We start from the raw sequence: 243,793 nt of genomic DNA, 5'->3' as shown, positions 1-243,793 counted from the left end.
ACTCCTCTGCATTGCAGGGCAATAAAAATGCAGTTGCGCAAGCATTAGTCCAAAGTTGTTTAAAGAGCGAGTAGGCTTAAGACCAAAGTTATTCCCAGTTCTAGGTAACCTCCCAAACGGCCTCACCCATCTTCCTCTAAAGAGGAGGCAGATTCTCCTCCACCCTCTATTCTCCTCTGAACCCCTTCACCTTCCAGCACCGCCCATCTCTGGAGGAGTTTGCCCGGGATGGGCTTTATGATGCACACCACTGCTACCCGCTGCTGATGGCAGATCCAGCCCAGAGTACTTACAGAGCTGTTTCTCTTTGAGGATCTTCACCCTTTATGCAGCACTAAAGGCAAACACAACAGGGACAATGAGTTTTCTGGCTTTTTAAAGGCCCGTTAATCAATATTTTAAATGCATCAAGGTGGCTCAAGGCACAGGAAACCCAAACGTGTCTGATAATCTCCTACCTAAACAATACACACCAATTCAGACATGCCTAGAATATACAGCTCCTCTGCACTGGTCCAGGTCTTATTTCTCTGGCTACATTAATTATTTTTATGAAATCTAGCAAAGATGTAACTCTTAATTCAAAATGCTACTAGGATTCGTACGTAATTGAGTATATATATATACACATATACATATATATATATATATATATATATATATATTATTTTTTTAGGAAAAAAAAATTGCTCTGGATTGGGTAACAGGGGGTTGGTGAATTTCTTCTTGGGAGACATTGTTGCCCCAAATAAAACCCAGTTACCATATGTTTCAAGAAAAATGGCTTTTGCTGGATCATGAACTTGGCCTAGGCCACACTCGCCTTTCTTCAGAGATTTTCTGCCATATTTGCCTCCCTTTGGCACTGGGTTAACTGGTGGAGTCCAATGCCTGGCACTAACCTATGCACCCACATACTCTGCATCCTGCTAACCAACAAGGTTAACCATTCAACAATTCAAACTCCAGCCCACCGCAGCCGGGGCACGCGGCCTTACTCAAAAGGTGAGCAGCAAGTGTCACCCTTTTCATGCCGATCCCTGACTCTAGAGCAGATGCTCCTCCTACATTTAAAATATATATTTTATTGATTTTTTACAGAGAGGAAGGGAGAGGGACAGAGAGCTAGAAACAACGATGAGAGAGAAACACCGACCAGCTGCCTCCTGCACACCCCCCACCGGGGATGTGCCCGCAACCAAGGTACATGCCCTTGACCGGAATCGAACCTGGGACCCTTCAGTCCGCAGGCCGATGCTCTATCCTAGTGAGCCAAACCGGTTTCGGCTCCTCCTACATTTATTTATTGTACCAGGGGTGCCATCGCCACAATAAAGGGAAATGCAAAAGGAAGAAAAATCAGCCCCGAGTCCCCTGCCCGGAACACCACAGCAATTTTCATTCAGGTCTTGTCCATATGCACGTCTATGCTTTGTAAATCTGGACTCATCCATATTATAAAAAGCCAGTGATCAAAACGCCGTAGTGCCGTAACGACCAAACGACCCGTCACCAGGAGGTGCACGGATGGGTCTCTCAGCGCGGCGGGTCTGGGTCTCCCGCGATTTCGCACCCTGGGCCTCTAGTAATATATGAAAGCTGTTTATTCCCTTAAGCAACTTCCATTTTAGATTACATGGTAGCGAGACCAGATTGTCCAAGTATGGCTCCTAACTCTAGTCACTTACACAGCTGGTTCTTGGCTTTCATTTAGATGCCGTTTTACCTAAATAGCCTAGAATACTTAGATACCTTCATTATTCTTTTTCTTCTAGCAATCAGTCCGAAGCACAACGTCAGAAAGACCACAACAGTTGCAGCAATAATGGGTTCTATTGGCACCGTCGAACCTCTATCTGTTGGAAATGCAAACGCAGAGAACGAGAACTAACATTCACATGCTTCTCATTTATGTGCTTCTAGTATGTCCCAGCCGTGATGCCTTGCACTTTTAACATATATCACCCTCTTACTCAAATCCTCCCAACAGTCCCCCAAAGTAGGTATTCTATTCCGATTTTACCGGCGAGGAACCGGGGGCTTCGAGAGGTTCGTTTCCATGTCCAAAACCACAGACCTAGTGATGTTATTTTCCTTCCGTGTTCATAGGGTGAAACAATCCCAACACGTGAGCTAAAATGTTGTGCTCAAGCAAAAAAAGATCCGTGATGTCATTTTCAGCTTTGCATGGCCTCGTTGAAACTACCCCGCTGAGCCCTGCAGCTGAGAGAGGCTCCTGGCAAACTTGGCGTTTAGCCTGACCATCGGCAGCAGAGTGCTCCCGCTGCCCAGGCAGCCAACCACCAGGGAAGTCAGGAAGAAATAAGAAAAACAAGATGGTTTGGAAGAGCTCCACCCCAAACAAGATCCTGCCCACCTGAAAGCCAGGCTGTCAGGCTGGCATCCTGCTTGTCACACGAGCTGTGTATCTTCCATGTGACATGGGACAATTATGATTCCTCCTTAACCGAGAGGGACGATAGAACCGCCAGTGTCCGCGTGTGGGCCTGACAGCCAGTCCGAATGGTATGGCCTGAGGCTCCCACCAGCCATGCTTTTGTGAATAGCAGAGGCAGGGGTGGGGGTGGGGGTGGGGTGGAGAGGTGGGGAGTGAATAGCCACAGACTTCAATCTGGTGCCCCTTCCACAGATTCTTAGCTTATGTGTGGGGTTGGTTCTTAAAGCAAGCAGCCCCTGGGCATACTGTCACTGTTCTGCTTGACAAATGACTGACCGCGCCAGCAATCACAGTGATTGGCCGCAGCAGCTCTTCCTCCCCACCAGCCGTTCCCGTTGGTGCCCTCGACCCCCTGATGGGGAGGAAATAAGAAGCCCTACGCCCCCATCAGTCCAACACTCCTGGCAGGGGTTCAGTTGGCTTCCTGGGAACTGGCAAGGAAGGCAATGAGTGGGCAAATGACAAGGTGAATAATGCTCTAACAAGATATACGCGCCTCAGCTTGTTTGGCTGCTCCTGGCTTCCTGGCCCCAGACCAGGAAATGTGCGCCTGAGCATTTTCGGCATCTGCTACACCAGGAATCTCGCTTTTCTCTTTTTGTATGAACAAGAAATATGGGGAGGGTAAATCAGTTGGAGCTTCATTTATCCCTATATCGCAGAGGTGATACACCTGGGTAGATGAAGCATGAAACCAAGAAAGAACTCACCCCCCGCCTCTTATTTTCCCCTACTTCCTCTTCTGATTAGCCTACATGTGACAATGCAGAGTTAGGAGTGATTTTAGAGATCCATTTTCTTATCGAGTCGGCATCTTTCTTCACTATGTGTTTCTGACTTCTGTTTGTCTCTATGCTGTGAACTCAAAAGTCCAGATTTTACAGACCTTGTTGCCCAGGAGAATTCATGGAAATACTCCTCCCTAAAAGCCTACCAGAATCGTCTTCCCCCAGATAGTTCTAGAAAAAGACCTTTGCTCAAAAAGCAGTGTTCTTTAAGGAATTGGCATAATTTCCCTAAAAGGAAGGATGAGAGTTCTTAGTGGGAAACTCCTTGAATGGGATAATTCGCCAAAGAAAATCCTAGCTGCTAATCATAATTGTCATCATCATTTGTTGTCATGAAAAATATATTTTTTAAAATATATATATATTTTGTTTAAATTTCTTTATTGATTAAGGTATCACATAAAAATATATTTTTATTGATTTCAGAGAGGAAGGGAGAAGGAAAGAGAGATAGAAACATCAATGATGAGAGAGAATCATTGTTCGGCTACCTCTTGTATGCCTCACACTGGGGATTGAGCCTGCAACGCGGGCATGTGCCCTTGACCGGGAATCAAACTGTGACTTCCTGGTTCATAGGTTGATGCTCAACCACTGAACCACGCCAGTTGGGCATGAAAAATATTGACTGAGCATCTATTCCGAGTTTTTCACTATGCTGTATATTATTTAAAAAGAGAGTTACCTTTGACAAAGAGGTGAAAGTCCTTTGTCTTTGTTCCCCGAGGTGAATACGCAAAACAGCTGTAGGTTCCATTGTCAGATTTCTTGACTTTGGTGATTGACAACTGAAAAGACTCACTTGTCTGTTGGACTTGGTGGTGGTTTTTCTCTAAGGTCAGGTTGCTGCTGTTTTTGTACCACATCATTAGAGCCTGGGGGTTGGATTTCACATTGCAAACCAGCTTCGCAGCACTGCCTTCCTCAACCGTTTGGTAGTCATTTCCACTTAGGAGAGGAGGAACTGCAAGACTCAAGCATTGAGGTTTAATTAGCAGGTAAGCCATAGTTTACTGTCAATGTTCAAGATCTTCCTTCCGTCTGTCTCATCTAGTCATTCATCCATTTGACAAAAATGTACTGAGTGACTACTGTATGCCAAGCACTGGGCTAGGAACCAGGGGTACAATGGTAAATAACATACATCCATTTCCAAACTTGATAGAAATTTTAATGTGGTGGAGAAGACAAACCAAGCAGCAAATATCCTATATAATCAAAGGCTAATATGCAAATTGTCCCCTCGACCAGGAGTTCGACTGGGAATTAGACCAGGGGGCAGGGCTGGCTGGCCAACTGCCTACAGCCCCTCCCCCTGGCCAGCCCTACCTCCCTACATAGGTACCCTCCACCCCATAGGGTCAGGCCAGCCAGACCCCACCTGTGCACAAATTCATGCACTGGGGCTCTAGTATATATTAATGAATCTGTACCAGTTTGTAACACTACCCAAGAGTATAAGCCTTGAGTCTTTGCTCTCTGAGAATTAATAAACCAATCTGGGCTAGTGGTGGATAAAACAGTGTAATGCTAAGAAAGCAGGCATTGCAGTTCGCTCTCATTCCAACTACATCACTTACTGTGACCTTGAGAAAGTTGCTTAACTGCTAAGTAACTGCTTCTCTAAAAAATGGGATAATGGCTGCCTTATGAATTGCTGTGGAAGATTAAGTGAGATAATGCCGGTAAAGAATTTATCACCGTGCTCGTTAGTACTATCATTATTGTATGGTGGTTTTGAGCACTCCTCACAACCTCCACTTTCACATCTGCTCTAACCACATTTGCCTCAGCCACACATTTACCCATGCATATTTGCATTTCCTCAACAATCCTCTAGACATGATGTCCTCCACCCAGAAGGTGTTCCAGTCCTGGCAACTCCGGCGTCTATGGAAGATGAGCGTGACTTTCTAACTCCCTTTCATTCCACTATGCAAGCAACTCCTTACTTCCTCCACGATGAGGGCAGTTATAGACCCAGAGATAGTCGAACACATTTATCGTCACCCATTAATTCAATCCTCCTCCCCACCAGGCCTTTCCAACATTGAGGAGGAGAAATGGCTGGACTGACGCTCCCCTCTTCACGCCCTATGCAGTTTCTGGCCAAGGCGCAAAAGAGTAATAAAATGCTTGAGAAGTGGGCTGTAGGAAAGACGTCAAGGCGGAGAAGGAGGGAGGAAGGAGCTTGTGTAATCTGCACACTGAATAATTAGACCCTGAGTAGGCTGTGCTATTAATAACTCTCAGAAGAATGACATTTTGTTGCTCTTTGGAATGAGCTTGAATTCTGTATCCATATCCAACAAGAATGTTATATGGTATTCAGATATGTAGGAAGCTGCTTGAATACAGAGCATAGTTGCCAAACATACCAGTTCCACCAGTTCCACAGGTCCTATTAGTTGCTGCTTTTTATTTAACTATTTAAAATTAATATAAGCTTATCAGCTGTATGTATTTCTTAAAAAAAAAAAAAAATACACGTCAGGCTCTGATTATGTAGCTCAGTTGGTTAGAGTGTTGTCCTGTTATGCCAAAGTTGAAAGTTCGATCTCCCCAGTCAGGCACATACAAGAACCAGCAAATGAATGCTGGTTAAATGGGTGGAACAACACACAAATAGATCTCTCTCTCTCTCTCTCTCTCTCTCTCTCTCTCTCTCTCTCTCTTTCTCTCAAGTCAATACATTTAAAAAAATACATTTCATGCCTGGTCAGTGTGGCTCAGTTGGTTGAGCATCGTCCCAAGCACCAGGAGGTCACTGGTTCAATGCCCAGTCAGGGCACATGCCTGGGGTTGAGGGCTTGATCCTCAGTGGGGGGCTTACCGGAGGCAGCCATTTGATGTTTCTTTCTCTCCCTTCCTTTCTCTAAAAATCAATAAAACATATTTAAAGTAATAATAATAATACATTTCCGATAAGGTTCAGGTCCTCCTTGACTCTATCCTCATAATTTCCTGACTGCTTAGAGATACCCACTATTATACATTTGATATAAATCCTTGCATCTTTTTTTAAAAGTAGCATGGGTTTTTTTTTTTTTTTTTGCATATAATGTACCCATAGGAAATATATTGTATTGTTTTAGGAGGGTGAAAAGGGTTTACATGAAAGATTGAATTCTTTCAATAACTTGAATGTTTTTGAGATATGTCCACATTGAACCACAGAGATCTAGCTCATTGCTTTTATTTTTATTTTTTAATCCTCACCTGAGTATATTTTTCCATTGGTTTTAGAGAGAGAGTGGAAGAGAGAGTGAAAGACAGAGAGAAATATCAATATGAGAGAAACACATCCCTTGGAATCCAGTGAGCCCTGATCAGGGCCCGGACCAGGGAGGAGCCTGCAACCAAGGTACGTGCCCTTAACTGGAATCAAACCCGGGACCCTTTGGTCTGTAGGCCAATGCTCTATCCACTGAGCCAAACCGGCTGGAGCTAGCTCATTGCTTTTAGAGTGCCATAGTGAAATATATTACTCTAACCATCTTATTTTGATGGGAATTAGGTTCTATTCATTTTAAAAATGTTAAACAGTGCGTCAATAAATATGCGCGTATATGTCTCTACGCACATGTGCATGTGTTTCTCCAAGGTTAACGTCTAGAAATAGAGATGCTGGGTCTCATAGGGTAAGCACACTTTAAATTTTGAAAGATATTGCAAAAGAGGTGCTCTCAATTTATGCTTTCAGCAACAATGTATGCAAGAACCTATTTCTGCGCACACTCCCCCAAATAGTGTATTATCAACTGCTATTTATAATAATAGTACTTTCTCAGGACTTTACATGCTATTCTCATCATAATTTATGACCTCGTTTTGATTTATTGATTAATGAGTATCAGTTTGTCACTATGAACCACTGACCAATTGGTTTTTACATATGCACTCAGCGACAACAATATTTCGGAGGTGGTTATACAGATGATTTTGGATCCAAGTTGGAAAACGAAAATCTTTTTTTTTTTTAAGCCACCAAATGATGGCATTCCTGCCATGCCTCCCTTACGAAGGTACACTGGGAAGAGCACTGGATTAAGAGCCTGGGGATTTTGTTCTGTTCCCAGCTCCAGCTGTGATAATTCTGGCCTCAGTCTGAGCCTCAGTTTCCTCATCTGTCACATCATAGGCGTTACAAGACCTCCAAGGGCCCCTGATAGTCTTGGATTCTATCAAAGTATGCAAAGGGAAGCTTGCTAAAACATCACATTTTATTAATTCGTAGCAAATAAAAGTGATTCCCAGGAACAAGCAAATGATTCACTCTGGGAACTCAAGCTGCAGGTCGCCAGTATTTTCCAGAGCTGGATTCTTTGGCGTTTTCTCCACCCTTTTATCTCAGGAGCAGTGCATCAGTTTTTCACAGAAAAGCCTGCTGAACTTGAGTCCAGAGCGCTTTCTACCAAATCCTACCACATCATCACCCTAACCCTCATCACCCCTCACCCCACCATCCACACCACCCTCATGTAGAACCAGCTTTCCAACCAAACCATGTTCATCTACATAGAATCATTTAAAGGACCCCTAATGCCATATAGTTCCACCAATGGGTTACCAATTCCTGCAACCCAGCCATCAAAGAGCTCCCTCTTTTGAGGTTTTAAACATGAACAACCAATATATTCATGAAAAGGTGAACACCCTCATTCTTTTTTTTTTTTTTTTAATCCTCACCTGAGGATATTTTTCCATTGAGTTTTAAGGAGAATGGAAGAGAGAGGGAAAGACAGAGAGAAATATTGATGTGAGAGAAACATATCGAATGGTTGCCTTCTGCACGCACCCTGACCAGGGCCTGGGCCAGGGAGGAGCCTGCAACCGAGGTACGTGCCCTTGACCAGAATCGAACCTGGAACCCTTCAGTCCGCAGGCCAACGCTCCATCCAATGAGCCAAACCGGCTAGGGCCACCCTCATTCTTAATTTAAAACATTGAAATAAAATTTCATATCAAGCTGGCAAATGTCACACTCAGTGCTCATGAGGTGTGGGGAATAGGGCCTTTTGTGCTTTGTTGTGGGAGCGTAAGTAGGACAATTTGGCAATATCAAGCAAGTGTTAAAATGCACATGCTCTTCAGACCCAGATTCCAGCTACCACTTAGTGCAGTGCAGACAACACAGACTGGCGAGCAGCGCCTTCCCTTTTACTCACAGGGAACGTTCAGCACCACTGAGATGGACACCGACTGGTCCCGCTGCAGCTTGCAGGTAAAGGTGACTCCATTGTCGTCTTCACTGATGGAAGTCACACAGACGGCGCTGGAATTGATTCTGTTTTCAGACTTCAAATCCACTGTCCCCCCTTCTCGGAACCAGAGAAGTCCTTCATCCCCAGTGTGGTTCTGAACAGCACACGTCAGAGATGCTTCGGAGCCCAGCGGAGTGGTCAGAGTATGGCTCTCGGTTTTACCATTCACAGTTAAAACAGAGCCTGGGAGTGCAGAAAGAAATTATCAAGGCAGAGTGAACAACCTAAACGACCTTACACGCTACATCAGAACAATGAAATTGAAGTAGTCATATCGATCTATGTGATTTTACAAGGAAAAGGGTCCATCATGTATTACTGACTACAAAAAGGAAAAGCTGAAAATGGTTACCAAATTTTGCTGCACCTTGGAATCACCTGGGGATTTTTTAAAAAATTACTGATGCCTTGATCCCACCCCAGACATTCTTATTAATTGAGAGGAGTGCAACCTGGGCATGAATTTTTTTTTAAAGCCCCAGATGATTCTAATGTGTAGTGAAGTTTGAGAACCATTGAGTTAGAAAATAGTATGTACAGAATTACTCCATTTGCACACACACACACACACACACACACACACACACTTATGAGGAAAAGTGTTGAGAAAAAATTCTATCTATACATATAGGGAAAAACACTGATGAAAATAGAGAAAAAAGTAGAGAAATGCTTACCAGATTTAATTTGTTTACTTCAAGGGGTTAGATGTAGCAAAGTGGGAGTGGGGAAATACAAAGAAATACAAAGAAAAAAGCACTGTAGTAAAATGAAAAAAATATTTAAGATGAAACATTAGGTGAATAGGCAGAATGTAAATGATATCTCTAATAATTGCTATAAATGTATCAAAATTGCATATGGGCAAAAGCTGATTTGAAAACATTTCTGATTAGGTGATAGAATTTGGTCTTCCATATCTGATGATTTAATATTGTGTTGGCAATGCAGTGAAATAAAAATATATTTAAACAGCTGTGGTTTGTGGACAGATAAGTCATTGTGAGGTAGATGATTAGGATATACAGTACTTTGTTTCCATCTCTCATTTTTAGAAATTCATCCATCATATAACGTACCCAAATTTCAGTTTTTACTTTCCTGGTTCAGAAGCAAGTAACAAAAGGTAAAAAGTAACTTTAGCCACCAGAAACTTGCCCCCTATATAACATTTGTTAAAATAGTCTGTAATAACAACAACAAAAAAAAAACTACTGGAAAAAATAATGAGACTTCAGCCTAGGTTTGTTTTTTGTTTTTGTTTTTTAATCTGGAAGAATATACACTAAAACATTGAATGGCTGTGTTTGGATGATGGGATTTGGGAGATTTTTACATTTTATTCTTTTTTAAAAATATATATATATTTTATTGATTTTTTTACAGAGAGGAAGGGAGAGGGAGAGAGAGTAGAAACATCGATGAGAAACATCGATCAGCTGCCTTCTGCATACCTCCCACTGGGGATGTACCCGCAACCAAGGTACATGCCCTTGACCAGAATCGAACCTGGGACCCTTGAGTCCGCAGGCTGACGCTCTATCCACTGACCCAAACCGGTTAGGGCACTTTTATTCTTTTATAAATAGCTTGTCCCCAAAATGTATACACACACATTGAATCATTGTGAAGGCAGTGTTTATTGAAATACATTTCATTTTCAAAATTGAGCTATCAGCTGTTAAAGTGTGTATACATTTTTTGGGACACCCTGTATTTCCTAATTTATTTTACAGCGACTATATATTACTTTTAAAATGGAGGGGGAAAGCTATTTCCAGTGAGGTGTGGGGAGCAAATGCAGGAAAGATTTCTGTGTTAGTGTATGTTCAAAGAAACAGATTATTTTGGATATGATTAGTAATACAATGCATTAAAATGTAGGGAGATTCTGGCTGTGGCTCTGGAGAGAATAGAATACTTCTTCTATGCTAGGAGAACCATAAAAATATTTCCATTTCATTTTTATGATATTATCTGACTCCTATACTCTGAACCAAAGCAACAATGTCTTCATTCCAATTTGGATTTTGGATTTTTCCAGTGCCCACCCATCATTTTTAACCTGAACTTTTTCTTTATTTAAAGAGGCGAAAGAGCCTTAACCAGTTTGGCTCAGTGGATAGAGCGTCAGCCTGCAGACTGAAGGGTCCCAGGTTCGATTCTGGTCAAGGACATGTACCTTGGTTGTGGGCACATCCCCAGTGGGAGGTGTGCAGAAGGCAGCTGATCGATGTTTCTCTCTCATCGATGTTTCTAACTCTCTATCTCTCTCCCTTCCTCTCTGTAAAATAATCAATAAAAATATATAAAAATAAAGAGACGAAAGAAATATGAACTTACTTGTCATTTCACGTGGCAGAAATAAGATCACTAAGAGAAGAAATCTGCACATTCGCATTAGGCCGCTGCTCTTCTGTGCCATCTTCAACGAATTTAAGTCGGATCTGGGGGTGGGGGTGGGAAGAAAATGCAGTTGTTTCTGTACTTTGAGCTACACTGTGTTTATGAACCTTCGTCTTGTCCATTTTGCACGTACAGTGAAGTCCCAGATGAGTCATCCCAGTTATAATGATGTTATTTTTAGTTTTCAAAAAATCCCGTTCTGACTCCTAAGTTCAAAGTGCTTTCAGCATTAAAACATTTTTTAAGACAACAACAACAAAATCACAAGGAAATAGGCTATCAGATATAGGGCAGCACTAGGACAGCCTTGGGGAAGGTACTAGTAAAACCAGCCTCCCCTAGAGAAATGGAGAATGCGATTTTCACAGAAAGGGCAATGAAACGTGTTTCCTTCTCCGACGGTCCCTAATGAACAAAGTAAAACTTGTTTGGAAAGCCTATCTGGGGTCATTTGTGTAAAGTTGCTCGCTGCTAATAGAAAATCTTTTGAGACTATTCCAAATTCCATTGATTCAGATGGTTTATACTTTTAGGAATGATTCAATCGTAACATGGCCTCTAGTCTTTTTTTAAAAAATATATATTTTTTAATTGATTTCAGAGAGGAAAGGAGAGGGAGAGAGAGATAGAAATAGCAATGAGGAGAGAGAATCATTGATCGGTTGCCTCTTGCTCGCCCCACACAGGGGATCAAGCCCACAACCCGGGTATGTGCCTTAACCGGGACCTCCTGGTTCATAGGTCGATGTTCAACCACTGAGCCACGCCAACCTGGCTTAAAGTATGCTAATCTCTACTTTCCCCCCATCCCTCCACTGCTCTCCTCTCGTGATACTCCTTAAGGACTCCTTCACCTAGTGTGGACCAAAACAATAAATAATAAAGGATTCTTTTTCTCCTGTGCTTTGCTGTTGCCATTCCCCTCCCTAAAATATTCTCCACTTCCATCTAGAAAAAAACATGTATTTATTACTTCCTTTCAAGAGTACCACTATGAATATAGTAGAACCACATCTGGAGTGTTTTCTGTGCAACAGACACTGTGCCAAACACTTTACATACATTATTTAAATATCAGCTAAGCTTCTAACAACCCTTCTGAAGTCATTTCTAAAGGTTTGGAGAGATTATATAATTTGCCCAAGATCCCAAAGATGGTAACTATCAGGGCCAGGATTTGAACCCAGGACTCCCAAAGCTGTGCTCTTAACCACTCTACTGCCTAGATTAATATTCTCTTCTTTTAAGAAGCTGCTGTAGCCCTGGCTAGGTAGTTCAGTTGGTTAAAGCGTCATCCTTATATACCAAGGTTTTGGGTTCAATCCCCTGTCAGGGCATATACTAGTACAAGAAGCAACAAATGAATGCATAAATAAGTGGAAAAACAAGTCTCTCTCTCTCTCTCTCTCTCTCTCTCTCTCTCTCTCTCTCTCTCTCTCTCTCTCTCTCTCAAAAAAAAAAAAAAAAAAAAGGGCGGGGGTGGTGGTGGAAAAAGAAAAAGCTGCTGTTAATCCTTCCAGTCCCTGCCTACTCCACAGACCTTAGCAACTTGGAGTTTTGACCCCATCCCAGGCCTGTCCTGACAGGAGCCAGTTTCGCTAGGCTCACCCTATCTGACTGGCAAGCCTGTATCAATCTTTCAACAAGTTGCAATTAGTACTAATATTGATCCTTTTGTAATTTTACAATTTTGCAAAAAAAGATTTCTTTTTTAAAAATATTTTTTTTATTGATTTCAGAGAGGAAGGGAGAGGGAGAGAGAGATAGAAACATCCACAATGAGAGAGAATCATGGATTGGCTGCCTCCTGCAAGTCCCCCACTGGGGATGGAGCCCACAACCCAGGCATGTGCCCTTGACCGGAATCTAACCTGGGACCTTTCCGTTCCCAGGCCGATGCTCTATCCACTGAGCCAAACCGGCTAGGGCGCCAAAAAGCTTTCCATGACCCGTGGTAACGGCAATGATTTCAGAATTTGGTCTTTAATAGAGTTTTCTCAAGCACAGCTCCCCGTAGGTACTCATTAGAAACTGAAAGTAGACCTTCTTAAGGAGAAAGATTGATTTCTCCCCTTCCCTTCCACCCCACCAAGATAGCAACTTTTCAAAACGAATTTCCCTCGCCTGACATGCTTTACCACTTACCCGCTGAGCTCTGAAAAGCTGACTCCCTTGGCCAATTGTTCCTCTGTGTGAGAGCCCTGACTCCTTTCCCCGTTGCCATCTTTATAATACTTGAATTTGAACACTTTATGACAGTAGGGTCAAGTAAATAATTAAATTGGGTTCAAAGTCTGTTTCCCTTTATGGATTCGTAGAGAAGACAGTAATTAGGAAAGACATCTTCCTAAGATCTAAGTGTTTGTGTATACCCAAGTCACTAGGTGGGGCCAGGTATTGCGATCAGGGATGTCATTGCTCCAAGAAAGCCTGAGCTCATGCAAAATGTTGTAGCTCATCTCACTGAACATTGTCATGCTCAGGTTAGATGACTAATAATCTGACAGCCTGGGGATTTGACCAGTGCCCCAGGGCTGGCCCAGAACCATCCCCCCCCTTGGGTCCCACCTGGGTGCTGCTCTCCCCACGCACCCACCCCACGCCCCTTGCTGTCCTTGGGACAAGTCTGAGGAGAGGTTTGATTTTCACAGCAGCCAACACATTGGAAGATTTCCCACCACTCACATCATGCTGGAAAAGTATTACTTCCCACTGGTAACCCAGGCCCAGTGTGTAAATTGCACCACGGCAGCCGTGGCAGGGGAAAGGTCTAACCCTTTGAGAGTCTCACCTGGTAGGGCAAACCTTGCATTTACACTTCCAAGAATTAGCAATTGAGGATATCTATTTTTTATTGGTTTAAAAATACATATGTTTATGGTATTGTTACGATGTGAATTTTATCTATCATGTACTATTGTGCCAATTATATGAGAATAGAATAAAAGCTTCTTTATGTATATTTGCACATTTTAACACGTTGGTTAAGCACATCAGAGGTCTACTTCTTTTTAAAATATATATATATATAAATATATATATTATATTTATTGATTTTTTACAGAGAGGAAGGGAGAGGGATAGAGAGTTAGAAACATCGATGCGAGAGAAACATCGATCAGCTGCCTCCTGCACACCCCCTCCTGGGGATGTGCCCTCAACCAAGGTATGTGCCCCGGACCGGAATCGGACCTGGGACCCCTCAGTCCGCAGGCCATGCTCTATCCACTGAGCCAAACCGGTTTCGGCAGAGGTCTACTTCTTACTAGCTGTGTGACTCCAAAAAGTTATCTAACCTCGATGAGCCTCAGTTCTTCTTCAATAAAAAGGGGATAATAATAATGCCCTCCCTACAAAGTCACTGTGAGAGTTAAATGAAATAAAGCATGTGAAGGGCCACACAGTAAAGTAAGAAGCAGTAACTATTGTTATTATTAATATAGGCTGGACAGGGCATAATAAATCAACACAGCACCACCATGAAATTGTTCCAGGAAGGATCACAACTTCGGCGGGGCTGCAAGCACTGTCTAAGCAGGTTTGTGTCTGTTTCTCTATGGTTCTAAGGGCAGGCTGTTTAATATTATCACTTTCTTTTTTTTTCCCAGAAGATTTATTTTAATTTTATTTTTTTAGAGTCAGGATAGAAGTTTATTTTTATTTTTTTTAAATTTCTTTATTGATTAAGGTGTTACATATGTGTCCTTATTCCCCCCATTCCCCCCCATCCCCTCACTCATGCCCTCATCCCCCCTGTTGTCTTTGTCCATTGGTTAGGCTTATATGCATGCACACAAGTCCTTTGGTTGATCTCTCCCCCTTACTCCCACCCTCCCCTGCCTTCCCTCTGAGGTTTGATGGTCTGATTGATGTTTCTCTGTCTCTGGATCTATTTTTGTTCATCAGTTTATGTTGTTCATTATATTCCATAAATGAGTGAGATCATGTGATATTTATCTTTCTCTGACTGGCTTATTTCACTTAGCATAATGCTCTCCAGTTCCATCCATGCTGTTGCAAATGAACTCCTTTTTTACCGTAGCGTAGTATTCCATTGTGTAGATGTACCACAGTTTTCTAATCCACTCATCTGCTGATGGGCACTTAGGCTGTTTCCAAATCTTAGCTATTGTAAATTGTGCTGCTATGAACATAGGGGTGCATATATCCTTTCTGATTGGTGTTTCTAGCTTCTTGGGATATATTCCTAGAAGTGGGATCACTGGGTCAAATGGGAGTTCCATTTTTAGTTTTTTGTAATAGTATCACTTTAAAATGAATTGATGGCTTCACCAATTCATCAAGGGACTTTGGGTCCCTCCAAAGTAGACATTAGACAAAGCTTTGGTTTCTTTAAAGCTGATCTAAATCGTTTCCTTAAAGCTGATCTCAGGAAGCACAGTAAGGAAGTGAGATAGGGAAGGGAGGAAAACCACTAAAGGGTGTGTTAATAAACAGGTTACTGCTGTGGGCAACTGTGTGAGAAACGTACCTCAGAATCGGCTCCTGAGGGCGTAGGAAGCTTGAGTATTTACCCACCAAGTTCTCTCCACCAGTGGTTGAGGGACACTCTTGGAGTGTTGAGTCCCCAGCACCCCCAGCCTACCCTGTGAGGGCAGAACACACTCTCTCTGTCCATCCGTGAATGTTTAGGTAAAGGCACTCAGAAGTCACCTGCCATATAGAAATATGGGTGACATCTAGGCTGGCCAAGGGGATGTGGGTAGGGCACCGATGTCAACTTCTACAACTGGATATTAAATGATATTAGGAGATAATGGTTAATTATTTTTATGTATGATAATTATTCTTATCCTTTGGAAATGCCTGCTAAAATATTTATGGGTTAAGTGTGATGATGATGACTGAAATTAACTTTCAAATGATTCAGCATAAATAAATAAATACACATAAACAAAGCAAGTATAGCAAAATATTATCACACTGAATCTAGATCAGGTTAAACAGATATTCATTATACTAATTCAGCTGTTGGGGGAAAGTATTCAGTGGTTTTTATTGAGTACCCTTTCTGTGCTGAGTGCTCAAAGCATTGGAGATGTCAGTGCCATCCAAACCAATATAGTGTCTTTCTCATCTTACCTTATAATAGACAAATATGCAAATTGACCGCACCTTCGCTACGCCCAAGCCATGCCCACCAACCAAGCCACGCCCACCAGGAAACCGTTGCAGGGACCCGGCTGTGGTGCGGCGGAGCCCAAGGTCCGGAAAGCCGCCCGGGGCTTTCCGGGCCTTGGGCGCCAGCCGGGTGCCTGCTCCGATCGCAGGAGCGAGCCGACCTGGGGGTTCGGCTCGCTCCTGCAATCGGGTCGCAGGGACGCTGGGTGCAGCCGAGCCCAAGGCCACCGCCCCGGGCCAAGTCGGAACCCTGAAAGAAGGTAGAAGGCGGTGGCCACAGCCAAGGCCTGGGTCCCCGGTGCCGGCAGAAAACTGGTGCAGGCAGCCAGGTGAATGAAGGTCTATTGCACGAATTTTCGTGCAAACGGGCTACTAGTCTATATATATAAAAACCTAAGCAACTGTTCCACCATTCAATGGTCCGATCAGTAGCTATGATGTGCAATGACCACCAGGGGGCAGACACTCAATGCAGGAGTTGCCAAGCAACAGCAACTTAGCAGAATACCCTCTCGCACTCCGGGACCCCTCCAGGGATGTTGGACTGCCAGTATTGGCCCAATCCCCGCAGGCCAGGCCGAGGGACCCCACCTGCCAGAGGGATCCCATTCACTCCACAAATGCCCTTCAAGCCACTGCGCTGCCCCAGGTGCAGCTGATGAGGAGGGACTGTGGGAGGTTGGCTCCAGGACATGTCCGGCCCGTCTTACCCAGTCCTGCCCTGCCTGCCACCTTCTAATTAATTTCCTTTTAATGTGCACAAATCCGTGCACTGGGTCTCTAGTGAATTAATAGAAGACTTGGGTTCTCAAGTCACTCTACTGCCATCTGTGGAAATGGTTTTAATAGCTGTACGAATCTATGATGCTTACAAGATGCCCACAACATTAAGTGGGTACGCTGGGAGATACAACGGTGAGCAAAACAAAACTCCTAGTCTTCAAGGGTCTTCCATTCTGGAGAAGAAAGTTGATGGTCAGGAGCCAGGGATAGTCGACTCTGCTGGAGAGAGATTTCACATTTGAAAAATGGTGTCATGGCGCCCCTTCTGGAAAATCAAAGAAGTGACAAGATTTGTCCAAGGTCACGTATCATCCCTGAAGCATTCCTCTTTCCTGGAACTGATAGAGAGGAGAAACCATTTCTCCATAAGTAGTTAAGCCTAGTAGTTAACCATTAAGCCTAGGTTGGTTGGCTGGTTGGAGTATTAACAGATCTCAATACCTCATAGCTCAGGCCCAGAGAGAAGAGAGGCAGCCTCGAATCTGGAAACCCAAATGCTCCACATCGGGTTCATGCACATCTGGACAGAGAAGGGGGTCCAAGAAGCGGCAGCCATGGCATTCTGGTTTAAGTGAATGTAAGAAGCTCTGGGGAGTCTCCAGGCACCTTTCCTTCATCAGTTCGGATGAGACTCGGGAATCTCATCCTTAACCTGCCAGGTGTGACTGGCACAGAGGTCCAGGAATTTCAATTTAAGAACCATGGACTACAGGGCTAAGCATTGATGAGGGTCATAAAAGTCAAAGCCCCTCAGCTAAGGGAAAGTGCCCAGCACAATGCCTAGTGCATGGTGGGTACTAAAGAAGCTTTAGTGGAAGGAAGGAAGGAAGGAAGGGAGGGAGGGAGGAAGGAAGGAAGGAGGCACAGCCTTCACATCTGCTGTCTCAAGCTGATGTAACAGAGGCAGCAGCTCAGCAAATGGCTGGAGGGTCACAGGCCAGCAAGGTCATCTGGCCAGGTCACTGGAAATGCCATTAAGGGCTTTAAAGTGACAGTAAAGCTAGAAGCCTGGTAGACACAGCCTAGTAATGATAAATGGGTCTTTGAGCAATGCAAGGACACAGCATGGTAATTTTTTCATCTAGAATCCAACACAGTGTCTACTAAACTGCCTAAAATTGGTCATGGAACTTCAAATTTTCCAGCTTAAACAGTGGCTAATGATTCTCTAATTTCCCATCTTCCATTAGGATTCATTCTTTCATCACCAAAAAAATCTCAGGCCTAGGGTTGCCAAATTTGGCAAATAAAAATACAGGATGTCCTGTTAAATTTGGATTTCATGTAAACAATTAATATCTTTTTAGTATAAGTGTGTTACATGAAACAACTATCTATTAATTCACAACAAAACCAATATTTGGTATATATTTATAATTTTAAGTATCATTTTTAAAGTATAAGTTAAATCATTCAGATTTAACTAGGTGTTCTGCCTTTTATCTGGCATTCCTACATCTAATCCTCCCTTATTTTAATGGGTGAGGAAATGAAGTTCAGAGAAGTAAAAGGACTTGTCCAAAGTGATGCTGGGGTTAGAATTCATTTACAATTCCTGGCTGCCACACTACATCCTTTTCAAGTGTCTTACTTCAGAGTTTCTTAACTTGGCTTCTTGAACCACCGTGGATGGGTAAACGTGTGTGTGTGTGTGTGTGTGTGTGTGTGTGTGTGTGTGTGTGTGTGCACATAGGTATTTTTCTAGAAAGATGGTCTCTGAATTTTTGATTTGCTTCTCAAGAGTCATAACTTAAAAAAGATTAAAATGCGCTCTTTCACAGTACTATGCTCTGCTCTCAAATGCAGAAGACTTATGACTTTGGGCTGAGGTCATTTTTCTGCTTCCTCTCTTCATTCCCTGGAGCAGCCCATTCATGCCAGGAAATGGGTACCTGCAAGTATACAGAAAAATATCCACTACATTCTCGCCATGCCACACAGCAGAAGCCATCCTTCTCTCCACAACCTACCGTATTTTCCGGCGTATAAGACAACTGGGCGTATAGAAGATTTTCCTGGGTTAAAAAGTCGTCTTATACGCCGGAAAATACGGTACCTATATCCAAACCCCAAATTCCTTTGGTCCGTGCTGCATTTTCCTCCCTCCACCTCTTAGAATTGACAACCTAGAGTTGACTGGCCAGAATGCAGTTAAGAGAACAGCTGGAAGGTAGCAGAGATGTGGCCTTGGAGGTTGACCACTAGAGGTCCCTTCTCATCCACAGCGATTCCAAGTCAGACTTTGCTTGGGTTTAAAGAAGGTACTTCCTTAAACCAATAAGTCAGGTCTCTGCCTGGAACAGGTGTGACTGGTGTATTCTGTACCAAGCCGTGTGAATAGCCAGCCGGGAGAGATACAGCAGGAGCCACGCCGACTACATGGCTTCCTCAGGTGAATCTGGGTAATATCTCCCAGAATCATTCTCGAAGACAGAATATTTGAGGAGGAGCAGAGTGCTGGAGCTTCCTCCTTATCCGAAAGGAAAAACTCAGGACATTCCACCACTCACGGTCACCAGGCAAATATCCAATTTCCTTTGAGTCCAGTCTGGCTCCAGGGATGTATTTACTGGAAGCTAATGAAGCTTCCGCTGGAAACCCTCATTTGCACAGGCCCCTCCTAAAGACCCTGACCCTCGTAGCTTTATAGCTGTAATTTTATATTCTTTTCCTGAAAGAAAGCCCCCTAGAATATATAAACATCAGGCCCCATTGAGCCTGGATCTAGCACTGTCTGGCTCAGGACACAGGATTTCAGAGGGGAAAGAGGTGGGGGAAGTTTCAAAGGGAAGCCCTCCCCGCTACACACACACACACACACACACACACACACACACACACACGAGACTATTGAGAGGATTTCCTATTTTTGTAGGATGAGGGAGAGAAAGAGTCATAGATGTGCCAACGAGCCAGGCAGCCACTTAATTTCCAAAGAGCTGTAACTATGGGGACACCAGAGGGAAGGAGCCCCCTCTTGCCTGCTCACAGCTTTCCTGGGTCAGCGGGAGTTTGCCAAAACCTTCGGGGCGGGGTGGTTCACTGAACCGCCTGTAGCATCCTGTTGGCAGCTTTCTGAATAAACAAATGGTCTTGCCAACCATTGTGTAGATTTTGAGGGGGAAACCACTCCAGTTCCAGAACCCGAGGTTGTGATGAGCCATGAACTTTATAAAGGAGTAAAAAAAATCAATTAGGGTTGAATGAACAATGTTTTTTGGGAGGTATGGATGGATTTTGGAATGAAAGCTAAAGCAATACCCACAGCTCTAAGAGCTGGAGTTTTTTTTCTGTGTTTGAAAGAGAATGGTCCTGGAAACCTGCAAGCCAGCCATGTCCTGGAAGTGGCTAGTACTGCCTGGTGTGAGCCGACTCTGTCCATTTCTTCTCAACTCTGCAGTCAGTGACTTCAAATTGGTAGCTTGAAATCAGCAGGAGTATTTACATCATCAAAATTGGCAATGGCTACAAATCAGAGTTCTCTTCTCCAGCACTAATAGTTAGACCTTTACAAGCACACCATTGCCTGTATTCCACCCCTAACATACTCCCCATCCCTCTCACAGGCATGCTCACACATCACAGAGTGTGCAAGCATATCCCCTATGTATCTGTGTATATACAAACACACAAAGAACCACATATATACACTTTTTCCTTTTTAGCCAGCTTGGATTGGATATCAGCAATCCTCCTTGCTGTCATGCTATTTTCTTTAGTGATTGTCTAATTACATCCTGATCCCAGACAATGATATCTCTCTCTCTCTCCTCTCTCTCTCTCTCTCTCTCTCTCTCTCGTCTCACACACACACACAATTGTTCTCTTCCTTACATCATGCGGCCCTCAGTGTCTCACGGATTAAGTACCGGATTGTGAAAGCTTCTGAGGCAGGACCACAGATCACCTGAGCTGTCCACAAGTGAGCAGTAAAGACTGTATCAACAACCGCACAGTATGGTGTCAGTGGAACATGCTGGCATTTGGTCAGTGTTCTTTCAAGACGCTCAGTTCTCGCCGATGTACGTCCCGTTCCCCTAGCACTCAGGGAAATTTGAGATGAGCATCTTTGTGTCAGATGGACAGAAGCAGCAAAGAAAAGCCATGGGACTTTCCCAGGTCAGTCCCAGGAACAGATGTCACTTCTCAGCCTCAAAAACTTGCACTGCAAAATACTACATGGGAGACATAAGGGAGGGGACTGACATTTTCCTGTCTACTTTATGCTTGCAACATTCGTCTTGAGTGTAACGGTCATATTCTCAATTTCCAGACAAAACACACACACACACACACACACACACACACACACACATACACACACAACACTGAGGCCCAGGGAATTTAAATAATTTATTCAAGGATATAGAGCTTGTAGATAGTAAGGTGTTTTGTTAATAATTTTATAATGTTTGTATTTAAGTAGTAAGTATATATATAAAATAGCACAGCAGGGTTTGTAGGGAAAAACAATCCCTTGTCTATTTCTCTCCACCCCTCCACTCTCTTAAATCTGCTCAGGCAGCTCTTTTTAGACCCTTTACTGTTTCTTCCGGGCTCTGTCTATAACCAATAGGCTTATTAGTAGAATATTGGGTGTAGTGACTTTGTTTCATTTGTTATGTCTGCATCTTCATTACCTTAGAACAGTGCTGGGCACATTATAAATATTTGTTGAAAAAATGCCATCACTTCTTAATCTATCGATTGACCTCCTGCTATGAGAGGTAAGAATCTAGTACACCAAGAGCAGCTTCCTTTCACCTCCCCAACTGCTTCCCATTAAGGTCTTATCAGTATTTGAGCTGCTCAGCTGGTGATCTTTGTAACTCTGAGTCATGCACGTACTCCTTCATTCCTTGTTACACAACTACCGATAACATCGTTGGACTCCAGTGTGAGAGTCTTGATTTCACTGTAGGTCTGCCTGACTTGAGGACTCGCGCCCTTTCCATGCCACACCGAGCCTCCCACACCGACCCCTTCTGGACCAGTGTGTGTCCGGCTGCCTAATTTGGGGAAGTATATTTTAAAATAATGGCACTGGGAAATGGAGGCATTGAACTAGAGGCATTCTTGGGCCAGCATATATCAAGAGAGAATAGTTTTCAAGTTGGAGTGAGTTTGTCAAACTAAAAGTTAGTTCAGAAGCATTCAAAAAATGTACACAGTCCAGAATTTTGACGATACTGAAAATTCCCTGTTCTGTAAGGTGCATGCCTGCCCTTCCCACAAGACAGGACTTGTATGTTATAATAGGGCTACTTTGGGCCTAGGAAACTGATGGTAACTCTGGGCTCGCCACTGCTAACAACAGCACAAAATACCCCCAAAATGCCCCATGTGTGTGCCCTGTGCCAAGTTGTTTCCTTGGCGTGTTGTGAACAGGAAAGTGGGAGCTGAGCATAGCCCTGGCATAAGCCTGGGTGTGGGTTTCACTAGAGAAAGTCATTGACACCGGGGAGCAGAGGCCGTGAAAGGAAAACAGACATGGCCTTTGTTTCCCAGGGCCACACAATACAAATACTGTCTATGCTGGTGCTTGATACGGATTTTTGGTTTGTGTCTGTTCCCTACCCACTTCCAGAAAACAGCTTCACTTGCCTTTTATCTGTACGTCCTCGACCCTGACGCTCACTCCTTGTTCTTAAAGGGACCTACTGGCTCTGCATATGTGAGTCAGACAAGGTCTTGAGGTACACAGATCTTGAACCTGTCAGGCCTTTGGACTCAGACAACAACCAGGGCAGATGGCAGGAGAGCCCCACAGCCTCCTGCTGGTCCTGCTACCTGAAGACCTCAAGGCCTAGCCCCTGCCCTGACCTAGCCCCATCCCTGCAGTTCAGCAAGAGCATCCAGCTCTCTGCAGATTGCCCCATACTCTGAACATTGCCCATTAGCATATCCCAGGTCTTCAACCATTACCAATGGGGACCTGGCAATGTTTGCTACAACTGTATGCCCTATATTTAGAGAAAATACCTGTCCATTGGAAGAACCCTGCAGGAAGTAGTGGGACAGCTCAGGTCCTGGTAAGACTAAATTTGAATTGCATACATTTAGCATCTGGACTTGAATAAAGCCACATCATTACTTAGGATTAGATTCAGATAGGAGTAACTGAATAATCTAGACATGACTTAAAACAAAAGTGCAAATTTGTTTCTGCCTCAGATTTAAGAAGTCCAGAAATAGTCATCCTAGAATTAGTATGGCATGCCATAGTGTCCTTCTTTCATGTTGCTTCATCCTTTATGACTTCTATTCTTCATGCGTTCCAGTCATTGCATCCATATTCTAGCCAACACAAAGGAAGAAGGGCAACCAGGGCAGACTGATTTCTGGCCACTTCCTGGAAATTGTTCATACCAACTACTTACATTGCTCATTTATACCAACTATTGTTTATATCTCATTGGCCAGAAAACAGTCACATGACCACACCTAACTACAAGGAAACTGATCACTGTTGTTTTTATTCCAGCAGCCATGTGCTCGGCTAATAATTAGGGATGTCGTTACTAAAAATAAAAGGAGAATGGAGATTGGAGGACAATCGGCAGTCTCTTAATCCTTGCTGGAGCAGGTCAAGAAGAGACTCACTGCCCAATTCAGGCCACTCTTATTTGGGGTGAATGGCCAATGTGTAAAACTTGAGAGCCAACTCCCACACCATAAATATGGAGCACCTTCTTAGGTCAAACCCACTCCATTGACCTCTCAGGTCAGGTCAGATCAGACCAACTCCATTTGCGGAACTGAGGTGAATTAGTTTCTCAATGTATCCTGGCTAAAAGAACATGCTAATTGAAGGCAACCTTTATCCCTGCCATGGAAAGGAAGAACAACAGGCTTAGACCTGTTCCACCAAACAGGTTGGTTAAGAAACCCATCATAGATATGTATCTAAGTTAAGATTTGATTTAGACCTTGCAACCATCTTCAACAGTTAACAGGACTGGTCAACTTCTGCCTCCTGGGTCTGAGAATGCAGGCCATGCCAGATGGAGGAGTAGAGAGCTTCAGTGACCAAGACCTAATGAATCATATGGCCCCGGAGTCCAGGTAAAGCCACACCCATGAAAGTCTATGGATACTGTGGTCAGTAGCCTCTAAAAGGGCTCCACCAATCCTAACTCCCAGTTTCCATACTTGCATGGAGTTTCTTCCCCTGTGTGAGGACTGGACCTGCTGACTCATTTCTAACAAATAGAATTGGGCAGAAGACTATGGCTTCTGGCTTGCTCACCCTCTCTCACTTTCTCACTCACCTCCTCTGGGGGAAGCCAGCTGCCATGTTGTGAGATGCCCTAGGGGAGGCCCCATGTGGTAAGGAACAGCCATCTTCAGTCAGCAGCCAGAGATAACTGAGGCCTGCCAACAGCCATCTGGGTGAGCTTGAAAATGACTCCTTCTCCGGTCAAGCCTTAAGATGGCCATGGCCCCAGCCAATAGCTTGCCTACAATCTCATGAGGGACCCTGGGTCAGAGTCATCCAGCTAAGCTACACCCAGATTCTTGCCCCACAGAAATTGTGAGATTGTAAATGTTTGTGTTTTTTAAAAACTGCTAAGTTTTGGGGTAATTTGTTATGTAGCAACAAATAACCAATATATGTTGTTTATATCTTCTTTAGAATAATTCTGAGAAATATTCTCATTCTCAAATTTTAAAATTTGTGACTCTATCAGTCTTAAAGTGAACACAGAGCTGAGATAATCCACTTGAAAGTAGAGAAATATCTCTATAGGCATTATGAAATACTATAAATCACTTCCTTTATTTAAAATCATGAAGAAATACTATAAATCACTTCCTCTATTTAAAAAAAAAATTTGTGGGTACGCCTTTCCCTGGCAGACAACATGCCTGCGCATAGAAAAGCAGTCTTATTTCTTTTGCAACACGCCGAAAACACATTCACTCAGTGGTTGTGACCTGATTATATTTGCAATCTTCACCCTTTCCTTCATTCCTGATTCAAGGTCAGGGCACGCATGTTGTCTGCTAATTGTTCTCTGTGAATGCAGCAGTGTACGGATTGACATTTAAGTGCAACCTTTTATTCCTACAGTTAACACCCTTCTTTGCTAAACACACGGCCAGGTTTCCAACAGTACCTACTCCAACATATATTTTCTCACCAAGTAATTATTACAGATGATAAATCTCTTTTCTTATAGCATGAGTCTGCAATGATAAATACAATAAAATGTCAGGGAGCATTTCCCCCTCATATATGTGGCAAACATATGCCAAGGGCTGATTTGTACATAGCACACCCCGCCATTTCCTTCCTGTGTGAAAGGATCTTCCAGGATGTACGAATGATAATAATTGCTCTTTCATACTGTATGCTATTGAATTTTTGCAACAACCTAGAACATCATTAGATAAAGGACTTTTGTTTGCTTTCTCTCAAGCCTAAAATGTATCATTAGCTTTTTAATTAATTTATACCTTTTTGGTAAGAGAGGAATTTATAGCCTTGTTTTGCTGAAGAAATATAGATTTTAAGGATGATGCTATAGTTTCAATATTTTCTGAGTCTGCCTTTAGGAACAAAATTCATCAATCTGTAAAGTATTGTTTTATTTTTATTCTAGAAAAAAATCACTTGTTTACTAGAAAGGTCACTGTTTTGTTTGACAATGACAACTAAAAATCATGGGGGCTTTATGCTCATATGTGAACATATGTTCATAATAAGCAATACACTGAAGAATAGAGATGAATACATTACTACCCCAGTACAATTCAATGTTCAGATATTCATCCCTTTTAAAATTTGCAGTTATTTTTTTTACTACTTGTGCAAAATAATCATATTTTCAGATGCCAATCCAATAACATGCAGCATCATACTCTATATTTTCACTGCAGTCCTATTCATTATGTAATGTTATAATGCTATTCTGATTTGTGGTATTCACATTACAATATTCATTTTTAAAAAAAAAAACTTGAATAACAGGTTTATTGAGATATGAGTCACATACAATTTTACCTTTTAAAGTGTGCAATTCAGTGGTTTTCAGAATTTCATAGAATTGTGCAACCATCACTACTATCCAATTTTTGAACATTTTTATCATTCCAAAAAGTGTCCAGTAGCAGTCACTCCCTATTTTCCCCTTCCCTTCAACCCCTGGAGGCCACTGATATATTTTCTGTCTTTATGGATTTGCTTATTTTGGACATTTTGTCTAAATAGAATAATAAAATAGGTGTTCTTTTATGTCTGACTTTTTTCACTTAGCATGATGTTTTTAAGATTCAATTATGGGGGAGGTGGGCCTACTAATATATGGTGTGACAGGAGATGTGATTTTGGGTGGTGGGCACACAGTGCAATGTACAGATCTTGTAACATCGAAACCCACACCTGAAACCAATATGTTGTGTTGACCAATGTCACCCCAATAAATTTAATTTAAAAAAGATTCAATTATGTTGTAGCATGTATCATTTCTTCATTCCTTTTTATGTTCAAATATTATTCCATTGTATGGATATGCCACATTTTGTTTATTCATCAATTCCTGGACATTTAGATTGTTTCCATTTTTTAAAATCTTTTATGAACAATGTTGCTGTGAACATTCATGTACAAGTTTTTATGTGGACATGTTTCCATTTTCTTGGGTAGAATTGCTGGGTCATATGCTAACTCTATGTTTAACGTTTTGAGGAACTGCCAAACTGTTTTTCAAAGTGGCTGCACCATTTTACAATCACATCAGCAATGAATGAGGATTGCAATTTTTCTACACACCCACCAACACTTGTTATTGTTGGTTTTTTCTGTTTCAGCCATCATGGTTGGTATAAAGTAGAATATCATTATTGGTTTTTCCTAATAGCTTTATTGAAATATAATTCACCTGCGTACAATTCATGCAAATTAATTGTACAATTCAATGGTTATTGGTACATTCACAGTTGTGCAACCATCAACACAATCAGTTTTAGAACATTTTCATCATCCCTAAAAGAAACTCCGTACCCTTTAGCAATCTCATTGTGGTTTTCATTTACATTTCCTGAATGAGTAGTAATGTCGAACATCTTTTCATGAGTTTATTGGCTCTTTGTACATCTTCTCTGAAAAATGTCTATTCAAATATTTTGCCCATTTTTAATTGGGTTATTTTTCTTTTCATTGTTGATTTGTAAAATTCCTTATGTATTCTAAAATAAATCTCTTACCAGATATAAAATTTGCAAATATTTTCTCCCATTTTGTGGGTTGTCTTTTCACTTTTTTGATAGCATCCTTTAAAGCACAAACTTTTTCTTATTTTGTATAAGTCTAATTTACTAATTTTTTTCTTTTGTAACTTGTATTTCTGGTGTCATATCAAAGGTAATGTTGCCTAACCCAAGGACACAAAGATTTACTCCTATGTTTTCTTCTAAGAATTGTGTAGTTCTAGCTCTTACATTTCAGTCTATGATCCATTTTCAGTTAATTTTTTTGCATACGGTGTGGGATATGAGTCCAAATTCATTTGTGTGTTGATATCCAGTTGTCCCACCACTATTTGTTGAAAAGACTATTTTCTCCCATTGAATGGCCTTGTCATCCTTGCCAAAAATCAACTTACCAACATGAGAAGGTTTATTTCTGAATGCTCGGGTCCATTCCATTGATCTATTTGTCTATCCTTATGCTATTAGATCATTGTTTTGATTACTGTAGGTTTTTACTAGGTTTTGAAATCAGGAAGTATGAGTCTTTTAACTTTGTTCTTCTTTTTCAATATTATTTTAAGTCCCTTACAGTTCCATATGAATGTTAAGGATCAATTTTTGCAAAAAAGGACACTGGTATTTTGATAGGAATTGCATTTAATCTGTACCAATTTGGGATTATCATATTAATCACATGACACTGATTCCTTTCAACTATACCTTGCTTTTTAAATACATAAGTAATTTTGAATGTATCATTAAGGAATTTTGTTACACTGACAAAACATTTTAATGCTATTTAAAGAATATGAAGTGGGAAGACTAAATGTAGATCCTTAGAATTCCTGGACCACCTCACTTTGCAATGTCCATTCACCTCTTACCTAAGCAGGCACATGAAGCTTAGTAGGAGTGTTCAGGCTTCCAGAATTTCCCAGGACTCCATTCCCTGCAAAGGTCAAACCCTGGAACCAACTATGAGTTTCCTCGTGGTTTCACACTTGTTTCATTTTCTTCTTACCTTGTCATCACGCACGCAAACTCAGCCTCTCTGACTGTATCAGCTTTGAGTTACAGCACTTCCTGTGTGCTGGGAAGCAGCCTCTGCGAGAGCTTTTGCTGGCTAAGCACACAAATTAGAACGTAGGTGCAGGAGAGACACTACCTGATGGTGTCAGGGTGAGAATATTGTTTTCCCAACCATCACTAGCATTAGCAGCACTGTGTGTAACGATACAGTATATAATACATATAACATATAAAATATGTTAATTGACTGTTTATGTTATTGTTAAGACTTTTGGCAACTGTAGGCTATTAGTTAAGTTTTGGGGGAGTCAAAAGTTATATACAGCTCTAGCCGGTTTGGCTCAGTGGATAGAGCATCGGCCTGCGGTCTGAAGGGTTCTTGATTTTATTCCAGTCAAGGGTACATGCTCAGGTTGTGGGCTCAATCCCCAGTAAGGGGCGTGCAGGAGGCAGCCAATCAATGATTCTCTTTCATCATTGATGTTTCTATCTCTCTCCCTCTCCCCTCCTCTCTGAAATCAATAAAAAATATATTTTTAAAAAGTTACATACAGATTTGCGACTGTGGGGGGATGGTGTTGGTGCCCCAACCCCCCGCCTTGTTCAAGGGTCAACTGTATACAATTTGTTTATCAATTCTCATTTGGGTTGCCTCCGGTTTGGGTCTATGATGAATAAGGCTGCTATGAACATTCTTGCATATCTTTTTGTGGACATATATTTTTATTTCTCTTGGGTAAAGGCCTAGAAGTAGAATGGCTCTCATAAGAGAGGTATATGTGTACCTTTATTAGAAAATGCCAAACAGTTTTCCAAAGTGTTTTATTTTATACTAGAGGCCCAGTGCATGAAAATTCATGCACTGGAGGGGGGGGTCCCTCAGCCTGGCCTGCCCCCTCTCACAGTCTGGGAGCCCTCAGGGGCAAGAGGCAACCTGGCAATCAGGGGAAGGCGACACCCCATCACACCTCTGCTGCTGCCACTGTTGGTAGTGCAAGCCTCTGCTGACCCTGGTTACCTGTGCCTTGGGCTGGCCCTGGGCAGCTGGGGGGCTGAGGGGACTGGGGGACTCCAGAGGCAGGCACGCAGAGCGGCCGGGCCCGCCTACCACCCTAGTGGGGCTGAGAGGACTGGGTGCCGCCATCTTTGAGGGCGTGGCAGTCAATTAGTATATTCCCTCCTTATTGGCTGTGGGTGCCGCCATCTTTGCGACAGTGTGAGCGTCAATTAGCATGTCCCCTCTTCATTAGATAGGATTTACGACTTTATGTCCCACCCCCAGCAAAATATGAGAGTCCTAGTTTTTCTACATTTTCACCATTTAGGATTGTCAGTTTTAAAAATTTTTAACCATTCTAGTTGGTGTGTGGTAGTGCCTGTACAATTTTTAACAAATTTCCTCAGGCAATTAATTTCAGGAAATATTGCCATAGCTTTCCTTGGACAGGGTTCTTTGGATAAAAGTTAAGGAAACACAGTTTACACTACTTTAAGTGGAAAGCAGAATGTATTGCCTCCTGCAACCAAACCATGGAGGGCAATGGTGGAGCTGCCCTCAGGAGTCACTGAAATCACCTTCAGATCACTCTCCCGTCTACCTTCTACTCTTTGCCTGCGGGCTTCATTCTTTTTTTAAAATATGTTTTATTGATTTAACAGAGAGGAAGGGGAAGGGATAGAGAGTTAGAAACATCGATCAGCTGCCTCCTGCACGCCCCCCTACTGGGGATGTGCCCACAACCAAGGTACATACCCTTGACCGGAATTGAACCTGGGACCCTTCTGTCCGCAGGCTGATGTTCTATCCCCTGAGCCAAACTGGTTAGGGCTCATTCTTGAAATTCAGTTGTCCCCACTAAATTGAAACTTTGTCTTCAAGCAAGTCTTAGGCTTCATCCACAGCGCCTTCCAGCTGAACAGAGAAGAAAGCACCTCCCCATCAGTTCCAGCTGGAGAACTCTGGTTATCCTGGCTTGGTCTATCTGCCATCCCTGAATCCGTCACCACACTTACGTTGAAGACCAGCCTGGGTCGTGTGCCAGCCCTGCAGCTGAAGAATGGCAATCCCACCACAGAAATTCAGTATCTTTCAGGCAGGTAAAACAGTAAGTATCTAGATATTCTCCCTGCGTTCCAAGAAAAGTTTGTATTTCCATGAAATCCAAAAGTCTTAGAACCCTGGTTCTTCCATTCACTGACAACTTCAAGTCAGGGATAAGCCCAAGGGAGATTGCCCAGATACATCTAATCTCACTTAATTCCTTGTAGTCTCTCACGTATGAGCTTATCCAACTAACCACTCATGGACAGATTCTATTTAGTAAGAACTGGGGGAGGAGTGCCAATTCCTGTTGGGCCTCGTAACCAAAATTCCATCCAGTCGTCCCAGCAGGCCTACCCCAGCTCACGAACATACTGACATTCTCTTTTCTCATATTTTCCTTTAACTGTTTAACCTTGCCCTTAGAACCCAGCTGAATTCTTCTCACTCAATCATTGGCTTTTAACTCCTCTTTGTCCAGCTTTTAACTCTGGAGACTTTGTCTTTTTCTGCAATTCCCATGGTCCAAGCCCAATTATTTTGGCTATTGGAAGCCATCTTGGAACTCTCTTTTCCTCCCTGGCCTTGACCCATTCCGACACTGCTTTTCTCTGGACCTGCCGTTCACCAAGTCCTGCCTGGTTTAACACCATCCCAGACTTCAGCTCCTGGACCCCACTGGTACCTGAGTTCAGTTATAATCAGTGACATCTAATTCTGTTGTTCAAGGATGGGATGGACAAGCCACATATCTTTATGATGTGGATCATATAACCTCCCAATTTCTATACATTGATATAGTGTTAAAAGTATGAAATGGTTTATCGTAAGAGGGAAGCCATTCCACCCCTCTGATATCTTGGTGTTCTCAAAACCTTCTCCACATTTTGAAGCACAACTAACCCTAGAGATTTGCTATGATTTCCACCCATTTTTTTTTTTTTTTGTCTTGTCTTTGGTTGTATCAGTTCACTCTGGTTTGTCTGGCTTCATTGTCTGTTCTTTCCTTTCTTTGAGTACTGAAAAAAGCATTTCCCTTCTCCACTGAGCATATGAGCTAGTAATGGCTTTTTACAAGGCTCCTTTTGCAAACCCCCTACCTGATTCTGTGTCCCAGGCACACAGGGTTTCCTAAGGAGCTTTGGTTCTCGTGTGGGCTTGCAGCATGTTGGTAGCTGCTTTCTCTTTATAACTGCTATAATTCCTTCGCACCAGTCTCACCCAGACCTATAGCAGAGAGAAGACTGCAGATTGTTCCCATAAATAGCATCAGTCTCTTCACTTTCTGGATCTTCATCTTGTACTCTTGAGATGGAGTCCAGCTGGCTGGGTGTGAATGTGCTTTGCTTGTGCCAAGTGAATCTCAGCAAGTATTTTCATCAAAATTAGAGGCTGAAAGTGCTGGCTGCCAGAGCATCCCTGGTAACGGAATATTTTTCTGGTTAGAAGTATGAGTTGTGCTCTGGGGCCTTTGGGCAAGAATGCAGAGACTCAGTTTCTTGCTGTTTTTATTGGAAGATGTCTTTGGATCTGCACATACCTTACTACATCTGGGCAAGAGAGTATTTGGTCCCATTTGAATTTGTTGCTAGAATCTAGGGCTAGCCTTGGGCAAATCTATAAAATAGATATAAGGTAATATATGTGTGTGTGTATATATATATAAATATATAATTGATAGATTTCAGAGAGGGAGAGAAAGAAACATGAATGATGAGAGAGAATCATCGATTGGCTGCCTCCTGCACGCCCTCTACTGGGGATCTAGCCCGCTACCCAGAATCAAACCCAGGACCCTTCAGTCTCAGGCCGATGCTCTATCCACTGAGCAAACCGGGTAGGGTGATATAAGGTATAACCCAAGTAAAACTAAGCTATACTTAGCCTTTCCTCAGAATAGTCACATCCATTAAAAATCCAAATTCAACTCCCATAAAAGCCTTGAAAAGTAAAACATGGTAAATCTTCACTACAGCCAACCTGCAGGCACCTGGAAGAAAGTTATGGGGCCCACTAGAGAGCACGCCCTCTCTCTTCTCAAGTCTCACACTCAAGAGCTTCCTCCAATCTTCCTTTTCTCTCTAAAACTCCCTACCATCATGCAGGCTTTTTATTACCCTCTCCATTTTCAGGGAAGGCAGGATGCGATATTTTTTCAAATTCTTATTTCAGATAAAATTCATATCATAAAATTAACCATTTTAGAGTGTACAGTGCAATGGCATTTAGTACATTCACGGTGCTTTGCAACCATCAGCTTTATCTAATTCTGCACTATTTTCATCACCCCAAAAGAAACTCTGTACCCATCAAGCAGGCATTCCCTCACTCCCCCCTGCGCTTGTATTTCTAAAAAGTTCCTAGGTGATTCTAAAGGGTGGCCAGAGTTGAGAACCATCAATATCAAGCAATCTAGTCTTCCCTACTGATATCTCCACTCTTTACCCCAGTGCACTAAGAGCCAAACTACAGATCCTCCTTAGAAGTGTGGGGGCAAGTTCTGTTGTTGTCCCAGGCACATGGCAACCCTATCTCCCGCCTCTCCCTTTTAGTATTTCTCCCCGTCTCCTGTCTCAGCCATGCATATCTCATTCTCGCAGGCTCTTACTCTCCAGCAGCTGTTAAACAAGTAAGAATCCCCACCTCTTTCCCACCATCCTTAGTGTCCCCTGATAGGGTCTCAAGATCCCTGGATTGTGAGCCTTCAAATTGAGTAAAAAGCCTTTCAGACTCAGAGGAATCCCTCTCTAATGGCACCGTTTAGGCACTAAACAGATGGGGAGAGGAAGGGATTGTTTTGGGAATGAGGGAGGCTTTTCTCAGTTACTCCTTTACCTATGAATGGGGCACATACTTGGGGGGGGAGGGGGCGTATGAGGTTTGAAGTTGGAAGATAGTGTGGTCCTGGGCATCAATTACTTAATCTCCCAGAGCCTGTATTCCCACCTGGAAAATGAAGACGGTAACACTGACCTCAGAGCGTTCGTTGCATTTCAACAAGTTGCAGTCTGAGAAACGGATTCTGATGGCAGTGCATTTATTGGGAGGACACGGGCTGGCTCACAGAATTGCTAGGAGGCCTGGAGAATCAGAGGTTACACACAGGTAGGAGCCAAGGCAAGCGGCAGCACTTAGGAACCTGCGGCCACTGTCGCCAAGTACCGACGGCGGCAGCTTGTCCTGCCGCCACCACAGGTGCTGGGAGATGGGTGTCCCGCTTGCTCGGCGGCCCCAGAAACTGGGTGCTGCTGCCACCCTCACTCACAACAGCCCCAAAGAATTATCCAGAGTCTCGGCTTCTTTGTGTCGCTAGCTCCCAGTTCAAAGTCCGTTACAGGTTCTTCTGTGTGGCCAAACCTACCGTATGTGCCCATGTCCTGGGAAAGCAAGCGCCTGGCATTTTCAGCCTGGAGAGGGGGAGAAGGCCCTGTCTTTCCCCAAGACCCCTAAGGCGGAGGATTCCCCAAAGGAGGGGCAAGGGATACAGATGCTGGACAGACAAAAATACAGACAAATGTTCCTTTAAATTTTTGAGGATTAGTGAGATAGTCTGCATCTTGTAAACTCCAAAGCCCCAGGCAGGTATTAGTTATCAGCACGTAGTACATACTGTTATTTCAATACATTGCAGCACTTCCTCTTCCTTCTCCCTCTCTTCTTCTTTCACAAATCCTCCCCCTGCCCCAGGACAGGGCACACGGGCTGCCTCATTAATGAGTGAACAGAACGTACTGCTGCTTTCACCTGCATGGTGAAGCAGGTTAGTATCCCCTGGTTGTCTTACTTCCGTTCCCCAGTTCCCTGTGGCCACAGTGCCTGATTTCCAGCATGTAATTCTTAGGAATGTAGTGCACGTAATTCTTGGGAATCAGATCCATCCCTGGCCCCAGCAATGGAGTTCATATCCTCAGCTCAGCCAACCAGTCTACACTGGCTCCTTGGCCAAAGTGATTGGTTCAGGGGTACGCATGTGACCTAAGCTGATCCAATGTAAGTGAAACTCAGCAAAATTGACAAGACAAAGGCTCCTCTGTTTCTTGCTCAGCATGAATGAGAAGGCATGTGGTTTGGGGAGCTTCTGGCAGCCCTCTTGGGACCACAAGGGGAGTGAGACTTAGAATAAATTCAACATTGTAGAAGGCAGGGCCCAGGGACAAAAAGAAGCCAGGTGCCCATTCAGCCACAAGATAAAGCTATGCCTGAATCCTGACTTCTCCTAAGAGCCAATAAATTCCACTTATTATTCAAACTAGAATGAGTCAGGTTTTCTGATATGTACAACAGAAAGTATCTGATACCTGCCCCCCTCCCTCCCTGCCTCATGAGAATGGAACTGCTGTGCTTGAGGCTGGCTAATAGCCTTTTGGAAATACAGATCAAAATCACGGTCCTAGCCTCATGATTGGGCTGCAGCATATCTAGGCCCTAGAAACAGGTTTAACTAAAATTTAAAACGGAACAGGCCTACCTAATCAAGAGCAAATTTTGAAAGAGATTTTGATAAACATCTTTAATTTCTTTGTGGTCTGGAAAGATAAAGACTCCAAGGAAGTAAGAGCAAACTCTGTAGAACCAATAATAAAAAAAAAAGACAAAGCAAAATGTATTTCATCTAACCCACAGAGGGAAGTACTATGGATTACATCCTACCTGGCTGTCTTAAGGCAGGTTCTCTAGGATCACAATCTGAGAAAGGGATTCTTGTACAAACAATTTATTGAGGGAGTGCCCCTAGGAGAACCCTATAAGGCAGTGGTTCTCAACCTTCCTAATGCCATGACCCTTTAATACAGTTCCTCATGTTGTGGTGACCCCCAACCATAAAATTATTTTTGTTGCTACTTCATAACTGTAATTTTGCTACTGTTATGAATCGTAATGTAAATATCTGTGTTTTCCGATGGTCTTAGGCGCCCACAGGTTGAGAACCGCTAGCAGGGTCGCCTAAGACCATCAGAAAACACAGATATTTACATTACGATTCATAACAGTAGCAAAATTACAGTTATGAAGTAGCAACAAAAATAATTTTATGGTTGGGGGTCACCACAACGTGAGGAACTGTGTTAAAGGGCCGCGGCATTAAAAAGATTGAGAACCACTGGCAGGCGTCCTCAAACTACGGCCCGCAGGCCACATGCGGGTGTTTTTGCCGTTTTGTTTTTTTACTTCAAAATAAGATATGTGCAGTGTGCATAGGAATTTGTTCATAGTTTTTTTTTTAAACTATAGTCCGGCCCTCCAACGGTCTGAGGGACAGTGAACTGGCCCCCTGTTTAAAAAGTTTTTAAAAAAAAAAAAAAAAAGTTTGAGGACCCCTGGTAAGGAAAGCAAGATAGGGGAAGAACTCTTAACCTCAGTCTGATTCCACAGTAAGCTCTAAAGCATAAATTGCCCTAAAGTTTGGCCCATCCAGAAGTAAGGGACCCTGCATCTGTGAGACAGTAGGAAGACCCTGGTGATAGCGGGGGCTGCAGGGAAGGGCGGGTGCAAGCAGTGTATGTAACTTTGCAGGAATTTCTGGCAAAGCAGCTCCTGTTTGCTAAAGGGAAATCGTCCAAAGAATGGTACAGGTGTAAGCAGCAGCTAGTGGAGGGATAGGCTGGCCTGGTAAAGAGCAGCTGTGGTGGGGAATCAATAGCACCTGCAAGAACTGATGAGGTCAACGTTTCTCTTGAAAATCCCCTTAATTTGTCCCTTTTGAAACTTAGTTCCATTGAAAAAAATTCCTCTTTAGAGATGAAATCATTCTTTTCTGCTGCATAGGACACATCAGCAAATCTATGAAAATTCTAATTAGATGCTGCTTTGTGTTTTCATCATCCTTGTCTTCTACAGACATTTTGTCAGTTCCTCTAATTCTTAAGTTAATCTCTCGCTCTTTTTTTGAATGTGTCTCTCGGCCCTCGGTTCCATCATCCACAGGCATTAACCATTATTCAGGTCACCTGAATGATGCATTTCATTTCTTTGTTAATGGTTAGTAAACCCTTAAAAGTATTCCCATATTCTTTCCACAGTTTTCCCTGACATACCCTTCTGTTTTAGGTTTGGTCGCTTATTTCTCTTTTTCACTCGTTGTAAGTTAGATATGCACACAATATACATATATCTCAGGTTAAGTGCAATGAACCCCGGCGTGGGATGGCAGGAGCTCTGAACAGATTTTGCCAATAGGGCTGGAGTCCCCAGCTCTGCTGTGTGTATAGCTGGGTGACTTGCCTGAGCTGGTTAGTGGCAGCTTAAAATTAGAACCTTTCTAGGCTGCCCTGCTAGTCCTCAGAGTTGTGAGCATGGAGTAAGTGAACACAGGAAAGCACATGTAAACGGAAGGAGGTATTATTCTATGCAGGTTGTGATTGACAAGATATTTGTCCTTCAAATCCCAAATTTGATTTCAGATGGTTGCTTCTGGGTTCTGAGGTGATTTCACCTCTTATTACTGCTTCTTGGACTGCAACTTGCTGGGATTTGACCTTCTCTTGCAGAGGCAACCCAGAGCAAGTGGCCACGTGTCTGGGTGAGTTAATGCTAGGGGGCCCAGGGCATAGAGCAAAACGGAAGTGGCAGTTTTAACTGTAATCTGGCCTTTCCTCTCCCTTCTCTATGTTCATCTTCTCCGGGACCTCCCAGCCCCACAAGTTGGCTTTTCAGAATCCAGTCACTTGGACTGCACCCACACTTTTCGTGTTCCCGGAAGCCTCCTCCTGAAAAAGTAAAAACACGCAAACAAAAACAACCCTCTGTCCCATGTCCCATTAGCTTTCTTGTCTGGATAACACGTTAGAAAACTGCTTGTTGGTCCCCATTAAGGGTCAATAACTGAAAACTATTATTACTCTCCATTTTTTTTTCTTTTTTTTATATATATATTTTTTTGATTTTTTACAGAGAGAAAGAGAGAGGGATAGAGAGTTAGAAACATCGATGAGAGAGAAACATCGATCAGCTGCCTCTTGCACACCCCCCACTGGGGATGTGCCCGCAACCAAGGTACATGCCCTTGACCGGAATCGAACCTGGGACCCTTGAGTCCACAGGCTGACGCTCTATCCACTGAGCCAAACCGGTTTCGGCATATTACTCTCCATTTCTTTCTTCCACTCTTTGAAATGATTTCATACCTTTCTCCCTCTCCTCAAGCCTCCAACTCTCACCTGATGGCTTTACTTCCCATTTCATTAAGAAAATAAAAGGCGATCAGCAGAAAACAGTTTTAGCTCCCAATACTTGCCTTCCATCCCCATCCAGTTTTATCCCATTTTGTTTTACTCCTCTTTGCAACAGGACTCCCCAAAAGAATTATTTCATCCACTCCACTTCATCACCTTCTAGTCTCTCTTGAATCCACTCCGTTCAGGCTTTCCCTGACAAGACCACTGCTCTTAGGAAGGCCAGCAGTAACCCCTGCATTGCTAATCCCGTGGCCAGTTCAATCTAGTCCACATCTCTGCCTCAAGTGCTCTTTTCCTCACTTCTTTCCCGGTTTGAGAATTCTTATTATTAAAAAAGATAAAATTAATGATTTCTGAAAGCCTGTTGTATGTCAAAATAACAAGTATTACATGAAAGGTTATACGCTTATTATCACATTTAATTCTCAGAAAAATGAAATAACCCTCCCAAGTTAAAACAGCTAGAAAATGGTTGAGCCAACATTTGAACTCAGTTCTGATGCCAAAACTCATGATCTAATGGTCTTGGCAAAGTTTCCTCTTGGCTTCTCATCATAATTAGTTGCTTTTTTTCCTCTGTGTTCCAATAGCATTTTTTTTAATTTATTTTTTTTTAGTTCACTACATAGAACCAATTTTATTATAGAGGTTAAACACACAGACTTGCAAGCCAGACCCCCTGGATTGGAGTCCTGGGTCTGTGGCCTGCCAGCTGTGAGACCTCGTGCCTCCGCAATCTCTTTATGAGATCAACCAAAGGACTTGTATGCATGCATATAAGCCTAACCAATGAACACAGACAACAGGGGGGCGAGGGCATGAGTTGGGGGGATGGGGGGGAGGTAATGGGGGAATAAGGACACATATGTAACACCTTAATCAATAAAGAAATTTAAAAAGAAATGAGAATGATAATAGTACCTACCTCAGGATTTTTGCGAGGATTAAGTGCATCAACCAATGTAAAGGGTTAGCACTGTTACAGAGCACTGGACCTGCCCACACATACTGTCCTCTGTTCTGTTTCCCCCACTAGACTGGCCTCCTCGGACAGGATCCCTCATTCATCTTCCAATCCCTGCGCACCCAGCACAAAGACCTTTCACTAGAGTGGGTGCTGCCGTAAACATCTGTCAAAGTGACTGTCAGCCTGTGGGTGTTTCTGCCTGACAATGTGACATTTACAAGTTCAATTACCTATGAGTTCTTTAAAGGAAGTGGTTGCTGAAGTCAGGCCATCCACCGGCTCTGCCCCGTTTTTTTAAAAAAAATGCAAGTCATAACCTCTCTGCTTCTGTGAACAGAAGGCCTTTCCCCCGAGTTACCTCACTTGCAAAGCCAAGGCTTTGCTTCGGGGGAGGAAGAAAGGGGCACCTGTCACAAGATTCAGGACTTTTCAGGAACAGCTGGAGGCAGTTATTTAGCTGGAGGTTTCCCCTCTAGTGAGCAGTGAGGAGGCCAGGAGCTGTGGGTTTCACTTCTCACCACCGGCACAGTGTGTGTACCTGATAAGGATGGAGGCTCCAGACCTGAAAGAGGCTGCAAACACGCCACGTGAGGCCTGTTGATTCCTGGGAGGGTGCTCGCTCAAGTTGCGGCATATTCTTTCACGGCCCCCATGCTCCTGTATTTACATTTCAAGCCTGCCTCACTGGGTGAGGCTGTAGTAGTGAGTTGGCAGGAAGAGGTTTCAAAGGAGAATGAAAATGGTGGAAAAGGAAATATTTGATTGGAGGTTAACGTGTCCCCTGGGTCTGCCTCGATTTGGATTATTGTCAAAATGCATCGTGTAGTGATCAAGCACTCTCGGGGGAGAGTGGCCTCTGTATGGAGTTGGGGGTTTGTTTCTGCTGAGTTGCAGCTGGTGTGCATGATGCAGACTAGACCAAATGGGGCCTGGAGGAGAAGCAGCATTCACAGGACCAGAGTGACCGCTACACTCATCACCTTCCCCTAAGCCTGCTTTCTCCTGTCCTAGAAAACCTCAGTGAGCACCTGCAAGTTGCTTAGGCTGTAACTTGGAGTCAGCCTACAGTCCTCTCTCTCTATCGCCAGATCCCGTCCACTTTCTCTCCTAAAGGTCTTTCAAATCCACTTCCTTCCCTCCACCTCCACTGGCACTGCCCCCAAGGGTTCAGAGTCTCATAATGCCTTCTTGGATTATATCTTCCTTACAGTTTTCTCAGTCTGGAGTCTGACACCTTCCACTGCACCCTCCATGTTACTGCTAGAGGGATTTTTCTAAACTAGCTTAAAATCCATCGGTGGCTCTCCATGGTCTTCCAGACAAGTGTTTCCCCAGAGCCTGGCTTCTGAGTTTTTTTGGGCTCTGGTCTGCTTTTCTGATTTGTGTCCTGTAAGGTCACCTCACCTATGAGCTCCTTCACGTCAGAAATACTGATCTGTGCCCTGGCAGGGTGTTCACTTGGTTGGAGCATCCTCCCATACATCAAAAGGTTGTGGGTTCCATTCCCAGGCAGGGGACACACCTAGGTTGCAGGTTCCATCCCTGGAAAGGGCGTGAATGGGAGGCAACCAATCTCTCTCTCTTCCTCTTTCTCTGAAAATCAATAAACATATCCTCGGGTGAAACTTAAAAAAAGAAAGGAAGAAATCCGGATCTGCATGCAGCTGCCAGGATGTGCAGTATTTGCTCTCACGCCTTGCAGCCTTCTGTGCTTGCTCCTCCTTCTGTCCAGAATTCCTCCCTCCTCCAACCCCTACTTTCTCTCCTTTCTTCCTCGGGGTGAATGAGGTTTCCCTTTCCTGGGACCCCCATATCCCTATTGTAGCACTTACCACAAACTATCCAATCTCCTCCAGCTGAGTAAAATGAATTGCTCACCAGACCCTGACTCTGGCACACAGTAGTTGCTCAATAAATATTTACTAAATGAATGAATGAACTCTTTTCTAGTCATATTTGGATTTCATCATAGTTCAAGGAAGGGGTACTGAGATGTCTGGCCCCGAAAGAAGGAAATACAGGATATTGCAATTATGTTGTTAAGATGGGCCGAATTTCACACTTGATAAGAGGATTGTGAGGTTTTGTGTTTCTTCAAGCTAAAATGACCAATGCCTACTTTAAAGACGAGTTTAAAGAACTCTTCAGCATGTAAAGCATTGTATTTATCAGCTTTGAGAGAACACTGAGTTGTTCAGGAATTAATACCCACCAAGCAAGTGTTCCCAGAAATGTCGTACCTGCTGCTTTTAAAGTGTCATTCTAAGGCTACACTAAAACCAACAACTTGCTCAGGAAAGGTGTGAGAGGTGGTGAACTATGGAATGAAATCTGCCTACGGAGGGCTAAGACCAGCGCACACAGGAACTCGTGGCAGTGAAATAATCCGGGGTGACACCAAAGAAACTGCACTAAGGGAACCTACTACATAGCAGATACCCGCTAAACGACAAGCAGACACCTTCTTTCAACACGGAAAGTGGGAATGGAGTGCTTCGTGAGGTCGTGAGCCTTCTGCCACCCCGAGTGTCCCATTCCCTTCCTTCGCTTGCAGGGTGAAAGGCGGAAAGGGCTGAGGCTTGCTTGGGCTTTTCCAAGGCGCATTCTTCCGAACCTTTTGATTGTTTTGATTCTTGGTTCTAAGCGTTAAAGCGCAGCCGGGGCGGGGCGGGGGGGGGGGTGCAACAAAAATGACAAGGGAGCTAGCAAAAGCCCTGAGAGAAAGGGGTAAGCCATAAAGAGACTGAGCCAGGAGAAGGGAAGCAGAGAACCTGCGGGAGAGAACCTGGGGAGGAAGGAAAGAGAGCGAGAGCCACCTTGGCAAAGGAGGAGAGTGAGCCAACCCTTCCCGGACAGGAGAAAGGCAGAAAGAAAGGAACTCCGCTACTTTAAGGGAAGCCCCGCCCCTCGGCGTGACGTCACAGAAGGCTCTCCCGCGATTGGCTGAGAGCGGAGGGTTGCTAGGCGCGGAGGGTATCCGGCAGGCCGCGGCCACCCGAGCGCTGAACCGCGGGAGCAGCGGGCTAGCTGTGCTGCTGGAAGATGGCGAGCGGCTGGGGCGCGCGGGCGCTCGGACAGCCGGGGCGCCTCCCGCCGCCGCTGTGCCTGCTGCTGCTGCTGCTGCTGCTGCTGCTGCGGAGCCCGGCCCGGGCCGCGCACATCAAGAAGGCGGAGGCGACGACCACGACGACGAGTGCGGGCGCCGAGGCGGGCGAGGGCCAGTTCGACCGCTACTACCACGAAGAGGAGCTGGGCTCGGCGCTGCGGGAAGCGGCGGCCGCGGGGCCCCCGGGCCTGACCCGCCTCTTCAGCATCGGCAACTCGGTGGAGGGCCGGCCGCTGTGGGTGCTGCGCCTCACGGCCGGCCTGGGGCCGCCACTCCCTGACGGTGACGCGGGGCCCGACGCGGCGGGGCCGCTGCTGCCCGGCCGGCCGCAGGTGAAGCTGGTGGGCAACATGCACGGCGACGAGACCGTGTCGCGCCAGGTGCTCGTCTACCTGGCCCGGGAGCTGGCGGCCGGCTACCGCCGCGGAGACCCGCGCCTCGTCCGCCTGCTGAACACCACGGACGTGTACGTGCTGCCCAGCCTCAACCCCGATGGCTTCGAGCGCGCCCGCGAGGGCGACTGCGGCTTCGGCGACGGCGGACCTCCTGGGCCCGGCGGCCGCGACAATAGCCGTGGCCGCGACCTCAACCGCAGCTTCCCGGACCAGTTCAGCTCGGGTGAGCCGCCGGCCCTGGACGACGTGCCGGAGGTGCGCGCCCTCATCGACTGGATCCGCAGGAACAAGTGAGTGTCCTCTTCCACCCTCCCCCCCCGCCTCCCCCCCCCCCCCCCCCCATGATCCACAGGAGTCTCCGGGCGAAGGCAGGGCCCCGCAGGCCTAAAGGACCGGGGTGGTAGGGTGGAGGGCGACCTCCCGGAGCGGGCACAGGCCCCAGGCCGCTTAGCCTCCTGCTCCTCTAATTGTCCGAGAAGCTCTGCCTGGAGGCTGTCATTTGTTCAGCGGATGGGCAGAGAGCCGTCTGGCTCCGGGGAAGACTCCTTTCTGGCTTTCCGGTCCCGATTTTTTCACAGGATCATAGAATATGAGTGATGGAAGAGACCTTACGGATAACCCAGGTCAGCTCACGCATTTGATAGACAAGCTGTCAATATTGCGATTATCTTACTGCTCTAGGCACTGTGCTAAGCCCTTCCAGCTAGACACCAATTAATATCCCTGTTTTCCATGCGGGGAAATCGAGGGTCAGATTGGTTAAGTAAATGTACCTAGTAACAGAGTGTAGCTGGGACTTAGACTCAGGCAGGTTGTTGGTGCTCTTCGCTGCCATAGAGGGAGACTGTAGCCCAGAAATGATAGAGGACACTCCCAGGGGCTTCCTCTTGGTGATGTGACAGACACCGGTTCTCTTCCAGTCTGCACTACCTCTGACTCAGCTCAGGAGCACATGGGTATGGCGGGAGGACTTGCACACATCTGGATCCTTCATCTGTGAGCGGCTTCATTTTAAACTCTCCGAAGGGTTCCTGATACCATCTGTGCATTTTATGGTCACACTCAGCACACACCTTAAGTGTTGTTAAGCACTATGTGGGATTTAAAAAATGAAAAGCATATGAGGATCTCAAAAAAATTGGTGTATGACAAAAGAATATTATAAATATATATGGGGTGTGTTTATGTATCCAGTAAAACTTCATAGGAATTGTTCCTACTGCAGAAAGTGTGTGGTCTGCAATAATATGGATTATCTCTGAGGAAGAGGTAGAACTTGAACTGAGCAAAACGGAAGGCAAGGGATAAAGGAAGAGGGAACGTACTCCAGATGGAATAATGTCTGAAGCGAGCATGCACCGCCTCCCTTTTTCAAGGATCAGCTTTGCCAGGCTATCCCCATTTTTGTGTGTCTTCCTGAGGCTTGTTAATCTTTCCATCTTGATTTGAAGGAGATTTTGGAGTGACAGATAAGATCAAAGTAATAATGAGCAAAGAAGTTTCTCTGTGGGAATTGGAATCATCTCTTCTACAAGATTTCAGTATATATAGCACCTAGAAAATTTGTGAGCATTGTGACATTTCTAGATTCTTTTTATCTTAAAGCTTTACTCCTTCTTTTGAGATCCCTTGCAGGTATTTGATTTCACATATGCTTTCAGGAAAGATTATTTTTCTTTTAAAGGTAATCATGTCATGACCTCTGAACATTCGCATAAGAAATATGACTTTAATGTACATCTTTTTAAAGTATTTTTATTAATTTCAGAGAGGGAGGGAGAGGGAGAGAGAGATAGAAACATCAATGACAGAGAGAATCATTGATTGGCTGCCTCCTGCACAACCCCTACTGGGGATCAAGCCCGGAACCCGGAGATGTGCCCTTGACCAGAATCGAACTCGGGACCCTTCAGTCTGCAGGCCGAAGTTCTATCCACTGAGCCAAACCGGCCAGGGCTACATCTTTTTTTAATCCTCACCTGAGGATTCCTTTGAGAGAGGGAGGGAGGGAGAGAAAGAGAGAGAGAGAGAGAAATAAAGCAGCGTCGATGCGAGAGAGAAACATAGGTCCATTGCCTCCCGTACATGCCCTAACCAGGGATTGAACCTGCAACCTGGGTATGTGTCCTGCCAGGAATCAAACCCACCACCTTTCTGTGTACAGCACCACACTTAACTGAGCCACACTAGAGTGACTTTAATGTATATCTTGTCAGAAGCTGTGATGGCCAGGGTTTTTCCTAAATGATATCTCAAATGCACTCTTTGCCTTGCCTTTTTATTTTAAATCCTCACTTGAGGATATGCTTTCATTGATTCTGGAGAGAAAGGAAATGAGAGGGAGAGAGAAACATCGATAGGTTGCCTCCGGAACACACCCTGACAGGAAATGAACTGGCAACCTGGGTAATGTGCCCTAATTGGGAATCAAATCCACAGCCGTTCAGTCCACAGAACAATGCTTCAAGCAACTAAGCCACGCCTGAAAGGGCCATCACAGCTTAAGTGACCTTTTTAAAGTGCCCTGTCACGACCTTTGCAGGGATGTAAATTCTGTGGCTAGATTCTTCAATTCAGTTTTTGTTCTGCTCTGGAAATGAAAATGAGTTTTGTCTTGGTGAAAGTCACCTTGAAGCTATACAGAAAACTTGAAACTTTAAATTTGGAACCCAAAATTCACACTCTGGTTAACTCTTTTATATCCCCAGTATTTAATGATGATAAGTTATGGTCTGGGCCAGCTAGTTCAATGATAGGAGCTTGTGAGGATTTTAAAAGCTCATCTGTCTCAGTTGGTATTACATAGAAAGTCATTTTGTTCTGTGACTATGGACTACTCTAACCATACCCAACCATCCTTCAAACATGTAAATGAAAATGAGAAGAGAGAGTAGGTGACTATATACAGTATAGGGTGAAAAGTACACCCATCCATCCTCAATCTTCAAAATTAACTGAAAATGCATATTCTTTAATTATTAATAGCAGAGGACACTGATGTGGTTAAAATAAAAAACAAGCACACAAGTTGAGACTGATGCCTAATTATTGAGAGTCAGCTTTATGAATAGGAAATTTAAAAACCACAAGCATTAGTCTGTATGGGGAAATTACCTTTTTCAGTGTATTTGTGAAATCATTTGAATAATATTTTTGTTATCCTATTCACTTAGCTATATTAGAAATAGATTTTTGTTATTTTGAATATGTAAAATTTTAAGACTTATTTTCTCCTGCTTTGTCTAACTTTAAACCATCCAGGGGATGTTTTTGTACTATTGATAATTGAGACATATATTTAGGAAAATATACAGATTTTAACTATTATTTAAATATTTTATTATTTACTTGACTCCCATGTTTTTTTGTCACACTATATATCTTTAATTAAAGATATCTACTTAGATTTTAATAGATTAGCATATATATATTTTTTTGGCATCTTTGTGAAAAGCATTATATTGGAAGATGGTGCAGATTACTTGTGGAGGATTGTGTGTATATCTACAGTTTCTTCAGTCTAGAATGTAGTTTATCAGACATAAAGTTTGCTTAATTTTTAAAAGTTATTTATAGGATTACCTATAGAATATAATAGAGTTAACTTAGATATTTATATTTTAGTATCTATATTATAATATTTATAATATACTTAGCAGCTACTTTAAATCTTACACACGGAATGATATATGATGCTGAAGTCAAGTATAGTAATTGATTTGAATGGAAACCATACATACCTTTCAAATAAAATTCGGTTGATATGCAAAGTTGGTTTGACAAAGAGTGGCAATGGTACTTTTAAAACTGTAAATAGAGTAAGGAAAATCTAATAATTGAATTTTATCACTCTCGTACATTGCAAGTGTATCATTGTTCTATAAGTACCATATTTGGTTTGACCATTTTAATAATATTTCTAAGAAGTGTTGCAAGAATTGTTGAACAAAGAAAAAAACAGCATTTAGTAGAGAATCTTGGAATGTCATTTTAATTGAAAATATGTAATTAAAGTAGCATGTTTCAGTTATTTAGAATATTTAGTTAGTCATTTTATTTTACTAGAATACAAATGTCTTGAGGGCATTTTTGTGTTTGTTTCTTCGTGGAGGTATTCCCTAGTGTATAGACAGTTTGGCACATAGTTGACACTGAAGAAAACTTGTTGCTGAATGAATTGCCTGAACTGGGCACCTTCTTGTAACTTTCCAAAAGTGGGGGGGTGAGAAGGGAAGTTTTTAAATTATTTTTGGCATGCAAACCAGAAAGTAAATTGTTAATACCTTAAACTATGGAGGAGGGATATGTGAGGTGGAGTTAGAATGTTAGAATATGTAATTAGTTTTTGTTTTGTTTTTTGTATCATTGTGTCATCCAAGGTCTGGCACTGGTACTAGGGAGTAGGATAGTCTGTAAGGCAGTGATTCCCTAAACAGTTCACTCTTTAGCAGTGAATTCCAAGTGGTTTCAAACACTCTTCTGCTTACTGCTCTCCAAAGAAGGAACATTTGTTGAGCAGGTGCTATAAAGCAGTTGTTCTGCTGGAGATGTTTCATGTGTATTATTTTACTTAATTCTCATAACAACCATGGGAAGCAGGTATCATTAATCCCCATTTACAGATGAGAGAGAAACTAGAGTTCAGTGAATGTAAAGGCAGTAACTCTCCGGGTCATGTTTTTAGTGAGACAGGTCTGGGAGACAGAATGTTCTTACCCACATTTGGCTGGTTCCATAGCCTGTGCTATTGCCACGATACCAAATGGCATTCTCCTGTGTGTCTAGAAGAGTGCTAATTATATTAGTTTTTAATTAGTCGCTTTTCATAGTCTATTTTAGTATTTGATCACTGTCTTTAATGGCTAAGCACTCTCTACTGATGAACAGATTCTGCGTAATTTTCATTGTTTGATCTCCTCTGAGACATCATACATTTAGTTTTCTTTCAAGCGTATAGAAATAAATGTTATTTATCAACTCCCTTTAGAATTTCTGTAGGTCAGTTCATTTCAACCACAAAAAGGCAGAAGCAAGAAAATGCAGTTTTAAGTACAAAGAGAAAAGTGTTTAATCTCTACTCATAGTGATGATTTGAACTATTACATGAGGGACCGATGTATAAATAGGACTTAAGTCTATTTTTGCCTTTAACTTTCAACATAAAAGAAGTATTTCTATATCTATAAGTTTGACCAGATTGTAAATGGGTTCACTTCAAAGTAGAAACATAAAGAAGTAAAAATGTTTCTTTTATAGAAGCAGTCTTGTCTCCCTCCCTGTCAGTTTATTTTCTAATGGCCCAATCAGGAACTAGATAGAGAGCTGCTTTTACAGTGATGCAATGGAGGACTAGTCTTTTATGTGCTGTATTGTTTTTCTCTGAAAGCAGCTCAGTGTATCAGTTCCTCCCTCCACCCCTCACCCCCAGTCTTCTCAGCTGTGGCTTTTCTCTTGAAAATGTGAATTTAGCCCTAGCTAGTTTGGCTCAGTGGATAGAGCGCAGGCCTACAGACTGAAGGGTCCCAGGTTCAATTCTGGCAAGGGCACATGCCTGGGTTGCAGGCTTGAGCTCCAGTAGGGGGCATGCAGGAGGGAGCTGATCAATGATTCTCTCTCATCAATGATATCTCTCTATACCTCACCCTTCCTCTCTGAAATCAATAAAACATATATTTAAAAAAAAGAAAATGGGAATTTAGTATATTGTGAATACATCCTGTTTCAAATTAGACTCCTGTTTCAAATCTTAAAAAAGCATGAAAGTTATTAACCTAACTAATGTATTCAACAAATATTTATTTACACAAGGTACACTTTCTACGAAATTAGCACATTATGAAATACATGTTTTAGGTTGAACTATATGAAATTGTCATTTTGTAGGTCAAAAAAGATTGAATATTGGCAAATCCATATCGTAACAGCTGATAGAGTTGTTTTCTAGGTATCAAGGGAGATACTGAGTTTATTTATGAAAGATATAAAAAAATTTTTAAAAATTCTCACCTGAGGATATGCTTATTGATTTTAGAGAGAGGGGAGGGAGGGAGGGTGGGAGGGAGGGAAAGGGAAAGAGAGAGAGAGAAAAAAAATCAATGTGAGAGAGAACGTTGATTGGTTGCCTTCCATGTGTGCCTGACCAGACTGGGGATAGAACCCACAATGTAGGTATGTGTCCTAACTGGAAATTGAACCCACAACCTTTTGGTATATGGGACGATGCTCCAACCAACTGAGCCACATGGGCCAAGGCTGAAAGATGTAACATTTTTAAATACATGGTGTCTTCTGTGTTGGTTTTTTGTATTTTTTTTAAGAGATATGTGACTTGGTTGTATTTTCAAAGGTTCGTGCTTTCTGGAAATCTGCATGGTGGCTCAGTGGTAGCAAGCTATCCTTTTGATGATTCTCCAGAACATAAGGCCACTGGAATCTATAGCAAAACCTCAGATGATGAAGTATTTAAATACTTGGCAAAAGCCTATGCTTCAAACCACCCCATTATGAAAACAGGGGCACCTCACTGCCCCGGAGAGGAAGATGAGACTTTCACAGACGGGATCACGAACGGTGCACACTGGTATGATGTAGAAGGTATGTGAAGCACTGAATTTGCTACATTTTTCCCATTGTTCGTTTAGCTTCCTTAAGTATACTCTGAGTGGAAATGAGGAAACTTTGAAAAATTCTCATTTTTTAAACTCTTTTTTTTTTTTATTCTGAAATGTTCAAACTCACAGTCAAATCAAAAGAAAACTGCATGAGCACCCCTATATCCTTCATTTAAATTCACTGTTATCTTACCCCAGTGTTCCAGCCTGCTCTCTCCCTCCCTCCCTCTTCCACCTTTATTTTCTTTTGTCAAACTTTCCAAAAGTAGTTGCAGATTTTATGACACTGCATCTCTAAGTACCTCAGCATGTAGTTCCTAAGTATAGGGACATTCTTTTATATAACCACTAGAGGCCCGGTGCACGAAATTCGTGCATGGGGAGGGGGTGTCCCTCAGCCCAGCCTGCATCCTCTCCAATCTGGGATCCCTCTCACAATCCAGGACTGCTGGCTCCCAACTGCTCGCCTGCCTGCCTTCCTGATTGCCCCTAACCGCTTCTGCCTGCCAGCCTGATCACCCCCTAACCACTCCCCTGCCAGCCTGATGGATGCCTAACTGCTCCCCTGCCAGCCTGTTTGGCCCCTAACTGCCCTCCCCTGCAGGCCTGGTCCCCCCCCCCCCCCCCCCAACTGCTCTCCACTACAGGACTGGTCCCCCCAACTGCTCTTCCCTGCAGGCCCGGTCACCCCCAACTTCCTTCCTCTGCCGGCCTGGTCACCCCTACTGCCCTCCCCTGCAGGCTTGATCGCCCCCAACTGCCCCCCCTTGCAGGCCTGGTCCCTCTCAACTGCCCTCCCCTGCTGGCCATCTTGTGGTGGCCATCTTGTGTCCACATGGGGGCAGGATCTTTGACCACATGGGGCAGCCATCTTGTGTGTTGGAGTGATGGTCAATCTGCATATTACTCTTTTATTAGATAGGATAGAGGCCTGGTGCATGGGTGGGGGCCAGCTGGTTTGCCCTGAAGGGTGTCCCGGATCAGGGCGGGGGTTCCCTTGGGGTGTGGGCAGCCTGGGCAAGGGACCTGTGGTGGTTTGAAGGCCAGCCATGCCCCCTGGCGACCCAAGTGGAGGCCCTGGTATCTGGAATTTATTTATCTTCTATAATTGAAACTTTGTAGCCTGGAGTGGAGCCAAGCCTTCTGCTCACTCCATGGTGGCAGCCATTTCTGTTGGGATTTATGTATCTTCTATAATTGAAACTTTGTAGTCTGGAGTGGAGGCCAAGGCAGGCCAGGGCTTCAGAAGCTTGGCTTCCTCCATCACCGGGGGGCAACCCTAGCCTCCTGCTCTTTCCAGCTCCGTGGCTGTCACCATTTATGTTGGGATTATGTATCTTCTATCATTGAAACTTTGTAGCATTGAGTGGAGGCCTAGGCTGGCAAGGGCAGGCAGAAAGCTTGGCTTCCTCCATTGCCGCGGAAACCCAAGCTTCCCTCCTGCTCTCTGTGGCCGCAGCCATCTTGGTTGGATTTATTTGCATATTCGCTCCTGATTGGCTGGTGGGTGTGGCTGGTGGGCATAGCAAAGTGATGGTTAATTTGCATATTACTCTTTTATTAGATAGATATACCATTACTATAACTGAGAAATCAGCAGTAATTCAATACTATCATTCCACATGGTGTCCATAACTCAAATTTCCTCTGTTATCCTCAGAATATTTATAGCTCCTTTTCCTGCAGATTAGACCCAGTTGCACTTGGCTCTTGTGGTGTTTTTTTTTTGTTGTTTTGTTTTTTAGTTTCCCCAATCTAAAACAGTCATATCAACACTCTCTTTTCTTAACCTTTTGCACTCAGATGTCGAGTGTGACTCGACACGGTTAGCATCGGTAGCAGCTCGTATGTCGAATTGTATTGAATGTATCAATAATTTGAAATATAAAAAAATCCAAATAAATAAGTTTGTATGAAAAGAAACTCCAGTTTTTTATTCTACTGCCGCGCTTTGTAAAATCTGGGATATTTAAAAAATTAAATCCCGAGTAGAATAAAGGAATCGAGAAAAAAGCAAGCGTGTGCAAAGGGTTAATAACGGTGAATGCTTTGAAGAGCCGAGGCAGTTGTCCTACAGAACATCCCATATTCTAGATTTGTCATTTTCTTTATGATAAGATTCAGGTCAGATTTTCCAGTATGACCATTATATAGATCACATCATATCAGGAGGCACATCAGGTCAGGCTGCCAGTGGCCAAGTTCTCTCCATTTTATATAAAGGCACGTTTTCCTTTTGCATTTTAGTCTGTGTGGTGATCATGGATTGCTGTTGCTTTTTTTAAAAATGTGGTGGTATATATATAGATAACTAATACATAGATATGTCAATCATAAAATTCGCATTTTTACCATTTTTAAATGTAGAATTAAGTGGCATTAATTTATTCATAATGTTATGCCACTGTATCATCACTGTCTATTTATAAAACCTTTCAACCCCAAACAGAAACTCTGTAACTATTAAGCATTAAGTCCCTATTTTCTTCTCCCCAGTGCCTGGTAATAGTTTTTAATTGTTCAGTTTACAGTTGACATACAATGTTTATTAGTTTCAGGTGTATGATATAGTGATTAGATATTTACAAACTGGTAACTTCTAATCGTTCTATTTCTATAAATTTACCTATTCTAGATATTTCATGTAACTGGAATCGTACAATATTTGTCCTGCATCTGGCTTACTTCATTTAGTATGTTTTTAAGGTTCATCCATTTTGTAGCATGTATCAGAACTTCATTCCTTTTTGCGACTGAGAAATATTTCATTGTTTGTATGTGTATACTACATTTCCTTCATCCATTCATCTGTTGATGGGCACAGGTTGTTTCCACCTGTTGGCTACTGTGGATAATGCTGCTGTGAACGTTGGTGTACAGTATTTGTTTGAGTCCTTGTTTTTAAATATTTTGGGTATATACTCAGGAATTGAATTGCTAGGTCATATGGTAATTCTGTGGTTAGCTTTTAAGGAATCACCAAACTGTTTACCACATTGGCTGCACCATTTTATATTCCCACCAGCAATGTACAAGGCTTCCAAAATGCTATAATTAAAAGAATTGTTAAACAAGTTTGGATTGTGTATCTTTCTTTTAAATGTTATAAAAACAGCTACTGTTGATTTTAAAGTTTTGATGTCCTCTGAGGAATTAACTTTTTTGTTTTTAATACACAGACTTAGACTGTTTAATTAAGAGTAACCAGAAAGAACATGTCATCCCATGAAAATGTCATCAGTATAAACTTTTTCTCTTCTTAGAATTTGCCCGTGATGAAATGCCTTCGGTCTTCCTTTTGTTTTTATTGGCAGTTGGTCACATTATAAAGTATCTTATGACATTTTTCTTCATATGCCTTTACTTAAACTTGAATTACTCTGACTTTTTATGTCAAGCCATGTGTACCCAGATTGGTCTCTATGTGTGAGGACTCCATACTTTCTAGAGTTTTCTGATTATAATGATTCTTATACAGAGTGGGGCAAAAGTAGGCTTACAGTTATTCATATGGAAAATAATATAATAAATAATAATACAAGAAGAAACTCTGTTTCATGTATTCACAACTGTCACCATAATTTTGCCCTGCCCTGTATATAATAAGCTTCCACAAAGAGGTTTAAAATATTTGGAAGTGAAACTTTCTGCCGATAACAATTAGAGGTGATTTGAAAACCACTTAAATTTTTTATAGATAAGGGACATGCTTTAATTCCATTTCAGTTTTTAGCAAATATATTTAATAAAACCCAACTTCATGAACTAGTGGTTTTATGATATAGTTAAGGTGCTGCTCCGTTATTTGAGATATTATTTAAAATAATGGGTTAAAAATAATTTATTTTTTCTGTTTGGAGAAAGTTGTAAAAGGTTAGGAAGTAATTTCTAATTAACAATTGATTATAGGAGATAAATCTATGTTATACTATTTTAAAAAATAAGTGTTCTGTCTTCACAGTAAGATTATTTGGTTAAATCAGCTAACAGATTTTTCTCATCCTGCAAACATCTGAAGAAGTTAAATTTTGATGCTTCTATTTTTATTGTTTTTAAGAGTATCAACTTCTCTCCCTTTTTAGCTGATTTTATGTTATATTATCAAACGTATTTTATGTTATATTATTTCTACAATAGCTAGTATCTCTTTCTGCCTCAGCAATATTGAGCCGTTGCATTATTTTCAACAGGACAAATTCATTGTTTATCTTATGTGGGACTGCATAAGTAAGATGATGTAAGATGTTATGAAACCTTGTGACTAGGCTGTTTTCAGACCCGGATGTCTTGGAGTAATTTTACTGATGCTTTATGTGATGTACTTAGAAATTATAGTTTACTGAAGTATGACTTGTAGAGCTTAAAGTGAATGTATTGTTCTAGTCCAACCCTTTTGCATTATAGGAAATTAAGGGCTCAGAGAAGAAATATTTTTTACTAACTTGTACAATATTCACTTAGCAATTATTTACTGAGTACCTGCCATGTCCCATATACTTTACTAGGTGACGGGGATACAGTGGGAGCAGAACAGAAATAATTCCTGCTCTTTATGGATCAGACAGCATATTAGTAGTGTGGATGTGAGGTGACCTGGCTCCAAATCACCTTCATTGCCAGGGTTGACTCAGCATATCTAGCTGCCTTTGTGGGTCGTCCTGGCTTCTCTCAACATGTCTCTCAGACCTGCAGGCTCCCCCTAGGGAATGATGATCCTAATAAGGCTTCTGAATAGTTGTGCTCCCCTGCTAAAGCTTGTTATTGTCAGAGCCTAAGCTGGGCTTACTCCTGTAGCAGGCTTTCTTCTTTAAAAAAAACCCAAAACCACAGTGTGCTGATTTATATGCCTTTTGTCTACCACTCTTTATTATGGTTTTCCTTCATGGAAGACATAAACATAATCTGATGGTTTAGTATGTTTATTCCAAAGTAAATTTAATGAAACTGAGTTGTAGTTTAGGTCAGCTTTTAAGAATTGCCCTCTTTAAACTTATAAAACTTCTAAAAGGACAAGGAATCCCACTGTTTTCCTGAAGCTAGGAGGACTCGAAGGCAGTGTGTGTAGTGGCTAAGAGCAGAGCTTTGGAGTCCTGCTGCCTTGGGTTTGAATCCCATCTCTGTCATTTGAGTGTGTGTGTGTTTTCACTTTACCTGGGAGAGGAGGGAAAATTGGAGATGGTACTTGAGAAATGGGCAGTTGAGAAATAGGCTTTGGAGCTTGACAGGGAGGTGAAGATGATAAAGAGATTTAGGAGTTATGAGAGATGTGGAAAGCATATGGCAGTGTACATGATTTTGAAACTTGAATTGGTATTGTTTCCTGGCATAATTTAATTGCTTGGAACCAGAAATTTACACACACACACACACACACACACACACACAGCTATGTATTGTATAATTATGTTTAGGTCAGTAACAGACCACATATGTGATGGTGGTCCCATAAGATTACAATAGAGCTGAAATAGCAATGTTGTAGCCATTGTAACATCGTAGTGCGTTACTCCTGTGTTTGTGGTGGTGCTGGTGTCAACAAACCTACTGCGCTGATTGTCATATAAAAGTATTATGTACTGTACATAACAATAGTACATAATACTTTATAAGGATAATAAACAACTATGTTACTGGCTTGTTTATTTACTATGTAGTCAAACCTCAGTTCTCGAACATCTCCCATCTCAAACAATTTGGTTCTCGAACAGTTTGTTCATGGAAAATATCTTGGTTGTCGAACAAAACTTTGGTTCTCAACCAGACAACCTTTTCATGCTGATACCTGTATGATTAGTCATATGTTTTGCAGGTGACAAAGAAGAGAATGCATGAGTTTGAGTCAGTTTACCGCTAAACCTCACATTGTTAACATATCGGGAAATTGTGCTGTGAATAATTATTGAGAAATATCACCCTGACAAAGAAGTAGCAAACCATGTGATAAACTTGTTCAGTGACAATGCAGTGTTTCACTTCAGGCAGGTGTTAAAACGCAGACAAAAACAAATGTCATTGGATAGGTTTTTAGTGAGACAGAGACCCAGTGAGCCTGAAGCAAGTTCTAGTGGAGCAAAGACACAAAAGTAAGAAAGAACCCCAGAAGAACAACTACCTGACTTTTTTTTTATGGAAGGGGATTCCCCTTCCAAACAGTAACATCCCTCCATCCCTCCACCCCTCCATCCCTTCTTCCCTCTTCTCCATGTTCAGTCATCAGTAGTCCTCAACATTAAAGGTAAGTTCTAATGTGTATATAAATTTTCATTTTTTATTATTTCATTTCCTTTTTATTAAATTTTCATTTTATATCCTTTTTTTAGATTAGACATGCATTAGACATGTACTGTAGATAAGAAAGGTTAAAACAGGAAATCATTTGGGGGTTTGGAAAGGATTAATTCAATTTACATTATTTCTAATGAGAAAAAAATGATTCCGTTTTCTGACAAATCGCTTTTCGAACAGCCTTCCGGAATGAATTAAGTTTGAGCAACCAAGGTTCTTTTTTACCTTTTTAACATTATTTTAGAGTGTACTCTTTCTACTTATAAAGGAAAAGTTTTGCTGTAAAACAGTATGCCCCTTGTAAAACACCAGCAGCCTCATACATCTGGTGTTTACTAAGTTTCTTGATTGCATCATTTTCTCTTGTGCTTGATTTAATCTCGTGCTGTTTTGTATTGTAACATGCTGTACAGGTTTTTGGCCTAGGAACAGTAGGCTGTGCCACATAGCCTAGGTGTGTAGTAGGCTAGACCATCTAGGTTTGTGTAAGTACACCCTATGATGTTTGTACAATAAAATCACCTAACAACACATCTCTCAGAATGTATACCCATCATTAAGTAGCACATGACTGTATATCTATCTAAGACTGTATATATATGAATGTATGTATATACCCACACACATACATACACTTACACACACACACACACACACACACACACACAACACAAATGGGTGCTTTTTTACCTCCAAAGTGAATGCACTTCTGGCATTTCATACTGGAATGTTTTCTTTAAAGAATGCTGAGAGAGAGAGAGAGAGAGAGAGAGAGAGAGAGAATGATGATAGTTCAGCCCTGGCTGGTGTGACTCAGTTGGTTGGATGTTGTCCTGTACCCCAAAGTGTTGCCTGTTCAATTCTCAGTCAGGCACATGCTTGGGTTTCAGTCTCAGTTTCTAATGGGGGGTGTGCAGGAGGCAGCCTATTGATGTTTCACTCTCACATCAATGTTTATGTCTCTCCCTCTCCCTTTCTCTCTCTCTAAAAGCAATAAAATATTTTTTAAAAAGAATGGTGATAGTTCAGATATTCTCAGCTGGTTGTTCATGTTTTAAGAATACTATTGATAAGCAAAAGTGCATTTGGTCTTGTCTGATCTTATACATTAAAGAGCTGATTGGACCTCATTCTTTTTCTTTTCTTTTTTTTTTAATCTGCGTGCCACCTAATTTAAAAGGAAAACAAAAAGGTAAAATAATACTCAAACAGAATATTTGCTTTAATTATCTGAAATATAGCCTAATATAAAATCTGACCTCTAGGAGCAGTACAGTTGTGTATTTGGTAATGTGATCTTAAGACTTAACGTGAAAGTAAGACTTACATGAAAGATTGAGAACTAAACACAAAAGGATTTTAGGATTTGGCCCCTACATCTTCAGATCTGATGTCTAAAATTAGATGTGCTTGCCCCCTCCCCTCTTTTTACCCCCCCTATTTAACTCAGGTGGTAGAGAGCTGGAAGAGTTCTTTTTTTTTTTTAGTAAAAAAAGGAAAATTCTGTTCCAAGAGCTGTGTGTGAGAGATTGTTGACTTAGTTAGATAAAACTGCAAACAGATGCAAGACTGTAACTTAGTTTAACTTTGTAGAATCATATCACTAGCAAATATATATTCAGCGGGAGTGGTGAAGGAAGTAGATTTTCGTAAGATAAGTTTCTCAATACAAAGATCAAATTCAGTTAAGGGTTGGTCAAAATGAAGTTGAATTTAAAGATCAAGAATAGGGGGAATTTTTTTCAATGGCAACCTTCGTTTTTTCCATTCATTTGACCCAGATGTTACACTTAACAATTTTTATGATCATGCTAATTAGCTTTTAAAAATACCTTAAGGATTACAAAACCGTCACTTAATAACTCAATATCTATAAATAAATTATTCACAAAACCCAAAGTTGTGAGAACTTCTCACTATCCATTAAAGTAGTTTTATTTAGGAAATAACAATAAGCTTCAAATTTAGAGTGGAAATTGCCTAGCTATATTTCTACACTCTAAAGTGCTTCTTCTAATGAAAAAAAAAAATGCATTGCAGTTTTTTTCTCTGAAAGATTTATACGATTCTTGTGTAATACAGTTTGATACATTATAGTTGGCCTACTGAGGCAAGTTAAAGAAAAACTTGCTGTGTTTATCTTAACACTGAAGTGTTGACTATACTTTTTCAATTGGCTTTCTGTTTGAAACATGAGTGTGAATCATTAGTGCCCCAACTTTGAATGAAGGGTTGAATGTCTTTAAGAGCTACTCCCCATCCCCACACACACACCCCAAACGCTAGATCTCTCTGTAGTAACAACAGTAATGGCGACTGCTTCCATTATAAAGAGGAGTTGGGTATCTTAAAGCATGTGGAGACTAATTGTGAGACAAATGGATTGAAACAGTTGACTGGGTATGAGTAGATCCTTTAATCAGATCAACAATTAGTATTGATCACAATTTGTTATAGTACTGGACAGATTCCTAATGGTTATAACTTTTAGCCTTGTTCTTTGACTTTGATAAAAGAATGAAAGCATTATAGTTTTCCTAGTACAGTGATCAGCAAACTCATTAGTCAACAGAGCGGCAAACCGCGGCTCACGAGCAGCATGTGGCTCTCGAGCCGCAGTTTGCCAACCACTGTCCTAGTACATTGCATTTAATTTATCTGAGCATAGAAAACTCTGGATAAGTAGGAAGGTTTAAAAGCAAATTTTATACCTTATTTTTTTTTTGGTCAACTCCCCCTGTGAATATAGGATATAGTCTAAATCAGTGCTTTTCTCTTTTTTTTAATCTTCACCCAAGGATATGCTTTTATATTGAGAGAGAAAGGAAGGTGGGGTGGGGGGCGAGGGAGAGAGAGAGAGAGAAAGAGAAAGAGAAATATCAATCAGTTGCCTCCTGCATACACCCCGACCAGAAACAACCCCCAACCTGGGTGGGAATCAAACTCGAGATCTTTAGTTGTATAGACGATGCTCCAGTCAACTGAGCCACCTGTCTGGGGCTACCATTTGTTTTCTTTATCATTGAAGTTCCAAGTTTTTCTCTGGTATCATTTCTCTTCTGCCTGAAGAACGTTCTTTGGCATTTCTTTTAAAGCAAGTCTGCTTGTGGCAGATTCTTGTTTTCCTTCACTGAGAATGTCTTTTTGCCTGAATTCTCTGAAGGATATTTTCACTGGATATGAAACTCTGGGTTCTGGCTTGATGATTTTGATTATTTTTCTTTTCTTTTTTATAAAAAACATTTTGTGCCTTTTGGCCTTCAGGGCCTCTGATGAGAAATTCACCATCATTTGAATTGTTGTTCCCTACTTTTAAAGATTTTTTCCCTTTATCTTTAGTTTTCAGTAGTTTGATTGTGAAGTATCTAGGCATAAATTTCTTTGAGTTTATCCTGTTTGGGATTTGCCGAGTTACTTGAAATGTAAGTTTATGTCTTTTGCCAAATTTGGGGAGTTTCCTACCATTATTTCTTCAACATTTTTTTCGCCATGTCACATATTTTCTCTCCTTCCAAGATTAATGACAAGAATGTTAGACCTTTTGGTGTTATCCCTAAAACTCTCTTTTGTTTTATTTTAATTTCTTTTTCTTTGTTGTTCTAACTGGGTAATTTCTACTTATCCATCTTCAAGTTAACTTACTCCCCTGGTAATTTTCATTCATCTGTTGAACTCATCAGGTAAATTTTAAAATTTTGGTTATTGTAGTTGTGATTTCAAGGGGAAGAGGGGTGGATGGAGGTGGAAGAGAGTATGGGGGATAAATGTTATGGGGAAAACAAAATAAAGAAAAAATGAAATTTCTGTTTTGTTCTTTTTTATGTCTTCTGTTTTATTTCATTTCAAGAATGTTTACTCTTCGCTCTAGCTGGTTTTGCTCAGGCAGGGGTCCTCAAACTTTTTAAACAGGGGGCCAGTTCACTGTCCCTCAGACCGTTGGAGGGCCAGACTATAGTTTAAAAAAAACTATGAACAAATTCCTATGCACACTGCACATATCTTATTTTGAAGTAAAAAAACAAAACAGCAAAAACACCCGCATGTGGCCCGCGGCCCGTAGTTTGAGGACGCCTGGCTAGACCGTTGGCCTGTGGACTGAAGAATCCTGGGTTGCATTCTGGTCAAGGGCACGTACCTGGGTTGCAGGCTCCTCCCCAGCTTGGGCCCTGGTCAGGGCTCGTGCAGGAGACAACCAAATGTGTTTCTCTCACATCAGTATTTCTCTCTGACATTTCCTCTCTCTTCCACTCTCTCTAAAAATCAATGGAAAAATATCTAGGGTGAGGATTTAAAAAAAAGAAAAAAGAAAGAAAGGGAAAAAAAGAATGTTTACTCTTCCTTAGAGCATGCCTATCATAATTGCTTTAAGGTTAGTCTGATAATTCCAACATTTGCGTCATCTTGGGGTTGGTATCTATTGATTATTTTTTCCTTGTTGAGTTGTTGACATTTTCATGGTTCTTTGAATGCCAAATAATTTTGGATCATATCCTGGACATTGTGAATCTTACAAGATCTGATCCTGGTTTAAGTATTACAAAAATAGTAATTTTTTGTTGATTTGTCCCAGCAGTGAATGGCCCAGTTAGGTTTTGCAAGTTTTGATTCACCTTCTCTGGGCTGTGATTCTAGTATCAGTTCAGTTTTCAAAGCCTTTGCACTGCCTATTCAGATCTGCCTGTGTGTGTAACACCCAGGGACCAGTCTGGACATGGCCAGTGGTCTGTACTTGACTTCAGTGCTTTTGGTATGCTGTTTAGAGTCAGACCCACATGTACATTTCAGGGTTGAGCCCATGAGCTCATAGAAAACTTTATGGAATCACTTTTTTGAGCCCCCTGCTCTCTATAATCTCAGTATGGTCTGTGGTTTTCAAGGTCTTCCAAAATATATGATAAATAAACTCATGAGAGGATATACAATATCATTAGTTAACAAGGGATTACAAATTAAAACCACAATGAGAAACCACTACACACCCACTGGTATACTTAAAATTGAAAGAGCTGAGCAGTTGCTTGACCATCTTAGGTGAGTTGCAGAGCAACTGGAACATTCATACAATGCTGGTGGGAATGTGAAATAGCACAGCCACTTTGGAAAACAGTGTATGATCTTTGGGACTAGTGACCACTAAATGTAATTTCCTCTTTTGGAAACTACATTAAAAAACAAACTTCTGCCCTTCCCTACCCCCTATACTGGGAATATATTTGTGTGAGTCATTGATTGGAGCTGGCTAGTTACAGTCCTATTGCAGTTACTCTAGAAAGCTGATTACATAACACTATTACTGTAAACTTAGTCTTCTTCTTGCTCTTAGCTATTATTTTTTAAATTGCTACTGAAGTTAAACAATTAAGGGACAGATAAAAGAATGGCAGGATTATAGTGTTATAAGTAGTCTACTTCACTGCCTCAGGCATAATTTAAAAAATGTGAGTTTGACCATTTTTGCAATTTAGCACAGCAATTAAGTTTTACCTAGGCAAAAAACAGATTAGTTCACACTTGCATTGCTCTGAAATTGTTATTTTTATGTGTTCTGTGTTCTGCTTCCTCACTAAGACTCTAAACTCTGAATGAAAGTATGTTTCTTATTTATTAATCTCTATAATCTTAGTATAATGTCTTACACACAGTGACCATTGTACTGTGATTAATATTATAATAAAAATTGGAAAAGATTAATAAATATGTACATAAGCATGCATATGTCCATATGTATACATACAAGTGAGAGTTAGCAAAGATAATTATAGGTCAACTGTGACTAAAAGTGACTAGCATCACTTAATGATTAAATATGACTGGGTAGGGATCTGAAACTAAGCATCTCACCGGTTTCCTGTGAGACCCAAAGTGAGTACTAGATACTAGTAACTAGAAGATAAGAGAAGGCCCAAAGATGGATACCTTGTTTTATAAGAAAAAAAAGGTTACAGAGCTTGTGGTGGTTATAAACCTGCATATGTTCTGGCAAGAGAACGTCTATTTGATATCTCACATAGGTGCTTAATGGGCACCTCAAATTTAATACATTCAGATTGAGTTCCTTGGATTTTATTTACCCAAAGGAGTTGAAAACATATCCACACAAAAACCTGCACACAGATGTTTATAGCAACTTTATTCATAATTGCCAAAACGTGGAACCAACCAAGATGTCTTTCTGTGAGTGAATAAACTGGTACATCCAAACAATGGCATATTATTCAGCACTAAAACAAATGAGTGATTAAGCTATAAAAAGTCATGGAGACACCTTAAATACCTATTACTAAATGAAAGAAACAAATGTGAAAAGGCTACATAGTGTGATTCCAGCTATATGACATTCTGGAAAAGGCAAAACCATATGGAGATAGTACAAAGATCAGTGGTTGGCAAGGGTTAGTGGGGAGGAAGGATGAATAGGCAGAGCACAGAGTGAAACTACTCTCTGTGATACTATAATGCATCTATGTGGAGATATCAATAGACTTTCTCTTCCCAGAATACATGGGAAATATGGCATTCTACATTTGTCCAACAAGAGTGAACCCTAATATAGTAATGATGTATTGATGCAGTTTTATCAGTTGTAACAAATGCACCTTCTGGTGGGGCTGGGGGTGGGTAATGGAGACTATGCATGTGTGGGAGCAGGGGGTATATGAGAAATCTTTATACCTTCTGCCTCAGTTTTTCTGTGAACCTAAAATTGCCCTAAAATAAAGTCTATTGTAAACAATCAAATGATTTTTTAATCTTCACCCAAGGATATGCTTTTACTGATTTTGAGAGAGAGAGGAAGGGTGGGATGGGGGGCAAGGAAGAGAGAAAGAAAGAGAAATATCAATCAGTTGCCTCTTGCATGCACCCCAGATGGTAAGAAACAACCCCCAACCTGTGTGGGAATCAAACTCAGGAATAATAAGGTAATACAATAGGCTTTCTACAGAATGAATGTGTGGGCTTACAAAGATGTAGAGATAGTGAAGGTGGCTGACTGTGGGTGCTTATTCTAACCCTTTTTGCTTCCATTAAACACATTTTGAAAGGGTTTGTTATATCTTTTGGGGTTTTTTCCCCCCAATGTGTATAGCTGCCCCACTTTATATACAGCCTTTTTTTTTTATTGTGCCAACTTGATAAAGGGAAGTACAGTTAGAATAGTAGGCACTTAATAATGGTTTGGCATGAATGTCCTTGACAACTTTCAGATAACATTTATCCTTCATGTTCTGTAAAAAATCTTAACCTCTCTGTGCCTCACATCTGTAAAATGGGTGAAAGAGTAATAACTACCTCTTATAGTTGTAAAGATGAAACGTTAATACACATAAAGCTTGTAGAATGTCTGGCATGTACAGTTGTTATCATTATTGCTATTGTTATAACTGATGTGTTCATACTATTCATAACTGTTTATCCTATCAGTCAGATATATTTCCTTTATGTATATTCATCTTCAATGTATATGCCTTTAACCTTCCTTCTTAGTCTCCCCAGTAATTCAAGAACCGTCTCCAGTTTCAAACAATTTAATGAAAAGAAAATGTATACATGCAGAGATGGCAGATTTAATTTCTTTGGACTTTTTGAGAGTAGAATCCTGAGAGTAAACTTACCTTTTCCTTCTTGTTACAGGTGGTATGCAAGATTATAATTACATATGGGCCAACTGTTTTGAGATCACATTGGAATTGTCTTGTTGCAAGTACCCACCTGCTTCGCAGCTTCAACAAGAATGGGAGAACAATCGTGAGTCTTTGATCACATTGATTGAAAAGGTAAAAGTAGTGACTGGAAGTTTTGAAAGGTTGGGATATGGAAATAATGGATTGAGTAAGAGGGAATTCAGTTGCATGTGAATAACAATCTATACTAGATACCCTTCATCTGTTTTTATTATTTAAAATTGTAGATTATCTTTAAAAAGTATTATGTTAGACTCTATTAGAACATATTCTACTTGTACCTCCTTGCCCTCTCCCCCAGCTCTTTTCCTCCCGAGACTTTTCTTTAACTGTCTTAGGATGCTTTGGCAAACTGAAATAATAGCCAAATTTGTACTACCATGTTCTTACAATGTCATGTGACCATACTTGCTAGAGGATCTTTACCACTATATGCACTATGAACATAAGTTTAATTTAAGCATCAGACAGGCTAATACACTATTGGCTATAACAGATATTATCACTTATGCCTTGTTGAGAAAATTGGAAGTCTAGCTTTGAGGAGAGGAAATTTCAAAAGCACATTACCAATTTTCAGATTTTTGACATTTTTGACGTTTTGAGATTTCAGACACATAACTTAAGTTCAAGGATTTAATATTTTTGTCTGTAGTTTATTTAACTTGGGGGGATTGAATAAAGTATTTCAGGGAGATAGAGGAGTCGCCTTATTTTTTTAGGAATTCTGTGTCAACACAGAAAGGTTATATTCTCTTACCTTCCAAATTGATTGCCTCTGAGCAGTCTGCTTTGATTCTTGTTTTTTTAGGTCCACATTGGAGTTACAGGATTTGTTAAAGACTCAGTAACAGGATCTGGCTTAGAAAATGCAACCGTCTCAGTAGCTGGTATTAATCATAATATCACAACAGGCAGATTTGGTGATTTCCACAGATTACTTGTTCCTGGGACTTACAACATTACAGCAGTTTTAACTGGGTAAGAATTTAAATTAGACTCTAAACACCAAACCTTTTTTATATATAAGACAGAAAGATAGTCTAGGACAGTGGTCGGCAAACTCATTAGTCAACAGAGCCAAATATCAACAGTACAGTGATTGAAATTTCTTTTGAGAGCCAAATTTTTTAAACTTAAACTTCTTCTAATGCCAGTTCTTCAAAATAGACTCGCCCAGGCCCTGGTATTTTGTGGAAGAGCCACACTCAAGGGGCCAAAGAGCCGGATGTGGCTCTCGAGCCACAGTTTGCCGACCACTGGTCTAGGAAATATTATTTATTGTATCTGGCTTTTATCTTTTCCTTGTTTTCTGATTCTCCTCCTTTTATAATGAGAAAATACTAGTGTGGAGTCTTTTGTTACATAGTATAATAGTACAACTGGATAGGAGGCATAATTGTAAAATTGAGAGGAAGGACGGTTTTAAAAGCTTGAAAAGATGGTCAGCTGTGTAAAGCATTGCTTCAAGGCAATTGAATACCAGGGTATCAGAAACTCTGAGCTTTGTAAAAGACATTTTGAGAGCTGTCTTTATCATTATCTTTCCAATACATGAAATGAGTGGTTTCTCACCTTCCCTGGAAACCTTTCTGTAAGATCAGTTTGCTAAGGATTAAATTGATAATCTTTAATTTAATTTTTAACTTTCCTAGTTGGAATAGTTGGAATGTCAGTTTAATAAGGCACTGCAAAGAATTGGATAATTTATCCCTTCTTTGAGTATTATAGCAATGGTAACAGTGGATTAATGAACTCCATCTTTCAATTCTGTCCTTTGAAAGTGCTTTCTTGTAAGCATTCTAATCTATGGAACCTGGAAGATGGTAAGAGAAATAGTTCTTTAAGGACGTAATTGGGGAGTCTGTGATAATATCCTAAAAGTCTTGAATTTACACACTTATGTTTGTTTAGTTGAGTTTTGATAGACCACTAAGTGCTAGAGTATGGTGAGTATTATGCTTTTATAATGTTAAAGCCGTGTGTGTTTTAATTTAACTCCAAGCCATCTACTTTTTCAAATTTTTTTTTTCAGGTATATGCCACTGACTATTAATAATATAATAGTGAAAGAAGGACCAGCTACAAAGGTGAATTTTTCCCTGGGGCCAACTGTGACCTCAGTAATCCTTGACACAACGGAGGCTGTAGTAACTGCGAGCACAGTTGCTGTACTTAATCTTTCGCCTGGAACACAATCCTCACACCAGCCAATTCAGCCAAAGGACTTCCGCCACCACCATTTCCCTGATATGGAAATCTTCTTGAGAAGGTTTGCTAATGAATATCCTAACATCACCCGGCTCTATTCATTGGGAAAATCAGTAGAGTCAAGAGAACTTTATGTAATGGAGATATCTGATAACCCCGGTGTCCATGAACCAGGTAAGTAGTGTGATCTTACACATAATTTTAGTAGTGCCTCTCAGATCTGTGTACTACAATATTGCTATGTTTCGTCTGAAAGGTCCCCTCTGGTACGTGTAACTGGAACAAAGAAAATGTAACCAATCTTGCCAGAAAAGAAGAAAATTAATTTAATAACCCCTATTGAACACAATATTTAACATACTGCGTAGATAATATTCTTTCTGCTAATGGTAATTTTATTTTCATAGTATATGGCATATATACATGCTTTGAGCCTGCTTAGACATATGTATTAGTAAGGAAGCTGCTTCATAAGATGCTTTTCCCTGCTTCTTCGATTGAAAGATATCTTTTCTTAAATTTTTGGCTTAGTGTCTTTGCATATGTTGGGGGAAAAGAAAAGCGAGTTCATAATAAATGGAAAGGGAAAAAGTCTTCTATATAATTATTTTGTTTTCAGGTGAACCAGAATTTAAGTATATTGGAAACATGCATGGAAATGAAGTGGTTGGACGAGAATTGCTATTGAACCTTATCGAATACCTTTGTAAGAACTTTGGAACAGACCCTGAAGTTACAGATTTGGTTCGTAGCACTAGAATTCATCTGATGCCATCCATGAATCCTGATGGGTATGAAAAGGCTCAGGAAGGTAAAGAATAGCTGTTTATTAATGTTTAATCTTTTTTGTTATTATATGGTACTAGAGGCCCGGTGCATGAAATTTGTGCACAGGGCGGGTGGGTCCCCTCAGCCCAGCCTGCACCCTCTCCAATCCAGGACCCCTTGGGGGATGTCCGACTGCTGGTTTAGGCCCAATCCCAGAGATCGGGCCTAAACCAGCAGTCGGGTATCCCTCTCACAATCCTGGACTGCTGGCTCCTAATTGCTCACTTGCCTGTCTGCCTGGTCGCCCCTAACTGCCCCCTCCCTTCCAGCCTGGTCGCTCTTAACTGCCCCCCCCATGACGGCCTGGTCACCCCTTACTGCCCCTCCTGCTGGCCTGGTCACACCCAACTGCTCCCCCCTGCCAGCCTGGTCGCCCCATGCGGCCTGCTTGTTCATTCGTTTGGTCGTCCCTCACTAACCCCCCTGCCAGCCTGGTTGTAGGCAGCCATCTTGTGAGGGCATGAGGGTCAATTTGCATATTACCTCTTTATTATATAGTATGCTTATTTGGGGGTAGAGGAGAATTTGAACTAATTGTTTTCCTCAGATTTCTTCATAATTGGTTCCAGCTTTTGTATTCTTGTAAGACCAGTTCATTCAACAATAATGTGATCAAGTTTATATTTAATGGAGTTCTTTACCTTGATAATTTCTCTTATTTACTAAAAATAGTTAAGATTTTTGCAAATTGTTCCAGTAGGATCAGGCCTAAACGGGCAGTCGGACATCCCTCTCACAATCCAGGACTGCTGGCTCCCAACTGCTCGCCTGCCTCCCTTCCTGATTGCCCCTAACCACTTCTGCCTGCTAGCTGATCACCCCCTAACCACTCCCCTGCCAGACTGATTGATGCCTAACTGCTCCCCTGTCAGCCTGGTCACCCCTAACTGCCCTCCCCTGCAGGCCTGGTCACCCCTAACTGCCCTCCCCTGCAGGCTTGATTGCCCCCAACTACCCTCCCTTGCAGGCCTGGTCCCTCCCAACTGCCTTCCCCTGCTGGCCATCTTGTGATGGCCATCTTGTGTCCACATGGGGGCAGCCATCTTTGACCATATGGGGGCAGACATCTTGTGTGTTGGAGTAAAGGTCAATTTGCATATTACTCTTTTATTAGAGAGGATACTTGGATGATTTTCCCCTCAAAGTATGACCAGAGGGCAGAAGTGAAAAGAAAATGGTTTTACCTCTCTGCTCAAAAGATTTGGAAGAAGTGAATTTTTTAAATGTATAATGTAAAAAAGATGTGAATTTTAATTATAGTGTGATTGGTCATAGTAAAGCCTGATGTGATCACACGTACCCTTGAGTTAAGACAGCTGAAGCAGTATGTGTAAAATGTAAGTGAAACATGGCTTAAATTTGAATCTTGTATCATATAGGAGATTCAATAAGTGTAATTGGCAGAAACAACAGCAACAACTTTGACTTGAACCGAAATTTCCCGGACCAGTTTGTTCAGATCACAGATCCAACCCAACCAGAAACCATTGCTGTAATGAGCTGGATGAAGGCCTATCCATTTGTACTGTCAGCAAACCTGCATGGAGGTAATAGCAACTTGATATTCTACTAATTAAGTCTCAATGAGAGTATTTGAAAATCCTGATGAAATTTTATCTGTTTAATAGACTATCTTAAAATGGGTATCCTGTTATTGCTTTTATGGCAGACAATAATGAAGTTCCCTTTCATAACTTTTTAAGCCCATTTCCTACCTCTTTTGCCCCTTCCTCTCTCCCCCCTCCTCCCATACTCTTTCCTCCCCACCAATTCTTCTTACTCCCTCTCTCTCCTCTTCTCCCTTTTTTTCTCTCGCTCTCACTTAGTTCTTCAAGTGCTTTATATTTATCCCTCAGAAGTGTTTTATATTTACCCCTCTCATTTGGAATTTGATAACATTCGTCATTTATAAAAATTAAACACTAACAGATTCAAATGTTTAGTCCTATTTCTCCCTAAAGTTGAATAATAAACACTTTTATGTAAATTTAAATTTTGACATTTTCTTACCTATTATTTGCTATATATATTTAACTTTAGCACAATGACCTCATTCTCATGTATTGTCTGAGCTAATACACATCCATATCATTCAGCAGGAATTGATCATTTGAATAGGATGAGAGGTCAACATTAAAAATGATCACAACATCCAGCTAGGGTTTTGTGAATAAAAGAGAGACAGTGTCAATATCCAAGAGAATGGAAAACCTATGTCTACACATAAACTTGTACATGAATGTTCACAATAGCATTATTTAAAATAAAAAAAAAGACCAACAACCCAACTGTCCATCTACTGATGAGTAGATAAATAAAATGTGGTAAACCCATTACAATGAAATATTTGGACATGACAAGGAATGAAGTACTGATACATGCTACAACATAGATTACTGTGAAAACATGACAAGTTATAGAAGCCAATCACAAGAAACCATATATTGTATGATTTTTATTAAATATTCAGAATAGGCAAATCCATAGAGGTAGAAAGTTGTGGATAATGGTGGGAGGGAATATGGAGTGACTGCTAATGGGTACAGATTTTGGGGGGGCGGGGGTGATGAAATGTTCTGTAATTAAATAGTAGTGAAATTGTATAACCCTATGAATATACTAAGTAACATTGACTTAAGATTTGTATGGTATGTGGATTATATCTCAATAAAGCTGTTTTTATTTTGTTTTGTTTTTTATTTATTTTTTTAAAAATATATATATTTTATTAATTTTTTACAGAGAGGAGAGAGAGGGAGAGAGAGTTAGAAACATCGATCAGCTGCCTCTTGCACACCCCCTACTGGGGATGTGCCCGCAACCAAGGTACATGCCCTTGACTGGAATCGAACCTGGGACCTTTCAGTCAGCAGGCCGACGCTCTATCCACTGAGCCAAACCGGTTTCGGCTTGTTTTGTTTTTTAAAAGAGTGAAGGTATTAGCACCAGGGCAGGGGGAAAGAAATGTAATGTCAACCTTTGGCGGAATATCTGAAGAAGTAGTATCACAACTGAGATTTGATGGCATATAGATTAACCTAATGCCATTATAAAATGTCATTCTATTTTAGAATGACAGTATATACTTAAAATTTTTAGATTTAAGAAGTAAATTGAGGTTCTCTAAAAATTGCTTTGAAAGCTTGCCAGTATTAGAAAAAAACACTTCCACATTTAGTAATCATGGATGGTTCTCAAAGACCCAAATAGGAATTACGAAGTTATAGGCTGGTTGGCAAAATAACTTTAAAAAGTATTTTATAACAAGTTTGATAGAAATTTTTTTTTTCATTTTGAGCTTTTAAGAATAATCTCAGAATGCATCACATGTCATGTTGACTAAATCTGAAAACAATTACTAGTTACATTCCAGTGAAAATAATTTATAAATTTACACATGTGATATTAAAACCTTGGCATGGTTTCAAGTGATAAAAGCCAATCACAAGATTGGGAGATTCATCTTCAATCATGTAGACATGTTTCTTTACATGACATATTTTGCTTTCTCATCTTAAAATCTTTAAATGGGTTTTGGACTGTTGGCAAAGAAATTTAAAAAAGGATTTCATTTTAGAAGGATATTGAAGGAATATAGAGAAAAGTAAAGTTCCTTTTTGTAAATTTTGATACTAATTTTCATTGAGGTAAAATTTATATCACATAAAATTAACCTCTTTCAAGTGAAACAGTTCTCTAATGTTTTTAGTGTATTCGCAATCTTGTGCAGCCACCATCTCTGTCCAGTTACACAGCGTTTTTATTTCCTCACCCATTAAGCAGTTGCTCCCTATTCCCACCTTCCCCTGAGCTCTGACAATCAACAATTTGTGTTCTGTCTCTGTGGACTTGCCTATTTTGGTTATTTAATAGAAATGGAATCATATATGTGACCTTTTTTGTTTGTCTTCTTTAATTTAGCATGATGTTTTCAAGGTTCATTTATATTGTATCATGTATTAGTACTTCATTCCTTTTTATGACTGAATAATGTCCCATCGTATGCATATGTCACAATTTTGTTTTTGTCCATGTGTTTAATACTAATTTTTTTTAGTATTTTTTCTTTATTGATTAAGGTATTACATATGTGTCCTTATCCCCCCATTGCCCCCGCCCACCCCCGCCACTCATGCCCTCACCCCCCTGGTGTTTATGTCCATTGGTTATGCTTATATGCACGCATACAAGTTCTTTGGTTGATCTCTCCCCCTTACCCTCACCCTCCCCTGCCTTCCACAATTTCTTTCTCTGTTTCTCTGTTGATGGATATTTAGGCTGTTTCTACTCTTTTAGTATTATGAATAATACTGCTGTGAACATTGGCATACAATATTTGAATCCCTGTTTTCAATTCTTTTGGGTAATTTTATGTTTAGCTTTTTGAGGCACTGCCAAACTTTTTTTCCCACAGTAACTGAATTATTTTACATTTTAACTAGCAATGTATAAGAGTTTCAGTTTCTCCACATCTTCACCAATATTTGTTTTCATTTTTTTTATTATAGCCAGTATAGTGGGTGAAAAGTCCTATCTCATTATGGCTTTTTAAAATTGATTTTAGAAAGAGAGGAAGAGAAAGAGCCAGACAGACATTGATTTATTGTCCCACTTATTGATGCATTCATTGGTTGCTTCCTGTGTGTGTCCTGACCGGAGAATGAACCCACAACCTTGGCATATATGGATGACACTCTACCTGGCCAGCGCTTCTCATTATGGTTTTGATGTGCACTTCCCTATTGACTAAACGTGTTAAGCATCTCCTGTGTACTCTTTGGCCATATCTGTTCAAGTCTTTTGCCTATATTTAATTGTTGTTGTTTTTCTGTTGGGATTGTGTGTGTGTGTGTGTGTGTGTGTGTGTGTGTGTGTGTGTATTTTTGTTGTAATAGTTCTTTATATAGTCTGGGTTCTGTCACCTTGTAAAATTGCTGATTTGAAATTATTTTCTCCCATTCTATAGGCTGGTTTGTTTGTTTGTTTTTTACATTCTTAATAATGCCCTTTGACACACAAAAGTTCTTAATTATGATGAAGTCAAATTTTTCTTTTTTCCTTTGTTGCTCATATTTTTTATGTCAATACTAATTATTTTTTTAAAATAAACTGTTTCATAGAAGCATTTTAAGTCTTTTATGATCTTTTTTGGCCTTCAAGAATTAACCATTTGAAAGATAGTATTGAGTAGGAGTTGATGTTGACTTTTTTAAAAGTTTTTTGAATTTTTAAGTATGGTCAGAGGTCCAGAGTACAATAAAAATTTTTTTTAGAAATTTGTCTAAGAAGAGGTGTTGAAGTACACTTGTTCTTGTTAGAACTATTGTGGAAATAGAGTGCGCATAGTTTTTTTTATATTTGCTTCTTAAAGAATATTTTTTAATATATAAATGTTAGTTGGTATTTGTTATCATAGAATTACTTCATCTGAGTTCAAGTTGAATATGTTCCTTCATTTCCATTCTCATGAAGTGGCATGGTAAAAAAGAGAAAAAGGCAAAAGTGAATGGCTTAGTAGAGGCCTAATAATTGGACAGATGAAAACAATGTGACTAAATGGGAAATAAAGTATTCCATTCTATGGTGGGGGGGTGGGCATGTGTAGCTCTGGGCTCTTGTTTGAGAAGCATCCTGCTTTATACCCTGCAGGGAGCAAGAAGGGAATTGATATCCTTTACACAGGTCTTAACGCATCCCTTTCTTTACCTTAGGTCATGGAAAATCATATGATATAACTCCAGTTGACTAATTTTTAATATAAGATTTTTATCATCTTAAAAAATATTTTTTATTGTTTTTAGAGAGAGGAAGGGAGAGGGATAGAGAGAAACATTGATGAGAGCTACGTTGATCAGCTACCTCCTGCATGCCCCTTACTGGGGATCGAGCCTGTAACCCAAGCATGTGCCCTGATTGGGAATCGAACCAGTGATCTCTTGGTTCATGGGTCAACGCTCAACCACTGAGATACACCAGCTGGGCATTTTTACCATTTTTTTCTGAGTGGAGGTCAGGGATGGCTCTGCTCTCTATTTGTAATTCATTTAACCTCTCTGTTTTAGACTCCACATCTGCAGAATGAGATGGGAGGATTAATTGGACATCAAGGGTCTTTCTCCCCCCACCCCCCAGAGTTCAGCTTTTTATTGAACGTGTCACAAAAGAGGTTTAATAAAAAAGACGAAAGCCCATGTTATAATAAGACTCCTCAGATTCTTCTTTCTTTGCCTCCACTTTCTTCTCCTCAAGTGGGGCATCAGGGTGGAGGGCAGGACCTCCTGCTGGGGCAGGTCCACCAGCCCCTACATTAGATGAGGCTTATAGCATTGACATTGGCCAGAGCCTTTGCAAACAAGCCTGGCCAGAAAGGTCAACATTTACACTGGCTGCTTCAATGAGGACATTGATCTTATCCTCCATGACTGTCACCTCGTTGTTCTGCAGGATGAGGGCCGAGGGCTGATTAGATGCAGGGAGCTTTTAAAAGGATGCCATGGTCTGGGTGTGTCTGGGCAAGTGCTGGCTGGCAGCCTGATGAAGTGAGGGCCTCACACCAATGCAGCCTTAGCTTCCTCAGAAGGACCCAGTACCTTACCCGGCAGCTGAGGAAAGGAGCCAAGGGTTCCTCCTTATTTTAAAATTCCACAGCCTTGTAAATATCTGAATTTTACTGAGGAAATAATCAAATTTTGCTCAATTTTTCTGATTCTAAATATTATAAAAGTAAAGTTGTTTAAATTAAGCCTGTATACTTCTGGTTTCAGCTCTGACATGTAAATTATACCTGTAAGTTGAGGTGAATTCCTAATACCTTTTCAGTTAAGGAAAGCTTTAAGTGCCATGCATAGCTATTTAATATTTTACTTATTACTTGATTTTCTGTGGAGGAAATGAGCAACTTTTTCATTTCTGTTGAAGAAATTAGCCTTGGAAAATTGTATTGGCTTACTGTCTCTGGCAGTGTTGTGAAAAGCTTACTTTATGTTAATGATTCATCTTGAAACAGATAACATGATCCGTTTTCCTCTTTTCCCTGGCAGGTTCTTTGGTGGTTAACTACCCTTTTGATGATGATGAACAAGGGTTTGCAACATACAGTAAATCACCTGATGATGCTGTGTTTCAGCAAATAGCACTTTCTTATTCCAAGGTAAGCTGTGTTTCAGCAAATAGCACTTTCTTATTCCAAGGTAAGTTAGTTGCCATACAACTAACTCTGTCATTTAAAAAATGCATGAAAACAAAGTCCTGCAGGACTCAGGTCGGGTGCTTTCTTTTCTTCTTAGGAGGTTAAGCTTTCCATGATTCCTTCTGGGAAACATTATTAGTTTTTCTCCTCTATTTCCCACCCTATATTTGAACATACTAAATGTTTTTCCCTATTAGCCTTAAAGCTCAGATAATATCTTTCCGTCTGTGGTTTTTAGCACAGTACCTGGAACGTAATGCATACTAGTTTATTTCATTTGGTAAGTACTTAAGTCATAAAACTAGCAGAGTAGTCTAAAGCAAGGTTTGACAAACTACAGCTCTGGGGCCAAATCCAGCCCACCACTTGTTTTTGCAAATAAAGTTTTATTGACACACAGCTACATTCATTCTTTTACATTTTGTCTATGGCTGCTTTCTGTTGCAGCATTTGAAAATTAGTCGGTCTGATTCACCATATTGATAGACTAACGAAGAAAAATGCTGTGGTCATCTCAGTAGAAACAGCATATTTGAATAGTTGCAACAGATACTTTAGAGGCTATAAATCCTGGGATTTTCACTATCTGGCCCTTTACAGAAAAAAAATTGCCAACCTTGTCTAAGGTATTTAAGTGTCTATAGTAATATATAACAAAGGAAAGCTAGCAGAAATTTCTGTATTTTGTAAACTTTCTATAGTCGACACACATTACTTTTACAATTGGAAATGTTATATTTGTGTGCATGTGGGTTTAATTTAAAAGCTGTTATTTGAAAACATTAAAAGTTGGGACTTGGAACGAGGTTTGTTTCAATTTTTTTTTTTTAAACTGCAAATAGAGTTCACTGGAAGTGTTGTATTTTTTTTTTTAATTGTTTTTTTTACAGAGAGGAAGGGAGAGGGATAGAGAGTTAGAAACATCGATGAGAGAGAAACATCGATCAGCTGCCTCCTGCACACTCCCTTCTGGGCATGTGCCCACAACCAAGGTACATGCCCTTGACCAGAATCGAACCCGGGACCCTTGAGTCCACAGGCTGACGCTCTATCCACTGAGCCAAACCGGTCAGGGCTAAATTGTTTATCTTACTATTGATAGTCTGACTTTATTGGTTATAGATAATGAAGACTATTACTGCAACTCTGTGTCCTCTAATCACAGCCTTCCATCATTCCACTTCCCTACTCTCATTCTGTACATATAGACCTTGTGAGAGTGTGCAGAGTTTCTAACAGGGGAGTACATTTATTACTTTGGGCACAGCTCTTTTAGACAGATGCACATGGAATAATGAGAATTGAATACCCCCAAATCATAAAAATAATGTGGTCAGATTTTGCACATGTCCCTATCACCTTTTATGCCTGTTCTTAGAGTTCTACTCTTGACCCTCATTGTGAATTCTAATTTCTTAGTCTTTTTAAATATTCTTTGGCCTTTAATCCTTTGATTTGATTTACTTTCTACTTAGCGAAGACCCATTGACATACCTTTCAGTGGTACTCTCACACCTTAGGAATTTTTATACCCTTTTGACATATCTGCCTTGCCAATATCCAGTCCGTAGTAAGTACCACCATATTTCTTCTCCATTCCAGTATTCCAAGTATACTACAGAAATGTCGCGCAGTCATGGCAATTGACTACACTACATATGTATGCTCTCTAACTTCAGCTGAGCACTCACTTTTACTTGGCAACATTTCATGTTTTGCTGCTTTACTCCCTGGCTCATTTGATTCTAAGCCTTTATCGTCTACTTCAGCCTCCTAATCCCAGCTTTACTCCTCTTAGTCCCAGTAGATCACTTTTCTTTGAACTAAAGTAGAACTTTGAGTAACATGATGTGATTTCATTCAGATTCACATTCAGATTCATATTTATTTGTGTCTTACCTATATTCTACCCCATTACTTGGTCCTACCACACCTGTCTCTTCTGGAATATTATGTCCTTATTTTTTTCTGTTATAAATGAGAGAGGTGATAATTAAAATCCTCAGTCTTGCCCTAACTGGGTTGGCTCAGTGGATAGAGCGTCGGCCTGCGGACTCAAGGGTCCTAGGTTCGATTCCAGTCAAGGGCATGTACCTTGGTTGCAGGCACATCCCCCTTAGGGGGTGTGCAGGAGGCAGCTGATCGATGTTTCTCTCTCATCGATGTTTCTAACTCTCTATCCCTCTCCCTTCCTCTCTGTAAAAAATCAATAAAATATATATATTTTTAAAAATTTAAAAAATAAAATCCTCAGTCTTTATTCACAGCCTCCTTTCTCTTGGTTGTGATCTGTCATGATTATCATGTGCCCAGCCACTTTTGCCCCACCACAAGGCTGAGAGGAAAAGCAGACCAAGAGAATCTGTGAAGACAGAGAGGAGTTAATGAAGGGCGGGACTAAAGGTGATTTGGAATGACCACAAAATATTAAATACACCCTAAATCTGAAAATATTAAAAAAGTAACTGAGCAAATGAGAGCACTGGAAGACAAGGAAGATATTTCAAAGTACAACTTAAAGGATCTGGTGTGATTTAAAAGGATATGCACAATTTAAAGGGAAATCTTTCCACTCATAGCTTCTGAGGGAGAAAGGCAAAATGAAATGAAGACGTGCTCTTTGGCAATTGAATAGTGAAGGCGAAAATAAAAAAACATTTAAAAGAAAAAGGGGGAAATAAAAGGTTGACCAAGATAGAGGAGAATCATAAAATCAGAGGACTTGCAACTCCACCCTTACATCAAGGCAAATAAACAAAAAAACAAACACACACACACTAAAGTACCTCATTGCTAGACTGTCAGAAAAGGGTACTGTTAACCAGGAATCATGCAAAACAGCCCAATATCATAAAAATGAACATGAGGTAAAGAAAACCATCGGAGAACTATTGCAGAAATTCAGGAAATGAAACTTCACACTTACCTCCTGAGGAAACCTTACCACCACCAAAAAAACAACCAAGTAGAAGAAAACTAAGTCTGCACTCCAAACAGATTACTGTTAATATACCCAAATACACACTGAGAATAGGGAAAACCTTGTAGGCTCATATATTTGAAAAATGAAAACAGAAAGGAAAAAAAAAGAAACAGGAAGAAATAAAGGAGAATTGATAGAACTCAGGAAAGAAATGGAAGCAAAAGACAAAATTCTCTCCAAAATGAAGAATAAATTACAAGAGTTAAAAGCCTCCTACTTCCCGATTTCAAACTTACTACAAAGCTACAGTAATTAAGACACTGTGAAATAGAGTTGAGAGTCCAGAAATAATTCTTACATTTATGGTCAATTGAGTTTTTTCTTTTCACAAAGGGCACCAAGACAATTTAATGGGTCGTGGGCTTGATCCCCAATAGGGGGCATGCAGGAGGCAACCCATCCATGCTTCTCGTTCTTTCTCTTTCCTCCCTATCTCTCTAAAAATAATAAAAAAATATATATATGTATTATATATATTTTTTTAAAGAGAGCTGTTTCGAGGAGTAGTGTCTTTTCTTTAGAAGACAATAGGTGCAACCAGTTGTAACAGGAAAAGGTAATTGCACAGAATGCAATCAAAGCATTGAGGAGCCATTTCAGTCCCCCTCAAAGTTGAGAAAGCTGCTTACTGCATGTTGTATGTGAATTATCTTTTCTGGACTTTAAGATTCTTCAAAACATGAAATGAAAGTATGAATATGAACAGGTGTGGGTTTGTTTGTTTTTTTAGTTTTTTTAAAAGAGTAGTTGGGTTGGTTTAAATACTTTAGTTGTGAGTGAGAAATAAAGTCCAATTTGTTTACAAAGCATATTTAATTTTGATTAAAAATAGATAATGAAACATTTAAAAAATCTTAATGGTATAGACATCTATGCATTGAAAAGCCTCATTGCTTCCCTTGGCTTTATGTCCCGTTAAGCCCCACATACACCATATTAAGTAACTGCTTTTATTTTTCCTTATCCTCCCTGGGGTTTGTTCTTTATACAGATACAAAAAAATACAAATAAAGATTCTGTTTTCCCCCCTCAGGAAAATTCCCAGATGTTTCAAGGTAGACCTTGCAAGAATATATACCCTAATGAATACTTTCCTCATGGAATAACAAATGGAGCTAATTGGTATAATGTCCCAGGTAAACATTCATTTATATTAAGGTCATATAATTTGATGAATTTTCTGTTTCCCTGGATGATGCTTCTTGTTACTAATTTTTTCAATTTTGAGAAAGACTCATTATTTTCAAGATATTGTTTAGTTTAAAACATTCAGATAACCTTTTCCAGTGTTTTTACATTTGGTGCACATTGAATAAAAATAATGCACTAAAACTTGATAAAAGTGTTATATTTTTATCTCTGACTATTACAAAGAGCCTTAGAAGTGCTAATAAGACATGAGTAAGCTGCTCTTGAATTCTTGAACGTGAAAGTACAAGTGTTTTACCTGTACCACAAGCATCAAACAGCTCTCAAATGAACACATTATTGCTTTTCAACCAATGCTGAGAAAAGATGAATTTGGTTTTTCACTGGGAATGTTGCTTACCTTTTAGGATCTGAATTAGGATTTCTTCAGAGTGACTGATTATAATTTTTTTTATCCTTTAGGTGGTATGCAGGACTGGAACTATTTACAAACAAATTGCTTTGAAGTGACTATTGAACTAGGTTGTGTGAAATACCCATTTGAGAAGGATCTGCCAAAATTTTGGGAACAGAATCGAAGGTCTCTAATCCAATTTATGAAACAGGTGAGTACTCAGGAGCCAAGTATGGAATTTCTCCCAAGATCAAGAAGATACATGTGGTTTTCATGCAGTGTTTTTAAAAAATACACCCTTTTGAATTCCAGTTTGGCTTATTCATGTTTTAGTACATTTATCTAGCAAATTCATAGATGGAAATGAGTTTAATTTGTATGAATGGAAAAGAGTTGAAAATGATTAAACAATGTAGTGATGTTTTGCTCTTTATGGCTAGTGATCACTTTTTATCCTGTCTTTATAAAAGGCTAGCATTAATTGAATACACATGTAAGCATTTGTCAAGTGATAGGAAGATGGGCTGTGAGGTAAATACTTTTATTCTTTTTACTAGTGACCCGGTGCACGAAATTCGTGCACATTAAAAGGGGATTAATTAGAGGAAATTTTTAATATTGCTATTTGCCCTTTCTCTATTATAGAAGTGTCAGAGATGAAAGAAAATTAGTAAAATGTATATGAAAACCTTCCTCCTGTCAGAGTCTGGGGCTCACCACGGGACCCAGAGTCAAGTCCCCGCCCACCCACATGCACCTCAAAATTGTGTGAGACCCAGACCTGGCCGCGCCCCCCTGAGGTCCCCTTGTCAAGCCTCAGGTCCCCTGGCCCAGTGCCAGGACAGGGGGTGTGGCCTGAGGTCCTGCCAGGTGGGGGGCACAGCCTCAGGTCCCCGGCCCAGCACCAGGAGGGGGACGCAGCCTCAGGTCCACTGTCAAGCCCCACCAGCAGGAGGGTGCAGCCTCAGGTCCCCTGTCAAGCCCTGCTGGGCAGGGGCATGGCCTGAGTTCCCCTGACCCAGCACTGGGGGTGCACCTTGAGGTCCCCCGTCAAGCCCTGCTGGGTGGGGGGCACAGCCTGAGGTCCCCTGTCAAGCCCAGCCAGGCAGGGAGGTGCAGCCTCAGGTCCCCTGGCCCAGTGCTGGGGCTGGGGGGCGCGGCCTGAGGTCCCCTGTCAAGCCCCACGGCGGCGGGGGTGGGCGTAGCCTCAGGTCCTTGCTGATTGCTTGTTAAGGCTCCTTATGGGAACTTGGCCTCAGCTGTGGGTGCAGCCATCTTTGTGATGGAGTGATGGTCAATTAGCATATTTCCTCTTTATTAGATAGGATTTTTGCCAGTAGTTTAGTGTGAAATGATTTTCCTTTAGTTTTGATATGCATGGTGACCAATAGGTAAAGACTATAAGAAATATGCTAATAAGGATTAATTAATTATTAGGATAATTTAACATACTTTGTGCCAGCATTTTTCTGCTTTATTCTTTTTGCTGAGTGTAATGGTATAAAGGCTCTGAGTTTGCATACTAATTTTTAAAAACATTTTCTAAAAATTTTTGAATATACAGAAAAGTTATACAACAAACACAGTAAATACTTTTATTCCTTCACTTGGATTTAACAGTTTTTAACATTTTGCTGTATTTGCTTTATTTAAATTATTCACACACATTTTTGCTGAACTATTTCAATGTAAATTACAGATGTTATACAGTATTTTACACCTAAGTATTTCAGAATGCATCTTCTAAAAATAAGGATATTCTCCTGTATGCCATCCCCAAATGCCATTATCTCACATAAGATAATTAACAGTTATTACCTAGTGTTATCTAAATTTCCCCTTCTTGTCCCCAAAACATCTTTTTATAGCTATATTTTAGAGCCAAGGTCAAGTCAAGTTTTATGTATTGCATTTGATTATTACATCTTTTACTCTCATTAGAATAGTCCTATTTTTTAATAACATTTTTCTTTTAAAGAAGCCAGATCAGTTTTCTTGAAGAATGTCCTATATTCTAAAATTGCCAGATGTGCAAAAGTTTAAACTGTGTATTTTATAATCCTTGTGATAAGACAAACCCTAGCCTATGAAAAATTAGCCTTTCAGAAACTAACGTATTTTGTTTAATAGGCGTTTACATTTAGCTTTACTCTGAACTCCCAAATTCCTTTTTGGTCCCCATGTTTACATTATTAACAATCTGTTATTTTGGATATGAGCTCCCAAAATAATAATAGTAGTTAATGATCTTGGTGTCTTTGTACTTTACCCAGGTTCATCAGGGTGTCAAAGGATTTGTCCTAGATGCCACGGATGGCAGAGGTATATTAAATGCCACCATTAGTGTTGCTGAAATCAATCACCCAGTGACTACTTACAAAACTGGAGATTACTGGCGTCTCTTGGTTCCAGGGACTTATAAAATCACAGCATCTGCTCAAGGGTGAGTGACTGAATACTTGGAAATTGAGCACTTGGGAATAAGGCAAGCATCGTTCCATTCTGGAAGGTTATTGCCAGAAAGCCCTAAAGAGTTAAGCAACCTTGAGTTTAACACTGGGAAGTTTAGAGCTGGTTACACATTTGACTCTCCTCTGGTTGCAAAGTGAGTATACAAACTTAGCAGATATAGGAATTTTGTGAAATTATGCACCTTGAACAGCGCATCAGATCACCTCCCCCTCTCAGATCACCTTCCCCCTTCCAGGTGTAAAGCCATAGTAAGTGATTTCCTTCACTATTAGTAACTATTCTGGGAAGTACCTGTTAGTTGGGAAAAAAGATTCCTGTTCTGCTGCATACTTCAATCATTTCCAATAAATACTCTTGAATAGACAGACATTTTTTTATTATTGTACATGTAATGTCTTATTGCTTCAGTAACATTTTCTCTCTTATTGTAAATTCTCTAAAAAAGGCCATTTGTATCTTTTTACAGGTTTTCTTTCCATAAAGATACATTTACTTAAAAATAGAAAATGAACTTACGACTTTTATTTTTTTTGAAAAAATAATAATTTTCTTTATTTCCCCCTCCTTTACATATAGCTTAGGACTGGAACCACCTATTTAATCTGCAACTTAAAATTTTTACCTTCTAGTCATTTTTTAAATGTTTTTATAAATGTAGATGTTACCAGTGCTATTTTCCCACCCCCTTACTAGCTATCTCACTGAAGTAAGGGTACCTGCCATTACTTCAATGAGATAGCTAGTAGGGAAAGAGAGAGAGAGAGAAACGTCCATTGGTTGCCTCCTACACGCTCCTGACCAGGTTTGTGTAGGAGCCAAGGTGTGTGCTCTTGTGCCCTTGACTGGGAATCAAACCTGCGACCCTTCAGTCCTTGGCCTGTGCTCTAACCCTGAGAAAAACTGGCCAGAACCTTTACCTTTTTTAAAAAAATGACTTTCAAATATCTAGTGGCCCACAAATTGGTGGATTAAACTTCCCACTAATGAGTAATGAGGTCTTTTCTGTTTTTCTTCCTTTTTGGCATAGTATTGGAAAAACTAAAGTAGCAAGGTATCTGAAAAATGGGGCAAGGATGATGTGCTTGGTAGATAATGTCCTAAGTTAGTACTTCTCAGACTTTTCCAACCTTATGTCCTGATAACAGACAAGTGAACTCAGATCCCAGGAGACATGGGGGTATCCACTGCAAGTACAAACTTGCTTTTGAAGTCATATATTTAACTTAAAATATCACTTACAGTCTACCCATCTCTGTTCTTTGTTTAATGTTTAAAATAAATATTAAATTTATCACAAATTTAAAAATTTGACTCTTTTAGGAAGATGCACCACGTTTATCTCAAGGCTTCCCCCAGAGCTGCTGTGCTCCAGCTGCAGAAGTGGGGCTCAGCCATGTCTCCTTTCCCCACAGGTATAATCCAGTTACCAAGAACGTGACCGTGAAGAGCGAAGGTGCTGTCCAGGTCAACTTCACACTTGTTCGATCTTCACCAGATTCAAACATTGAATCAAAGAAAGGAAAGGGAGATAGAACCAACACTGATGATGCCAGTGATCCAACTACCAAAGAGTTTGAAACTTTAATTAAAGACCTTTCAGCCGAGAATGGTTTGGAAGGCCTCATGTTACGCTCCTCCTCAAATCTGGCTCTTTATCGATACCACTCATACAAAGATTTATCAGAGTTTCTAAGAGGACTTGTGATGAACTACCCACATATTACAAATCTTACCAAGTAAGTGTCATCTTTCTGCTCTGCTTTTTCTTTCTCCCCCCCCCCCCCTTTTTTTTAAGAAGTTACATTCAGCACAGGCTATGTTGAATGGTTCCTATAATTTATTTGGAAGCTGAATATACAGAGTTAGAGTTCACTTATTTTGAAACATATTTGCTTGGAGAGCTTTCTAACAATGAATCTTGGAAACTTTTATGAGGAACATTGGAAGAGAACTACTGCTTAGATTAGCAATGTATGTCTTGTGCCTCCGGGAAATGTGAAATTACTCTTTCTAATGATTGCTTTGACTGATTTCAAACCCCTTTCACTTCTTAGCTGCAGATTCATGTTCTGACTACTTATTACTTAGTGTGTTTTATTTTGCTGGGTTAAGGGGCAAATTTGGAACTGTGAGCTCACCTGCAGGGATCATTCTTTTTTCAAATTAGAAAATGAAGCCTGGTTGCTGACATTTTCTGTACTCTAGTCCAACGGTTTTCAAACAGTATACTGCAAGAATTTTTAAAACATGCAGTACCTGACTGTTTATTCAGGGGCACTGACCTCTTTTCCCTCAGATTGTCAAAGAAAAAAGTAATAGCCAACACAACAATAGCCATCCGGTGTGAATGAATCCAAATTACACCTTTTTTTTGTCAGATTGGCAAAAAATAAAATACATTTTTGTGTGTGCCATGGGATGGAAAAGGTTGAAAATCGATACTCTAGTCGATCTATTCAGAGTTGAACAGTTGCTATTCCCACTTAAGGACATATGTGATTGACTGTTGATCTAAAAAAAATATGCAGTACTGGCTTATGTGAAACTGATGGCTGAGACAGCGTTTACCTTCCCTTTCTGGAGTTTCTCTATCTCACTTTCACTGTTTCATTATAAATCCTCTAGCTCTTATTACAGTTACTCCAAAATTATTTCCTTGATTTGTTGATTTTCATTATTCGCCTGTTGAGGGCCTTTAGTTGACATGTTGCCCTGAGCTTACAGTTCTCTGCTTACATGCCTAGTGAATATTATCTAGTTCTTTACTTTGTTTTTCTTCATTGGTCCTTTTAATTTTACCAGCCAATTTAGTTTCTCAAATACTGGTTGATAATGTCCATAGATGCTAAGAGTGATATATACTTTGGCAATATCCATTATCTCTCTTCCTCAACTGATTCTTGAATATTACTGCCCAATTTAGGATTTAATATTGTCATCTTAGATCCATATAGGGATTGCAGGCTTTCTTGTTTTAAAATAAAAAAATGGGAACTTATTTTGCTCTCCATTTACTTAGTCATTTAAGTTGGGTTTTTTTTAACCTTCCAATTCAAGATAACTTTTAAGTTAAATATTTTCCCCAAAATATGCAACACCTGTCAATGGTGGGCCACAAGAGAGTTTTAGGTGTTCCACCAATGGTGGTGCTAAGTACCATTGAATAGCATTGTCAGAAAGCAGTAATTTTCCTATTCTAGTAATCCTTCTCAATTTAATGTGAATATATTTCTCTATCTGATTAAATCTCCCATTGTACCAAAGAAAGCAGGCCTTAATATCAGAGCTCTTGGGCAAGCAGAGCATTTTAAATCATTTTTACTGTGATACTGGTATTACATTTATAGTAAAGTATAAAGTATCTAAATTAATTTAGATTTTAAAAGATTCTCTACATGTGTGTATATTTATATTTTTCTAAGTGAGTCGGTTGAAAAGATATATGCTAACTAAATATTAACGTAGATTATAGAGGATAGAACAAGTATTATGAAAATGATATGAGAATGACTGGATTTGGAGGAATGCCAAGCTAAATCATAACCTTTTGTCACTTCTCTTTGGTCAAAAATACTAAATTTAAAAAAAAAACCTTTATTGTTGAAAGTATTACATATGTTCCCTTGTTTCCCTCATTGACCCCATCTAGCCCACCCCAGGCCTTCACCACTCTATTGTCTGTGTCCATGGGTTATGAATATATGCATACAAGTTCTTTAGTTGATCTCTTCCCACCCACCAACCCAGCCCCCCCTTTCCTCTGAGACTCAACAGTCTGTTCCATGCTTCTATGTCTCTGGATCTATTTTGTTCATTAGATTCCACATATGAGTGAGATCATGTGATATTTGTCTTTCTCTGACTGGCTTAGCCTCTGAGACAGCATGGAGGGCCCTGGGAAGTATTACGCTAAGTGAAATAAAACTAATTTTCTTCAAGTCTTCTGGCACAAGGACTTATTTTTTAAAACCTTGTTTTGTTTTCATTTTTTGTTTTAAAATTTTTTATGTCAGCATTAATATTATATAATGCTTGATTACTTGATGAATTTTTGTTTCTTGGTTTTTGAAAGTTTGGGACAGAGTGCTGAATATCGTCAAATTTGGTCTCTTGAAATATCCAATAAGCCTAATGTATCTGAGCCTGAAGAACCAAAGATTCGTTTTGTTGCTGGTATCCATGGAAATGCTCCAGTTGGAACTGAATTGCTTTTGGCTCTGGCAGAATTTCTCTGCCTAAACTACAAAAGGAACCCCGCTGTTACCCAAGTAAGAGAATAGCCTGTTTTGACATGTTTTAAAAGGAAAAAGCTCAGTGGTAAACATTGATATTGAGGCATCATTTTGAAATTTTAATTTAATTTCTTGTTAGATTTTACACAAAGGCACTTTTAGTGCCTTATAAACTTTACTCTTTAAAAATGGACCATCTTTGTATATACTCATTGTTAATATGTCTTTCTATTATATTTCTTTGGCTACAATTAAGAGCCATAGATTTTCACTCAATTCTCTACTCCCTTATTTAATAGTCAAGTTATTGTTCCAATCTTTACTTACAGTTTTGTATATTCTAACTTGAGGGACTTTCATTCCTAGTTACTTATAACTAGGAAACCACAGGGAAAATGAGGTAAAAGACAATAGTTTTCCTTTTTATTTTTATGTAATAAATGCAAAATTATTGGACATCTTGGGGGACTAGAGATTTCAGGAAAAGCAATATGGCATTATCTACTTTAACCATCTGTGACTACAAAGAAGAACTTTGATTCATAGGCTTGGTCACATATGATTAAGCAGTCTAGTTCTGTGTTGTTGGAGAGAACTGAAGGAAAGAGTGTGCATCCTACTAGAACACTCACTAATTGGCACTGTGTATAGAACGTAGGAAAGGAGAAAGGAACTAATATCTGTTTAATACCTACTGTCTGCCAGATTCTATACCAAGTACTTTACATCCATCTTAATTTAATCACCAACCCTCTAATTATGTTACCTCCTTTTTACACATGTGAAAACAGACAGCTAGTAAGTGGTAAAATGGATTAAACCCAAGTGTGTCTTACTCTAAAGCCTGTGTTGTTTTGTTATACCGAACTGCCTCCCCTAAAAGATTTGGAAAGAATTGATGTCATGATTAGGATCAGAAAGAAACTGGGATTAGATGAGATTGATTTATATCAGACTTGATCAAAAAGTATTTTACAATCTTAGGCAAAGTAAACTTTATTAACTTTTTCATATAAGTTGCAAGGAGTATCTTAAAACATTTTTTGTTCTTTTTAAAATGGAAGAATACCTAAGACAGTGATTCTCAACCCTGGCTACACATTAGGAACATCTAGGAAGGTTTTTAAAAATAAGCAGTGACTGGGTCCCACCCCCTAGAGGCATCAATATTCCTTGAAAAGCTACTAAGAGTCTAATATTTGAGCAGAGTTGCTACCTACTGACCTTATGATTCTAAGAGACTATATATAGCCCTAGGTAAAACACCTACCAGGAATTTCAAAACTCCTGGTTTATGAGAATTTTCCTCACTGGTCTTATTGGACTTGAACTCTAGATCCCTTTAGATTGTCATTTGTCTTGAGCTACAGGTCAGAATTGCCTGGCAAGTTCAAGAAAATATACACATAGTTAGAGACCTGTGGTGAAGCTAAAGCATGTATACTTTAGAAAAATATCTCCCCAGAGGAGAGATTTAAGAACCAATTAATTAAAGGATCTCAAATATTTTCAAACTATAGACTATTTTAACAGAATAAATAAACCAGGAATTAACTGTTAGAAATATATGAGATGAAGTATATCAGAAATTAGTTCATGCCACATAGGTAGCTATCGATGCCTGTAAATTATTTGGAGAAGAAATTATTGTGGGTAAGACAAATAACCTCCTACCTTTTTTTTTTTTTACATACTGATTTCAACTCTTTTATCTCATTGTTTCCAGACATACATTACCATTTGTCAGATTATAGATATCAGTTTTTAATCTGGAAAATACAGCCTTACCATTATTGATTTAAGCCAGCAGTTACCAAACTTTTTCTACAAAGGGCCACGTGGTATACTGTATATTTCAGGCTTTGTGGGACAAATGTTCTGTTACAATTACTCAGCTTGACAATTGCAGCACAAAAAGTGTTATGGCCTGAGCATGACTATGTACCAATAAAACTTTATTTATATAGCAAATAACATGCTGGATTTAGCCTGCAGACAGTGATCTCTGATCTTTGTTGTAAATCATCAGGATGTCTCTGTGAACATTAGTTCTATGGTAGTTTTTTGTTGTTATTTTTAGTGTAGTTGAAGTAAGAGATTATTTTTATTTTTTAGTTCTGCCATTTAAATCTGTGTTTAAACCAAACAATAAAGATTTTCCGTTTGAGTCATGGTAGGTAGGTACCTTTTGATTCCACATATAGCTAATAAATTCATTGACTTCTGTTTCTATTTTAGTTGGTTGACAGGACTAGAATTGTGATTGTCCCTTCTCTAAATCCAGATGGGCGAGAGAGAGCACAAGAGAAAGACTGTACTTCAAAGATAGGACAAACAAATGCTCGTGGCAAAGACCTGGATACAGACTTTACAAGTAAGACTAATTTTTAGGCTATTAAAGTAATTTGCAGATAATTCTTTTTCTTTTTGCTGGGGGATCAGTTGATCCTATTTTGCATATGAGCATTGGGGTACTTTTTTCTAGGTGGTACATATAAGGTATAAATACATCTACAAATCTTTTCAAATTTTTCTCCTTTATATTTTGTAAAAGTAATTCAAGTTTTTTCTTAAAAATTAAATCAATAATATTGGGGGTGGGTTTCATCACTAGTCATACAGAGATGTTAATTATCTCTCTCTGCCCTTCCACATACGTGTGTGCACAGATACACACACATACACATGCATGTGATGTGTGTATGTTGGTTTGGAGGGACCTGTTTCTTATTTAGGTAGGGTCATCTTTTATCATATTGTTCTGCAATAGTTTTTATTGGATATATCATTGACATCTTTCCATTTCAGTACTTACAGATCTCTAACATTCTTACTAATGGCATTTTAGTATGGTACTGATGTGTGGTAATACTCTGTTTCATTCAACCAAACCTTAGGCATTTAGTTTCGTTTTAATTCTTTGACTGTGTGAACAATGCTGCAAAAACACCCTGCTTTCTGAAAATCTCTCATTTTCCTTCAAAGATAGGTTATATATATTCCCTAAATTATGTAATTATTTATTCATTTATTTATTTATTTACTTTTAATCCTCACCCAAGGATATGCTTTTATTGATTTTAGAGATAGAGGAAAGAAGAAAGAGAAAGAGAGAGAGAGCGTGCGTGTTGATGTGAGAGAGAAACATAGATTGATTGCCTCCTGTATGCACTCCAACCAGAAATCAAACCGACAAGCTTTTGGTGCACAGGACAACGCTCCAACCCAACTGAGCCACCTGGCAGGGACTTCCTAAATTATTTTTAAAGAAGGATATGTTCTTCCCTTTTTGTTTTCAGTACGAATTTTCTTAAACTTGCTTAGAGTCATTAATCTTTACACAGTTATCTTGCAGTATGTAAACTCAAAATAACCTACCTTTTAAAATGTATCTTTCTTGTTTGAAATAGTGGCTTATGGAGTAATAAAGTATTTACTATAGATTTCATGTTAGCCTTCTGATTGTGTTCAAGTACAGAATATTTTCTTAACTACTCATACTAAACTTTTAAAACTTATTGGATATTTTACCTTTTACTTTTTTAGATAATGCTTCCCAGCCTGAGACTAAAGCCATCATTGAAAATTTGATTCAAAAACAGGACTTCAGTCTTTCTGTAGCCTTAGATGGCGGTTCAGTGCTGGTCACATACCCATATGATAAGCCAGTACAAACAGGTATGTAGAATGTCACTTTATATATATATACTGTTTGAACTTCGATAGGAAATTCTAGTAAAGTCCCTTCTAACTTTTTTTAAAATGATGAGCATTTGAGCACACTCCCTGAGCAAATAACTAGCCCGATATGATTGTATATATATCAACAGTTCAAACAGTTCCTTGTAAGAGAGAGGTCAGATCTAATGATGGCCTAGCTTTGTTGAGTGTAGCCATCTTGTCACATCTGTTCAGTTTAGTCCACGAGCATTTATTGAGCAATTATTATGTCTGTAACATTGAGAATATAAAAAAGTGAATAAGACACAATGCCTGCCTCAAGAAACTCATATGTAACCAAATATTAACAATAGAGAATTGCCCTTCCCTGCTTTAAACCTTGATTGACTAGTTGTACCTTATGGTGTGTTAAACAATGGCTTCTTTGGGGCCATTGTATATGGAGATAGTTTGTGTCATTTTCAATGCAGCTTACAAGGAAATAGTATTATTAGGCCACAATTGCCCGAAAATGTGGTAAAACATACCAAACATGCCATTATTTTGGTAGTATAGCTTATTTGCTAAACTAACCATTAATACCTTTGAATGTAAGGAAGATGTGTACCTGTTTAGTCAAATTATTCTGGGTTAAATAGAACCACATGATTAATTCTAGTAACTCCTCAATAAACTTCAGTGAAGTGCAAGGAAGAGAGAAAGATGACTTGTATCCATGAAGTTGAACTTGGAGAGAACCCTTTTGGATTTCTCCATTGACTTCTGAATTTTTCCTTTGTAGTGGAAAACAAAGAGACTCTGAAGCATTTGGCATCTCTTTATGCAAATAATCATCCATCAATGCACTTGGGTCAGCCCAGTTGCCCAAATAAGTCAGGTAGGTATTTTCGCTACCCCTTGTCATTGTTGTTGCTGCTTTGGGCAAGGGAAGGAGTCTTGCCTTATGGTTTTGTTGATCCTACATCTATTAATGCTTTTATAGATGAGAATATTCCAGGAGGAATAATGCGTGGAGCAGAATGGCACAGCCACCTGGGCAGCATGAAGGTATGCTTTCTAGAATACAGTGAGAATGGAATTATAAATATTATCCAGTGACTGTTCTGATATAAGCAAAATGAATGACATCTGCTTCATGGGTTTCTTGACATGATAACCTTCAATTTAATCTATGACAGCACTTGTGGGTTGTTGTTTTTTTGCTATTTTTATAATTTTTAATTGTACAATTTAGTGACATTAATTATATTTACAATGTTGTGCAACCATCATCAGTTCAAACCATTTATTCCCACAACTTTTTCATTACCCCAAACAGAAACTCCCCACCCACTAAACAATAGCTCCTTGTTCCACCCAGCCCCTATTAACCTCTAACCTACTTTATATCTCTGTGTGTGCCTAGTCTAGGTATTTTATGTAAGTGGAATGATGCAATATTTGTCCTTTTGTGTCTAGCTTTTTTCACTTAACATAATGTTTATTTTATAGTATGTATTAGTACTCCATTCTTTTTTATAGCTGAATAATGTTCTATTTATGTACATACCACAATTTGTTTATCAGTTCATCTGTTGATGAATACTTGAGTTGTTCCACCTTTTGGCTCTTGAGAATAATGTATAATGGACATGTGTGTACAAGTATCTGTTTGAACCCGTGTTTTTAATTCTTTTGGGTATATACCTGGAAGTGGAATTAGTGGTCAGATTCTAATTCTAAGTTTAACTTTTTGAAGAACTACCAAATTGTTTTTCATATCAGTCAAACTGTTTTACATTCCTACCTGCATTGTAGAAGAGTTCCACTTTATTCACATCCTTGCCAATACTTTTATTTTCCATTTTTAAAATTATAGCCATTCTAGTAAGTGTGAAGTAGTACCTCATTATAATTTTGATTTGCTTTTCTGAGATGACTTATGATGTTGAGCATCTTTTCATGTGCTTATTAGCCACGTGCATATCTACTTTGGAGAATCTATTCAAGTCTATTGCCCATTTTAAAATTGGGTTGTCTTTTTGTTGTTGAATTATAAGAATTCTTTATATACTTTGGATATTAAACCCTTATCAGATGTTTGATTTATTACTAGTTTGTCCCATTTGTAGGTTGTTCTTTCAGTTTCTTGAAAATGTCCTTTGATGCACAAAAGTTTTTAATTTTGATTGTCATTTTAACTATTTTTTGTTGTTGCTCATACTTTTGTTGTTATATCTAAGAATTCATTGCAAAATCTAAGGTCATGAACATTTACCCCTGTGCTTTCTTCTAATGAGTTTTATGGATTTAGCTTTTATATTTGAGTTGAGTTGGTGGTGCTTTTTAGTATGTGTATGTTTTGTTGTTGTTAATCTTCACCCAAGGATATTTTTTCCATTGCTTTTCAAAGAGAGTGGAAAGGAGGGAGGGAGAGGGAGAGAGACAGAGGAGAGAGAGAAACATTGATGTGAGAGAGACACATCGATTGGTCACCTCCTGCACGTGTCCCAACCGGGACCGGTATCGAACCTGCAACCCAGGTACATGTCCTTGACCAGGAATCAGACCCACGACCCTTCGGTTCGAGGGCCAACGCTGTAACTGCTGAGGCACACCAGCCAGCCCTTGTCAAAAATCAATTGACCATAGTTGTATGGGCTTTTTTCTGGACTCTCACATCTATTCCATTGGTCTATATGTCTCTTCTTATGCCAGTATCACTGTTTTGATTATTGTAGCTTTGTAGTAAGTTTTGAAATTGGGAAGTGTGAGCACTCCAACTTTATTATTTTCCAAGATTTTTTTGGCTATTGAAAGCTGTCTGTAATTCTATTTGAATTTGAATATTGTCTTTTTCTGCACAGAAAGGCTGTTGGAATTTTGTTAGAGGTTGTGTTGAATTTGTAGATCACTTTGGGTGACATCTCAACAGTATTGTCTTCTTAACCATGAGCACAGTATGTCTTTTCATTTACTTAGGTGTTCTTTAATTTCTTTCTGACAGTATTTTAATTGGTTGTCTATCCACTTCAAATTAGTCAGGAGTTGTTAGCTCAGTCATTATTTTCACACAGGCAACCAGAAAATTTACTTCATAAATATGTTACAGAATTCGTAACTACTAGTATATTACAAATAACTATGTTACAGAATTAATCAATTTGATCTAGAAGAGAGCAACACTCAATGTGCCATGAGAAATTAAAGACAGAAAAGGTTACACCTAGTCAGAGATGTAGCCTTCTCTTCATAGAGGACGTGGCATTGGGTGCAGAGATGGTGAGTCAGCAGGACATTTCAGAAAGAGGAAGCAGTATGGGCAGAGGTCAGTAGCAGTCTAGTTTAGTTAGAATGTGGGGTACCATGGAGAGCAATGGAAGACAAGAATGGGAAGAGAGTTTGGGGATTTGAATGCTTTGTTTTCGTAAGGAATGGGAAGCCACTGAAGGTTTTAAGCAGATATATAATGACATGATCTAAACTGTTCTATGGGAAAAGTAATCTCTTGGCAGTGGGTTAAGGTAGTTTGGAAGAAGAGATATTGTGGTACAGAGAGACTGGTTTAGAATAGCTTAGACAAATAAGAATAAAAGCCTAGATTGGGGCAGTGGCAGTGGGGCTGGAGTCACAGGATAAGTTTCAGAGATATTGTTGGGGTAGAAGTGACAGGATTTAGCAAATTATGGATGATAGCAAGACATTGAAGTCAGAGCCGAGATTTCATGTCTATGTGAGAAAATGAGTTAATACTATTAACTGGATTACAAAAAGGAACAGGTTTGGGGGAAAGGTGTTAAGTTAGGTTTTGGAATCTGTTTACACAAGCAGGTTAATTGCTTTATTGTAAGCAGTGGCTTGAGGCTGCAGGTTGAAAGTATTAGAGGACAAGTGTTAGTGCTTCTACCTCCAGAGTCCGCAGTGAAGTTCTAGGGTTTAGAGGGAAGCTAGTCTATTGCATGTACTTATTCATTCATTTATTCAGCAAACCCTGATGCACCTCTTGCCAGACACTGGGAAGCACTGGAGACACAAAAATGAATTAGACATAGTCTCTGGTCTCAATGGCCCTCCTAGCAGCAGCCATGTTTGTGACTGATTATGATACCGAGTGATTTATTTATATTTGCTATAAAATACTTTACAGATTCTTTGTTTACATCACTTGGGTTTTCTTTTTATTCCATTTATTCTATTTGTTGCAATACAAAGCTTCACTCTTACTTTTATTAATTTTCTTACATTTACTTTTGAATTTTATATTCCAGGATTATAGTGTCACCTATGGCCACTGCCCGGAAATCACAGTGTACACAAGCTGCTGCTACTTTCCTAGTGCAGCACAGCTCCCTTCCTTGTGGGCAGAAAATAAAAAATCTCTTCTTAGCATGTTGGTGGAGGTGAGTCTTCCCCTTTTAACTAGAAGCAAACTCCCAGGAATATGTTCAATGAAAAGCTTTATCAAAACATTTTCTTAATCCTTTACCAGAGTTTATATTATTTATTTTAAATGTATATAGAAAGGAAAATGTTTTTTCAATTTATATTGCCTGAATAGGTACCATGAGTTCACATATTTGGAATCTGCTGTGATTTAAGTAATTTAACCCTGTGAGATGTTGCAGTTTTTTTCATTTGACTATCACACAGAGACAGTGTACTATGGCAGAAAGTAAATCATTGAAGTCATCAGAAGATTTGGGTTCTAACACTTTCAGCTTTGACTCTACTAAAGTTCTCTTTTCCTTTATCACTCTACCTCTTTGCCTCTGACGCAGTGAATGAGTAGCAAACAAGGTCAGAGTCAGTGAGGAAGGACAAATAAACCAGTCTTATGGGGGGTTGTTGTTTTGTTTGTTGTTTTTGTCATGCCTCAAACTATTGCCTCTAGACCATCTGACATTATGAAAACATAAATTTATATTTTAAATATTTTTCAGGTTCACAAGGGAGTTCATGGATTTGTTAAAGATAAGACTGGAAAACCAGTCTCTAATGCAGTCATTGTACTCAATGAAGGAATAAAGGTACACACAAAAGAGGGTGGCTACTTCCATGTCCTCTTAGCGCCAGGTGTCCATAACATCAATGCCATCGCAGATGGGTATCAGCAACAACATTCGCAGGTAAGAAACTCAAATTGAGTAGTATTATGTAAATTCTTATTCTTAATAGTACTTCTATTTTATTTTGAAACTCTTATTAGAAAGCATGTGAGGAATAAAGAAATAAAAGTGTCACCAATTCTTGATTCTGATATCTTATTATCTTGCTATCTTTTAGCAACAAAAGGGAAATTTTTTATAGCATTTGTATACTTTAGATGACAATGAATCATTTCTTTGGTTTGCTATAATGTCCCTCGGGATACAGCAGGGATACAATATACCTGAAGTAAACTTTTTCCTAATTCTTGTACCTTATCTTTCCAGGTCTTTGTGCATCATGATGCAGCTAGTTCTGTGGTCATAGTCTTCGACACAGATAACCGGATATTTGGTTTGCCAAGGGAGCTTGTGGTAACTGTATCAGGTAAACAAATGTAAATTTTTGGCAGTTGAAGTTAACACTAGTCCTGACATTTTGCGAATTGACCACCTCTATAATCACCTGAAGCTAATCACTTTTCTTCTAATGTCTCCTTTTCTAACATGAATTTTCTGGAACACGGTTCTCCCATGTTTTTTCATGGCTTGCTTCCTCACATTTTCAGGTCTGTACTCAAATGTCATCTCCACAGAGCCCTTCCCTGATCACCCTGGCTAAAATAGTACCCCTGCCACTATCTCCAACCCACGTGCTTCTATTATAGCACTTATCACTATCTGACATTATACTAGAGGCCCAGTGCATGGATTCATGCACCAGTGGGTACCCTCGGCTTGGCCTGCACCCTCTCGCAATCTGGGACCCCTCAGGGGATGTTGGATAGCCAGTTTCGGCCTGATCCCCGCAGGCCTGATCCAGACAGAAGGGAGCCCAATCCCCTCGGCCCAATCCCCACAGGCCTCATCCAGACAGGAGGGAGTCTGATCCCCACAGGCCCGATCCAGACAGGAGGGAGCCCGATCCCCACAGGCTTCATCAGACAGGAGGGAGTCCGATCCCCACAGGCCCGATCCAGACAGGAGGGAGCCCGATCCCCACAGGCTTCATCAGACAGGAGGGAGTCCGATCCCCGCAGGTCCAATCCAGACAAGAGGGAGCCCAATCCCCGCAGGCCCAATCCCCACAGGCCTCATCCAGACAGGAGGGAGTCCGATCCCCGCAGGCCCGATCCTCACAGGAGGGAGTCTGATCCCTGCAGGCCCGATCCAGACAGGAGGGAGTCCGATCCCCGCAGGCCCGATCCTCACAGGAGGGAGTCCGATCCCCGCAGGCCCGATCCAGACAGGAGGGAGTCCAATCCCCACAGGCCCGATCCTCACAGGAGGGAGTCCGATCCCCGCAGGCCCGATCCAGACAGGAGGGAGTCCGATCCCCGCAGGCCTGATCCTCACAGGAGGGAGTCCGATCCCCGCAGGCCCGATCCAGACAGGAGGGAGTCCGATCCCCGCAGGCCCGATCCTCACAGGAGGGAGTCCGATCCCCGCAGGCCCAATCCAGACAGGAGGGAGTCCAATCCCCACAGGCCCGATCCTCACAGGAGGGAGTCCGATCCCCGCAGTCCCGATCCTCACAGGAGGGGAGTCCGATCCTCACAGGAGGGAGCCCGATCCTGTGCATTGAGTGTCTGTCCTCTGGTGGTCAGTGCGCGTCATAGTGACCAGTTGACCGGTCCTTCGGTCGCTTAGGCTTTTATATTATGTATAGTTAGTCATTTATTTGTCTATAGTCAGTCTCTCCAAGGGTCTTAATGAAGAGTTGTTGACTCAATGAATGATTTGCTTTATATTAAGATCATAAGCCCCTTGAACTATGACTTACGTTATTTCTGTTTTTCCATGATCTTGGAAGGAGGAAATATTTGTTTTCTCTAGGATTAATGTGTGCAGTTGCTTAAATTACTGAAAGATTAGAAAGAAAACATTATGTGGTAAAAGATATGCTGATCTTTTTGACACAAAGAGCCTTGGTTCATTTTTAAATGCAACTTGAATTTAACGCAAAATAACCAAGTTTTTTTTTTTTTAACGTATTTTTATTGATTTTAGAGAGGAAGGGAGAGGGAAAGAGAGATAGAAACATCAATGATGAGAGAGAATCATTGATTGGCTGCCTTATGCATGCCCCCTACTGGGGATCGAGCCCACCACCCAGGCATGTGACCTTGACTGGAATCGAACCCGGGACCCTTCAGTGCACAAGCCCATGCTCTATCCACTGAGCCAAACCAGCTAGTGCCAACCAAGTTTTATTACAGGGTGTATGGGGAAAAGATCCCTAGTTGAAGGAGAGTGGTGTATTGGAAACATGGTCAGATCAGAGGGCCTGTTGTGGAGTGCTTAAAGTAGAGAGATCTCAGCTTGAACCAGATAAAGTATGGATCACTTAGTAATTAGAAACACAGGAGTGAGGATTTAGCCACGACTTAAATCTGGCTCTACCACCCATTTGCTGTTATGAACTTAATTTAAATTATGATTTTATTAGCCACCCGCCACTGCACCTGACCACTTCCCTGTTGTCTGGTGCATTCCAGTGGTGAGCTAAAACTAAACCCCAGCTTAGGAAACAGGGTTATTCTTCATGTGGATGACTCTGTGCCGAAAGCACGGGAACAACGAGGAAAAAGAAATTATGATTTTATTATTATTTCCTGTCATTAAGACTATTATTCTGATAACCTTATGTACAAATCTTTTAAATAAATGAGGGGTTTTAATGAGATGAAAATTTACTGGAAAGGAAAAGAAGCCTTTGATAAGTTGCAGAATAGTGGACAGTTTGATTTCATTGTGGTGAAAGGAAAATGTATATACATATACATGCATGAAGAAAAATCTGGAAAAATATGCACTACGGTTTTTAAAATGATCTTGAGATAATGGAAATGTGAAGATACGGAGTTTGGGGTTTGGGTTTTTAGATACGGAGTTTGGTGTTTGGGTTTTTCTGTCTGTGTTTTTCTCATTTTGCATACTATAGATAGACTACTTCCTGTAATATTAAAAGGTTTTTAAATACATGAAATAAAAATAAAATATATGAATGGAATATTATTAAAAGTATTGTCTTAAGTAGCTATCTATATATATGAAAAGCCAGCAACCATAACGCCATAATGACCAGTCTCTATGACGCTCACTATGGCCAACAAACCAGCCCGATCAGAGGATGGGGCCAGCAGGCCAACCTCCCTCAGCTCCTCCCGCCAGCCGGCCCGCCCCTGATTGGACTCTCCCACCCAGATCAAGGGTGGGGCCAGCCAGCCAAACGCCCCCCCCTGCCCTCCTCCCCTGGCCAGCCCCACCCCTGATCGGCTGGCCTCACCACGATAGGACCCCAGCCCCTCCCCCAGCCAGCCTCACCCCTGGTCCCCACCCCCAATGGTTTCCCACCACCCTGATCGGCCCTCAGCACCTCCCCCCACTCAGCCCCTCCTCCCGTTCAGCCCCTCCCTCCCACAGACCCTCCCCATGGCTGGCCCTATCCCCAGTCTGCCCCCCAACCCCAATGGGGGCAGGGCCTGCCAACAAGCTGTCCCAGCCCTGATCGACCCTGATCTGGGCGCTAGCCAGCCCCCCCCGCCATCTCCTCCTCCTGACAGGCCCAGCCCCAATCCGCCCTGATTGGGGCCAGGCTGGCCGGACCCCACCTGTGCATGAATTCATGCACTTGGCCTCTAGTTTATTTATATCTTTAAAGTAGAACACCATTCATGTGGTGCTTTGTTTGACAGGTGCCACCATGTCGGCATTGGTCCTAACAGCTTGCATTATTTGGTGCATCTGCTCAATCAAATCTAACAGACACAAGGATGGCTTCCATCGGCTCAGGCAGCATCACGATGAGTATGAAGATGAAATTCGCTTGATGTCAACCGGCTCCAAGAAGTCCCTCTTAAGCCATGAGTTCCAGGATGAAACGGACACTGAAGAGGAAACATTATATTCTAGTAAACATTGAAACACACACCTTGCATATCTCCCAGACTAAGAACCAAGCAAAATCACAGTTCCTTTTGGGAGACACTGCATTGAGAAGAGAGACTATCTTGCTTCTTCAAAGAGCTTTGGGAAGTTAACTTGCTAAATTTGTATTCTCTGTGAATTTGGCTGGCAGTTTTGAACTTCCTTAAAGTACTCTTACCTTTTCTTTAAAAAAAAATCTGCTTTCTATTTATGCAGCAGACATGGGACAGCCACTTTATTTTTCTTTTTAATTTAAGATGAGCTGTTTGGAGCTTATGTTATAACTGCATAAAGCCAACTAGTGGATGTTGTATTTTGCACATCAGGTGTTTCCTAGTGGCTTTAGCTTTTTTTCTTTATTTTTTAAATGGCCAAAAGAATCCAGAAATATTAAGGCAGGGACAGCAGTCAGAATCTGACATAAAGCTTTAAAACTCAAGGTTTTCTCAACCTACTGAGGAGTACTTTTCTCTAGTTATTAAATAGCTGGAGTTACTCTTATTCAGGTTTAGTGGAGGCTGAGTTGATTTTTAAACATGTAACATTAGTAAAGGAATAAATGGACTTCTGCATTTGCTTTCTACCTGTTCCAAGACTAGATCAGAATTAGTGGCCTGTGCTCTTGGCAGGATTTCACTACCTCTCATGTAAGGTTTAGCAAAGTTTCAAAGATACCCATTTTAAGGGAGAACTTGCTGACTTTGTTATAAAAGATCTAAATGTCCGTTTGAATGAGCTAAGAGGGAGATCTATCAAAAGCTAAAACTCATGTTGCCTATCTTTTAACTTGGTAAAAACCCATAGGTGCTGCTGCTTTTATCTGTGAAATACTAGTTGTTCTAGGAATGCCTAATTTGTTAAGATTCCCTAAATTTGAACCTTTTTCTATGTTGTACATTTACGGTTTTCAGATTACCCAGCAATCTACAAGATCTGAATTCTACTGAAAATGGAAGTGTGGAAGAAACCTACTTGGCACATTCTTAACCTACATTTGAATACAAAATATCTACACTTGCTCCAGCCCAAACCTACGCCCTGTAATACCGTTATTGAAATAGTTTGGCCAGTCTAATTCATATAGACCTCTGCAAGTGATTGGGTTCTTTGTCCTAATGCTTCATTTGACAGTCTTTTTTTATTAACCAATTTTGTTAAAAGTTCATTTGAAAGCATTTAAATATGGCTCTCTCCATTAAAAAAAACAAAAGCTATGAACTGCTGTGTGATGTAACACTGTGGTGGAAAAGTATCATCTTCACTGCAGTTGGGTTGTTGCAAAGACCTGAAAGATTTGCATTTTATTGTGTCTGTAATATCATGCTATTCAGTAGAAATAATGCTTTTTTTAAGTGTGCATCTTACCAATGATCTAATGGTTTGAATGTTTTAATGGCCATGTTGCTGCTGAATTTGTACCAAATCAGGGGATCAAAAAACTTGCTCTCATCTTTTTAAATTGTCTTCTGTATCCATTAACGTATCAGTCATCTCAAAGCCTTCATGTGGAGTGGTTTATCATCCCCTAAGTTATTCAACAACGTTTTGTGAGGAATGCACCCAAAATGGTTTTATAAAAAAAACAAAAATTTGGTTCAGTAGGAATAATGAAGTCATGACAGTTATTGAGTATCTGTGATAAATTTGGGTTGTTCCAGGTTAAGCCATTATGGTATTAATTGTATTATTAACAACTCTAAATTGTGAGCCCTTGCCACATACGTAGAACAGTGTTTGTGGGATGTTAATATTTAATGAAATGTATATGATTTAATTTCTTCTCATAATAACTTTACATTCTCCTTAGGATGATGTGGTGGTATTGCTCTTTTCAGCTTGATTTTTAAGAATTTTTAAAGCTCAGAATGCCAGCAAAGGGCCTATTAGTGGCCGGCTCTGCTTGAGACATTTCAGGAAGAAATTAAAGTCGTTGTGATAGCCTTTACTTAATTAGGTCTTCATTCAAGGATACCTTTTAAATTCATTTCTCTCCTGAATTAAACATGTCTAACTGTACATTACAGTGGCTGGAGTCCATGCCTTTTAAACGTGTAAATTTTTTTTAGAAATTAACATACAAGTATTTATTTTCATATTTTTTCCTGAAAAGAAAGCCAAATTGTGCTATGAATCTTTAATCTTGAATGAACTTCTAAATAATGCATTGTTCTGGAAAGCAAGGCCTCTCAGCCTCTATGACCTATTAACATGAATGTACAGGATCATGACTACTAAGACTGTTCTCTGCCCTGTTTTGTCTTTTATTTGTGGATCTGATCTTAGACCACATTAATTGCATAAGGCATTGAAGCCATATGGGATAGGGAATGCACTTTTCAGTGTTTCTCCTAGACTTCCTGTTTCCGTGGAGTCATGGAGGCAAGTAAGTATTATGATATTTGGCCGAGTCTGAGTTGTGCCTTTCCTTACTCACAAGGCTTTTCCCCCCCTGATGATCAGTTTGTAAACCTTCTTCCCTCCCAACTCCTTAATAAAAACAAAGTGATTGAGTAGGTAATGTTCAAAGTGTCTGCCTGTATAAATGTATTGATTATGCAGTTCATTAAGATGAACTTAAGTTAATTTCAGGAGGAAAGACCTTTGGTTTTGATGTATTTTGGTGAACGTTTGGATAGTGATTGGGATCCCATCCAGTTGAGGAATGCTTGCAGTTCTCAACAGAGGGAATTTGCTTTGCGACTTTGTCATCCTCCAGAAAGGAAACCTAGTGTATAGTTGGCCCAGTGTGATTGACTGGTTTACCTTTGGTAACTCACCTGAATGGGATTTGCAGAATTAATGACTATTGACCTTAAAACTAATTATGAGTTGACAAATAAATAAAAGGTAGTGCTTATGCCTGAGCTTATTTTGTTTCTAAGCTAACACCAGGTTACTCAGTAACTGTGACCTATTCTTCCATTTTCATGTATTCTTAGCAGTAGTATTCTTATTGTCAGAAATTCACTTGTACCAGGTTTTGGCCCTGCTATATTAAAAGCTTCTTGGCTGTGAATGCTATACCTAGTGCCCTATGTTATGGTTCTCTGGTGGAATTGTTTTTAACAGAAGCAACTTTATTATTATTATAAAAATGTTCTATTGTGTTTGATGTTCAATGATTTTCTATCTAGCAACTTTTTGATAACTCTCTGGGTTTCTGATTTGTTTCAATTAAAGCAGATTCTTGGGGGCAGTGGTGATTAGGTTCCTTGACTAATGTCAACTGAACTTAGATTTATAATTTATGAAGAAATAGCCCCCAACGCCCATTTCTTCTGTGATTTAGCAATAATTAAGACTCCACTTGATTTTCAGAATATCATCCTAGTTTGATTTTGATTTGACAGAATATATTATGACATTTGAAAGTAGGCTACCATTTTGAGGCCATTGGACATAAATTATGTAATAAGTATGATTATTTTTATAAATGGCATAACGTGAATATACTAACTGCATTCTATGCTGGCCATGCTGCAAATTTTATGGAGGTATGACATGGTATTTTTTTATGTTTAGATTAAAAATCAGTTTTTCACCTCTCCATTTTTTTCAGTGACATTCCCCAGCTCCAGAAAAATCTATAGCTATTGATATGAGGTGCCTAACACTCATCCATCTCAAGTGCTTCAGTCTTTGTTTATTTCATGCACTGTGCCTTCAAAACAAAAATTTTAAAAGGGACTTTAAACAAAGATGAATCGTAGTTTTAAAAAGTCAATTTGTGTAATTTATGTGAAATCTAACTGTAATGAGGTCCTTTCTGTTTTTTATATGTAAACAGATCTAATCCTGTATAAAAGTTATTTTATGATGTTTGTCTTTGTGTTTTGTCTCATAATCTCTTCTCAAAAGCAATAGACCAGAAAGAGTTATTTTAGTTTGAAAGTTTATACTTATTTTTTCTACCTATACTAGGGGGAAAACAGTACCAGGCCAGAAATACAGGGGAGTTACCTGTAGAGTATGTCCGTCTCACATTGACTCAGAAGAAAACTATCTTTCTGAAATAATTACATCATATAGTAGCCACATTTCTCCTTTGTTTGTAGCTCAGCTCAATCATTCCACAATGAACACCACAAAATTGGCCATTGAAAAGTTTATGTACCCATTTTAAACTTGTTTGTTAAAAATCTGAACCTTTTTACAGATGAACTCAGTTAAAATAATTTGCCCTGGCATTTCTCTGCAGAGTGGCAATGAATTCATTTTGCAATAATATGTTGATACTGCTGCTCTAATAAGAATTGGGAATACAAAGTTATAGAAGAAATATGGGCTCTGCTAATAGTCATAGTTCAAACCAGAGAAATAGAAATAAGCTATATTTTTGTAGCGAGTGGTTCTCTAAAAAGGGGGTCTGCTCTAGAAGAAGGAGAATGTAGCGATTTGAGCATGGACTTTGGAGCTGAGCCAATCTATGATTGATTCGTGGCTCTGCTACTTGCTCTCTTGAGACTTTGTTTTGTAATAGTTTCTTAACCATCTCTGAGTCTCAGTCTCTGTACTGGTTAAGGATTGTAATGAGAACTAAGTGAAATAATGTTAGCAAAGGGCTCAACATAACATTTACTCAGAATTGAATGACTTGGTAACCAGCATCATTTGCTGTTACTGATCCCTTTGAGAGAGTTATTCTGTCAAATGAACAAGATATGTATAACAGGTAGTCTTTCTTAATTTAGAAGAAATCCCTAGATATGAATACTAAAAGAAAAAAAAAACCTGACATTTTCCATTGTGTGATTTCATAGATTATCTATAGCATGGCAGTAAAGTTTAAAAATTTGTGCCAAATGCTTTATATCCTATATAATAAAAGGCTAATATGCAAATTGACCAAATGGCAGAACAACCGGTCACTATGATGCCCACTGATCACCAGGGGGCACACACTCAATGTAGGAGCTGCCCCCTGGTGGTCAGTGTGCTCCCACAGGGGCAGTGCTGCTCAGCCAGAAGTCAGGCTCAAGGCTGGCGAGCACAGCGGTGGTGGTGGTGGTGGTGGGAGCCTAAGCCGTCAGTCGGACATCCCCGGAGGGCTCCCGGACTGCGAGAGGGCACAGGCCAGGCTGAGGGTACTCCTTCTCCCCCAGTGCATGAATATCTTGCACTGGACCCCTAGCTTGTTTATAAATAAAATCAGATTGTGTGTTTGCTTATTTGGTGAAAACAGTCTTAACTGCTGCAAGAAGTCTGAACAGTGATGGTGTTTCTTTATCCCCCAATGTTTGAAACATTTTCCTGAATTTTTGTCAGGAGTTTTCTCATAACTGAATCAAGACCCTTTTGATTTAGTATATCATGAACAGTAATCTGATTATGTTCAGTTTTCCAGATTTCTAGAAGCTGATTGTTTTCAGCCAACATGAATGCTCCATGCTAATACCTACTCAGTTATGAATAAACGCCATTGTGTAGATCTTCATCACTTGCAGTTAGAATGCCAATGATTCCATGGTATTTATTGCATACCTCAGACAAATACAGTCAATTACTAACCAAAATTTAAAAGCAAATCCACATATAAAGCCCAATTTTAACTTTAATATTATAACTTGCACCTTACATTAATCAGTAGAATGTTAAAAGAAAGCATGTTATTTCGTTGGCATTTTGGCTGGAGTTAGATGGAATCCTATTTCCTATTGCTGTGTAAACAAGGCAAGCAAGAATTGGAGTAGAAAGGTGTTCCAGGGTAGAGGCCAGCCTGGAAGAAGTTTGAGGACAGGAGGGTGAAGACTGCCTAGACACCCACTGGGCAACATTTTTTTTTTAAGCTGTTTGAAGGATTGGAGAGCTACTAAGGTAACAAGGACTGATGGGGGTCTGGATGCAGAGGGAGTTCAGGGGTGAATATAACAGTAAAAGTTTTCACCTGGAGGCATTGGTTGACTGTTGGGTGGTGACTAAGAGAGACACCTAGCAGCAGAGAGGCTAGGCAGGAGGCAGAGAGCACGGGCAGAAGCTGTAGGCAGTATCAGTGGGTCGGGGAAAAGACTTGTTCAGCACCTATCAAGAAAGAGGGCACTGGTCAACTGACTCTCAAAACACGTAAGGGGCTGTACATTGGAAGTAAGGACTCATCAGAAACAGACCAATTTGTACCAAGATACTTGGTCCCACCCCTTACTGGAGTGAGCTGATGTGCCCCTACCTTCTGCAAGAAGTCGCAGTCAACTGTCTCTGGAGGAAGAAGATGTCATCGGAAGCCTCACATGATTGGTACACATGCTAACCTATAATATGCGGCATCCAATCAAAAGTTACTTTTATTATCAAAAGACAATAGCAAATAATGAAAGACCAAGAAAAAAATAGGAATAGTCCCATGGGAGTTAGACTTTCATTTCAGTCAGAAACTTTAAAATAATGGTGATGAATACAAGAAAGTAGAAGATAAGATGAAGAATTTTAGCAAAGAATTAAAATCTATTAAAAAACGAAGGCTTTTGGTTCCGTACAAGATGGAGTAGATGTATTTCTCTTCCACTAAGCACAGCAAAAAAACAACCAACAACAAAAAAAACACCCTCGTGCATTATGTATAAAACAAACACTAAATCTCAGAATGGTGGAAGAAGGAGGCAGAACAGATAGGGACCTCAGGATCCAAGAAACAACACAGTGTGAGTTCCCTGGGTTATCTTTCTGCCTTATAAATCCCTTAACGGGTGTTGCCTCATATCCCATAATGGGTACTAGAGAAATTGGCAACCCAGAAATGTCAAAGGGTATATAGGCAGGGGGAAAAAGGCCCAAAGAAAAGACTTCCTTGGCCAAAGAACCAGGAAAGAGGCAGCCTACCAAGACAGAATAGTTTTAGACAATAATTGCACTACTCCAGCCAAAGGCTCAGAAAAAAAACCGAGTCCTGTCTCTACCCACTGCCAGCCAAGGCTGTGTGGGAAGCCTACACTCCATGCTCACCTGGCTGTAATGAAGGCACCCTCCCCACCTTCTGGGTGGGGTCAAAGAAGGCCCAGAAAGGAGCCAGGACCTCCACCATGCACAGCGGTAATGAGGTCGCCAACTTGTCGGTGGAGGCCACGTGGGGAGCAGTAACAAGGTATCAAGAGGCCAAGGGAGAGCTGAACTTCCACTCCCGTGGCAGGAACAAGGAAGTTCTCCACCTCCCCTGCGAGCACACTGTCATAGAAGTTCTACGTAAATGGAGATCTAAATAAGATGCAGAGTCTTTTTTTTAAATGGTTTCCTGATTTTAAAAAAAAAAATACATTTTATTGATTTTTTACAGAAAGGGAGATAGATAGAGAGTTAGAAACATCGATCAGCTGCCTCCTGCACACCCCCTACTGGGGATGTGCCTGCAACCAAGGTACATGCCCTTGACCGGAATCGAACCAGAGACCCTTGAGTCCACAGGCTGGCACTCTTTCCACTGAGCCAAACCAGTTAGGGCTGCAGAGTCTTATAATACCTAAAATATCTAGTATACCATTTTTAAAATCACTCATTATACCAAGAACCCAGAAAATTTCCATTTGAATGAAAAAAAGACAATGGATGCCAACATCATGATGCCACAGATGTTGGAATTATCTGACAAGGATATAATAAAAATATTTTAGTGAGCAATTACAAATAAACTTAGAAAAAAATGATAGTCTAGCAAAGAAACAGAAGATATAATGAGGAACCAAATGGAAATTTTAAATCTGAAAAATACAATAATTTTTAAAAATATTTTTATTGATTTCAGAGAGGAAAGGAGAGGGAGCGAGAGAGAGAGAAACATCAATGATGAGAATCATTTATCAGCTGCCTCCTGCACGCTCCCTACTGGGGATTGAGCCTGCACCCCGACATGTGACCGGCATCAAACCTGGGATCCTTCAGTCCGCAGGCTGACGTTCTATCCACTGAGCCAAACAGGCCAGGGCTGAAAAATACAATAATTTACAAAAAACTCAGTGAATAGGCTCAACAGCAGAATAGAGGGGACAGAGGAAAGGCATCCCTGTGTGAGCATGAGGACAAAACAGTACAAATGATCCCATATGAACAACAGAAAATAGAAAAAGATTAGTAGACCCTCAGAGATATGTAAGAGATAACTCAGAGATATGTAAGACTTTAACAAAAGATCTAGCATTCATGTCATTGGAGTTCCAGGAGAAGAGAGGGGTCAGGATGACGCTGGTGGAATTAGCACACACTTTCTAGACTCGGTGGCTGGAAAGGAAAGGGCTGGGACTGGAACTACTGCGGACAGAGGAAAAGGCGACCCGTGCAGAAGGGCGTGAAGGTCAGAGGTCCCGGGATAATGGAGCACGGGGAGGGGGTGGGGGACAGGTAGGATGAAGAGATTGGTCTTGGGAAGAAAAGGGCCTCTGGCTCTGAGAAGGGAGAGGCCAGCTGAAGATGTACCTTGCGAGAAGGGAGCTGTGTCTGAGGATGACTTTCTTCTCAGCCAGGTAGGTCCTGCTGAGAGAGGGGATGGACCGAGCAGAGGGCGATGATGCGATGATGGAACCTTGGAGCGCAGAGAACGGATAGGAGCATCAGAAAACCACGAATGTCAGGCGCCGAGCACGAGATTTTTCAGTCGCGCCCCTCGAAGGGTGTCAAGTGACCAGCTGACCGCCAGGTGGCGGTGTCTGTGGAAGCTCACGTATCCCATCGGCCCTGGCGCCAGGGCGGAAGCAGGCGCGGAGGCGACTCTCTGGCCCGCAGCGCCTTTCCTCTCGTCTCCCGACTGACGTCGGACAACAAAGATGGCGGCGGGAACCAGCAATTACTGGGAAGGTAAGGGCGAGGCCTTCTGCTGGATCTCGCCTGGGGGCAGGGGGCTGAGAGAGGACGGGTGCTGGGGGTGGCAGCAGAGGAAAGAGCCTGGCCTCCGGACGGCCGCGCGGAGGGGCAGGGCGTCCAGTGGGAGCCTCAGGGCCTCGGGGCTGAGGAGAGGGAACCGCCTGGGGCAGGGGGCTGACCAGAGAGGCGGCGGGGCCCGGGGCAGGGGTCCCACCCGGAGGGCTGAGCCGGGATGGAGAGGAAGACGGGTCTGGGTAGCCGGAGGAGAGCTAGGCGGAGAGCGTATCGCGGAACCCGGACCAAGGGGCTGTAGAATGAACTCTGAGATCTGAAAAGAAACGAGTGTTGGGCCAGGATATCCCGGGGCCGGGAGACCGGAGGAGACAGCTGGGTAGGAAAACCGAAAGGAGGAACTTGTCGGCCCGGTCCATCGAGGGGAAGTCGTGTGAGCGGAATGTCTCCTCCTGCGGGAGTCCCCTTGGCTGCTCCGGGCGGGGACTCGGAGGTCGAGTCCGTTTGCTGGCGGAGGAAATAACTTGACCCATCCCCTCCGAGATCCGTTTTGTTAAACCGAGAAAGTTGGGAGAACCAGCGTGAATTATTGCATTTGTGATACCTTTTCTACCAAAAAAAAAAAAAATCATCTTGTGATTTGACAAGTACGTTTCTTTGATTCCTGAAAATGTGGTCGGATTAAAGTGGACTCGTGTAAAAGTCATTTCCCGGGCCGTGATGGTAACACAGACAGAGAAGGCTCACCTTTTTTCTTCCAAGTGTTTGCTTTACTGCAACATAGAGACTGCTTTCTGAATTTTTTTTTTTTCCTTTTAACCCATTTCCTGTTGCTAACCCCCTGAAGCCTCTGGAAGCCACCGCAGATAGCAGGATTGTCACTGTCAGCCACTGGGTCTAAGACACTTAGTTCTAAGTTCATGCATACTTGCCGGTCGTACTTCCAAAATGCTCTTCCTTGATGTTTTCTCCTGGAGAAGACAGTGGCTAACTAGAGAGAGGTGGGCTGATGGTTTAAAACGTATTTAAAATGACTGTTTGAAATGTGTGTACTAGCTCGGAAATGCTTTTGGGTTATGTGGAAGTGGCTGTTGGTATCTTGAATACTCGTCATTGGGCTGCAGTTTTTTGAAGCACTGTGCTGTCAGGAGTATAGCAGCTTGTTATTGACAACCCACTCTGTGCCAGGTGCTTTAAATACAGGATTTCTAATGCACTGAAAACCCCGGAAGATAGGGGTTTAAAAAACAAAAAGCGGAGGCTTACAGGTTAAGTAGATTGTCAATAAACCTCAGAGCCAGTTCTCAGAATCTCAGAACTTTTAGGCTGAGCTGAGGTTCTAACAGATTCGGTTTCTGGGAAAATATGCTCCCCTGTATTACACTGCTCCCTACTTCTGGTTGCTGATAAGTATATTGGAATAATATTTTGTATTCCTGTGTACTGAAAGAGGGGGTCCTTACACGATTCTTCCTATGTTCCAGCCCTTTCCATTTTGACCTCCACTTCACCATGAATGAGGTTACTTATAACTGGATGGGGGTGTTGGGACTGCTGCTTCTCTCACTCAACCACTTAGATGCCAAACCAATTTCTCTGCTTGCTTGCTTGTTTCTGTTGTATTAAAACTTAGGCTGTTAGTTTTGTTATACTTACACTTCACCTTGGTAGTAGCACATTGCCATTGTTAATTTCAGCCTCTCCAAATTTGAGTAAGCTTATTGAAAGACAATTGTTTACATCTTTGTCAATGATTATATTGTTCTTTATGCTCAATCACTTAAGTCATTCTACTATTAAGAATTTCATGAGCCTAATAAAGTTTTGGGATATAAAGAGAGAGGAAAATCTCTGTCAAAAACAGTGATGGTTTCTTTTTTATAAAGTTAAATGGTAAATTAATATAACGTTGGCCATAAACCTCAGTCAGTTTCTTTGTGATTAGTGTTTTCTTTTGTTTTCCCCTGACTTACAAAATTTATTTTTTGCTATATAAATAATTTCAGGGATGTTAGAACAACATTTGTTGTCTAGTTGTCTTTTGGATAAAGCCAAAAATTTGTGTCTCCCCCCTCTGCCTTTTTGCCCCGCCTAAAGTTTAAAATAAGTGACAGTTTGCTTTGCTGGGTACTTCTTTGGTTTCTTCCTTTTAAAACTTTTTTTTTAATTGAACCTAGATCAATATATGATCATTTTTATAGTTTGTTTTCTTCAGAATAGCTTTGTGAATTTTATGTCTACTGATGAACTTTTTGTGTCTGAATTATTTGCTTTTATAATTTTGTTAAAGATCTCAGGAAACAGGCTCGACAGCTGGAAAATGAACTTGACCTGAAACTAGTTTCCTTCAGTAAACTGTGCACGAGTTACAGTCACAGCAGTGCCCGAGATGGAAGACGCGACAGGTATAGGTACTACCGGATTCTCTCTTATGCCTTCAACTGTATAATGTTTTTAAAGCTTTAAAAAATAAACTAAAATATAACTCTGTAATTTGTTCTATTGGTGGATTTTTGGTATTTTATTTTTATGTTATTGTTTGGTTTTTAGTGATTTATAAAAATTCTTAATTATTATTTTTTTTTAAATATATTTTATTGATTTTTTACAGAGAGGAAAGGAGAGGGATACAGAGCTAGAAACATCGATGGGAGAGAAACATCGACCAGCTGCCTCCTGCACAGCCCCCACCGGGGATGTGCCCGCAACCAATGTACATGCCCTTGACCGGAATCGAACCTGAGACCCTTCAGTCCGCAGACCGACGCTCTATCCACTGAGCCAAACCGGTTTCGGCTAAAAATTCTTAATTCTTGAAACTAGTATTTATTTGGGATTCTTAGGCAAAGATTGTGACAATGTCAGTAGGAAAATGCTAAGGCTTACGAATGAGCTAGTGTCAGAAATAAGTTTCTAGGTCAATCAGTTTAAGAAGATGTGGTTGATTTGTCCATATTGTATTCTTATATCTTCTGATTGCTAAATGGATGTGAGGAACTACCCACATGCCAAGTGCATATACTGCTATTCTGGCATTTTAGAATGAATCTAATGCAGTGTGTATCCTCCCTATTAATCATCTAAGCTATTTTTAATTTTGGTTCTTTTATGAGAAACCAGTATACTACTATATTGAATGTATAGAAACTGTTTTTTTTTAATTAAGGTAACATTGGTTAATAACATATAAGCTGTAGGTGTACAACATCGCAATTGGACATCTGTGTGCACTGTAGTGTGTTCACTACCAAAAACCTAGTTTCCATCTGTCACCTTACGTTTGACCCCTTTTACCCATGTTTGCCCTCCTCCTATTCTCCTTTCCCTCTGATAACTGCCCATCTTTTGTCTGTTTCTATGAGTTTATTTTGTTTGCTAGTTTGTTTCTTTTTTGTATTTCATATATGAGTGAAATCGTATGGTTTTTGTCCTATCTTACTTAACTTAGCATAATATCCTCAAGGTCCATCCGTGTTGTCACAAATGGCAGTAGTTCATCTTTTTCATGGCTGAGTCCATTCATTCATTGATGGATACTTCGATTATTTCCATACCTAGGCTACTGTAAATAATGCTGCAATAATATAGGGGTGCATATATCTTTTTAAATTAGTGTTTTCATATTCTTCAGATAAATACCCAGAAGAGGAATTGATGGGTCATATGATAGTTCTATAGGAAAATGTATTCTTATCTTTGAATCTTTTGCTCACTTTAGGCCATTCACTTGTTTCAAAAATATTAGGAAATATTTCAGACATGTAGAAAAGTATAAAGAATAATATATTGGATTCTCATGTTCTTATCTCTCACTTTAAGAAATAATCTTTATCAATTCAGTTAAGCCCCTGATGGCATCCATTTTTTTCATCCTCATAATCTCCATATATATTTTATGGTATTTGTTTGTATTCCTAAACAATTCATAATATCCTATCAAAGTGATTTTACAACTTGCTTTTTGGTTTAACATTATCTTTGAGATTAAGCTATGAATACATTTAACTTGGTATATATTATTACATTATATTATTGTATCACAATTTATTCTGTAGATGGACATTGTGTCCAACTTTTGCTAATTAATAATAATTTTAATAGCTGACACAGAGGGTTTATCATGTGTCAGCTACTATTCTAAGAGCTTTATATAAAGACTGCTAGGGCCCAGCCGCAGTGGCTCAGTGGTTAATCATAGACCTATGAACCAGGAGGTCAGGGTTTGATTTCCAGTCAGGGCACATGCCTGCGTTGTGGGCTCAATCCCCAGTGTGGGATGTGCAGGAGGCAACCAATCAATGATTCTCTCTTATCATTGATGTTTCTATCTTTCTCTCCCTCTCCCTTCCTCTCTGATATATTTAATTTTTAAAAAATATTGCTGGGGACATTTTTTATCTATAAAAATGTTTTTATGTATCTCCCAGTGAAATTGCAGGTAGCAGAGTTGTTAGTTGTTATCTTCTCTATTTTACATACTTTTGTGAGGATTGGTCATGGATACGATATTTTTCTCAACTAATAATAATAAAAACTGACTTTGGATTTGAACCCAGGTCTTTCTATCTCCAGAGCCCACTCTCTAAAACTTTCTATGCACATTCCAACAAAAGACTCATTCCAGCACTATAGCCAAACTGTTGCTTCCTTTTAAATTTTATATATATATAAAGTTATATGTATATAATTGTTGACAGTGTTATAGATGTCCCCATATTCCCCTTGTTGTTTCTTTTCAATAGGGCACATTATTAAATAATTAAAGATAGCAGGGCCATATTAACTGTAGGATCGGAAAATAAGCTATTGGCATGTCACACACAGCTTTAATTGCACTGCACTGCTTTGGACTCACCTTTACTTAGCAAGTAAAAGAATGAGGAATGTTCTTTTGTATATATTAAGCATATTTCCTGAATTTAAATCTCCCACTTGGCTATGCCAGTGATTATATACTAGTAATTTTAAAACTCCAAATAGTTAAGAGATACAATTACATGATACTTTTTCTATGTTTTCTATGCTTCATGAGCTTAATACTTTTGTGACTCCTTTAAGGAAAAACTATCTTGAAAACATTCCTGGAGAAATTCTGCAACAAAACTGGGACCAACTTTGTGGAATTACTTCAGCCTAACTGTCCCCTTCGATAAGAAACTTAAGGCCATGAGGATCAAGATCCACTCTGCATTCTTTTTTTTTTTTTTCCAAATTGCATTCTGAAGTGTTTTGTTTGTTGCTCAGGTTGAAAGCATGTCATGATGAATAAATAAACTCAGTGATGAGTAATTTTTTAGTTTCTGTATTTGGAGAACTTATTGGCCTATGAATCATCACATACCTATAAAATGAATTAAATTTAACTGAATTTTAGTATTGTGGAGAATGAGTTTTTGACCATTTCCCTGGACTCACATATTCTCCTGAGAATGGTGAATGTAGAGATTTGCCTCCTCATTCATTCAACAAGTATCCATGTGCCAAGCAGAATTTTAGGAGCTAGATATATAGATGAATGAGACACAGACATTTTCCCTTCTCATAGAGCTTACATTCATTTACCAATTTTTCTTTTTCATATGTCTTGTAGAGGAGGATTTGTGTTAGTAGTATATAGAGAATTTTTGTCCAGGCACATTTTAAGATACAACTACAGAACCTTGGATTGGCTCTGACACATAATAAAGAGCTAGAGCCATGGCCGGGGGCTCAGTTGTTTGGAGCAGCATCCCCTACACCAGAAAAGGTTTGATTCCTGGTCAAGGCACACGCTGTACCTAGGTTGCGGGCTTGATCCAGTTGGGGCATGTACAGGAGACAACCTGTCAATGTTCTTCTCTCACATCGATGTTTCTCTTTCCCTCCTCTCTCTAAAAATCAATTTTAAAAATCTGTAAACATGAAAAACTAATCTATAGAGATAGAAGAAAGAATAATGGTTTCCTTGGGGTGGGTATTGACTGGGAAGAGGCACAAGAAAACTTGAGTCGATGGAAATATTCTCGATTTTTTACCTTGTTGGTTATATGGGTATATGAATATACAAAAAAAAAGGCATCAAGCTATACTCTTGTGATTCTTGTATTTTTCTGCATATAAATTACACTTCTAGATGTAATACTCTAAAAAGACTATAATATTACCCATGCGGTATTCTGGCAGAGAATGCATAGCCTCAGTCCACTCACAAGGAAATATCAAATGAACAAAAATGAGGAACTTTATTTTAAAAAACAAATGTTAATGCATAAAATGCCCCCCAAAACAACTGTTGAAATGTTCCAGATTAAAGAGCTATGGAGACATGACAACTAAATGCAATAGCTGACCCTAGATTGACTCCTAAACTGGAAGGGAATAAAGATATAAATGACTGTATTGGGACAACTGACAGCAGGTTAAATAAAAGTGTACCAGTATAAACTTATGAAGTTGACAACTATACTGTAGTGATGTAAGAGAGTATCTTGATTCTTAGAATATACACCCTAAATAATTTAAAGGTAAAAAACCGTGATGTGATTCAGAGAGAGAGAGGGAGAGAGAGAGCAAGTGATAAAGCAATTGGGATAAGATAAATCTATGTGGGTTTTCTTCTCATGGTACTGTTTTAATTTTTCAAATTTTTGTACATTTGAAATTATTTCCAAATAAAAAGATGTGTGGTTTTTTTTTTTCTTTTAAAAAAATTAGTTTCTGCCCTGACCGGTTTGGCTCAGTGGATAGAGCGTTGGCCTATGGACTGAAGGGTCCCAGGTTCGATTCCAGTCACGGGCATGTACCTTGGTTGCGGGCACATCCCCAGTAGGGAGTGTGCAGGAGGCAGCTGATTGATGTTTCTAACTCTCTATTCTTCTCCCTTCCTCTCTGTAAAAAATATAAAATATATATTTTTTAAAAAGTTAGTTTCTTAAGAAACAGAAAGAATGGCTTAGGAATTATACTTGACCTCTTTAAGAATAATTACCTTATTATTTTAAATATGTTTTAAAAGATTAGTTTTAAGTAATGGATTCTCTTTATTTGAACTTCTCTTTAGCTCTGACACAACACCTCTTTTAAATGGATCAAGCCAAGACAGAATGTTTGAAACAATGGCAATTGAGATTGAACAGCTTTTGGCAAGGGTAAGGACTTCTGTTAAATGGCTTTTTTGCTAATAATTGTGTATTTGTTAGATATGGTACTAGATTATATTAACAGACATATATTGAAGTCACCACCTTTTCATTCAGCTTGTGTGCTTCCTAAGCCACTTGAATTTTGATCACAGCTATTTCCAGGTCCCCTGAGAGTTTGTTTTTTTTAACTTTTATGTATTACTTGGTGGAAGTACTGAATACTTGCATACTAGCTTCTTGTTTTTGGTTTATTTGTTGCTGTTAGCCAAAGGGCAAACAGGCAAATAATTTATTTTATCTCTTTATAGTGCTTTCTAAAATATTTTTTTTTCCCTTTCTTCTTCTTTTTTTTTTTTTAGCTTACAGGAGTCAATGATAAAATGGCAGAATATACCAACAGCGCAGGTGTCCCCTCCTTGAATGCAGCACTGATGCATACATTACAGCGACATAGAGACATATTGCAGGTAATACTCTGGGCTTGAGAGTTTTATGTTGTTACAGGGTTTATTTTAATCCCTGAATAGATTGTGTGCACGTGTATTTAAGAGAACGCAGGGGGAAATCTTCTGAGAGGATAAATGGCATGCTATAGAAGTTTGTCTTGTTTTACTTTTTTTTTCTTGGTATTATAAAATTCTGAAAATGTCTGATATCTAAGAACTCTTGCTTTTTCCTGGTAAAATTGAATACTATTCATCAGTAGGTAAATAAACCATGGGAAACCTCGCTAGCTAACTGAAACAGTGATCATGCATAGGCAATAATGTGGTTTAGAGTATACTTTCATTAGCCTTCGAAGGTAACATGGAGGAGGTAACATTCAAACAACATTTGAAGGTAACATTCAAACAACAAAATGAAATAAACTCTTAAATATTTATATATGGGGTGTTAATATATACTATAAAATAGGAGGGCAAATCTTTTTAATATTGAAAAAATTCAGCAGCCATTTCTAATTTAAAAAACTCTTGTTAAAAGTAGGAATAGAAGAATACTTTAGTTGCCTAATGCAAAAAAAAAAAGTGTATTTCAGATTAAAAGTTAGCATCATGCTTAATAATAGAGCACTAAAAACATTCCCATTAAAGGAAAAGGAAAAAAAACAACAAGAAGAATACCCACTATCACCACGACGTTTAATATTGTTTTGGAAGTTCTTTGTGGTGAAATTGGTAAAGAGAAGATAAAGGAAGAGACAAAATTTGTATTATGTGGCAGTGATGAGATTATATAGCTAATACAACCAAAGAAAACTAAAAAAATGTATTAGGAACAAATTCAGAGAGATGATAGATCACATCCTATCTAATAAAAGGTTAATATACAAATAGACCAAATGGCGGAATGGCCGGTTGCTATGATGCACACTGACCACCAGGGGGCAGACGCTCAATGCAGGAGCTTCCTCCTGGTGGTTAGTGTGCTCCCACAGGTGGAGCGCTGCTCAGCCAGAAGCCCAGAAGCCAGGCTCACAGCTGGCGAGCACAGCGGCAGGAGCCTCTCCCACCTCTGCGGCAGCGCTAAAGATGTCTGACTGACAGCGGGGAGCGGGCCTAAGCCGTCAGTCGGACAAACCCATGAGGGCTCCCAGACTGCAAGAGGGAACAGGCCAGGCTGAGGGGACTCCCTCCCTCAAGTGAACGAATTTCGTGCACCAGGCCTCTAGTTAATATATATAAGGGCAAGTAGTTTTTCTCATATAAACAATAACCTGTTTGAAAATACAATGGAAGAAATTATAACATCCTTATATATAAATGTAATAAGATGTATAGGACTTGAATGCATAAAGCTCTATTGAGAAATGTAATATATTTACTCTGCTTTTGGATGGGAAGATTTCTCTCTAAATCATCCTATAAATTGAATGCATTTCCAGTGAAAGTAACAGGTTTTTTAATTTATTTGTTCCTTTTTTTTTTAATTGGCAAAATGATTCCAGTTTATTTGGAATCATAGGCATACAAGATTAACCAAGAAAAAACATGTGAAAATGAAGATAATTAGTAAAGGATGCTTAGTTCTTCCAGATATTAAAACCCATGAAGAAGCTAGAAAAATTAAGACAGTTTGATTCTAGAGAGAAAGGGACCAATAGAATTGAATAGAGTTTACTTATAGACCCAAATATGCATGGAAATTTAGTTTTACCATAAAGGTAGTATTTTAAATCCATGGGGAAAAGAGAGGTTATAAAATAAATAGAGCTGTAACTATTGGCTAATTATTTGGGGGGTGGGGAGGGACCAAACCTCAAATTCTATCTCATTTCTTCCATCCAGAATAAATTCCAGATGGATCAAAGATTTAGATGTAGAAAAAGAAAGTTCAGAATAAAGCAAGGGTGAATTTATCCATTTTGGGTAGTAAAGGACTTTCTAAGCAAGACCTAATACCAGAAACTATAAAAATAATTTGCTTACTATACAGAGAAATAATAGAAATAAGGAAAAAGATAGTTTAATATGAAAATGGGCAAAAGATATGAACTTGTATACAGGAAATGAATTGCCAAAGCCATAAAAAGATATATAGCTGCATTCCCAAATCAAAATGAGATAGGATTTTTCACTTGTTAGATTAGCAAATATTGGAACATATGTAACTTATAATTGGCAAGAGTATAGGAAAATGGATATTCATTCATTTTTCTGGGAACATAAATTGGTGCAGTCTGATTTAAATGTAAGATTCTTTGATCTAATTATTCTGGTAGGCATTTACTCTTTAAATACACTTTAATAAGGGAGAGAGAGAATTCAATAACATATGTATACAAGAATGTTTATTGTGGCATTTTTTAACAGCAAATAAAACAACTAAAATGTTCATTAATAGGCATTTTATTATGATAGGCATAGATAGATTTATATTTGATAATATGGAAAGATTACTTAATAACTTATGAACTACAAAACGTAGTGTACAGCAGAATATAGTATGATTTCCTTAACATAAATGAAAACTAGATAAGCTTGTATATGCAAGAACATATTTCCTGAAAGAAAATTAAAGTGATGATAATGTTATAAGCTGTGGAGCAGGATGGTTTCTACTTCTATTTCTTTCAGTGCTCTTTTTAGTATTCTCTCCATGTTCATGTATTATTTTTGTTTTTTAAAGGGTCAGTAGGGACTTTCTGGGAAATGGGATTGATTTTCATCTTTTTATACTTCTCTGATTTAAAAAATAATAATACTCCTTAATAGCTTTAAAATATGGTGGTAGAAAAAGAAAGTATTTAAAGCTTATTTTGTTCTTTACATTACTCTTGGTTCTGTTCTTCACTCTGATTGGTTTAAGAATTAAATTTCTACTGGAGTTACAAAAGGGTGAAATTTTAAAATAAGCTCATTGGGTGCACTAAAGAGTAGAAAAAGCCCCTCAAGTTTTATCCTAGGCTATTGGAAGACATTTTATCTTAGAATTATTTTTTACTTTACAACTCTGTCCCATAAGACAAGATACAAGAAAATACGAAGGATAGTGATTTAGCAGCACTCTTACTCTACCATCATTTAAAAGAAGTTAGTCATTCTTCAGGAAAGTTATTATAATGTTATTTTTTTACCTGTTGGCAGATTGACTTCTTAAATAGTAGTTTTCTTGACAGAAATTTATAATATGATGACAATACATACTGGCTCAGTAAGATGAAAAGATACAATTAGTTTACATTGAGACTGGATATTGATTTATTGCAGGATTATACACATGAATTCCATAAAACCAAAGCAAACTTTATGGCAATACGGGAAAGGGAGAATCTCATGGGATCAGTACGAAAGGATATTGAGTAAGTTACCTTTTATATTATTTTGTAGGATGTTTGTTCAGATTTATATTTTGGGTATATCCATGATTATCAGCAAATTGAGTGGCAGAATCATGGTTTAGATTTAAAGGTTTCTAATGTCTATTTCACTGTTCTTTGTGTGGTCCGAGTCTACTTTCCTGGTCTTAACCCCAGCTTCCCCTAGTTTTACCATTGCCTCCTGCCAACCTTGGCTTTCCTGTCTTAATTCAAAGTCCAGCTTACAGGATATCTTCGTGAGTAAAATTTTCTCTGATCCCCTACCACCCACCTTAAGAATTAAACATTACCAGTAAATGAAGCTCTCTGTGTTTTGCTTCCTGATTACGACCTACCTACCCCTCTATCTTGCCCCTACAATTATATATTCAGGAAACTATTAAAGTAGCTTTTACTTTTCTGGAATCTGAAATATATCTGTATATGAAGTTATTTAAAGAATTCCAATATTTTTATGCTGATCTTAATTCATAACGTTAAAGGTTTGTTCTTTTCTTACATCCCTTTACCTCACATTCAATAATATATTCCAGCAGTTCATATACATTTTTGACATTTCTTTTTTTAATCATCACCCTTGGATATTTTTTCCATTAATTTTTAGAGAGAGTGAAAGGAAGGGAGAAGGGGGGAAGAGAGAAACATTGATGTAAGAGGACACATCGACCTGTTGCCTCCCACACTTGCACCAGTGGGTGGCAGGAATCAAGCCTGCAACCAAGGTACATGCCCTTGACTGGGAATCAAACCCAAGACCCTTTGTTCCGGGGGCCGATGCTCTAACCACTGAGAGCACCGGCCAGGGCCATTTTTGATAGTTTTGTTTTTTTTTTCACAACTCAACACAGCCAACAAGGCTGAATCTATTGAGCATCTAAAGCTGAAGACTTCACACTCTTGATGCCTATCATTATCTCACTTGTGATAAGTTTATGATACTTATATTTCATAAGTATGTTACTTATGATTCATAAACTGTGGTATACATTACCAATCATAAGATGATGTAATCATGTGTACTCTGAGAAACATTTTCCTCAAGATTCTTTATTTTGTTGTAAGAGTAAGATAGTTTTGCAGCAGAAATAATTTAGTATTCATTGCATTCAAAACTTTGTTCAAAACTCTAACCCGCGATTATTCAGACATCAAAGTTATGTTTCTACCTCCAGAAATTGTCTTGGAAAAATAATTTACTGTTTGTCTCTGTTTTACCTATGTTTTTTATTTTTAGACATATACTTTGTGTAACATATAGGAGTGTAAAAAAAGTAAACATTCTTGCCATAATTAGGAACCTTGTAATATTTTTAGTTCTTAGGAACATGTAAATCTTTTAATTTCTGAACAGTCTGTTTACATATACCTCTTAAGGAATGCATTTTGGACAAGTGTAGGGAACAGCCTTTAATATATAGGCATTTAGCTTCCTCATAGTTTGTGGAAATGACTAGAATACAGCCCATTTTAATAATTTGTTTCCTGAGAGATGATCATAAAAGAAACATGTTCATCTATTCATCTAAACTATATCCTGATTGCCATCCATGGGTAAGACACTATGCCAGTCACAGTAAAAGGTAGAAATGAAAAGACCAACCTGGCCCTCTGTGTGTTAGGAGGTAGTTAGGCACTTACTCAAATTAATATAATACGAGGCAGAATACAGTTAGTGAGATGAGATATAGTAGTAATAAATGACATTTTCAAGTTTTTGGCAATTACCATTTTTTGGGTTTCATACAATCTTTTGGTATTTATAGCAATTATTCTCTTTTATAAAACGAGTTATTAGGAGACTTGTCTAAGGTCGCTAACTGGCTATATAGATTTAAATCCAAACCATGAGTCTTTAAAGTCCAGTGTATTCAGTTTTACCATTGTGCTTTTCCTGGTGGTCTCTTTCCTGCTGTGCTTTGCACATTAACTGCCTCTCGGCCAGTAGATGAGTTTTAGCAGCACGACCCTCTTTTGTCTTACTGCAGTATATGTGCAGTTACTTGAAGTTTTTATTTTTGTTCTTAATACTTATTGTGAGTAAAGAACAGACACAGAGGAGTGTTGATAGTAGTGACAAAAGGCATTTTCTTATTAATTTTAATGTGCTTAAGACCAAGATAAAAATCCTTAAGTATGCCAAAATTGGCAGATCATTAGCTTCAGTTTAGTTAGGCTTCAGTTAATGGACTACATGTACCATTGTGAAGGAAACATTCCATTTCAGTAGCTCTTCCATCCCATGTGCTGTGTAATAATTAGTCCAAATTTTCTTTACACTTGGAGAAAATAAAAATATAGGAGATAATAGACAAAGAAAGGAAAGTAAGATTTTTGTTTAAGAATATTAGATTATTTTGGTGAAAAATAATAAACTCTTAAGCGTAAATTAGAGAGTCATTCATATTTATTTATAATAAATTTCATTTTTAGAAGATGAAAAGGAATATGCATTTTAATTGTTAATTTAAAACTATGTAGAGGCTCAATTTGTCCACTTTGGGTATTATTAGAGTTAAGTCACATTAATCTTTTTTTTCTTGCAATATCTGCCAAAATGTTCTTAAATCTGCCAAAAAATGTTCTATAATTTTCTCTATTTTGTTCTAGGTCATATAAAAGTGGGTCTGGAGTAAACAACAGAAGAACTGAACTATTTTTGAAAGAACATGAGCACCTTCGAAAGTAGGTATTACTGAATGTATGCATATACTATTGTAGTTTCCCATACTTAGTAATTCATTTGCTTACATAAAGAACTTTTATGGTGTTTATTATAATAAGTGCTTTTATCCATGTTAATTCATTTAATTCTTCTATTTGACCCTGCTGAGTAGAAATGGAATTGTACTGTTCCTACAATAATTAGAAAAGATATGCTGTCAATATAAAAACATCTATATTCATATCAATTATTACCAGAAATATGTGCTTTATTGCCTATTTTTTCTTTAACAAGTCTATTGCTCTAATAATTTTGTCCATTTCTATAATTATTAGTAATAATAATGGTAATAATACTGATGACTTACGTTTGAATGGCCTGATACCACTTACCTATGTCAAGAAGCATTATAATGGGCAATTAGTCATCCATCAAATCCAAAGAAAATATCTTATTTTCTAAGAATTCAAAAGAAAATGCCTAAAAACCTGGATAAACTGCGCGCGCGCGCACACACACGCACACACACACACACACACACATCTTAATGCAAGTCACCATGCTCTGTCCCTGCTTCATTTATTTTTTTCTCTGATATGTACTGATTTCTTTATTTTCTCTGTATATTGTTATAGAACTTAGGATCAGGAAATTACTTATCTCTGTGAATTCAGCCTCTAAGCACTTGAGCAGCTAGTATTCATAATAGTTAAATGTTATGAATTATGTTGATATTTGCTGCTGAAAGACATGCTCACATGAGCTTAATATGTACTGTCCAATTTATTTTTTGTTTAAAGATTATAGCTGTAAATATAAACTGTTGAAATCAGAACATGGAAAGACCTTTTTAGAAGTCTGGGTGCTTCTAGTGTCAGATAGTTTTTAGTGTTCTTCCTTAATCTGTTTAATATTGTTTGGCACAAGGGGGCAGTCTTTCCTGTAGTATGTGTAGTTTATAGTTCTTCATAGCTTTGGTCATTCATTTGTATTTGATAAAGATCACCATAAAGAGAATTTTTGCATTACATGTATTGATAATGTTAGCCTAGATTGTTAGTTAAGGTATTATCTTCCAGGTTTCTTCACTGTAAAATTACTGTTATTTCCAATTAATTAATTAATTAATATTGGGGAAGATGCTTTGAGACTGTGTAAATATTCTGTTTCTCCTCAAACTTTATTTTTTGATTGATTTCAGAGAGGAAGGGAGAGGAAGAGAGAGAGAGAAACATAAATGATGAGAGAGAATCATTGATCGGCTGCCTCCTGCATGCCCCCTACTGGGGATTGAGCCCGCAACCCAGGCATGTGCCCTTGACTGGAATCGAACCTGGGACTCTTCAGTCTGCAGGCCAACGCTCTAGCCACTGAGGCAAACCAGCTAGGGCTCTCAAACTTTTCCCACTAATAGCATCTATTAGTGAATCTTGCTTCTTCCTCAGTTATTACTGTGGTGTTTGCCTACTAGTGATTTTCTATTTCCATCAGTCCTTGTACATTTATTAATTATAATTCTATGAAGAAGCACTGTTCTTTCTCCTTTATTTCTTTTACTTAATTTCTTATCAATGTGGGCTCATGGATACTTATCCTGTTGGTTATAATCCAGCACTGTTGTTATTTTATTGTCAGATTGTTCCACCTTTGGCCATGGGGAGTTACTTTGGGTTAGCTTTTGTCATTGACACGCCCTGTCCTGTTTTGAGCATTTCTTTTACTCTTTGGCACCACAACATCTTCATGGTTTGTCATGTGTTTTCCCTTCCTGGACTCTAGAATCAACCGCTTCTCCAAGTGACCTTGGTCATTTCTATTGGAGAGTGGTTCAGAAGCTAAGATATGAGTGCTAGATGTGCTTATTGCTATTGAGGTGTCATTGCGTCTAGGCTTTTCCTTGCTAAATGTTCATATCTTTTTTTTGAATCTACTAAGTTCATCATTGTTTGTTTTCCTTTATTGCTGCAATGTGGTGAATTATGTTGATTATTTTCAAATACTAAATCTTGATTTCTAGAACAAATCCCACTTTATTTGTATATATTTATTGTCCTTTTTATATATTGCTGGGTTTATTTTATTAAAGGTTTTTACTTTATGCTTGTGAAGAATATCTTTAGTTTTCTTGAGATGTCTTTGTCTGGTTTTAGTGTGAGGGAAATAGTGGCCTCATCAAAATGATTCTATTTGCTGAAGGAGTTTGTGCATGTTTGGTATTATTTCTTCCTTAAATATTTGATAGAATTATCAGTGAATCCATCTCAGCCTGGACTTTTCATTGTGGCAAAATTTTTAAATTATAATATCCTTAGCATATCATTAGCATATTATACTTTGGTTGAATGAACGACCGGACGACTGGACACTTAGCATATTAGGCTTTTATTATATAGGATTTTCCATATGAACAATTATAAGCCTACTTTTGCCCCCACCTTGTATATTATTTAATATCATATGATTCAATTAAACACTGGTTGTATTATAACATCTGTGAATGGGATAACATAGTAGACTCTCAGCATTTCAAGATTGGACTTTAGCTTTCTTAACTATTAACAAACCCTAAGGGTTCATGGTGTATAGTTTTGTTAAGATACAAACTTGAATGCTATGTGTTGTGAAGCTAGCATTGGGGAAGTCAGTTGGCTAATGAGTACATCTAACCTATCTGGACAACAACGCTTCTACTTCAGCCTCACTTCTGACTTTATATTTGCTGCTTGTTGTTATTTGCTGCTTGTTGTTATTTACTTGGTAACTACCATAAAGTGGTTTATACACATGCATACATATACTTTGTTTCTTTGTGAAACATTACCCCAAGGAGAAAACAGAAATAAAGGTAATGATAGTGAGGTGATCCTAAGAAAGCAGTGCTCTTAAGTAGAAAAATGGAAAGTTAATGGAAGAAACTATATGTAATAGTAGTTGTAACCATAAACTTGGGAATATGCAAAGATCTTCAGATAGATCCCTTATGTATGTCAGGGTTCATTTGTGTAATAGAGAATTGAATTTTTAGCCTATAAGAACTGGTAGCATTTGATTATTTCACTATATGTCTATCATTCCATTTGTGGAGTATTTTAAAATTACATATCAAAGCTCCCTTTGTCTCACGTGATGCAGTTGTCTGCCTTTTGAAATAAATGGCAAAATTAATATTATTCTGAACATACTTTGCTTATTTTTATGTTCACTAGATAATGTCTAATTTTACAAAGTAGGAATGACATAGGAGCTTTTCTACAGAACTCATTTTCCTTCACTTGGACCTGTAGTGAAATTAAATTCATCTTCAGTTGGTCCATGGCTTTCTTAAACAGTAAAAATTGAGTTGCAGGTGCTCTGCTATAGTGAGGAATTTTCTCTCCCCGGATGTATTATCCATGACGGACGTGTTCCAAGACCCCCTTGGATAGAACCGAACTTTATATATACTATGTTTTTTTCTATACATACATACCTATAATCAGGTTTAATTTCTAAATTAGGCACAGTGAGAGATTAACAACAATAATAAAATAGAACAGTTATAACAATATCTGTAATAATAAAAGCGTAATATGCTAATCAGACTGAACGTCCTTCCCGATGAAGCCGGGGCTGCGAGGGAAGCCCAGGTCCCAGGTGCCTACCGGTGGCCAGAGGGAAGCCGGTGCCAGCAGCTGGGGGAAGGAAGGCCTACTCTTGCATGAATTTCGTGCATTGGACCTCTAGTACTATAATAAAAGTTATGTGTTGTCGCCCGGTTGATGTGTGGCTCAGTGGCCGAGCATTGACTATGAACCAGGAGATTATGGTTCAATTCCCGGTCAGGGCCCATACCTGGGTTGTGGGCTCAGTTCTCAGTGTGGGGTGTGCAGGAGGCAGCTGATCAGTCATTCTCATCATTGATGTTTCAGCCTCTCTCCCCCTCCCTTCCTCTCTAAAATCAATGTATATATAGTTATGTGTGGTCACTCATTTTAGGGATGCCTTGCTGAAATCTTTGTATAGGCTCAATGGTTTCTGGTACAACACATTGCCATCAATTGGAACAACTTTTCTGTTCATATCTTCCACCCATGAATTTAGTGCCCTTTTCATCTTAACGAAACACTTACCATGTGGCTGTAATTTTTTCAGTTTGAAGTGCAACAGCAAAACCAGCATGAATTTCTTTTTTCCTTCTCCACAATTTTACAAACAGAAGATTTATTCTTACCATAGATATTAGCAACTTCAGCATACAATTATTTTCTTTCCTTATTAAGTTGAGAACTTTTGCATTTCCTCTTAAAGCACTTCACACCTTCTCTTTGGCATATCCAAATTGCCAGGATTACTACTATTGAACTTTGGGGCCATTATTAAGTAAAATAAGGGTTCCTTGACAGTCGATCTGATAACCGAAAGGGCTACTGAGAGACTAACAGGTGGGTAGCTTATACAGGGTGGATACACTGGACAAAGGGATAATTCACATCCCAGGTGGGACAGAGTGGAACGATGCAAGATTTCATCATGCTACTCAGACAGCATGCAACTTATGAATTGTGTATTTCTGGAATTTTCCATGTAATATTTTCAGACCATGGGTAACTAAAACTGCAGAAGGTGAAACCATGAGTAAGTAGGCACTACTGTATATATCCTATGGAAATTTATAAGGATTATTTCAGTGTTAACTCTGATTGCTATTTTATTATTCCAACAAGTGTCTCATATATTGATTCATTTATTAAGTATTTGAGTGTCTCCTTTGTGCTAGGTATTGTACTAGACTCTAGGGAATCAAAGATGAATCAGACTCAGTCTCTAACCCATGGGAATTCATTCTGGTTAGGGAAATAATAAACATAATTATGATATCCTGTGAAATATATAAAAAGCATTAAATGAGATAATGTAAAAACTTAAATTTTGCTAAATTTTCCTCCAGCACATATTACAATGTCTGACATATCTTAAATGCTTGTTATGTTCTTGAATGAGTTGATGAAGAGCAAAGAGCCATGAAAACATAATACTATAAAGAGGAATTAGTTCTGCCTAGGTGTGCAGATGGGATGGGGAAGGTTTGACAAAGGATGTGACTTTTGAGCTGGACTTTGAAATATAAGCAGTTTATTTTGAGAATCGGGAAAGAGGATTGCAGAGCAAGTGAGACACTATGAGATATAAAAGTGCTTTAATCTATGTCAACCATATATCTGTAGGCTTATACAGTTTACAAGATACTTTTGTTTACATTATCTCTTGAGGTAAGTTCATGCAGCCAAGTTCTTGAACCTGGACTGAAACTTAGGTTCTAGGATATAAGAGTAATTAGTCATGTTATTCTTTATAGTTTCATGAATGTCATGATTGATAATATTATTGATGTCTAAGATTAATTAAAAAATTGTTTTCTGAGTTACAAGTATGTGAAAGAAACATACATATAATGAAAAATATAGTTCCATTTTTATTTCTGTAAGCAGATTAGCTTCTATTGATATACAAGTTATTTTTTTAGAAGTTTCAGAAACAAGTTAGAGAATTTTTACTTAATGTTTCATAGATTCTTTATGATTCAGGTAGTTTTTAAGGATTTTAATCATTTCTTTATCATTTATCTAAAGAACAACAAATGGCAACTGATTCTCCGTATTCTTTCGTAAGCTTTCTGCTTCTGCTATAGTTGAACAAATTTGTTGACATTAAAAAAATGTATTTGCACCAAAACGTTTGGTTAAAAAACTTTTCCGGGGGGCGGGGGGACAAAAACTTCTTCCCTACTTAGACTTGGTTTCCTGTTGCATATACGTTGTATGTAATCAAGACAGTGTGGCATTGTTGAAAAAAGACACAAATAGATCAATGAACAGAGAGAGAGCCCAGAAATGGACCCACACAAAGTCAGCTGATCTTTGACAGAGAAGCAAAGGCAATTGATTGGAAAAAGATAGTCTTTTTAGCAAATGGTGCTAGGTTTCTACTTTCATCTTTGTTTTTCTGTATTTTCCAAATGTCTGTAAAATAAAAATGTGTTAGCACTAAAACAAATTTTTGTATTCTACTGCAGTTTAATTGTATTCAGTTAACGACTTTATGGGTCTCTCTGGTTAACTGTAAGTGAAAGACTGCATCACCATAATGCTTGTTGTAAATGATCTGATTGTTTGATTATAACCTCATCAATTGCAATTTACAAAGGGACCAATTTAAAATTTTTATTATGTACTTGCTTGCTTGTTTTCTCATTTACTTGCTTACACATTTACTTGTTATTTATTTATCCACCTACTCTTAAGTTTAAAAAAAAGATTCCAATTGGGTACTATCTAAGTGATTTTGCCAAGTTCTAACATTTTGTTGGTTTAAATTACTTTAAAATAAAGGCTTGAAATCCCATTTTGTTCTTGAAATGTGTGCTATTTGCAGTGTATATTAGGAAAATGAATTATTTTTTTAAAGAATTATTTAAATGTGGCTCGGTATCATAATTGATGATGAAATTTAGTTCATGGTTTTTAGCTAGTTTAAATTGGTCTGGAAAGAAACAAATTTGTTGCTTAATTGCAGACTCTAGATGACTTTATGGAATGCCTCTGGGCTGTTATGGAGTACTTGTTTAAGAAGGGTAATTTCACTTGATTATATATTTTATGCCCCAAAGGAAAGCAATTTTAAATTCAATTTTTACTTGATTATGCCATTTTTATGCAGCTCCTCTGCTGTTGAATTGTATCCACAATATCCAGAATGCTTTTAATGAATGGTGTTTACTTAGTTGGGCTCTTAGCCAAATAAGTACGAAAGAACGTGGAGACTTTGGGCAATCTGAGAATGTTTAATACATCAATATCACTGGCCTTCCTCTGTCCATGCTACTTATATAAACTAAGTTGATTGGAGCATGATCCCATACATTAAGAGGTGGTGGGTTCAATTCTAAGTCAGGGCAGATACCCATGTTGCTGGTTTGATCTCCGATCTGGGTGCATGTGGAGGCAACTGATTGATGTTTCTCATCTCTCTCTCTCTCTCAAATCAATAAAATAAAAATAAATAATGGATTTTTAAAAAGATAACATTAATGAAAATCTACTTTTATACAAAAAAAATAAATGGAGGAACGTATATTTGCTTTGTAAGATTTTTAATTTGATTCATGTAAGTAAAGTAGTCTTATTATATTTAAAATATGATCTAAAATGGTCATTTTAGAAAGCATACCTTTTAAGAAACACACTCATTACATAAAGCAAGGGTTATATCTGTGAACCACTAACGACATCAAAGAATTTTCTTTCTATGTAGCACAGTAAGTTATTCCTTAGTGGCCATTTCAGCTTCACTTTTTCAGGAACATTGTCTTTGAAAACAAAATATAATGAGTTTATTTTCTAACTAATTGTCTTAAGCCTATATATCCATTTTGGGAGAATTGACATCTTTACTATGTTGAATCTTCCAATCTGTGAACATAGTATGTCTCTTCATTTACTTAGGTATTCTTTGATTTCATCAGCATTTTGTTGTTTTCAGCATACAAGTTCTCTATGGGTTTTGTTAGATTTACACCTAAGTATTTCCTTTTTGAACAATTAAATGGTATTGTATTTTAAGTTTAGTGTCTACATGTTTATTGCTAGTATAGATGCTTCGTGACTTACAATGGGATTATGTCCCAATAAACCCATCATAAGTTGAAAATGCATTTAATACATCTAACCTACTGAACATCATAGCTTAGCCTAGCTGGTTTCTTTTGAACGCATATCACTTTCTCACCATTGTAAAGATGAAAAATCTCCCTAACTGGGTTTGGCTTAGTGGAAACAGTGTGGGCCTGTGGACCGAAGGGTCCCGGGTTCGATTCCAGTCAAGAGCACGTACTCTGTTGCAGGCTCCTCCCTGGCCCGGGCCCTGGTTGGGGCTCGTGCAGGAGGCAACCAATTTATGGGTTTCTCTCACATCAATATTTCTCTCTGTCTTTCCCTCTCTCTTCCACACTCCCTAAAAATCAATGGGAAAATATCCTCAGGTGAGGATTAAAAAAAAAAAAAAGATGAAAAGTCATAAGTCAAACCATCATAAGTCAAGGACTATCTATATATAGAAATTTACATGTTTGTTTGTATCCTGTGACCTTGCTGAACTCACTCTTTAGTTGTAGGAGATTTTATATAGATTTTGGATTTTCTTTTTTTTTTTTTAATGGGTAATTCTGTTTTATTAAAATCCCAAAGATGACACTTTGAACAAACTCATATTTTAAAAATACATAATTGTTCTTACCTCCCTTCGAGGTTTTGTGTATAACACCAACAAGATTTGAGCACAGTTTGTCTATTTAGATCTGGGTTTTTTGTTTGTTTATTTTTGTTTGTTTTTATTGTCTAAAGTTTTACATAAGTCTCATTTTTCCCCAGTTGACCCCCCCCCCCCCCCAGGATTTTCTATATAGGCAGTCTAGTCATCTGTTTTATTTCTTCCTTTCCAATCTGTATGCCTTTTATTTCCTTTTCTTGCTTTATTGCATTGGCTAGAACTGCCAGTATAGTGTTGAATAAAAGTGGTGAGAATGTGCTTCCTTGCCCTTCCTTAGGGGGAAAATGTTCAGTCTTTTACTGTTAATTATAATGCTAGCTGTATGTTTTTGTGGGTGCTCTCTCTCACGCTGAGGATGTACCCCTTCCCATTTTTTGAGAATTTTTTTCATGAATGGGTGTTGGATTTTGTCAAATGCTTTTTAGCCTGTTAATAGGTAGATTACATTGATTGATCTTAAATATTGAACCGGCCTTTTATCCTTGGGATAAAACCTAGTGATGGTACTGAATTCTTTTTATTTATTGCTGATTCTGTTTTCAAATTTGGAAATCATGATTACCAAGCTAATTTTATTTGTCTTAAGAACTTTTTGAGGAGCCCTTTACCTGGTTATTAAGATAAAAATTAAATAATTGTGGGAAAGGAGAGAAGTTACTAAATCTGAGGAAAGAAATTAATAGGAGCAATCGTGTTCCTTCATTGGTGTAAAAGAGATCAAGGAACTATGAGTTTAGGATATGGAGATTCTGTTCTCTGTGGTTATTTAAATAATCTAGAATGATGATAAAATTTGGAATGAAGAGACCCTCCAATGATCTGGAGGTTACTAGATGAGAGGGAAGGGAAAGGCGTATGTGTTGTCCATCTCCATTGTAAGACTTCTGCAGGTTAGTGTCTTATCTTTGTAACCTATGTCTGACACAGTATCCTTCAGGGGCACGTCCATATGCATTTCTTAATAAAATAAATGCATACTTTATAATTAATAGATTCCACCAGAACAGTGGGTTTATGTGAAAATTTATATCAACCGTATGCTTAGATTTAAAGTTAGTCTGTAGTTATTGAGAAACTACTGTAATAATAGCAAAAAGTACTTAGTGCTTACTATGCACCAGATACTGTTCTAATCACTAAATGTGTGTGTGTGTGTGTGTGTGTGTGTGTGTGTGTGTGTGTATATATATAGTTTTTATTTAATCCTCTTAACAGATAGATCTTTTTATCATTCCCATTTTACAGGTGAGAAAACTGAGGCACATAGTAACTTGCCTGATATCAGATAGCTAGTAAGTGATAGAGCCAGCATTCAAAAGCCACAGTCGGGCTTTAATCCTTCCACCATCTTTGTAATTTTTAATCATAGGATTTATATAAGATATTTATGACATTTTTTTGAAGTTCATCTTTGTTCCCTGATTCATGCAGTAAATTAGATTTCCTGGTCCAGAATTTTCTAATGAAACTTCAACCTTTTGGTTTATGGAATGAATATAGAATTTATTGATTTTTGAGGTGACAGTTATATAACTTTCAGGGTTACATTATTTTTAAAAATATATTTTTATTGATTTCAGAGAGGAAGGGAGAGGGAGAGGGAGAGAAACATCAATGATGAGACAGAATCATTGATCGGCTGTCTCCTGCACGCCCTCTACTGGGGATTGAGCCTGCAACCTGGGCATGTGCCCTTGACCTGGAATCGAACCCAAGACCCTTCAGTCCACAGGCCAACACTCAATCCATTGAGCCAGACTGGCTAGGACTGGGTTACATTGTAATTTAATATCTGTATATACTATAGCTTGCTCACCACCAAAATCTGGTTTCCAGACATCTCCATATATTTGGCCCCCTGTAGCCATTTCACCTCACCCCACCCCTTCTCCTCTGGTAACCACCAATCTGTTGTCCATATCTCTGGGTTTGTTTTTGTTCTATTTTGTTTAGAAATTCTTTTGGAAAGAAGTATTTGGAAAAAATATGCAAGTATTTATTTGCTTGCCTACTGTGTATCATGCATTATGCCAAATGGATACAGATATCTGGGAGTTATTTTTCTACTTTCTGTTGTAAAGCTGCCCCTTTACCAAATTTAGCTACCTATAAATTTCTCCCTAAAATGGCTTTTTGGGGAAGTTTCTTTCTTTGCAGTGTGTGATTCATAAAGACGAACATTTACAGATTGAAGGAGCACTTTGTTTCTTTATTCAGATTCTAAAGTATGATAAGCTGAGATTTGGTTTAGTTTCCCAAGAAAGGAAGGAACTTTAAAGTGTAAATAATTACTACTTATAGGCATCAGAACTGTATTTACCTATCCTGTCTCAACAAGTTGGTTGTAATTCTTAAGCTTAGAATAGACAGTAGTGACAACTTTGATCTATCTAAATTAAAGATGTTTCATTTATTTGTGCTCACATTAAAACTGTTTGATTTCAAGTTTCTCTGTGGAAGAAATAGATTTAAGCCAACAAATAAAAGTAAGATGAAAATTATATATATATATGGATAAATTTATTTTAGAGTCCAGAATATTCTTCAGATGCAAGTTAACATACCTAGAAAATGTAGAAAAATTAAATAGAAGTTTTAAATGTGCTTTTAATAATTCTAGAATTTGAATTTTTTATTGCAGCTCAGATCGTCTGATAGAAGAGACAATAAGGTAGGAATACTTCTTTGTTTTACTTTATTGTGGTTTTTTTGTTTGCACACAAATGAACCGATCTGGTTAACCTTGTAACTAGAGTTAAAGTTAATTCATCCTCCTTAAAGATGTGAATTTAATTAGATTATCATGTATTTTCTTGTTGTATCTTTCCCTTGTAAGAGACATGTGATGTCCAGGCTCTTTTACCTAGGTTGATTTTTCTGATTATACTATTTTTTTAGCCTTACTCTTTATTCTCTAGTGTCTGAGTAGTTCATAAAACAGGTAAGAAAGTTGAAGTTCCAGTAAGCACATCAATGATTTATCATTTTAAAAGCATTATATATTATTTGGAGCTTATGTTTTGCCTCTTACTATTTGACCCTTGAAATAACAACAGCCTAGATTCCACTCAGCTTGACTCCAAATGATGATATGAGATGGGAAAGTGTGTCTAGATATACTTTGTGTGGTACTGGAAATCATGCATATTCAACAAGACAATAACATAATGTATGTTGATAATATCCATTCTCCAAGGAATACAAAGTACTTTGCAGAAATTATTTTTTAATCTTCTCTATCTACTTCTGAGTCGAAGTGCACAGGAGTTGGTGATAGTCCCAGTTTGAAAAACAGAGACATACATGATTCAAAGATTGTTGTCAGATTTTGAATTCTGTTACTCAGCCCAATTTTGAATTCTGTTACTTTATACAAGATCATAATATCAATTTTTAAATACTTTGTAAAGTAAATTTATTTTAAAACAACCACATTTAAATGTACCATATGCTGTCATAGAGCACTTTTAAACTGAAAAATTATGGATAAGAAATAATGACACAAATGACATTGTTAGTTTGACTCTTTTTGTGCTCTTTTTTTGTTTTTTTGGATCTAAAATTCTATGTTATAATTGCCTGCTTCTGTATGCTCTAATTCTTTTTTAATCCTCACCTGAGGATATTTTTTTTGTTTGTTTTTAATAAATCTTCATTGTTCAGATTGTTACAGTTGTTCCTCTTTTTCCCCCCCATAGCTCCCCTCCACCCAGTTCCCACCCCACCCTCTGCCCTTATCCCCCCCGCCCCCGCACTGTCCTCATCCATAGGTGTATGATTTTTGTCCAGTCTCTTCCCGCACCCCCCACACCCTTTTCCCTCCGAGTATTGTTAGTCCACTCCCTTTCTATGCCCCTGATTCTATTATATTCACCAGTTTATTCTGTTCATCAAGATTTTTCATTCACTTGATTTTTAGATTCACTTATTGATAGATATGTATTTGTTGTTCATAATTTTTATCTTTACCTTTTTCTTCTTCCTCTTCTTAAAGAATACCTTTCAGCATTTCATATAATACTGGTTTGGCGGTGATGAACTCCTTTAGCTTTTTCTTATCTGTGAAGCTCTTTATCTGACCTTCAATTCTGAATGATAGCTTTGCTGGGTAGAGTAATCTTGGTTGTAGGTTCTTGCTATTCATCACTCTGAATATTTCTTGCCACTCCCATCTGGCCTGCATATTTTCTGTTGAGAAATCAGCTGACAATCATATGGGTGCTCCCTTGAAGGTAACTAACTGTTTTTCTCTTGCTGCTTTTAATATTCTCTCTTTGTCTTTTGCTCTTGGCATTTTAATTATGATGTGTCTTGGTGTGGTCCTCTTTGGATTCCTTTTGTTTGGGGTTCTGTGCGCTTCCTGGACTTGTAAGTCTATTTCACCAGGTGGGGGAAGTTTTCTGTCACTATTTCTTCACATAGGTTTTCAATATCTTGCTCTCTCTCTTCTTCTGGCACCCCCATAATTTGGATGTCGGTACGCTTGAAGTTGTCCCAGAGGCTCCTTACACTATCTTCATATTTTTGGATTCTTTTTGCTTTTTGCTTTTCTGGTTGGGTGTTCTTTGCTTCTTTGTATTTCAAATCTTTGACTTGATTCTTGCGATCCTCTAGTCTGCTGTTGAATCTCTGTATATTATTTATTTCAGTCAGTATATGCTTAATTTCTAGTTGGTCCTTTTTTATATCCTCGAGGGTCTCACTAAATTTATCAGCGGTTTCTAGAAAATTCTTGAAAAACCTTATGACTGTGGTTTTGAACTCTATATCCAGTAGTTTGCTTTCCTCCATTTCTGTCATTTGTGACCTGTTTCTTTGTCTCCGCATTTTGGCTGCTTCCCTGTGTTGATAGAATGGCTTTGTGTGCTAGGTGTCCTATTGGACCCAGTGGCTCAGCCTCCCCAGTTACCTGAGGTGGATACTCTTGGTGCACCCCTTTGTGGGCTGTGTGCACAGTCTTGTTGTAGTTAAGCCTTGATTGTTGTTGGTATCACTGGGAGGAATTGACCTCCAGGCCAATTGGCTGTGAGGATTAGCTGTGTCTATGCTGGGAGAACTTCTGTGCTGCAGACACCCTTATGAGACAAGACTGGCTTCAGTGGGGCTTTGGTGCTCACTGAGTCTGCCCCCTGAGTGTGTCCCTTATGGATCTGAGGAGTTGTAATCTGGATGGTCCCACTCTGACCCCTGGGTACACTGGCTCTTGTATCTCCAAAGAGGTGCTAATTTAGCCTCTGCCTTAGGCTACCCAGCAGGAGCTACGGAGAGATCTGCAGATTCCTCTTCTTTGTTTGGGTTTTGGAGGTGCCTAGATGAGGCCCAGCTGTGAAGCAATGCAAGCTTCTGTGGGGCCTTGGGCCTTCTTTTGGATGTTCTGGGTCTCTCTGACCCAGCTGCAGTTTGTTAGGTAATTTTAGATTGCAAAGGGCCAGGCCATTCATATGCAAAAGCCTCTGCGCACAGCTTGGGTGGGGCGGGGTCTCAGGGCGGAGCAAACAGCAATGGCTTCCCATCAGCCCTGCCCTAAGAGGCCCCTGGGTCTCATTGTCCCTTGGTAGTTGCTGCAAGCACCTCTGAGAGAAAGCCACCCTCAAGTTCTGCCCGATGCCAGACAGTCCAGTTTCCCCCATATGATTCTGGGTCCCCAGAGTCTAGCCTGGAACTGGAGTTCAGAGCAGTCGGGAGCTTTTGTCTCCCTCCCAATTGAAAAAGACAGCCGCATCCTCAGTTACCAGCCCATACGGCACGCGCACATGTGCGTGCTTCCGTACCTCTGCCTTTACTTCCGCACCTCCTCTGAGTCTCAGTGTGCTTTTTTCTTTCCTTCTAGTTGTAGAATTTCCACTCAGCCAGCCTTCCTGTGGTTCTGGATGATGTCCGTTTTGTCTTTTAGTTGTAGTTTTGAAGTGGTTGTGCGAGGCAGCAAGTTCAGGTGTTTGCCTATGCCGCCATATTGGTTTCTCCCCCTCACCTGAGGATATGTTTTTACTGATTTAGAGAGAGAGAGAGAGATTGGTTGCTCCCATATGCACCCTGTCTGGGGATCAAACCTACAACCTTTTGGTGTATGGGATGATGCTTCAACCAACTGAGCCACCTGGCCAGGGCCTTTCTCTTCTCATCTTGACTGATTATTCTCTGAGTCTGTTTATACTATTTTGATACTGGGATGTCCTTTTCATCATTATCCTGAACTAATCTTTATCAGATCACCTATTTCTTGGATTTAGTGTCTTCCACCTTCTTGGTTTATTCCCTCACTATGCTGGACCATGTTCTTTAGTAGCTTCTTGAGAAAGAGCAGGAGGTTAAGTTTTTTGGACTTCCCACACCCACATCTAAAAAAAGTCTTTATTCTACCCATATTCTGGTTCATAGTTTAGCTAAGGTATAGAATTCTAGGTTGGAGAGCATTTTGAAATTTTTAAGGCATTGTTTCCAGTATTGCTTTTTAAGTCCAATGCCAATTAAAATTTCTAATCCTTTGTATATGATAAGCTGTTTTCTCTGAAAGCTTTTGGGACCATTCCTTTTCCCCTGTGTTTTTATTTGTTTTTAAACTCACCATGATGAGCTTAGTATGCATCTGTATTTCCTTTTTTTTTTTTTTTTTTTTAATTTACATGAGCTTTTCTAAGGGATGGATATACACATACACATATATTTATATGTTTACATGTTTCATGGGTGTGTAATCTTCTTCATCTCTCTGAAGACATTAAATATAATTTGATTTTAAGTTTCCTGAGCTTCCTTTATTGTCTCTTATTTCCTCAGACTCACTTTTCTGTTTGCTGGTTGTTTTATTTAGATCTCTGCCTTTTATGTTAGAAGCTCTCCTCCAATGTCTGGTGATTCTTGGCTCTTTTAGGAGTGAGGCTCCATTCCAGTGATTGGAAGCTCATTCTGTGTGCGTGGTGGGGGGGCTTGTTGAGTGGTAGGCCTCACAGTGGGTAATCAGGAAGGGAGCTGGCTGTTTCACAGGGGACTTCAAAATGTCCGTGTCTCTAGGTCTCTTCTCCTAGGTTAGGTCTCTACTACACTGGGGGCAGTTATCTGAGTACATAGTTTGGGAAGGTAATTTAGGTTTCTGACAACTCTTAGTACAAATTTCCATTTTTTAGCCCTATTCCATACTTCTGTCTTCAGATGTGCCTGATCCCCTCAATTCTTGAGCTTTTCTGGAGAAAAGTTCCTGGTGGTACTGAGGTGAATAACAGTAGATTTGGTGCTGGTAATGTTACTAACATTTCTTGATCACTCTGGTGGAATTCCTCTAATTTTCTTTATTCGATATTTACATATTATGAAAGTACAATGTTCTAATTGTAACATTTAAACAATTCTATAAATGTACAGGGTTCATCTCCTAGTAGTGCCCCTCCATTCCTTCCCCTAAAGTAACTTGTATTATTAACTGATGGTTATGTGTCCAATACCTTTCTTACTTTCATACAAATATACACAAAAATATTTTGTTTCTTTAAAAAAAAACAAAACTCATACTGTACACATTCTGTAGTTTGCTTTTATCGTTTAGTATATCATAAACATCCCTCCAGGTTAATAGAAATAATATAAACTCTTCTTTTTAATAACCAAATATTATTTCTTAATATGGTTATACCATAATCTAAACCATTCTGGTGTTGTTTACAAATTTTCTTGTTTTGTCTTTTACTATTCCAAATAATGCTTCAACAGACATCTGTTTATATATCTTCTGACATACTTTTATTTCTTCTTTGCCTTCTCAAATCTTAAAATTTCAGTTTTGATTCATTTGTCATTTGTACTCTCTCTAGCATTTTCCTTCAGTAGAATACTAGGTCTTGCCTTTCCAAAAATGTGTTCAGTCAGCTCCCTAATACATCAGGCCATTAGAGACCCTTAAAGCAGTGACATACCAGGTGGTAGTAGACGGCCCAGCAGTGTTTCCTCCTAGCAGCTGGTATCACATTAGCTGGAAGACTGTGAGCTCTCTGCTTATAGGTCTCTGGTTGTACGTGACAGTCTTTTTCCAGCTGCAGGGACTGGAGCAGTTCAGTCCATTACTGCAGCCCTAGTTCTCCCACTGTCTGGGCTCCTCCGAATGCAGTGAAGCCTAGTTCTTTGCCCAGGCTGAAGGAAAAATCTAGTCTTCCCTGCCGTCAGTTCCCTGGTTCTTCCTTCACTCGAGAGAGTGTAGCCCCCCGGCTTCCTTCCCTTGGAGAGCTCAAGAGAACTTTGGGCCTCAGATGGGCCTTCCCCCACACGTCTGCCTTTGTTCTTTTATTCCCCAGGGTGGTAATTGGGCCAGAGATGAGGTCAGGGATGAGGTCTGATCACCATCTTCCCAGAATCTCTTCAGAAACAGCAGGCTTGTTGTTGTTGTCATTAATGTTTCACATATTTTCAGAATTACTCAAATGCATTATATTATTTCCTATTGCTTTTTATAATGTCAGTATCTAAAACACTCCCGTGTGTTGCGTATGAAAATGGATACTGACCGTGCAGGGAGATAAGACTGTTGAAAGTTAATGATCTTGGGGCAGTGATAGCAAAAATATACTAAGATTATTTTTTACATGACGACAAAGTAGTCACATGGAAGAGACTGTACTCTACAGTGACTTTTTTCCTTCTCTCAGTTGTCTAATGACCTTTATCACCTGGCTCAGAGATCCAGCATAATGTTGCATGTGTGTCATGAAATCTGCTTGGATTGGTTCTCAAGTAGACTTTTAGAACATAATCTTTTCATAAATTGAGGTCTGGTTGTATGAATGTTTTGTGATATGTTACACTTTTGGTTCTATTTTTATGGTTGTAATTGCCTAATTCCCTCTCAACAGGTTTTCTTGATTAAGGACATTGTAGTAACTGGTCCTTTTTATAGCCATTTTAAGAAGCTCTTGTAATATGTGCTTCGTCTGTTACTGTCTTATGTTGTTTGTTACTTTGGGGGGAAAAACACAGGAAATGGCTTACTTCCTTGCCCAAAAAGATCCCAGAGGACAGCAGTGGTGATGTAGTGGTCATTTAAAAACGGTCAATAGGAAGGTGACTTGGGAAGTGATCTCTTGTTTTACAGCCCAGTGCTTTTCTTTTCTTTTAATATATTTTTATTGATTTCAGAGATGGAGAGATAGAAACATCAATGGTGAGAGAGAATCATTGATCAGCTGCCTCCAGCATGCCTCACACTGGGAGTCGAGCCACAACCCAGGCATGTGCTCTGACCGGGAATCAAACCATGACCTCTTGGTTCATAAGTCAACACTGAACCACTGAGCCGCACTGGCTGAGCCCTGCCCAGTGCTTTTCAAGATGATATTGTTCGCCTTAGTTTTCTGTTCTCTTTTAAGGGTATGATAGATCCAAATAGGATAATCTTAAATGCCAATTTAAATCGCTTCTTTTTTTTTTCTCCCTTGCAGCATTGCTATGGCAACAAAAGAAAATATGACTTCACAGAGAGGAATGTTGAAGTCAATTCAGAGCAAAATGAATACTTTGGCCAGTATCCTTTTTGAAACTTGGAAATCTGTGGGTCTTATAGGGGGGAAGTCTGTATGTGCTTTCCTCTCACACCCCTGGCAAGTGGCCATCATCAGTAGCAGCAGAGGCCATCACTAATGACATCATATGAATGTCCCTTGCACTCCCATTTCGTGAAAATGCATATTGTTCAGTGCACTTTTTCATATTGCACAGAGAGTGCACCATTTCTAAAATATGGCACACCAAAGGTTTATGATTATTAGATTGAGAAAAAGTTATAAATGTGAATTTTTAATTGTTCACAAAATTTTAGTTTTCAAAAGTTCTCATATCCATTTTAGAACTCCACAGTATGCACTACTCTTACCTAAACATAAATTATAAGCTCTTTCTTTTTTCAGTTTGGAGAATAAGTCAGTGGCAGATGCTTAGAAGGGGAAAGGAGGAGACAGACATGCATGGATGAGTTGTAACTGCTTAGAGAACATTTTCACTGTAACTGTTAGTACAGGCTGAACTCTAGGGTAGATTCACTGCTTGTTTGTAGTGACCTCTACCTTTTTAATTTTTCAGTTTCCCAAGTTAAATTAGTGTTACTGATACCTCTGAGAAGCCCAGTGGGGAACTGCTAAGCCTGCTACTCGGAAACATTTTATTTACTCTCTAAGAAATCAAGCCTATCAGGTAATAAAGTTTCCTTCCCCAATTACTAAGGGGGAAAGGACCTATATAATTTTCAAAAGTTTAGTATCTTCTCATTTTGGATAATTCAAAGTCACTTTTAATTTGATACCTTAGTTGCCTAGGGAAAATAACATTCTGAAGTGTATTGGTATTTTCCAGTTTTTTTGTGAATTTTGTTCTAAAACCACACATCCAAAGTCATATTTTATATAGTGCTATACATTTTACAGAATACTGTTCTATACATTATCTCATTTCATCATTACCACAAATTACAATCATTCCAAAAGGATGTGTGTTAATAAAACAAATAAAATGGGTGTGAGTCAGGACTCCAGAGAGAGAGAGAGTAACCGAAACCAAATTAAGGCTGACTTAAGAGGGAGAGGAGGGAATTAATTTATTCATATATGTGTGAAATTCAGGGGTGGAATTTGGCTTATGGCATGGCTGGATTCAGGGCCTCAGATTTTATTATCAAGAATCTGACTTTCCTCCCTCTGTTCCCCCTACTTACTCTATTTGCCTGTGTGTTACCCTCATTTTCAGGTAGGTTCTCACCTCATGGTGATAGAGATGACTGTAAGAGTCACCTACCAGTTAAAAAATCACCATGGAAAAAGGGTGTCTTTTCTAACCGCTGTGGTAAACGTCCCAAGAGGACCGTGGTTTCCCCCAGCTTGAGTCACCACCTATTTCTAACCTGTCACTGGCCCTGGGAGGGAGTGTTCTTCCTGGCCAATCCTGAGGTTGTGTGTACACCTGGTGGCAGAGGACAAGGTCAGCTCCATCCTATCACATGAACCATTCGATTATTATACAAGGGGAGAAGGGGAAGGTTCCTTAAAGGTAAACTGGACAGAAAGATGTCCACTATAGACAGGGTTTCCTAATTCCAAAATTTTGATACTTTTTCGAAGGAGATTATTGATCCTGTTTTTACCAAGCAAAGAAAGATTGATTAAGCATTTGCTCTAAATTAGATTTGTACCTTATAGAAGTTTTTGCCTGTTACTTCATGCTTCCTGCCCATCTACATTTTAAGAATTATTTCTGCATATTGTTCTTTTTTCATTATTTAATTAAAATGCATTAAGCCCTGGCCTACTGGTATGGTTCAGTTGGTTGGAGCATTGTCCAATACACCGAAAGGTCGCAGGTTCGATTCCCAGTCAGGGCACATACCTAGGTTGCGGTTCTTTCCCCAGTTGGGGCACATATGAGAGGTAAACCAATCAATATTTCTCCCTCTCTCTCTCTCTCTCCCCCCCCCTCGCTCTTCCCCTCCCTCTCTCCCTCCCTTCTTTCTCTCTCTCTCCCTCTCTGTCCCCCTCCTTCCATCCCTCCCTTCATCTCTCTAAAAAAACAACATAAAACATTAATGTCTGTAATATATAAAGCTCTATTCTAGATGCACAGGGAAATTTAAGATTAGAAGAAAACGTGGTCCTGATCATACAATATGTAGGACATTTAAGTATTCGAATATAGTCTCTGCTGAGAGTCATTTTGTTATAGGAGAATGTGGTGAGGATTCACATGGAGCAGGGATTGTTCCCTCTCCCCTCTCTAGTGTCCTAGGTGACCTTGGTGGTTTTCCTGACCTTGATCTCTACTAACAAAATATGCACCTGCACCTTTTGCATTTGCTAGAAATGCAAAACAGTATAGGATGTAATTTGGTCTACAACATACAAACTAGAGGATGAAGATATTTTAAAATACTAAGGAAAATATAGTTTTAACTGCTATAAAGCCTCTATAATTGAAAATTTCTTTTTATATGTTCTGGAAATTGAACAACTAGAGCAGTTGAACCCACTTTCCTACCATGTCCTACCTACTGATACAAAGTAAATTACAAAATTTTAATAACAGTGCCTGATTATGCAGACCCTAGACTTAGTTCCCACCAATTGCCCAAATCCAAGGGAACTTATCACCCTGTGGGGAGAGGAAGGGCATACTTCAAATCCTCTGGCAAAACTTCCTAGTCACTTTAGAGAAGGAATAGAAAGGGATGGAGTATGAGGGGGAGGGGGCGGGGGGGGGCGGGCGGTAGCTGGCTGTACATTTGCCTCCATGCCCAGTGGGGTTCCTCTGTTGACCAACTTGACCTGAAGCCTGGCAGTAATCCCTTAATGCAGTGGTCGGCAAACTCATTAGTCAGCAGAGCCGAATATCAACAGTACAATGATTTAAATTTCTTTTGAGAGTCAAATTTTTTAAACTTCTTCTAACACCACTTCTTCAAAATAGACTCGCCGAGGCCGTGGCATTTTGTGGAAGAGCCACACTCAAGGGGCCAAAGAGCCGCATGTGGCTCGCGAGCCGCAGTTTGCCGACCACGGCCTTAATGCATTGTAGCTGTCATTATTATTTTCTTGTCTCCCCCTCTCTCTGTTAACTTTTTTATTCTTATTTGTGTGCTGCAGTGTCCTGGGAGACTTGAATTTGTTTGGGCCCTGAGCATTTCCAGTTTGTGTGTTTGCTAAAGGCTGCAGCTCCCTCAGTGTGATTTTCTTCCCATTACTTACTGTTTCTGGACTCTACTGATCTCTGTTTCTGTGACTTTCACTAAAGCGGCTTCCAAATATGACCTTAATAAAGATTTCCCAAAGATCGTTTTCCTGCTGTGAACAGCCTGATCCAGCGAATCAACCTTAGGAAGCGGCGAGACTCACTCATCCTGGGTGGTGTTATTGGTGTCTGTACCATCCTATTGCTGCTGTATGCTTTCCATTGATGGGACGCCTCCAGGGACTCGACAACTACCACTTTCAGGCCCTGATCTGGAATAAGGAAAAGGGAAGGAGAAGTTGACTGCGTGATAATTAGCCTGACCAGCAGGATCATCAGGGCTGATAGTGCTGGACTCTGTGACCTGGTCAGGTTGAGCTGAAGCCACCGTTTTTCTAACACACTTCCTTCTGTTTTTAGTTTTAAAAAAAGGAAAAGTTTTCCGTTGCTTTTGTCTCCCCAGCGGGTAAGGAAATGAGTCAGAAAGAGAGTCTGCACTTCAGTGATAGTGTCGGAGGCTGATGGCAAGCCAGGTCTTACAGCTGGGCTCTTCAGAAAACCAGGTCTCTCTCTACCCAAAGACTGCTTTCCTTTTAGCTGCCCGATTGGGTTGTGAATAAAAATAGTTCTTGTCCTTTTATTTTACACTCATGATGAAAAGTCACAAGTCGTTTTTAAATCTGTACTATAAATTTCTACTCTGTGTCCCCAACTCATTTGGTATTCAAGGAAAATTCCATTTTTCACAGATTCTTTGAGATGCTGACAGGCCAACTTCAACAGAGTTGAGGTTGTCTTAAATAATAAACACTGCAAAAAAGCATTTTTTTTTGTAATTCTCACCCAAGGATATGTTTTTATTGATTTTTTTTTAAAAGGTAATATTTTTTTGTAACATTGAATTGCTTTTCCTTTTTTTTTTTTTTAAATATATTTTATTGATTTCTTTACAGAGAGGAAGAGAGAGGGATAGAGAGCCAGAAACATCAATGAGAGAGAAACATCGATCAGCTGCCTCCTGCACACACCCCCACTGGGGATGTGCCTGCAACCAAGGTACATGCCCTTGACCGGAACCGAACCCGGGACCCCCCAGTCCACAGGCCGACGCTCTATCCCCTGAGCCAAACCGGTTAGGGCTGATTTTTTTTTTTTAATTTTAATTATTTTGACAATGAGGAAGGTGGAGGGGGAGAGAGAGAAACATCGATTGGTTGCCTCCCATATGTGCCCTGACCAGGAATCAAACCCGCAACCTGTTTTGGTATACGGACAACGCTCCAACTGAGCCAGTCGGCGGGGGTATTCTTTTTTTTTTACTCGTGTGCACATTGGGCTTAACTGTATTGCTGGAAAAGCATCAAGAATGATAAGCTTTTTTTAAGGAGTCAATTACTGTTTTGATTTCTTCCATTTTGGTTAATATTTGCTACTAGAAGACAATGAAATCTTAGTCCTACCAGGACAAAAGAAGCTAATAGCCAATGTCTGTCAATGCCCCCAACTATTCCTCATGTCAGGATTAGCACTGATGGCTGAGGGAGGGGACTGCTCAGTTCTCAGTGAGATCTACTGAACAAGCCATGTGTAAAAAGACATTGATCAAGGGGTCACCATTCAGATAATTCCATTTGTAAATGTTCCACGTTTATGAGCAAAAGTTTTAAGAACTACCACCGGATATAACAGGAATTCTGTGTTCTGTGAAAATCTCTTCATTCCAAATCTTTTAAGCTTTTCCAAACATCCAGAGAAGGGTGTCACTGTCGGAGATGCACGTGACAGAATCTCTGTCTGCACCTGTCCTCTCTCACCATCTCCAGAGAGCGACAAAATCTTCAACCACCCACCAGAATTCTTAAGTTTAATCATTTCTCAGTTTCTGTAAGTTCATTACTTTGTCTCACTGAACTACCCAAATAGTTTGAAGACTTCCAACATCTACATCCTCACCAAGGAAGAGGCTGCTTTCACCACTGGAACTTCTTATGCTATTTACAGTATTGGCTTCAGACGGCCACCGGGAATGAAAGGGTATTAGCATGCAGTTCCTAGCTACATCTAAGTGTCGATGGTGTGTGTCATTCAGATGAACTTGATGTACAGGCTGATGGGTAAACTAATCCATGGTCTGATACAGACACGGAAAGGTTTTTCATTCTGGTGTCAGAGTTTTGTTATATTCTGGGTATGAAAGGCATTGGGTATTTTTTTAACTATGGGGTTTATTTTTCTAAATATGGGTTGATCAGCAGTTGATTGGGGTCGCCCTTAAAAGATAGTTTAAGTTTTCCCAATGCGAACCTTCAAGGGTCAGGGAAGGTCATTTATTAAATTCTCTGTTGGGAGAAAGCTCTTCTCCCCTGACACTATATTATCTTTGATTTTTCAAAGGGCCTTGATTGGTGGTTGTACCTCAGCTAGAATTTATGGGACTTTGGTTGCTATGTAGTTGGCATTTATAAAATCTGGAGTTTCATAAATAAAATTATTTATTTAATTATACTACCAGTCTTTCTTACTGGGCTGATTATTTGGTGCACTCATCGAAGCTGACTGTGTGACGGTAAAACTAGAACCTGCGCTAATCTAGTTCGCTGCCACTGCTGAGCCTTTCCATTAGGGTTCTGCTTAAAGTAAAAGAATTGTGTTGGGTCTTTTCTTTATAAAGATAAAGAAACTAGTTCTTCCAAGGAAGTTGAGAAAGCATGGTGTAGATGTTGCGGTCAGATAGGTCTGACGAACCTCCCAGTGCTGTAGCCCATAGTGAGGTGTCCCGGGGCCAAATGTAGATAGGACAGTGCCCATCCCTCCTCTGCGAGTCCTTTAGGACAGCGGTCGCCAGCCATGATGTCCGGAAGGTTGGCGACCGCTGGTTTAAGGAAACCTTTGGAGCAGCGGTCGCCAGCCATGATGTCCGGAAGGTTGGCGACCACTGCTGTAGGAGACCTGGAGCAAGAAAAGGAAGTGTGTCGTTGACAAGTAGAGGCTCAACATGGAGCCCGCGGTAGCTGGTTTAAGAACTCTCAGTTTCATGCCACTTTTTTTTTTTTTAACCATCTTGGTTTTTCTCCTTTTTTTGCCATTCTTACAGACCGGTTGGTAGGCTCAGGAGCCAACAGTAAGCTACTCTTAGAGAAAGTCGGAGCAGAAGGATTTTTCTATTTCTAGTCCCAAATGTTGCCTCTTAGAGGGAATAGTCTCCCTCAGCCATTGTCTTACATAGTGATCTTTCCTTTTGGGATCTTTTTTTGTAACCACTCAAAACTTTCCATTTCACTAAAAAGTATGAAAAACCATGGCAACATAGAGGCAGAAAATTCCAAAACATACACTTCTGAGACTTTTAATGTGTTGGGAGAACACTTTTCTTTCCTAAAAGTGTTTAATCTCTTACTAAAGTTCAGGCCCAAATGTCCAAGCGCTTTGGTCTCTGTCCTGGCTGTCTCTATTATGGTTACTTTTAGATGCTGAAGGATTCCCTGTAACCTGCATTGGTCACCCTTTGTCTGTCTCCTGTTAGAAAAGGGCTTTCCTTCTCCACTACTCCTCTCTCCTTGCTACCAAAATTCACTTTACAGAGAATGCCATTTCCCACACTGCCCAGGGCTCAGATCAGGCCTGGGAGTGAAATCCTGAGACGAGACGGGTGATGAGAGGGGAGACATCATGAGATTTTTTTGTACCTAGAATCAAATATCTTTAGTTCTTTCCTATTAGATGCTAAATAAATCTGAATAGAGAAATGTACCTATTGAGCCTTTTGGCCTCTAAATAATTGAGGCTCCCTTGGACTTGCATTCCCACCATTAACTTTCTGTTTCACTGTTAATAATCTCAACTTGGTGAAAAGGACTTTAAAAAACTGGACTAGCCTTTTGGTTTCTAATACCTTATGTTTGATCATCAATCAGATGTGATTTCTTGGAAATTGAGTTCTCTAACTTGCAACATTAAGCTGATGAGGCTAAGTGGCCATGCCTAGTGTCACACTGGATTTTGTGGCAAATGTAACTAAAGAACAAATGGATTCTACTCAGAAAATAATATGGTTGCGTTCCATTCTCCTTTTGGGTTAGGGGTTATTTAGCTGGTCTCCAAAAAGATGCAGAGCTTTACATCATGGGCTTTCTAACCTAATCTTGTTATTCCTTTCTAAAGCTGCGTGTCCTTCTTATAGGGGAAAAGAAAATGAGGAACAAGTGATTCTTAAGGATGTTAACTGGATAAGCTGAGCCATGTCTCATTTTCTTTATACTTAAGGTCTCACTTTAGTATCAAAGTATTTGCATTTATTGCCATCCTATTAGCTCTTAGGGAGGGAAATCGATTCCAATCACACTTTACCATGATGGAAGATGTTTACTCTTGAAAAATGCCAATACAGATTTTTAAAAATCTATTCCAAATGCACTTTCTAATTTTTTTGCTTTTAAAATGGCTTCTTGGAAACAAGTTTAATTGTATTTGTATTTAATTTTTGTTCTCATCTAAATGTGCATTTTCTGACTGTATAGAAGAAGCTTTGTTATGTAATTTAATAATAAACTAGAAATCTAAATGGTTGTGCCAATGGTTGTTTGTATTGGAATAGTACCATCAAGGCAGTTGGGGTAGTGATGATGCAATCTTTGGTTTTGATATTTCTATGTCCTGAAACCCAGGGTGAAGCATTACAGGTACTGAAAACCCATCACCTATTATTCCAAATCATCATATGAATATTCCACTAATAATTTAGCCCAAGAAGTGAAGGAGAATTCTCTTATCAAAACGAAACTTCAGAACATAGGTTGGGAATGTAAAATTTTAAATTTAGCAAGAAAAATGTTTCCGCCCTCCCTAAATAATGACTTCTTAACCTATAGATCAGAACTTGATTCTCCACCTCACCAGAGAATTTGAAAATTCCCCATTTCTCATTACCTCTCCCAATGTTATGTTTTCTGGTTTTGTTTTTTTAAATAACAGTATAATTGAGATATAATTCACATACCATAAAATTCACCCTTTTAAAATGTACTGATAGGTTTTAGTATGTTAGTTGTGCAACCCGTACCACTATCTAACTTTGGGACATTTTCATCACCCCAGAGTGGAACCCTGTGCCCATTAGCAGGAACTTTCCATCCACCTCTTCATCCTTTCTATCTGACCACACTGTGCTTCCTTTCTCAGCCACCCCAGCTTTTTCCCTTCCGCCCACTCACAGGGCCTCTAAAGTGGGATTCTCTTTATGGCGACCTAGCCCTGTGCAGCCGGCCCTGTGTGTGCGCACCTCCACGTGGGCATGCACAAAATCCAACACCACATGGCGAGGCAGCCTTCTTGTTTTACAGGAACGAGCCCAGAAGGATTAAGTAATTTGCTCACAATCAGAGTGAATAGTAAAGCAAGGTTTGAATCCTGCGGGCTCTTTGATGCCAACAAATCTTGGGATAGTTCCACAAAATATATTTTGAATCGTGCCGTGTGATTAGGAGAGAAGCTATAAAAGAACCACCAGTTTTGCCTGTTTAAAGGCAACACATTTAGACTATTAAAAGCCCTGTGGCTTGATTATTTTCAAGGAAGGCTAACTACTAGCTAAATGCTTAATAAAGAGGTCTCGTTTGTGAAATCACTTTTTCTTTACAAGAACTAAGGCATTGATGTAGAAAATATTTTTCTAGTGGCGTTACTCTAAACCAAACTTCCTACCCAACTCGGTGCCTTCTAATTTAGAAACACAGAGGTCAGCACTGGCCGGGTGGCTCAGTTGGTTAGAGCGTCGTCCCGATACGCCAAGGTTGTGGGTTTGATCCCTGGTCAGGGCACATACAAGAATCAACCAATGAATGCATACATAAGTGGAACAAATCAACAAATTGATGTGTCTCTCCCCTTCCTCTCTAAGATCAATTTTCAAAAAAGAAACCACGGAGGTCTCCCTGGAGATGGCGGACAAAGCACCTCAGCACAGATCCCCCAGTCAGTGCCCCAAACGGGGGCGGGGGCGCATGTCCCTTCCTGGTGGAATGGCTTTGACAGGTGCCACTCCTACTGAACCTGGCCTTCCTTGGGAAAGGCTCTGCGGACCTGCCCGCCTCGTCCGACCTCAGAGCTGCTTAGAAGCAAAAACAGGTGGGCAGGGGGCTGGAGAATCACTGGAGGTAGTTGCTATCGGGGCATTTTCTCTTGTTTCTCTGAAGCAAAAGCCGGGAGGAAAATATTTTCCTCCTGAAGATGTAGATCTGCTGGCTGGGTTGGAATAGAGAAGAATGAAGGCACTTGAGCCTGATGCCTTCTGCTCCACTTGGCGAGCTCCCCCCTTGGCAGAGCTGCTCAGCTCACAAAGCTCTTTATTACTTACTCCTCGGCAGGCGCTTAAAAGCTAAGAAGATTGGGTGCTGAAAGCCTGTAACTTTCTGCTTAGAGGAATCCCAGAGGTCACAGTGTTCTTTCTCCTCACCCTTGTAACATTACCTTCTGATTTGTGACCCTGATCATCTTCCCTCCTTTGAGATAGAAAGCTCTTAGGAAAGTCAGTTTCTCGTAATTAGTATATATCTTTCAGATACTTTCAAACAGCCAGTTGGTCTTGTACTAATGAAATTGCTTCCAGCGTCAGGGGGAGCAGGCAAAAATAGTCGGTAGCTACTTGTAACTCAGTGCCAAAATGTGTGGATTAAATATAATCATTCAGAGTGACAAGTTATCTCTAAATGAAGGTGTCACTTAACTCTTACAGTTCTCTCTCTGGTCATGAATGATATGCTGAGAATATGGCATTGTGTGGCTTTCACGCTGGACTAAGTCCTTGGTCCTCTCCATTTCCTTCTCTGGTCCGACGTTGCTTGTGCCTCGTGCTGAGGCCCTGTTGTTCATCACTGGACTTGCATGTAATCGCCACCCTCTGTGCTGGGTGCCCTGCCTCTCATCTCACCCTCTCACCCCGCTCTGCACATAGCTGTGTCGTTTATCTTCCTAAATAACTTCCGACCTCTCATTGCTCTGTTCAGGAATGTTTGGCAGCTCCCTGTCACCTGTGCCAGGGTGTTATCATGATAACTGGAAGGTACGGCCAGCATTTTGCTTCATTCATGCATACAACACACAGAGAAATAACCAAGTCCTATTGACTAAGTGAGGCGGTATTGTCCTTTTACAGATGGGAACCAAACCCAAGAGATCAGAGTACAGCAGTCCTCGAATAACATAGGTTTGTTCAATGTCACTTCGTTATAATGTTGATAGATGCTACAGCAACTTAACTCTTATCCTCTCTAATAAAAGAGTAATATGCAAATTAACCATCACTCCGATACATAAGCCACACCCGCCAGCCAATCAGGGCGAGTATGCAAATTAACCCCAACCAAGATGGCTACCAGAAGGGAGGCTTGGGTTTCCCCGGCAATAGAGGAAGCCAAGCTTTCCACACACTCTGGTGGGCCCAGGCCTCCACTCAAGGATACAAAGTTTCAATTATAGAAGGTAAACAAATCCATGGATCGAGCAGGAAGCTTGGCTCCGCTCCAGGCTACAAAGTTTCAATTGTAGAAGGTAAATAAATTCCAGATACCAGGGCCTTTGCTTGAGTCCCCAGGGGTGTGGCTGGCCTGCAAACCACCACAGGCCCCTCGCCCAGGCCTCTCCACGCCCCAAGGGAACCCCACCCTGATCCAGGACACCCTTCAGGGCAAACCAGCTGGCCCCCACCTGTGCACCAGGCCTCTATCCTATCTAATAAGAGTAATATGCAGATTGACCATCACTCCAACACACAATATGGCTGCCTCCATGTGGACACAAGATGGCCATCACAAGATGGCCAGCAGGGGAGAGCAGTTGGGAGGCACCAGGCCTGCAGGGGAAGGCAGTTGAGAGGGACCAGGCCTGCAAGGGAGGGCAGTTGGAGGCGATCAACCCTGCAGGGGAGGGCAGTTAGGGGTGACCAGGCCGGGAGAGGAGAGAAGTTGGGGGCAAACAGGCTGGCAGGGGAGCAGTTGAACATCAATTAGGCTGGCATGGGAGTGGTTAGGGGGTGATCAGGCTGGCAGGCAGAAGCAGGTTAGGGGCAATCAGGAAGGCAGGCAGGCGAGCAGCTGGGAGCCAGCAGTCCTGGATTGTCAGAGGGATGTTCGGTGGGATCGGGCCTAAAGGGCAGTCAGACATCCCTCGAGGGGTCCCAGATTGGAGAGGGTGCAAGCTGGGTTGAGGGACACCCCCCCCACACCCCCGTGCACAAATTTTGTGCACCAGGCCTCTAGTATATATTATATTTTTATTTGATTTCAAAGAAAGAAAGGGAGAGGGAGAGAGAGAAACATCAATGATGAGAGAGAATCATTGATTGGCTGCCTCCCACATGCCCCATTCTGGGGATCCAGCCCACAACCCAGGCATATGCCCTGACCAGGAATCAAACCGTGACCTCCTGATTCATGGGTCAATGCTCAATCACTGAGCCACACCAGCCAGGTCTTAACTCTCTCTTTTTTTTTTTTTTTTTTTTTTTCATCAATTAGCCTGTGGTAAAATTGATTTCATTATACATCATTTGTTAAAGTCACAACCTATATCAACGTTGTGAAGACTAACTTTTCCTGATAGCTACCAGCTGCCCTTTGCCTAACCAGTCTCCTCATCCCTCTTGAACTATAATCAGCAGTGAAAAGAATGAGGCTTGGAGTCCAAAGTCCCATATTCTGACCCTGGATCTGATACTTTTAGGCCATGGGCAATCATTAACTCATTCTCTGAGTTCAGTTTTCTCATCTGCAAAATGGACTCTAGCAACTTTATGCAGTCATAAAAATCAAATCAGATAGAAGATTACACGGGCACATAATTCCTCAGGATGTTCTCAGCAAGTAATGTGGAGGCTGGGGGGTTTCCATTAGACTGCAAAGCCCTGGAGAGCCAGGGCATGTTCTGTTCATCTTTATATCCTGTGTATGAGCTTTATGCAAAAACTGTCACATAAATCTTTTTCTAAATCCAATTGAATGGACTCGGAGCCCCACCCTTTGGGGATGATGAAATGTTTTGGACCTACATAGAGGAGGTGATTGCACAATGATGTGAATGGACTAAGTGCCACTGAGTCGTATCCTTTTAAATAATTCATATTATGTGACATTCACCTCAAGTTTTTAGAAAAAGGGACTACTTAAATGGCCTTGCCTCTGGGAAGACTTCCTGACCTGCCCCTCCTCAGAATCTCCTATTTTCCTCCGTGCTCCCACCACCCCACCAATGAACAATGTTTTCGTTGATTTTAGAGAGAGAGGGAGGGAGGGGAAGAGAGAGAGACATTATGGGTTGTTTATTTTACATGTAGAATATCAGCGAAAGATAGTAAGAAGATGGTATGAGCATTTGCCTCTGGGAATGAACAAACTGGAAGTTATAGATGAAAAGCACTCTTAATTTCTCGCCCTGCATATACTGCATTTTTTAGTTGTTTAAATTATACTTTTTAAAAGAGAAACAGGCTGCTTTGGAAAATGTCAGTATAGAAACATGTTTTTAATGGGTGGACGGAGGCCGTTCCGTTCAGCCAAGAGCACTTCGGCAACTCCACGCTGGCGGGAGCCGGAGCGCTGGCCCGTTAATGGGATCGGGAGCCTTTTACAGCGCACCACATTGAATCATTTATGGTCGTGCACGAGTGGCGATGTCGACGTCCGGGCTGCGGCTCTCCTAAGACCCCATCCACAGGACGTGGTATTTCTATTTAAGTGAATATGGTTCCAGCTTTTTCATTTCCTCCTCCTGCCCTGCTGAAGGTCCCTATGGGAAGAGAACCGAAGAGGGGCTCTCCCAGCTTGTCTGTGATAAAAAAAAAAAATGTAGTAAAGTGTCCTTCTCGCGGCCTGCTCTCTGCTTCCAGCCTGCTTCCCACCTGGGACATGACTTAGGTTTGTAGGTGTGTTGCAGACTCTGGTAGGTAAGTGCCTCATCCAAGTTCATGTCCTTTTAGTGGTGAATTAACAAGAAATGTTTTATCTCCTAAGACCTCTTTGTGACTCTATTCTGGTTCTGCTCTTTGACCCAACCCACTAATCAGTTCATAAAAATTTCACATAAACTAAAATTTATTTCCTAGACTGGGCTTGGTTCTATCTCGTTAATATTTAAGTCCAAGGAAACATGGGCATTTGCCTTAAAGAAGTTCTTTGTTGCAGGGAAAGATCTATATGGTGTAGTCATTGGTTGTTCTATGATACTTTATTTCAGCCCAATCCCCTCTGTACCCTTCTGTGGAAAGTGGCAAATTCTTATGGATCAAGGCTTTTTTTTCATGTAGTGCAGCTCACACAGCTTCCCATGCCATTACATTTCCATGAGCAGCATCCTGTGCAATGGCGACATTGCATTTCACTATGCAGACACCCAGCTCCTGATAGTTTAATTATACAAATATAACACCCTGTTTTCAAACTATAAAGTGGTTTCCAATTTTTATCCCATTATAAGCAACACTCGGTTTTCCTTTTTTATTTTTTTTTTAAAATATTATCTTAATTTTTTACAGAGAGGAAGGGAGAGGGATAGAGAGTTGGGAGAGGGATAGAGAGTTAGAAACATCGATCAGCTGCCTCCTGCACACCCTCTACTGGGGATGTGCCCGCAACCAAGGTACATGCCCTTGACCGGAATCGAACCTGGGACCCTTGAGTCCTCAGGCCGACGCTCTATCCACTGAGCCAAACCGGTTAGAGCCCGATTTTCCTTTTTTAAAATCCTCAAAGCAGGATAGATTCTGCCAATTCCCAGACTACTGTTATGTCTGAAACCTCTTGGTATCTATCTAGCTATCTATCTATCCATCCATCCGTCTGTCTGTCTCTGTGTGTGTGTGTGTGTGTGTTTATTTTTTGAATTGGGCCCAGTTGAGCTCCCCAATTTGCCATGAGGAATGTCTAGGCTATTTCTCGTAAATGCAATAAGAAGGGAGCCCAGGAAGGATGGTGCTAAAGTGGAGAGAGTAGCACCCATTTAGAGTGGGCCAGGTATAGTTTCCATGGAAGCAGGGATGAGGGGGGAAACTAAATGGCCGCCCTGAAAGGTCCCTTTTAACACTCTGAGTCTCACGGTCCCCCAGTGCCGCCTATTCTTTGGAACACTCCACCTCCTATTTGTTGATTGCAGGGGTCCTCAAACCTTTTAAACTGGGGGCCAGTTCACTGTCCCTCAGACCGTTGGAGGGCCGGACTATAGTTTAAAAAAAACTATGCACAAATTCCTATGCACACTGCACATATCTTATTTTGAAGTAAAAAAACAAAACGGCAAAAACACCCGCATGTGGCCCGCAGGCCGTAGTTTGAGGACGCCTGTCTATGGTCATTCTCAATCCTCGTCGCATATTAGAATCACCTGGGAAAGAGGGGCTTAAAAATGTATGTATACCAGATCTACACACAAGAAGTTTTGATCCAAGTGGACTGGGATTGATCCCATACATCAAAATTTGTTTTTATTGATGAGAGAGAGAGAGAGAGAGAGAGAGAGAGAGAGAGAGAAACACAACTACCTGTTGTTCCACCGATTTATGCATTCATTGGGTGCTCCTTGTATGTGCCCTGACAGGGGATGGAACCCACAACCTTGGTGCATTGGGTCGATGCTCTAACCAACCGAGCTACCCAGCCAGTACCCAGCCAGGGCCGGAATTTGTTCTAAAATTCTCAGGTGATTCCAACTTGCAGTCAAGGCTGAGAACCTCGGCTTTGTGGCTTCCTGCCCTCCAGCGGGGCCTCAGTCGCTGGCCTTGGTGCTGAATCCCATCAGGCCAGTTTGTTTTCAGGGTGCCCCCCACTTCCCATCGGGCTCTGCCAAAGCCACAAGCAGCTGTTTCAAAAATGCTGATGCGTGGAGGAAGCACATCCCAGCTCCCGCCGAGTGATTAGGCTGGAAGATCAGCATTTCACTGCAGCTGCATCCACCTCCCGAGACAGCCAATTAGCTGCAGAAACAGGAGCCACTGCCTAAAGGAGCTCTTTGGGGGCTGAGCTTTTAATGCCCAAAAGAACATTGTGTAGCTAAACAATAGGACATTCACATCACGCAAAAGCATCTTGCTTTGGGTTACAGTATTTGGTTCCTGGAGGAAGCGAGCTTCACCGTGGACCTGGAACTTGGTAGCACTGCAGACGAGGGAGGAACATGCCTGGCAGTCTGGGGGTGCAGCCAGCTATGGAGGAAGGGGCATTAGAGTCAGAAGATGTGGTCTGAATCTCATTCCTACTTTTGCCTAGCAGCATGACTTTACCTTAATCCACCTAATGGTCCATTCCTTCTCTATAAAACGGGGATAAAGATGGCTTCCATAATTATGCTCCCATTATGTTGTCATTGTGTGAAGCAGTGCTCGTAAGTGTATCAACAAAGTCAGGGAGGCATGGCTAACCGCTAGAAGAGAGATTTGTGTGTTTGTGCTGATGGTCAGGAAGAAGGCCTCCTCTTATGCCTCCTTAGTCCTCTCTCTTGCTGATGGGAGGGAGGAGAGAGCATTCCAGCGGTTGCTGGCAGCCACATCCACTGTGATAAGGGCAGCGAGGGGGAAATGTGAGCTGTGTTCTGTGTGGTGCCAGGGGACAGGCAGGTGGAGCCCAGCAGTCGGTAGGGGAACAAGCCCTGCGGGTGATTCTGATGAACACCAACGTCTGAAACCCCTGCTCCGGAGTCTCCCATTGCGTGAATATCTACATCCCTCTTGGCTATTCCATTGTAGATGGGTAGTTTTTATTTTAAGTTTGGAACTGTTACAGATGGTGCTGTTCTGAACAGTCTTGCATATGGGTTTTGGGGACATGTGGGTATACTTTTCTGTTGGTTACATATGCCTAGGAGCAGGATTGTTGGATTACAGCTTATGCATGTCTTCAGCTTTAGTAGACACTGGCCAACAGTTTTCCAAAATAATGGTACCGATTTCCATCCCTATCAGCAGTGTATGTCAAGCCCTCTACGTCTTCACCAGTACGTGGGGTTACCAACCTGACTTTGCATTCTCCTGATGACTGATGTCTTTATATGGGTGTTTTTATATGCTCCGTCTCTATTAGAACGTTCTTTATATAGTGCCCCTCAAGTTTTTGTACATGTATTAATTGAATTTTTTCAATTAATTTTGCCATTATTGAATAGATATACTGCAAATATACCCTGCCCAGTGGGGATGCGTCTCTCTCACATCAATGTTTCTCTCTCTCTCTCCCTCCTCCCTTCCTCCCTCCCTCCCTCCCTCCCTCCCATCTTTCCTCCCTTCCTTCCTCCCTTCCACTCTCTCTAAAAATCAATGCAAAAAATATCCCCTGGTGAGGATTAACAACAACAACAACAAAGAATGAGACTGAAGTTCTTGGTGAAAATGAAAATCTACAATTTACTGTCTTTAATTCACCTGTGCTCTGCCTGTCTGCCCTGTTAGCCATCTGTAAAGGGGGTGCCTTTTTCACATCTGTTTGCTCTCTAATCACATGACAGTGTCCCCAGACGGAGGGTTTTCCTAATTTCTGCGTCATTGAATCCCTGAGCAAGGAGAAGGCTCAAGGGAGGCGGTTTTCCTTCCCTGCAGGACCTCTTATCCCCCTGAGAATGAACCTCCAGGGCTCAGACCCCACCAACTCCCCCACATCCCCGCACCCCTGATCTGCCCTTTGGGGGGGGGCGGTCATGGGGAGAGGGCTCTCTGGGGAGTACAGCCTGCTGGGGCAGGGTTCCTCAGGGAGGCTCCTCGGGCAGGTGGGACTTTTCCCTTGGGGATGGGCCAACCAGGGCGCTCACTGGGGCCAGGACTGAGCCAGGGGACTCTTAGAAACAGACGCCCCAGAAACGTGAGCATGCCGTCCAGAAATGAGAGCCCTGAGGCTCCTCACTGAAGTGATGGTTTGGCCTGCGAAGCTAAATAGCTCTGGCTGGGTAAATGCTGATGGCGGTAGGGCCCAGAAGAAGCCTGACAACTGGGGAAGGGCCCAGGTTTGGAGAAAAACTTGCACTAGATTTTGAACTAGAAGCTGTCAGAGCTCTTTGTGGGCTCACACTTGTAAGCAGTCGCTTGTGGGGGACAGCGAATTGCAATGGTCGCCTCAAAAGCGCACTGAGATAGTTCTAGTTTTGAAATAACAAAGACCCAGAGGTGAGCTCATTTATTTTAATTAAAAGTGCGACTGATATTTGATTTCATGTGAAGTGATGCATATATCCAATTGGTGAACTAGTACCATCTCCTATCTGAATTTTTCCACAATTATCTGAAATAAGTTTCATAAACATTGAGTGGTGCATTTTGGATGGATTAAGGTGAACTCGCATTAAACCAATCTAACAGCAAGAGAACCTTTATCTTCTGCATCGACAAGAGCAAAGGGTCACCCCATTTTACATTCCCACAAGACCTTTGCCTCAGTTAACCAGCTAACGAAGCCTCTTTGTTAAGTTCAGCCTTGTGAAACCCATTTTCCTATCAGCACAGCCTGAGGCTTTTATAAAACAGTGTCAAATGAAAAGAGCATTTAGGATTTTATATTATGTTATTACTAAAGGCCCAGTGCACGAAAATTGTGCACTGGTAGGGTCCCTAGCGGCTGCTGGCTGTTGGCCGGGGCCTCCCTCCCTTCCCCCAGCCGGCCCGCCCCCTGGTCGAATGCCTGGAAGAACTCCCGGTCGAGGGGACGATTTGCACACTACGCTTTTATTATACAGGATATCTGCAATTCCAGGTCTAACTCTCCATTGCTGATCATCTGTGAGACCTTGAGCACATTCAAGTCACCTCTCAGATTTCTGTACAAACCACCCGAAGATGAGCTGAAGTCCCCCTCAGGGCCTGACACAGAGCTGCTCCTCTGCCCTCACGCTGCCTGCCTCGTGCTGCTTTTGGGCAGATGTGCAATTCGGGCATCCATGTTACTGGGCTGCCTTCTCTATGCCTCCTGCTGTCCACCTGTGCCTAGCCTGGCACCAAGGCCACTCCCTCCCTCCCGCCCCCCTACGATCCCCCTGCCCCTGGGCAGAAGAACATGAAGAAATCAGTATACAAAATAGCATGAAATGGGTGATTACCACTGAGAAAACATACACATTGCCCTGAATTCATCAGACCTGCAGTAAAGCACCTACTATGTGCCCAGCCCTGTCCTGAGCCCTGGGGCATTCGCTGTGTACAACAAAGAGACTCAGGTGGGGGAGAAGCAGACAGTAAACAAGCAAACCAACACGATGAGAACAGAAACTAAGTCCATGGCCCGTGACAGAGTGTCTGGGGTATGCAATTAGGGGACGTTTTTGTTTTTTTGATTACTTTTTGCATTTTCCAAGTCTGCCACGACGGGATTGTATTAATTATGTCATCGGATGAAATGAAAGAAGAAGAAGCACACACTCCACACTCCAGGGGAAGTAACTCGGGAGGAGAATGAGCGCACGCAGGTAGTGCAGTGTGGCGGCGGCGGCGGGCTGGTGCGAGGTTTGTTGCCCTCTAGTTCCCCCACGTTCTGTCCTGTTGTCGTTATGTTGCACTTGTAATTAAACCCGCTGCGCAGGGAGCCCCGGTCCCCAGCCTCCTCGGCCTCCTCGGTGCGTGTTTACCTCCAGCCTGTTTAACCAGCACAAAAGCAGCTCCCATGGGCCTTGATCAAAACATCGAGCTTGGCTCTCCTGGGAGGGCAACCCAGCCCTGCCTGGAGCTGTGTGGATCGCCCCCGTCCCCCCCCCCCCCCCCCCGCCACTCCAGGGAATGTCCTGAGACCCTAGGGTGTCTTCCCTGGCCAACCGCCAGAGGGAGCCTGACCTGGGACCTCCATTTGCTTCCCAAAGCCCTCAACTGATGGGTGGGCTGCAGGAGGGCCGAGGGGTCTGGTTTGAGGGATAAAAGGAAGTCACACAGGACTATTCTTTTTTTTAATATATATTTTTATTGATTTCAGAGAGGAAGGTAGAGGGAGAGAGAGAGAGAGAGAGAAAGCATCAATGATGAGAGAGAATCATTGATCGGCTGCCTCCTGCACACCTCACTTTAGGGACTGAGCCAGGAGCTGAGGCATATGCCCTGACCGGGAATCCAACCATGACCTCCTGGTTCATAGGTTGACACTCAACCTGAGCCATGCCAGCCGGGCACACAGGACTATTTTTACATCCAGGTTCAAAACCATCATGTGGACTTCCTGGCATACAAGCGGCCCCTAAATGGACCTCTTGTTACAGCCACAGGCCCTCAGAAAGGTTAGCAGGGGAAGGAGGAGGTACCCCAGGCATCTGCCTCCAGCTGGGGTGATGGGAGGGAGGGCTGCTGTGGGAAATGGTGGGGCGGGGGCCGAGAGGAGATGCTGGGGACAGGAGCCGGGTGGAGGCATCCAGTTCTAGGATGAAGGCCAAGAGCAAGAACTGAATCAAAAGCCAAGGTCAGCAGGAGTGAATCCTGGGGAGGTCCCTGGAGGTGATGCCGAGGGAGGGAGCTTTTCTGGAGACCTGCCCAGTCAGTCAGCGCCTCTGGGCTTCTAGCCCCACTGAAGCACCTGCTCCATCCCACCGTGTGCCCATGGTGTGTGTCCTCTCAGCCAGGGGAGGCTGGCAGGTGTGAAGAGGCAGGCCAGAGGGAACTGACAGGGACTGTTACTTCAAAGCCCTGCAGAGTCCGGCTACAATGCAAAGAGCCCTTTTATTATAAAGTGACTGTTGCTGTCTATATTTTTAAAATTACTTTTTTAAAGCCTGGGAGAAAAATGCTCAATATTCCCATTGATTGCCTTGGTTAATGGATTATGGGGAATATTTTTTCTCCTTCATTCATTCCTACTTTTTAAAAATTAAATTCTAGCCCAGCCAGTGTGGCTCAGTGATTGAGCATCGAGCTGTGAACCAGGAGGTCATGGTTTGATTCCCGGTCGGTCAGGGCACATGCCCGGGTCGTGGGTTCAATCCCCAGTGGGGGACGTGCAGGAGGCAGCCGATCCATGATTCTCTCTCATCATTGATGTTTCTATTTCTCTCTCCCTCTCCTTTCCTCTTTGAAATCAATAAAAATATATTTTTAAAAATAATAACAATTAAAATTTAAAATGAAATTATAAATTATAAAAGTAATACAGAAATAAGTGCTTGTCCTAAGATCCCGGGGGTATGAGATATACGGAATAAAAACTGGAATGCAGCCTTGATCACCCCCCACCCATGGTGACTGACTGCTGATTTCAGTTTGGTGTATATAATTTGTATTCTTTTTATGTTGTGTTTTTTTAATGTGCTTTTATTTAGAGAGAGAGAGGGGGAGGGAGAGGGATAGAGAGATAGAAACATTGATGAGAGAGAGAAAGATGGATTGGCTGCCTCCAGACTCCACAAGTCAGACATGTGCCCTGACCGGGAATCGATAAGGTGACCTCTTGGTTTATGGGTCGATGCTCAACCACTGAGCCACATCAGCTGGGCTTTTTTCTTTTTTCTTTTTTAAGTTTAAAGAATGAATATTGCATGGGCCGGGGTCACAGAAAGTCCTTGTGGAGGATGATTGCTTAACTGCATGTGTGTGCCTGACAGTCAGGGTGAGCATTGCGCCATCGGAGGCCCCTGGGACCCTGGTCCTTGCGCCACGTCCTCCTGCTCACTGCATCCTGGGACAGTTCCAGGAAGACCAGGTCTCCTCTCACCCAGAAACCTCTTCGTCTGGCAGGCCACTGTGCACAAGGGGATCCTGGAGAGAACTTCCTTGAGGAGCCCAGAATTCAAACCACATTAAGAAATGCGTGGAAGAAAATTCCCCATCCAGTGGCAAACAAATGGAGGACCTTTGGAGAAACGGAGCAAACTGAGGCAGGAATGCAGGCTAATCCGCCCCCCCGCCCCCCGCCCACTCCCCTTCCTGCTCTGACCTCTGCCTCCCACTTGGCCCCAAAGGCAAATTCACAGCGAGAAGGAGGCTTCTGGCTGAGAGTCCTGGTAGCCTGGAGCCATGGAAGCCATGGGGAAAGGAGAGGCAGCTCACAGGCCCAGCCATCATTCCCAGGGGGCCCAGCAGCCAGGCCCGGTCAGCCTCTGTGTCCCAGGCTCCCAGCTGCCTGGCCCCGGAGGAGCTGCCTTGTGGAGCTCCACGTCCCAGCATCCTCCCTCTTCCTGACCCAAGTGGTCGCCTTGGCAACTAGCCAGCTGCGCCTGCGGGGACAGGAGGCTCTTCTTCCTGGCTCCCAAGAGCGGCAGGAGTTGCTCCTGGAGCAGCTTCGGAATATGTTTGCCGAGCAGGTGCTCTGCTTTTAAATTACAGGCAAGAAAAAAATTGGAGAGAGGAAAACGGGACACGCACGCGCCCAGCAATGGGAGAAAAGATAAGTCCATAAATAAATGATGGTTCATACATATTATACAGCCACTAAAAAGGATGCTCACAAAAAGCCTTTCATAACATGGGGGAATGCTTGGCTCAGCAAATCTAAGGTAGGTTTGCAAGAGAAAATAGTCCTCAAAGAGAGGGCTTGGTGGTGCGTTACGTTTAAGAAACCCTGCATCTATGCCCTCTCTCGGAGATTCACGTCGCATGTCGGTGTATTAGAGCTCCGAGAAGTCTTACAGTCAGATGACGGCACTGAGCCCTCCTTCATTCCGTGCTTCCCTGGCCTAGTGATGACAGAGGCCTTTTCCAAAGAGCCCCCTCCCCAGCCACAGGGCTCAGGCGCGTCTCCCTGCCTCACTGTCTGGCTCCCTGTCGGTCACCGTGTCTCCAGCAGGTGGGTGGCTCCTCACACCCCCCTGGAGGCGCCCAGGAGCCCCCTTGATGCCCCTGATTCCCACCCCATGGCCTGGCACCTGGGGGTTTGCAGTCAGAGCTTTCGGGTTGGGCTGAGGGTCCATGTTTGTTTTCAGTTTAAGTCCTAAAGATCTGACTTTTCCTTCCTTCTTCTTTAAATGGTGTTTATCACAGACGCTATCATAAGATGAGCAATTCATTAACCCCACAGCTGTCATTCATCTACCCCTAATCACGACCTGGGCAGGAGCCAGGTGCACTACCTGGCCTTCCTGACATCGCTGTGTGATGAGTTAGTGCTTTCTCACCTGGACCTGGGCCCATGCCAACAAATTTTAAAAAATAAATAAGCTAGCTGGTTCCTGCCACAGAAACGAACATGCTGAATGGGTTTGGAGCCGAGGTCAGCAGTCTATGGCCCATGGGCCAATTCCAGTCCACCCCATGTTTTAGCAAATAAAGCTTTGTCGGACCCAGGCGTACTCATTCATCTACGTACAGGTGTGCTCAGAGCTGCTGCAGGCCCAGTTTCCAGTCCACCGCAATAAAGCGAGGGTGGTTGTGGAGTCAGTCACGAGCTCTTGCTGGGGGAGGGTCTTCCTCCAGTGTGTGAAAAGCACAACAGAGGCTGTGCGCCTGCATTGTCAGTGCTCCTTCCGGCGTCAGGGGCCGGCCTGGTTAGCTGTACAGATGCCGCATGGCCGGCAAAGCCTGAAATATTTACTATCTGGCCTCTGACAGGAAAAGGCTGCCAATTCCTCATTTAGAGGATTTCCCAAAAGTTTCTGTGATTTCTTCACCCTGTGCAATAAGGATAGGAAAAGTGTCAAGTCTGACAGGGTATTGCAAATAATTTATTTTCTTTCTTTTGTTTATTTTTAGACACATTTTTATTGATTTCAGAGAGGAAGGGAGGGAGAGAAATAGAAACATCCATGATGAGAGAGAATCATTGATTGGCTGCCTCCTGCACACCCCACACTGGGGGATTCAGCCCGAAACCCAGGCACGTGCCCTGCCCAGGAATCGAACCCAAGACCTTCTCGTTCATAGGTAGACACGCAACCACTGAGCCATGCTGGCTGGGCTCTTTCTTTTTTCTTTTTGGTTGATATGAGAGAGAGAGAAACATTGATTTGTTGTTCGACTTACCTTTGCATTGATTGCTTCTTGTATGTGCCCTGACTGGGGATCAAACCCTCAACCTTGGCGTATCAGGACAATGCTCTAACCCAGTGGTCGGCAAACCGCAGCTTGCGAGCCACATGCGGCTCTTTGGCCCCTTGAGTGTGGCTCTTCCACAAAATACCACGTGCGGGCGCGCATGTACAGTGCGATTGAAACTTCGTGGCCCGTGTGCAGAAGTCGGTTTTCGGCCTGGGCGAGTCTATTTTGAAGAAGTGGTTCTAACGCCGAGCCACACTCAAGGGGCCAAAGAGCCACATGTGGCTCGTGAGCCGCGGTTTGCCAACCACTGCTCTAACCAACTAAACTGGGACCCAAATACTGTTTCAAAGCAAGGAAAGATAAACTTGTACTCTTTATTTTATTATTTTTTTTATTTTTATTGTTGACATTGTTACAGATGTCCCCAGAGGAGTAGTGGAGCGGAGCTGGGACGGCAGTTGGGGACTGAAGGTCGACTCCACAGCCACCCGCAGGGGCTCAGGACGATGGAATGGGGATGTCTCAGAGGTGACAGCAAGGACAGACTTGCCACCCTGTCCTGGACACCCAGCCTGCTCTAGCCCCAGGAAAGGGGAGGGAATCTGAGCCCGTGAGCTTAGGTTTCTGCCACCATGCCGAACGGGGGACGTTGGACTTGGCCACGAAGAACAGGAGCAAACATTTCTTGCACACCTGCGTTTGGTCTGAGTTGGGACGTGGCCCAGCCCCCTTAATTCATTGGGTTAAATGGACCCATTGAACAGAACGGAGCCCAGGTCCAGCATCAGGGCTGCGCTGGTGGGTTCCAACACCTGCCCTCCCCCTCACCTGGGCGCTCCTGCCCTGCCAGGCCCCTGGGAAGCCCCTGAGACTGTAGCTTGGAAAAAATTTGGTCGGAGAAGAAAAGTCACTGGAGAAATCCTGAATAATTCTTCCCACGTCCTCCCACCACCATCACCGCCTCTTGTCCCACACCCTGCGCACCCACACCCACACCATGAGGCCCCACACCCCTGTGAAGCTCTGGCTGCACCCCAGCGCCCACCCCCTTCCCAGCTGGTGCCCTCAGCCCTTCACCAAGACATTGGCAACAAGGAAAGAAGCCACCATTTGTAATAAATGACGTCAACGATGACAGGTGGTGTTTGCCGAGCAAGTGCTGCAGGTCAGCGTGATGGTAGGTCCTTCTCCCATGTAAAGCACTCCACCTATCGGAGAGGTCAAAGGGCTCAGCAGGCGAGTCAGGCCGCGTGACCGGAGCATGACAAGGGTGAGCACTGGCTCCTGGGGCTGCGGGCAGCTCTGTTTGGGTTGGGACAGGTTTATTGCAACCCCAAACCCTTGAGGCCTTTCCTGGGCCTGCCCTGTGGGCAGGGGAGAAACTTGAGGTTCAGCAGGACTTCCCCAGAAGCCCCTTAAGCAAAGAAAAGGAAGCCCTGAGCTGGGGCGGAGCCGGATGCCTGGGGTTTGCAATCCTCAGCACTTCCTTCCCCTGATGAATTATTCACGCCCATGGCCAGGGGGCAGATCAATAATGCAGGAGGCAGGGCCCAGCTTCCAGCTGACCAGCTCTGCTCCCAGCCCCGGGAGGTACTCCCGCAGGCCTGTGCCCGGCCTCCTCAGGGCGCCAGGCTGTACTCACGCCCAGGAAGGGGACCCCTGGACAGTAGACCTCCTCTGCCTGAAGGGACCCATCTGGTCCTGGGCACAAAGGAATCATGTCCCTGGGCCGACCCTGAGCGTAGAATCCCTGCCGTAGGACAAGAGAGCCAGACACTGCAGCTTCGCCAGGCCCCCCCTCGGCTCTTCCTCCCAGGCCTCGGGTCTGGCGGGTGGAGACGCAGGAGACCTCGTGTTAATTTGGGTTGTGAGTAGAGGTTTCCATCCAAGCAGCTTTAAGGCACCTGCTTGACTTCTCTCCATCCCTGAGCAGGTGCCCACAGGTCCACAGTGGGGGCCAGAGGCTGGGAGGGGGTCCGGGTTCCTTGGGAATTGTGCTTTTGGGGCGCGCACACACAGGCTGCGGCCTCCCTGGTAAACACTTCGGGAGTAGGGGGCAGACCTTTTCTGCTGTGAGAGCCCCTGAACTGTGGGGTGCCTCCCTGTGTCCTTCTCTTTGCTTCTCAGTATTGCCTAGAACAGTGGTCGGCAAACTCATTAGTCCACAGAGCCAAATATCAACAGCACAACGATTGAAATTTCTTTTGAGAGCCCAATTTTGTAAACTTAAACTTCTTCTAACGCCACTTCTTCAAAATAGACTCGCCCAGGCCGTGGTATTTTGTGGAAGAGCCACACTCAAGGGGCCAAAGAGCCGCATGTGGCTCACGAGCCACAGTTTGCTGACCACGAGGGCCCTAGGTTTTCTCAGTTTGTTACAATAGACCAGGCAGTGAGTGAAAAAGAAAGGAAGGCGGTGGTTTTTAGAGGGGAGACCCAAGACCCCCTGGAGAGGGTGTGTGAAGGTGAGCAGCACTGTGGTGAGCTGGCCCCTCGGCTCCCGGCCTGGCTGGCGCGTCCCAGCTTTAAAGCGCAGTGAACCCCTGAGAATCGTGGCCAAGGGCAGACATTCCGAGTGGTTGCATTAGGCCAGGGTGCGGCCTGAGTTTCTGCTTTGCTGACAGCTCCCGTGATGCCCAGGGACACACTCTGAGTAGCAAGACTGTGAGTCCAGCCCAGTGGGTCCCAACCTCAAATGACCATTGCCATCACCTGGAAAGCTTTTAAAAACCTCGTGCTCAGGCCACGCCCAGATCACGTAAACCAGATTCTGCAGGCGTGGCAGCCAGGTGTCAGCATTTTCCAAAAATCCCAGGTGATTCCCGTGGGCAGCCGGGCCTGAGGCCCGCTCTGGGCCCCTCAGCTCACCCCTTTGCCTCACTCCTTACACTGAGGCCCCGAGAAAGGCTGGGGCTGCCCGAGGTGACGCGGCCGGTGAGGGGAAGGCCTGGGCCTGGGCCTGGGCGCTCCTTGTCTTCTCTCAGGCATCGGGAGCGGGAAGTGGCAGGTAGGGCTGGGAAGGGGGGCAGCAGGGACTCAGGCTCAGGGTCATCTGCAGGGCCCAGAACCTCCCAGATTCTGGGGTCCTCTCCAGGCTGTGCCCCCAGGAAATGATTATTCATGTCCCCCCCCTCCCACGTGTCCCCAGCCCTCACAGGGCACCAGGAAGCAGCCCTGGGGGTGCGCGGAGCAGATTATCACCCCGTTTGCCGTGGGGGTCAGGGGTCAGAGCGTACAGGCCACTGTCCGTGGCGCAGCGTCTGTCATTTGAAACCTGCCCGGTGGAAGCTCCGGCTTCCCCTGACTGATCCTAAGACACACCTGTCCTCCTTTCCCCCGTTTCAATGTTTCTAGACGTGGGTTGTGCCTGACAAATGTGCCAAAAGACCTGCAGGCCACCACGCGGGACAGTGAGTGCCGCGAGGGTCCTGGCGGTGCCCGTGTGGAGAAGGTGCAGTGAAGCCGACTGGCATTCAGTTGGCAGCTTCACACGGTGACGGTTCCTCTTAACCTAGACCCCCAGGTGGTGCCCCACGTGCCTTTGGAAAGGGCGCCATGCAGCACCGAGGCCAAAAGCTGCAGAGACATGCGGCGGTCACGTGCCGGGGAGGGCGGTTGAAGGACCTCGAAATGGCCAGCTCCCTTGGAACAGCTCACAGCCTTTTACGGCGGGGAGGCTCCTGCCACCCAGGCATCCATCCGAGGGCTGTCCTGCAGTCACCAGTCCTGACTGCATGGCCCAGGCACATCCCGGGGCCTCTATCCTTCACTTGCTTCCCAGGACAATGGGACTCCAGGGGAGGCGTTGGAGGATTAAATAAGATAATTTACACAAACCACAGAGCCCAGCTCCCGGGCCCCTGTGCAGTTAAAAGGAGTTTTCCCAAGGGGACGGACAGGCAGGACTTGAACCCACGCGGGCCGGCCGCAGCTCCCTCACCTGCTCCACTCTGCTCCGCCGCCTCTGGGTCCTGCGGCTCTCCCTCCATTCCTGCCCCACCCCAGCTATGCCTTCCCTCCTCCTTCCCCCATCCGTCATGGCCATGTGGCAATTCCTCCCTCCCCACTGCCCAGCCAGGGCTCTGCCCACACCCACCTCCCACCCGGGCCTGCCCTCCGAGGTCCTCGCCAGCTTGCACAGGCCTCCAGCAGCTGCCTGCACCCCTGGGCCCCGCGGCACCCACACACACAGCCCGCGGGCGCGGACAGGAGCTTTATTTCTTTCCATGCCGAGAAGTACAGAGGCGGGACCTGGGCGTGTGGCGCGGGCGGAGGGAGAGTTCTTGCAGTTCCCTATGGGACGCGGGAGAGACTGCTCAGCGCCCCGAGCCGGGACCGCTGCGTTCATGCAGCCAGCAGGGCCACGGTCCTTCCAGCTCCAGCGAGGCCTGGGGGTGCCAGGCTGCCCCTGGGGTGAGGACAGTGGAGCGCCCTCTGCCATCATCTTCCCTTGGTTCGTTTCTCTCTTCTCCCTGAAAGCTGAGCTGAGGCCCCGTGGCGCCTGCTGGGAGACTGGGACTGCTGATCCCTCCGCCCAGAGCCGGGGCCTGTGAACCTCAGTTCCCATAGGCCTCGGTCTCCCTGGCCTGACCTTGCAGGTGACACAAATACTCTGGATCACCCCCAGATCCTCCCCCTCCTCCCCCCCACCCCCCCCCCCACCCCCGCCCCCACAACCAGGGCATCTCTCTTTTGGCCTCAAAGTTCCCATAAAGCAAACACAACCAGCTCTCCTTTAGGGCGGGGAGAGGCTGGAGCTGATTTCCTGGCGGGGGGCTGACTCAGCAAAGCCTCCCCCGAGGGATCCCGGGCCTGCGCCCTCCCCTCCTGGCGGTCACTTGGGTTGGCCTGCGCTCAGGACCCAGAGCTGCCCTGGCAGACAGAGTCTAGGCCAACAGACGCCCTCCCAGGGCCATGCGGAGGGTGGGAGGCTGGCAGGGGTCCCAAGAGGAGCATAAGCATTGTGAACAGGCTCAGGGGAACATTCTTGGCCAACCGGGGGCCAGTCTGGCTGCGGCTAGGAACCTGCCCTCCACTGAGCACAGTGACCCTGGCTGCTGGGCAGGGCCCCCAGGCGGGAAGGCCTGGTACATCCCTCTCCCAGAGTCTGGGAGCCAAAGCCAGTGGGGAAGGGGGGCACGGAATTTGGGGGAGAATCTGGGGCCAAAAGCCAGGCAGGCGGCCCAGGGGCCATGGTGTCCAGCCCCGCCTCTCCCACAGACGGGCCCTTCAGCCCAGCTCTTCCCTCTGTCTTGGGATTCTCTAGGCCAAGAAACACTAAACCTTCATAAAAACGCTCTGGCCCACTTCCCTACAGGGAGCACACACACTGCCAACGGCCAGGAGCCCTTGGGAAGTGCCCCCCAGGGGGGGTCCCAAAGCCTCCTCCAGGCAGAGCCTCAGCTGTTTGTGGATGGCCAGGGGCAGAGGGGAACATGCCCCATCTGAGCTGCTCTGTACGGGGCCCCAAGTTTGTACCCCAGACCAGGGGGCGGCCATGGCAGGAGGAAGCTCGGGCCCGGGGTCCTCACCAGCTGGCAGTTAGGCCCTAGGAGTTCTTGGTTGGTGCCCCGGGCATCAGCACAGGGAGGGGCGGGAGGTGGACTGGGGCATCCTGGGAGACCCGCTGGGACCATAGTTCCCGGCAGAAAAAGTTCGGGAAGAGGTCTGTGTCGCGCTGTCCCTGTTCCCGTCTTCACCAACATTCCTTTCAGCGCCTCCACCCTGCAATAGGGGCGGGGGAGGGGGTGTGGTTGTCGCCTCCATCCAGGGCGGCTGTGGTCCGTGTGCTGAGCATCCCTCGGCCTCTGAGGTCAGGGCACGGCCGGGATCGCAGCAGGCATGTGGCGCACGCGTGCAAACAGTCCTCTCTATCCCTCCTCGAGAAAAACACAAAGATCCAGAAAGTCCCGTGACTCTGCGCCTGGCCCTGCGGGGCGTGGGCTGCTCTCTCCCACCACGGCTCCTGGCTCCTGCGGCTGGTTTCTGCTCCTGCTGGCAGTATACGCTGCTTGGTAGATGCCAGGAAAGTGTGGGGATGAGGAAGAAGCCAGAACACGGGGGGGCAAATGCCAGGCTGTGTCCATGAGGTTAAACCACATTATTCACTGGTTCAAGTCCATTTTCCTTCCTTCCTTCCTTCCTTCCTTCCTTCCTTCTTTTCCTTCCTTCCTTCCTTCCTTCCTCTGGCTTTTCCCATCTGATGTGGACGGCAAAGGAGTGACAGAAGGTCCCTCTGAGTTCATGCTTTTGGAGCCTGGGGACAGGTGGGCCCTTGGCAGCCCCCGTCCTGTCCTCCGTGGGGTGAGGGGGTGGGGTGGGAACGCCAGCTGGCCAGGGCTGCCTCTGCTGGCCGAGCCCTGGTCCCGTCTCTAATTCTTCTGGACTGTAAAGAAAAGGACAGTTACGGCAGAACAGAGCTCAGAGCATGGGGTCCTGGGTCCCCGTTTTGAGGATTTGGGTGTTTGTTTCCTCGTGGGACGGGGCAACGGGGACCACCTGGTTTGGGGCTCTTGGTGGAGATGAACTGCCGGTGAGAGGACTGAGGCCTGTGAGCCCTGCACATAGAGCCATCTATGCTTGGATTTCCTAGTGGACGCTCAACAGTTCCCTCTACCATTTTGAATTCCGTGGTTGTCACGTGCCATCGAAAGGGTCATGGCTGCCCGGCCAGTGTGGCTCAGCAGTTGAGCGTTGACCCAGAAACCAGGTTCGATTCCCAGTCAGGGCACACGCCCAGGTTGCGGGCTCGATTCTCAACCGGGGCCGTGCAGGAGGCATCTGATCGATGGTGTTCCTCTCTCATCAACGATTCTCTCTCTCATCCCTCTCCTTTCCTCTCTCTCTAAAAATCAATAAAAACATACTTTAAAAGAAAGAGCCATGGCCGGCATGACAAGCAGCAGCAGGATAGAGGCATCATGGCGGCTGAGGCGTCGTAGGTGATACTGAGGCGGATGCCCCGGGCGGGTGGGTCCCTGCCTCTCACGTGCCTGCGTGTCTATCAGACTCGGGGAGGTCACGGAAGATGCTTCAATCCACCAGAGAGGAACTGTGGGTTTTGAACCCGGCAGGCTGATTGCAAACCTGACCTCTTCCCTCTCCTCAGTGGCCACGGTTGCCCATGACCCCACGGCTGAATCCCAGGCTTTCTGCCCCAAGTTGAACACCCCATAGTCTAGACCAGGGGTCGGCAAACTCATTAGTCAACAGAGCCAAATATCAACAGTACAACGATTGAAATTTCTTTTGAGAGCCAAATTTTTTAAACTTAAACTTCTTCTAATGCCACTTCTTCAAAATAGACTCGCCCAGGCCGTGGTATTTTGTGGAAGAGCCACACTCAAGGGGCCAAAGAGCCGCATGTGGCTCGCGAGCCGCAGTGTGCCGACCATGGGTCTAGACCAGTGCCTCCCAAACATTAACGATTGGCTGGGGATCTCAGTAAGATGCAGATTCTGATTCAGTGCGTCTGGGTGGAGCCTGAGAGTCTGCATTTCTGACACGTTCCCGGGGTCAGCAGCCACTGCCGCTGCTCCATGGGGCCCATCTAGGGGAGCAAGGTCTTTAGGGAAAAGCCTGGGTTGGTCACTGCAAGGGGCCGAGATCCCTGGGGGCTTCCGTCTGTGTGTGTGTGTGCATGTGTGTGTGTTGTGTGTGTGTGTGTGTGTCTGTCTGTCTGTCTGCTTTCTGTCTGTCTTTCTTTCTGTCTGGGGAGCTGCATGGGCCTTGTGAGCCGCTGGAGTCACCCTTGGGAATGGCTCCCCTGCTTGGAGAACCTCCTGGGCCACCTCTGGGTGCTCACAGATGTGTTCCCTTCCTGACTTCCACCCTGTGCATTGTTTACTTCCGGCCTGTCCTGGCTGCCTCAGCGCCATTTACAAAGACGGACACATCCGTCATCTCGGGTGATGCTCACAAAAGCCTCTGTGCTGGAGGCTTCTTCCGATGGCTCCAGACAGGAAAGCCCCTAGGGTTCAGCTAGACATCCCAGCCTCTGGCTCCTAGGCCTGTGCTCTTTCTTTTATTTAAATATGTTTTTATTGGTTTTTAGAGAGAGAGGAAGGGGGAGAGATAGAAACATCGATGAGAGAGAAACATCACTGATTGGCTGCAGGCTGGGCGTCGAGCCTGCAACCTGGGTATGTGCCCTGACTCGTGACCTCTTGGTTCCTGGGTCACGCTCTTGCCCCCCCCTTTCCTTTTGATCCACTTTCCAGGAATAAGACGGGGCACACAGCCAGCCTGCTCAGCTGGCTACTGCCTGGAACTGAGCTGCTCTTTGGGAATGAAAGGCTAGGCTGTGGTCCCCGCAGGCTCCGACCTTCCCCCCACTGCCCCTGCCCCAGAGGCCAGGCTACAGCCTTGGCTGGCATGTGGCGGGGACTCACCTGCAAAGTTAACGGTCACGGCCACAATGATGATGATGATCCCCATGATGATGAAGGTGATGCTGAGCAGCCGGGCCAGGCGGCCCAGCCTCCGGGCCCCGTCTATGTCCCCCTGCTGCACGCTACTTCGAGACTGCAGAGAGAGGGTGGGTGGCAGGGACCTCAGGAAGGCTGTCCTCACAGCCCTGGGCGGGCCTGGCCCGGAACACACTCTGGAACACACCTGGTCCCACTGCAGCCCGCACTCCAGCTGCCCCCTCAGGGGAGAGGATGTGGGCTTCTCCTCGAGAAGTGGCCTGGATTCAAGGGGCTGGGACCTTAACCAAGCCTGGCCCTTGCCGGCTGAGGACAGCTGGAGCAGAACCAAGCAATGCAGAGTCACAGAGCCACAGGGCGGTAGAGTGGAGACCCAGGTCCAGGCTACAATGAGCTGGTAGGAGCAGGTAGGCCAGCTTCCCCGCTCCCAGGCCCCAGGCCTAGGCTCACTGCTGTGGCTGCGCCGAGAGGCGAAGGCAGTGCCTGTGGCTTTCTCCATGGCCTGCTGGCCTGTCTCCTTTTCTCTGTGAGCTCCCTCTTGCCACAAAAGAAAAAAAATCCCTGGCTCTCCCTTCCCACCCAGGAACCACATCCTAGTTCAACCAAGCCCACGTCCTGGCTCACACAGAAAGGCAGGTGTCTTGGGCTTGAACCAAGGAGGCTGGGGCTGGGGAGCCACCCTCCTCAGTGAGCTGGGTGTTGCCGGGCCCTATTTAACGTGGTGAAGTCAGGTGGGCGAGGGCAGGAACAGAGAGCGTGCTGGGCGGCTCAGTAGGGGGCGTGTCCCAGGCGTCTCCCTCATCTTATGCCCCTGCCGGGAGCACTTGTCAACTTGTTGGCAAGGGCTGGCCCGTGACCTCCAGCTCTAGAACTCCCGGATGTGTGACTTCTAGAACCGGCACGCCCGGGAGTCCTCCGAGGGTGTGGCTGCCTCAGGCCACTTAGTTGGTTATTTGTTTTCTGATTCTTTGAGACCCCTGAGTTCAGAATGGACATGCGGTCAAGTACCTTGATGATGACGATTTATCGAGCCCTTATTTTGTACCAGGCAGCTGGCTAAGGACTGGACCTACGTTATCTCATTCAGCCTCAGAATCATCCTAAGAGGTTGGCAGTGTTGCCCGCTATTTTTTTTTTTTTTTACTGTTTAAACTCTTTAGTATGAACCTGTCTAAAACAACAGGCACAGGAGAGCAAGGAGTGATTCCGTTTCAATCAGTATCGGTGTTGCCAGCTTTTGAAGAAACTGAAGTTCAGAGATGCTACCCTTGCCCTCTCTGTTCTCTTCATGTGGGCAACCCCCTCCCCAGGGTTCTGTCCTCTTCGCCTCTCAGAATTCTAACCAAGCCCACTCCCACCCATCCCAGGCTTCCCTGTCTCAAGCTCCTTCTAGGCCAGCCCCACGCTCCTGTCACAGGGTCGCTCAAACTTGCTTTGCTCACAGCCATAGCTTCCGACTTCCCAGACCTGCTCCTGGCCTTGCACCCCCCCTTCCACTTGCCCAAGCCCCAGTTATTGGCAAACAACCGGAATCATCCTGCTCTCCCATCCCCCCTGCTAATCAGCTTGAGCTCCTAGTCAATTTCAGTGCACGTCCCCCCTCTAGGTCCTTTGCATCTGCCCAAGTTCCAGGCACCACTTCTTGTTCAAGCCATGACAGCAGCCTCCTGAAGACCCCCAGCCCCACGCTCTCTTCTTCTCCTTTCTATTCCCCAAACCACAGTTTCACTGCACAGGTTACGCCAGGCACTGTGCGAGGGCCCGGGATGCAGCAGGGGGCTAGAGAGTCCCCGTTCCTAGCTCACGGCCTGGTGGGGAGGCTGGCCCCCATCGGGATCCCACAAAGAGAGGTAAAGTTGCAACTGTGGGTAGTGTTACAACAGAGAGGGGCCTGGTACTGTGAGGCCTTATGAAAGGGGAGAGCCAGAGGAGACTTTCTGGAGGAAGGACGTTTGGATTGAGATGTGAAGGATGAGTAAGAACTAAATAGACCTTTTGTAAGAGGAAGGAGAGTATTCCAGCAGCGAGAACAGCAAAGACCCGGAGGGAGGGAGCCAGTGCACGGCCAACGTGTAGATGTTCCATACATCAGTGTCTGAAGGAAGCAGGAGGGATCGATGGGAACCCACCCGTGTGGCTGGAACTGAGAGAGTGAGCAAGAGGAGGTGGGTGGGGCCAGGCCAGGCAGGGCTCTGCCCATACAGGAAGGAGGTTGGCTCTTACCCCAGAAGCAGTGGGAGCCAGGGAAGATGGGAGGCTAGGGCAGAGGCGTGGTTTCCAAAGGCCCCTCTGGCCGTGTGCGATCAGAGAGGAGGCTGCGCTCCAGGAGCTGCTGCAGAAGTTCAGCAGGATGATGGTGGCTGCGTTCCTCACTCCCTCCAAGTATCTCCCACGGCCCCTCACTGTCCACAGACCAAAGACTCAACTCAGGTTAGCTTTGCCTTTTCTGATTTTACCCTCTCCTATCTCCTCCACAACCTCTGGGCCTAGCCATTCTGAGCCACTCGGGGCATGTGCACTGGCGCCCACATGCCTCCTGCCTGCATTCCTGCTCCACCACACCTCCTCTCCAGCCTTCAAGGACTTGCTCCAATGCCGCCCCCTCTGGGAAGCAACCAGGATTCCTCCACCTTCACCGGAATAATCATGATCCCTTACATTATTGGAGAGTGTACCTTATCTCAGGAAGTATGTTAAACGCTTGCCATCCATTAGAGCCAGGGTGGGGAATGTCCGGCCCCTGGGCCTTCGAAGGCCCATGAAATCATTTGGTCTGGCCCTGCCATGGCATTAGGGGTGAGTTAATTTAAATGTTTGACCCAATATAGCGGCTAATTTTTAAGTTGATGAATTTGTATGGCTCATGAATGATGTTATAAATACCCAAATGGCCCTGGGCAGAAAAAAGTTCCCCTCCCCTGCCCTAGAGCATTTGATCCTAACACCACATGAGTTAGGGGCTGTTACTAGGCCATTTACGGATAAGGAGCTGGAGCATGCAGGCATTCTGAGAGAAGCAACCGGAGAAGTGGAGTAAGGCCAGATCAAGAAGGGCCCCCTGGGCCTAGCTGGTCTGGCTCAGCGGATAGAGCATTGGTGCTGGGACGGAAGGGTCCCGGGTTCAGTTCCGGTCAAGGGCACATAACTAAGTTGCAGGCTTGATCCCTGGGCCCTGGTCAGGACATGAATGGAAGGCAACCAATCGATGTGTCTCTCTCACATCGATGTTTCTCTCTCTCTCTTTTCTCCTCCTCCCTTCTACTCTGTCTAAAAATCAATGGGAAGATATCCTCAGGTGAGGATTAACCAAAAAAAGAAGGGCCCTGGCTTTTACAAAACAGAATCTGGATTTTGTCCTCTATGCACTGGGGGGTGTACGACTGGGTGAGACATAGAGGATTCCTTCAAGACAGGAAAGAAAAAAGATCCAGTGAAGAGGGTGAGGGTGAAAAGACCAAGGAGTGATTGGCACCCCAATATCCCTGGGCGGCAGGTCTGGACCTGAGCACAAGGGTGAACTATGGGCAGCAGTGGAGAGCGCTCCTGTCCTTGGAGACTGGGTGAATGTGGGTGCAGGGAATCTCACGCCTGGACAGGTCTGCAGGTGGATCTGCACAGAAAGTTGTGAGTGTTCGTGCCTCTGGACCTCAGGGGTGTCAGTGACCATGGACCAATGTCATCCAGCAAGAGATGAAAGAGAAGGTGGGTTTGGCATGAGGAGGGGGCATGGAGTGGGGCTTAGGCAACAGCCCTCCCGGACATGGCAGGGACCCCACCAGGAGCAGGTGTAGCCTCCAGCCCCCTAGAAGGGTCGTCTGGCTAAGAGCACAGGTTCTGGAGCCAGACCCGGATGCCTTCCCAGCTCCATCCTTAACTGTGTGACCCTGGACAAGTGGCTTACCTTTCCTATGCTTTAGTTTCTTCGTCAGGTAAAATTGGTACCCACCTCATCCGGTTGTGGTGGGGATTAAATGAGATACTGTAAGTAGGGGGGCTTAGCTTGGTGCCTGGCAATAGTAAGTGCTCAATACATATATAGTAATGAGCCCAGCCGAGGTGGCTCAGTGGTTGAGCGTCGACTTATGAACCAGGAGATCAATGATTCTCTCTCATCATTGATGTTTCTATCTCCCTCTCCCTTCCTCTCTGAAATAAATAAAAAAGATATTAAAAATAATAAATATAGCAATGAAATATGTTTATTGTTATCCCTCCATTGAGTCTGTGAAGGGAACAGGATCATAACCCATGAACCTTAGCAGAGGAGGCAGACCTGTTCTGGAAGGGAAGTCTACCTGGGGAGTCTTGTGAAAAGTACCAACAGCACTCCTTCCACGTTCAGAAATGTCCCAGTTAGGATGCGAATCACACGATCACTCTGTGTCCAGGAACCTACCGCTCCTCCGTTTCCTCTTTCTTCCCTCCACCTGCTTTCTCCCACCTGCCCCCAGCTTGATTTTGATGGCAGTGGAGTGGGGGGATACGGGAGGCTCCTCCTGGTATCTGTCTCCCCCAGGGGAACAGAGTACTTTTTTCATCCTCATCTTTGGTGCCCAGCCTCAGCAAGGTTCCTCGCTCTGGCAGGTTCACCGTGAATAGCAAAGCCTCATTGCACAGCTGCTTTCTGTAGCTCTAATTTCCGGGAGAGAATCCTAGCATCTCCCTCCTGGACCTGACCTCTGTCTCTCCCCACCTCAAATGCAATCAGGTAAGAATTCCTGACCTTTCTCCTAGCCCACTCCCAGTATATACTGCATCTCTTCGCTCTGCTCCACCCTTGCCCTCGTCCAACCTCTTCTTGACAGCCAAGGGGACGTCTTTGAAATACAGGCCTGGTCATATGACTCCCCATAAAAGAGATAGTTTTATGCCCCTGAGCCTTTACACGTACTATCTGTGCTGGAATGCCTTTTCTCATCACCATTTTGCCATCTTGACAAGAGCCACCTCCAGTAAAACTTTCTTTGACTCCCACAAACAATGAGTCAGCCCCTGCTTGGGGCTCCCATCACATCTTGGACCTTTCTCTTCTTCTCTCTTAGCACCTGGTGGCTATGTCAGTCTCTCCCTTTAGACTGTACGCTCCTTGAGGGCAGGGACCATGCCTCCTCCCTTTTGGTATCATTGAGGAAGTCAAGAATAAAAGAAGAGAGAAAAACCACGAGGAGGGTCTGTTTTCTAACCACTGAACCTAGCCAGGGGCACGCTCAGTGTTAAAGAGCAGATTCTTGAAGGAAATGAGCACTAGCCCACGCCACCTCCAGCTCTCTGCGTGGCCAGCCCGGGTCACTAAACAGTTCCACCAAGGCAACATTGGGGGGAAGGGAGGCCAACATACAGGAAGGCTCCCGGGACTCCCAGGAAGTCTGGCTTTAGAGATTCTGGGGCTTCCTGGAGTCATGACAAAGGGAGTCATTCTCAGCGGTAAGCCTGGCATGCAGGGGACGGGGAGCAGCGCTTGAGATGAGTCCTGCCCCTGACTTTGCAGAGAAGTAGCAGTGAGTGCAGCAATGATTCAGGACCATGGAGAGAGGAGCACACGGGGCTGGCTGGGACTGAGAGGTGGACAGGGGGAGGCAACAGGGAGAATTTCCCCAGTCACACTAAGCCCAGTCTCTCTTCTTTATCCACAGAACCATCAGTCCTTGCTTCCCAGTCATGCACGTTCCTCAGAGCCGGAGAGTCCCGGTTGAGGTAGCGACACTGGGAATGGCCGGATGGAACGGGGCAGACCTGATTGCGGCGGCTTTGATGTGTCAGACACTTTATCTGCGCTCTCCAGTGTAAACCTCACAACTGTCCTGTAAGTCTTTGTTTTCTCACCTGTGAAATGGAGGGAAATAGCTGCCTCGAAGAGTAGGACCCTACTTTTAGACATAGAAGCTCCTCACCACTGGCTGGCACTCATTTCTGAAGCCGCCCACCCCCCCAACCCCCCATCAGTTACCAAGTGAATGACCCATTCCTTGGCTACAGGGAGGAAAAAGACCCTCATTTCTTTTCACGAGGAAGTACCAGCTGCTCTCTCATCCCCACTTAGTGGCATCGTCTCCTTGTACAAAATGGCTTAAGTCGAAGGCACACTAATAATTTCAGTAATGATTATAATGACTGTGAATTAATAGATCATCTGAGATTGCAACGGCTGTGGGAATGGTGAGGGAGAAAATGAATTCAAGTTAATAGATCGGGGAAGAAAGACTGAAAAAAGTCTGAGAGTGGGTGGGGGCTGGGGAGGATGCTGGGGAGAGCTGCTTCCTGCCCCCCTGAGGCTCAGGCCAAACCCCAGCAGCGCTGAGACTGACAAGATGTGCCAGGGCTGGTCTGCTATTGGTCCTTCCACGGAGGCCAAGCACCTCCCGGCGGGATAAAACAGAGGGGTGCTCTGCTCCATGCCCCTGCACAGCCCTCGCTCTGCAGCAGTGCAGTTGTTTCTGCCAGGCCCTGGCTGCAAGCTAACCCCTCTGTGGTGCAGAGTGGCGAAGAGTAGAGGGGGATAGACGGTGATTGACGGAGACTTGACTTGGGGTGGTGAGCACACAGGACAGTGTACAGATGATGTGCTGTAGAACTGTGCACCTGAGACCAATATAATTTTCTTAGCCAGGGTCACCCCAATACACTTATGTTTAAAAAAGAGTGGGGAAGAACGGTGGAGGTTCCAGGGGCAGAGTTGGAGCAGCTGCAATGGCGGATGGGAAGGAACTGGAAAAGCTGAGGGGCCTGAGATAGCAGCTGTTTACCAACCAATTCCGAAGGTTTTCAACATGTGAAGCCAGCTGACCGGCTGACCAGCAGCCTGGCTGGGACTCTTGCTGAGTGAAGGGATGGATGAGCGTGAGCCTGCACCATGTCAGTTAAATAACGAGGGCATCCAAGTGCCTACGGAAGGGGTGTTGAAGCTCCCACATTTGCAGAAACAACCTACAGAGTAGGGGCTGCGTGGAGGCTCCCCAAAACCACAGACAGGGCTGCCCAGCTCCCCTGGGTGGTGTATGACGGTGAGACTTCATTATCCCCAAACTGGTTGAAGTCAGAATTGCCCGTCCCCTTGGGATCTGCCCTTCCCTCTGATGTTGCAGTTTCATTTATGTTCGTCACAGCACCCACTCCGTTTACTACGTGCCAGCTCAGGGCTAGGGGTTTCCACACGTATTACCTCATGAACCCTCCCAAAACCCGATGAGGCAGATGGTTTTATTAAACCTATTTTGCAGAAGAGGAAACTGAGGCTAAGGAAGGAGGCTGTGAGATTTGGACACGGTCAGGTGGCGTCAAAGGGACAGAGCTGGGACGCTCCCCCAGGTCCATCTGATGCTTATTTTATCACCTTTGTCCACCGAAGGCCCGCTGCCTGGGGTCCAGCTCCAGGATCTGGACAGCAGACGTTGCTGGCTTTGAGGAGCATGGCCATGTCTCAGCCTGGCCCGGAAGTAAAATGGATGAAGTCAGCCTTGCCCTGGCCACCCCAGGAGGCTCACGGGAGGCTGCAGTTCTGAGCACACGGCGGAGTCTGGACAACTCTGCAGGTACAGCCCTGATCCCCCAGCCCTGGTCACAGCAGGCCACTGTCAAAGCCACAGAGAGAAGGACCTACTGGTCCATTGCTCTTCCACTGATGGAGTTGGGGGGAGGAAGAGAACAGTGCGGGGGGGGGAGGGGAGATTAGTGGCTGGGGCAAGGAGGGTAGGGGAAGAGGAGAAGTGGAATTCTTCCCTCCCCCCACAGATGCCTGAAAGGTTTGGCTTTCCTGGGAGGGACACACCATCCTCGTCCCCAGGGGCAGATGCAGGGCGGGACCAGGGAGAGAACACTGGATTCAGCATCCAGCTGGGTGGCCGCGGGCCAGGTGCTGTTCTGTACAGCTCAGTTGTCTCATCTGTGAAGTGGGAACAATCAGCCGCACTCCGTCAGCCTCATCTTAGGACTTGCTCTGCGGACAGTATGCTCTCGACAGCTGCCAGGGCTGGGCTCTCCTTCCACCCGGGATCGATGGCCTGATCCTCCCCTTGGGAGCCAGTGGGGGGGGGGGGCTTCAGGGGAGCAGTCCTGAGGCCTGTCCCCAGGACCTGGAGACACCGGCACAGGGTCTCACTCCCTGCTGCCCTCTCCGGCCCTCCTGCACCCCTGGCTGTCTGGGTGGGACCCAGGGATTCAGCCCTCGATGAACACCTGAGCCCGCCCTCCCTGGGAAATGGGAGTTTCCTCTGAACTAGACTGGTTCCCAGAAGAGGGAAGACTACTGTGGGCACCCCCAAGAACGCTTCCCGCCGGGGCACCCCTGGTTCAGGAGGCAGGCTGTGGGATGGGCAGGGACAAGAGCGTGGGCTCAGGCATCTGGGCTCCCAGTCACCACGTCCATCCGCACTGGAATGTCCTCGTCTGTGCATTGAGAGCAATAGCAATACCTAGACCCCACAGGGTCATAGTCTGGATTAAACGCGGTAACATACATATGCCGTGTTTGGACCTGTGCCTCACAGTTAGCAAGCACGTGGTGAGAAGTCGTAATATTACCCCTCATCCCTGGGCTGCCTCTGTTCCTTCTCTCTGGCTCCCTTTAGAAATTCATCTCCACAACTACACCCCACCCCTGCCTTGGCTCCTCCTCTGAAATCCCACCCCAATCTCTCTCCCACCCTCATGCTCTCACAGCACCTGCCCTTGGACTTTCTTTGAACCCCAACCTGTGACCAACCTCCTCTCTTCCAAGGCGATTACCGTCTTCCTGGCCTCACTGCCTCCCAGTCCAGCCCGATCCTTGGGTGCGTCGTCACCCGGGCTAGCATCTTCTGTGCCACTGGGTCCTGCCCTTGTGGCAATTCTGCCATCCCAGGCGTGGGTGGGCCCCATGTCACATCAGTGACCCTGTATGTACAGCTGGAGAAAAGCCACGCCACCACGCAGGCCGATCACAACTCAGACCCCTGGTCCCCAGCCTGAGCAGAGCCCTCGGGCCATTGACCTGTTGTGCCTACTCACCTCTCCTCCCCTCTGCCCTCAGGCCCTTATTTCCCAGCAAACAACCTCGCCCTCCGTGTCCCTGGTGGCATGGACCTCATACAGCATGAACGACTCCCTTTTCTTTGAGTATTTCCATCTGCTTCCTCCCTCGTGCCTCTCCTCCCAGCTCCCAGGGAGGAGGTCTTTCTTCTGGACCCCATCTCTCCCTTCCACAGGGACCTCGCATCATCCATCCCTCTCATTTTTTAGAAAATACATTTTTACTGATTTCAGAGAGGAACGGAGAGAGAGATAGAAACATCAATGATGAGAGAGAATCATCAATCGGCTGCCTCCTGCACACCCCTTGCTGGGGACTGAGCCGGCAACCCGGTAATGGAACCATGACCTCCTGGTTCATAGGTCGACGCTCAACCACTGACCCACACTGGCCGGGACACCTCTCTCATTTTGCCCAAGTGTCTCCATCACCAGGGTCACCAGGGATCTATAAGTGGCCAAGCCATGGACACCCATCCTTATTGAACCTGATCTCGCCGCTGCGTTGGACGACTCCCTCCTTCTTCAAACTCGCTCCTCCCTGGTGTCTCCCCTCTTTTTCAGTTTTCCTCCCACCCCCAGGAGTCTTCTTCCCAACACCCTTTTCTGCCCACTCCCCTCTGCCCACCCCGAGCGTTCTCTGCGATAGTGCCGCTGTTTTTGAGTTGACTACCGGGGCTCCAAAGCAAGCACTGCCCCTCCCTCCTCAGCACCTCTCTCCTCAGCGCCCTCCTTTCTCAGCCCACCGCTTAGCGCAGGCCTTCCATCTGCTGCACCGGCTCAGGGGCCTTCTGCGGGGCCTCCCTGTCCCCATCCGGCCTGCTCTCATTCGTTTCCCGCAATGGTTTGGTTTTAAAATGGGAACTGACCACATCACGCCTCTGCTTAAAATCCTTATTTTATTTATTTATTTTAAATACTTTTTTATTGAATTCAGAGAGAAAGGGAGAGGGAGATAGAAATATCAATGATGAGAATCATCGATTGGCTTCCTCTTGCACGCCCCCTATTGGGGATCGAGCCCACAACCCGGCATGTGCCCCTGACTGGAATAGAACCTGGGACCCTTCAGTCGGAAGGCCTGTGCTCTATCCACTGAGCCAGACCAGCTAGGGCTGCTTAAAATATTTAGAAGCTCCTCAGAGCCACTGGGATAGAAGTTAAATTCCTAGCCCAGTCAGCATGGCTCAGTGGTTGAGCATCGACCTATGAACCGGGAGGTCACAGTTCGATTCCTGGTGAGGGCACATGCTCGGGTTTCAGGCTCGATCCCCAGTGAGGGGCCTGCAGGAGGCAGCTTGATCAATGATTTTCTCTCTCATCATTGATCTTTTTTTTTTTTTTATCATGATGTTTCTATCTCTCTCCCTCTCCCTTCCTCTCTGAAGTCAATAAAAATATACATATTTTTAAAAAATCTTAAATTCCTAGAGCAGGTCCTTGCCACCTCCCCTGACCACCACACTCTCACACCCTTCTCATGCCAAATAGACCAGGTCTTCTCCAGCGGCTTCCCACATGCCTACCATGGTGCCTGGTGCGTAAAAAGGCGCGTCCCCTACCACTTGTTTTTCTCCAAACAAGCAACGTGCCGTTCAAGGGAATGAATGGGCGACTGAACGAATGCTCCGTGTCCCCTCTTTTAGAGGTTCCCTGCCCCGTGCCCTGGCCCAGGCCCGTTCCTCTCTCACCGGCTCTCCCGCAAAGGCGCCCTGTCCCGACCGCCAGGCTCAGAGGGGCCCCTTCGGCCCCTCCTTTCGCCCTACACAAGTCTGATCCACCAAAATGGAAATCTGACCTCACCCCTCTCTGGCCTCAAACCCTCCAATGGACATCATGCTGCAGCACGGGCGAAGCCTGAAAACTCGATGCCACTGGAAGAAGCCAGTCCCGAAGGACCACGTGTTGTATGATTCTGTGTATATAAAATGTCCAGAAGAGGCAGGTCCATAGAGAAAGATGAGTGGTCACTTAGGCTTGGGAGGGATTGAGAGTGAGGTGTGTGTATAGACTCAGAGGGTGGGTGGGGGGATGATAGGAAAAAGGTACAGAGTTTCCTTGGAGGCGAGGAAAATGTTCTAAAATTGAGTGTGGGCATGGCTGCACCTAACTGTGACTGTACTAAACACCATGGCCCTGCCCTTTAGGCAGGTGAACTGTACGATATGTTACATTTCAAAGCTCTAAAAAGCCCCACAGCAAACCTGTGAGGGTTTCCGTTCCTCACTAGGGAGATCCGCTGCCACCGCGTTGCCGTTCCTATGTGATAGCCTTTAACCGCGTGCTGGGTGTCGTTCTTAAGCCCTGTGTATGGCTTGTCTCGTGTCGCCCTCACACAGCGCTATCATGTAGGCGTTACGGCGTCAACCCGTTTCGCTGATAGGTACGCTGAGAAGAAGAGAGGTTTGAGCGACTTGCCCGAAGCCACACAATACCTTGTGGTTTCGCCGAGCACAAACACTTCTTGCAATGTGCCGAAAGGATCTGTTTACAAGTTTCTCCCCACTGGACTGGAGGCTCCTGGGAGTTGGTGATGATGTCTGGGTTAGCGCCTGGTTCCCTGCCCCTGGCCCGGTGCCCATCAGGCCTGACTCAAGGGCCTGGGAAGGACATAGAAACGCACTGAGCCTGGGCTCACTGGCTTCCCAGGCTCGGGCCCAGGTTTCTTGTGACAAAGGCAGCTCACCCCGGCCTGCATCCTGCTACCCCCACCAGGAGACAGATGCTAGCAACTGTTTTCTCCTGGGCCCCCGGGGGGGTTCCCTCCCCAACCTGCCTCCCCTCCTGGGGCTTCTCCCTGTAACCAAGAGGCTGGCCCTGCCCAGAGCCACCGGCGGCACCCCTGCGGCTTGGCCCTGCCCCGCGGTCCCCACGTGCAGCAGGCACACAGGGAGCCCCTCAAAGGCCCCACCCTGGGTGCTGCCCAGCCCTGGCTCTTGTGTGCCAAGTCCCCCTGACTTAGGCGGTGCGGGAGCTGATGGGGCTGGGAAGGCTTCCCGTGGAGACAGGGCAGGGGTGAGGTAGACAGAGACGTGTGAGGAAGTAGAGGCTTTCTCAGAGGGCAGTGCCTGGACAGCACGAGTGACCACAGCTCCGAGGGGCTTGGTGTCGACGGCTCAGCGGAGGAGTCGCTCCAGACAGAGGGACAGTCCCTCCCCACCCAGACCACTGCCCCCTGCTCCTAGCTTCCTTCTGGACGCCACTGCCTGCCCAGTCTGTCTGTCTGTCTCTCTCCTTGCTAGACCTCAAAAGTCACATCTGCTGACCGTGTCTGTGGATCCTCTGCAAGTAGCTCTGTCCAAATGGCTTGGTTCAGGGACGTTCTAAGACAATGGACTCACAACCCTGCAGCACAAGAGTGCGTGAGAACAGAGACAAGCCCGCACGCCCTCCTTGGCAAGTCTAGCGTGCCCTCTGACACGGTTCCCGTGCCCTCTGACACGGTTTCCACCCGCGGCCCAGACCCCCCCTGCCCTGAGGACAGAGGCTGAAATACGGGTAACCACCAAGGCCCAGAGGGCCTGGCGAGAACTGTCCCGAGAGGAGCAGCCTGGGGAGCCAGGCCCCCCACCCCCCAGTGCTCGGCAGGAAGCCCCTGGGGCTCTTGGAAACCAGAGCTGGCACAGAGAACACCCAGGTGCCAGGGGGTGAGGTGTGGGGGAGGCTGTGGGGGGCTGGCCCCCCTCCTGAGAACACTGGCCCTGGGACTCCACGCCAGCTGCAACCTCTGCTGATAGCATAGCCCTGCTCAGGAATGACTCCTGGGGACAACCCTCCCGCCCCACCACAGAGACAAGACCCCCAACGTGGCTGTCTCTGAACTTTGGAATTTAGCTCCAGGGGGCTCCCCGGGGCCCCCTCCCCGACAGGGTTCTGTGCGAAGTCAAGAGCAGAGATGAAAGAACAGTAAACAAACGCTCTCCTGGCCCCGGACCCTCCTCCAAGGGGGGGTAGTCGGCCAGCTGAGAAAGGGGGGGTCTCTCCCCCACCCCCTGGGCCCCAGCTCTCGCTTCTCTGCACCCATGCCAGGGAGCATGCCTGCCACCCCGGGCCCACCGGGCCCTGGAGCCAAGGGCAGAACTTACCATGATAGAAAAGATGAGGGGGATGAGGTTGAGGGGCCAGACGGGGCAGAAGCAGGAGGCGATGGCAAGGATGAGGTAATCTTTGGGGGCTTCTTGGTCCTGGGCATAGGAGGCGGTGGCAGTGGAGGACGCCCGCCTGGAGCTGGCACGAGAGGGCGACCGGGGCAGGGAGGCCTCCCGATGCCCCTCGGATACCACCTTGAAGGGCAGCCCGTGGCCGTTCTGCTCCAGGTCCAGAGCCCCTGAAAGGGACTTGGGCAGCTTCAGGGACTTGTCCCCCTTGTCCTCCACCTTGCTGAGGAGCATCTCCATCTCGGGCAGGTCCAGGGGCGAGGCAGCGCCCGGCTCCCGCGCGGGGGGAAACTGAGGCTGCACGGGGTTGGCCATGTTGGCTTGAACCTTGGGCCGCTTCGGTTCCAGACCGTGAGAAGGGGGTACCGGAGGGACCTCAGCGCACCATTCCTCAGCCCGCTGCAGGGGCCCACAGGTCAGGGGCCGAAGTGTCACCGGGGAGCAAGGGTGGGAGGGTGGGCTGTCCAGACCCACGGAGCTCAGCGTCTGGGGCCGGCCCGCTGCCCCGCCGAGCTGCTGGGAGCCGGAGACTTCAGTTCCGTTCAAGTTGGAGGCCAACTTTGCTGATGCTGCTGACAGCACAGATGGGCGGGGACGCAGCAGAAAGCAGCTCCGGAGCGGAGAGAGGAGGCTCCTCTCCAGAGTGAGGCTCAGGCGAAGTCAGGGCGGCTGTGTGTGTGTGTGTGTGTGTGTGTGTGTGTGTGTGTGTGTGTGTATGCGTGCGCGTGCCCCATGCGGCCTCCCTCTCTCCTGCCCTCCTCAGAGAAGCTTTTCCTTTTCAATTCTCCTCTCCCCCGAGAACCGCCCAGCAGCATTCTGCCCGGCCCAGCCCCGCTCTGCCAGCCCGGCCCAGCCCGGAGGGACTCGGCTGACCTCCACTGCCCGGCCCAGCCACAGGCCTGCTCCTCTGGGCTGGGGGCTCTGGGTGGGGAAAGAGAGAGAGTGGGTCACCCGGGGTGGGGTCTCTCCAACTGTCCTGGGGGATTGAGCCCCCCTACTTCTCTTCCCCTGGGGCAGGTGGCTGCTTCCTCTTATCTGTCGGGAAACACGGGGCCCTGAACCTATTGCATCCCACCCCGACCATGACCTCCAACTCCCAGAGGCATCGAGGCCAGAGCCTGGCTCCTGGCTCTTGGCTCCGGGAGAGAAGGGGAGATGGAGCCCCAGTGTGGGCCCTGCAGGATCCTGCCTGGACCAACAGGGCCCACTGAATGGGTTTCTGAGCAGCTCACCAAGGTGTGGGGCAGAGCGGGTGTTGGGGGGGAGTGTTAGCCGCATCTCATGCCCATCAGAGCTTTTCTGTGGTGCTAGCAAGCAGGCACCCGGGGCTCCTGGGGGCGCACGCCGACTCTGAGGGGCCCCGGTTCTGGCTGCCTGTCCACTCGGATTCGTACTGTCTTTGTTCTCTCTTCTGTCTTCTCTCTGTGTTTCTGCCTCCTTCTCTATTCTCTACATCTCTATGTCCCCAGTCTCTCTCCTTACCCTTATAAGGAGGACCTGGAAACACCAGGGTGTGTGTGTGTGTGTGTGTGTGTGTGTGTGTGTGTGTGTGTGTGTGTGTGGTTTGCAGGAGGCTGTAGCAGTTTCAAACCCTGGGGTCATGCATGATGGTGGTGGGAAGTTAGAGATGGAAGGCAGCTCAGAGGTGATGTGGTTCAAACCCTTTGCTCTCACAGACTGGAAAACCAAGGCCTGGGAATGGAGAGGGATGCTCATCTCAGACTGCATCCCACCCAGATACCAGTCTCTGGTCAGGTCCGGTCCGGGGGCTAGTTTGAAGCCAAACGAACCATTTCAGCAGAAAGCAATGGCTTTGGGTGGTGTACTTAGCTGGCTTCAGAAATGCCGCTTCCAGCAAGGATGGCACAGGCAGAGGAGGGGGTGTGATGGGGCGGGGGCCGTGAAGAACTGGGCACAGGGGGAGGGCGGGGAGCAGCGAGGAGCCGATGCCAGGGGAGCTAAAAGAACTCCTGGAGGCAAATCAGTTTCAAAAATTGTTTGTGCCTTTAAGGCAAATTTCAGGTTTGATAAATATGACTACATTAAATCAAGAATGGTTGCTCAATCCTGGAAATCCACTGTTGTTTGCAAAATGCACACCTCCAGGGCCGTGAGAGAGGCCCCCTGCCCTGCATGGGCAGCAGGGATGGGGCGTGGCCTCTTCCTCACCTGGGTCCTCCGGAAGGCTCTCACCCACCCCAAGAATTCACAGGAAGATGGGGTGAGCTGAGTCCCCCTGCCCAGGAACTTCCACAAATGTGCAGACACCTTTTTAAATATGAGACTTCCTGCAGAGGGTGGCAAGTTGGGTCCCTGAGACCCCGAGGCCCTACGTCAGCATCCAGTTTGGACAGAATTCCACGTCACAACCTGGGAGCTTGGCCTTGGGTGGCAAAACTCAGGTCCTCCAGCCCAGATCCGGGTCCTCTAGCCAGAGGACTACTGAGCGCTGGAAATGTGTCTGGTCCCAGCTGACATGTGCTGTGCATATAAAACCCACACATTTCGGACACTTAGTACAAAAAAGAAAAAAGAGAGAATGAAAAATATTCCCATTCATATTTTGTACATTGATTATATATTAAAATAATATTTTGGATGCACTGAGCCAAAGAAAACTATTAAAATTAATCGTCACCTGCGTCTTTTTACTTTTTTAACATGCCTACTAGACAATTAAAAACCTGGCTTGCGTTATATTTCTATTGGGCAATGCTGGCCTCGAGACAGAATGAACCTGGCATAATGGGGACTTTTTGACTTAATGAAAACTCAGAGAGAAAAGGAAAACCAGGAAGTCCCCAGGGTGGGCCATGGCTGAGATGTTGCTGGGTGGGCTGGCCTTCAGGACTTGGGGACTCCGTGAGATGCTGGGCTCATGGTGCCATCTAGTGGCCTGGTGGTGCTGAGGGAAATGACGAGAGATGGAGTGGAGACCAGGGAGAGGGGGAGAGGCAGGGAGAGGCAGAGAGAGGCAGGGAGAGGCAGGGAGAGGGAGTATCCAGTTTCCGCTCTAGAGCTGCTGAGCAAACCCAGCCAGCTGCTCCAGCTCCCACTCCCTCAAACCCCAAATGAAGTCTTAGGTGGAGATCCACAGGCCATATTCAAATTCTAAGTGAGCTTGGCCTGCACAATATTAACTCAGCACGTGTTTTGTTTTGTTTTTAAACCTAGTTCTCACAAAAACAGGCATTTTAGACTTTGAACAGGAGGATCTTGGAACACTGGGCCCATTTTCTGCAGAGCCCCAGGGCCAGCTGTAGTCTTCAGAAGGGAGAGCATTGAGCTCCTCCAACTCCACCTTCGCCTCGGGTCCGAGCTGTGAGCCCTGCCCAGCTAGACAGAGGGGTGGCCCGCCTGGTCTGCAGCTGGCCTCTCCCTGGTGTGGGCACAGGGAACTGAAGAAAATCCTCCCCTTCTCTGCCCCCCTGCCCCGCTGGGCTATGAGGTCATGGAGGGGCAGGCGGGCACCCAGCTCCCTGGCCCAGTGCCTGGCTCATAGTTAAGGGTGGCCGGATGAACTGGAGGAAGAAAACTCCAACCAGGCACCAAAAGGCGTGTGCACGCCAACACTCGTTCCACCTCTGCCCGCCCCAGCCTCGCTCCCCTGAGCACGGAGGGTGCTGAGATGTGAGCAGTGGTCAACACGCAGCCACACTGGCCAGGCCCCTGGAAGTATTTTGACTTCGATTTTGCCAAACTGTTCTTGACCAAAAAGGAACAGATGCACATGACTAGAAATCTGTAAATGTGCCCTTTGCTCCACATCCCTGACGGCACTGGGTCTGATCATTGTTATCTCTTCCTGCTGGCATGTCTCTTTCATGGCTAGAGAAGTGAGGTGCTGCTCCCTGGGATGGAGGCAGGGAGTGTGAGGGAAAGGTTGGAAGGCACAGGCTTCAAGAGAAGCCAGGAGCCTGCGTGCCCGCGGCCCTTGGTGAGTGTGACGTTGCTGGGAGTGCTGTCATTTTATCGCCCTCCGCCCTTGCAAGGTTAACGCTCTCTCCCCGTGGAACACATCTGAGTGGGCCGCTGGTGCTAACCGTATACGTACATCATTTCTCTTTGTGTAATCAGTCCTTCATATCTTTGGGACATAACTTTAGCAGCTCTGTCTTACATATGTTTTCTCTCTCCAGTACTTTCCATTTTATGTCCTATCTTGTACTGTTTTTCTCTATATTTGGACAAACCTATCTGGTCTCAGTTGATAACTTCCATTTCTTGAACTCTCACAGATTTATCTTCTCTCCACAGCAAATCCGTTATCTTGAAGAATGGTATGGTCTTGGAAGCAGATTAAAAAAAAAAAAAATCAAGCAAGGCCCAGCCAGCGTGGCTCAGTGGCTGAGCATCAACCTATGAATCAGGAAGTCCCGGTGAGTCCCGGCCAGGGTTTCGGGCTCCAGCCCCAGTGCGGGGGTGTAAGGAGGCAGCCGAATCAATGATTCTGTCTCATCACTGATGTTTCTCTCTCTCTTCCTCTCTGAAATCAATGAAAATGTATTTTTTTAAAATCAAGCAAGGGTTCCAAAAAGCCTGGAAGGCACACAGTTAAAGGTATTCTGGCCTAGAATCCCTTAAAGCCTCAGGGAGAGGAGGGGGTGCCTGCTAGGTCAATATATACACATATGCACACACTAATACACATCCACACATCCATATAAGCATGACCATAATCTGCGCATGTCAAAAAAGAGCCCAGGATCCCAGGATGCTAGGCAAACGCATGTCAGCAGGCAAATATACAGGTGTGTGCACTCAAACACATAGCCCCGCTAAAACAATCGTAACCGATACGTTGTGGACGCGAGTTTACAAACGTACCTTCCCGTGCATCCTCCCTTATTCCAGCCTTTGTGAATAGAATATGTCTTAATAGCTTCCAGTCAGTGAGTGCTGCCTGGGCCAGGCACTATGCTAAGTGCTTTAAATGCATTAGCCCATTTCGTCTGCACAGCAGCCTATGATGTAAGTCTTATTATGTAAACCCATTATACAGATGGGAACACCAAGGCTCACCATCATGAGGCGGTTTGCCAAGATTACTCAGCGGGTAAGTGAGGAGACTGAGAACTACCCTTGAAAACTGGATTTGAGCCTCACGCATTCTCTTATTCAAGGAGTTTTAAAAATCTTGTGTTTAAGTGACCCCCCCACAGTTTGAACCTGTGGTGTTGGAGGGTCAGCTGCATTGTCAATCTTCGGACAGGAATCCACACTATGCGGAGGACTGACTTAAATCACAGGCGGATATTTTATTGTGGGTGTGGCCCCAGCCCCTCACCCTCCCACATTGTTCAGGGTCAATGGCACTTTCAGAGCCTCTGCGGACCTCACACTTCCACCTTCAGGGGGCACCCTCACCGCGCTGGTGCTGAACCGGGCAAGAGAACCCTCAGCTCTTTCTGTCCTGGAATCTGGGGAAGCAGAGCATAAAAGCCCCAGGCTGAAGCAAGGTGGAAGCATTGTCCTGGCTGGTCTGTCGTAAGAGTGTAATAATATAGAATTAGTAACAATTTATGGGACACCTTCTAATTGCCAGAAATTGTGCGTTTTGAAGGAATGTTAGTCCTCGCAGCTACCCGGAGGCAGTCACCTGAGACAGAGGTGAGCTAGTGGAGGAGTAGAGAGGGTAAGTGATGCCAGGGGTCACACATGTCGTCAGTGCTAGCAGAGACTGGCTCCCAGGCTCACTGTCCCTTTTCTGTGCACCCTCAGCCTGTGGCGCTGCCTCTCGTGACAGGGAAGGCTCGGTGGGCAGGCCTGGGGCCAGAGTCCCACAGTCTGCTCCTGGCTGCACCCCATGACCCTTATGACCCAGAGTCACAGCCCTCCTGTGATCTGTGCCCCAGCCCCCTGCCCTGTGAACTTGGGAGTCTGTGAGCCAAGTGGACCAGCCAGCAAGCAAAGACATCTTGAATGATGGCAGTGAGCCTCACCCCAGCTATTCTGGGGAACCCTCACTCCTCCAGGGCTAAGAGCATCTCTCCGTTCCTATGGGGCCCCCCATTCTGAGCGGTGCAACTCTTCCCCCAGCTGGCAAGAGCCCAGCTCTCCAAGGAGACCAGAGAGCTCTCAGCCTGCCCCTGGCACATCTGGGTCCTCCCCCAGCAAGCAGCACCTGCTCCAGCAACCAGCCCCCCCCCTTCCCCCCCAAGTGAGGCCAGACGCTAGCACAGGAGTGTCCATCTTAGATGACAGCGCTCTCCAGACATCTCTGGGGGCAGGGGGTTGGCTGTGCCTCTCACTTCCTCCTCTGGAGCCTTGGCCTGAGGCCCCACTTCCCTTAACCTCCTCCCCATAATCCTTCCTGGATTCTAAGGCCCCCTCTCAACACAGTGGCCCCGGCTGCACGGGTTCCCTGGGAGCTCCATCTCATCACTGGGGTTACAGGCAGGAGTCACTGACCCCCACTCCTGGGCCCTACCTTCAGCTTCCTTCTCGGGGACTGCCCCACACTGTTTCCATTGCTGTCCTCACTGTGGCCGGCTGCAGCTGGCCGATGTGCAGGGTCCAGAGGTGGGGCTGATCACCCTCCGCCTTCCAGGCCTGGCCTCCCCTGTTCCCAATTATGTCCTTTCCCACGGTGCCCCTTGCTGTACTCAGCCTCACCTGGGGTCTTGCAATGATTCAATGCCCCCAAATACCTACCTGGGCCTTCAGGGGGAGCCCCCAGGCCTCAGGTCCCTCAGGCCCTTCTGCCACCCTGGGTCACCCTGAGCCCCGGGGCCCGCTGGAGTGCTGTTAGCAGACAGAGATGCTAGCTTCCTTTTTATTTGGCTGCTGCTGATCACCTCTTCCAGAGCACAGACTTGGGGCATCAGCACAGGCAGGGGCAGGGGACCCCACACTGTGCCCTCAGACCACACCAGTGCGACCCACACTCCCACATACAAGTCCCCTGTCCCAAAGCACCCATTCTCCCAAAACGCAGCGGGGACAACAGGAGTCAGAGGCACAGGGACACAAAGTCACTTTCCAGCAGCGGTGCATCAAGTCCGAACGTGAGCCAGAGCCGGCAGGGCGCGCAGCCCCAGGCTCGGTTCCTTCCCGCCGGCCAAGCCTCCTTTCCCCTCAGGCCTCAGCGCAGTCTCACGGGGTTTGGGTTTTGTTTTTTGCTGTCTCCTCTTTCGCAGTCCTCCCGACTTTGGCTCCTCCCTCCACCAGTCCCAGTGCTGTGAGGGCAGGTCAGGGGTGCGGGTAGCCCAGCCCGGAGCCCGCCCGCGGGTGGCCCAGCGGCCAGGCAAAGGGCGCCCGGGGACACCAGCGCCAGCTTCCCGCGGGAGCCTGAGCCAAGCCCTGCGCCTCGGTCCCTGGCCGCCCCGGGGGCGGGTGCGGGGAGCAGGAGGCACAGCGCGGTGCCGAGAGCCCTGCGGGCGTGGGCGCCGGCCGCTGCGGACTGGAGCCCGCGTCCCCGGCGGCCCCCGCGCGCTCAGCCTGGCGGCGGCACTCCAGGTGCCCGCAGGGCCAGCGGGGCGCGGGGCTGGCGCGCAGGACCAGGGAGAGCGCCGTGATGCGGTGGATGGCCCTGCGCAGCGTGGCGATCTTGGAGAGCCTCTTGCCGCCCAGGTCGTGCCGCAGCGCCCTGCGCAGCGCGTTGAAAGCCTCATTGTAATCCAGGATGCGCTTGCGCTCCCGCACGTTGGCCGCCACGCGCCGCGCCTTGGACCGCACCGGCCGGGCGCGCTTTTTACTGCTCGGCACCTCCTCTGCCTCGCCCAGGCCGCGGGGGGCGCCATTCTCCCTCAGCACCCCAAAGTCCTTCCCGGCCTCCAGGCAAGAGCCCCCCAAGTCCTTGACCGAGCCCTCGGCCCCCTTGAGGCCCCTGAGGCCTGGTCCTGGCGCGCCTCGGTGCATGGCCTTCTCCAGGCCTTGCTGCTCCGGCTCCGGCTCCGGCTCCCAAGGCTGGCAGTCCCACTCCGAGCCTTGGCTCCGGCAGGCTGGACACTCCCAGGATGGGGGCTCGTTAGCTGGGCTTTATGGCACCACGTGGCTCTCCGCCCTCCCCATCCATCCATCTCCCTCCTCCTGCTTTATTACCTGCCTCCAGGTAGGTTGGTGAGGGAGGGACCAAGAGGAAGGAAGCAAGGAAGCATGCAGATTCTTGTAGAGGGGACCAGCCCGCCTGGCCCGGGACGGTGCTGCAGCCGCCAGGGAGAACTTACCCTGCCTCTCCAGGGCCTTTCTGGGGTAGCGGGACTCCATTTCTTCCTCCACCCCACCCCACCCCAATAGAATGCCAAATTTGGCCTCTGAGCAGGAGAGCAGGTAGGGGCACAAGGGTACTTAAATGTGTTTCCAGAACCTTTAAAGTTCTTGTCAAGTCCCGTGGGCAACCACGGAGCTGATATGGGTAACAGGACCGTCCCCGCAGGAACAGTAAGGGAGGGGCGAACCTGATACTGCAGGCCCTGCAGGAAGGATGCGCCTGGAATTCCTGGCTTTTGCAGCTGGCAGCGAGGCTGTGGGATTCTGGGTTTGGGTTTTGATCAGGCCTTACCCCGCCTCCCTCCCTGGGGCTCTCCTTTCTGCAGGCAGAGCTAGACTGAGTCACCCGCAGGGGAGGATGGAGAAGACTGTGCTGTGGCCCTCTGGGTCCCCTGTGGTACCTAATCTTTTGGGCAGCCTTGTCTCATGACACAGCACTGAGTTATGAACTCAGTGAGCCCACCTGCCAGCCCTGTCCCCTGGGGATTTGAATTTTAAACAGGGTCTCAGAAAAAGAGTAGTGCTTAATCCTAGATAAGGCCCCCAATGGGATTTCAGGCAGCCCCAGAGAGTTATTTGGAGCCCCAAGGTAAGTCTCATTCCCAGCCATGACCCAAATGCCGCCAAATGCCACGGCCAGCTGTGGAGTCAGCTGGGATGGGTACGGGGTTCCCCTCCATCTTGCCAATATACCATTAACCCCCTTATTTCAAACTGTGAATTACTCAACGGAGGAAAATAACTGGGCACTAGCAAACAAATACTAGACTGACTGTAAGCATCCTAAGGATGTTTGTATTTCTGAGGTTGTATCCCAGAAATATCTGCGGAATTAAAAAGTGAATGAAGAAGGGGGAGCAATGGTAAGATATGTACACATATAATACCTTAATAAAAAAAAAAGAAAGAAAAAAAGTGAATGAAAGCAGCTAAAACTGATGTTCTCTCCTCCATACTTAGTCTGTTTCCCACCATCCCCACAATACACACACACACACACACACACAGAGGTACACACACAGGCGCACACAATCACACAGGCGCACACAATCACACAGAAATGCCTGCCTCAAACAGAATCCTATACAGAGCACAGGCTCTAGATGTCTGAGCACTCAGGTCCACCCATCCAAATAATATGTCAGTCTTGATGGGTCTCAGAATGGGAGGCAGGGAATCAGGTCTTTTAAGTGCTTTTTTTAACACCCCTCTTGCCCACCCCCCGCCCCCGCAGCCAGTGGCCCCTCACAGAACCTCCCCCACTAGGGCATAGTTGGACACAGGAGTGCTTCCAGAGAACTCTACTGGACAGGTGGTCAGGAGGGAGACCTGTTTTAGTTCTGCCACCAACTTGCTACGTGACCTTGCGCCTGTCACGTCCCCCTCTCTGCACCTCAGTTTGCTTTTCTTTGCCACGAAGACATCCTCTCTACAGAGGAGACAGGCGGGACCAGCAACAGGATCTGCAGGGCCCAGTGCAGAAGAGAACGTGGGGCCCTCTGATCAGAATTACTAAGAATGTGAAGGTGGCCGAAACCGGTTTGGCTCAGTGGTTAGAGCGTCGGCCTGCGGACTGAAAGGCCCCAGGTTCGATTCCGGTCAAGGGCATGTACATTGGTTGTGGGCACATCCCCGGTAGGGGGTGTGCAGGAGGCAGCTGGTCGATGTTTCTCTCTCATTGATGTTTCTAGCTCTCTATCCCTCTCTCTTCCTCTCTGTAAAAAATCAATAAAATAAAAAAAAGAATGTGAAGGTGGCCACAGCAGAGCACTAGCCGAGCTTGGGTTACTTCTGCGCATGGAAGGTCCCACGCCCAGGAAGCTGGCCCTGCGTGTGGGATAAAGGAGTGCGTGGTAATGAGCTCAAGCTTGGGATCTAAACTCACCTGCGTTTTGACCTTTTCATATGCACCAGCAGCAGAGACTCAAGGAAGTGGGACGCAGTGAAGAGCAGGCCTTGAGAAGTACTGCATCTGGTTGTCTGGAGGGTCACCTCAGCCTGCCTGTGGTGTTCCCAGGGAGCCCACGGCCAGGAGGAAATGGATGGGTGAGCCCAGAGCACCCCCATCTCCATGGAAGATGGAGCTGACCTGCCCATGTATAGCCTTCCCTTCCCACTCCTCCCCAGGGCAGCTTCCTGGAGGGGAGAACCTGCCTGGGGCAGCTCAGGAGCTGAGGAGAGGGTGGGAGGTGACACTGTTTCCGGCTGCGTTTCCTGCTTCCTGTGAGAACTGCCAGTCCCCAGGACGCTGCTGAGTAATAATTAGGAACAATAATAATAATAATATTGATGCTGACTTCTATTAAGTGCTTACTATAGGCCAAGCATGGTACTGTGCGCTTTTTTTATATATTAATTAATTATTTTTTTCTTTTGAGAGAGAAGTGAGGAAGAGAGAAAGCGAGAAACATCGATTTGTTGTTCCACTCATTTATGCAATCTTGTGTGTGCCCACACCTTGATGTACCCGGATGATGCTCTAGCAGAGCTGCCCAGCCAGGGCCTACTGCCTTCTTTTTAAACATGTATTATTTTAGCCTCATAACTATCTTATACAGAAAGCCCTTATATTATAGTACCCATTATACAGACTGGAAACTAGACTCTGAGAGTTAAGTAACTTGCCACAAGTCAGAGAGGGATGAGCTGTGGCCGAGTCAGAATTTCATTTCTGGGGATGTGGCTGCTATTTGAAGACCAAGCTCTTAATCCTTCTTGGGCTGTACCTGCATTTTCCATTCAGAGAGCACCCCACCCCCACCCCAGCCCCCAGAGTCCCCACTGACCACCTGCAGGTATTAGAGGCCTGGCATCTGCCCTTTGAAACAAAATCCAGTGATAGATTCAAATAGTTTCACCCAAATGTGAAAAATAAAAAGAGCCTGGCTGACAGAGAGAAAACTAGGGGACGTGGGGAGGAGGAGAATATGGAAAGAGGGCCCCCCAAATGAAGAGAGACAAGCAGAAAAGAGTAGAGAATATGGGCTGGAAGCCAGGAGATGTCGGGAGCAGCTCAGCTGCCTGTCTCCTGGGCTGAGATGTGCTGCCTGTGGTTTCTTGAATAATTCCAACTCCGATCACAGCTGAACGGTGGCTGCCGGGACCCCGATGGCTGCGGGGACCCCGGGCAGAGCTCCAGAGAGCAGAAGTGACAGGCCACTGCCCACCAGTTGACCCAGGAGTAGCCTGAGGGATTCAGGACCCGCCTGCAGCTCCCTGCACGCACATGCTGGGAAGGCTTCGGGATGGAGTCGATTGGCCTGCAATAGTCTCCATTCAACCACCGTCCCTCCCCTGTGCAGCCGGCCCTCAGCCCGCCCCCACACAGCTTCCGGGCTTCTTCATTCCGCCTTAGAATGTAGCGGATCACCTTGTACTTCTCTGTTCATGCTGGGACCACATCTAGATCACCCCTGTATTCCCAGTTCCTACCGAGCACAGGACCTGGTACATAGTAGGTGCAAGGAAATATTTGCTGAATGTTGATTAAATGGCGTCATCTCTGAAAACAAGATATTCATGAAACTCTGGAAATTCCACACTGGTCTGATCAAGCAAGCTCTACATTGAAACCCAGTAAACATGTATTGAGCACCTATTCAATACCAGGCCCAGTGCTATAGGCTTTCACGTGTGTTGACAGCCACAAATGTGTATTAACTTAAGTCTACAGAAACTCCATATGAAAGAGAAGAAAGTAAACCTTGCAGCCGAATAGAAACGCTTCCGTATTCCTCAGGATTTGATGGTTGTCTTCAAGCCTGGCTCTCAGACTGTTGTAGTGGAGGCAGCGGCAGCATCTGCAATGTCTCAGACCCGACCCTAGATGTTGTGAATTCAAAATTCTGTCTTCACAGCAAAGCCATTTACTGCTCAGAAAGATGTCATATATATATTTGTTCTTCCAGAGTCTGGCTCAGTAGTTATTAAATTTTAGCTTGCCCAAGAACTATTGTTCAGGGTTATATCATAGCTTGTGTACCAAAATCTAAGTCTTATTCAAGGATAATTTTGACTCCATACAATTCCCCCCCCCCTTTTTTTTTATCATCACCTGAGGATATGTTTCTTGATTTGAGAGAGAGAGAGGAAAGGTGAGAGAGAAACATTGATCCTTTGCATCCCATAGGTGCCTGGACTGGGAACCCACAATCTAAGTATGTGTCCTGACCCAAAAGGAACCCATAACCTTTTTTTAAAAAAATATACTTTATTGATTTTTTTACAGAGAGGAAGAGAGAGGGAGAGAGAGTTAGGAACATTGATGAGAGAGAAACATCCATCAGCTGCCTCCTGCACACTCCCTACTGGGGATGTGCCCTCAACCAAGCTACATGCCCTTGACCACCAAGCTACATGCTCTTGACCGGAATTGAACCTGGGACCCTTGAGTCCGCAGGCCGATGCTCTATCCACTGAGCCAAGCCGGTTAGGGCAGGAATCCATAACCTTTTGGTGGATGGGACAATGCTCCAACTGAGCCACCATGCCAGGGCACAACTTGCTTCTTGACCTTAACTTGAGACCATCCCCACCCATGCCTTAGATGGAGGGAGAATTCGTCACAGTGGACAACTATGGGGCTCAAAAAAGAACAGGAAATCTGTAAAAGAGTCGGGGGGGGGGGGGGAATGAAATTGAAACACAGATTTCTCTGCTGAGCCCCTAAACGTGAACCTTCAATGGCCATGAGAGGTTAGTAAAACCAAAGAAAATGCCCAGACAGCCCGACTCTTCCAGTGCTGGGAGCAGCCTCCATCCCTGCCCAGAACGGGCCTGGCTTCCTGCCTGTTTCCTACACACATTTCCAGGCCGCTGGTCGGGAAAGGGCGCGCGGCTCCAGCCCACCGTTCTAAGGCCACGCTCCCTTGACTAACAGCCTGGCCCCCAGAGGGCGGGGCTCCCAGAGAGAGGGGCCCCCAGAGGGAGGGGCCCCCAGAGAGAGGGGCTCCCCGAGGGAGGGGCCCCCAGAGGGCGGGGCCCCCAGAGGGAGGGGCTCCCAGAGGGAGGGGCCCCCAGAGGGAGGGGCCCCCAGAGGGAGGGGCTCCCAGAGAGAGGGGCCCCCAGAGGGAGGGGCTCCCAGAGAGAGGGGCTCCCAGAGGGAGGGGCCCCCAGAGGGAGGGGCCCCCAGAGGGCGGGGCCCCCAGAGAGAGGGGCTCCCAGAGAGAGGGGCCCCCAGAGGGAGGGGCTCCCAGAGAGAGGGGCCCCAGAGGGAGGGGCTCCCAGAGAGAGGGCCCCCAAAGGGAGGGGCCCCCAGAGGGCGGGGCTCCCAGAGAGAGGGGCTCCCAGAGAGAGGGGCTCCCCGAGGGAGGGGCCCCCAGAGGGAGGGGCCCCCAGAGGGAGGGGCTCCCAGAGGGAGGGGCTCCCAGAGAGAGGGGCCCCCAGAGGGAGGGGCTCCCAGAGAGAGGGGCCCCCAGAGAGAGGGGCCCCCAGAGGGAGGGGCCCCCAGAGAGAGGGACCCCAAAGGGAGGGGCCCCCAGAGGCAGGCGCCCCCGCCACGCCCGGCCCCCTGCCCACGAACCGAGAAACCGAGGGGATTCCCTGCGATCGCTGGCTGCGATGGTCCCTCGTGGGGGGCTCGGCGATGGGAGGGGGGGCACGGGCCGACTTCAAAGGCGGGCAGCGGGGCAAGTATTTCCGCGGCACCTGCAGCGGCGGCGGTCCCCGCGGGAGGACGGAGGACGGAGGACGGAGGGCGGAGCCGCCCCTGCCCGGGAGCGCAGCCCCTCCGCGCCCGGCCCGGAGGGGGCAGGCGAGGGGGGCGGGGCCGCCGGTGATTTAGAGCCAGGCGGTTCCGCTGCCGGCCGCCAAGGTGCCCATTACCGCCCGGCTCCGCCAGGATTTCAGGAATTCCTGCGCATCCTCTGGAAATTCCTTATCCCTCCCCCGAGGCCGCGGAGAGAAGCCGGGCCCGGGGCCTGAGACCCGGAAAGCCGGCCTCCAGAACGGCCGGTCTGCCTGCTCCGGGCGGGGACTTGGGCTCGGTGCGGGAGAAACTTGGAATCAGCAGGTTTGGGCTCCGCTTCAGGCTCTGTCCATTCATTTATTCATTCGTTTATTCAACAAGAACTACTGACTGCCTCCTGCTCTAGTGGAGCTATAAGTAAAACAAAAACCTGTCCTCGCCCTGGCGGGTTTGGCTCAGTGGATAGCGCGTCGGCCTGTGGACTGAGGGGTCCCGGGTTCGATTCTGGTCAAGGGCACATGCCTGGCTTTCAGCCTCCAGCCCTAGTGTGGGGTGTGCAGGAGGCAGCCGATCGAGGATTCTCTCTCATCATGGATGTTTCTATCTCTCTCGCCCTCTCCCTTCCTCTCTGAAATTAATAAAAATGTTAAAAAAAAAAAAAAAAAACACAAAAAAACCTGTCCTTGCGGAAGTCACCTTTTAGTGTGGACAGCAAATAATAAGGAAAATAAGTAATTTATGCGGTAAATAAGTACCATGAGAAGTAGATTAGAAGGTGATAAATGCTACAGGAAAAAAAAAATTACACCAGAAAAGATAGTGAGTCTGTGTGTTTGGGGGAATGGGGAGGTGAGAGCAAAGAAAACCTACTCGAGAAGGTGACCTCTGAGTAAGGACTTGAATGAGACCAGGCGTGGTGGCACCTGGGGGGAAAGTAGTGCCTGACGCACAGAAGGCCCCCAATGATCTTTAGTTGTTCTAGCAGATTTACCCAGCATCCCAGGGTTCTCTCTTCCAAGCTCATGTAGGCAAATGGCCCTCTCCCCTGCCCCTGCTCCCAGCCCACAGAGCAACATCACTCCATCAAGCACCTCCCGACAGATTGTTCCTTTTTGATCAAACGCTAGGATATTTCTTAGCCCTTCACCTACACTCCCCTCTGCTGTGCCCATAATGCTGAGCAGCCGCGTGGTTGTCTGGGCTCTGGAATTAGACCATTATTTATTAGCTGTATAGCCCTGGGCAAGATGCTTAGTTAACCTCTCTCTAAGCCTCCGTTTCCTTATCTGTAATCGGACATATGTTATTGGCACTGCTTTTTCAGGTTTCTTGTGAGGGTTAAATAAAACGGAACATGTACGCACTCAGCACAGGGCCTGGCTCCTCTAAGAGGCTCTACGCACCTTTCTCCTCCTCCTGCCTCTTGGATCCCTTCCCCGGCCAGCCTGGCCGTTGCAGCTGTAAATCATCCAGGCAACCGGAGCATTCTCCTCCCTCCCACCCAGGACCACACTCCTAATCACCTGCACCCACTAATGACCTGGTGATTGGCTTCTCGTTAAAACAATGACAAAGGTCTGTGCTGTTAGCCAGGCTCTCATCAGCCATAGATCTGCCCCCAGGGTCAGTCAGGGGCCAAGGAGGCATTCTGGGTCCAGGGCCGGACTAGACAGAGGGCTCTGTGTCCCAGGAGAGGTCCCAGCTATTGTGAGGGGCCCTGTGACCAGCGACAGGAGGCTGAGCCATGTGTGGTCCGAGAGACCCATTTCTGCCCTTGTGGGGCTCCGTTTCCTCATCTGTCAAATGGGAATAATAAATGAGACTGCCTTGTGGGGTTGGTGTGAGGATAGAGTGAGGTCAATCAAATGTAAATTTCTGTAGATGTCAGTAAACGGTAGCCATTATTATTGTAGTTGCTTTCATTATTATTAGATTTTTATTTTTATTATTGGAACCCAGGTGCCAATATTTCCAGCTCCATTTGGTGAATGGCTTATTGTATCGCCGATGATGATGTAATGCTACACCACCTCTATGACATAATAATGATATGATGCCCCTTCCAGGCATCTCTGTTGAATGCTTGTTTAATCCCTCGGCCTCCTCGTTCATTTTCGGAATTGTCTTTGGGTGCCCTTGGCCCTTTACACTTCTATGGCCATTCAGAATCCCTTTGTTTTGTTTCATCATCCCTGTCATTATCCTTCTGTGATCCTTCCCTGCCTTGTCTGTGTATGTTTCTTTCCCAGGGTGACTTCCCTCATGGCGGCCGCATGGCTGCAGGAGTGCCATGCGTACCAGTACTCGGCCAATGCACCACAGAGGAACAGAACCGCCCAGGTGGGCCGCTCCTGAATCCTGACCCAGAGAAACTATAAATGTCCGTTGTTGTTTTAAGCCAATATGTGTTGAGGTCATTTGTTACACAGCAACAGATCACGGATACGGCAGTTACACCATTTCCCAGCCTTTCCTGTAATTGGCTGAGTTCTCCCGTGAATGTGAGCAGGAGTGATGCGTGCGGCTCCCAGGCCAGCCCTTAATAACTCAGCACGTGCGGCCTCGGTCCTCCTCCCCCTTCCTCCTGGCTGAACACCCAGGACAGCCAAGGGAGCCGCCCGCTAAAGACGGTGGGCCCTTCTCATGCCCGGAGGAGAGCTGCCCAGGAAAACTGCCCGACCCGGAGCACCCACAATGAAGGACTGTGTACGTGAGAGGTAAACACCCATTTAAACCCCTGAGATTTGGAGATTTACCTACAGCACCTGACATTACCTGAACTGTCTTTCACACAGACCTTTACGAATAACATTTTTATAAGTCAGTGTTTATTTAAATCCGCTCATGCAATTACTACTTTCTCTGCTCTGTGTTACCCCCTGCATCTCAGACGTTCCATCTGGGATCGTTTTTTTCTGCCTGAGGTTCCGTCCTTGAGAATTTCTTCCGGTGAAAGCTGCTGGAGATGACTCTCTCGCCCTTACCTCTCCCGTACATGTCTTGGTCGGTGGTTATGATTCTTAATTGCTTTGAAGATATGATGTTGTCTTCGAAAGCTTTGAATTCAGCATCATTGCTGTTGGTGAGATGTCAGCTTCAATAACCATTGCTCCTTTAAAGTTATTTTTTTTCCAGAGTTGTTTGGAAAACTCTTCGTTGTTTTTGGCTTTTGCTTTTTCACTATGATGCGTTTAAACAACTTACCTTTTAGGATTTGTTGGGCTTCTCGAAGATGTGGTTGTTTCAGATTGATCACATCCCTCACTTTTATCTTTTCAAATATTGCTTCTGTCGCACTTTTGCTTTCCTTTCATCTGGTTCTCCAATCACACAGTGGACGAGCTGTTCACGCTGTCTCCTTCACACCTGTTCTCACTTCGGCTTTATTCTGCAGGTACCGTACTTTCTGGCGTATAAGACGACTTTTTAACCCAGGAAAATCTTCTATACGCCCAGTCGTCTTATAGGCCAGAAAATACCGTAGTTGCAAAAACACCTCCGTAAGCTTTGATGTAATTTCATCCTCCTAACTCCTTGGGAGGTGGTAGGGCAGAGGACCTCTGTTGCAAATGGGGCCTGAGACTCAGCAAGGAAAAGACATCTGCCCAGGGTCACACAGCTCACAGGGGGAGCAGGAAGACAGTGGGGCATGTGGTAGCCAGGAGGTAGGATGAGCTATACCAAAGAGTTTAAGCTCCAGGGGCAGAGAGCAGGGATATGAGTCCTGGATCCACCACCCAGTAGCCCAGTGACCTTGGACAAGTCACTTCATCGCTTCTTGCCTGGATTTCTCCAACCGCAAAATGGGAACAATAATGACTACCTTACAGGACTGTTTGGGGTAACTAATACCATAATATATGCAAGATTCTTGACACCGAATAGGCATTCAATAAATATTCGAGGAGTGAATTAATGAAGTGTTTAGCCCACTCAATTAACTTTAGCTACGGTTGTTACCCTTATGTGTATATTGTACTTACATATAAATCTATAACAGTTGATTACTATCAAGATTGGCATGTCAGCAAGACCCTCAGAATTTGGGAGCCTCTCAGGTCTACTGCCCGCCCCCGCCCCCCTGCGCGTCCCTCCCGGCTCCCCGAGACGGAGACGTGTCCAGCCCCGACACACCAGGCCCGCAGGCACCCCCGCCCTCGGCCTGTAATTAACCTGCCGCGGAGGGCGGATCCGGGAGGGGCCGCCCACCCTGTCCCAGGGGCTTCCTGCGCCCCGCCCGCTCCAGGAGCGGGAGGGAGGGCGCGGGGAGCTGGGGGCTCCCCACGACTTTCTGATTTATCGCCCTCTGTGTGAAGGAGATTTACGAGCTAAGGCCCGGAGCCTGGCTGTGTCGGAAGGCGCTGGGGGTGAGGGGGTGCGGTGGGGGAAGGGGTGCGGGGCCCACAGGAGAGGGAGCCCGGTGATCACCCGGCCACAGCGGCGAGGCTCCCTCACCCTGTCTCCCCGGGCCGGGCTTGCTGATTCTTCGGGACATCCTGCAGGGTTCTGGTACCTGTGGAGGTTCTGTCTGTGGTTCCATCCTCAACTTGGCCATATCGTCCTCCCATAAAGCCGAGAGCCCAGGCCTAGACGGGGCACCTGGTGGGGTGGGCCGGGAAGGAGAAATGGAAGTCCTCCAGGCTGCGGAGGTCTCCTCGCTTAGGCCACGAGCATCGCTCTGCCGGTTTATTCCAGAGATGTGGGACAGCGTGCCCGTGGGAGGGCAGGTGTCTGGATCGCTTTTCGTGGTGGGGTTGGAGCACAGGGACTCGTGGGGGCTTCCGTGAGGAAAGGGTCTGGCTCCAGGGCCCTGTCAGCAGATGAAGAGACCACCCAGGCAGGTTCAGCAGATCTCCCTCCCTTGGCAGTATTTTTGATAGACAGGAGTTATCAGCCGCTCCTCTGGTGGGATATGAGGCCTGTCCTCAAATACACCACCCCCACCACACACACACACACACACACCACACCACACCACACACCACCACACACCACACACACACACACACACACACACCCACACACACACACACACACCACACACATACACCACACACACACACACGCACACACACACACACACGCACACACACGCACACACACACCACACACACGCACACCACACACACACACACACACACACACACACACCTGCACACACACACACACACACCACCACACACACACACACACACACACACACACACACACACACACACCCTTACCCACTGTGGTGTGTGGCAGCTCCTGAGAGGAGCCGGGTTTCTCCACCCAGCAGGGCCCCTGCCCCCTCAGTGCCCGCACAGGCAGGAATAAGCGTAGCCCTGACCTCCAGGTCATCAGGATGTAGAAGAAAGACCTCCCCATGGATTTTGAGCCCGACAGGTTCAGGTTCAAATGCTGGCTCCTCTTGTGACCAGCTGGGTAGCCTTAATTAGTTACTTGACCTCGTCAAGCCTGTTTTCCTCACTTTAAAAAGTAGGAGGAGAAAAGCCTCCTCGCTGGGCAGTGGGAAGGCGAACTAAGGCAAAATGTGGAAAGCGTTGCAGACAGTTTCCGGTCTCCTGGCACAAAGGAGCCGCCGAGCCCGCACTCCTCCCAGGATCCGGGGTGGAAGTGTTGTTGGTTTTGTGACAGGGAGCTACACAGGCTACAGCCGAAGGACTCAGGGTGGACTTTCATAGACTCCAAGAATGCTGAGACAGACAGAGACGGTCTTATTCCAGGATTCTGAGCCTTGGCTAACGTCAGATCTGTGTGCGTGTGCGTGTGTGTGTGTGTGTGTGCGTGTGTGTGTGTTGGGGGTGTCTGAATCCCCCCAAATTCATTCATCAGTATTTAGGGAACATCTCCTTTGTGGCAGGAGGCGCTGTTCTAGTCTATGGCAGGGAGCCAAACAGACAGCAAACCCTGTCCCCATGGAGCTTAGGTCTAGTGGTAGAGACAAATAGATAAAATACATATTATGTATCTAAAATGTTACCTCTACAGTCATGCGCTGCTCAGGGACGAGGATATGTTCTGAGAAATGCGTTGTTAAGCAGTTTCATCACTGTGCGAGCATCATAGGGTACAAACCTAAGTGGTCTAGCCCACTACACACCGATGCCGTATGGTACAGCCTTATTGCTCCCAGATGACACGCCTGCCCACCATGTTACTGTATAAAACAGCACGAGGTGAAGTCAAACACAAGGAAAATGATGCCACCAGAGACGCAGTAAACAGATACTTGAGGCTGCTGGTATAACACACCAGGCTGTTTTACAGCAAACTTTTCTTTTTATAAGTTGAAGGAGTACACACTAAAATAACAATAAAAGTATAGCATAGTAAATGCATAGACCAGTAATATAGTTATTTATTATTATTATCAAGTATTGTGCACTGTACATAATTGCATATGCTGTACTTTTATAGAGCTGGCAGAGCAGTGGGTTTTTCACACCAGCATCACTACAAACCTGAGAAATGTGTGGTGCTGTGATCTTATCATGGCTAGGACGTCATCAGGCAAAAGAAAATGTTCAGCTTCATATTATGGGAGCCCCGTCGCATTTGCCTTATTATAGGTCTGTATGTATAGGAAAAAAAATAGAATATGCAAGGGCTCAGTACCATCTGCAGTTTCAAGCATCCACTGGGGGTCTTGGAATGTACCCCCCAGCCGGTAAGGGGGGACTACTGTGCTCAGCAATGGTGGTCATGTAATAGCTAAGTGCTTCCTCTTCAAAGGTGTTCCTTTGAGCTTTTTCCAGGAGTTTCTCATCCTTCAAACATGGATAACTCAGGAAATAACTCTTCACTCCTAGAATCAAAGACCTTGGAACTTTGGAGAGAAAATGGGGAGGGCTGGGCCAGAGGTGTGGAAAAGGGAAAGAAAAGTTGAGTGGTGTCTCGGCGCCCTCTTCTGGTCAAGATGTGGAACTAGGCCTGCGGCCTCCAGGCTCTCTTTTGGGACCTGTCCCGGCACAAATCCATGATGAAAGGAAATTGCTCCTCCTCCTGCAGTCCCCTCAGGGGTTCTCCAAATTCTCACCACTTGCAACCTACAGTCCTTTCCACAGGCCCTCTCTCAGCAGGTAGCCCACCCTCACCTCCTGAGTCATGGAAGAAACATTGAGGCCACAGACATGAACCCTCAACTTCCTGCCCTGGCCTACAAAAATCAGTGCCTCCTTTCCTCCTGTTGTCCAAAGTTAAGCCCTCCTGAGGAGCTGGGGAGCCCCTCCCCTCCCATCTCACAAAAACCTACACTTTGTCCCTCTCTCTCCTGTATTTTGTTCTCCTACCTCTGATTATCAGCCTCCAGGTTTCTCACCCTCTCCGTAGAGGAGGCCAGGGGGTCATTCAGGCATTGCATAGTCTCCTTCTCACTCTGGATGCCCCCTATACCTGCCAGACTCCCCACCATCCCCGCAGCCAGGCTCCCGGACCCCCAGCCACCCCTCATGCTGGTGGAGTGGGACACGGAGATCCAGGAGCCGAGCCCACAGCACCTGCGTCGACGCTGGCCACGCTGCTGGCTGGCTGGGCCCGGTGGCGGGGCAACTACCGGAGCCCAGGGTCCAGCAGTTTGTGGAGAAGCTGGAGCAGGTGCCGAAGCTCATGTTGTTCAGGGAGGAAGGGGAGAAGTCGAGACTCAGGTTCAAGCCCAGTCACCCTTTTCTTTCCTCTCAAAGGCAGCCTGTTGCCTGGGATCAGATAAGAACCTGATTAGGAAAGTAGGCCAGCCCGGCTGGTGTTGCTCAGTGGTTGAGCACTGACCTATGAACCAGGAGGTCACGTTTCGATTCCCTGTCAGGGCACATGCCGGAGTTGCAGGCTCAATCTCCACTGGGGGCCGTGCAGGAGGCAGCCAATCAATGATTCTCCATCATCATTGATGTTTCTCTCTCTCCCCCTGTCCCTTCCTCTCTGAAAAATATATATATATATATAATTTTTTTTTTTTTAAGAAAGAGCCGTAGCTGGTTTGGCTCAGTGTATTGAGCATCAGCCTGCGGACTGAAGGGTCCTGGGTTCGATTCCAGTCAAGGGCACATGCCTGGGTTGCAGTCTCGATCCCCAGTGGGGTGTGTGGGAGGCAGCCAATCAATGATTCTCTCTCATCATTGATGTTACTACCTCTCTCTCCCTCTCACTTCTTCTCAGGAATCAATAAAAATATATTTTTTTAAAAGAAAGAAAATAGGCCAAACCTAGGGAGGTGCCTTGTGTTAGTCAGGATCCTCCAGAGAAACAACCAATAGGATACTGTGGCACTGTGATTTATAATAAGAAATATATAGTGGGTCCATTTCTGGCACAGACCTCCTGAAACCCTTGGAATTTCCCAAGAGATGAGAGTGATAAAGGTGTCATTGTGCTAATGAGGTGACTTTTGGAAGCACCTAAGGATGGGTGCTGGTTGCTAGGAGAGGCAAGCATATGATTAGAATATGGGTTTTCTTTTTTTTTCAGCTGGAGCCAGGCTGTGTGCCTCCCAAAATAAGGACCAGGTGAGCAGAATAACTGTGTTTGAATTCAGACTTGTATCCCTGGTCCTGGAGTGTGTAGGGAAGTTATTCATTGTACATTTCATTTCTTTGGTCATTGTGACTTATTCTTATTTTCTGTCTTCTTGTATCAGTTTTAGTAAGTTACATTTTTTTCTAGGAATGTACCTGTTTCATTAAAATTTTAAATTTCATTGGCGTAAAACATCCCATCTTTTTAACCACTGAGCCACACCAGCAGGTATTTCTTATTATTTTTAATGAGTTCTGTTTCAGTTTCTAGTCATAGACAGTCTGTTTTTGTTTTGTTTTTACTTTAAATTTTTTTTCCCTTTTACCATCGGATGGAAAGGTTACTTTTTTCTCTTTGTGGTTTTTTGCTTAGAATTTTGTAGGTTTTTTTAGGCTTTGGTGTTTATATTCAGAAGTTGAAGGTCAAGGTCTATATATAATTTTGGTTTGAGGAATACCTACAAAAATTTTCTTGTTTTTACTCATTTACAGTGTCTGTCATATCCAATGAAAATTGTATTGTATTGTAAATACCAACAGTAATTATGTACCAGACACTAGGAGAGGCACAGGGGATACAAAAGTCAGAAAAACAAATCTGATCTCTCACCTTATAGTTTAGTGGAAAAGATATACACTGAGTGGCCAGATTATGATGATCTCTGAACGCATCATAATCTGGCCACTCAGTGTATAATACTTATGTAGTCACACAGATAAATGTATAATAGTAACTCATTCAAGGTCAGCGAAGGCAAGTTACATCATGCTGAGAGCACATAACATAAGGGAAAGAGGGCTGTTCAGTGGAGACGGGGATCTGAAAGGTGAGTGGCTGCTTTAGGAGAAGCAACAGGCATCCCCAGCATGTGCAAAGGCCCTGAGGTGAGAGGGGCACAGCCTGCTCCAGGTTCTGAAGAGAAACAATGTAGCTGGAGTCGGAGAACAAGGGATAGCTGATGAGAGATGAGTCGGGGAAGAGTGCTAGGGGTCAGATTTTGCAAAGCCCTTGTGGTAGGGTAGCCAGATTTAGCAAATAAAAATATAGGATGTCAGCTAATTTCAGATAAGCAACGAATAATTGCATGGGGATATATTTATACTAAAAAGTATGTTCCCCGAAATTCACATTTGGCTGGGCATTCTGTATTTTATGTGGTAACCCCACGTGTGGGTCAGGTAAGGACTTGATCTTGTTCATCCTGAGAACAAGGTATCAAATGGTTTTAAGCAAGGAGTGGCATGATCTGATGAGGATTTTGAATGGCTCATGCCGGCTACACATTGGAAAGGAGCAAGTGGAGAAATGGGGAGACAAGGCAGCAATCACAGTGGTCCAAGTAAGAGGGGGGCTTGGACCTGAGGGGCGGCAGAGGAGGTGGGCACGTTGAATTCTATGTAGACGGTAAAATCAACAACACTTGGGACCTACTTCCTTCTCACTGCTTTAGACACCTTCCACGTGGACTCTTCTTGAAGATTGTTGGGTTCTGTGGGCACTATACTCTGCCTACCCATCTAAAACTCCTCAGCCCGGCCAGTGTGGCTCAGTGGTTGACCTATGAACCAGGAGATCATGGTTCGATTCCCGGTCAGGGCGCATGCCCAGGTTGCAGGCTCGATCCCCAGTGTGGGACGTGCAGGAGGCAGCCGATCAATCATTCTCTCTCATCATTGATGTTTCTAGCTCTCTCTCCTTCTCCCTTCTTCTCTGAAATCAATAAAAAGATATATATTTTAAAATAAACAAATAAAAATAAAACTCCTCAGCCCCTGTCTTCTCTCCCTATCCTGTTACAATTAAATCAAAAAAAGTTTTGAGATTCTAAAACTGGAAAACATATCTCAGAGCATCTTAGACCTTATTTAAGAACTGCCACAAGTTAATATGAAGTGTTGGTGGCATAAACACACACACACACACACACACACATATATATATATATATATATACCATCCATCCCCTTTTCAGAATGGTCCTTCTAGAAATGTTCTTTCGGCAAAACACTAATTATATCCCACTCATGCACACCACCAACTGCCCCCCTTTCATGAAATGTCCATAATGGGTAACATTCTCCCTTTGGAATATAATGGGCACCTTTCTACCCATTATATCAGCGATTTCCCACCCGTGTGCCACAATAATTTTTAAAATGTGCAATACCTGACTCTTCAGTCGAGGGCACTGACCTCTTTTCCCTTAGATTATCAAATAAAAAAAGTGACAACAGCCAACACAATAGCCATCGGGTGTGAATAAATGAAAATGATACCTTTTCTGTGTATGTGTCAGATCACGTGCCACAGGATTTTAGTAATTCGTTTAGGTGTGCCTTGAGATGAAAAAGGCTGAAAATCGCTGCATGCTATAATTAGACTTGTTGCGGTATATTTATCACCTGGTGCTATTCTAGGAATTGAGTGTGAGAGGGGGTATCTCCCCCTCGTCTTCACAGCTAGGCAGCCGAGCAGCGTAAATATGACAACAATCCGGGCCGAACGCCCGCAGCTCACAGGGAAGTGCACGGGGTCGCAGCTGCCTCTGCAGCCCGGCCCTGACGCGGCTCTAACCACTGACGGAGAGCCGGCCCCGTTCTTGCTCACTGACCTCCACTGAGGCATCCGGGACGTGGACCACTCGGCTCCACTCCAACCTTGGGCCCCTCGCTGAAGACTCCCAGCTCCCTTGTGACAGCCGGTGTCCCTCCAAAAAGCGTTGTCATCTCCTTACTAGTTTACCAAACTGAGACTCACACTCACAGAGGAACCGGCAGTGCAGGTCCAGCTTCCTCAAGGATCGCGTCCACATCCCATTCATTGCACAGGCTTGCCGTGCACATGTGCTTCATTCAACAAACACGCGTTAAACTCTTTACACGGATCCATGAATACAGAGACGTAAAGTGATTCGTTCTGTCAAGCAGCACGTTTTACCGAGTGCCTCCTCCCTGCTGGGAAATGGGGAAGCATAGGTGAGTGTGACAGACAGGGAGTGTGAGATACTGCGGGAGCCTAGGACGGTGTACAACAGAACCATCGTTCAATCCCCGGAACTCTCTGATGCAGCTTATCCCGAATGCACGTGCTTTCTTACAGGTAAAGGGGTGTACATCAAACTTTACACGCCAAACTTTTTTTAAAAAAATTATTGATTTCAAAGAGGAAGGGAGAGATAGAAACATCAATGATGAGAGGGAATCATTGATCAGCTGCTTCCTGCACGGCCCCTACTGGGGATCAAGCCCTGACTGGGAATCGAACTATGACCTCCTGGTTCATAGATCGCTGCTCAACCACGGAGCCACACCGGCCGGGCTGCACGCAAAACTTTTTTGACCTTGTGACTTACATTATGATCGTCATACTCTGAAGAAGCGTATAAAGTATTTGCAATTGAGGTTTTTCTTAACATATAAGAAAAGATACATGTATTCTTTTCTCAGCGTGTGCCTCAGCTCGATGAAGGTTGCCTCAGAGAGGATGTGTGTACAGGTGTTCCAGCTCCGTCCACAGCAGTCCGCTGACACTCACAAGCAGTCCCCCGTGCTTGCTTACACATTTTCTTTTCTTTTTTTAAAATATATTTTATTGATTTTTCACAGAGAGGAAGGGAGAGGGATAGAGAGCTAGAAACATCGATGAGAGAGAGACATCGACCAGCTGCCTCCTGCACACCCCCCACTGGGGATGTCCCTTGACGGGAATCGAACCTGGGACCCTCCAGTCCACAGACCAACGCTCTATCCACTGAGCCAAACCGGTTTTGGCTACACATTTTCTTGAGGTAAGTTAGACGCTGATGGTCCCCTTCCTTCACTGCGTTTTCGATCTCTGATATTATCTGGTTTCTGACACGGTGAATGCCTTGAAAATGAGAACTTTGGCAGGAAGTTCAAACAGTGCTAAGAACGTCTTGCTTTCGATGCACGTGACCGCGTTGGTGATGACAGTCTTCAGGAAACAGGTGTCCATAGGGAGTCCCGTTTCTGACTGCACACCATGAGGAGATGGGAGGCAAAATGAAATTCTGCGAAATGACTTCCGTCCTGAAGAAGAGCACTGTGATAACTGTGGTAAAGGGTTACATGGCAACCGGGGGACACAGCGGAGGAGACCACGTCCTGCCTTGCAACACCCCAAAGAGCAGCTTTACGGCATCCCTCGAAGGTCTCCCTCGCATTGTCTCTTTCCCAGGGGATGGTCAGTACGAAACAGCAGCTAAGGTGTAATTAGATAATTCAAAGCGTTGCAAGCTTTTTTCCAATCTCTGCTTGAAAATGGATTACATTCAGTGCCACACTGGAAGAACTTCAACCTGTTTTCTTGTGTAGGAAGACATACTGAGGCCCTGGCCAGATAGCTCAGTTGGTTAGAGCATTGTCCTGATGTGCCAAGGTTGGAGGCTTGATCCCCGGTCAGGGCACATACAGGAATCAACCAAGGAATGCATAAAGAAGTGGAACAACAAAAATCAGTGGGTTTCACCCCCCCCCCCCTCACTCTCAAGTCCATAAATAAAGAAAAAGTTTTTAAAGAACCTATACTGCACCTGGCCGGTGTGGCTCAGTGGATGAGCATCAACCCATATACCAAGAGGTCACCAGTTCGATTCCCGGTCAGGGCACATGCCCGGGTTGGGGGCTCGATTCCCAGTGGGGGTTGTGCAGGAGGCAGCCGATCGATCAATGATTCTTTCTCATCATTGATGTTTCTATCTCCCTCTCCCTCTCCCTCCCTTCCTCTCTCTCTCTAAAAATGAATAAAAACATATACTGAGATAGAAGCTATACCAGTTCTATAGTTAGTATTCTGAATAAATATCAAATATTTATAATAGTGAGGTATTCAGGATGCTCTCTAGGGATTAGGAGAATGTTCGGAGAACTTTCCCAGAGCCCCAGTCCCTGGCACACACCGGCAACTAGCTGGTGAGAGCTTGGGCTGCCTGGAGGTTCCAGAACATGCGGCTGCTTTTAGCCTGGCACAGATGCCCAATGCTCAGCTTAGGGAGGGGGCGTGGCAGGTGGGAAGCAATCTTGCTTTCATCGTTTATTATTTTATTAAGGACGTAGGATGCCATATGCGGCGAGCATCACCTGGCTTCATGGCTAGTTTTCCTCTCCAGATTCCTTCCTGCTTATTACTTTAGAAACAACATTCTTCCCCAGGGGTCAGGCAGAAAATGAAATTGACCAAGTGACGATGAATGAGGGCACGGAGAGGATAAATACCCCATCCCGCCCCATCAGCAGAGGGACTGGGTCCAAAAAAACACTCAGCCTCACAAATGGCTCACTTATCTTCCCTGTAGTGAGTTTGCTCCAAATGGCTTAGAAAACTATTGCTGCTAATCAAAAGACTGCAGGCCCGTTGCTGGAAAGGGGCCAGCATGGGCCCAGCAGGAGTCTGAATTCATTATCGTCATCCTAGTCCAACATTTTAGTGGTAGGTTTTTGTTTGATTTCAAAGTGAGATGGTTAAGTCATTATTTGTTAAATTATAGCTTTTAATTAGCAGATCTATTGAAATGAAAAGGCTGGAAGAGACTCACATGCCTCTAAGTTTTTTGTTTGGGATTTATAATCACCGCTGTTTGGAAAAGATTAGTTGTGGGCGTTCACGTCTTTCTTTTAAGAAAATCCTCAAATTATATGCTACTGGGGGAGGGAGATGCCAGTAAGCTAGACATAGGCCTTACAAGTGATGCTAGCTGAATTATTACCCACGCCCAGGGTCCTTGGATTTGCAGAAAAAGGGGGTTACCGATGGAGTTTTGTTTACCACTTACCCATTCCTGATTCCCCCGGACGGTAGGGAAGATGGGGGCCCTGGGTCAGCCTTGGTAGATTTTTCCCCTGAGAATTAGCTTTCTGCCTTTGGGAGGGACATTGTTCCTTCAGACTTGGGGCCTGAGCTGCCTCTTCCCACCTGGCTCCGCCAATGCTCGGTTAGCGGCGGGACGGCCTTGTGTCCAGCAGGGGGCGCGCCGCCGCCGCCGGGTGAGGACCTCTCGCCTCCATCCCTCCAGAAACCACATGCCCACCCTCTGCGCCGTCCGTGTGCTTTTCTTCCCTCCCGTGTGGCTGCTCTTCCTTCTCCAGGAACATCAAGGATGCAGATTACCATCCCTGCGCCTTGGGCCTCGGCCTGTGAGCAGCTGTCCAGGCGGGCGCCCCGGCTTTCTCCATCTTTTCACACCCAAGGAGAGCGTCGCTGCTCCCTGCACAGCGGGTGGAGACAGCGAGACCCTCCCCAGATCTAAGCCGTTTCGCCCAAGACTCCGTGGTTTGGCCTCTGCCGGGCCCACCGACAGAGGGTGGGAAGCCTGTCTAGAGCGCAGTGAACCCACGCTTACTGTCTCTCTCCGGACCCACCCCCCCCCCCCCCCCCCGGAATTTCGCCATCTGGTGCCGTCTGGCCGGAGGGCAGAGACGGGGGTTGCCCTCTGATCTACCACCCGCACCCCGCACAGGCCTGACCCAGGTACACAGTCAATACTCGGTGGATGAACAACTAAATGCCTGTAAACCGTTACTTTAATTATTTCATTCTTTCATGTTCTGAGCATATAGTGAGTGCCAGGCGCGGGGGGTGGAGGGGGGAGGGGAGGGATCAGAGATGTCATCAGAGAGATTGTAATCTGGAAACAGACAGACAGACAGACAGACAGACAGACAGGAACCTGGGCGGCTAGAATTTCTAGCTTCCTCTCTTCCCAGGGTTGTGGGGGCGGGGCTGGGTTCCCATTCAGGTGCCCTCCGTCTCCCGTTACTTGGAAGCCCCACATTACAGCTACCTCCTACGCTTCCCGAGAAACCAGGCCACCTGGCCAAGGTCGCTTTCACCCACGGCCCTTTGGATGGGCGCCAAGGTCTCTCAGAGTGATTGTTCCCTCAGAAGGGAGATGCGAAAACAGCCCCCTAATAAATAGCACTTTGCCTACAGGAGTTTTGGGCTTTTGCTGCTATTGGAGCTTTGTTTGTTTTGATTTTGCTTTAGAGTGTATATGTATTTTTTTATTTTTATTGTCTAAAGTTTTACATATGTCTTCTTTTTCCCCAATTGACCCCCTCCCCACCCACCCAGCCATTCCCACCCAGGGCAAGACCCCACCGCCCCAGTGTCTGTGTCCATTGCTTATCTTATACTAATATGCATGCATACCAGTCCTTTGGTTGCTCTCTAACCGCCCTCCCTCCCCCGCCATTGTCTCTGGATCTATTCTTGTTCATCAAATTATGTTGTTCATTGTATTCCACATATGAGTGAGATCATGTGATATTTATCTTTCTCCGACTGAAGTTCCTTCTTTTTTATAGCGACATAGTATTCCATTGTGTAGATGTACCACAGTTTTTTACTCTGCTCATCTGCTGATGGGCACTTAGGCTGTTTCCAAATCTTAGCTATGGTAAATTGTGCTGCTATGAACATAGGGGTGCATATATCCTTTCTGACTGGTGTTTCTGGTTTCTTGGGATGTAGTCCTAGAAGTGGGATTACTGGGTCAAATGCGAGCTCCATTTTTAGTTTTTTGAGGAAACTCCATACTGTTTTCCACAGTGGCTGCACCAGTCTGCATTCCCACCAGCAGTGCACAAGGGTTCCTTTTTCTCACATCCTCGCCAGCACTTGTCGTTTGTCGATTTGTTGATGATAGCCATTCTGACAGGTGTGAGGTGGTACCTCATTGTTGTTTTGATTTGCATCTCCCGGATAATTAGTGACTTTGAGCATGTTTTCATATGTCTCTTGGCCTTCTGTATGTCTTCTTTAGAAAAGTGTCTATTTAGGTTCTTTGCCCATTTTTTATTGGATTGTTTATCTTCCTTTTGTTAAGTTGTATGAGTTACAGTGTATATATTTTTAAAAATATGTTCTTGTTGATTTTTAGAGATAGAGGAAGGGAGAGGGATAAAGAGATAGAAACATCAGTGATGACAGAGAATCATCGATCAACTGCCTTCTGCACGCCCCCTTCTGGGATTGAGGCCGCAACCCCAGGCATGTGCCCTGACCAGGAATCAATCAGTGACCTCTTGGTACATGGGTTGACGCTCAACCCCTGAGCCACACGGGCAGGGCTGGAGTGTAGATTTAATGTTCTGCCTTCCCATCTTGCTTTCATCTTTATTCTTAATGATCACATTTACTCCAATTATAGGAGCAACGAAAGAGATGAAACCACCCGCCCCCCCTTAGAGGAGCACCGCACACAGAAGAAGTCCAGATGTAGGAACTGTTTTCTGATGAGCAAAATGTCAAATTTCATAGGAGATTAGCTTTGGGGATGGTAGGGAGGGTTATCGCTGTGCCTGAAGCAACTAGGCACATCTCTAGAGCTCCGATGGCCGAGAAAGGCGGAATAAATGTGTGGGAAGTGGTTCAGTGAACATATTTTGGTCTCTGAAAAAGGCTAGAGCATGACATGAGTAAAAGAAAAGAGATTTTTAAAGCTTTTGGACTCTTGCAACAACAAAATACAAAAATTTAACCTTTATAATTTCAGGGTATTGAAAATTTACTAGAATTAATTTTTTTTAAAAGAATCACACCATTACTCCAGCCCCAGCTGTGTGCACTGGTGTGAATCACATACTGTTTGTCATTGCAATTGCAATGCTTCCCTCAACAGCCCCCCAGCCAGCCAGCCAGGGTCCTGATGACTACAATTAAAACCACTGCATTCCATGGTTTCACAGGGGAATGCTACCAAACCCTTGACAGAAGATAACCCCAGGGCTGTTTAAACTGTTACAGGATACAGAAAAGGAAGGAAAATTTCCAGAATCTTTTAAAAATATGAGCTCAAGACTGATACCAAATCAGTAAAGACTTCACTAAATATAAAAATATAGAGGATCACATTAATTCCTATAAATGCAAAAAATGCAAAAAAATACAATATTAGTAAATAGAATCTAGCATATTAAAATTAACATGTCATGGCCACAAGGTTTATTCCAGGAATTCAAGAATTGTTCAACATACAGAACTCTACTACCCCAACCCATAACTTCCTCTTCTGGTAGTAGTGGACTAGGTCATTTAGAACCATCTTCTCCATAAAGAATAATCAAAAAGCGGGACAAAATTTAACAAAAATATTTTTTAAGCCCAGCCAGTATAGCTCAGTGGTTGAGCATCAACCTATGAACCAGGAGGTCATGGTTCAGTTCCAGGTCAGGGCACATGCCTGGGTTGCAGGCTCGATCCCCCATGTGGGGCATGCAGGAGGCAGCCAATCAATGACTCTCTCTGATCACTGATGTTTCTATCTCTCTCTCCCTCTCCCTTCCTCTCTGAGATCAATAAAAATATTTTTAAATAGTATTTAAAACATCAAAGAGTTAACAAGATAGGGATCAATTGCTGGATGAGATCTGGGAGAGGTTGGGGGTGAGCAGAGCTCTGGGTGTCACTGTGTCCAGAAACATTTGCTGAGAGTCTGAGATGTACTTGGTGCAGTCCCACAGAGATTGGGAACTAAAGATGTAACACACCTAAGGCAGGGACTCTGGTAAACCACTTCATCCCACAGTATTCATATAAAACCTAAAACCAGTGGGGGAATAGATTGATTTCTCAATATATGGTATTGGAACAACTGAGTATCCACTGGCAAACAAAGTTGAATCCATATTTCACACTGCATATGAGGAGAAATTCCAATGGGATCGAAGTTCAAAAAGAAACAAAAACAATGAAAGTAATAGAAGAAAATGAGAAGATTCTCATATAACTCCAAAGGGAATAAGGCCTTTCCCATTATATAACAAAATCCAAAAACTACTAAAAAGAAATGGATAAAGTTGGCTACATTAAAAATTTTTCAAGGCAAGTAACCTAAAGTCAAAAGACAAATGACAAACTTGGAAAAATATTTTCAACTCATATCACAGGCAAAGGGTTAATTTCCTTTATATTTAAAGAGCTCCTATAAATAGATGAGAAAAAGATTAATAGCCCAAGAGAAAAATGGGCAGAAGATATAAGCAGATGGTCCACAGGAAAGAAAAATGGTTCTTATTATGACAAGTTGCTCAAACACACTCATATGATAAATCCAAATTAAAGCCACATTGAGATGTCATTTTTTACCCATTGTCCTAGTAAAACTCCAAAAAAATTTGATAGCACGCTCTGTGGTCTAGAAAGTAAACATTCTCATACATTGCTGATAGGAAGGTAAATTAACACCCCGTAGGAAGGCAATTTGTCAGTATTTATCAAAATTACACATGTATCTACCCTCTGATCCAGCAATCCTATTTCCAGAGTTGTTTTCCTACAGATATCCTTACGCATGTGCAAAATGACATTCATACAAGGTTATTCATTATGATTATGTAATGACCTATGATTGGAAACAGCTAAACGTTCAACAACAAAGGATTGGCCAAATTATGGCACCTCCATATGTTGGAATACTATGCAGCTGTAAAAGGAGAGTAAGAAGATTCCTTATGCATTTTATGGAAAGTTCAGCGAGATACAGTCTAATGAAAAAAGGCAAGGTGCAGAATAGTGTGCTGCCATTTGGGTAAACAGAAGAAGAGGGGAAATTAACATAGATCCATAGTGGCTTGTATATACTTAAAACTTTTCTAGAAGGATACATCCTAAACTGAAAATGAGTCATGGGTTGGGGGCCCTGGGGACTAAGTGAATGGGGAGAAGGGTGAGAGGGAGACTTCTACCACCTGCTTTTGTGTGTGTTTGAACAACGTGGATATCTCATTTACACCCTTCAGTGTAGTAGCCACTTCTCCTAACCCACTATTGAAGCAGCAGATAAATTCTATTTCCCAGCAACTGGAGATTTCACTGAACCAGACTCCCTTTCTGGCCCAAGGGGCTGGTGTGTGACACAGAATGGAGCTACAAGGCCCCTACTTAGATTTTGCCCCTAACTTTGACTTAGTGTTGTGTGTTTTTTTGGTGGGAAAATAGAAATAATATAAAACCTTTTAATCTTTTTTTTTTTAATCCTCACTCGAGGATATTTTTTTATTGATTTTTAGAGAGAGGGCAAGAGAGAGGGAAAGACAGAGAGAAATAACGATGTGAGAGAAACACATTGATTGGTTGCCTCCTGCACGCGCCCCCCATGGGGCTGGGGAACCTGCAACCCAGGTACCTACCCTTCACCTTCGGTCCTCAGGCTGACGCTCTAACCACTGAGCAACAGGCCAGGGCGAGAATTTATTCCTTATGGCCAAATAACATTCCATGGTGTGGCTATCCCCATGTTATTTATGTGTTTATCTGTGTGTGGATAGTTGGCCGTTGTGAATCACACTGCTATGAACATTGGTGTCCAGGGATCTGTTTGAGCTCCTGCCTTGGAGTGGAATTGCCCTAACTTGGGCTTTTAACCAACTGAGCTGACCAGAGCAACACTCCTCAGAGATGAAGGACTGGATGCTAAGAACCTTGGCTGAGAGGGAAATCTGGAAGAAAGTTAAAACACAAACCATTCAAGTGCAAACATTAAACAATGTAAGACAGTTAACCACCTTCTATACATAAACGTCATCACAAGCAAAACGGTGAAATGGGAACATGAGGCCACTAAATGGCCACAGTCTTTAATGTCTCCCCTTTGTTTCCACGAATGATCCGTGGTTGGGTTTGCATGTTATGTCAATCTTCATCCTAGGGTGGAAAGGCTCTCAAAGCACTCCTGACACCCTTCCCTCCCCGCCTCCCCGCCTCCCCCCACCGTCACCACCATAGGAAAGACAGATGGGGCTGTCTCAGTTGGACAGGGCAGCGCCTCATCACAGTTTCTTGGCACTCAGAGCAGATGGCCTGTGGTGACACTAATGTATCACTTGCTAATGAGAACTCTGGAGCAGGCCCCAAGCACTTTAGTAGCTTGCTGATTGCCTTCTGACCTCCTCTGAGAGGGCTTCTGGGCAGGGCACCCTAAATGGCATTAAAGCCGTGCCAAGGCATCACTGAATTAGTGACATAAGCACTCTGCCCTGCTCACTTCTCTGGCATCCGTTCTCACTTACCCTGGACAGTGGCTGAGTGACTATTTTCAAGGCTGCTTCCTCCAGGTAAAACATCTCAAACCCTTCCACAGTGGGTCACTTGGACACGCCCACTTTCAGATGCACACCTGGCCCCCAAGAAGTGCCCATGAGGAACACAGCTGCCCACATTCACCCTGGGTGCCATTCACACATGACTGTGTGCCAGGCAGATGGTAGAATGAGGCTCACCCTTATCTCCAAGAAGATCAGGGAGGGCTAGTGGGTTCAAAAGCAACCTTCTCTGCCCAGAGGAGAAAAAGAATAGAATGGAATAGGAACTCTCAGGAACCTGTCTCCTGACAACACCACCCTGATTTCTCACCAGCGGGCGAATGAACCTTCCCTGGTTCTGAGCCCTGTGGTTTAGGTACAACTAGCCCCACCCCCAGCTCCAGGGATGGATCCTGATTGGCTTAAGACAGAGTGTCCTGCCCAGCCAGCGTTGCTTAGTGGTTGAGCCTTGACCTATGAACCAGGAGGTCATGGTTCAATTCCCGGTCAGGGCACATTCCCAGGTTGTGGTTTCGATCCCCAGTGTGGGGCGTGCAGGAGGCAGCCGATCGATGATTCTCTCTCATCATTGATCTTTCTATCTCTCTCTCCCTTTCCCTTCCTCTCTGATGTAGTAAAAATAAAAAATAAGAGACAGTGTCCCAGCTCCTGGATGCAGTCATTGATTTCAATGGCTAGTTAACACAAGCCAATAAGATGCAAAAAGAAAAAGAAAAAAGTTTATTGGGGTTCTGGCAAAGTTTATTGGGATTCCTTTGGGGGAAATTTGTAAATAAGGAAGAATGTAGCCTCAAGAGTCTCTGGCAACCGTTTTGCCACCATGAGGAAGAGAGTGCCTGAGATTAGAACCATCGCTGAGGATGGGAGAGACGCTGGGTCCTGGCCCCGGTGTGAGCCTACAGCAAGCCCCACCTGAAGTCAGCCCTACCTCTGAACTGTCCAGTCACGTGAGCCGATGAATGACCTTTATCTTTCAAGCCAACTTGAGTTGGAGTTTGTTATTTGCAATATAAAGTTGTCCAGCTAACTCAAACCTCCATAACAGCCATCGCTACACTAAATACAGATTTTCCAGTGATAAAAAACGTGTTCGCGGTTTCTGTGACGCAGTACTAGAAGTTCAGCAGAAGATAAGGGCAGAAGAATGGCAAGCATGTGAGGAGGAATTCGGAATCTGCCCTGAGGGAGTAAGAGTCCCCATTGGAAGATGCTGTATCCCAGATGACTGCATTAGGGCCCATTCCTGTGTTAACAGAAAACATCCAAACCTGTAAAGAATTTTTGTGAGTTTATTTGAGCCAAACTGTCGACAACTGCTGGGAAGCAGAATGCTCCGGAGAATGGCGGGTTACATCTGTATGTATACATTGCAATCAAAGGAAGGGATGTACTAGTAGGTGGGTTATATGAAATCCATTGGTGATAGACTAGAGAGGTGGAAGAAAGCAAAGTGGGGAAACCCCTGGGATTGGATAAAAAGTAAAATGATAGAAATATATTTAGGTGGTGCAGGAACAATTAACATGATAACAACGAAGGAACTTGTAGTATCTGTCCTGGAACCAGGCACATTAGGTTGTGCCCCAAGGGGTCCAGAAAAAGAAGAGTTACAAGTTACCCAGACATTTCAAGGGTATGTTATCATAGATGCAAAAAGACAGATAGGCTCAGTTAAGGTAAAGGTTGACCTTGACAGTGAAGATACCAGCCTGGGATGTAACTGCCCACCATAACTGTGTTTAGTTAAAGTTTAATTTCAGACCATCCTTTGTGGTTACTTTAGGTCTCTGAGTTTGCAAGGCCGCCATGCAGGCCTCCCCTGAGCTTGTCAGGTCAGCATGTGGCCCCTTTCGTCCACACCTGTATAAATTGGAGAAAGAGGACAAGTTTGTCCCGGTCTGATATCCCCCATGATTCCCATTTCCTCTCTATAACGTGAGGAGGATGAATTCGGTGAGCTCTGAGGCCCATCTAGCTCCAGCATTCTACACATCTGGTTTTCTGTAGACAGAACACAAGTTTTTGTTAGGGGCAAAAATAGAATATTGGAGACTAGCTACAGCCATGGGAAATATTATTCATGCTCTGTTAACCGTGACTGCCTGTGCTGGTTAAAGAAAGAACATTCTAATCTGGCTGGGAGTTGTACACACCCCCCCTACCCCCTCCCCCCCCCCCTACCACCACCAGGGAGTCAACCTTGGAATGTGGTCCATTCTCATTCAAGAACTGCCTGTTATCCTGGAAAGATTAACAACCTTGTGGCCCAAACAATGGAGGCCCACCCCAATCCCCCATAGCTTACTTCCCCAAGCCTGTAATTCCTACTTCCCCATGTAATCTGTGTCCTACCCAATAGAAGCAGCTGGCTTATGGGGGCTGCAGAGCAGGTTTTTGTGGATGAGCTGTTGCTCTCCCATACTACCGGCAATATTGGAATAAACGCTCATGTATGATTCAACCCTGTCTCTGCTGAATTGGCTCAAGTAGTGACAGGCAGCACGAAACCATTGATTGTCTGGTTACACTTTGAACTTCATATACCTGAGTTCAGATCCTGCCAGCATCAGCTGAGCAACCTCAATCAAGTTACTTAATCTCTTGACCCTCAGTTTCTTAGGCTATAAAATGGGGAGCTTGATCACACCTTCTATGCAGTGGCTTTTCTATACAATGACTAAATGGAACACCACGTAGCAAGGTGCTAGCGCAGTGCCTGTCATGTGGTGTATACCCTATAAATGTCAGCTCTCCACACCCCACCCCACCGCCCTTCTCTGTAAATGTAGAACAAGGGATTGGCAACCTCCAGCCAGCAGGCCAAGTCTGGCTCCTGCTGTTAAAATCCAGCTTCACTGGAACACAACGATGCGCCTTCATTTCTATGTTGTCTGTGTCTGCTTTCTAGCTACCAGAGGAGAGTTGAGAGGAGGGGATTGAGACCATAGGGCCCACAAAGCCTAAAATATTGATGATCCGACCCTTAGGAATAAGCCAGTTGCCTCCTGATGTAGGACATAAGCGTGAACTAGTTTAAGGAATTTCAGTCACTAGCCAGCAGGTAGGGGAAATATTGGGAAGGTCTGAAGGACCCCCTGAGGTTTTTATGCTGACTCTGGGGTCATGTGAGTCTTCCTTCTGAGGGTGGCAGCCAGTCTCTGAGAAGAACGCCCGACAACAGGAAAAACTCCCAGAGAAATAGCTGAAGTTTGTCCAGGACTCAAACCTTCCCCAGCATCTCTCTCTCTCTCTCTCTCTCTCTCTCTCACACACACACACACACACACTGCTTCAAGGAAACTACTAGAGTTTTGTGGGGTTTTTTAAGTATAAAAATAAAGTACTTAATGTTGCAATGTTTTGTTCTGGTCCAAAGAAGAAACTACTTCCTTTGGGGGAACGTTTTCATTGGGCATGGTGTTACCAGAACCCCAATGGTTTCCTTGAGTGCGCCTGCCTGCACACACCGGCCCAAGGAAACGCACGCGCAGGAGTTGGGAGCATAGAAAAAAAAAGAGTTTAATGTCGAATTGGCCAATCCAGAGATGGGGAGCATGTAGGTAACAGATCACCGAGGGCAAAATCACAAGACCCCGAGGTGAGGGGATTGGCGTGGTGCTGGGAGCTAATTGGTCGGAGGTTAGGGAAGGCCATTAATCATTTTTTCAGGCCTCGAGGACAGCTCTGGGGGCTTTTCTGGAGTCGGTCTGTTCAGACCAAGCATGTCAAACTCTTGGCCCGTGGGCGGCATGCGGCCCACAACGAATATTTTTGTGGCCCAGCCAATATAACGGTATGTAAGAAACGTTTTGATAAAAATTCCATAACTTAATTTTTATAATATCCTGTTACACATAATTATTAATAATGAACTACAACGTTCGTTAATGACTGATTACTATAATCGTGTTGCATTCATTTTCCTTACGTGCCAGGCACCATTTCTCTCCACTAATACTAGCAGCAAATATATATTTTTTAAAATATATTTTATTGATTTTTTACAGAGAGGAAGGGAGAGGGATAGAGAGCTAGAAACATCGATGGGAGAGAAACATCAACCAGCTGCCTCCTGCACACCTCCCCACTGGGGATGTGCCCGCAACCAAGGTACATGCCCTTGACCGGAATCGAACCTGGGACCTTTCAGTCCACAGACCGACGCTCTATCCACTGAGCCAAACCGGTTTTGGCGGCAGCGAATATTTTAGCAGCCGATTGCCACGTCATTATTCTTGGACTGACTTGTTTGGTGTGTGCAACAGGAAATATTTCGCTTTCGGAGAACAAGAAAAATAGGTTTATTTGCGTTATGCTTATTAATTTGAGCAGTTTTTCAGTGTCTGGTAAGTTAATGTTCAAGAAAAATATTAATTTTTATTAAAATGTTCTATTATTTTATGTTAACGATTACTCATTTATTTCAGCCCTTGGTATTCAGCATGTCTCTATCGAAATAAACCTACGTTTCTATGAAAATTGAAGCTTTTGTTTTTTTGTGGCCCACATACACTTACACCTTGTTTATTTGGCCCGTGTTAGCCTTTGAGTTTGACATGCTTCGTCTAGATTCATGGGACAGCAGCCAGGGGGTCAACCTATTTCACTTTAGGTCGACCTGTTTCACCTTAGGGCTCAGGAGCTGAAACATAACTAGGTCAAGATGTTATCTTTAATGCCCAGAGGTCCTGACCATGTGACCATTAGTTAGGTCTAGGCTATTCTCTCCTACTGCCTCCGGGGATGCTGATTATCTGGAGGAAAAGCTAGGTCTCTGAGGGAGATGTATGAGAGAGTGGGGGGAGGTGGTTCCTAGAGCGACGAGTTAAAACTAAATTGAGTCAAAGTCATAAGGACCCTCAGTTTCCATTGCTCCCTTCCTTTTGATCAATTCTCCTTCTTGAGGGAGAAAGGGTGTCCACCTCTCTAGCTGCTTCCTGCTGAGAAGGGGTGCAGTTTTGGGGTCTGAGGAATAAAACTGCTTTACATGTAATTGCAAATATTCTTGAGTTCCAGTCTGAGGGTCTGAGGTTTGAATGATCATCAGGTTGCTAGTTTTAAAGGCAGCACCCGATTAGTATTCCAATACCAACCACAAAGAAGCCAAACCATTATGGGCATTCCCCAGTGGCTGGGCAGAGAAGTGAGCCCGTGGGTGAATGCATCGCCACAGGAAACTTATCAACCTGCCTCTGGCTGTAGTCGTGTGGGTTAACAGATTAGAAATATTGCCTTGTAAGCGAGGGTATATGTACAACTTTCTTGTTGGGTCCCACCATTTAGGTTCAAGTTGGTCATCAGGATGTTTGTTTTTCCAGGATTTTAAAAGTAGCCAAAATCTGGGGTTGAAATGGTATACCAGGACCTTTTCATATGTCTATTGGCCATCTGCATGTCCTCTTTGGAGAAGTGTCTATTCAGGTCCTTTGCACATTTTTAAATTGGATTGTTTGTTTTTTGGTGCTGAGTTTTATAAGTTCTTACAAATTTTGGATATTACCCCCTTCCTTATCAGATGTGTCATTGGTGACTATGTTCTCCCATTCAATGAGTTGTCTTTTCATTTTGTTGATGATTTTCTTTGTTGTGCAAACACTTTTTAGTTTGATGTAGTTCCATTTGTTTATTTTTTCTTTTGTTTCCCTTGCCCAAGGAGATATATGAGAAAAAAAAAATATTGCTATGAGAAGTAGAAATATCTGAGATTTTACTGTTTATGTTTTCTTTTAGGATTTTTATGATTTCAAGTCTAACATTTGTCTTTAACCTATTTTGAGTTTATTTTTGTATATGGCATAAGAAGGTGGTCGGTCTATGAGTAGTTTCATTTTTTGTATGTAGCTCTCCAATTTTCCCAACACAGTTTGTGAATAGACTATTTTTACCCCATGGTATGTTTTAGCCTTCGTTGTCAAATATTAATTGACCATAAAAACGTGGGTTTATTTCTGGGCTCTCTATTCTGTTCCATTGATCTGTATGTCTGTTTTTATGCCAGTACCATGCTATTTTGATTACTATGGCCTTGTAGTATAGTTTGCTATAAGGGAGTGTGATTTCTTCAACTTTGTTCTTCTTTCTCAAGATTGTTGTGGCCATTCAGGGTCTTTTGTGGCTTCATATGAATTTTTGGAGTATTTGTTCTAGTTCTGTAAAATATGCCTTTGGTATCTTGATAGGAATTGCGTTGAATCTATAGATTGCTTTGTATGTAACACACATTTTAATAATGTTAATTCTTCTTATCCATGAACATGGTACATACTTCCACTTATTTGTATCTTCTTCAGTTTCTTTTTTAGTGTCTTATAATTTTTTGAGTACAGGTTTTTTACATCCTGGGTGAAATCTAATCCTAGGTATTTTATTTTTTGATGCAATTGTAAATGGGTTTGCTTTCTTGGTTTTCCTTTCTGATAGTTCATTATTGGTATATAAAAATGCAACTGATTTCTGGATATTTATTTTGTATCTTGCAATTTCACTGAATTTCTTTATCAGTTGTATCCTTGTCTTTCATGTACAAATGACTTTCTTAAGTCCGGGAGGCCTAGGGCTGGGCCCTCAATAAATTTTCCTTAAGAGTCTGGAAGGCCTTTCATCATTCCCCAGTCCATATCAAAGGCTCTTAACCTGTTCCTTTCAGTGCCTCATGTAATGTTTTTCTGATCAAGCCAAAGTTTGGAATCCAGATCCTACAAAAGCCAGCCTTTCCTAGGAATCCCCTTAACTGTCTGCGGGTGGTGGGCATGGCCACCCTAGCCAGGGCTTCCCTCCTGTCTGGGAGCAAGTTTCTTTGTCCCTAAAATAATTCAAATCCCAAACATTTCACAGAGGGCTTGGATATTTGGGCTTTCTTTTGGGAAACATTCTATCCCCGTTAAGCCAGGAAGTTCAAGGTTAGAATGGTATTTTTGTACGACGCCTCTTTGCGAGAGTGGCTGAGAATGGCATCAGCATATTGGAGCAGTGCTCCCGCTGAAGTTCCCTTAAAACTCTGGCTAAAGCAGCTCCAAACGGGGTAAGGAGCTTTTTGAACCCCCAGAGGAGAACAGTCCAGCAGTACTATTGTTTAACTTTGGGTCCTCCCATTCAAATGCAAACAGTTCCTGACACTCAGGTCTCAGAGGAATGCAAAAGCAGGCGGCATCTTTTAAACCCAACACATAAATCAACAGAACTCCCTAAACAAGGTGGTCAGCAAGGTGTAGGGGTTGGGGACCACAGGTGGGTGCCTTCCACTGTTTGCTTCAAGGCCTGCCTGCAAGTTCGGGGTTCACTCGTGCCTGGTTTCTGCACGGCTAAGATGGGCGTGTGACACAGCGATGACGAGGCCGAAGAAGCTGGTCCTCTCAGGGTGCTGCCACCCAGGCTTGGATCCCCTCCTTAGCTTGTTCGTTTGGAGGGTGCTGCTTTAGATACGGCACGATGCTCCAGCCCGCAATCGTATTCGGATTGGGGTGGTGGTTTTGCCTTTCCAGGTCTGCGCTTTGCCCATACTTCCGGAGTTACTTCTTTTGGGATCTCCTTAGGGATCTCGGCCGGAATTTCTCTCAGCGGAGGTCAGTAAAACTGCCTACCAGGCACCAGCTTCATCCGAAGGCTCCTTAATGTCCCTATGGCCAGGGGCCAAAGTTATTTTGGCATTCCTTTTAGTTAGTAAGTCCCACCCTAAAAGTGGCACCGGGCATTCGGGCACATAGAAGCAGCTACGCTTAAGGTTGGTTTTTCCCTTTTGTCAGTCCAATGGCTGAAGGAATGGCTCCTGCAGTGACTCCCCTGACCCTCCGGTCACAAGCATTTCTTCAGAGGGGAGCTTAGGCAGTCTAGTATTTGGCACAGAATGTGTGGCTCCAGTGTCGATTAAAAAGTCAATTTCTTTCCTACTGTTAGAGTGACTGGGGTTTCCCTGTGGGTGATGGTAAAGGAGCCCCCTGGGTTGAACAGAGCCCCGGACCCCATCACTCCTGGTCTCTCTCGGAGAGTTGAGGCATTGGCAATGCCCTTTGCCCGCTCCCATCCTGTCCTGGTCTAGGTTTGGGCACTTCCTGGCCAGTGGGCCTCTTGTCTGCAGTGGGGGCACCTTCCTGACCTCTAGGTGCTAAGCCCATATTCCTGGGGGCCTTCCCTTGTCCGCTGTCTCCAGAGGTCAGCACAGCAGCCAGCAGACTGGCCTGCTGTTCCATTCCCCTTGTCCCCCTGTTTTTCTGAGGCCTGGCCTCAGCTATGAAAGACCTTAAAAGCAACTTCTACTAACGGTGCCATAGGCATTCCAAGGCACCCTGCACCCTCTGAAGCTTTCTTTGAATGTCAGGGGCACTTTGTGTCATGAAAGTCATGCTCACAACCTTTCAATTATCAGAGGCCTCTGGTCCACATCAGTATGTTGGCGATAGGCCTCCAGGATCCATTCTAAGAATTCCGAAGTACTCTCTGCTGGTCGGTGCTTTAGCTGATGGACTTCATTGACACTCCTCTGTTGGACACGTCATGGACACTCCCTTCCTTCATCCTACTAGGACCCATTCTTGGTAATGCTCAAGTTTGGCCAGGTCCCCATTATTAACATGCCATCGTAGATTGGTAGTGGGAACGGCCATCGAGGCCTCTGGCGGCTCCAGGTTCTGGGGTGACTCATTGTGAAGGTGATTAGCTTCTCTTACCTTCTCTAGGACAACCCTTTGTTCCTCCGCCATGAGGAAGGTTTCAACAAATGTTGGATGTCTATCCAGTCAGGGTTATGGGAGGTAAAGATGAAATGAAAGGGACTCTCCACCTTTCTCGGGTCCTCCGTTTAGGCAGACATAGTATTCTTCCAATTACAGAGGTCAGATGTTGTAAAGGGGTGTACACCCACACCATCCCTGCCCGTTGTCATGGACACCAAATCCTCCTATTGGCACTTGTCTCAATGGGAATTGCCCTGCCCAGATTGAAGGAATCTCCTGACCAAATTAATACCCTTTTGGGTGTGGGAGGGGGAGGCCATTCCCAGGTTTCGGTAGAGGCCCGCTCCAGCTGGAGGTTGTGGGGGCGAGACTGCGGCTGCATCCGGGCCATACGGTGGAATGGTGCAGCCACAGGGGCACCAAGCTGGCCTAAGCATGAGTCACCCTCATTCTCCTGAGACTCGGCTAATCTGCTTACCTGTCTGCTGTGTGATCTCGCATTTCATTTGAACAGCCTTATTCTGACATAAAAGCACAAATGCTCCTACATAGGGGATTTCGCCCCATTTCTCTTCTCTCTTACAAAATAACTCAAGTTGCTGATGGTAGTGAAACGCAAGGACCCATTTTCTGGCCAGGGTTTGCCTGCTTCTAAGTTATAGTGTGGCCATGCCCCCGGGCAAAGGAACAGCATTCTCTTTCTCTGCATTGGTTCACAGTTGAACAAGGTTACTGGCCCCGTTTTGTAAGCTGCACCCCCAGGGACCTGCGTTGGGGGACCCAGTTAGAAATAAGGTTCCCCATGACACTCTTTTCTTTCTCACACTTACTTTCTACAGACCTACAGTGTCTTAGTTTTATCCCTCTCTATCCATTCAGAGTTTATCAACCTCTTTAGGACAAAACAACTATCCTTGATTCTTTTGAAAAGTGCGTTTTCAAACCTTATATCTTCTTAAAGTCTAGCTGGTGACAAGTCAGACACAACAAACAAGACGGTAGGGAGGGTTGGGTGGCCCAAATGTCCTGCAACACCTCGAACCCTGAGTATTAGCCCCTCAGAGGGGGTGACTAGGAGCGTCGCTCCATCTGGTCGAGATGAGGCAAACTGGTACCTTGGAGTTAGGCTGAGGCAGGCTTCCTCACGGCCTGCTGAAATGCACGCGGAATTGGCCTCTCTTTTGGGGGGATGGGAGGGGGTTGGGGGGAGGGGGAGTGGTTTCTTAGAGTCACCACTCTCGAGGTTACTCACCAGTAGCCATCTCCAAACAAAACCAAAGATGACATCCTGAACTTTGTCGTGTCTCCCGCTGCAAACGAGAAGGGCTGTAGGTGGACAGCACCCGGTCACAAGGAGTTGCCCCAGCTCCTGCCTCCACCCGAATGGGTCTGGGCAGCTGCTAGGTGGGGGCCGGAGAACACCCCACATTGTTACCTGGACCCAAGTCTTTTTCCTTGCGGCTGCCTGCATGCACCGGTCCAAAGAAATGCCCGAGCAGGAGTTTGCAGCATAGAAAAAAGAATAGTTTAACGTTGTATTGGCCAATCCAGAGGTGGGGAGCTAATGCTCTAAAGATTCCCTGATGGCAGTAGGTTACAGACAATATAGGGCAAAATCACAAGACCCTGTGGGCTAGGGGTTCATGGTTGTGCTAGAGCTGACTGGTCAGAGGTGAGGTACGGCGATGGATTATTTCTTCAGGTCTTGGGGACATCTCTGAGGGTTTTCGGGAGTCCCTCCGTTCATAGGCAGGGGGTCATTTCACCTGAGGGCTCCAGAGCTGAAACGTAACTTAGGCCAAGACGGTATCTTTAGTGTGGCAGGTCCTGACCACACAGCCATTGGTCAGGTCTGGGCCATTGTCTTCTGATGCCCCCAGGGTTACTGATTACCCGGGGGGAAAAAGGCTAGGTCTCTGAGGGGTACATATACAGGGTGTCCCCCCCAAAATGCATACTAATACACACTTGAACAGCTGATAGCTCCATTTTGAAAATGAAATGTATTTTAATTTCTGCCTTTATAATTATTCAAAGTGGGTGTATACATTTGGGGGGCACTCTATATATACCTACTGTACTTTTCCATGTATAACTCGCCCCCCCCACTTTTCCAACCCCAAATTAAGAAATCAATATTTTAAACATTTTGCTGGTTTTCCTCTTAACCTTTTGCACTCGGATGTCGAGTGTAACTCGACACGGTTAGCATTAGAATAAAGGAATCGAGAAAAAAGCAAGCGAGTGCAAAGGGTTAAGGCCTTCTTCTTTTTTGGCATCTTAAGGAGTTGTTCTTCCTGTTTTCTCCACTGTCTGATCATACCCTCAGTGGGAGGAGTTCCAAATTGTCTCTCTGCAGCTCTGTTTCCATGCTCTTTTGCATAGCTGATTACATTCAGTTTGAATTTTGCAGAGTAAGACAATCACTTACCGGTATTTATCTTTTTATTTTTTTGCATCTTTATGGGCTCAGAACGCTCTGACCCCTGTTGCATCTGCGCACTCTCCACCTCCAAATTATGGCACCAGCTGACGTCAATAACAATAAGGTTTGTGATGGGAGGACGCCTGTTTGACAAGGTATGGGCAGCTCCCCACCACTCGGCTCCCTCCTTGGCTGACACGCCCCTCGATTTTCAGTCTAACAATTTTAGGAAGAAAAAAAAATTGCGTCTTATCACAGAAAAATACAGTATATATAGAGAGACAAAGACAAAGAGAGAAATAATGTTTAGAGCTAGGACTTAAAACGAAATTTAATCAAATCGTAAGGACCCTGGGGTTTAGTGGCATCTGGAAGGGATTATCAATGCCAAGGTCACAAGCACCGGTTGATCTTGGGATGCCTGCGAGGCCCCAGCACTGACCACTGGGGACCCTGAGCAGGTTACCTGACCCACAGTCCAGAGCAATTTATGGGTCTCTCTGCTCACATAACTGTCCGAGCCAACGGCATGCTTGGCACATGTGCCTATTGTTTTCTAGGTGACACAACCCAGCATAACCCCGCTGTCCCTGCAACGTGCACCCCTCTGAGCCGCACGTCGTCCCCGTGGAGGACACCAGCGCTGGTGACTGAGCTCCTTCAAACAGATGGCGGGAGGCACACGTGCCACCCAACAATGTGCTGCTTTTCTTAGTCCTCGGGTTATGTCGGACTCGACCTACGTCGTTTCGTGGTTACGTCGCCATCTCCCATTTATTTATTAAAAAAAAAAAAAAAAGTTCCGTCATTTCGACGTATGTATGTATGTGCTTTATGTTTTTTAGTATTTATTTACCAAGTAAAGGTCAGGAATTGTTATCTTTCTTTTAAGTATTTTTTTACTGTTTCACTTCATCACTGCTGTGTATGTGCTCCATGTGAGTGACGTAGGTGCTTACGTAAGTGGTTCTGACTTACAGCGGAAATCGCGCTACGTCGCGCTGTAGGAAGGGATCTCCCACGTAACCCGGGGACTGCCTGAGTCAATCCTAGGACTCGTTTGACTTGGTTTGGGCGTCCCCTTGTTGGTTTTACTAGGGAAGGGACCCTAAGAAGTTACAATGAGTAACTGGGATTGATCACTGAAAACTCAGCTTGCTTGGTGAGGCCAGGGCCGCAGTTTGGGCCCTGTCTGAGAAACAAAATGCCTCTAGGCAGTTTTATTTGTTTGTTTGTTTGTGTTGGGGGTTTCTTTTCAGCCTTTGCTCTGAGAAAAGCTCACTTCTGCATTCCACTTTCTCCCCACCCCTGTCACCCACCCCGCTGGGGAAGCAGCTCTGATTAACCTGCTGCCTTTTTCCTTTCCTCCTTTCCTTCTTCCTCTCTTAGACACACATGACCTGATGCTCAGGACCACTCTGTTTCCCCTGTGTTAACCCTCTCAATCCTTATCACCATCTTACGAAGATGGCCGTGCTATAATCCTTATTTTACAGATGAGGAAACTGAAGCACGCGTCTTTAAGTGACTTGTCCAAGGCCACATAACCAATAAGGGGCAAGGGTGATAGTTAAGCTTGGGCTCTCTGGCTCTCTGGTTCATAAGCACTGCGTTCTGTTTCTCTAGAGCACACCCCCACACATACCTACACACACACCCACATACACTCACACACACACACACACACACACACACACCTACACTCACACCCACACTCACCCACACACACTCATCCACACTCCTAGTTCTCACCTATCTGGACCCTGTGCTGGAAGCAGGGCATGGCCTGGGCTTTGGGGCTCAGTGAATTGCCTCTCCTGGCCTTTGCAGTGCCCTTTCTGCTGGGCTCTGGCCCTGCCCAGGGCTGCCCGAGTTTACCTGAGGCAACCCCTCTTGTGAGGATCACACAGCCTGCCCTGCCCTGCCCTCAGTTCCCATGATCTGGACACCGGGTCTCAACTCTTCAGCTCCACTTGGGGGCTGGTTAGCAGCTTGGGCTTGAGTCCTCTGTCAGTGACACCAGAGAGAGGCTTGCTGGCATGGACTGGGACCACCCCCCACCAGTCCTGAGCTGGGAACTCAGACGGGAGAACAGGAATGGCTGTAAACTAGGAATTCTGCCTGAAGATGGAAGGGTTACACACTTTGTCTTTAAACTGGGAAGGGACTTCAAATCATTCACGCCAACTTCCCCATTTTATGGATGAGGAAACCAAGGGCTAGCGTGGCGATGTGGTTTCCTGACGATCCCCAGCTGGCTCACAGCAGCTTTGCAAATCTAGGCCCAGGTCCTGCTCTCCCCATCAAGTGGTAAAAGCACGTTGTTGTGATTGTGCAGCTGCCCTAGCACCACGTGAGGGCAGGTATTTGGTCTGGTTTCCTCAGAGTGGAGTCTTCCTCATGAAAGATATGTTGACATGGGGCAATGACTGGCATCTCTCATTCCCTTCGGTGACAGTGCCAAAGCCGGTAGGGCGGTGATTCCCACAGCGTGGTGCTCACCCCACAGGTGGGAAGTACATGACGTGATTTCAGGTGATACCCGTGTTTTAATTTTAAGAGTAATATATGTATGCTAATGTGTACTAGGGGAGTTGTGAAAAGCCACGGCCAGCGTGGCTTTCGGGTTCAAAGGCTTGGAGAAAGAGCTGACGCGCAAATTGACACACAAGACAAGAAATATTAATTTGGAGTTGTGGGGGGAAGCCAGGGAAAACTGAACTGTAGTAGTTAAGTTCCCCGGAGTCTCCCGTTCCCAGCTGCTTTTATTTACTAGAATACACAATTGACGTTTAGGAATGCAAACAGACATATCAATGGTAATGTTTAGTAAACAACAAGATTATCAGGTTAGCCCTGACTGGTTTGGCTCAGTGGATAGAGCCTCGGCCTGCGGACTGAATGGTCCCGGGTTCGATTCCGGTCAAGGGCATGTACCTTGGTTGCGGGCACATCCCCAGTGGGAGGTGTGCAGGAGGCAGCTGATTGATGTTTCCCATAGATGTTTTCTAACTCTCTATCCCTCTCCCTTCCTCTCTGTAAAAATCAATAAAATATATTTTTTTTAAAAAAAGATTATCAGGTTAGGGGGGAGTTTGCTTTAGGCCATTGAGTCAGCAGTAGGTAATAAAATGCAAATATTCACCCTGTGAATATCAAAGGAGCCCAGGTCAGCCTTCTGACGGACTTCTCACATTTATATTAATTACTGTTGATCTTGGTTTCCAGCAGAAAGTATATAACTAGACACCAAATCTATTAATATTTTTAATTAATTAATGTTTTATCCTTACTGGAGGATATGTTTATTGATTTTAGAGAGAGAGAAACATATATGTGAGAGAGAAACATCAATCAGTTGCCTCCTGTATGCGCCCTGACTGGGGATTAAACCCGAAATCTAGGTATGTGCCCTAATCTGGAATCGAACCCACCACCTTTTGGTGCATGGGACAATGCTCCAACCAACTGAGCCACCCAGCCAGGGCTCTATTAATGTTTATTAGGCTCGTATATGACTGCTTAGGAGGGCTCAGTAACTAAAAATATATTCAGTAAAAAATAGCATGGGTGATTTGTTAATTAGGAAAAAACATACTGTGAAGATGACTGAAGTTTGGGAAATGCTGTTGTGGAGAATACCAACAATTTTTTGGGGGAAAGCTTAATAAAGGACTTGCCTATAATAAAAAGACACACCCTCAGCCTCATTAATTACCAAAAAAATGCAAAATACAACTAGAATGAGATACATTTTTTTTTCACCTTTCAGATTGGTAAAGATTATAAAGTTTATTCTCACTTGGGCAGCACATATACTAAATTTAGAATGGCACAGAGATGATTGGCATGGTCTCTGGGCACAGATGACATGCAAATTAATGACAAATTCCAGGATGCTACTGTATGAGTAACCAAAATTGTATTATTGAGAAGAAGGGTTCTTTTTTGAGAAAGTGAGATCTATGAGATTAAGTAAAAATCTTGTTGAAAATATTAAATGTATATTTAAACTACATCATGAGTAGTTATATATATTTTCTAGCTTTTTTGACTGAAGAGGCATATAAACCATGATCAACGCAAAAGAAATAAATGCCTAATATCCTGATTGAAGTCTCTAAATGCCATTTTTCACTAAAAGGAACCAAGGCTCTTTGGAGAAACGTCTAATTTTATTTCCAGGACAGGAAATACACAAGATAAGCCTTGAACATCTTATCAAACAAGAAAGCAGCAAAACTACCAAAGACCAACTAGACTGATGGCAAAAGGCATCAAAAGGCAACACGAAGAGGCTCCCATCGGCCAAAGATGGGACAATTTGAACATCAATAAAGATTATAACTGCAGTGGAGCAAAATACACGAGTATATTTAAATCCCTGAATTTATCATTATACTAAAAACAATTCAAAACAAAAGAAAACCTCATTGGTTACCATTCAAGGGTACAAGTAAACCAACTCATTATTTTAAAAAATTGGAAATAAAGGTAAAGAATCAAGCATCTGTCATGTGTTTCCTTTATGAACTGAACATTTAGGTAACCAAATAGTTGATGAGGAGAAGCTTCTCATTGTAGACATTCTCCAGCTCCTAAATGAAGGAATGATGGCACAACACCGTCTGCAATCCCAATGGCCGTTAACATCACAAGTAGAGACATCGCCGGACATGATGGCATGATGTGCCTTCTGAGGGAAGAGCAGAACTCCACCTGTGAAGCAGTCTATCTCCTCCCCAACATAAATCTGATCAAGACTCTAGATCTAACTAGCAAGTCATAGGAAGGACATACCACAAGGTTACAAACAAAATACAAACTGCAAGAGACTTCACAGGACAACTTCTTTAACAAATTATGACAAACAAAAGTGGGGTGGGGTGGGGTGGGGGTGGGGCAAGAGCTATGGAAGCTCTGAGCTCTTCCCTCATACCTTGTCCTACGCATCTCTTCCATCTGGCTGTTCTGCTTATTATGCTGGGGGAAGGGAACAAAATATTCCCAGTTGAAGACACTATCTGGGTAGAAATTCCCTTCAAACGTGAAGGTCACATAACTGATCCATGGAGTGAAAAAGGATCAGATATCTTGTTGTAGAAACACAGCGGACGCCAATGAGTCAAAGCAATCTTGAGAAAGAAGAACAAAGCTGGAAGCATCATGCTTCCTGACCTCGAGCTATATCACAGAGCCATAGTCATCAACGCAGAATGGTACTGGCATAAAAATAGACGCACAGACCAGTGAAACAGAATTGAGAACCCGCAAATAAACTCTTGCAGATAGCTCAACTAGTATTTGATAAGGGAGCCAAGAGCACTCAATGGGGGTAAGGACAGTCTCTTCAATAAATGGTGTTGAAAAAATTGGATCATCACATGCATAAGAATGAAATTGGACTTCTATCTTACACTACTCACAAAAGTTAAATGGATTAAGAACTTAAAAAGCAAGACCTGAAACCATAAAACTCCTAGAAGAAAACGGATAAAACTCCTTAACACTGTTTTTTGTTTTGGATATGACACCAAAAGCACAAGCAACAAAACCAAATATAAATAAGTGAGAATGCATCAAACCAAAAAGATTCTGCACAGAAAACAAAATTTAAAAAATGAAAAGGCAACCTATAGAATGGGAGAAAATATTTGCAAACCACATATCTGATAAGGGGTTAACATACAAAATATGTAAGGACCTAACAAACTCAATAGCAAATACTAATAATACTATTTTTAAATGGGTAAAGGACCCGAATAGACATTTTTCAAAGAAGATACTGAAATGGTCAATAGGTACATAAAAAGATGCTCAACATCACCAAGCATCAGAGAAGTGCATATCAAAACCATGATGAGATATCACTTTTTACCTGTCAGAATGTGTATGATCAAAAAGACAAGAGATAACAAGTATTGGTAAGGAGATGGAAAAAAGTGAATCTTTCACACTATTGGCAGGAATGTAAATTGGTGCAGCCACTATGGAACATAGTGTGACTGCTCCTCATACTAAAAATAGAATTGCCATGTGATTCCGTAATCCCACTGCTGTGTATATATTCAAAGGAAATGAAATCACTATCTTGAAGAGATGTCTGCAGCCCATGTGCATTGCTGCATTATTCACAATAGCCAAGTGTCTACCCACAGATGGATGGATAAAGAAGATGTGATATGTATACATATATATATGCAATATTATTCATACATATGGACTATTATACATGTATGTGGCATATTACTCAGCCACGAGAAAGGAGGAAATCCTGCCATTTGCCATGGACCTTGGGGTATTATGCTAAGTGAAATAAGTCAGACAAATAAAGTTAAATACTGTATGATTTCATTTATATGTGAAATCTAAAAAAGCTAAACACAGAGAAACAGAGTAGAATGGTGGATAGTTGCCAGAGCTGGGGAAATAGAGAAATGACGGTCAAAAGGTACAAATTTCTAGTTAATTCTGGGGATCGAATGACAGCAAGTGACTATAGTTAACAATACTGTATTATAAACTTGGAAATTGCTAAGAGAGTAGATCTTAAATGTTCTCACCATAAAAAATGTAATTATGCAAAGTGATGGCTGTGTTAACAAACCCCATTGTGGTAATCATTTCACAATATACACATGTATTAAAGCATACTGTTGTATGATTTAAACTTATACAATGTTATATGTCATTTACATCTCAATAAATCTTAAGGAAGAAAAAGAATGAAGTTGGACCCCTCTCTCACACCATGTACAAAAATTAACTCAAAATGGATCAGATACCTAAATACAAGAGCAATTACCAAAATTTATCAAATTGCATAATTAAAACAAATGAATTTATTGTATTATACCTCAAGAAAGCCAAAAAGTTAACAAAATACTGATGATAGGCCCCATTCCTGAGATGCTGAATGAATTGGTATTGGAGGAAGTTCTACTGAATAATTTTAATAACTCCCAGTTATTCTAATTTCTAGTCGGGAGAACTTGCATTCAAGGAAATAAGCCTGGTGGAAAAGGTACTCCGAGGGAGGGGCCTTTTTGCATGTCCACACCTTCAGCATTCAAAATTGCAGGTCCCACCCTTACCCAGTCCGTTCCCGGTTACCCTCCCCCTGCTGTCTGCACTGTTTCCATTCTCCTCCCTAGTCCAAACTCCCAGCTCTTTCACACTAACCTCAGATAACCCTGAAGAAAGCAAGGGTGAAGGCAGCTCACACTGAAGTGTGCATGGCTGATAGTCAAATTTTACATTTTCATAGAGGCTGCTTGTGTGCCCAAAGGAATTTTTTAGAAAGTAGGCCCTGGCCGGTTAGCTCATTTGGTTAGAGTGTCCTCCTTATAGGCCAAGGTGGTGGGCTCGATCCCCGATCAGGGCACATACAAGAATCAACCAATGAATGCATAAATAAATGGAACAACAAACCAATGTCTCTCTCTCTCTTTTCCTCTCTCTCAAATCAATTTTTTTAAAAAAGAAAAAGCAGAGGTCCTGGCAGCATGACCTTAGAGGTGTCTTTCCACTCTTCCTTTGGCTAAAGTTGGTCCTGCTTTAAGATGATATGAAGTTAAGGACTAAAGAGTCCAAGTGGAGTACTAATCATTCACTCATTCATCAGTCATTCATTCAGTCATTCATTCAGTCAACAGACATGTACGAGACAGTGGTTATTTGGCACTGGGTTAGGGGCTGTGGCAATTGGAGGAATAAGAAATGCCAGCTGGCTAGAACCAGGATTTCCTCAAAAGCCCTGGAACTGCTTACAGTGTGGTATGACCAGTGCTGGAGCCAAGGCAAATAAATCCCTCGGTAGAGAAGCATGCCTAACTGGACCTGGGGAAGAGAAGGCTTCAAAGAGAAAGCCACAGGTAAGCTGGGTTTTCACAGGCAAAAAAGGACCTCACCTGGTAAAGGAGGAAGCAGCGTGGCAAAGGAAGACGAGAGAGACCAAGGGGTAACGGGGGGAATGGTGAAGCATCCTGTATGTCTGTCTCACAGAGGGCATGGAGACCTGGAGGTGTCTCGGTGAGGGAGCCCGAGGGGGAAAGCAGGAACGGACACAAAGACCGGGTGTGTGTATTTTAGTTGGGAGGTTATCCCAGGAAGCAGGAGTGAGGGAGAAGAGGAGAAGGAAAAGCCGATAGAGAGCTCATTCTGGATTGGTTACCACTATGAACAACTGGGCTCGTCCCTGTTGGAGCGCATGGAGCAAACAGGCGGAGTACGCCTCAGAAATGCATCCAGCCCGGCTGGTGTGGCTCAGTGGTTGAGCGCCAAACTATGAACCAAGAGGTCACAGGTTCGATTCCCGGTCAGGGCACATGCCCGAGTTGCCCGAGTTGCAGGCTCCATCCCCAGTAGGAGGTGTGCAGAAGGCAGTCGATCAATGATTTTCTCTCATCGTTGATGTTTCTCTCTCTCTCTCCCTCTCCCTTGCTCTCTGAAATCAATTTTAAAAAAATAATGCATCCGAAGCACCTGAGGCACTTATTATCCAACTCCTGACTCCACTGGCCATGAAATGCTCCTGGGAATGACTTCCCCCAGAGAAGCTTCCATCCGGGACACCACGCAGAGCTTTGTGATTTTGAGAAAAAGCCCATGGCAATGAAGTTGAGAGTCTTACGGGTGGGTGCTTGAAGTGGGACCCTCACAGCCCGTGGGAACTGCCCACTGCAGCCGCAGGAGAAATCCGAGATGGGCCGCAGGGAGGTGGCCTGGGACACAAAAGGCATCTGCTCAGAGGGTGACTCAGATTCGGGGGCTGAATGGGTTCAGCAAGCAGAAGAAATTCAGGAAATGGGCTTGGAAAAGTAAGCTGGGTCAGGGGATCCATTGTGAAAAGTCTCATATGCCAGGTGACAAAGTTTAAACTTTCAATGCCAGGTCCTGGCACCTCGTAGGTGCTCAACCAATAGTTATTGGAAAAAATGAACGCTAACGACAGATGTTCCTGGGCCAAGTCCTTGCAAAGCTACTGGACTTTAGAATCCAGCAGATTGGCTGTGACCTTTAACCTCTTTAATCTTCCATTCCTCTCTCTCTCTCTCCCCGAAGTGGCAACAATAATATGTCCTTGACAGGGTTGTTGTGAGGAATTAGAGGAGATCAAAGATATACGGCAACTAGAAGTGTGGATTCAATAAATGTCAGCCACTCTACCCCTGCCCCCATGATGACCCAAAGCCAAGTCATAAAGCTGAACTATCCACCAGCTAGAGACAATGAAGGTTGCTCCTGGGATCTGTTTACAGAAGATGGATGCTGGCATTCCAGCTATATTGGTCCTCCTGGAAAAAATTAGTGGTATTGGTAACAACTCCCTTGTACCAAAAGGGAATCAGACTGCTGCTTTAATTAAAGGACAGAGTTGAAACCATCCTCCCGGAGAACCCACAAATTCAGAAATTGATGCTTATAGTAACATAGTTTCCCGCCCGCCCACCCCACACCCCCTTGTGCATTTAAATATACGTATTGAAACATCTTCCAATCAATATGCTGTTGACAGGCCATCCATCCCTGCTGTGCTACCTTTCTCATTCTGAAATCTTAACAGAGGCCAAGATGCTTGTGGACTTCACTTGATAAAATACTTCTGCACTGCCTGCTGTAGGTATTGGGAGCTCCTCAGCCCTTCCCAGCGGACAAAGGAGATTTGTGGTGGCCTCTAGGGAGGTAGGGACAGCCTGGCTGGTGTTGCTCAGTGGTCGAGCATTGACCCCATGAACCAGGAGGTCACAGTTCGATTCCTGGTCAGGGCACATGCTCAATCCCCAGTGTGTGTGGGTGTGGGGGGGGGGGGATGCAAGAGGCAGCTGATAGATGATTCTCTCTCATCAATGATGTTTATCTCTCTCGCTCTCCCTTCCTCTCTCTGAAACCAATAATATATATATATATATATATATATATATATACACACACATATACATATATATATATAAAATAAAATAAAATATCCTTTAAAAAATGAATCTCGGGTGGGAGAGAACACTTGAGGGACTAGGTAAAGAATTGAGAAATCACACAAACTGGGGAATTCTCAATTAACGTATTTTAAAACACGTCCATTTCCCCATAGCAGTCAGGTAGAAAGATAAACACTGTGATGAGTCATGCCAGTGGCACACCAATTTTTTTTTTTTTTTTTTTTTAAGGAAGAAGGGATATTGAGAAAATGAGTAAACACATACTTTGTTAAGGAAGGAAATTCCAGAGTTAAGGAGTGACTGTGGGAGGTACATCTGCTCATAGTCTGGAGTGATTCACACCTGGAGAAGCCAAGGAGGAAACCAAAGATGGGTATTCCTTCACCTGTCTGTTCATTTGCTCATTGCTTCATTCATCTCCGTTCAACAATGATCAGCTACCTCTATCACACTCTGCAAGAAGCAGCAGGAATACAAAAGTGGAAAAGACACAATCCCTTCCCCTTGAAGGGTTCTGAAAGTAGGGGAAGCAAAAGATGCTATATAATAAAAGACTAATATGCAAATCAACCGAACGGTGGAATGACCAGTTGCTATGACATGCATTGACCACCAGGAGGCAGACACTCAACGCAAGAGCTGCCCCCTGGTGGTCAGTGCGCTCTCACAGGGGGAGCACCACTCAGCCAGAAGCTGGGCTCATGGCTGGCGAGCACAGCGGTGGTGGCGGGAGCCGCTCCCGCCTCCACAGCAGTGCTAAGGATGTCTTACTGACGGCTTAGGCCTGCTCCCTGTGGGTCCCCCTGAGGGCTTCCAGACTGCGAGAGGGTGCAAGTGGGCTGAGGGACCTCCCCCCCAGTGCACGAATTTTGTGCACTGGGCCTCTAGTGTCACTAATCCTATCTAGTAAAGCTAGAATATGCAAATTGACCATAACTCCGTGAAAAAGATGCAGCGCCCACAGCCAATAAGAAGGAATATGCAAATTGATGCAACAAGGCGAGAGGCGGAAGGCAGCTCTGGCCTGAGCAAAGGTGGTGCTGGCAGCCAGGGGAAGGAAGGCCTATTCTTGCACGAATGTTCATGCATCGGGCCTCTACTAATTATAATAAAGTGGAACAAGGGCAAAGATAAAGACATGTCTAAGATGGGGTGGTGACACAAAGAAGAGGGGAGAGGCCAGAAAAGGCTTCCTTTCACTGGGGATCCTTTAAAGGTGGGGATCAAAGCAGGGTTGGCGTCCTCAGGCAGCAGGGATTGTGCCCATGTGCAGGGACAGAAGTTCCAAGGAAGAGGAAAAGGCACCCATAAAGAGTGAGACGCCTTTGGGCACAGCCTGGAGTTGGTCCGGCTACAGCACAGGAGGCAGGCAGAGAAGTGGGTAGAGACCAAACATGGGAGGAGGACCTCCTGGGTCAAGAGGAGGAGTCTGGGCTCCATCCTGGAGGTGTCGAGGGGCCACTGAAGGGTTCTGAGCAGGAGCATGGCGCTACCTCATTTGTGGGTAAGAACGATCGTCCTGGTGTCTTCCCAGTGCCAAGCCTTGAGGGGTGGGTTGAAAGGGATTGGAAAGCAAGCAGGACGAGGGCGGGCTGCTCAGATGGTTCAGGTGAGAGGCCATGGCAGGGGGCTGGGAGTTTAGCTGGTCCCCAGGGGGCTTTGAGGACAGGAAGGATTTCCAGCTGCCAAGTTACTTAGTCTCTTAGACTATCAGTTTACTCATCCTTAACGCACAAGACCATTTATCTCCCATGCAGACAGGGGGAGAGGCCCTGGAAAAGGGTGGTGCAGCCCGGTGTGGAGGGGAGGGTGCCCCGCGCTGACTGCCAGTCCAGGCGCTTGTCCCAGCTTCCCCCCCCCCCCCAAGGGAGTTGTTGAGGCCACAAAGAGGAGTGGAGGGTCCTCTTAGACACTCAGGGGTCTAGGGCCCGTGCGGTCAGGGTTTGATGCAGTCACAGGGGCCACTGAGCAAAGCCATTGGGGCTGTCACCCTGGCCTATCCCTTCCCCCAAAAGCTCTAGTGAGCCGCGGAGAGAACGCTTTAAGTGACTTTAAACACACACACAACAACAACAACAACAACAACAACAACAACACAGTAAAGTTTTACCCCCGATTTGGGTGAGATAGCGCTGTGATTTTAATCAAGTTAAAGGCGCTCAGTAAATGCAGGCGAAGGACAACTCCGTGGCCAGGAGACCCCCCCCTTCGACACCTGCCGCGCCACATCGCCTTCCCCCACCTCCCCTCCGGGGTCCAGGCGCCGCCCCGACCCTAGGCCGAACAGGCGGCGGAGAGTCCGGTGGCGAAGGGTAGGCTGGCGGCCCAGGCGCCCCCACTCGCTCCCTCACGGGGACTCCCGCCTCCCCGCGCCGCGCGGCCCCGCGCCCGGGTGCAGGGAGCCCGCGCGGCGGCGGCACTGCGCAGCCCGCCTGGCCAGAGAGGCGCAGAGCGGGGCGGGGAGGCCGCAGCTCCAGGGGTCGCGGGCGCCTCGGGGTGTCCGGCGCAGGAGGCACGCGCGCCGCGGCCCGCCCCCAGCCTCCGGGCGGCCAGCGCAGCTCCGCGGCGCCTGCGGGCCTGGCCCCGCGCCCCCGAGGCCCCGCCCCCCCCGCCCGGCTCTCCCGGCGCCCGAGCCCGCAGGGCGCCCGCCCCGTGGCTGGGGCTGCAGACCGCGGCTCCGCGCGTCCTGCCCGGGCGGGCCTAGGGCCCCCAGACGCCCGCCTCCGCCTCGGGTAGATGCTTACGTCAGGGAGGCGAAAACCAGAAGAAGGGAAAAAAAAAAAAAAAAAACCGGCACGAGGGCGGAAGGGGAAAAACTTTATTTTTTCTCTTATTCTCTTCTGGGGCTGAAGCGAAGGGGAGGCGACTGCGCCAGCGCGGGCTTCCGGAGAGCGGGGCGCGACCCCGGCCGCTGAGCGGAGGAGAGCGGAGCTCCGAGGCCCGCGGGGGCGCCCGGCATGTGGGACCCCCAGGACTTTGAGCGCCACTGGCAGGCCGAGTTCCCCGGGCAGGCGGCGCCCGTCATGCGGCTGGACTCGGTGCTGGACGTGGAGCAGGAGCTGGAGCGCTGCAAGCTCAACCTGAAGCGGCTGCAACAGGTGTCGGCCGAGGAGAAGTTCAAAGTGTCCTACCTGCAGTCGGTGCTGGCCGGGGAGAAGCGGGACCTGGGCTGCGGGCGCCGGGGGGGCGCAGACGGCGGCGGCGGCGGGGCAGCTTCGGCCGAGGAGCCGGCGTCGGCCGGGCCGGAGCGGGCGCCGCCTCTGCGGGAGGAGGAGGGCGCAGCGGGCGGCGGCGGCGGCGAACCCCCGGGACCCGCGCGCCCCGATCCGGAGGTGGCTGCCCAGGCCGAGACTCCGTGCCTGTGCCTGGACCTTCCCGCCTGGCCCGTGGCGGCGGGGGCCGGGGCCACGGTGTGCAGCCTGACCGCAGCCATCCACCAGCAGCTGCTGCAGCCTCGCCTCCTCTTCAAGCCGCGGGAGGACTGCGCGCCCCTGGGCCACGATGGCGCGGTTCCCAGGTCCCCGGGCGAGGAGCCGGCCTCGGGGACCCGGGCGGGGCGGGGCTCCGAGGAGGGCGAGCCGGACGCCTCGGGCGCGGATGATGGGGGCGACGGCAGTGACCACGACTTCGAGATGGTGGATTTGAACGAGAAATTCGTCCTGGGCCACTTGCTTGTGGCCCCTTGTCGGTTCGGCACCCGCGGGGAGGCCGAGAAGGCGGCGCGGGCGAGCAGCCCCCATCGCTGGATGCATCTGATCCCCGGGGGCCGGCGGCTGCAGCGCCGGAGCCGCGACCTGGAGCAGCTGGAGTCGGAGGCCAAGGACGGGCGGGGCTCGCCCATCGCTACGGAGGAGGCCCCCCGGCGCGGGGCCCGCGATCACCACCCCCGGTGGCGGCGCAAGGGCTTACTGTGGGTGCCCGAGCGGGACTCGCCCAGCCACAGCTCGCCGGAGCCGGGCAGTGACTGCAGCCACAACAGCTCAGACCACGAGGACGGCTCCTCTGCAGGTAGGCGCACCCCTCTCTAGATCCCCGATTTCGCGCACCCCCTGGGGGCTGCTGGTCACCTCCTGCACCCCATCCCGGGCATACCTTGTTGGTCCTGTTTAAACTCAGGCGCCTGGGAAGAAGGGAGATAAGATTTACCTGTTTACCTTGAAGCCACTTGTGGAACTTAAAAAAAAAAAAAAAGCCAACACCTAGTGCAGAGTGATTTGGGCTTGGGCAAATTCATAAAAATAAACATTATGGCGATGGCAGGGGTGATGGAATGTGTGCCTGGCCAGACCATGGAGGACTCTTACCCTTAGGCCTCAGCCTTTCTGCTCTGTCTGTTGCAACATCACCCACTCCCACCCCTTCCAACTCACCCTCCACAGGCCGGCCAGATCCCTTTGCACCACCCTGATAGTATCCTCTGAGCAAACTGGGGGCTGCCAGTTCCCCCAGATTCCTGGATGTGGAGGTCTAAATCTGCCACTCAATTTTCTGAACGTATCTCTCATCTCCTCCAGCCTGTATCTCTGTTCCCGTCAAATTGAAACAGGTTATCACTTGGTGAAAGGTCCATAATCCTCACTGCCCCCTGCCTTTGCTGCCTGGCCCCCTTCCTAGAAGGCTGCACTTGGTCTGTCAGCGTCCTAGGAGCTAGGAGCCTGAGGGAGAAGGGAAGGGCTTAGAATTACAGAGTCTTCAAGCTGGCCTCGTGCCCGGAGATCATGTCTAGGGCAGCGTCTTCACATGATGAAGGAGGAAACTGGAGCTCGGAAAGATGAAGAGCCTGCTTTGAGTGAGCCGATTGGCTCCACTTGGACCTCCTGTCATTTGTGGTTTCCCCTCACATCTGCCCTCTCTTCTGAGGGCAGGACCTGGTCTTAGACAGTTTGCATCCCCTTGTGATCGTCAGCCTGGTGTCTTGCACAAAGTGCACAGAGTAAGTGCTCAATAAATATTTCTCGAATAAATGTCTCCAGCCACAGGTCAGGGAGGAGGAAAGGATGGGGATGTGGGGTGGCCTGTGACTGTTCCTTTGCTGTCCCCTGGGACTGTCAGGGTCTCCTCAACTACAGGGACGTATGACTTGGTGTCTGTCTAGCTCAAGCTGAGACCAAGTACTTCAGATGCCTTCCTGCTAAGTGAAGGGAGAAAAAAAAAATTACTGATGCTGGGATTGTTCCAAAATTTCCATTATTAGATTTTTATCTGGGTAAGTTTGCATTTGAATGAAAAACTGTCTACGTTGCTAAAAGCACATTTGGAAGGTCCATCAAGTCATCTGTTGTGATCAATTACACTTATTCATTAGCAGAGATTGGCTGCTCTTCCCATAGATCATGCTTTTGCCGCCCATGCTAGTACCGTCTTTTTTTTTATGTGCCCCTTTAACTTAAAGGAAGAGTCTGAAGATTGCACTCTAGTGCCAAGTTTCAGATGCCCTCAGTGGAGGCTACCCAAGCGGTCCAGCGCTGCTTCAGAGCTGGCTCCAATCCCATCTCCCCTCAGACCCACATCAGTCACCCTGCCCGGGTGTGCCCAATGCACTGGATTTTCTCCAGGGAGTGATTTTATTTCTTCGAGTAAAATCTGTCTCCTCTCTTCTTAAGGGCACTCTAGCCCAGAGAGCACCGTGGTGCAGATTAGGAACTCGTGGTCCCCCTGGCCTGCCACTACAAAAGGTGCCCCCTTTGGGTGGATCAGTGATTAAAAAAAAAAAAAAAAGATTCTCCTTCCTGTGGACTGAAGACTCCAGCCAGGACACATGTCTGGCCCGCCGGGCTTTGGCTAGCGGTGCCTGGGCTGTATTTCAGACATCTCTTCAGGGCAAGCTCTGCAGGGGACCCCTGCACAACTGCTTGTGAGGGCGCTGCTCCTGTCTCCAAAGCCTCCCCAGTGAGGAAGTGAATGGGGGTGGGCAGGCACATGCATACATGTATGTACACACATCCACACGCTTCTATACATGTGTCCACATGTGCGCACAGTCACATAAATGTTGCATGTTGGCACACCATCTAGGAGGAGGAGACTTCAGGCATACAGAGAGGCACTGGAGCGGAGGGATTAACGGCAGGGGTTTTCACACTGTGGGTGACAGCCCACTGAAATCCGGTGGTGAGGAGTGAAAGCATTGCCAGGCTGCCCTGGCCTCCCTTGGCCGTCCCTGCTTCGTTTTTTTTTCTCCATTGCGCTCACCCCATTACCACCGGGGATGCAACGGTTTTGTATGTGGATCTTATCCATCTTTCTCTCCAGTAAAACACAAGCTCCAAGAGGGCAAGGATGTTTGTCTCTTACTTTCACTGACGTTGCCCCAAAGCCTAAACCAGGATCTAACAAATGTTAGATGGTCCGTACATATTTGTTGAATATGCCCCCCAAAAATGCATACACCCTTTAAGAGCTGATCGCTCAGCTTTGAAAATGAAATGTATTTTAATAAACACTGCCTTCATAATTATTCAAAGTGTGTATATACATTTTTGGGGGACACCCTCTATATTTTAAATGAGATGGAACAGAAAAGAAAGCTTCAGAGTATATTGCACATGGTAATGGTGAGTATTATTCTGTTTAAAAGCTTTGTTTTGCCCAGCTGCTGTGGCTCAGTGGTTGAGCGTTGACCTATGAACCAGGAGATCACGGTTCAATTCCCCGTTGCAGGCTCCATCCCTGGTAGGGGGCGTGCAGGAGGCAGCCAGTCAATGATTCTCTTTCATCATTGATGTTTCTGTCTGTCTCTCTCTCTCTCCCTCTCTCCCTCTCTGAAATTAATAAAAATATATATTTAAGACAAAACAAATACTTTTAAAATTTTTCAATTATGTGTAAATATGTGCATAGATACTGGTTCCTGATGTAGAATTATTTCTTGGTGTGGGTTGGACAGAAAGCTTTGAAAATG

At 44.2% G+C, this 243,793-nt stretch overlaps 6 protein-coding genes and 2 non-coding genes across 11 annotated transcripts in view; 5 read left to right on the top strand and 3 right to left on the bottom strand.

Annotated features, from left to right (window-relative positions):
- Nucleotides 1-289: 289 nt before the first annotated feature.
- On the bottom strand, nucleotides 290-38,402 carry TMIGD1 (transmembrane and immunoglobulin domain containing 1). Its single transcript, XM_054709311.1, has 6 exons — nucleotides 38,206-38,402; nucleotides 10,854-10,957; nucleotides 8,415-8,693; nucleotides 3,932-4,210; nucleotides 1,753-1,856; nucleotides 290-334 (listed from the first exon to the last, which is right to left on the bottom strand). Exons 1-6 carry the CDS (start codon nucleotides 38,232-38,234, stop codon nucleotides 290-292), a joined length of 840 nt encoding a protein of 279 aa, XP_054565286.1. The 5' UTR covers nucleotides 38,235-38,402.
- Nucleotides 38,403-41,288: 2,886 nt separating this feature from the next.
- CPD (carboxypeptidase D) lies at nucleotides 41,289-100,339 on the top strand. 2 transcript variants are annotated; one of them, XM_028155007.2, is made up of 22 exons: nucleotides 41,289-42,038; nucleotides 48,095-48,342; nucleotides 62,277-62,419; nucleotides 63,138-63,307; nucleotides 64,362-64,711; nucleotides 65,157-65,348; nucleotides 66,745-66,912; nucleotides 72,406-72,515; nucleotides 76,571-76,673; nucleotides 77,149-77,291; nucleotides 79,354-79,523; nucleotides 80,965-81,288; nucleotides 83,625-83,820; nucleotides 86,023-86,158; nucleotides 87,331-87,462; nucleotides 88,247-88,342; nucleotides 88,448-88,512; nucleotides 91,713-91,844; nucleotides 92,385-92,570; nucleotides 92,877-92,976; nucleotides 96,287-96,502; nucleotides 97,430-100,339. In XM_028155007.2, the coding sequence occupies exons 1-22, from the start codon at nucleotides 41,290-41,292 to the stop codon at nucleotides 97,453-97,455; spliced, it is 4,155 nt and encodes a 1,384-aa protein (XP_028010808.2). In that variant the 5' UTR covers nucleotide 41,289; the 3' UTR covers nucleotides 97,456-100,339. The 2 variants fall into 2 exon arrangements, with proteins under 2 accessions (XP_028010808.2, XP_008146077.2); XM_008147855.3 differs by having other exon boundaries at nucleotides 96,287-100,339.
- On the top strand, nucleotides 95,041-95,170 carry LOC114233878 (small nucleolar RNA SNORA65). The gene has a single exon (XR_003620066.1). It is a non-coding gene; the product is annotated as a small nucleolar RNA SNORA65 (small nucleolar RNA).
- Nucleotides 100,340-105,236: 4,897 nt separating the features above from the next.
- On the top strand, nucleotides 105,237-142,413 carry GOSR1 (golgi SNAP receptor complex member 1). Of its 3 annotated transcripts, none has more exons than XM_008147858.3 (9): nucleotides 105,237-105,293; nucleotides 107,602-107,716; nucleotides 112,351-112,438; nucleotides 112,792-112,899; nucleotides 116,143-116,234; nucleotides 118,860-118,934; nucleotides 129,860-129,889; nucleotides 136,641-136,723; nucleotides 140,010-142,413. In XM_008147858.3, the coding sequence occupies exons 1-9, from the start codon at nucleotides 105,263-105,265 to the stop codon at nucleotides 140,132-140,134; spliced, it is 747 nt and encodes a 248-aa protein (XP_008146080.1). In that variant the 5' UTR covers nucleotides 105,237-105,262; the 3' UTR covers nucleotides 140,135-142,413. The 3 variants fall into 3 exon arrangements, with proteins under 3 accessions (XP_008146080.1, XP_008146079.1, XP_054565362.1); XM_008147857.3 differs by having other exon boundaries at nucleotides 107,602-107,722; XM_054709387.1 differs by lacking the exon at nucleotides 105,237-105,293 and adding an exon at nucleotides 106,132-106,312.
- A 22,071-nt stretch (nucleotides 142,414-164,484) lies between these two features.
- TRARG1 (trafficking regulator of GLUT4 (SLC2A4) 1) lies at nucleotides 164,485-181,709 on the bottom strand. Its single transcript, XM_008147939.3, has 3 exons — nucleotides 181,323-181,709; nucleotides 168,199-168,331; nucleotides 164,485-166,193 (listed from the first exon to the last, which is right to left on the bottom strand). Exons 1-3 carry the CDS (start codon nucleotides 181,707-181,709, stop codon nucleotides 166,180-166,182), a joined length of 534 nt encoding a protein of 177 aa, XP_008146161.2. The 3' UTR covers nucleotides 164,485-166,179.
- Nucleotides 181,710-188,585: 6,876 nt separating this feature from the next.
- BHLHA9 (basic helix-loop-helix family member a9) lies at nucleotides 188,586-189,254 on the bottom strand. The gene has a single exon (XM_008147940.3). The coding sequence runs from the start codon at nucleotides 189,252-189,254 to the stop codon at nucleotides 188,586-188,588; it is 669 nt and encodes a 222-aa protein (XP_008146162.1).
- Nucleotides 189,255-230,748: 41,494 nt separating this feature from the next.
- LOC114233871 (U6 spliceosomal RNA) lies at nucleotides 230,749-230,855 on the top strand. The gene has a single exon (XR_003620060.2). It is a non-coding gene; the product is annotated as a U6 spliceosomal RNA (small nuclear RNA).
- A 9,590-nt stretch (nucleotides 230,856-240,445) lies between these two features.
- ABR (ABR activator of RhoGEF and GTPase) overlaps nucleotides 240,446-243,793 on the top strand; it is a 190,207-nt gene continuing 186,859 nt past the window's right edge. The window contains exon 1 of the mRNA XM_054709005.1: nucleotides 240,446-240,900. Within this exon, the coding sequence (XP_054564980.1) occupies nucleotides 240,525-240,900 (376 nt within the window). The 5' untranslated portion in view covers nucleotides 240,446-240,524. The remainder of the gene's footprint in view (nucleotides 240,901-243,793) is intronic.

Source organism: Eptesicus fuscus, chromosome 20 (genome assembly GCF_027574615.1).
Source record: "Eptesicus fuscus isolate TK198812 chromosome 20, DD_ASM_mEF_20220401, whole genome shotgun sequence".
In the NCBI taxonomy this organism is placed as follows: Eukaryota; Metazoa; Chordata; class Mammalia; order Chiroptera; family Vespertilionidae; genus Eptesicus; species Eptesicus fuscus.
Note: the sequence above shows the minus strand (reverse complement) of the source record. Positions and strands in the feature narration are given on the sequence as shown.

Excerpts from the sequence above, each read along its gene's own strand:
- TMIGD1 (XM_054709311.1), bottom strand. The coding sequence starts at position 38,234 with ATGCACTTAATCCTCGCAAAAATCCTGAG. Across the intron at positions 4,211-8,414 it reads AGTGGTGCTGAACGTTCCCT|TTCCTCCTCTCCTAAGTGGA; the intron begins GTGAGTAAAAGG and ends TGAGTCTTGCAG. Across the intron at positions 335-1,752 it reads GAAGAAAAAGAATAATGAAG|TGCTGCATAAAGGGTGAAGA; the intron begins GTATCTAAGTAT and ends GTTTGCCTTTAG.
- CPD (XM_028155007.2), top strand. The coding sequence starts at position 41,290 with ATGGCGAGCGGCTGGGGCGCGCGGGCGCTCGGACAGCCGGGGCGCCTC. Across the intron at positions 65,349-66,744 it reads GTATGAAAAGGCTCAGGAAG|GAGATTCAATAAGTGTAATT; the intron begins GTAAAGAATAGC and ends TGTATCATATAG. Across the intron at positions 92,571-92,876 it reads ATCAGCAACAACATTCGCAG|GTCTTTGTGCATCATGATGC; the intron begins GTAAGAAACTCA and ends TTATCTTTCCAG.
- GOSR1 (XM_008147857.3), top strand. The coding sequence starts at position 105,263 with ATGGCGGCGGGAACCAGCAATTACTGGGAAG. Across the intron at positions 112,439-112,791 it reads TTGAACAGCTTTTGGCAAGG|CTTACAGGAGTCAATGATAA; the intron begins GTAAGGACTTCT and ends TTTTTTTTTTAG. Across the intron at positions 116,235-118,859 it reads TCAGTACGAAAGGATATTGA|GTCATATAAAAGTGGGTCTG; the intron begins GTAAGTTACCTT and ends ATTTTGTTCTAG.
- TRARG1 (XM_008147939.3), bottom strand. The coding sequence starts at position 181,709 with ATGGCCAACCCCGTGCAGCCTCAGTTTCCCCCCGCGCGGGAGCCGGGC. Across the intron at positions 168,332-181,322 it reads CCCTCATCTTTTCTATCATG|TCTCGAAGTAGCGTGCAGCA; the intron begins GTAAGTTCTGCC and ends CTCTCTCTGCAG.
- BHLHA9 (XM_008147940.3), bottom strand. The coding sequence starts at position 189,254 with ATGCACCGAGGCGCGCCAGGACCAGGCCTCAGGGGCCTCAAGGGGGCC.